Below are 283545 nucleotides of genomic sequence, written 5' to 3' on the forward strand. Positions count from 1 at the left end.
TGAAATATGTTAACAAATATGACTCAATAGCATTTTTGGTAAAATAATTGTGATGTCTTTATATATGCAAATGACTTTTATCAGAATAAATCAATTCCCAATTTGGTCAGAACTGTGTGAAGGAAACAAAATGCAAGTGGGAAAAAGATGCATGAGAATTTGGATTTCTGCACTTTCTTTTTAGTCCTGTTTGACTGTATCTTCATTCCCTTACCATGTAGCAGATGTAATGGGTCATATATCAAACACTGTAAACGGGTTTCCACCACCAGAGCTGCCATGTAGGCGAAATGCGTTCCCTTGCCAATAAACTCATGCTTTCTCTTCAGTTATACCAATCTGTAAGTTGACTTTATACATTATGTGTTTACTTGTCAAGCTGTGTATTGATTTGTGATGAGAAGAAAGAATTTTAAAAAATGAGAAAATAACACACATAGACTCCAACAGTCTTGGACCACTGTGCTGTGCGAAAGAAGAAACAGAAATCTCTTTTGCATTTTTTTAAAAATCCGATATCCTCAAAGACAACTTGGCCCTCATAATTACATTTTTGTCCTTGAGTATCTGGCATTCTTGGGTCAAGTTATTTATCAAGAAAATGTTCCAATGGATCACTTAAATTTTTATCTCAGACAGGATAGGAATCTAAAATTTTTTCTAACCATGTCATTTTAAGTTTTCTGAGAAGGCATGGGTAGATCTCAGTTCTTCTGATCCAGAATTCTGTTGTTTAAATAATAGAGGCAAAACAACCTGGGGGTTCACTAAAAATCCTACTGAGTCATTATTTTATAGCTTTCATAGACAAACCCTTCTTTAACCTTTTTTTTTTTAATTTTTTTTTTTTAAAGCAAGTGAAATGTTTTCTCCACTTCGAGTTAGGAGAAGGGGGATTGTAAACAGTGAATGGTTAAGATATACCTCTTCTGCGAAGGTTAGGTAATGAGAAAAATAGGCATATTACATATTTTAAGAAAATTTACGTTGTTTTGACTTGCATTGGGTAAAATTAAAAAGCAAACTATCTCAAACATTGCTTTTCCACTCACTGTCTTAAAATAGTATAATTGTTTAAGCAAATCTTGAGTAGGCAGTGTAAGGAAAGGAAAAATAGCATAATAGATGTTAGGCACCGTGGCTCACACCTGTAATCCTAGCAATTTGGCAGGATGAGGTGGGGGATTGCTTCAGCTCAGGAGTTCAAGACTAGCCTGGGCAACTTAGGGAGACCCTGTATCTACAAAAAGTATTTTATGTGCGGCCCAAGACAATTCTTCTCTGAATGTGGCCCAGGGAAGCCAAAAGATTGGACACTGCTGTTCTAATGGGGAAAAAAATGAACTAACTTGGTAAAGATATAAAAGCAATATGACCTACGCTAAATATAATCATGGGAATATTTTTGCTAATTCATTAACTTATTCAGTAATTCATTGTTTGGCATAGTATTGTGGTAGCAAGTCTGAGGTTTGGAGTCAAAAATCTTTGTAACACTGGGCAACATACTTAAATTTGCTAAACTTTCGTCTCCTCATCTGCTAAATGGGCTTAATAATATCATCAGATTTGATGTGATAATTAAATATAAAAATATGCATAAAGCACCCAGGTCTATATACTGCTCCTGAAATGTGAATTTTCCTGCAGCTTTTCCTGTTGATTCTGAGCATCCTGAAAAGGGATTAAAGTTTCTGGAATGAAATGCACAACTTTATTTATGTATTTTTCTACATGAAGAATACTCAAATGTTAAGAATTCTAACAAATATTTTCCTCAGATAAATACAGTATCCTTTTCTACTAAGTGAAGATTTTGAAAGATCTCTTCAGACTGTTTAAATATCAAAACTTAACAGTTTTAGGAATTCAGTGTAAATGAATTAGGAGTAGGCATATTAAATTTTCTTTGAAATACACCAAACGTTTATAGCTAACATTAAATATTAAAGACAAAGACAAGGATTTCCAAAATACATGCTAAATCTCCAAACTGATACGAAAAAAAAAGGTAAGGAAAGTTTTCATAGAATTATCTTTTTAAACATTATGTCATATAATCAATATATTTAGTCTGCAGAGGCAAGACTAATCTCTCTCCTGACTTTTAGCCCTGGATATTATTAATAAGCACTGCATTAACTTCCAGTTTTGATAACAAATATGCTTTAGTTGTCTTTTTCTTGCACAAAAGGAATGAGCCCATGCTTTTCTCATTGGATGGCTTTTAACTGAGAGAAAGAAAGAAAGGACCCAAAGATGACATTAGCCATATCACACACTCTAGGGGATTTCAATATTACTAGGAATATTATATTCCTCTTGAATAAAAGCTTCCAAAGAGCGTGACACATTATTTCTTCAAAGAAGCTTTCCCTTTTGCCATCAATTGACATGGCTGAGAAATTACTCTTATAATTCTTCATAAGTGAGTATGTATCCTAATCGGAACATTCATATAAGGTTATATTTCCCAAAGTGCTTTTCTATCTATAACTTGTTTGGGATATTATATTTTTCAACGCAAAGCTGCTTGATGAGTATGACTCAGTTGTCAGGTTAAATGTACAAGTAATCAATAATACATTTCTAAGTTTTCCAATGATTATTTGCATTCGTATAACTAAAGAGAAAAAAATACTGGTAGGAGAAAACGGCTCTTCTTGGTTCCCAGAGACGCTACGAGTCATTTACTCTCACGTACTTAGGAAGTCTGACTTATTCCTGCAAACAGAAGAAGTAAGTTGATGTATGATTCAAAAGCATGAATAAAAACATGCTGTTGTATTTGGCTTTGCTTTTTTGACATCTAACCTGCAACCCAAATGCTGAATATGACTTCAACAGATTAAAGTGGTGGTTCATGATACAATCCGGAAAGGAAGTAATTCAATAAGTTTTGTATAACATACAACAGCAATGCTATCTGTTCCGTTGATAGCTAAATAAAACACATTTTATTCCTGCTTCCATGATAAATTAGAATTAAAAGCTAGCTGATTTTTTTTTCACTGGCATATAAATAACCCTGAATTAAGATTAGGAAAATTTCAGTTTGGTTCTGGTGATCTCGTTAACTCATCAGCTTTGTTTTTATGTATTATAACTAGAATTACCTTTCCAGATCTAAAGTATTTCGTGTGTACAATTATAGAATTGCAGTAAGCCATCACTGGGGCACTTTCCGGATTTTAAATTCGGTAGATCTGAAATTCTGACACCGAAGCTGACTGTCTCAGTTAAGGAAAGTGTTTCAGAACACTAACCTATTTCCACCTGGACACACATCAAGCAATTAGATGTTTCTATACTTTCGTCTCCTCCCACTCTTTCTTGGACCACCCCACCACTTCACTAAAACTGCTGATTTAAGGACATCAAATGACTTCCATGCTGATAATCCAGTGGTCAGTTCTTTTTCCTCTAGACTTTTACACAGCATTTGATACAACAAATTACTTGCTTTTTCTTGAAACATTTCTTCATCTGGTTCCTGGAACATTATTAACATCATTCTCTCTTGTATCTACCTCAGTATGTGACTCCTCCCAAACTTTTGCTTAATCCCTTTTTCTTGACCTTTAATGACTGAAGCGTCTCAAGCGTCATTTCTCAGATCTCATCACTTTTTCATCTACATTCACTACCTAAGTGATCTTATCAAGTCCTGTAGCCTTCAAAACATAGTAGCAACTCATAATAGTATCTCTGGCCAGGAATTATCCCTTTAACTTCAATATTAAAATCCAACTGCATACAATATGTCTTCATTTGGGGACCAAATAAGCATTTCAGACTTAACATGTCCAAAACCATTATCTTGATTCCCACTATCTACCTGCTTCCAAATCTTTCCTTCTGGTCTTCCCCATCTAGGTAAAGGACCATCACATTCTACCGGTAGTCAAGACAAATATTTTAAGATCATCTCTAACTCATCTCTGGAGCAGAATTTCTACTCTATAATTTAAAAATCTTCTTTAAAAAATATTATAGATATACAGAATTTTCTTATTTCTACTTATTTGTTCATTACATACTCATTTATCCACACCAAAACTTTTGTATTTATTTAATCTTCAATTCATTTTTTAAAGTAACATCGCAAGCACTCATGAACCTATCATTCAATATAAAAACTGGTACTCAATGGATAATCTATATATGCATCCCCCAGCCTTCCACAACATCCCCCTGCTGCTCCTAACCCAAGTAATAACCATCAAGATGCTTCATTCACTATTTCCTTACTATAGGTTTATATATTTTTAACTCATCTTTATATATTCCTCTATATTTTATTAGCTTCTTAAAAACACTTTCATGGTGTATGTACATTTATTTTATACTCAATATTATATTGCTGAAATTCATCTATGTTGTGCATGTGGATGAGGTTAATTCACTGTGACTGTTCTACTAATATGATTTATTAATATTAATATGTTAATATTAATTCTATTATGTGACTATCCAACAGGAGATGGATTCACTCCTGTGTCAATGAACTAAAATGATTGTTTCTAGGTTTTGGTCACTGTAAGCAGTGCATCTGTAAACAATCTTGTACATGTAAAAAGTTTCTCCCAGATGGTAGCAGATGCTTTTAGTATCTTGCCCAGATCCTCAGGGACTCCTTTACTGGGTTCTGTTGGCGCTGCTGCTAAACGCTTCCACCTGCAGCTTTCCCTGAGTGACAGCACTTGCAAAATTGATCCAACCTTATCTGGGTTGCCGGGCTTGTGCTCCTCCCATCCATTCTCCTCACTGGAGGCAGCTGGGAGTCAATGTAGGTGTACAAAAGCCCTACTGCCTAGTTTAGCTTTGCTGCTTCCACTATCCTGCTTTCTAACTCCCTGTTAAGTATCTCCTAAGTGCATTGCCTTAACAAATCATTGTCCAAGAATCCCTGTCTGGGGGTCTGCTTCTAGGAAATTTGACCCAAGACACATGTATCTGCCTAGGGTTGTGGAGTGTAAGAAAGTACAATTTTACAAAACAGTGTCTGTTTTTTAAGTGATTGTATTACTTTACATTTCCACCAGTAATACATAAATGAGTCTGTGGATCCATATCTTCTCCATCACTTGATATTTTCGGATTTTTAATTTTTTTTCCAATAGAAGAGGTGTAAAATAGGATCTCATTGTGATCTTGATTTTTTTTATACTCACTAATAAAGCTAACTACTTATTTGTATGTATTGGCCATATATATTTTTATAACATGCTGGTTCATGTCTTTTTTTCTCTCATTTTTAATTAGTTCTCTGAGTTTTTCTGAACAAATCATGAGTTTTTTTATACATGATTGATATCATTCCATTGTTATCTATAGGCATTGCAAATACTTCCTAAATTTGATTTGTCAGTTATACGTTCATTAGCGTTTTTAGACCAAAAATATGAAAAAAAAATTAAGAGTAAAATTTAACATCTTTACACATCTCGATATTTTGTTGATTTAAGAGAGTTTTGCCTACCTCAAGGTCTAAATGTTGATATGTAGTGTATTCTTTATTATTCAGTGCTGGGTAGTTTTTAATCCCATTAGAATTTCTTTTTCAATGATTATTTATCAGAGTTGTGATTATTTGATTTCTAATTATTCAGAAAAAATTTACATATCTTCTGTTATTTTCTTCTAATTATTATATTATCAGTGAATATGATCTGCATATACCTAGTCTTTGAAATTTTGAGGCTTTTATTTACCTTTTAACATTATCAACATCTATAAACATTCCATGTAGTCCTAAACAATAGAATTTTCTAATTGTTGGATGCAGAATTGGTTTTTTACATTTCTCAGATCAAGCTTATTAATTTTGTTCTATTGATTGTATTATCTGCTTTTCTTTGTTTGAATTATTTTTGTGTTGAAATTTCATATTATGATGGTAATTTTCTAAATTTTTCTTGCAGTTCTAATTTTTGCTTCATATAATCCAAGGCCATTTCACTAATTGCATACATGTTTAGAATTTCTATATCTCCTTACAGAATTGGACATTCTGTTCTTGTGTTTTGAGCCTTCTTGATGCTTGTTTATGATGGTCTATCCCTAATAATATCTCCTACCGTCTATTCACCACATACCGTGGCCAGAGTGATCTTTTAAAACCTAAGTTAGAGAATATTACTCATCTGCTGAAATACTGTAATGTTTTTCCCTTTGACTCAAAATAAAAGTCAACATTACAATAGGCCCCCAGTGCTTATTCTGACAAATGACTGCCTCCTCTAACTCATCACTTACTATATCTCATTGCTCCTTCAGTGCAGCTGCAGTGGCTTCTTTGCTTTTCTCTGACCAGGCCAAAAATGTGCTTAGCTCAGGGCTTTCATTTCCCATTTTCTATACCCGGATGGCTCCTCCCCCGACACAACTCTGTGGCTTACTTGTTTCCTTCACTCAAATCTCCATATTAGAACACTCTCTATAAAAATGTCACTCCCCAACAAACACATCATCTCTCTCCTGTCTTTACCCTGGATATTTTAAAATAATTTTTCAACATCATTTGTTTTTCTATTCTTTCCGTAAAAGTAGTACTTGTTATTTCACTCACTGACATGTGTGGCAGACTAAATCAATCATTTATTTCCCTAGAGAGCATCCACCCCTCCCTTTCTATTCCTTGTTTTGGTGAGAGATCTAACTCTTCAGCCACTTGTTACATCTTACAACTGGTATATCCCAAGGGTCACAGAATTAAGAGTGTGTGATTGAGTGCTGAGTTAGCCCTGCAGGAGAAAAGGATATAAACAGAGAGTATAACAGATACCAAAGGACAGATACATGTAGTTTTCAAGACATCAGAAAACAAAATGGACATATATTCAGAAAACTGGACAGATTAAGAATCCTGCATTGACTAATTAGATACTTTGAAGGGCACAGACTTTGACAGTCATGGAAGTGTGTCCCTTAAACCTCCTTTCAAGAGAAAACTCATTATAAGGAGTGTACTCAGCTGAGAGCACCCACTTGCCACTTCTTTGGAATCTTCCACCCTATTCAGGTCAAGGCACATTCCCCAGTATTCCAGGGCAGCTCCTATACAATGACTGACCATGGTGGGGGTACTAGCTGAGACATTCCTGCCCAGTGCAGCTAAACTTTCATGAGAAATCGTTGTTTTGGGGGTCCCCACCAGGCTGGTCAAGGTTTCCTCAGAGCTCTGTGTAGCTCTAGGCTCCTCCTACCAAATCCTTCTTTCTTCTCTCACTGTCTTCATAGGTGTCAGGCCCATATTGTTTCTGGAGTTGGTTCCTGTCTGTGGGTTCGTGGTCTCACTGACTTCAAGAATGGAGCTGTAGACCTTCCAGGTGAGTGTTACAGCTCTTAAAGATGGCACGGACTCAAGAGTGAGTGGTAGCAAGGTTTATTGTGAAGAGTGAAAAGACAAAGCTTCCACGGCCTGGAAGTTGACCTGAATGGGTTGCCGCTCCTGGCTGGGGTGACCAGCTTTTATTCCCTTATTGTCCCCTCCCATGTTGCATTTCCATCCTATCAGAGTGCCCTTTTTTCAAGCCTCCCTGCGATTGGCTACTTTTAGAATCCTGCTGATTGGTGCATTTTACAGAGCACTGATTGTTGCATTTTACAGTCCTCGTTAGACAAGAAAGTTCCCCAAGTCCCCACTTGACCCAGGAAGTCCAGCTGGCCTCACCTCTCAATATCAACAGTTTGAAGTCTCTCTCAATCTACTCCTGTTTTATCTCTCCTGTATCTTTTACAGACATTCTCCAACCCCATTCCACCAAAAAAGTCTCTTTCACTTCTAATTTCAACTTAGTGTCTACTTCCTAGACAACTGAAACTGACAACAAACAGAGGCCCTTATTTGAAGGGGGCCATTAAAATATAAAGTGACAAGAATTTAATTGGGATATATTTGAAATGTGTTGACTAATTATTCATCTATTCAGCAAATATTTGGGAACCCATTATGCATCAATGTGCTTGTCTTCACAAATATGATGTTATATTTTTAAGAGGAAACCAAAACGTTTTTCTTTCTTGTTTCTATTATAGTCGTAGGAATTCAGAAAAAATATTTCTCTGTTCTTCCATTGTCTGGGTCATGATTGCATTGTTTCAGAATGTGCCTTATCTCTTGTGAAATGAAATAACTTTCATTTTAAATAACTAGGGTTCTTCAACTAGCCACATTAGCCAGATGATAATAGGCCATAACAAATAAAGAGAATCAAGTACCTAACTGCCCAATTAAAGATCAAAACAGTGACAAAATCAAAGTAGAAGATTATATTTCTGGAATGCTTGAATTCTCCTAATAATTGGAATGGGAATAAAAACAAAAATCATATATCACACTATTATCAAGGGTTTAGAATAGATTCATTAATAAAATAAAGTTTGCCTTCCTTTTATGCAATAGATATGTCCTGGAAAGATGTATGCAAATTGAATTTGTCTAATCAAATCATGTACCAATGCTTTTTATTAAGGAAAATTATGAATTTCTTACCAAAGAATTGTCCAGAGTTTTATACTGGTTTTGCTTAAATCAAGGCGAATTCTCAAGATGGCATATTTCAATATACTAAATATAATAAATAATTGAAGAGGAAATATTTAGTAATTAAATTCAAAAGCTATATCTTGGAAGCTGGATTCCTACAAATTGAAATGGGAAATGTCTCTAGTTCAATTTGATTTCTCTAAATTTGTAAAATAATGTATTTTTAAAATCAATATTTTACTCTTTAAGATATCTTTGCCCCTTTTAAATTTATCTTGGCTTTCATGTTCTCAGAAAGAAGAAATAAGGACAAATTTTCTTTCTACAATACATATTAATAGTCTCCTCTTTCCTGAGAATATTTTTATTGCAAATATGTAGTCATACATATGTAAGATAAGGATATTGTAAATACTGTTTTAAATGTTATTAATATAATGTTTTAGCTTATACAAATTCTAAATTAGAGTTCATCTATAACTGATTCCTAAAGACTGAAAGATGGTAAAGGGAAGACGATAAAATTAGCTAGTTTCTATAGAAGGAACATGATGTGCTGAGTAATAACTATGAATTCCAAATGTCAAAATCTACTCTTACATAAAATAATTTCAAAAGCTTCCATCACCAGGATAAATTATCATGTTAAACTACCAAATTCCATCCAATAATTTGTTTTCCATGGAATTTTTGTAACAGAAACAGAACATATTACCATGACAATTTGATGTAATCAATAAAAATATTTATATGCTGATTTCATGAAAACAAGTTTTGTATCTGGATGAAGATGAAGATTAGGAGAAAATAGCTCCTGCTCAGAATTTCAGAGTGCCAAGGGCCGGACAATGATGTCCAGACAGTGGTTTTTGAAATTTCAGTGTTTTAGAGGGTTTCTCAAATGGCTCTTTTTGATTCTGCAAGCAGATTGCTTCAAAGGGACGGCTGTTTCCCTGGAGTTCACTTAAGTATCTGTAGGCATGATCTTGATGGGTCATATATTAGATATCTGCTGATTATTCATTTAGCTTCCCCAGGACACTATAGTTAAGAGGTTACACTGGCTTTCCATTCAAAGGCAGAGCTAAAGCAGAACACAGAGCAGAACTACCTTTGAATTTACAGTCACCGTTAGCTTTTTTTCACATAAAATATCATGTGCTGTAGATTTTGAAGATACAGTAGCTGAATCCACATGCCTACAGTTTTTAAACAACATAAAAATGTAAAACTGTAGAATAGCACATTGCTGTCAGTGAGCTGAGATCGCACCACTGCACTCCAGCCTGGGTGACAGAGCGAGATGCTGCCTCAAAAAAAAAAAAAAAAAAAAAAAAAAAAAAAGGAGGGGGCACTATCCTAACTTCTAAGATTTTTTAATATTGGGAAGATAAAAATATGTTACCAGATTACCTTATATAAATTATCTCCCCTTTTCTTTCAAGCACTGGCACATGTACTCTTGAAACATGGACTTTAGGAAGGGCACAGAGGCCAATTATTGTGATGCTGTGTAATAAGCTCAATAATGGTAAAGATTTCAAATGTTGGTATCTCTAGGGGAGCACAGAAGAGAAAGCAAGTAACGTCTCCTGGGGAAATTTACAAGTAATATTATCCTGGCAGCAGCAGGTAATATTCCTGTGTCCTTTTCTATATGGGATTTTGTAACCTGTAAAATATAGAAGTTAGAGAGTGAGGAATCCAAAGAGCCCCAATCATTTGAAGGGTGATACTAATTTCAGTAATGTTTGAAGAGTTTAGGTCTAAAGAACTTTGAGTATTCTTGCTTTTGGTTATATTGGACATGAAGATTTAATATAATGGAATGTAAATTCAAGTTATGAATATACTCATTTTTTAAATTCAGAGGTCCTGAAGAGAATCTGCACCTAATGAATTAAGTTCAACTGATTTATCTTAAAGAAAACTTGTGGAGTTGAGAGCCTCAGGCCAAAATACAATGCGATGTTAATTTTTTGTGTGTGTTTTTTTTTTAAGAGGGGGAAATTTTTTCTCTCTGGGATATGACTCTATGTTCCACTATTCTTTCTATAACATCAGATGCTCACAAGAATTTGTTGAAGAATTGTATAATTTCCTTGAGACTTAGTTTTCTTTTCTTATTTCATTTTTAAATATATATCTTCATTTGAATTGACCCACTCTATTTTATAATTTACACTTGGCAGCAGTTATCTACTACTTGCCTTAAAATTACCCCCAAGTAACTCTAAGTATCCCCAAATTCCTCTAAGTAACTCTAACCAACTTAATTATGTTTTTGATGGGTGAGCAATTTAGACAGGGTTGAACTGTGTGATTCTTCTGTTCTTTGTAGTGTAAAATGAAGTTATCTGATGATATTCAGCTGGTAGATGGACTAATCTTAGGGTCCAAGATGGCTTTGTTCACATGTCTAGAGCCTTTGCAAGGATGGCTAAAAGGCCAGGCTTAACAGGGTCTGACCACCAAAACACCCACACATGGCCTCACCTTCATACTCTCTGCGTAGCTCAACTTACATGACTCTAGACAATCAAAGAACTGTCCTAGAAGAGATAGATAGAGGCTAAAGTGTTCCTATATCCTGGTCTTGGAAGTTCGAGATTGTCACTCCTGCTACATTCTGCTGGGGAGTGAAACTTCACCTCTCATTAGGAGCAATAGCAAAGAATTTGCAGCCATCTTTAGTCTACCACAGTCTGACCTCTGGTCACCAATTATTTATGTTTTCCCCATTTGCAAAATACACTTGATGCCCACTTAAAGCTCCCCAAAATGGGGAGTCCTATTACAATACAGGACTTTGACATGCAAATCAGTTCCAAGTTAAAAATATATATACCTATATTCTGCTCCAACTATATATTTCTGCATAAAATATATCCAAAACCATAATGGCTTAGAATATATTCATTATTTCTCATGATTCTGTGCATTTACTGGGCTTGGTTGTGTGTTCTCATTCAGTTATCTAACAGCTTCTTTACTCTTCATCTGGTGTCTGGGCTGGAAGACTGAAAACCCAGGATATGGTCACCCATATCCCTTCATGCAACCTCTCCAAATGGCTAACTTGTGTTTCCTCACAGCAGGATAGTTAGACTTCTTACATAATGGCTGACATCTCCCACAGCCAGGGTCTGAAGATACCAGCTTTTTAAGACTCAGAAGTGAAAACTGGCACAATGTCACTTCTACCATATTTTATTGGCCAAAAACTGCCAAAATTCAATGGGAGGAGATAAACATCCCACATCCACAGAAGTGTCAAATAATTTGTGGCCACCTCTAATCTGCCACAGTCCCATCTCTGGCCACATTCCTCCAAAACCCAAAATACATTCACACCCTCCAAAGACTTCCCAAAGTCTTATCCAATTATAGTATCAGCTCAGAGCCAAGGTTTAGGAGCTTGTCACCTAAATCAGCTCCAGGTGTGGGGATCTCTGGGTACAGTTCCTCCAATACATCTCTTCAAGTAGAGTTCTAGTCTATCTGAAGCCTTCTGAACTAATGAGATAAGTTTTATGACGTACCCCCCACACATCCAACAAACGTTGATGAGGTAGGCATAGGCTGACCACAACAGACCTTCCCTTTCATGGAGGGTAGAGGAGAAGAGAAACCACAAAACAGTCACTGTAGTTCATGGAAATCCTGAAATACAGCTGGGCACTTGTTAACAATCATTGGCAGGCCGGGTGCTGTGACTCACGCCTGTAATCCCAGCACTTTGGGAGGCCGAGGTGGGCAGATCACAAGGTCAGGAGATCCAGACCATCCTGGCTAACATGCTGAAACCCCGTCTCTACTAAAAATACACAAAATTAGCTGGGCGTGGTGGCAGGCGCCTGTAGTCCCAGCTACTCTGGAGGCTGAGGCAGGAGAATGGTGTGAACCCAGGAGGTGGAGCTTGCAGTGAGCCGAGATCGCGCCACTGCACTCCAGCCTGGGTGACACAGTGAGACTCCATCTCAAAAAAAAAAAAAAAAAATCATTGGCTAGGGACCCTCCATCCTCCTTGGAAGTAATTCCTTGGTTCCACTTGCTTCCATCCTCCTTGGAAGTAATTCCTTGGGTTTATTGTTATGACTTTATATTCACTGCTCCATTTATATAAAAAATGGCCAGTATTGGACACTATGTAGCCTTTTTTACTACTTCCCACTTGTAGATATTTGGAGTCCTAAAGCTTCTTTTGTTGTTGTCCTGTTCCTAAACCATTTAGTCTTAAGCTGGTGGTGTAATTCTCTTAAAAACTCTGTGAATTTTCTACAAGCCTTTTTGGAATTCACTCAATCAAACAAAAACAAAAAAACTACACCCACCAATTGTGTCAAGACAAGCTCCTTTGGCCACCTGGGAGACTACTGTGCAATAACATCATTGAGTTTATTCTGCCATCCATACTCTTGGTTTATTACCCAAAGACTACATTTTCCTGCCTTGGAATTAGTCTTTTGCTTGAGACCATGCCATACTTTGCGAATATTTTACTAGAAGAGATGGGGAATGAGAGACAGTTTTAATTTCAATTCTAACATGTCCTAACTTTATGCTTCCTCTAAATGCTGCTGGAAAACTGGAGTGTTTTATGTTTAGGTTATCTCTCTTTTCGTTATCTTATCTTAAGGACCTATAAGAAGTCAGTTGGCACTTTCTATATTCTGCCTGGAATTCTCCCCAGTGAGTTTGTGATGAGTTCATTACTTGTCCTTTTTATTCTCCATACTTCTACAGACAACAGAGCTGGTGAACTTTTTTTCACTATATAAAAAGACTCTTCTTTGCTCTAAACTCTAAATGTTTCACTTAATGTCCTTCAACTCCCAATAGTTTTTTCAAGGCCCTTCTAGCATTCAAAAAATTCGCTCACATGTTTTCCAGATTCTACCTGCCACCTATGTTCAAAGCCAGTGTCACATGTTTTAGGTTTGGGTGACAGTAGGTCCCCACTTCTTGCCGCCAAATTCTGCTCTGATTAGCTATTACTGTAAGAAAAATAATAAAAAAAATTAGCAAATAAAAACAATAATCATCATATTCTATCTCGTGATTTTGTGAGTCAGAAATTTGATCAGTACTGAGGCAATCCTTTGATTACATTACTGAGGTTCCCTGGCAGTGCTCACCTGGCAGAGACTGGTATAGATGGTCAAATATGGCTACTCCCATAGCTGAAGTCTTCACAGGAATGTCTAGAAGCCTGGCTTCTTCTGAGACTATCCGCCAAAGTACTTACATGTGTCCTATCTAGCTTGGCAGTCTTAACATGAAGGACTTCTTACATGTGTCTTAGGGCTCCGAAGAACGTGTTATATCAGATCTGGGTGAAAATTGAAGGCTTCTGATAACCTAGCCTTTGAAGTTTCAGAATGTCACTTCCACTGCTTTCAATTGGTTCAGCAAGTCATTCCAACCTAGATTCAAGGTGAAGAAAAGTATAGTCTCCCTCTCACTGGGAGGAGTAGCAAATAATTTGCAGCCATTTTTAATGTACCACACATTTCTACTACACAGAATCATTTTCATAAAAACACATAACGTGATATGGGCTTTTGGGCATCTTCGATATGAAGGTTGTTTTGAAACTAGCAGTTAATTCTACAATGAATAATTGTGTTGTGTTTAAGATTCATATTAGCTTTCATGAGGAAATTCCTTGAGTCTTAAAATAACAAGTCTGCAAATGCATGTTTAAAAATAGTTTTCTAAATATTTTGTGTATGCAGTTATGATTCTGTTCTGAAGCGCAGATACATCTTTGGGAAGATAAAGTGATTTTAAGAAGTAGGTAAAATGGTTTTGTTTACAATTAAATTCAGGAAAATTTTTCACATTATGAAAGTATTTTACATAAGGACCTCATCAGGGGCTGCAAAGGTGTATCTATGAATTACTTTGGGTGGTAAGATTGTCATCTGTAGTAGAAGGCAAAAATGGCCCAAATTTTTACCCTTCCAAAATCCATGCCCTTCCAAAATCCATGCCCTTGCCATGTAACTTCACAGTTACTTCATAATTTTTTTTTAAATTTCCTCTACTCTGGCTCTGATCTTAGCAAATACTAATAGAAACGATAGTTTGTCAGTTTTACATCTGGGTCTCATGAGTCTTTGCATACTTGCACTTCTGTTATTCCCATAAGAACATGCTCAGACTACCTTGCTGGAGAAAAAGTGAAATGTGGAGCATAGCTGAGTTGTCCAAGTCACTCCAACTACAGTCAGCCTGGCTTAGCCAACAGTCAGCACACCCTCAGACATGTGGGTGAGTCTGACACCTAAAGAACTCTAAGCAAAGCCAAGCCTAAATCACCAGCACACAGGCTCATCACCGAAATGAGTGCTATTATTTGAAACACTTACTTTTGAGATGATTACTCATTAAGCATTATTGTAGGAAGATATAACTGATTCAGAAGTCAGTATGAGGAGTAGGGTGATGCCATAAAACATCACTAAAATATGTAGCACTGGTTTGGGGACCAAATGGTAGGCAGAGGATGGAAGAGACTTTATAAGGAAGTTGGACAAATGGCAAGGGAGCCACCGTAGAGAGCTAAGATATGATAACCACGTTATGCAGTTGCAAAACATTTGGTAAAACCCTTAACTGCTTTTAACTAAAGTAAAGTAACTAATGAATGTTTATCTTGGCACAGAAATTTCTCGGAAGAATTGGAAATAGCAGTTGTTTCTTATTAACTATATGCAAAAATGTACCACAGTAAAACAATGAGCTCAGAGTAGTGCTGGGAGTGTGCAAATACAATTAAGAGGAAAGATAGTGGGATGCGAACCTGCCAAACTGGAAGGTAAAACTATTTCTCATTTCTAGCCTCTCATGCTAGACATGGCCTCAGGTATAACGTCAAATAAAGGTGTGGCTCTGGACCACTTTATGATGACCTCTGAGAGGATTAAGTAATTAACAGTAGATTCCCTCATCTGGACAAAATGTAACCTCTAGGAACTGAATGGAATGGTTCCCCAGCAGTCCGTATAACCCAAGCACCAGAATCAAGTTGGACAGACATCAAATAAGTAAATAAATAAATAAATAAATAGTGTGTCTTTGGAGCTTAATGTGGACTAGATCAAACGTTTAAAATATACTCAACAGGTCGGGCATGGTGGCTCATACTTGTAATCCTGGCACTTTTGGAGGCTGAGGCAGGTGGATGGCTTGAGCTCAGGAATTGGAGACCAGCCTGGGCAACATGGCAAAACCCTGTCTTTACAAAAAATATGGCAGCCCGGCATGGTGGCACATATATGTAGTCCCAGCTACTCAGGAGGCTAAGGTGGGAGGATCACTAGAGTCTGGGGAGGTTGAGGTTGCAGTGAGTCGTTATTGGGCCACTGCACTCCAGCCTGGGTGAGAGAGGGAGACGCTGTCTCAATAAAACAAAATAAATAAAATAAATACACTCAACACTTTGTGTGTGTGTGTGTGTGAAGATTTTTGCTCTGCATCCCAAGCAGGAGTGCAGTGACATGAACAGGGTTCACTGCCGCCTCAACCTCCTGGGGAATCCTCTGGTCTCAGCCTCCTGAGTAGTTAGGACCACAGGCTCATGCCCCATGCCTGGCCACACTTAACATTTTTTGAGAGTCGCATTGGCAAAAGAATCAACAGGCTGGTCTACAATGGACTGAAACTTTTCAAAATATAGAGAGGCTTCTAGGACCCCATACTTTCATGATGAGAAGCAAACTTTGAATGACCTTTATTGAGCATATTTGCTAATGCTGCCTTCAAAAGTGGCAAAAGAGTTCATGGAAAGGAAAAGATAGTCCAGAGGGTAGAGCTAAGAGCTATAGAGAATAACAGAAGGGGAAACTCTTCATAGGTATGAGAATTGGACCTAAGAGCATTCTCCATCTCCAGAATAAAGGACCTGATTGTAATTTCCCAGTGTAATTTTAGAACATTTAGATGAGTGATTGCCATAGAGCTTCTCATTCTTTCCTTTTTCCAATGATAGTACATTATTGCTTTTAACCTACCACTATTCCACTACTGTAAGTTGGATGTGGGTGAAATAGAAAGCTGGCCTTCTTTTGGTTTGTAGGTTGCCAGGTCAGGAATAGCTACATTCAAATTGATATAAATCACAATATCCTGGAGTTGGAGCTTATGTGTGATTGGATGAGGAGGTGAGTGTATTTTATATAAGAGAGATAAATGAATAATTCTGTCCATCAGAACAGACTAGGGTCTTGCAAAGTGGCTCAGATTCTTCATTTCTGTGGATTCACATTCTTTGACACATAAATTGTTGATGACCTTTCTCTCTGACACTTAGCTAGATTGTGAGCCCAGAATTCAAGAAGGCTTCGAGTTTATATTTTCTCTCTCTTAATCTTTTGCTATCACCTTGACAACATACCCAGTAAAGTGGGATATACATGGCGAATAGTCAGTGTGCCAAGCCAAGTTCAGCCTATATCAGCAAAAATCCAGCTCATCACCATACACCTGAATGAGTCCAGCAAAGATCTAAAAATTGCCTATGCAAACCCAGTGAAAATGATCTCCTGCACCAGTCTACTAGGTAGACACTTATTTTTTTAAGATACTGATATTTAGGTTTATTTATTACTTAGCACTTTTGTGGCAATATATATTTGATAGATTGCCTTAAAAATTTTACATGACGTATTTCAGTTAAACATAAAAGTGTTGGTAATCATAAAAGTAAAAACTGTATATCCAACCAAGTTAAGAAATAAACATTCCAAGTACTTGGGAAGTTTCTGGTCTGTACCATTCAATTTCTCTTCTTTTCTATACTCCAGAGAAAACCACAATCGTACATTTTTGTTATTCTCAAGCATTTTAATATTCTACTATGTAGGTATTTTTCTATAAACAAAGCATCGTTTTTTCTATTTAAAAAATGTATATAATGGTAACATTCATTATAACCTGCGATGGCTTTTTATACTCAACATTAGATATTTTAACTTCTATAATTTTTAAAAAACATAGCTCTGGTTCCATCATTTCCACTATTGTATTGCATTGCTTTATATAGGTATGCCACAATTTATTAAAGCATTTCCTTTATGTGAACATTATGTTGTCATTTTAGGTCATTGGGCATCTTTTTGTATACTGGTTGGATGTAGAAATTTTGTTTTAAATTTTACATCCCACAGGTCTGAGGAATCTGAGGAACTGAAACAATGAAAAGTCATTACTTCAGCATGTATTTCATTCATGGTTCAAGATTTGTCATGTATATTCATCTAAAAAACACTAAATGTAATACGTTCATATTGTCATATTTCATACTTTATGCAAAACTGGTTGAGTTCACATAAACATGGATTGGCTTCAACCACCAGGAACATTCAGAAAAATTTTTGAATAATATATATTTAAATATTTTACACACATTTAGTCAATGCACTATCACTCGTGGAAAACACAATAATTTGCATTAATTCCAACCACCAGGAACATTCAGAAAAATTTTTGAATAATATATATTTAAATATTTTATACACACTTAGTCAATGCACTATCACTCCTGGAAAATACAATAATTTGCATTAATTCTTCACAGCTTAAAATAGACAAAATATTCTTAGCAAGTCACTTTTTAGACCTAGCTGGTATATTAGCCCATTTTCATACTGCTATGAAGAAATACCCAAGACTGGGTAATTTGTAAAGCAAAAGGTTTAATGGACTCACAGTTCCTCATGGCTGGAGAGGCCTTACAATGGTGGTGGAAAGCAAAAGAGGAGCAAAGTCACGTCTTACATGGAAGCAGGCAAGAAAGCATGTGCAGGGGAACTGCCCTTTATAAAACCATCAGATCTTGAAAGGCTTATTCACTATCATGAGAACAGCACAGGAAAACCCACCCCCATGATTCGATTGCCTCCCAGCGGGTCCCTCTCACTACATGTGGGGATTATGGGAGCTATAATACAAGATGAGATTGGGTGGGGACACAGCCAAACCATATTAGCTGGGATCATTGTTCTAGGTGTGAATTAGAATACAAAATATTTTATGTGAGATGGGGTAACATTCTGTACTAAGAAGTTAGTATTATGATACAAAGTGTGTAACAAAGATCTCTTAAATGGATAGTGGTGAAGAACTGTAATAAAATCACACACTAAATTTATTATTCAGAATATCTCTTAGTGATTGAACATGAGGCTTGATTTTCTTAAATAGATACAAATATGTTACTTTCATGTGTACTAAGTGAGATGTCATTATTTCAATAAGCTCAGAAACATTAAACGCACTGTATCCAAACAAAATTGTTGACCTCTACTCTCCATGATGGCTGTGCTGCAAAATGTCAGCCTTATCCTTAATACCAAAATACTTATTTTGAAAATATTTGCACTTCACATCATTCACTATTAAGGGGAGTTTAATTTTCAAGCATGTGCAAATCTAAACTTCTAAACAGACCCATAATAAAGAATCATATAGATTATATTTTGTGTCTCAAAATGATACTATTAGAGAGGATTGAGACTTGTAATTATTTTTAACAGACTAAAGACTGACCTAATTTAACTTCCTTATTTTTTATTGTAACACAGTTCCTATTCCCATTGTTATAATATCATTTACAGGACTTCAGGGGTTATAAGAACTAAAGAAATAGTTCACATTTATAATTTATAATTATCAATAATTTCCTTAGAAAATATTTTTATAATAAGAATGATTTATTCACTTTTTGATGAAAATGGTGTATAAACATTTAGATTTTACTTTGTTTGAATGTTAATTGTTACAACTTGCCGCACTCTATCTTGATTCAATTTTAGAGCTGTTTGTGTTTTTATATTTAGATTTTGCCTTTACTTCATCTATAAATTTCAATATAATAATGTGTCTGAATAATTATTGCAAATAATTGAGCATTAACTTAGTCTGGAAGTCCTCAGTTTTCAGATTTTACATATTTTTAAGTAATATTTTCTGGTTAAAAGCTAAACTTATAGCAACCATGTATGTTTGTTTTGCTTTCATAATTAATGATATTAATTAGCAAAACAGATTCTCAAGGTTTAATATAGTGAACTAGTCTCTTCATATTTTCATTTGAATCTGTTTTTTCTTAAGTTACAGATGATCCTGCTTTATTTGAGTTTCTTACAATTATTGCTTTGCAAGAAACAACTCCAAAATTTAGTGGCTTACCACAACCTTAATTTATTATTTCTCACAATTGTGTTGGTTGCCTGAGTCATTTTTCTGCTGGTTTCAACTCGGCTTACTCATGCAGCTGCATTCAACTTCAGGGTCAACAAGTGCTAAGCTCAGCTGGAATGATTCAGAGAGTTGAATCTGCCTCCAGGTTTTCACACTAAAAGAGGCTCTACTGTTTAAGATCATGACGTCCTCAGGATTTCAAAATGTCAGGGCCAGCTACGGAATTTGTGGGGGTTCAATAAAAATAAAAATGTGGGTCCCCTTGTTTAAAAAGTAAGAGTTTAGGGCCGGCCGGGCGCGGTGGCTCATGCCTGTAATCCCAGCACTTTGGGAGGCCGAGGCGGGCGGATCACGAGGTCAGGAGATCGAGACCACCGTGAAACCCCGTCTATACTAAAAATACAAAAAATTAGCCGGGCGCAGTGGCGGGCGCCTGTAGTCCCAGCTACTGGGTAGGCTGAGGCAGGAGAATGGCGTGAATCCGGGAGGCAGAGCTTGCAGTGAGCCGAGATCGCGTCGCTGCACTCCAGCCTGAACGACAGAGCGAGACTCCGTCTCAAAAAAAAAAAAAATAAGACTTTAAAGATGACGATAGCAGAGCATTAAACCAAGTGCAAGTCCTTGTAAGTACAGATCCCAGTCAGACTTCATGGTCACATGCCCAAAAGCCAGCCCTGGAAAAGCACAACAGTTGAAGTTGTGAAATATCTTGGAGTCTTGGCTCTTAGATCACATGACTTCACATCTGCCACATTTTATGGCTCAGTGCAAATCCCAAGACCAGCACAGATTTAAAGGGGTAGACCAGGATGGAAAGAATCTGTGATCATATTTTGCATTCTACCACAAAAGATGTTTCAATTCTGCCCCTTCTTACATCAGTCACCCTCAGCATTTTCTCCATTCCAAAAGAATAATAATCAACATTTAAACTTTAATTAAATTATTTAATAAAATCAAATGCATTCTACCATTTTTAAACCTGCTTACTTAATTTCCAAATCTTGATTAACAGTGAGGGAAGATTGAAAACTAGAAAATAACTAAAACTATAAAAACATCTATAGATTGACAATAAAAATATATTTGGAAGGAAAAGGGAGTCTTAAGCGATCATCAGGTTGTATTATGAGACTCTATAGAGAAGGCTACCAGATAATTTACTATGAACAAATGCATCTGGGTGAGTGTGTATGAAGCTATTCCATTTCAATAAAACAGAACAATGTAATCCCCAGATCAAGTATAAGCCCCTGTAAAGCACAGGCATATGGTAGAGCTCAAATGAGAATTATCCTCCAAAGGTGCAAAATAGACCAGGTTGTCAACATGCATTTCTGACTTGGTGTTAAAAGGAACCAGTTTGCTTTAAAGGGAACAGAGAAGAAAGGCTTTGTAATTGAAAAATCTTTAAATCTAAGAAGCAGACAAATCTGGGGTGCTGCTATTTTTCACTACTGAGATCAACCTATATCTTTTTTTTTTTTTTTGAATCAGTATTTTGCTCTGTCACCCAGGCTAGATTATACTGGCACAATCATGGATCACTGTAGCCTTGAACTCCTGGGCTCAAGCAACCCTCCCACTCCAGCCTCCTGATTAGGTAGGAATACAGGCACACACCACAACAGTTGGCAGTATTTTTTAGATCTTTTTTGTAGAGACGTGGTCTTGCTATTTGCCCAGGGTGGTCTCAAACTCCTAGCTTCAAGAAATCCTCCATCCTCAGCCTCCCGAAGTGCTGAGATTACAGATGTGAGTCACTGCCTGGTCTCCCTCATGTCTTTAGAGCAGCTATGTTGAGGTCACATGCTACAATTAGCAATGAAAGGCTGTTTTATAATTTTGAAGGATTCCATCCATTTTACCACCAACATTTAGATGTTTTCAGTTTAATTTTAATATTGTCTTTCTGATTTATTAACTTATTTTTCACTGCCTCTTTCTAAAAGAGACAAGCACTAATTCTCTCCAACAATTCTAATCTTCCAGTAATATTTTATCAAAGCTTCTCTATGCTCTCATTCTAAATACCCATTGTCTTCCTTTTCTAATGTCTGAAAACATGTAGAAAGATAATTGTTTTCAACCCTTATAATTGTTGCCTACATCTAATTTGTACAAGATCAAATCATTTGTTTAATAGAAAAGACACGAACATAATATATTTTGTCGTAAACTATGAGAATTGTAGAGAATTGCATATTCATCTGTTCTCATGCTGCTAACAAAGACATATCCGAGACTGGGTAATTTATAAAGGAAAGAGGGCAATTGACTCACAGTTCAGTATAGCTGGGGAGGCCTCAGGAAACTTACGATCATGGCAGACGAGGAAGCAAACATGTCCTTCTTCACATGGTGACAGCAAGGAGAAGTGCTTAGCAAAAGGGGGAAAGCGCCCTATAAAACCATCAGATCTCATGAAAACTCACTCAGTATCACGAGAGCAACATGGGAAAGACCCACCCCCATGAATCAATTACCTCCCACCAGGTTCCTCCCACAACATGTAGGAATTGTGGGAGTTACAATTCAAGACAAGATTTAGATGGGGACACAGCCAAACCGTATCACATTGGTTGGACCTGTTACTACAGGGAGTAAAAAAGTTTAGTAACAGAACTGCAAAAGGTTTCCTGGTCTTCCATTAGGAGCTACCGGTTTTTGTTATTATTGTAGTTTTTCCACTTGAGAAAAACACAGTGAAAAAGCAAAGGCACAGGGATGTCTGTTTACAACTTCAGGGTAATTGAGGGATTCACCCATTCTGCTGAGAGTGCAACAAAGAGCTGAAAACTCATTATTGGATGGGGGCAAAGAATCCAGGGAGAGGTCAGATTGGCAGAAGTGTGGATCTCACAGCACTGAAGGCAGGCATGAGACAGGGCCCCCCACATCTTAGGACAGAAGGACTTCTTCCTTGCCCTGCACTGATCATAAGTGAGTCTGAGGATGTTGAACAAGCTGGGTTTTGTGGGAATTTTCAGCTTTCCACATGCTGCTTAATACTGCCAGACTGCACTATGTTAATTAAACTCTTCCTACCATGTGGTTATTATGGCAGAGGTCTGCCAATGTCCAGCAAACTGTGCATTCCCAGGAAGAGAGGACAGGGGCTCTGCCAAATGATGAGGGGAAATCCAAACTCCAGGACCCAGATTTTCTAGAAAAGTGTTTTCAAAACAAGATTAACGGCATCCTATGCTTCACTGCTTTCAAATAAAACAGTGAATTCAGTCTCTAAAAAGCACTATCTGTTGTAGATACTTGGAGCCAAATTTATTAATTAGAATTCTTTCAAATAACCCTGAGTCTCCTGCCAAAGACATCAGTAAAGAAGAGTAAATGAATGTGTTCCTCTGCAGGAATACACTGCCTCTACACTGCCCTGCCTTAGATGGTGGTGTTTGGCATGGGAAGTTTCACACTAGCAATGAAAGAATACAATTCAGAAGAATTTGTGTAAGAAGATCCCATTTTTGTGAATAGCAAAAATGATTTCTGTACATGTCTACTACATGTCTGCAGATAGATGATGACAATGATAGGTTAGAGAGAGATGGATAGATAGATAGATAGATAGATAGATAGATAGATAGATAGGTTTGTCTTGTAATTAAATAAGGCTGTAAGAAAATAAACTAGTGAATATGACTTATGGCAATGGGTTGGAGGTAACATAGAAAAAGAGAGGAAGCCAGGAACAGTGACTCATGCCTGTAATCCCAGCTCACTGGGAGGCTGAGAGAGGAGGATCACTTGAAGCCAGAAACTCAAGTCCAGCCTGAGTAACATAGTGACACCCTGTCTCTACAAAAAAATTTAAAAAATTAACCAGAGGTGGTAGTATGTGCCTGTAGTCCACCGCTCTTGGGAGGCTGGGGTGGGAGAATTGCTTGAGCCCAGGAATTCAAGGCTACAGTGAACTAAGATTGTGCCACTGCACTCCAGCCTGGGCAACAGAGAGATAACTTGGAAAGTGAGAAGGAAAAAGAGAAAGAGAGGAAGAGAGGAAAAGAGAGAGAAGGGAGGGAGGGAGGGAAGGAGGGGAAAATAGGCAAAAAAAAGCAATTTCTTTTTAAAAGTTATTAGCATATATATTATTCAATTTAAATTTTGTATTTATATAAGATTATGTGTGCATGTATATTTGATTACGAAATTTAAAGTACCTCATATAGTTTGAAACATTTATTGTTCAAGGAATAAAAAGTTACTTCTGCACTCCTTTCATGTTAATTCCTGAGCAAGGAAATATCTGGACAGTAATTAATATTTAAGATACATGTGGTCAGATGCTGTGGCTCATGCCTGTAATCCTAGCACTTTGAGAGGCCGAGGTGGGGGATCACCTGACGTCAGGAGTTCGAGACCAGCCTGGCCAACATTGTGAAACCCCATCTCTACTAAAAATACAAACTTTAGCTGGGCATGGTGGCTCATGCCTGTAATCCCAGCTACTCAGGAGGCTTAGGCAGGAGAATCACTCGAACCCAGGAGGTGGAGGTTGCAGTGAGCTGAGATCGCACCACTGCACTTCAGCCTGGGCAACAGAGTGAGACTCCATCTCAAAAGAAAAAAAAAAAAAGAAACATGTATTTGGGCCAACTAAATGTCAGGCATTATTCAAAGTGTGGGGCCTAACAGCCTCTTTCCTCATTACTCCTCTAAATGCATCCTAGGAACAATGAAGTAGTGTGATGCATCGTGGGCTATGAACAAAGGGCTTCTTGTGGTGAAACCAACTCTACGAAATGATAAACAATAGCAGTAGGGATGGAGAACTCTTTCCTGGTAGGACAAGAAAGACGAAGGAGGTTTTTATATATCCATGGTGTAAATGAGAAAGATGAAAATGTGTCTGTACACAAACACAATAGACAAATTAATCTCAAGACATGTTTTTAAATATAAAATTTTTAAGATATTATTTGGTTTCCATAATTTTTCATTTCCTTAATACATTTACTTCTGAGTAAGGTAAATCAGGATCAATTCTTTGCACAAATAATTATGAGAAAATCATTCTTCTCAAATATGTATCCACCTTGTTTCATTCTCTTCCTATTCTCTACTTTGCAGTGGAAGATGCCATGTGACGTTTGGCCACCCTGTAAGAAATTAGTTTGATGTCAGGAGCCCAATACTATTGTCCTTTCACTGGCAAAGCTCCCAATGAGATCAATCAGAGCTTTCCTCCTGATCTAGGAGACTGCAATTTTGTCCCAGTGCAGGAGAAAATGTGGACAAACATAGTAACTGTTTGGTCATCATCGACCGCTCAACACAGGGGCATTTGAGTCTGTTTAACTCCCACTGGGATGGCGGCCTTAAATTCAGGCAGCAGAGCCTCACAAAGAAAGGCTCGTTTGAAAAAATGCTGGGTCCTTGTTACTTCAGTATTTCCACATATACAATCGTGTGAGTTTTCATGAATTCTGCCAATCCTAGTTTGAAGATTAAATCAGATTCTTGGCTGGGTGTGAGAGGGTGGGGATGGGGACGGCTGGGGTTGATGGAAGGCACAGAATGGAGAGAGGCAATGAGCATTTGACCAAATGAAAAATTACAAGCCGACATGGCAAATAATTTCCCTGTGAATATTTTTCCATATGATCTATGATTACTATAATGAATACAATAGAGAAACTACAACCTAACCCAATAAATTATATTTTTATTTCCTAAAGCATGTTTAATATTCTCCAAGCATAATTTGGATAATGCGTTATTTAAAAACAGATACATTTACTAGAAAACAAACTGCTTCAAATGTAATATATGAATTGCTGCTTGAATCATTTCGCTTTAGTCATATAAAGGCACAAAAGCAGCAATCATATTACAAAGTATTCCAGGACTCAGGCTTTGCTTTCTAATTATTATTCTGTTAAACTAAATATTAATAGCTGTTTGTTTTGTTGTTAACGATACTTTATTCACTATGCATAACAGAAATAATTACTTATTGACAGGATTTTCTGCTTATATTTTCCTCTGAGATTTTATCTTTGGCTTAAAAACCGTGATTGCATTTACATTCTTTCGTTTCTATTGAAGTTTGGAGTAGTTCATGGAATCTTTTTTGTGTGTGTGTGGTAAAATCATTTAACATGAGCTCTACCCTCTTAACAGATTTTTGAGTGTATAATAGAGTATTCTTATTTATAGACACAGTGTTGTACAGCAGATCTCCATAGCTTTTTAAACATGAATTAAAGGATATATTCAACAAAAATCATAGGCAAAGAATGCATATGATGTGATATAACTTATAGGAAGTTCAAGAACAGACAAAACTAATTTGTGATGATAGAAATGGGAACAGTAGTCTCTGGAGGGGAGAGCTGGGAGGCTGGCAAAGAGGTGAGGATTGACCAGGAAAGGAGATGAAGTTTGGTGATGGGTATGTTTAATATATTGATCTAGGGATGTTTCCATGGACGTATATGTCAAAAATCATCATGCAGTACTTAAGATCTGTGCATATTACTTTACATTTATTGTATCTCAATAAAATACCATAAACAAAACACAGAAATGGGAGGGAGAAAATGAAAATAAAAAAAGGATGGGAATAAATTGAAGCAAGGCTCACATACCGAAGAAGGGAAGACAGGACAGGACATCATAAATGCACTTCCAGGTCTTCACATCGCTCAGCTTGTGAAAAATGTAGAACTACAAACCAGACCTAAGAGATTCAAGAGGTAAAATATCCTATTGCAATAGGATTCATTTCTTGACAATGGTCTTTACATCGCGCAGCTTGTGAAAAATGTAGAACTACAAACCAGACCTAAGAGATTCAAGAGGTAAAATATCCTATTGCCATAGGATTCATTTCTTGACAATGGTGGGTCAAGTCCTTCTCCATCATTTCCGTGATTCCTTCAAAATCCCAAATGTCTTTGCAAGAAATCCTAGGAGTTAATTAAATAAACAAACAAAATCTCTCTCTTTTTTAAAACCCCTATCTGAATCTATAAGAGCATAATGCACAAAAAATGTCAGAATTTCAAATTCTATTTTAAATCTTTAAAATATGCTGTCTGTATTTTCTATAGAATGTACTGATTGGTGTTCTATATTATTTTGTAGTTCCAAGTTCAAAAGCCCTCAACCCCCCACCCCCAACACACACACACACACACACACACACACACAGTGTTGCTGGAAAATATCTACTAGAGAAAAGACACACCAAGTGCAAGTACTTGGGAAGACACAGTTCTGAAATTGAATATAATTATTCATTAGTAATCAAAGAAAATGAATCTTAGGCATCTAGTTCATCTCCACGCCATTTCAAGATTTTTCTTTCCATTAAGGTACCCACATAGAAATATAAACAAGCAATATTGTATTTTATTAGTTCACATTTTAATATGACATTTATATTCCATTTTCTATTTCACTAGTTGTCATGTATATTCCTGTTGTGTTCATATTCCTTCTTTTGCCAATAGTGTTTTTCTTAATAAGGTTTTTCTTATAAAGTCAATTCTAAAATGTTCGGATGTTCCATATAATCAATTTTCCACAGCTCTGTAATGATTGCCTCATAACATTCTATGGTTGGTTTTATTGCTTTTGTTTTCACTTGTAAAACTATTATCAGAACTGAAAATATAAATGCAAGTGTAGAGTTTTCCATATCACTGCAAAGATTGAAATTCAGAATTTTTAAAGAGCAGTTTGTAAAAACATGACAATATAATCAGAGTTAAAGGATGATGACTTTTTGATGGAATATTGTTTCTATGAAGCCAACTTATAAATGCTTTACTGAATGACCTCATGTTCATGTTTCCAGTTCATAATCAGGTTACCAACTCCCAGCATATTATTGTCCACTGTAATTAGTCAATAAGTCTAAGTGTCTAATGATATACTTAAATTATCTAAAAAAAATAAGGAGAAAACAGTCAATAAATTACCCTAGTATCTGGTATTTTTATTAGTTTAATTTTTACTAAAACATGACAAATACAAAACAAGTCATGCATCCATTCAATTAAATCATTGAAATTCTTAACTAATTACCTTACTGATAGGTCATCATGGACACCCTCTCACACACAAACACACACAAATGATAATTAAAGACAAGAAAAATCTAGAACATATTATATTATGGAAAAAAATTACAGACAGAACTCTCCATAGAAACTGTTAGTATCAAAAACTAATCATCTTCATACAAGGCTCTAAGCCTTTGGTTTTCAATTTCATCAGACTTAATACGTCATCTATCTGTCTATCTATCTATCTATCTATCTATCTATCTATCTATAATGTCTTAACTATGATATGAAGGAGAAAAGGAAGAAATTACTTTATAAAAAGTTCTATACGTTTAATAAGTAAATGTTTAGACATGACTATGCTAGTAATCATAGTGAAATAGGTAGATGTGTGTTCCTCTAGGTGTCATCTCTGTGAATGCGAAAGGTACAATTGTAAATTAATTCATCTTATTGTATTGTTACCTCAAAACCAGAGAAACACAGTACCATTGGTGATGTCATTTTGAGAAATGGTGAACATCTCTTGGTAAAGTTCTTGTCAAGACAAAGTACAAGTTTTCCTCAATTTGTTTGGTGAGTTGCATTACTGGAAAAATCTGTGTGTACTGAAACAACACAAAAATACTTGACTTTGCTAGGCTCATTTATTTATGGACAGGTCTTACACCTGCATGTATGTTCAATGGATTAGTAGAAATTCATACCAAACAATATAGTCAGTCATTATACAAGAATTTCCCATACAAATACAGAGCTTCTAGTATCTGCAGTTGCTTACTAAATAACAGCAGGGTTTCTCCATTTGTCATGACAACCAAATGCCCCAACACATTTCCCAAAGGTCTTCCAGGGGATTGTACATCTAGTTGAAAACCATTGCTCTAAATCAATTACACTACGTCTATTCGCTACTATGGCCAAATCATTGATCTAATCAATGATAACAACAAAGTTAATGTGAAAGAGAATTCCTAGAATTTCTCTGCCTTCCTGTTTTCCTCTTGCTTTTAGCCTAAGAGCTTTGACTGTAATGGGGAGAAGAAGCTTCTACACTCACATTTGACTTTCTTTGACCTCACCAAGGTTAATGCTTACTATTACTAGGCACACATGCCTTGCCTAGGAAAATCATCGTTTGCATTTGCCTTTTCATTTTTTTTCCAGAGGCAAATGAGTCATGTAAGGGATTTATGAGTTTATGTGTAATCATAAAATATGAGCCTGGACATACTCTTACTCCGTTAACTGTGATTTTAATAACAAGAGCTAAAACTTAAAAGGGTTGCAGACTATTGTACCAAACCCTGCTCTAAACAATGTTACAGATATCAATGCATTGAATTCTCATAACCTTCTGAGGAAGTTGTTATTACCATTCCCATTTTATAGATTAGGAAACGGAGGCACAGCCTAATGTCACACAGCTGGAAAGCAGTAGAGTAAGACTGAAAACCTGGCAGTCTGGTGCCAGAGTCCATGTGCTTAACTAATTATGTTACACTCTTCCTACATACATGGGGAAAATGTAGTGGAAGGGATAGTTATGAACTAGTTGTTTGTCTAGAAGCTTCAGAATTTTGTTTTGTTGTTTTCATTTTTAAATATCAGATGATGTTATTACTCCTTTCTTCTCTGTTGGATTTCTCCTCAAATTATTGCTGTTATATGAAAATAAGGTCCAGAGCTCCTAACACATAGAACCCATGGAAATTACCCTCAGCTTGCTGGTACTGGGTATGGCTCTGACTTAGACTTATGGAGCCTGACAGAATATGCACTGGCACATTGTGTTTCTACTCATAAATCTTGGCCTTCCACTTTTGTGGCTTGAATTAAATTATCCAATGAACATTTTTATTCTCCTGATGCTCTCTAGCAAGTGAATTTATAGGTACTTAGGAAATACAGAATTATTATGAATCAGAAATTATAGTACTCTAGGTTATAAGTTCTGTGAGGGCAGATAATGTGTTTGTCTCAGCACTTTATCTCCTACTGCAGTGCCTGAGATCTAATAGATGTTCAATATTATTATTATTATTAAATAAATGAATTAATAAACGATAGGTAAGATTTGATAAAACCTACTTGATTTGAATTTGCTCATCCTGACACTATTGCTCTGAATACTCTCTGTTCTAAGGCAAATTCATTTTACCTTCCATCATTGTTAAGTTTCTAGGCTGATCAACATTCTGTGGTTCTCTGCCAGACATGATCCAACTTATCATGCCTCACAGCTTCTTGAATTAAACATAGAATCAAATTTCTATTGTATTCACCTTTTTATAATTTCAAAGTATTTTTTCATTATATTGAATCACCGTTTACTATCTGCTTATAATAGAAATAAAACTATTTAATAATCATGTTGCATTTTAAACATAATTTTCTCTCACAACAAAGTTCTATCTTGGGAGAATAAGTTATTTTCCAAGCTTTGAAAGAAAAGAAATATATATACGTATATATATACACACATATATATGTGTATATATATGTATATATATATACATATATGTACGTGTATATACACATATATATGTGTACATATACATGTATATATATATTTCTTTTATATGTGTATATATATATGTAATCATATATAACAAAATTTTAAGCTAAGTGTTCAAGGCTGTTTTCTTCATTTATATAATTTTCATATGACAAACAATATAAAGCACTTAAGAGTCTATAAAACATTCATTGTACCATTAAATTGGCATACATTTATAAAAGTTTACCTTTCATTACAATGATATGTCAATGTAAGATGATGTGGTACTCAGCTGCTACAGAGATTGTACTCCATGGCATTAATTTGTTGGAGATCATAAAGATTTAAAATGACAAGCCAATTCTAATAGGAAATATGTGCATAAGACAGTAAAATGAACTAAATATATATTTATTATAAAGAAGAATTCCTTGAAAAATATGAAACAAGCTTAGAAGACCAGTAGTTTAAATAAGAGTTTGCAGTAGATACAGAAATTGGATACACTTTTCAAAGGACCCAAGAACAGCTTTCCAGTTCTTAAGATGCTACGTCTTTCTAGGAAATCCAAATTTTACATGAAAATAAATACCTCAAGGCCAGGCACAGTGGCTCATGCCTGTAATCCCAGCAATTTGGGAGGTTAAGGCGGGTGGATCGCTTGAGTTTACAAGTTCAAGACCAGCCTGGACAACATGGCAAAAGCCTGTCTCTGCAAAAAAAATAAAAATAAATAAATAAATAGCCAGACATGATGGTGCATGCCTGTAGTCCCAGCTACTTGGGAGGCTGAGGTGGGAGGATGATTTGGGCCCAGGAGGTGGAAGTTCCAGTGAGCTGAGATCATGCCACTGTACTCCAGCCTGAGCAATAGAGCCAGAACTTGTCTGTATATGTACATGTATATGTATACGTATACGTATATGTATATGTATATGTACATACCTCAAACCAACTATAATGATCACTAGAACGTTTCACCAAGGAACAGACCATATATTAATTTTCTGAAAATAGTTAATGGAAGCAAAAATGAACTATGATCTCCAATATAAACATGTAAAAAACAATTCCCATCTGAGGAATAAAGTAAAACCAAACATTGATTCTAGTATAGGAAGTCTTAGACTAGCATATAGAACAAGAAACCAGAGTGCCTAAAATCTTGGGAAGATACTAAGAAGTATTTGTAATGGAAAAATTTTAAATAATATGTATGATTTTTAGATATTTGCCAGAAAAATTTTAAAGGAACGAAAGAATGAAAATAGTAGAAGCATGTCATTTTAGTATTGTGGACCATTGCTACTTACAGCTCTCACCTTTGTCAAACTTAAAATTGTGACATAAAACATTTATTGAGATCTGTGTCCTGGCAGACGGACTTAGAAAGAAGGTTAACCATTGACATTTTGTTGATACTAAAATACCCCCATATCTGCCTTGTCCTATTGTCAGCCATTTTCCCTTTATTAATGTCCTCTGAAAGCACTTGCATCTGCTCTCCTTCCAATTTGCTTTCTCCCCTTACTTCCAAAAATGCACCCTAAGGCAAAAAACTGTTCATAATCCCCTCTGTTATTATAATAGAATGGGTAGGTGCTGTTATGTCCACAGAAATACTTCCAGCCTCTCATTACATCCTTCAAGGATTGCAGACATACTTTCCATTAGTTGACAGCATACTTTTTATAAAACTTCTTGGTTATCTAATCCCTGACCATTTAATAAATTCTTTCATGAATAAATGAAAAATGAACTGAATCACTATGTGCTAAATAAAAGGTAGTATGTCAACAGATACTTCACTGCCTTAATATTCAATACAATTCTTTCTGTAACTATTTTTAAATGGAGGGGGGATGAAAACTTTGATCACAGATCTGCAAACTGTATTTAATCAGGAAAGTTATAATTATTCACTTTTTCAAATTATCTCAAAATTACACCTATCTGTTCTGCAAAAAAAAAAATATTGATACATAAAGAACTTCCTGGATACAACGTTCTGTCCTAATAAATTAGAAAGAAGTGTGTTCTTAGTTTTTTTTTGGTTTTCAACTTTATAACCAAGAAACTTTATGAGAAGATAGTATGAAGTGATACAATGATTGAAAATATGGAGCAGGAGCGACAACAGATCCATGACCCTGGAAGAGCTACTGAACTTCTCTGGTGACTCTTTATTTTAAAATGATGAAACCGTTAATACCAATTTGATAAGCTCAGAGAGAGAACTCAATGAATTTATACGTGTAAAGTGCTTTTTACATTCCATTTCTGGCATATACTAATTGCTGTATAAACTTTTACTGTCCTGAAGATTCCAATAATAATTCTCTAACCCAGAAATAAGTACTGCAATTTCAGAAACTATTTTAATATGACAAATGTAAATATGTATGCACTGCATGCACATATATTTTATATACACATATACTATATACACATATACGTATATAAAATGAAGCCATTTGTAAAGATTTCCTATGAAGACTACAGGATATGAGGCATATATATGTACTTTTTTTCAATATAACAAATATCTCTTACTATCTTCTCCATTTACTCCCTACGCTGGATAATCTAAGGATGTATCTCTTCAACTTTATCAAATAGGGGTCACCATTGGGAGAGCCTTGATAGATTATATCTGTAAAGATGGCCCCATCTAGCTGAGGGCAGAGTTTCAATGTCTGAACTGATTTCCCCAGGGAGGACTCACTGGATATAAAGTTTCACTGAAATTCACACCCAATAGCAAAGTGCACGGAGGCTGACAATTAACCGCAATATGTTCAGTTCTTCAGATGAGCTTTTTATAGAGACAACTATACTTAACCTGTATGTTCCTTCTGTATGTACCAGCAATTTACGTTAGTTAAAAATAGAATCTGGGGAATGCAAATATAGCCTAATAACTGAAGGAATTTCATATTTCTTTGTGTTGTTTGAGTATACAGGCACAGTTGGAAAAAGGTTGCTCACAGGTGTCAAGCCACAAGACATAATTCCTGGTCACGAGGATACATTTGAAGGTGTGCTTATTCCAGTGGGAAAAAAATAGAGTAAATACCATGTCAATGCTCAGAAGTCCAATCTTGAACAGACTTAGAAATGATTAAGAAAGTCTATTTTCCCTCATTTAATTATTTGGTGGAATATTTAAGGCTATTTTTTCCAAAAACAATAATTTTATTTATGTCAATTTAAAAAGTATTATATTTGTAAAAATGTCTTTTATAGTTTATTTATATAATTTTTTTTCATTTATTGGAAGGTGGGGACTACATTTTTTGATCAAGTGCATCTGGTGCTATGATAAGTGTATTCCAAACATATTCTTCGTTCATGCTTATAACAAATAAGTACTGTGGTATTTTCCAACTTTACAGATGAGGAAACTGAGGTCTTTAAGTAATGTCCTAAGTAGTTTCAGGAGTGAGGCAGGAATTTTAACCAATTCTGTTCTAGTCTAAAATCTATGCCCTTGCGCTACACTATGCAGTTGTTCTACCTGACATGAATATTTTGAGTGAATTATGTTTTTGTTTTTTTCAACTGGCTGTTTTGACAAAGTGGTAAATAAGGAGTAGTGCTTTACCAGCTTCCCTTTAAGTGGCTCAGGCCACTATACTTTTTTTATTATTCTGCTTCCACTGTGTTTCAGTTTTCCTTTAAGTGGCTCCACCACTGTGTTTTTTTATTTTTCTGCTTCCGTCATTTGTCTATTTCATCTTTTGGGTTTAGAGATGTTATTGCTTAAGCAAAGGTACCAATGGAATCATAAGTACAAAAGATGTGTATGGCCAGTTGTGTGGCTACTAAGTGCCAATTATAGCATCAAGATACCCTACCATGGTGCTTTTAGGAAACCTATTTCAAAACATTTTTTCCTTTCCTATTCAAGAAAGCTATGTTTTATAGCCTTTGAGAAATTTTAGTGAATAACCAGGAGGCTACGAGGAGTCACTTCAAGAATAATAAGTTCCTCTACCCAAACAGCTGTCTCTTGTCAAAGGAGGAGCACCTCCAAGAAGTTGAGACAAAATATGCTACTTTTAAAACTCCACAATATAAGCACCAAGACCTCATTCCCACAGGTAAATCCTGAGACACTTAGTACTCAAATAAGAAAAATATAATAATCAGTTCTCATTATTAAATTGAGTTTTTAAAAAAGATTTAAAAAATGCTAAAACCAATATTACAGGTTTTCAAAGCCATTGGGCTTAAACACTATCAATGGAAAATAATATAAGATATTCTTTAGAATCTAAGAATCTGCGGGCAAAGGTTGTGAAATCTGGAGTTAAGGACCAAAACAACACCTATAGAACCATGAAGTTCACTCGATAAGCACTCATCATCAGTTTTCAAGTTTCTAGATGAATTGAAAGTATAATTACTTTGGAAATAGGAGGGAGACTATTTCAGAGTATTAAAATTAATCCTGTCTTTAATTAATTAATTAAAATTAATCCTGTCTCTGAGTCTATGAAAGCAGGAACCTTGTCTCATTAATCATTCTACCCCTAGTACCTTTTGTTATGTATGACTGATGTGGGTGCTTAAAATATATTGGGAAAAGGAATCAGTGAAATAATAAATGAGTAACTTGATAGTAGCCACAGGCAGAAAACACCACATGATTCCAACATAGGATAAAAGACTAAGAAAGAGCTGAGTAGAATACAAAATAAATAGCTCTTTTCCCAATTTCTCTTCTACTGTCTCCGATGATGTACAAACCTAAATGAAAGCTTGGGTGTTGATGAAAGTTGTTAGTACTTATGCCCTAGGTTCAAATCCCAGAAAAGTTTTCTGTCTGTCAAACTGTGATTTTTCTCTTCTGTCTTTTCCTCGTTGGTCATTTTCCTATTCTTCTTAATGTCATACGGAATGCAAAGTATATGTTGCAATATTCCTAAATTCTCTGACCTAACAATCTTGTACTAACTTTAAAAAAAAAAAAAAAAAGAACGTTATAAAGGTCACGCCAAGGCAAAGAACATCAGCCATCTAAGGATCTCTCCCCTAAATATGCACTTAAATTTCTTAGTTAATAAATTCAAGTCACCAGTTGTCATCAAGTAGTCTTATTCTGGAGGGAAAAAGGCTGTAAATTGATCAGTTAGGTAATTCATCAACTCCTCCACATGAATGCCCTAGAACCCTACCTCAATAATTCATTGTGGCAATTTACTACACATTCTCAGATAAGTTGTATTCCTGCAAAATCACATAGTAAAACCCCAAATAGTTTTTCTTTATATAAATTATATAGAAAAACTAAAGGAATTAGGACACTAAACCTACACATTGTTAACAAAACTTAGTGATGTGATTAGACCAGAGTGTTCTTTTCACTAGTAACCTACAGGGAAACAGAAAAGTTGAAACTAGAAGGACCACTTCAATAAAACCTAGAAATGTGATTAGTACTTTATACAACACTAACAATATTTTGTAGAATAATATTTAGAATTGAGAATTCAATTCAAAGTAGTTTCACAACTCAGTCTTGCAATGAATAAGCTTTTGTTTTGAGGATTCAAAAATGCATAAGAAACACTTTCTTGATCCTAAGAGCTGATCAGTTAATTTTGGAAGAATAACATGCACATAGTATTAATATGAAGCAGAAAGTACATTTCAGAAAGGAAATATTAACTATTATAGGAATAAAAGAAGAAAAGCTTCTATCTAGTTAGGAAGATTATTAGATATTTTAAGATGATTATTCTATTTTGAACAGAAAGGTAGAGATACAAGGTATAGGAGAGTCTAATTTCATCCCGGTGCAAATATTTAGTGTGTACTTATAAAATGACAGATAAACATATTTAGTGCAATATATACTACTTTCTACAGTGATTACTGTGTAACAGGCACTCCCCTAAGAACTGCACACAGAGAGTTTAATCCATTCAATAGCAATATGAACTTAAGTTTTGAGATACTCAATGACAAAAGTGGGTTAGACCTGGGCAGCCTTACTCCATAAAACTTGTTCTTAAATACTTCATCACCCTAGCGTTATGCAATATACCCATGTAAAAAACCTGCACACATATTCCCTAAATCTAAAATTAAAAAAAAAAATGCTGCATCACATTCCTCTCACTTCTTGTAACTCTCTAACAGGAAGAATAGTGTGAAAGGTATGACCATTAACAGAAACATAGATGTCAAGAGGAACTACTCAGGGTAGAGAAAATGGGGAGTTCGTATTTCTGTATTTCAGATTGCAAGATTTGATATGATCAAATCTTGGAGAAAAATGTAATCTTGATTTGGAAAAAACTTCATAGAGCTGAGTTTGGAATAAATGAGGTCGAAGCAGGGACGAAGTTAGAGAGAGGAGAGAGTAAAGAACAAATTCTTCTCTTCACTTAGAAAAGAAAGAGGAGGGAAAGTTACTACTGTGTCAAAACAGCATGCAACTTCTCACCTGTCCATCACCCACTGCCAGACTTTGTATCTGGCCTGCAGAACTTGAAAATATTTGCAAATTAGGTTGGAAATAAAACTAACATTTTGTGTATGCATTTAATTCATGCTATGGGTTTTACCAACTCTACCTCCTTGAATACATATCGTTTTATTTTCTCCTTTTTAGAAATGAAGAACCTCACACCTCCCAACATCCCACAGATGGGAAACTAGGAGTCAACTTCAGATTTGTCCAATTCCAAATTGGTTTAAATTTTTCAAACTGTATGTTAGAGACATCTGTCTTTTTTTCATCAACTTGCTTTTAAAGTACGTTAGTTTTTATTATTGTGATTGAAATGACTTTGTTTGAAAGAGTGAGAAGACTTTTTAACATGAAGTAATGGTCTGTCATTCTTACAGTCATACTCATCCGATCATGAAACAACAGTTTATGTAGGGAAAAGCAAAACCCAACATGATAAGTAGCATTCTTGTTTAAACTAATGATTACCCTGTTTAAATAACATGAACCAAGTAGTTGGCAATATATGTAGTTATTGAGGAGATATTTTTGAAATACCAGCATGAGTATTTGTCCTAGGCAAGTATCATCTATCCATCGAAAGATAAAAAGGAGCCAAGACTAACACACACACCCGCACATGCACATTCACACTATTTCTGTCTTAGTAATTGGATAAAAGTTTGTTCTGTTTCTTAAGATTTTTGTTTTTGTTTTTTCTTTTTATTGTGTTTGAAGAATTTCCTTTTTGTCATGTGGGGCTTTGGGACTTATTCTAGACAAAACTCACCTGATTTGAACCCTGAGGAAATGGATTTAAATCTTCTCTTAAGGGTAATCAGTAAGGTCAAGAAGCATGTTAATTTAGGTACATAAAACACCATGGCCTGATAGATGAGCTATCTGTTCCACCTTCCAACTTTCTAAATTCCAGGACATCAGAAGCAGGTCGTGCATTTTCAGAGGAAGGGGTGGGGAAGTGGTATTTCCTCTTTTGTAAGAGAAAAAGGAAATCTATTCATTTAGGTTGTATGGGTTTGATCTTGATCCTTCTGATGTAGAGTTGTCATTTGTTTGTTAGATAGGCAAGAAAGTTGTGCAGTGACCCAAAGGAAAGCATAACATCTGAATTATGACACTGCTCCTCCTACCAGCAGCCACATAAAAGAACCTTCTGCATTAGTAACTATTCAGGTTGACAGGGAAAGTTTGAAGGGGAATGTGATAGAATGCCATAACATAAAAGATGGAAGAAAGAGAAAAAACAGATAGCACTTTATTCTCTATTAAGAGTTCTCACACATAGGAGGAGAGGTTGAAGAAAGAATAAAATTGTAAAAGGTGATATCAAAGGTGTACTCAGTTCTCACTTTTATTCTAGCCATTCACCCTTTTGTACTGCATTTCATCTCTCAAGCTTTTTTTCTACAGTTTTCATAATAAATCTGATACATTTTAGAAATCCAGTTTAAAAAGGAAAGAGAGACTAGAATTGAAGCTTTCTCTTTCCTAACAGTTTTTTGGTTGTTAATGCCTCACTAAAAATACTACTATTTCCCGTTCATGTTCAAATTGATTTTGATATTTCATTCTGATGCCTTCAACATTATTGATTCATTATAATGTACAGATAATGTTGATACGGCATGATTGTAAGACACCAATAGGCAAAGGGCATCAAATGATCTATTTTTAAAATAAAAACGTCATTTTCCATAGTGTGAACTCTATCTATATGAAATAACCTATCTAGTCATGCAACATAGGAAAATCAATAGAGTATGAAAGTACTAGTTATGATACGTAATATGTTTACAACAAATGTAACATCCCATGTGCTTGACCGAATTGAGCTTTAATGCTTCATTTAAGCTTGGCTGACATGAGATTAAATGTTACAAGATAGGATACTTTTAAAAAAAATCCAGCACTCCAGCCACATTATTTAAATATTTTTGGCAACTCTGCATTTTAATTTTAAAACACTTTTTGCCTTTGTTAGGATTTTAGATCCTTCAAACTATAATGTGACATAACTATTGTTGCGGGAATAGGAAGAAGCGTTAATCTGCATGTTATCATTGCTTGCAGATGTTCATTTTTGTCCTATTTAAATGAATGCAAATTTTGTCATTTTTTTCTGAAAAGGCACTTCATTTTATATGTTACATCAGAGATGATATGAAAATTTACATTTCATATGTATATATAATGGAAAAATATTCTATCAGATTCTATTAAAATATAGCTGAGTGATAAGTCAGAAGCTCAAATTAGGTGTTCAAAAACGTGTTCGAGTAAATAAAAGTTCTTATTTCTATTAGCTAGGAATTTTACTTTTGCAAGTTATAGAAATACAATAACATTGATTCAAAGCCCTCAGAAAGGAAGTGGGATTTATTGACTTTATAAATCTCTGAAGTCCCAAAGTTTACCTTCACATATGGTTGTATGAAAAATGTCATTAAGACTGTTTTTTGTTGGTTTGTTTTTTTTTTTTTTGTCTAACACCACCATCCAACCCCACCTGCATCCCATGCCCTTGTTTTTCTCCAGGTTAGCCTTATTTTCAGGTAGGTCCTTTCCTGCTAATGACCCTAACAGTGCCCAACTTTCATCTTCCTACCTAATTCATCAAGGCGGAGGAAAATCTCTCTTGTACGATAGTTACCAAAAATGTCACTAGTTAAATTTCATCACCAAGGCATGAGTCCTGAGGTTACTTCTAGGTCTCAAAAGTGAGGTCATCCTACATGGATTAAGAGTGAGGAAGAGGTGGTTTCCCAAAGCAAAATACAAGCATTATTTACACAACATGTATACACTACATAAGCTCACCTGAGATAAATATATATTTTTTAGTGTATTTCAGTAATGGAACTTCACCAGCATTAGAATTCTGCAAGGGTGTCTAAACTATTCCTAATGGTCACCTATAATTTTGAAGGCTAATATTTTGTCATTTTAATACTCTAATTTCATTTAATTTAAAGGAGAGTCTATGTGAATAAAGTATTATTAACAACATTATTTGAAGAATATTTATTTCATTGCAAACCAGAAATCCATCTCAAAAATCCACTGAATTTTCTAACAATCAAATTCACCTAATAAATGAAGTTGGTGCTAATAAGTGATGACAATATGCTTGAGTTGTTTTTCTAGGAGAAGGAAATTTTTTTTGAGGTTAGTACATACATAGGAACTTGTCCATTCTCTCATGAGTAGCTCATATGTGCAAGACACTTGGCTGGTCAGGGTGAGATACAGTCTGTGATCACTATGTCAAAAAAAGCCAACTGGCCCATACAAAGATCAAACCCCTGCCCTCAGCCTCATTTCGTGTAGATTCAAATCAACTGTGCTTACTAGCTACAGACATGCATGAGTGTCAGTAAATATCCCAGATTTCCTGACATAGGATCCTTCTCTACCAGGCCACAGCAGAGCTTAGTGAGCCCAAACTGATGACTCATCCAGAAGCAGCCATGCAAATCTTGGCTTCCTGAGGAAGGAACCAGAGCAGCAGGCCAAACAATCCTTAGAAGCTGATAAGGCTTAAATCAGCACCTTCTCCATTTTCCAGCACTCTCTTCTGCCTTCTCTGCCTCGGCATACTGATGTATTATACAACAGTTACATAATTTCTCAGGAAATAGAGCCCAGAGCCAGATGCTCTCTGAATAATTAGCATTATTATCATTTTTGTTGCTATAAGCTTGAGTTGTTCTTTTTTTAAAAAAAAAAATCTCTTAGGGAATGATATTTTCAACCAAATGCATATCTGGTTTCAGTCATAACAGGATTTAAATCTTGACTTTCAGATTCCAAGTTGACATAACTTAAACAAATTTTTATGTTTTTACTGTTTCACACTCCACAAATCAGGTTCCAAAAGTATGTCAAGTATTTACCTTCAGCATCTAATGAACATGTTCTACTCTCCCCACTATCTCCATCATCTCACCTTTTGGTTTCTCTCTAAATGGAGATTCTTTCTAGCCCTTGATGTATGTGACTAAAAAGATATATTTTACACTATATTTTATATTTCATACATATTTTATATTTCATATAATTTCATAATGCAGTATTTGACAAAGTGTGCTTAGAGTATTTACTTATATGTAGTTAAAATACTTGAGGGCCGGGTGCGGTGGCTCACGCCTGTAATCCCAGCACTTTGGGAGGTCGAGGTGGGTGGATCACGAGGTCAGGAGATCGAGACCATCCTGGCTAAAACGGTGAAACCCCTTCTCTGCTAAAAATACAAAAAATTAGCCGGGCGTGGTAGCAGGCACCTGTAGTCCCAGAGGTTGAGGCAGGAGAATGGCGTGAACCCGGGAGGCGGAGCTTGCAGTGAGCCAAGATCGCGCCTCTGCACTCCAGCCTGGGCGACAGAGTGAGACTCCGTCTCAAAAAAAAAAAAAAAAAAAAAAAAAACTTGAAAAAGTTTTTGTGCTAGAGCTTTTCCAGGGCACAATGCCTATCATTATATTCACTTCAGATCATTACTTATTAAATGTCTTTGATAATGAAAATCCTGATCAGAATTTATTGACTGAGCCTATCTTTTTAAAATATACATTTTATTTTACAAGCCTTGACACTAATACTCTATTCTTCTATTATTATATGGTGATAGTAAGGTTCAAATTTTCTGAAGATTGAATCAGATATTCGGCCACTAAGTAGCTTGATTTAACCTCTATGTATGTAGATAAATAAACAAAATCTAAAGAATAAAGGGTCAATTTTATTAACTGTTATTTTAAGCTAAGAAGGAAAGAAAAGGAATGGAGGCTGGATAAAAGAAAAGAAGAAAGGGAGTAATAAAGGAAAAGAGGAAAGGAGGGAGGAAGAAATGCAACAAGGTATTGCTTATAAATTTTCCATATACTTTTGTATTAGTCTGTTCTCACACTGCTATAAAGAAATACCTGAGACTGGGTAATTTATAAAGAAAAGAGCTTTAATTGGCACGTGGTTCCACAGGCTGTACAAGAAGCATGACTAAGGAGGCCTCAAGAAACTCACAATCATGGTGGAAGGCAAAGGGGAAGCAGGCATGTCTTACATGGCTAGAGAAAGAGGAATTAAAAAGAAGGGGGAGGTGCTACACACTTCTAAACAACCAGATGTCATGAGAACTCACTCATTATCATGAGACCAGCAAGGGGGAAATCTGCTAGTCTCATGATAGCTGATTCAATCACCTCCTACCGGGCCTCTCCTCCAACACTGAGGATTACAATTAAACATGAGATTTGGGTGGGGACACAAATCCAAACCATTCAACTTTTAATAGTATATTTTCTGTTTAAAACTCTGTAAAAATACAAAATTCAAAAACGTATAGACTAGTGATCCATAATATCAAAGAACTTTCAAAGTTAGAGTCAATAAGGTATGCATATAAGCAGTCAATACTGAAAAGAGTATTTGTTGAAAAACCCAGATAAAATGGCCAGGACATCTTTAAAATCTATTTCTGTGGTTTTTTAAAAAAAATTATTTCAAGCCAAAATACACTACAAAGAAAGCACAAGTTCATGAAGGATAGAAATGAAGTGATCGTCTTTTTTGGAAAGATTTGTCAAGTTCCTTTTTTCACAGTGTTTGAGGCGACTCTGTGAGCACTGAAACCTGTGAAAATATGGTATATTGTACAACTGAAAACATTACAGATATCCTGAAAAATAACAAAAGTGAAATATAATGCCATTTCAGTCACAAAAAGTTAAATATAAAAATTTACAATAATGTAACTTATATGGATGGTTATAAACATATAATTCTAGACACATAGAGAAACAACTATAAAATACTGTAATTAAAACATCCATTAAAGCACATATGGACTTCAGAGTCTCATTGAAATTGCACTATTAAGTTTTAAAGGGTCTTAAAGCTGCCAGTTCAGCTGTTTAAATAATAGGAAGGCTTGTAACAGGAACATACTAGGTCAATGTACTAGAAAAGCCTATGTTTTATACCTCTTTAATGTTAGTCTTTCTGGGATATTTTTTACATATTTCATTAATAGCAGAACCTTTATGTATGTGTTATTTCAGCTACAGAAAGACATTCTAGAATGCATATAAATGTACTTTGTTTGGTAGACAGTATCAAGGGAAACATTAAATATCCTTAAGTCTGATTAGCGTGAAGTGTGCTTATGAAGGCCATTTTATCTCTCAACCAGAATTCCACAAGTGGTCATCATCCCACAATGTCAGTGTTAAGAAACTATTGAAAGTGGCAAGGTTGGCGTGTAGTGAATTTATAGAAAAAGTGAATTCTCAAGTACTCATGACCTACGCAGGGCCGTTGAAGAATAGAAAACTAGAAGATTTAGTTAGGTCATTCTACAATTAGTTCCTCTTGGACAATTCCTTCTCAAAACTATCTCAGAAGGCATGAAGTATTTCAACATTATCTATGGAGTTGCGGGGAGAAAAAAAGATATTGCATATGGCACAGAGTACAAAGTAAATATGAATCCAAACATTTATTTAACATTTCTTTTATACTGACTCCATTTGGCCTCCTGAGTATCCATGTTAATTCCAGTATTCATGTCTCCACTCTTATTACTCTTCTCTGCTGAAACATCAGTGTTTTCTCTGTTGTCCATTTCCTATCAATTTCTATCCGTTGTTCAAAGATTCAGCTGAAAGATGACTGCCCCCTCAACTACTCTGTTCAAAAGATTTTCCTAACCACTTCTTACTCCCTACCTTCTTTCTCCTTTCCTTTCTGCCCACTTTCTTCTTGTGTTGCACTGCTAGATTTAGAAGAGGTATTGTAAATTTGTTTTGTTCTTAGGGGTTATGCTCTTACTTTATAGACTTTCCCTTTGGCAACCCTTTAAAAATGTAAAATGTTGAGTCCAACCTTTAATCTATTGTTTAGCAGCAGTTTTCTCATACATCCATGTGAACACTCAGCACAGCATTAACCCTACTCTTTAAATAACGAGCCACTCCGAAATTGGAATCAAAATCTCATCTGTTAAAGTCTTTCTAAAATAAAGATGACGTCAAACACTTTTACAAATTATCTCATTTAAAAATGGCAACACTCTACTCCCCTCCATCCCCACTGGGCCCACATTAGGTGGAGAAACGATCATTTAGCCAGAAGCCAGACTATTCTTCTGTTCCTTTTCTCTACCACCTTTAAAACTTAATATTAACATGAACTGAAGAAAATAATGACCAATGTTCAAACATAGAAAAAGATGTGAAAATTGTCTCTACAACTCAAAGCGGTATTTAAGTATCAGGCGTTAGAATCTCTCATAAATGTGCACAAAACACTACCTTCAATTTTCCACATCATTAACTTTTTAAAACATAAACTAGAGCTACTAGAAACTTGTCCCTTAAACAAAGTCATTATCACCTTTTTAATATATTCTTACATGGGAGAAAAAAAGGGTTGAGAGAGATGGAAAGATTGGAATTATGCATAGCCTCCATCATCACATACATACTCTTTGACCATATTCTCTGAGTATCCCCTTCACCTAAATGAGGTCAATATCCTCAAGTTTTTTTTTCCCCTGTAGTTTTCAAAGCCACTGAGAATCAGGCTCTTACTCTGTGTCAGAGATTTGGTTAAATGCTTTGTATATATATATCAAAGAGGAAAAGACAAATTTTTCTTGGGAATCAAACTTTAAAATATTGTGGAAATGGTTTCAATAATCTGGGGGAAAGAAAAGAAAAAACCCAAGGCTGAATCCCCCAGTGTTGGAAGGATTTGGGAAACTGGCATTAGGGGAGGTACTAGAAGGTGAGACTGAGAAAGAAGAGGGAGGAGCCCAATTCTATTTGGGATCAATGAGAATGATAACTTGGTGACAAGTTTCTGGTAGAGGAATGGCTGAGGAACTTTTGAAAGTGGTATAACTCTAATATATTTATTGAAACAACTGCAAATCTTTGAAATTTAGTAAAAATTTGTCCCCCTCCAATACACACAGACACATACACACACACACTCTTATGATAGTGGTACCATGAAAAAGCATGTGGAAATCAAGACAGCACTAAGTTTATGATAATGTACTATGGAAAAGGAGCCTAGAGAGGGTGGGGACCAGTGAAAATCAGAAATGAAAGGGGCTTGGAACATGTGTGCATCACTAGGAAGCTTTAGAAACTGGATTGCAACCTGTTGTCTTGTGATTACAAGTGGTGAGATATTGGGGAAGTCTTTTATCCTTTCTAAGACTCATTCATCAGGAGTAGTTAAGAAAGATGATAATTTTTACCTTGAGAGATTCTTGTATAAATTAATATGAAATATATATATGGCAGCTGATGGGTTATATTGATATACTTAATGTATTCCTCTTCTTAAGTCTTTCTGTTCCCTATGAATTAAAGTAGAAATCCACCCATACCTTTTATACTACCTACCAGTAACAATAAGGAGTATTTCCAGTAATAAATGTTAAGGGCATTGCTGTAGAGAGCCAGGTGTCAATGTGGAATCAATAACCTTGTCTCCGTGCTGTACTCCTACCATGAGTAAGCTCTCCTTGGCTTATATTTGGCTGTGGATTTCACTTAAACCATGAGCTATGTATGACTACACATGCCAAGCCTTGTGACAGCACAAGAGGAAAATGATTAATATCTCTCCATATTCTTAGCAATACCTACAATTCTGCTTCCTAGCTTCTTTCAAGTTAAGACGTGGTGTAATAAAATAGTTTACATTAAGGTGATATAAAATTGTAATAGTCTAATGTGTAAACATCTATGAGGGTGATGAGTATATTAATAATAGTAAAAATAGGTAACATTTACTGAGCACTTCCTGTGTGCCAGTCACTAATATAAATACCGTTTATCTTTTATAGTATGTAACTTCATAGCAAGCACCTATTAACGGTAAAGTTACTGTTAATATCCCCACTTTGAAAGTAAAAGTAACAACCAAACTTAAATAGGTGAAAGAATTTAGACAATTAACTTGTCACAGTCAAATAGCAGGACGATTCAAAAATGATTTGCAATATTTAATAAATATTAAATCATTACTATTAATATCTGCTATTATTATTAATATTCCCCTTCAAATATTTTATTATCTCATAGTATTATGTAACAGGACAAATTAGATCATCATATTACTTTCTGACATAAAAAAGAGACTCTTGCCTTAATCTTTTGGAAATATTTTCTAAAAATCGAATCTTACCAATATCCCCATGACAATGTTTCTGAGCTCTAGTCCTGCATATCATGTCACTCTCTATTCAAAATCCCTCAAAATTTATAGATCTTATAGCTCAGAGAATGTAGTACACTTTTCTATAAGGTCAGATTGATTAGCTTCTCCAGCTTTATTTTGCAAATACGTTAAAGGTTCTTCTACTTTTGTGCTTCCGCTGCTGCATATAATCACCTTGCCAACCTCCACTCAACTCCAGGGCCAAATTAAGTATAACTTTCACAGCGAAGAGACCCTGTGCTCCAAACTAGGCTAAATCTACCTGTTAGAAGCTATCATTACATATTCTTCCAGCCTCTTCCATGCAACAATAGCACTAATTAAAACCAATTCCTACAATTGTTTACTCTTTTCCCATAGATGGAAAAATCCATAAGGGTAAGACTATGTCTATTCCATGTTGTTTTTCTTATTTTCACCACTTTATCCCATTTCCTGTCATACCATGCCCTATATTCAGTACTGTGTTGGTCAACTTGAGGTTCAACTTGACTGGATTAAGGACTATCTAGATAGCTAGTGAAGCATTGTTTTAAGGTGTGTCTGTGAGGACATTTCCAGAGGAGATTGGTGTGTGAGTCAAGGACTGAGCAGGGGAGATTCACCCTCAGTGTGGGAGAGCACTATCTAACCAGCTGGGGTGCAGCATAGAACAAAAAGGCAGAAGAAAGGTGAATTTCCTCCCTTTCTCTCCTGGAGCTGGGACACCCTCCTTTTCCTGACCTTGGACATCACAACTTTAGGCTCTCAGGCCTTTGGACTTCAAGACTCACAACAGCCATCCCCCATCTCAGGCATGCTGCCTTAGACTGAGTTACAGCATCTGCTGCCCTAGTTCTGAGGCTTTTGGATTTGGAATGAACCACGCTATCAGCATCCCCAACTCTGTCATGGGACTTCTTAGCCTCTGTAATCACATAAGCCAATTCTTCTAATAAATACCCTCTCATCTATCTGTCGTCTATATATTCTTTTGATTCTTTTTCTCTGGAGAACTCTGACTAATACAAGTACCAACCAGACGTGTTCTTATGCGCACACAGACATCAGACTCTAAACGTCCACAAATTGGCTCCTTAACCTCTCCCCAAATCTTCTTCAGAATATGCCTTCATCTACACCGTGATGATCTGTCTCCTTATTTATTCCGTCACCTAGGAAATCATTCTACACTGCCTCTTTCTCTGCCCCTGTTTATCCAGGGTCATCTAGTCACATGCATGCTGCTTCTTAAACTCTTCCTCCTCCCCATCTGCATGATTTTAGTTACAACATTCATTCTTTCTTGAAATGTTTTCAGAACTTGTCTGGTCTCTTTGCCTCCAATGTGCCCCTCAAAAATATTTTTTTTTCTAAAAACACAGCTGGTCAAGTTAATTTCCTGCTGAAAGTCCTTCAATGAACTATTAATATTTAAATGTCTTCAAAATATTGTCTCATACTTTTTCTGTTGTCCTCCCCCAGCACTCACATTCACTCCAATCTCTAATTCTGCTGCACGTTTCTAGTATCGTACCAATGTCTTGAATTTCATTGGCATTTTTTCTTCTTTTGTTTGGGTTACATTTCCCTCCTTTGGGAATGCAGGTAATGCCTATTAATCCTTAAGAATCACCTGTCTATTCCTTTAAGAAACTTTCTTTTACTCACTCATACCTCTTACTCCATTCTTCAGGGTTAGCCCTCCCACAGTGCCCCACAGTCAGATATATAATTTTAATATTGTATTTGTATTGTCAACTAATACAGAGGTGGAGACATCAGATTTGGTTAGAAAAATTTCAGAATACAAATTGGTTTAGAAAGAATACGATTTTCCATTGTTTGCCATTTTGTATGGCATTCAATATTTCATTCTCGTTCCAATTTCAATTTGAGAGAAAATCCAGACACCAAAAGAACCAACTGAGAGTTGTGGTTTTGTTTTGGTTCCATAATGAAACATTTGTAATAAAACCTTCCTAATGGTATGATGAAGCCTATGGGAACTGTAAAAACACACAGCTCCCAAAGTTATTTTTTTTCTTTTTTTTTTTTTCTGTAGCTCTAAATTGTGGAGTTTTGAGATAAAAGCTTTAAAACCTTCAAAAATGATTTGAGTTACTTCCTGCTATTTAGAACTGCAAAGACAATATTCCATCCTGAGTAACATTTTCCTGCATTAAGGGAACCTCAAAGGAATCTCCACAGAAGTAAGCTGTGGACTGTGAGTGACAACAAACCTGACCTCTCACTCCTTCACAGAAATCATGTGATGATTTCAAGGAACTGGTATCCTCTTCTTTTCTGTCTCACTCCTCGTGTTAGATAGAGATGGCGTTAGAGAGAGATACTTTCATCAACCTACATGATTTTCTATTTATCCTCTATAATTTTATGATGTATAAAGTTACATGTTTGAAATATGAAAGGAAGACATCTGACTTTTTTAGTTTAACCTGTCTTTCCAATGTCTTTATGAGCACTGTAATTTACTATTAAGCCTATTATTTTATTTTCTACATTAGAAGTGATTAAATAGGTTTGAATAGATATTAAATGTTTTTAAATGAAGAAAATTCATAGATATCATTACAAAGATTACACAGATATCATTTAAATTGGATATTTTATATATATATGCTGTGGACTATCTATGTATATGCAGAATTCAAAGGAAACTATTGATAAGATAGAAATCTATTGACAGAATAGATAAATTCTGATTTTAAAAGCCCCCTTGAAAATTAAAAAAAAAAACCTCCCTCTATCCTTATTAACTTGACTGAATTTCTTAATCTGTCTCTTTCCAGATTTCACAGTAAATAACAATATCTACTTTGGATTTCTATGTTGGTCAAATGAAATACAATATATAAAGTTCCCAGCATAAACCTAGCATGTGGAAGACTCTCAGTAAATATAAGTATTCTCTCTCAAAATGTTTGAAATCATAGTAGTTCTAAATATTTAACAATTGTTTTATATGTTCAGGCATTGTAACATAATATTTTAAATTGTCAGAAAAGAAAATGTAGCTCTTAAACTGAAGCCATATGCTTAGTTTGATCCAATATCTCAAAGGTCCAGAGCACATTTTTAGATTTAATCTACCCAGTACTTCGCATGACAAGTGGTAACAGTGGAAAATTGATGTCTCTTAAAAATATATAATAGATATGTTGTATTGAGCACAGAGTGTGAAAGTTGTGGTGTAGAGGAGAGAAAGAGGAAGGGTTCCAGTTTCCTAAATGGGGATTATCTCTTGTCGACTTTGAAATGTTAATATGTAATTTTACCCTGCACAACACAGTAATCCAATTTCCTAATCTGCACAGTGAAGATAACAGTATGTCATCTGTTTGCCTTTCTTAAGTAACCCAAAATAAGGGGTTTACAGGGATATTTTTGCTTTAAATTGTCTTATTGAGGTAAATTTGAAACAAATATTAAACTGAACATTCTTAAAGTTATAATCTAACACGTTATTACATAAATATATCCCTGAGAAACCATCACCACAATCAAGATAGTGAACATTTCCATCAATATCATCACCACCCGGGATTCTTAGTGGCCGTGGATAATCCCTCCTTCTTATCTTCTGCCCCCCCAAGTCTCCTGAGCAACCACAAATCTGCTTTATGTCAGTATAGATTATGTTGCATTTTCTGAAGTTTTATATAAATGGAATCACACAGTATGTACTCTTTGTTATCTGTATTCATTCACTCAGTTTAATCATTTTGAGACCAATTTATGTAATTGCATTCATCTATAGTTCATTATCGTTTAGTGCTGAGCAGTATTCTATTGCATGAATATTCCAAAATTTGTTTATCATTTCACCTATTGAAAAATATCTAGATTGTACTGAGTTTCTGGATATTACAAACAAAGCTTCTGCAAACATTCTTGAACAAACGTTCAGGTGGGTACGTGCTTTGACATCTTGACAAACATCTGGGTATGGAACGGCTACATCATGTGGCAGGTGTATGGGTAAATATTTTTAGGAAATGAACATACTGCTTCCAAAGTGGTTGCATAATTTTACATTCTCATCAGCAGTATGAGAATTCCAGTTACTCCAAATCATTGCCCGCAGTTGGTAGGATCAGTCTTTTTCATTTTAAACAATCTAATAGGGATGTAGTAGTATCGCACTGTGGTTGTATATTTTTAATTTAACTTTTTACTTTGAAATAACTACAAATTCACATGCAGCTATAATAAAGAGAGATCCCATGTGCCCTTTGCCCATTTTTCCTCAATGGTAACATCTTGAAAAATGATAGAATAATATCACAACCAGAATAGTGACATCGATACAGTCAAGATGAAAAACAATTCTATCACCACAAGGGTCTCTTCCGTTACCTTTTTCAAGTCACATCTACTGGCAATCTGTTGTTTTCTGTGTGCTTCTTTCATTTCTTGTTCTTCTGTTTCTTTTTTCTTAGACTCATGTGGGAAGCCTGAACATTTTCTAGGATTATATCTTGTTGTATTTATAGTACCTCGTTGTGCCATTTTATAGGTAGTTTGTTTTAGTGGTTGCTTTAGGTATTACAATATACAAACATAATTTGTTGTACTCTATTATTTATCAATGTTTTAGCATTTTGAGTGAGTGAAGTATAGAAATCTTAGTCCCATTTGTGTTTCTTTACCCTCTCCACTTTTGAAAAAAAGAGTTGTCTTAAGTATTTCTTCCACATACATAGGGCATCACATCAAATGGTATTGTAATTTTTGCTTCAACCATCAATTATGATTTAAGAAACTCATGAAAAGGAAGATCATCTATTATTTAGTTTATTTTTATGAATTTTCATATTCTTTTTCCATTTTAGAAGTTTCGAGCTTTCTTCTGTTTCTGTTTGTTTTCTGCTTAGAGAACTTCCTTTAGCCACTTCTTATGGATAAATTTGCTGGCAAAGGATTCTGTTAATTTTTCTTTGTCTGAGAATGTATTTATTTCTCATTAATTCTGAGCGATATTTTTGCTGGATATAAAATGTGTCGTTGTTCACTTCTCTCAGTATTTAATAAAATATGTTATTTGCTTTTGGTCTTCATGATTTCGAATGAGAAATATGCTGTAATTCAAATCAATGTTAGTACATAATTACTGTGTTGTTTCTCTATGGCTGCTTTCAATATGTTTTTTTTGCTCTTAGTTTTCAGGAATTTAATTATGACGTGTATTTACATGGATGTGTTTGTTTATCCTATTTGGAATTGGCTCAGCTTTTTGAAACTGCAGGTTTATGCCTCTCTGCAAATTAGGGAAGTTTTCAGCCATTATTGCTTAAAATACTTTTCAAATACTTCAAGCACTCTTCTCTCCTTTTGTGACTGCAGTGATATCAATTTAGCCATTTGGGATTGTCCAACAGATCATTTTAAGTACTTTTTTTTGGTTTGTTTTCCACATTGGGTAAATTATCTTCATCTGTTCTCCAGTTCATTGGTTTTTATGTCCTTTCATGTCCATTTTAATATTGAGCCCATTCTGTAATTTTTTTCAGTTATTAGATCTTTTAGTTCTATAATTTCCATCTACTTCTAACTCCTATTTATTTGCAGATTTTTAATTTTTTCACTTGTATAAAAAGAATTTGTAATTGCTTATTGAAGCTGTTTCAGTATCTTGTCAGATAATATCAACATATGATTCATCTCGATGTTGGCATCCGTTGATTACATATTCTCACACTATGTTTTTTTGGTTCTTAGAAGTAGAAGTGATTTTTAAATTGCACTCTGAACCTATATGATATTATAACATGATACTTCTTAGTTTTGATAACTGCACTATAGTTATGTAAGATGTTAATTAGTGCAACCTAGGTAAAGGGAATATGGAAACTCTATACTATGTTTACAACTCTTTTTTAAGTCTGAATTCATCTCAAAGTAAAAGTTAACCTTAAAAAATTGCACATTCTTATTATCGGTGTCAATGACTTAAAATTCTGAGTCATTTTCATTTTTAATTTCACTCTTGCCCAATCAGCCACCAAAGCTTGTCCTTTCTAACTCTTCACTGTTTTTTGTCTTTTGCAGTACAGTCTTTGCTCAAGTTCTGATTAATTCTATAGTATTTTGAATAATTTCAATGGCCTCTATGTTAGGCTTCCTATTTCTATGCCCGAGAAGGTACAACTAACTCTCGTGGATCCATCGGTGATTTTGCCAGAACTAACTAGCCTCATCATTTAATAGCCATTTAACTTTTGTGGACCACATATCCTCAACCGTAAAATGGGAATAATGGAAGGTGAACCATTTACTTCTCAGAGTGGAAGTGAGACACAAATTTCTGTGTGCATATGCGCATATATATATGCGCATATGCACACACACACATATCTTGGAGTCTGCAAAGCACTTGCATTTTAAAATGACAGCGCATCATTATTTTTTAGACATAGGCAATCATACACAATTGCTTCCAGGAAGATTATTTTACTCATGTGTTTTGGATTTACAGACTTCCTGTGATCTGTTTACATAAAAATAGCCTCCAGTGGTGACAATGACACCCAAAGCCCAATGACACTCCCCAAGCTAAGTCCATTTTAGGGTTTGCAGTGAACTTTTATTGCTACTTTGTACAATTTCTGCCATGTAATATGGCCATACAGGGCAAAAGCTGTTAATTTTCATTTTGTTGCCTTCACTAACTTCTTAAAGCCCCAGAGCTCTAGAGCTGCCTACAAATTAACCCCAAGTAAAATAAGTTACCCTTAAACGATCAAATTGCCTTCCTGGATACAAGTAATAACATCCATTGATTAATGCACCTGTGAGTACATGGGTAAAGCTAAAGTAATAAATGTTTCAAAAAGAAATAAATTTTTTGCAGTTCAATTGTAGAAAACAATAGAATATGACATTAAAATTATTCATTACCTTTAAAAACTATCATCACTTATATAATTTTGTCACGTTTTGATATTGTTTATGAGAATGAATACAAACATTAGCATGATTTACAAGCCTTTTAAAATTAACAGTATTTTTGCAGATGACTTTTGCTTTACAAGTCACTGACTCAACTCAAAGTGCCCGGATCCCCAACTCCTCCCTTTTTATGGCTTCATATGGAATAAATCATCCAAAATTTCTAAATGATAAATAAAAATGAAATATCCTTAAATTTTATATTATGGACTGAGCATATTTTTTAAAATTTAGCATATATATGAGGAAAGGATTTTTTAAAAAACAAAATAAAACAACAAAAAATAAGACTTGGCCAGGCGCAGTAGCTCACACCTGTAACCCCAGCACTTTGGGAGGCCAAGGCAGGCGGATCACGAGGTCAAGAGATCGAGACCATCCTGGCCAACATGGTGAAACCCCGTCTCTACTAAAAGTACAAAATTAGCTGGGTGTGGTGGCATGCACCTGTAGTCCCAGCTACTCAGGAGGCTAAGGCAGGAGAATCCCCTGAATCTGGGAGGTGGAGGTTGCAGTGAGCCAAGATCGTGCCACTGCACTCCAGCCAGGTGACACAGCGAGATTCTGTCAAAAAAAAAAAAAAAAAGCAAGAATTGTATTTTGGAACAATTTTCCAGTTTGCAATAAAAGTAACATCAGATGACACCACATATCAGCTGAGTAAAAGGATGAAGGTTAATGAATAATTCAGAATTACCACCAGATCCTCAACATCATAATGGTTTCGTACTGCTTGGTTATGTCTTGCTGGACTCATTTAACTGGCGTAGTCTACATTTCCACACAGCTTTATTCAGTGAAGAAAATCTATACTGAGGCCCTAAGCCTTAACAAATTGCTAAGGGATGAGTCTCAGGATTAGTGGGGATCTCTGCATATGTATATTCAGAACCGAACCTGATAAATAAGGAAGGTAAGGCAGACATGTAAGTGTAATGAAGGGTTCCTGTTTGCATCTCAGGTAGTTTACCCGTTCACTGTGATGTTAAATAAAAACCTTGGCTTCAAATATTGACAGATGAAGAGTTATTATCCAGTAAGGGCTGTGTGTTATACAAGCAATTTCGTTTTAGTTCTGGGGGCATTTGGCATAAGAACCCTTCACTATTATCTGCAGCTTGAGGATGCACAGCTGGAATGGCAATGGATTTCTTATTTGTAAAACATCCACAAATTTCACCACAGGCCTTCTACCAACATGGAAGTATCTGTGAATCAAACTGTTCCCCAGCTGTTCATCCACTCCTGGCAGGTTATTGCACTATAAAGCCCCTGTTAGTACTGCTGGTTACACTACACCCCTGATGGGTCCATACAAAATCATTCCTCTTATACTACAGTTTAATGCATGAATCCCCCCAAAGATAAATCCCTTAGGATTCTTTAAAAAACAACAACAACAACAACAACAACAAAAACTCATGTCTTTTTGGAGGTTTTGGGGGCAACTCTCCACATTTCTATTTGACCCCTTTTTAGTTTCCTAGGTTTTTGCAAAAGTTTCTCCCTTCCAGGCAGATACACCCTTGGTGCTTTCCCACACAAAGAATAGAGAAAATTTCTGTGAACACAGAACTGAAATGCTAAGTAGAGTAAAAACAAATGCCAGAACGAAGTTGTTTCAGGCCTTATCTTCAAAAGCACAATTGCTTCAGGACCCCTTAACAAATAGTTTTTCTTATTAAGGCTCTGGAAATTTTAATTTCTTTAACAGTGACACACATATTTTAGGTTTTAATTAAAAGCTTTGAGTTATAAGAATTTCTATCATTGTACCACCGTACTTTTATTTAAAAACAAATTGCATTTATAAATCACTTGGTAAAGGGTATAAATCACTTGGTAAAGCTTTACTTCAGGAAATGGGAAAAGAGTAGCTTTTCATATTAAAAGTAAAACAATAACATATAACGTTTAAATTTGCAAGAAACATTTATTTTAACTTAAATACCAACTAATAATTATGGTGAATGAATAATTATAAGGCTTGGTGTTCAACAAAGTTGGAAGTTTTGCAAATGTTAATGGAAAACATACAAGGATTTGTTGTTTTAAAATTTAGGTATCATCAATGATTATATTTTGTTTAATTGCTCCAAAATTTCATTAAGATCATGCTAACTGCTGTAATTCATGAACTCTCTTAGCATTAGCATGCTATTTCTTCCACACCACCAAATCTAGAATTTCTTAATGTCAAATTGTGTGTTGTTTCCAGTACCTAATACCTGTTTTTCTCTGGATTTATGTTTATTTGAATCTAAAGAATATAGGCTTAGTTCAATAAGAGTACAGTCACATAAGTATAATTTGTAATAGCTTAAATATAATATTACATCAATCATTAACAAAACAGTATCAATAGAGTTTCACTTATGTGTGGGTTTTTCATTTTCATTTAGATTTTCATGTTTTTTGAAATTTCAGATATCTCATCTTCAGATCTTAGATATTAGATTTGTTTGTATTCATAAATAAACATAAATATAGTGTCCTTTTGAAAATAAAATTTCTAGTATATAGGCCACTTTCAAATAGAAAATGATATGTTTGACTCTGTATTTGAAGAAAGAGAATATGTCAAATACCCCCTGCCTACTCACATTAAAAGAAATACATTACCAATTTGCCAGTAGTAGAGTAATTGGTAATATGTATTATATATGCAGGTGGCCAGGGCTAGCAAACTAAGTTGTTCTGCAGGCTGAGTTCATCTGGTCTGTGGCCTGGTCACCCACACTAAGCAATATTTCTCCAAAGAAGTAACCATTCTTTTTCTCACTTACTATCCCTCTCCATATTATTGCTTTACTCACCTCCTTCAAAAACCCAGTCACCATTGATACACTTACTGGGCGGTGTCATCAACCCACCTACTTATAATCACAGGTAACTTCTCCATAATTCGTGACAATTTTGCCACATTGGTAAAGCTCATGACTGACACATGGTCTCATATTAGGTCTTCTGTCTGTCTAGAATGTTTTTTCCTATATAGTATTTTTTTTATGGTCATGATCACTTCTTGTCATGTTAAACTACCAGTAAAGCCTTTCCTAACTATCCAGTATATTAGTCATACACCATCATTTTCTGTAGAAAGTAGGATTCCCATTTGTCTGAAATGTTCATCGAAGAGTAGCTTAAATGAGTTATAATTTTATTTTTCTCACACCTAAGAGATATGTAGGCAATTGGTAAAGTTAACTCAAGGTCCTTGTCCTGTCTTTTTCACATAATCACAGTGTGGCCACCCAGCATCAGACGTCACTTCCACATTCTAGTCAGGAGGAAGTAAACAGCAAAGAAGGGGATATACCTGTGAAAGGAATGAAACTCTCCCAGAAATTTCAAGTCTTCACACATTTTATTGTTCAGAACTGCATCACATTGCCAAAAAGAACACTTAAAAATAGTTTTTTTGCAACATTGAACAATAGCGATATTCTATTAGCAATAAAAGATGGATAATGAATAGGCATCCAGCAGCATTTGTCAAATTTTCATAAACATCTTTTTTTGTATTTGCTGACCTTATCTTGTTATTTTGTTTATATGTTTATTTATTTAGTGTCCTCTTACTAAAAGGTGAGCTCTAGAAGATAAGAAGCCCTATCTCTCTTGTTTGTTTCTACACCCCTAGAATCTAGAAAACTCTCTGGCACGTAGTGTATGCTTCGTAAATATTTTCATAGTAAAGGAATATTGGGTTAATCGAAGTTTAAATAGCAACTTTGCCGTATGTATTCCAAACTTATTAAACAAATATTTTCTGTCTTAAATTGTCACAGAAAATGTCTTCACTATTTTCAAGTAATTGTATAATGATTATTTATTATTCTAAAGAATGTTGCATAGAATCAGGGATTACAAATATTTAATCAGTCGTTACCTTGTTTTGATTTGAAAGAATGCTAATATTCAAAGTGGAACATATTATTTTCCATAAAGCTAATTTCTCTACACGCTTCTATTCCCTCTTTCAACCTCCTCTACAAACAACAGAAATATAGCAAGCAACATTTTTTGAACAAATACCATATGCTAAAAACTCAGCCAGATATCACATATATAAATATTTTGAAGACTAAGAAAGTCATTAGTTTAATCAGGCTCTATAATGTTATAAATGAATGAAGCATTATTATTGTTGGCTTTATAAAGTCTCATAATTTAATATCTAAATTATTTTATAAATGGAAGTCTATTTAAATTAAGAGGACTAGGCTACTTATTTTATTTTGTTTTGATTCAGAAAGTACATGTGCAGGTTTTTTATGTTAATACATTGAGTAATGCTGAGGTTTGGGCTTCCCATGGACCCATTAACCAAATAATAAACACAGTACCCAATAAGTAGTTTTTCAACCTTTACCCCCTACCACTGTATCCCCTTTTGGGATTCCCAGTGTCTATTATTTCCATCTCTATGTCTATGTGTACCCATTGTTTAGCTTTCACTTGTAAAGTGAGAACCTGCAGTATTTCATTTTCTGTTTCTGACTTATTTCATTTAGGATGATGGTCTCAAACTCCATATATGTTGCTGCAAAAGACAGAATTTCATTCATTTTTATGCCTGCATAGTATTCCATGGTATACATATACTGCATTTCTTTTTCCAATCAACCACTAATAGACCCTTAGGTTGATTCCATGATTTTGCTATTGTGAACTGTGTTGTGATAAACATACAAATGCAGGTGTCTCTTTGATGAAACAATTTCTTTTCTTTTGGATAGATATTGAATAGTGGGATTGCTGGGTTGAATGGTAGTTCTGTATTTATTTCTCTGTGAAATCTCCATACTGTTTTCTATAAAGGTTGAACTACTTTACATTCCTACCAACAGTGTATAAAATCTTCCCTTTTCTCCACATCCTTGCCAATATCTGTTATTTTTTGACTTTTTAATAATAGCCAATCTGACTGGTCTGAAATAGAATCTCATTGTGATTTTAATCTGCATTTCTCTGATGCTTAGTTATGTTGAGCACTTTTTAATATTTGTTGTCCTCTTGTATGTCTTATTTTGAGAAGTGTCTCTTTGCCCACTTCTTAATTGGGTTATTTGTTTGGTTTTTGTTGATTTGTTTAAGTCCCTCATAGATTCTGGATATTAGTCTTTGTCAGATGCACAGTTTGCATTTTTTTCTCCCATTCTGTAGGTTGTCTGTTTACTCTGTTGACTATTTTTTTATGTGCAAAAGTTTAGTTTAATTAGGTCTCATTTGTCCATTTTTATTGTTGCATTTGCCTTTAGCCTTAGTCATAAATTCTTTGCCTAGGCAAATATCTAGAAGAGTTCTTATTAGATTTTCTTCTAGGAATTGCATAGTTTCATATCTTATATTTATGTCTTCAGTGTATCTTGAGTTAATATTTGTATATGGTGAGAGGTAGGGGTCCAGTTTGACTTCATATTAGCTAGCCAGCTTTCCCAATGTCATTTATTGAATAGGGTACCCATTTCCCATTGTTTACTTTTGTAAACTTTGCCAACAATCGGTTGGTTATAGGTGTGTGGCTTTATGTCTGAGTTCTCTATTCTGTTCCATTGATCTATGTGTCTTCTTTTGTACCAATATCATGCTGTTTTTGTTACTATAGCCTTGTCATATAGTTTGAAGTCAAGTAATGTGATGCCTCTGGCTTCATTCTTTTTGCTTAGGATTGCTTTGCTACTTAGGCTTTCCTTTGGTTTCATACGAATTTTAGAATTGTTTTTATAATTGTGTGAAAATGACATTGGTAATTTGATAGGAATTGCATTGTATCTGTACATTGTTTTTGGCTCTATACTCATTTTAACAATATTACTTCTTCCAATCCATGAACATGGGATATTTTTCTATTTGTTTGTGCCATCTACAATTTATTTGACCAGAGTTTTGTTGTTCTCCTTGTAATGGTTTTCACTTCCTTGGTAAAATGTATTCCTAGGTATTTTATGTTTTGTGTGTGTGGTTATTGCAAATAGGGTTGAGTTCTTGATTTGGTTTTTACCTTAAGTATTGTTGGTATACAGAAAGGCACCTGATTTTCATGCATTAATTTTGTATCCTGAAACTTTACTAAAGTCATTTGTCAGGTCGAGGAGTCTTTTGAAGAAAACTTTAGGGTCTTTTAGATATAAGATCATGTTGTCAGCAAACAGAGACACTTTTATTTCCTCTTTTTCAATTTGGGTGTCTTTTATTTCTTTTCATTATCAGATTTTTTCTGGCTAAGACTTCCAGTACTATGGTTAAATAGGAGTGGTGAGAGTAGACATCCTTAGCTTGCTCGAGTTCTGAGGAATGCTTTCAATGTTTCACCACTCAGTTTGATGTTGGCTGCAAGTTTGTCTTACGGTATGTTCCTACAATGCCTAGTTACTTGAGAGTTCTTATTATGAAGGGCTACTGGATTTTATTGAATATTTTTCCTGCATCCATTGAGATGATATGATTTTAGTTTTTAATTTTGTTTATATGGTGAATCACATTTATTGACTTGCAGATGTTGAACCATTCCTGTATTTCTGGGAAGAAACCTACTTGATCATGACGAATTGTCTTTTTTTCTGTGCTCTTGGATTCAGTTTGCTAGTATTTTCTTGAGGATATTTGTGTCTATATTCCTCAGGGATATTAACCTGTAGTTTTCTTTTTTTGTTGTATACTTGCCAAATTTTGGTAACAGGGTGGTACTAGTTTTGTAGAGTGAGTTAGAAAGGAATCCCTACTCCCTGATTTCCTGGAATACTTTCAGTAAGATTGGTACCAGCTCTTCTTTACATGTCTGATAGAATTCAGCACAGAATCCATCTGATCCTCAACTTTTTTTGGTTGGTAGATTTTTCATTATTGATTTGATTTTATAAATCATTATTGGTTGCACAAGACTTCAATTTCTTCCTGATTCAATCTTGGGAGTTATGTTTTCATTTATTTATAAATTTCCTCTAGGTTTTCTAGTTTGTATACATAGAGGTGTTCATAGCAGTCTCTGAGAATCTTTTATGTTTTTGCAATATCAATTGCCATGACACATTTGTCATTTCTGTTGTACTTATTTGATTATTTCTCTTTTTTCCTTGGATTATCTAACTAGCATTCTATTTATTTTGTTTAACCTTTCAAAGAACCAACCTTTTTGTTTTGTTGAGCCTTCATTGATAGTTTTATAATTTTTAAAATCAATTTAATTTAATTCCACTCTGATCTTTTTTATTTCTTTTCTTCCGCTGGCTTAGTATTTTGTTTACTCTTGTTTTTCTAGTTCCTTGAGGTGAGGCATTAGTTTATTAATTTAAGATATTTCTATCTTTTTGTTCAGGCATTTGGCACTATGAACTATCCTCTTAACAATGCTTTTGCTGTGTGCCACAGGATTTTATATGTTGTGTTTCTATGTTCATTTGAAATAATTTTTTGACTTCTACCTTAATTTCTTTAATTCCCTCAAAGTAATTCAGGAGCAAGTTGTTTAGTTTCCATGTACTTGTGTGATTTTGATTTAATCTTCTTGTTGAAGTGAACCCTATGTCATCATATAACATCCTTCTGTATGTGTGTGTGTGTGTGTGTGTGTGTGTGTGTGTGTGTGTGTTGTTCTGTTTATTGTTGTGGGTTTAAAGTCTGTTTTATCTATTACAAGAATGGCAACCTCTGCCCTTTTTTGTTTTTCATTTGTGTGATCTATCTTTCTCCACCCCTTTACTTTGAACCTCTGGGTGTCAGTACACATTAGGTGCATCTCCTGAAGGCAGCAAATGGTTTGGTCTCATTTTTTAAATTTAGTTTGCCAATCTGTATAAGTGGAGAATTTAGGTCAGTTATGCTCAAAATTAATATTTGTATGTTATATGTAAGGCTTTCTTTGTGTCATCATGTTTTTAGCTAGTTACTTTTTAGTGTAACTTATTTAATTGCTTTGTAGGATTGGTAAATTTGTACTTATATGTTCTTTTATGGTAGCAAGTATTATCCCTTTGTTTTCATGTTCAGAACTCCTTTGAACATTTGTTGTAGGTTCAGTCTAGTGGTGACAAATTTTCTAGCATCTATCCTCTAGCTTGTCTGGGAAAGGCTGTTTCTCCTTCATTTATAAAACTCAGTTTAGCAGCATATAAACTGGTTTGTAAGGTTTCTGCTGAGAAGTCTGCTGTTAGTCTGATGGAATTTCCTTTATAGGAGATTTGACCTTCCGTAGCTGTCTTAAAGATCTTTTCTTTAGCATTGACCTTGGATAGCTTGATGACTATGAATATGCTTTGGTGATGTTCATCTTGTGTAGTATCTAGCAGGTGTTCTCTAAATTTCCTGTATCCAGATTTTTACCTTTGTAACCATGTTAAAAAAATACAAAATTATTCTCTCAAATATGTTTTCCAAGTTTTTGTTTTGTTTTCTTTTTGTTTTTTGTTTTTTGCTTCTTTCTCAAGAATGCCTATAAGTCATAGATTTGGTTGCTTTATATAATCCCATATTTCTCAAAGGCTTTGTTCTCTCAAAAAACTTTTTTTTCCTCTGACTGTTAATTTGAAAGACCAGTTTCCAAGCTCTGAATTTTTTTCTTCTGATTGGTCTAGTCTATTTTTAAAACTTTCTATTGTGTTTTGCAATTCTTTTAGTGATTTTTTAAATTCCACACTTCTATTTTTTTTATATATATATATATCCATACATATTTATAGCCATTTTATATATATATGGATATATATATGTATATATCTATACATATCTAAAAATTGCTATATAATACATAGCCATCTCATCTCTCATATCTTGAATAATTTTTCTGGTTTTCTTGTATTGGTTTTCAACTTCCTCTTGTATCTCATTGACTTTCCTTGCAACCCATATTTTGAATTCTTTGTCTGTTATTTCAGAATTTTCATTCCTGTTAGCATCTATTGCTAGAGAGCTACTGTGATCCTTTGAAGGTGTCAAAACACTCTTTTTGTACTGCAGGAGATCTTGCACTGATTCCTTCTCATGTGAAAGAGCTGTTGCTTCTTATTTTTGAATTTGCTGTCATTTGTAGGAGACTTTTAAATGCTTCATTCTTTTTTTCCTTGAGGGTATGACTGGTGTATGTTGCATATGATCGTTTGGCTTCATTTCTGGTTGCTTTCAGAGGGCCAAGGCTCTGTATGAGTTCCTTCATTGTGGATAGAATTTGTGTGGTGGCTTTCTCAAATGTTGCTTATTGTTCAAGTACTTTTAGAAAGATGCTGTGTTAAACAAGTGTAACTGGGGATGTTAGTAGCACTTTTATAATATAATCACCTATAGGTAGAATAAGAAAGTTTCTGGATTTCTGGCACCTAAGTTTTAAAATAAATTTGATTTTAATTAAATTTATATATTTGTTTCTTTGTTGTCTGCTTAGAAGACCAGGCAAATCATTGTAAGTCTGTGTTTTCCACTCACTTACCCACTTATCTGTAAGAATTACCTAGACAGGAACGCTATCCGTTCACGTGTTCAGTCCTCCTTGGCTGACTTGCCGCCCTCGCCGCCGTACCGTGGGCATCCCGAGGCAGGTGGTCAACTTCGGGCCTGGTCCCGCCAAGCTGCCTCACTCAGTGTTAGAGATTAAAAAAAGGAATTATTAGACTACAAAGGAGTTGGCATTAGTGTTCTTGAAATGAGTCACAGGCCGTCAGATGTTGCCAAGATTATTAACAATACAGAGAATCTTGTGTGGGAATTCCTAGCCGTTCCAGACAACTATAAGGTGATTTTTGTGCAAGGAAGTGGGTCCGGCCAGTTCGGTGCTGTCCCCTTAAACCTGATTGGCTTGAAAGCAGAAAGACGTGCGGACTATGTGGTGATAGGAGCTTGGTCAGCTAAGGCCGCAGAAGCAGCCAAGAAGTTTGGGACTATAAATATCATTCACCCTAAACTTAGGAGTTACACAAAAATTCCAGATCCAAGCACCTGGAACCTCAACCCGGATGCCTCCTACGTGTATCACTGCACAAATGAGATGGTATATGGTGTGGAGTTTGACGTTACACCCGATGTCAAGGGAGCAGTACTGGTTTGTGACATGTCCTCAAACTTCCTGTCCAAGCCAGTGGATGTCCAAGTTTGGTGTGATTTTTGCTGGTGCCCAGACGAATGTTGGCTTTGCTGGGATCACCGTGGTGCTTGTCTGTGATGACCTGCTGGGGTTTGCCCTCTGAGAGTGCCCCTCGGTCCTAGAATACCAGGTACAGGCTGGAAACAGCTCCTTGTACAACACCCCTCCATGTTTCAGCATCTAAATCATGGGCTTGGTCCTGGAGTGGATTAAAAACAATGGAGGTGCCGTGGCCATGGAGAAGCTTAGCTCCATCAAATCTCAAATGATTTATGAGATTATTGATAATTCTCAAGGATTCTACATATGTCCAGTGGAGCCCCAAAATAGAAGCAAGATTAATATTCCATTCTGCATTGGCAATGCCAAAGGAGATGATGCTTTAGAAAAAAGACTTTTTGATAAAGCTCTTGAACTTAATATGTTGCCCTTGAAAGGGTGTAGGTCTGTGGGAGGCATCCGGGCCTCTCTGTATAATGCTGTCACTATTGAAGATGTTCAGAAGCTGGCTGCCTTCATGAAAAATTTTTTGGAGATGCATCAGCTATGAACACATCCTAACCAGGATATACTCTGTTTTTGAACAACATACAAAGTTTGAAGTAACTTGCGTATGGCTACAAAAAGTTAACAAACACAGTATTTTCCTCAAATGAACATGTTTATTGTAGATTCTTCTTTTTTGAAAGAACAACAGCAAAACATCTATAGCTCTGTGATGCTGGTGGGACCTAATGTTCACCTTAATTCTGGCTTGAACTGGAAGCATTTTAAGAAATCTAGTTGCTTTTCTAACAAATTCCCGCTTGTTTTGCCTTTGCTGCTACTTTTTCTAGTTAGATTTCCAACTTGCCTGTGGACTTAATAATGCAAGTTGCAATTAATTATTTCTGGAGTCATGGGAACACACAGCATAGAGGGTAGGTGGGGCCCTCTAGGTGCTGAATCTAAACATCTGTTGGGGTCTCCTGTGTTCAGAGGCTGTTGATTCAAGGTCAACATTGACCATTGGAGGAGTGGTTTAAGAGTACCAGGCAAAGGGCAAACTGTAGATCGATCATTATACTGTTATTACAAGAGAAGTGTCATACTTTATATATGTTTATATTAGCAAGGTCTGTTTTTAATACCATATACTTTATATTTCTATACTTTCATATTTCTAATAATATGGTTATCATTGATACATGTAGACACTTTTAGAATTTATTAAATCCTTGACCTTGTGCATTATAGCATTCCATTAGCAACAGTTGCACCCCCTCCCCAGTCTTCCTCTTCCTCTTTTTAAGCTGTTTTATGAAAAACATCTAGAAGTTCTTGACTCATTTTTACCGTTCTTTCCACAGGTAGAAGAGAAAGTTGATTGGTTGGTTGTTTTTCAATTATGCCATTAAGCTAAACATTTCTATTAAATTACCTTATCCTTTGTTCTCTTGACTGTTTTCTGTTTTCTTTGTAATGTTTGACGATGAGAGTGATACTTTGCTGAAAGGTCTTTCCCCTCTTGTTTATCTGTTGTCAGTATTTTATGTTGAATATGTGAAGAACGTTAAAGTCCTAAAACATCTAAAAAAAAGAATCACCTAGGATGGAATAAGATGGAAATGATAGCAATGAAAAATAAAGTTGCAGTTACAGAGTTTTGAGTTTTTCTACTTTAGATTACATTATGTACCTACTAATGAAGACTAAGGAGTTTATTTCATTATTAAAAATGTCCCCATAAATAATGAAATAGGAACGCCTGATAGTATAGCTAATAGTAACTAAGGATATTTTTATAAATTTACTTTTAAAAATCAAAATGAATATCTTAACTCAGTTTTGGTATCAAATGGCTCATTGCAGCCATTTAGATTCTTGAAGGTAAATTTTACTTGGTGCTGATAGAAATTTTGTGCATGATTTGCTGATAGTTTAAAAAAAGCTGATCTTTTTCTTGCATATGACAAAAGCAAAAAATACAATAAAATGTCTTTGCAATTTTTTTTTTTTTTTTGAGACGGAGTCTCGCTCTGTCGCCCAGGCTGGAGTGCAGTGGCGTGATCTCGGCTCACTGCAAGCTCCACCTCCCCGGTTCACGCCATTCTCTTGCCTCAGCATCCTGAGTAGCTGCGACTACAGGCGCCTGCCACCACGCCAGGCTAATTTTTTTGTATTTTTAGTAGAGACGGGATCTCACCGTGTTAGCCAGGATGGTCTCTGTCTCCTGACCTCGTGATCTGCCCGCCTCGGCCTCCCAAATTGCTGGGATTACAGGCGTGAGCCACCGCACCCGGCTGTCTTTGCATTTGTTAAAAGGCTGAGAAGAATTTAGAATGGCAATATTACTAAGAATACAGAGTCTATAATTATCACTTGCTAGCTCCAAAATACAAATTTTTCTGGAGTTTTATTTGCAAATTATATTTCTCTAGATTCAAGAAATATGCAAGAGAATAGAAAAGAAGAATGAGGGAGAGAAAAAAGAGGGAGGGAGAGAGAGTGAGAGAAAAAGAAAGAGAGAGTGGGGAGGAGGGGAGGAGGACGAGTAGGGTGGAGGTAGAGGAGATGGTAACCAGGGAAAGCACAGTGTCTCCTAATGCTACATTCTGCTGTGGCTAAAAGGTAAGAAAGACTAAGCAAAGAATTATTATGTAGTCTTAAAGAATTATTTCCAATGTACTTTGCATGTAACACACAACATCTAACTACTGTTAGTTGAAGGCTCGTATTCCTTCCTCTTCCCCTCCCTCTCTCATATCACTTTCTCTTTCTCTTGGTTTCTCTTTCTGTTCTTTGAATATTTCCATTTCCTTTTTTCTAATAGAATGCAGTCTATTCACCTGAATTACAATGTCATGCTGACTTAAGTCTTTTTGCTTCTTTATCTTTAAGAAAAAAATTCACTGTACTATAGAAAATCCAAATTAAAGTAAGAAATTCATGAGGAATTAGTGATTCTGATTCTTATCACCAATATATAGTGGGCTCTTTTTAAGCTATGGAGGATCTTTTGAAGGACAGTGGAATATTTATCTTGCAGACAGATTGATAGTAGAATTGAAATAGTAATGAGGACAGTTTATATCAGAACATGTACAATTAAATTTGGTTATAAAATTTGTAGGTTACATGGGAAATATTTCTTTCTTGTTAAAAGGTATATAGTATATTAAGAACATTAAAAGTTTCTTATTACAGCATTTCACATTTGGGAGAAGATTAAAGAATATTGATATATCTAACTTTGAGAATCTTTCATTTTCTTTTGAAATTCTTTCAGTATTACAGCACTCTTAGGTTTATTATTTCCCTATGAAACATTTCTGAAACATCTGCTAAGTTTTAAATATTAAGAGATTTAAATATTATAAGAAATGTGTGGTATACTCGAGGTAACTTTAAGAGCTGTTTCTTATTACTAAATATTTGTAACTGTTATTATTTGTAGATATTAATTCAGATTTACAAAATATATGTCCCTATGAATAAAATTAATACTTTCTATGTATTTGAAAATTACATTTTAAATTATTTTTATGTAGCACATTTGCCAAATTTATTTCACTTACCAGGTGCAGAGTATAATTGAAAGTCATTTGGTGGTGTTTTTATTCAGACATGATAAGTACAGAGAATAAATGCCATTCAAACTGTTTGATTCTTCCATTTTAACTTTGGGAAGAAATTGAAGTTAAAATTTTTTTCTTGACAAATTGCAGCTAAAGTTCTTCAACTTATGCCTTTTGTCTGCAAACATTGAGGGAAATTACCCATAAATATTCAGCTACCTGAATAAATTAAGACCTAATGTGCTTGAAGAAAGATGTTTTGAGAGTATCCTTTTGGGGTGATGTTCTCACCAATTTACATGCAAAAGTGAATTTGTATCACTTAAACTAATTTTCAAAATGTTTGACCTAGGCCAGCATTATCTTCTGCTCAGAAGCGTCCTCTAAAAGTATTCACATTGTTCATAGAAATCAAACTGCTGAGTTTTCTTTCGCTCCTTTTAAGGGCTTTTGATCCTTATATGGATATAAGAACCTGTTTTGCATATACTGTTAGACAAAAAACATGAATATTAAGCCATTATTTTTACATTAGCAAGTTTTCCCAAGGTGAGTTTTTAACATTTTAAAGACATTTTGTTTTGTGTGTTACTCTTTTTGTCTAATCACCTCTAAAATTATGAACACTACAAGAATAATACATACTGAATAACAAAGCAGCTTGAAATATTTATAACTAAGAAAGCAACTGTTAAATGTTCATAAACAAAGTTGTTTGGAGACTCCTTTATTAATTTTTAATTTATCTTCAGTCAATTTCTTATTACTTCCAAATTCCTGCAGGGGATTCTGTTAATTAGTCTTGTGTAAAATATTCATTAAAACCAGCTTTCTATTTTCTTCTTTTATTGCAAATTTACATTTCAAACCTTATCACCAAAATAAATGCCATTGGGTAGAGGAACCATATTAATTTGGATCAGCCACCTAAAATAGAAGCTCATACAGCAAAAGATATGTAATATAAAATAGACTAACATTGAGGTACTATGTTGATTGATCACCATTTTGCAATAGCAGATGGATATCTAGTTCATGTTTGAAAAAATATCAACACTACGTAAAATAGAGTGTATTTGAAATCTGGTAAAGTAATCTAAGATGAAGTAATAATGAATTTGTACCTGTATACTTTTGCACATTAAAAACATTTCAGAAACAACATATAGTTTAGTTAGGGATTCAAATTTAATCAACAGCGACAATGTTGACATTAAATTTAAATCATTGGGTAGCAAAGTTTTACTGAGTTTTTTCAGTTATTTGTTTTAAAATATTTTGCTTGTCTTTCCTTACTATGCATTATGTAGTTTTGATTCTGTGCTGCAAATAGCAAAGTAGTATAGGAAATGGAACATCAATGTGAGTTTAGTATTACTAATACAGCTGTTGACTTTTCCCCTAACATAGTGTATGTTAGTAAAACATTCACACAAACATCTCTAAAAGAAATATATGTCAGCATTGTAAGAAAAGTTTGCAATGCCAGGCATAGTATTTTCAGAGTGAAATTCTTGGTTTTGTTGAAAACTCTTAGACTTCTAAGGGTTTCGATACATCTTAGAAATATAAGAGTTTGGCTACATCTTAGAAGTCTAAGAGTTTGGATAAACCTTAGAATTATCTTAACATAACTCATCTCTTCTTAAAGTCTATGTCCAAATTTTAAGTCTTCAGTCGTTAATTAAAATATGTAAAATATAACTACCAGATTAGAAAGTTTACTAAAATAAAATAATATTATTTACTGGAAAAAGTGGGAAAAAACATATTTTAAAGGAAGAAAAATGTAATTACACTCAAACAAATAGAGCATATTTTGTTTGCTCTTATGCGGGATGGTAAATCTATTGCCAAATTAAAGTCCTCGTGAGTGACAACACATTTACAGCATAGAAACATTTAGTAACAGTAAGCACAGGTCTCAAGGTTCTAACTCTGTCTTCTGAGATTAAGTCAAAAGGGAGGCAAAGATTTAGGTGGCACATACTGCTTCAATAACAAAACCAACTGGACAGGATGTTTAGAATTATACATATCAACATTAAAAAATACATTTGTTTAATAAACAGAAAACCTAATAGAAAACTGAATTTTGGGAAGACAAAATGGCAATATTGAACCAGATCTCTAAGTAATAGATGGAAATATATTCCAAGAAATAGGTAATTGCAGTACCCAATGGCCAATCATTACAGTCCACATGCCAGGTTAATTTTACCTATCAGTCAACACTGTTTTGAATTAGTTATTCTCCTAAAATCCCACCTAACCTGATTATTATCTAGCCTGCATTGACTTCTACATCTTGAACACAAGAGTATTGTCATTCCATAGTAACATACACATCTAAACTAATCTAACTAATCTACCAGTCTAACATTGTAGTAATTTTTTAAATGTTGACTTAACATGCCTTGCTGGCAAAGAATTTATACTTGCCCTCCACACATTAGCAGTCATGATTGCACAGCTGCATGATTTTTGAGTCTTGAAGCAGCCCAATTATCAAGTATTCCCTAACTTATATAAAGCCCTTTACCATATCTTAGAGTCTCTTCTTTGTTTGAGTCTATGATTTCCCTTGATCATGTACTCTGTTTCTACCTTGAAAATTATCCTCGGCTGGGCGTGGTGGCTCACATCTGTAATCCTAGCATTTTGGGAGGCCGAGGTGGGCAAATCACAAGGTCAGGAGATCGAGACCATCCTGGCTAACACAGTGAAACCCTGTCTCCACTAACAAAAAATTAGCTGAGCATGGTGGCGGGCGCCTGTAATCCCAGCTACTTGGGAGGCTGAGGCAGGAGAATGGCGTGAACCCAGGAGGCGGAGCTTGCAGTGAGCTAAGATCATGTCGCTGCACTCCAGCCTGGGCAACAGAGCGAGACTCTGTCTCAAAAAAAGGAAAAAAAATCATCCTCATGTCTTAGATGGTGGAGTGAGCAGTAACAAAAGAAGATGGAATTCAATCCTCTCTTTTACAGGTGAGGACTTTGAGGTCAAGCACAGGTATACTCGGTGAACAGAGGGTCAGCTGGACTTGGAACCACTTCACATGCTCATTCTCCATTAAAAAAAATTGAAAGTAAAAAAAGAGATTGGATAGTGTGTGTGAGTGAGTGTTCTATGAGAAGAAAAATAAAAACACCTGGGTGTTTAAGTTCTACCTCAACCCTTACCCTGAGGCAAATGTTTAAAGTTTCCTCATCTGAAAAAGGCAAAATAATTTCCTGCTTTGTTTCCACAGTGCTGTGAGACCTCAATAATACATACATAAGCATACTCTAGGATATAAGGATAAGTTATAGTAATATAGTAAATTACACTATCTGTCCCTTGTTCTATGAGTTTTTCAAAATGCACATGTGTGTTTTAAGGAATATTGACCAGTTTAGTTTCATGTAGAATTGGGATGATAGCTTTTCCAAAGAATCAGTAACAACACTGTCTCAGAAATGTAAGAATTATTTTTTTTTTCTGAAAATATCCTCAGTTGTATCTGAAAAACACTTTCAAATTCAATCTGTGGTTCCTTTTTGGATACATCTCCCCACAACCAGAGAGTTTCCCATTGAAAATATTGCCATATGCAGCAGGCTCTTGCTCCTGAAAAGACTGTGTTTCATCTTTACCAAAATATATCTTCATTTATTTTGAAACAAAGAAACTGTGAGCAAAGGCAGTGTCTTTTAATAAAGAACACTTAAATTTTACACTATTCTAAAAATGTTTTCTGTCCCATCTTTCAATAGGTGATAGGAAGCTGAGTATTTTGAAAACAAAACAAAACCAAACAAAATGGCACAATGTAACTTGGGGAAATCATAAAATATATTTCATTTTACTGTATGCATTATGAAAATCAAAGCAAACTACAGTTATTATTATGAATATATCTGGTTGTTCCAATAGATTTACATGAAATAGTTGCTCATAAAGTTATATCTCAACAGTTTCAAAAGTATCTGCTATCTCAAATATTTTTAAGAAATAATTAGTGATCAAATGCCTGTAAAAATTATTAAAAGGGCAGTTTTTATTAAGAATATAATTGTTTCTATTTTTATATTTGTAAAGAATTAACTAAGCAATTATATACACTACACTAAAACATACAGTAGAGCAAAACAACTAAATATTACATCATATCATTTGGTTACACAGCTAGGGTTTTATCATAGCAAATGATCTTATCTTTACTTCACTATGCAACAAAAAAGAAAAAGTTATTATCCACCACCATTTTAAACGCTAGTAACAACTTATGCACAAAAATTCACAGCTATAAAAAGTACTGTAAAACATTTAGAGATATTTTTATTTACATTCAAAAATCTTTGTAAGTTAGGATTCAGGTTGAAAAGGATGGGATTTACAACAGAATTAAAGATTAAGAATTCATCATTGCAAAATGACATTTCTTTTGACAGCATAACTCAATTGCTACTCAAAAATAAATCATTTATGTTTCAGATGCTGTGAATATTTATTTAGTGTCATACCTGTCATTTGTTTGACTTATTTCCCCAAGGATAGAGAAGAACAACTGTATATCTCTTATTACAGAGCCAAAATTATTTCTGGTAGCAAAAAAATCACAATGGTATGTACCTTAAAATGAGCAGCAGAATTTTTTTGTGTGCTAAAAAATCACAAAAACAGCCAATAGAATTCTCCTAACACCACTCAATTTGCTCTGAAGCCATTAGTTTATAAAATATCATTCAAATGCAACATTACAAAAATCTATCCAGGCTATTTTACCGGATGATATTTTTATTACATTTAATAAAAACAAAAAGAGTCAAATCCCCCAGCTGTTTCCAAAATTTAAGTCACAGTGTGGTCTCAATATTTTTGTGCCTATATTGTCGTGCCTGTGCCAATATTTTCCCTAAGATCCACTCATAAGGCTGACTTAAGGGTCTAACATGAATGCTGAAACTGATAATAGGTAGAAATTGAGAAACAATTCTAGGAAACTAAGTTAGACAGTTAAGATAGGCCCTGAATTAATTGAGTTAGACATCTAAATTAAGACACTACCAATTTTGGGTAGAAATGAGTCTTATTTTAATTAGATTACAATGTACCTGTAAATTAATATGCCAATATTTTAAAACAACATTTTAAAGTAACTTACCGCTGAACTAACACAGCTTCAATTTTATCATGTTGTTGGGGATCAGTAGATTTAAGATATATATAAAAAAACGTTTTGCCTGCTGAATGATTTTGGGCAAAGCCTTAAGTTACTCTGTAAAAGGCAAAGATAATTTCTATCTTGTACTATTGTTGCCAAGATTGACTAAAGATTTATGTGAAAGTTGCACTGTCACACAACGCTTTATACTAATATAATGGATTACTGTGCTAATGGTAGTGATTAATATTTTGGGCCAATTTAACCAGATTATATTTTCATCCAACTTTAATGCAGCCTTTGTAGTTAATCCAGCCTGCATAAACCAAGTAAAATATATAGATTTATCAGATAATTTAATCTTTTTTATTGATACATAATAGATGTACATATTTTTGGAGTACATGTGATAATTAGATATATTCATGTAATGTGTAAAGATCAAATCAGGGTAATTGGGATATTCATCACCTTAAATATTTATTTTTTTCTTTATGCTAAGAACATTCGAATTGATAGATTTGAATCTTAATGAAAATCTGTTGGCAAAAATAAAGTAATAAATTGGCACACAAACCAATGCATCATGGTAAGTGGAGCGTATGCTGAAGTCGGTAATCCATTTGGGGATCTAATCACTTTATACATCCTTCATTTGGTTTCTGTTAGTCTGTGAAATATATGGATTGGATTATAGATCCCCCAATTTTCTATTTAGCTATACATTTTCATACTTATTTTCAAAATAAAAAAATCAATGTTATTTTATAAATCACAAATAACATAACAATACCGATAGCAAATTGTACTTTTATGAGTCAAACATTATTTCATAGCCATTAGCTCAAATTGTCTTCAACATCTCCACCTCCCCCTAAAAAGCTGTGATGTGAGAGTGGTAGAACAGACATTACTATCCCATTTTACAGAAAAAACCACTAATGCCAATTAAGGTTATAAGTGTCAAGAATAAAACCATAAGGTGTTCAATTGATACTGGAGTCCAGATTATTGTTTAATTTCAAGACAAAAAAAGAATTTCAGAATTCCTTTTGATACGGAAGTGCTGGAAATGGAAGAGCATGGTCCCTTTAAATGATACAGGAGGAGGGAAGAGAAAAGCTGGGTGTAGGAGGGCGTGGTCCTTGGCTAGGGCTCCACCCCCACCAACCTAGGTGAGGACAGGCAGTCCTGCCATTTCGCCCAAATGTTGCATTTCCCAAGACCACCCTGGCCCACCACGTCCCCATCCTGGGCCTATAAAATCCCGAGACCCTAGCAAGGCAGAGACAGAGGCAGCTGGCAGAGACAGAGGAGCAGTTTGGCAGAAGACACAAGAGGCTGGACGTCGAGAGGACGTCAATGGGAGCACGCTGGCAGAAGAGCACACTAACAGACGAGGGTACACTGGCAGGCCATCGAAGGGTGGGATGAGGCGGAGTTTGGCCGGTGCAGTCGGAGGAAAGCTGGGGCTGCCAAATGGCTCAACTCTGAGGGAAAACCATCTCTCTTCTGGCTCGCCTATCGTCGGACAGCTGCTCCCACTCAATAAAACTTTGCACTCATTCTCCAAACCCACATGTATGGGATCTGATTCTTCCCGTACACCAAGGCAAGAACCCAGGATACAGAAAGCCCTCTGTCCTTGTGACAAGGCAGAGGGTCTAATTGAACTGATTAACACAAGCTGCCTAGAGATGGCAGACTAAGAGAGCACCCTGTAATACATGCCCACTGGGGGTTCAGGAGCTGTAAGCATTCACCCCTAGACAGTGCCATGGGGTCGGAGCCCCACAGCCTGACCATCTGTGTGCTCCCCTAGAGGTCTGAGCAGCGTAGCAATGAAGAAGCGAGCCACACCCCCTGCCTCAAACCCTGTAGGGGAACAAGCAAACTTTTCCCGTTTCACTTAAAACATCTTTCTGATAAATGAAAAAAGTCACTGATCATAGAGCATGTTTATTTCTATTAAAAATAAAATTTTCGATGAGTTAAAAGACATTAAAATATAGAGATTAAAGTGCTTTATTTCACTTATTAATATATAAAAGCAAGAAAATTAAACGTATTTAGTTTTCATTAAATATTTTTAACAAATGGTGTTAAAATAATTATTCACTGAAGTTTTGAGATATTCGGCACTTCTTAGCAAGTTCTACTTATATTGCAAATAGCACATCTAAAAAAACATATAATTATTATATGACATTTAAAAGTATTAGTGTTTTTTTCTCTGGATTTAAACGTGAGTAAATAAATCATATTATATCTGTAAAACTTCTAGAGTTGGCAAGAATAAAGTTTAGTCACATTCATATTTTATTTTAAAACCATGAATTCACTTAATAAAAATGTACTCATACAATTAATAACAATTGCTTTTAGATACAATAATGTTTCCTTGATTCAAAATAAACATTCATGAGCTATGTTAAGATATGTAAATAAACATTTTAGGAAAATGATCTGTAGCTGTATTTCTGAATGTTCATGTCGTATGTTACCAGCTTTGATACAGTTCATGAAATTTGAAATACAGCGGTACAGACTGTACCATTTGTATGTCAAAGACATTTTAATGCTACCTCTTGAAACTGTTCTACTACTGATTTCTTGGTGAAAAATAATATATTTAAATAAACTGCAGGTAGCTGAAAGACTACCACAAATTAAGATACAATAAAAGTTATGTACCTCTTTTAATAAATTCAATATAGAAAGTTCATAACGAGTTTAAATTTTCCTTTTGTCATTGGGTGACATCAAATAATGTATAACTGTCACAAGACTATTAGCATACAGACTGAGGAAAGACTTGATAACAAATGCTAACAAATACATAAACTTTCTAGTGCAACTTTAAACTTATTCTGGACTCTATTCCTTATTTTAGGAAACTAAATTCAGAACAGGGTGAACATATGTACTGCATTTTAACACCTATGTTTGACAAGATTTGTGGAAATAAAATGTCAGAATACTAGTTTTTGAGGGCACTGGAACTTTTAAAACCATGAAGTGAACTGAAAAGAAGAAAGGGAGGGAGAGAAGGAGGGAGAAAGAAAAAGAAAGGGAAATGGGGATGAGAGGGGGGTGCAGAGCAGAGAGCAAGGAAAAAATTCCTGATGCCTTAACCAACAAACTTGCCTCCCTTTGCCTTGTGTTCCATCACTTGGAGCAGTTTGTCAGTCGGCAGAATGAAGAAGTAATTCACAGATTCTGCACATTCCAGTCATAATCACAGGAATGAATTCTGGACTTCCTAAGATTTCACTGAGGAGATGCAACTTGGCATAACCCATGTGGAAATTCATTTCATCTGTTTTCATTTTATTCTATCTATCATGTATTTGTAATGACTAAATGGGAAAGAAAAAAATGAAATTCTACCATAAAAATTTGTTAAATATTATTTTAGCTATCAGTTGTCACACCTGCTATTTGATGCATTTCAGTCAATTGACACAATTATATATTTTTGCAACCTATATCATTTCTGAAGCCTTATTTATTTCACAGTTAATTCAATTTATTTTATTCGAATGTCTTGACAGATACCAAATATTTGTTTCTCATATGTTTAACTATTCTTCAGTATAAATCTGTAAGGTATTGAATAATACGCCTGTTTTTAAGCTAAAATGAGTCACTATTTTTCATGATGTCATGACAGCTCTGAAGGCTCTCTTTAGAAACATCCAGGTCAGCACATGCACTTAGATTTGCACACGATTTCGGAAAGGCTTTCTAATTTTTATTTTTATTATACACAAATTACAGTTGTATATAATTATAGAAGTGGTGTTCCACTTTTTTAATACAACATGGAAAGAGTAAATTAAGCTAATTAACATATTCATCATTTCAAATATTTAACATTTGTTGACGAACACATTAGAAATTTACTCTCAGCAACATTGAAACATACAGGACTCAATTATCAGCTATATTCGCCAAGCTGTGCAATTCATCTAAAAAAATAAAAGGTATCTCTCCTTACTGAGGCTTTATACCCTTTGACTATAATCCTCCCATTCCCCCACAGCCCAGTTGCTGGTAACCACCATCCTACTTTTTGTTTCTGTGACTTCTATTGTTTTAGGTTCCACATATAAGTGAAAATATGTGGTATTTGTCTTTCTGTATTTGGCTTATTTCACTTAGCATAGTGTTTGTCCATTCCATCCATATGAATTTCAGGACGTTTTGAGGCTTCTTTTTATCTCGTTACAAACTCCTCTTAAGTTCTGAAGCTCTATCAATCTTCTATAGTTAGTTCTGTATCAGTTACCTCCAGAATTCTATTATTAGACTGATATATCCATTTCATTTTAGTACCAAATATACGTATATTTATATATAATCCCATATAGGATTAATCTCTCTTAAATACAACATAAACATAAACAAAAGCAGATTTTAAAAGATGAAATAAAGATACAATGAACAATATTTTACTGCTTCCTTGTTAAGATGGCTTTAGAACATCATTATCTTTATTCTTGAGTGAGATTAATAAATAATGATAGTATATTATGTAAAAATCTTGTTTCAAAAAGGGATCTTGAAAGTTTAGGTTTTTGGCTAAATTTTTGTTAAATCTGATGAGTCACTGTTTTTACCTCTAAATGACTCATGCTGGAAATAGCAGAAGTATCAGCATCCCACTTTCAAGACGAGCTTTCTACACACACACACATACACACTCATATATCTATCTATCTATATATATATGCACACACACACACACAATACTAGGTTATTCATGTGTACTTTTATGAAGATGGTTTTTCAGTGAAACTTCTGACGATTCTACCTAAACAGGAATTTCTCATTTAGATGCTGAAAACAAAAATACCTCTATGTGTTAATTTCCATTCACATATATTTTAATTTCTTTATGATTGGCCTTAAGTAATTAAAAAAATATTTTTCTCTTAATTTATTTAAATATCTCCTAGGTTAAGCAGTTTAAATGTACGATTTATTGGAAACAATTAAGATGGCCAGGCATGGTGACTGACGTCCCTAATCCAAGTGCTATGGGAGGCCAAAGTGAGAGGGTTGCTTGGAGTTTAAGACCACCCTAGGCAACAAAGCAAGACCCCATCTCTACAAAAAATAAAATTACAAAATTGTCTGGGCATGGTGGCATGCACTTGTAGTTCTAGCTACTTGGGCATCTGAGATGGGATGATCCTTTGAGCCCAGGAGTTTGAGGCTGCAGTGAGCTCCACTGCACTCCGGCCTTGGTGACAGAGCAAGACTGTACAAATAAATACATATAATTAATTTCCTGGACTTCTGTTTCTACACTTGCATTATATTTTATTCAGATCTCTCTCTATAGGTGCATCATTTGATAAAAGAAAAGAAGGAATGAAAGAGACTGCAATCTCCTAACAGAGGTATCTCTTTTGGATTTTTCCTGCCAAATATATTTTAATATTATGGTAAAGTTTTATTTAGTAAAAAATATTTTATGTCATTCATTACTCAGCATTCACTTACTAAAATATATTTGAATGCACAATATTTTTGAGCACTATTCTGGATAATGTAGATGTCTTTTTTAAGAGTTGGTATCTGCTTCCTTCCTTTATATAATAACTCTCAGTCTTAAATTAACTGAATTGACAGAGTTCCACCCAAATTTCCTCTGGCAGGTTCTTCTTTTAAATCTACTGCAAATACAATTTCTTCAACTCAATAGAAAATAGGTAGTCCTTATCAACCACAAATAATTACTTAACTGTGTATGAATGGGCACATAAGGGTCAGTCCCCACCCTCAAAGCCTGAGTTTAGAATAAATCCTGGAAATAGTGCTCAGTTTATCAGGGAATATGAAAGTTGACATTTCTATAGTTAACGTGCTTTGTCTCTGGTACTGATAGAAAAAAAGAAAAGACTGATCTAATCATTCCACTGTTCCAAATTACGTCATAGATAGTGACTTAAAATGAAAACATACTTCATAGACCTACTCTGTAAGGTTTCTATTTCATGCTGTGACAAAGTATTTAGGGACTGCGAATGACAGATGTGAAGTACATTAGCGAAATGAATAGTTACTTCTTCCCACCAGAGGAAGCACTTTTTTTTTTTATCACAACAATTTATCATGAAAGAGGTGGTGATTTAAGAGGAAACATTGAAACTAAAGTACGTATTGCAAAGGAAGTTAGTAAATTGAAATTATGGCTAAAACACTAGTAAGCAGAAGCTTTTGTAAGTGCTTTGGAAGAGCATTTTCGTGACTGATTTTAATACGTTGAAATTAAACTGTATTACTTAAAAGGTTAATAAGTGAAAAAATGTACAAGTCTCAGAGTACATCATGTCAAAGGAAAGAAGGGAGCTTAACCCCGACTTAGATATTACTTGCACATTTCACTCACTGGCTTTAGAGTATCATTACCTGTATTCTTCAGTGAGATTAGTAATGAATGTAAGTATATTATGTAAAATGTTGTTTCAAAAAGAGAGCTTGAACATTATTTTTTGGCTAAATTTTTGTTAGATCTGATTAGACTGTCACTATTTTTACCTTATAAGACTATTGATACTTGAAATAGTAGAACCATCAGCATTCCACTTTCAAAACCAGCAGTCTTTCTCTCTCTCTCTCTCTACACACACACACACACACACACACACACACACAGTGAGTTATTATTATCTATTTTATGAAGATAGCTTATCAACCAAACTTCTGACTGGGTACAATCTTGCCTAAACAGGAATTTCTCAGTTGGTTGCTGAAAATAAAGTACCCATACATGTATATTTTGATGTGCATATATTTTAATTTATTTAGTTATAATTAGCCCTCAATGTTTTTAAAACTGTTGCTCTCTTAATTTAAGTAAATTAAGAATCATTTAACTTTTTTTGGATCATTTGACTGATATTGTAGCAAATACTGAATTTCCACTGCCTAAGTATCTGGTAAATATTTTTTTCTTTCCATTCAAACATTTTAGAAATAAATACAAGTCTAAGTTCAGAATCGAAATGCTTAAAAAGCAGATAAATTTGATTAATTCTATTTTATTTTATTTTCTTTGCTTATCAATAGCTATTAGTGTTTAGCAAGTGTTATTTCAAGGCCATATGTGTTCAAGAAGATCTCTAGAGCCAAATGTGTATAATAAGTTATTATAAATGCCAAAATTACAAAAGGGAAACCTGATTTTGAGGCAGGAGATTTGGGTGTGGAGGCAGGGAACCAAAGGCTGTTTCACACCAACTTCATAGAACTGAATTGAAAGGAAAACCCTCACTTTTCACACCTAAGTAACAAAAGGACCAGAGGCTACTCCCTTTGCAAACCCCATTTTTTTCTGCATGGCAGAGAAATTGGCTGTCCCCAGCAAATCAGACTGATTGCAGGTGAAATCTTCCTTTGCAACTTTGTAACTTCACTCCAGCCTCTGAATGGTTGCTGTCCACAACCAATCAGATTGATTCTGTTGAGTCTTCATTTTCATGCAAAGTATAACTTTGTAACTTCACACTAGCCTCTGATTGGTTGCTTCTTGTAACCAATGAGATGTTTGCACAGGAGTGTGACCTTACATGGTCGGAAAGGAAGAGAGAATAGGAAGTTGCTACATAATTTTAAACAACCAGATCTCATGAAAATGCACTTAGTATCATGAGAACAGCAATGGGGAGTCCACCCCCATGATCCAATCACCTCTCACCAGGTCCCTCCTCCAACATTGGGGATTTAATTCGACATGCATTTTGGGCAGGGACACAAATCCAAACCATATCAATAAGTATGTATAACTATCCTAGTCCCCTCACTATCAACACTTAAAGCAACTCAAAAAGACAAGAGAAAGATTGAATAGGAAGCTCAAAGTGATGACATGTCATCTAATAATCTGTTCAGTCATAAAATTTCAACCTAAGTGATTCACTGTCTTGTGTGTTGATATCAAAGTTCAGATATGTGGTGGCTTATGCCTCTAATCCCAGCACTTAGGGAGGCCAGCAAGGGCAAATCACCCAGATCAGGAGTTTGAGACCAGCCTGGCCAACATGGTGAAACCTCGTCTCTACTAAAAATAAAAAAACTAGCAGGGTGTGGTGGCACACGCCTGTAATTCTAGCTGTTGGGGAGGCTGAGACACAAGAATTGCCTCAACCTAGGAGGCAGAGGTTGTAGTGAGCTGAGATCGTGCCACTGCACTCCAGCCTGGGTGAGAGAGTGAGACTCCATCACAAAAAATAATAATAATAATAAGTGTAGATATCTTTGCAAGGGCTCATTCTTTATTAGCTAATGTAATAATGCATAATGTGAGGGGTTAGATGTAAAAAGGGTAATTGGTGTTTGGGAGAGTGCTGGAAGCAGGATACCCAGCAAAGGGTTCAAATCAAAGGAATGGTAAAAGTAGAAGTGAAATTAGGATGGAGACTGAATTACTATATCATAGTTTTGTCTAGCACTAGTCTCAAACACAATCTGTCAGCTGAAGTCTATTTCTTTTCAGAAAGGTAAATTTTTTAATCTAAATTTTTGTCTTTATTAATCAATTCTATCATAAACGTGGGTCTAGGTGGACATATTCCATATTAGCATTTGCAGGTTTATTATGAAACAATGACTGAAAATTGCTACCATTATTGAAAATTACTACATGCTGGAATTGTGCTTGATATGCATCATCTCATTTAATGCTTATAGCAAAACTATAAGGCAGATATAGTCTTTATATTCCCTGATAAAAGCAAAGCTCAGTTGCCCAGCGTCACAGAACTTGTAAGTAGCAAAAGGAAGATTCAAAACTAGGGTTTCTGAATGCAAAGCCTGTGCTCTACATGTGGATTATGGCTCCTAGGAAGAAACATGTCAGTAATTAGCCACAAAGTGTGGCATCTCTACGGCCTAGAGATAATAATTTTAGTGTTTAATTTTTGAGTGTTGAGATAATCTATTGAGGTGTTTATAATTTTTTATACAACAATATCAAATTTCCTTGTCAAGAAATGTTGACACTGCTTTTTAACAGACTGAGTGCAGACAAAGTATTGGAAAGATTAATAATTCATTTACCAAATACTTGAAACCACTCCTATAACAACTTATGCCTAATTTACTTTCAATTACACACCTTTATAAAAATTAAGATTTTTAGATTTATATTAGGATAGTAATATTAACAACCTCTCTTGAAATTTTATGGAACCCAATGAGTCAATATTCATGAAGTACCTTGTAATTTCTAGTTTAAAGGCGTTTAATTTAAAAAATATATAGATTCTAATAAAAAGATCAGGTGTGAAATTTATTGAACTGAAAGCAAGTTGTTCTTTATGTGTAATTAATCATGGGTCTTACATTGACATGAACTAAAAAACTCTAGCTTATTGCAACTCAGCCTCACTAGAACAGCCAAATGAGAGAACAAATTGTCCAAGTAACATCAACCTAAAGAACACAATAGAAATTAACATAAGTATAAATGTCATAATTGCTGTCATTTAATATTCATTGGCTGCCTGATGAATGGATATAACTATGATAAATGCTGTAAGAGTGTTAAAGAGAGGGAGGATACCCTGGGTCAATAGCATAGGAAAAATAAGTGATATAGTATGATTTTAATAGTTCTAGAACACAGAGCCCTTTTAATTTATAGCAAGCATTATTTACTCACAACTACATTGTTTATAAAATTTTATAAAATATTTGTATTATAAAATATTTGATACAGATGAAAGACCATGTATAAACACTTACACATTTTAAAGCATAATAAACCAGATACCACTATATGTACTGACTAATCCTCTTGTATCTCTTACTTTTAATCTTTCACCCAGAAGTACCAGTACCCTAAATTTTCTTGTGTATGCTTTTACTATTAATGATTTTAGCATGCATGTATCTATCCCTGAACAACAAATCAGTTTATTTGTTTTTGAAATTTATAAAAATGCTATTATACTTCATGTTATCTTCTTTTTTCTTTCTCTTTCTTTTTTCTTTTTCTCTTTCTTCATTGTTTCTAAGACATATCTTTATATCTTTACATTACTGAAAAATATTATGTTATTTGAATATACTTCAGTTTAATTTTTAGTTCTCCATATATTCATGGAGGTCGTTTTCAATTTTTTGTTTTTATTTTGTGTTTGTTTGTTTATAGTGCTGCAAACAAAGCTGCTATAACCCACTTTGTATTTGTCTCCCAGGGCAGGTGTGCAAGTTTCTTGGCCTATATGTCTAGAAATATAATCGCTGAGTGTTAGGCATTATTTTTTTGCTAAGTCAATAAAGCAAAATATACACTTTCACTTGATTTACATCCACACCACTACTCGGTATTGTCAGGCATCTTACTTGTTACCAACCTCAGGGACATTTCTGTTGTTTTGTCAAACTCTATTGAGATTTTGTTTGGAACTTTATTGAATCTGTGGATCAGTTTGTGGAGAAATGGCAGGCTTAAACTCAGTATATCTCACCGTTCATTTAAATTTTATTTAATGATTTCCATTATATTTCTTAATATTTTCCATGCAGGTCTTCCAATTTTTATTATATATACTGTTACCTGTAATTTTTGTAAATGGTAAGTGTTTTGTTTTGTTTTGTTTGAGATGGAGTCTCACTCTGTCGTCAGGCTGAAGTGCAGTGGCACGATCTCGGCTCAGCCTCTCGAGTAGCTGGAACTACAGGCGCCTGCCACCACACCCAGCTCATTTTTGTATTTTTCAGTAAGACGGGGATTCACCATGTTGGCAAGTATGGTCTTGATCTCTTGACCTCGTAATCCACCTACGTTGGCCTCCCAAAGTGCAGGGATTACAGTAGTGAGCACCACACCTGGCCCAAGTGGTATTTTTTAATGGAGCAAAATGCATTTGACTTTTATCTATTGAGTCTGTGTTGATCTACTTTGTCAATCTTTCTTATTATTTCGAATAATTCATACATTATATACATATATAATAATATATACATAATAGCAGCTTTGTTCATTCTTTTCAATCCTAATATGTTGTACTTCTTTTTCTTTCATTTCTTTTCCTTTTTTTCTTTTTTTTCTTTTTTGAGACAGAGTCTTGTCCTGTCTAGGCTGGAATGCAGGGGGGTGATCTCGGTTCACTGCAACATCAGCCTTCCAGGTTCAGCAATTCTCCTGCCTAAGCCTCCCCAGTAGCTGGGATTACAGGGGTGCACCACCATGCCTGGCTAATTTTTTATTTATTTATTTCTATTTATTTATTTTTCTGAGATGGAGTCTCACTCTTTTCCCCCGGGTCGTAGTGCAATGGCGAGATCTTGGCTCACTGCAACCTCCACCTTCTGGATTCTGGCAATTCTCCTGTCTCAGCCTCCTGAGTAGCTGAGATTACATGCCTATGCCACCATGTCCAGCTAATCTTTGTATTTTTGGTAGAGACGGGGTTTTGCCATTTTGGCCAGGCTGGTCTCGAACTCCTGACCTCAGGTGATCCACCCACCTCGGCATCCCAAACTGTTGGGATTACAGGCGTGAGCCACTGCGCCCAGCCTAATTTTTGTATTTTTATTAGAGATGGGGTTTCATCATGTTGGCCAGGCTGGTCTTGAACTCACAACCTCAAGTGATCCACCCACTTTGGCCTCCCAAAGTGCTGGGATTACAGGCATGAGCCACCACTCCTGGCCACACTTCTTTTTCTTACTCTGCCAGCCTTTCAGCACAATGTTTCAAAGAAGTGAAGATAAAAGTCATTTTTGTCTTTTTCTTGATTTTATTTATTTATTTATTTATTTATTTATTTATTTATTTATTGAGATAGAGTCTCGCTCTTTCACCCAGGCTGGAGTGCAGTGGTGTGATCTCGGCTTATTGCAACCTCTGCCTCCTGGGTTCAAGTGATTCTCATTTATCAGCCTACCGAGTAGTTGGGATTACAGGCATGCGCCACCACACCTGGCTAATTTTTGTATTTTTAGTAGAGACGGGATTTCACTATGTTGGCCAGGCTGGTCTCTAACTGCTGACCTCCGCGGATCCACCTGCCTCAGCCTTCCAAAGTGCTGGGATTACAGGCATGAGCCACTGCACCGGGCCTCATCTTTTTCCTGATTTTAAAGCGATATGACTAATGTTTTCTATTAAGACTGATAGTTTCTATAGATGCTTAAATTTAACACGTTATCATTCTAAAGATGTTTTAAAATATCATACTTTTAGAAATTAGACATGAACATTGAGTTTCATCAAGCAATTATTTTCTGTATCTATTGAGGTGATTCTATTTTTTCCCTTTTAGCCACTTAGGGTGATAAATTCACTTGAAAGTTTTCTAAGTTCATAGTTGTCTCAAGTTGAATTCTTGGGATAAATTAAAACTGCTTTTTTCCTATACATCAATGGATTTTTATTTTCCTATACACTCGTGGATTTGACATTTATCTTTTTCTTACACTGTTTTTGCTTAATTTTGGTTTCCATGTTGTACAAATCTTATAGGCCGGGTTGCTTTTCTTCCCCCATTCTCAATATTCATATAAAATGGATTTAAATAATATATTCTTTAAAAATGTGATTAAACTCACATGTAAAATTATCTGGGTTTGATGTTTTCTCTGTGGGAAGACTTTTAAATACTTGAAAGTTGTTATAGGACTACTCTAGCATAATTTTTTAATCAGCCAAGACAAATTATTTTTGTCTTAAAATGTATCCTTTGGGTAAATATTACAAATTAATTTGAAAAAAATTATTTTTAATTCTGTCTTTATTACCTTCTACTGAGAAACCAGTAATCTTGGTATATTCAAAATTCGAATTGCCCAACATATTACTCATAATTTTCTAACTATCTTAGAGGCAATAAATTATCATTATTCATTTTAAAGATGAAGAAACTAAGTCACAGAAAAGATTGCTCAGCTTAAGTGTTATAGTTGGCCGGGCATGGTGGCTCATGCCTGTAATCCCAACACTTTGGGAGGCCAAGGCAGATGGATCACTTGAGGTCAGGAGTTCGAGACCAACCTGGCCAACATGGCAAAACCCCATCTCTACTAGAAATACAAAAATTAGCTGGGCATTGTGGTGCAAGCCTGTAATCCCAGCTACTAGGGAGGTTTGAACCCTGGAGGCTTGACAACGTTGCTAGAATCCAGGGGAATGGCTTGAACCCAGAAGGTGGAAGTTGCAGTGAACCGAGATCACACCACTGCACTTCAGCCTGGGAAACAGAGTGAGACCCTGTCTCAAAAAAAAAAAAAAAGGAAAGAAATAAATAAGAAAGAAAAAGAGAGAGAGAGGGAGGGAGGAAGGGAGCGAGAGAGAAAGGAAAGAAGGGAGGAAGGGAGGGAGGGAGAAAGAATAAAGTGGCAAAGTCAAAATTTACATCTAGGATGTTTTGTTTCAGAGCCTGTGTTCACTAGAATTGTGTCCACTAGAAGTCCTGTGGTTTCATGTCTTGTCTTTCATCAGAAAAGTTATCCGTTTTCCTTTTTTCAATTAAAAAAAATCAACTACAGTCAGGATGGCAAGGTCTATAGAAACGTTTCTCCTATTCTCACCAGTGAAGTTAGAAGTTCCCAAAATGAAGAGTATTGTATTCATAGAAGATGGACAAGGTTTTGAGCAGACACAGGCATTGGAATGCAAAAGAAATAATAATGCACATAACAAGAACAATGTTATACTTCAAAGGAATCATCTCCTTCTACTAATAAAGCTTCTTGTGTAGTAAAAAAATTTAACCTGGCAGGGCGCAGTTGCTCATGCCTGTAATTCCAGCACTTTGGGAGCCCGAGGTGGGTGGATTGCGAGGTCAGGAGTTCAAGAACAGCTTGGCCAAGATGGTGAAACCCCATCTCTACTAAAAATACAAAAAAATTAGCAGGTGGCTGTAATCCCAGCTACTCAGGAGGCTGAGGCAGAGAACTGCTTGAACCGGGAGGCGGAGGTTGCAGTAAGCCAAAATCGTGCCACTGCACTCCAGTCTATGCAACAGAGAAAGACTCCATCTCAAAAACAAAAAGAATATCTTACCCTAAGAGATGTATGGCCTCTGCCATGGGCTCCTTAGAGGTAATCCTTAAGCTCTTAGAACGTCCTGCTTGATAAAAGTGTTTTTTTGCTTTTAACCTGGAGGCCTTGGGCCACTTCAAATAGTCAATGCTAACAGTGTGATTTATGTTAGAGAGTTTGAGTTACACATTATTAGCTTGACTTCTGGAGGGTCCAGAGAGTGAAGTCAGCACCATTAAAGAGCAACCAGGTCTGTGAGACTGAACTCCAATAAAACCTCTGGACCTCAAGGCTCGAATGAACTTCCCCAGTTGGTAATACTCCATGCATATTTTCACGTTTTAAGTAGGAGGAGTTAACAATATTTCCCTGCTGAATATGGGCAACTAGAAGCTTCACATTTGAACTCTCCTGAACTGGCCCTCATATGTTTCTTCCCTTAACTGATTTTAGCCTGTATTCTTTCATAGTAATAAACTAGAACCATGAGTTTCATAGCTTTCAGTGAGGTTTGTGAGTCCTTTTAGTGAATTATCACAACTGAGAGGAGTCATGAGAACCTCTAAATTCTACAGGTGATGTCAGAATGAGGGTGTTCTTGTGGACTCTTCTCTAGATTTGTACTTAGTAATGACACACATTAGTTTGCCTGATTCCCAGCTCTCTTAGAATAGGTCTTCTTGGGAAATGCTTTCATTTCTAATGCAAAGAAAATTGTGCAGGCAGCCACATTAAGGCAAGTCACATGTTCAATTTTCTACAATGGATCTAATTCATGCCACTGTATGTGTATATCTGTATATCATGACATATATGTTTGTGATGTGTGTGTATGCATGTATATATGGGTGTATATATATACACATATTTTCATGTATATATATGTGCATACACATATATGTTTGTATACATATATACATATACACACATATATATAATTGATTAACTATCTTTTTAGACTGCAAGCTTCAAAAGGCAATTATCTTGTCTGTCTTATTAGTTTACAGGGTTTTTATTTATTTACCGTTCAAAATTGATAGACTTACTGATTGATTCATTGATTTAATCAATTAGTGAACATTATTGTTTGCTATATGCCAGGCACTGGTCTATATGCTGTGCGTCCCACAGTAAAGAGTTCAAATTAGACAAAAGTTTCTACCCTTATGACTCTTACAATCTATCTATATATATATCTTGTTGCCGGGAGGAGTTAACACTATTTCTCTACTGAAAATGGACAACAAGAATCTTCACATTTGAACTCTCTTGAACTAGTCTTTGTGTGTCTCTTCCCTTAACTAATTTTAATCTGTATCCTTTTATCATAATAAACTATCACAATGAGTTTCAGTTTATAAACACACACACACACACACACACACAACACACACAATATATATATATATATATATATATATACAACTATGTATTTTTTCAGATGGTAGTAAATTCAGTGGAGAAAATGAAGAACTTGGAAAAGGAATGACAAATTTAGGACTGCAGTTTTTTTTTTAATAGTGTTGTCAGAAAGGGTCCTTTTATAAGGTGACATTTAAGCAGATATCTGAAGTGCAAAAGCCATGTGCCAGTGCTAAGCTGGTGACTGAGATAGACAACGTCATGTGAAAATTAGGGTGGAACTTGAAGTCCTCCAGGAGACCAGCACTTGCACTAGTAGAGTTGAACTGAGTTTGGAGGTGGGGCAAGAGGGATTATAGAAGGTGAAGTTAAACAGACACAGGTGAGTTCAGGTTATGTAGGGATCTGTGGGTCAGTGGCAGAGCTTTGGCTTCAATTCTGAATGAACATGAATTGTCATTAGACAATTTTGACTAGAGCAGTGTCATGATACAGTTTACATCTTAAAATGATTACTCTGACTGCTGTGTTGAGCATGGACTATATAAGGCCAAAATTGGGAGTAGAAAGTCCAGGTAAGAGACAGATGGGGAAATCTAGGAAAGCAATAATGGTGGCTTGGACCAGTATCAAGGTGGTGGTAGCAGTAAAAAGTGAAGCGATTTTGAATAGATTGTGAAGATAGAGTTCATGGGCCAGGCAGTGTGGCTCATGCTTGTAATCCTAGCACTTTGGGAGGCTGAGGTGGGGAGATCCCTTGAGTCCAGGAGTTGGAGATCAGCCTGGGCAATACAGTGAGACTCTACAAAAAATACAAAAATTACCTGGGTGTGGTGGTGTATGCCTGTAGTCCCACCTACTTGGGAAGCTGAGATAGGAGGAACCTTTGAGTCTAGGAGGTGGAGGCTGCAATGGGCTGTGATGGTGCCACCGCACTCCAGTCTGGGCAACAGAGTGATATCATGTCTCAATAACAACAACAAAAAGATAGAGCTCGCAGAATTTGCTGATGGGTTAGACTGGGTGTGAGAGAGAAGTCAAGGGTAATTGAAAGGATTGTGTTGCAAGTAACAGGACAGAATTACTTATAACTTATAGCTTAAAGGTGGAAGTATACACAATTCAGTTTCAGATTTCAGTTCATTCTCACACTGATGTAAAGAAAATACCTGAGACTGAGTAATTCAGAAAGAAAAGAGGTTTGACTGGCTTACGGTTTTGCAGGCTGTACAGGAAGTATAGTGGCTTCTGCTTCTGGGGAGGTCTCAGGAAACTTATAATCATGGTGGAAGGCAAAGGAGAAGCAGGCATATCTGAAATGGTCAGGGCAGGAGCAAGAGAGAGTGGGGAGAGGTGTCACACACTTTGAAACAACTAGATCTCATGAGAACGCACTATTGCAATGATAGCTCCAAGTGGGATGGTGTTAAACCATGAGAAACCACCTCCACGATTCGATCACCTTCCACCAGGCCCCACCTTCAACACAGGATTAAAATTGAACATCAGATTTGTGAGGGGGACACAGATTCAAACCATATTGGGGTTTTGTTTTGTTTGGGGTTTTTTGTTTCTTTTTTGTTCTGTTTGAAGGAGTAAATAGGAGAAGAGAAGTGGAGAAGTTTAGTTTTGGAAAATGTTTTAGACCTTTGAAGGGCAAAGCCAAGTAACCAGTTCTAGGTGCTAGGATTGTAGTTAAAACATAACAAATATAAACAACAAGGTCCTGAGCTTGCAAGGCTCCCAGCTGTCCTCTTCACCATGACATTCCTAAGGCCTTGCACAGTGCCCTGCTCTTAGGTGTTCAATAAATATTCAAGACACGAAGGAAAAAAGAATTGATCATTAAAATTTAAAATCCTGCCAGGATTTTGCCTCTATAGGAGCTATGCAGCAGGTGTACTTGAGGATAGTGCCTGGCAAATTCCCCATAATTCAACTTCAGATCTATGCATTTCTGATGTCTACCCTTTGAGTAACATGCTTCCTGTAACACACTTGATTTTGAACAGTGATATCCATGTGAGTGGTTAGTCAGAAAACAGACCTCCAGATAAGTAAATAAGTTAAATTGAACAACATGCTTTAGTGTTATTTATTAAAATACCGGATGATTTGGTGTAAAACAATAACTCTGATTTTTCCATAATTGATAGAAGTTTTTCTGACAATAATTGGCCAAGATATTCGGCTGTGTCTCGAGGCCACTCCTGAAAAGAGGAAGTTTGTTTTCCTGTTGTTCTGACAGGAAGAGGTGGATCTACTTCGTCAACATGCAGTACCAAATAGTTAGGATACAAGCTAAAAAGGAGGAGTGAGTTAAGATATGGCACTCTTTAGTGTCATATATCTATATAGCATCATGTGTGTGCTTATGTGTGTGTGCCCACGTACTGAGTTTGAAATGCTAAACAAATCTCTTGCTATGGGTTGCAGGCAAATCAATTTAAAAATACTGATGTGACAGTAGAAACCAGGGCTTTGAGATGGGATCCAGGCACCATCTCACTGCCACTCACTAGCAAATGACACCAGACTCACTCTATTCTTGTTAAGCCTCAGATATTTACTTCTTTTCTTTTTTCTCCAGGTTTATTGAGGTATAATAACAGAAGTGTATATGTTTAAGGTGTACAACATGATGTTTTGATATAAATATACATTGTGACATAATTAACACAAATTAATTGACACAGTCATCACTTCACATGGTTACCTTTGGGTCTTTGTGGTGAGAACATTGAATATCTACTCTCTTGGCTAATTTCAAGTGTACAATAATGCAATAATATTAGGTATAGTCACCATGCGGTACCTTTGATCTCCATAATTTGTTCATCCGGCATAACTGAAACATTGTACTCTGACCAATATCTCCCTATTTCCCAATTTTTCCATGTCCCAGGCCCTGGCAACCACCGTTCTACTCTCTGTTTCTATGAGTTTGGCTATTTTAGATTCTATGTATAAGTGAGATGATACAATATTTGTCTCACTTAGCATAGTGTCTTCTAGGTTCATCCACGTCATCACAAATAGCAGGGGTTTCTTATTTATGGGTGAATAATATATTTCATCATATATGCATATACCACATTTTCTTTATCCATTCATCTGTCCACAGGTGCTTATTTCTATATTCAGATCTTCATTTGAAAAATGGTGAGGCGTACTTATTTCATGGAGTTATCTCAAAATGAACATACATTTTCATCCACCAAATGCTTTAAACTGGCTGGTTCTGTAGGGCAAAAAAACTCACACTTTTTTTCCCGCTCTATTCTCATACCACAACAACAATCAAAACAGAAGACTTCTGTCTCTGTGTGTGTGTGTGTGTGTGTGTGTGTGTGTGTGTGTTTTGTTGCCACAGAGCAAGAAAGCAGTCAATTCTATTGTTAGACACTAGCTGGGTGTTCTCCAATTCAATTTGGGTGCTATCTACCTGGAGATAGCAGAGCCTGCTACCTTCCAGGAAACTCTACATGTTCAGGTATCCGGAAGCTCCCCTATCCCTGTCCTCTTGGGCCTCTGTGGAGACTTCATGATTGAAGCATGGATAATTGTCCTGATACATGATTGAGCAAAATGGTTATGATCTAATACTAATAGACTGAATGGAGAAACACAGAAAAGCCTGTCTGATTAAATTCTTGGCCTCTCCATGCAGCATCCTTCCTTGAATGTGGGGTAGGAACCTTTCTGAAGTAGGGATCTTATGACCTACAAGGTAAGTCAGAGAATTTCTTTACAGCCAACTCAGACAGAAGGGCAAGAGAAGATTTCTGCCCTGAAGAGAAAAAGGAGCAGGTGAAAGGAGGGCGGGAGAAGGTCAGAGAGAGACAAAGACTCTTTACTGAGAACTGTTCCTGAGGCCTAAAGCTCCCCAGCATTATAAAAAGGGCCGTGGGAGTTAATGAGCCAGGAACCATGGACAAAAGCATGTAATATCACCACACTTGTGCATAACAAATATTTACTATATAGTATTTATTATTATAAATAGCATTGTATATGTAATTTGCATCTTTCTGTTCTTTACTTAAAATTATACCCTAATAATCTTCCATGTCATTGAATAGAATTTATAAGAACCATTTAAAATCGTGTTTATAATACTTACTGTGGTCAGTTTTTCCAGTATTCAGGGCTATTTTCAGGAATCAATACTCTGGTACTCTTTTATTAACATTAAGTCATCATGTTGGCATTTTAAAAATCTGAAATCTGCATCATTATTTTATTCAGATAAGATCATTGACTCTATTATATAATTAATGTGAAAAGAGAAATCAATTACTCATCTAGCCAGTTCTATGCTAATGAGTCTAAATAGGCAGTGTATTGTGATATTGCAAACCTTCTTTTTCAAGAACAATTTTTATTCTGTTTCAAAAACATTTCAAAGTAGTAGACTATGAAAAAATCAGAATCGAAACTGATAAAGGTAAGTCTGCATCAAACTTTTATCTATTCATGATAAAATTAAAGAACAACCCAGGAAAATACACTTTGTAATGAAACAGAATATATAGTTTGCTATCAATGAGAAGTTTGCAAAATCAGGAAAAAAATCCTAAAATCTTATTTAAAATATCTCCACAAGGTTATCAACTGAGATTTTTATATTCTTTGAAGGTAATTATTTAGAGAAAAGTATTTGGAGTTATTTCATAGCCTGTCTCTGCACCATTCTGTTAACTAATATAGAATCAGAAAGGGCTTCTTCATCAGCAGGTAATAATCTGCACAAAAATACACTCATGAGTTAATGTTGACAATATAGACACTTTTTTGAAGATAGTGCTGTTTTTTGGAAAAAAGATCAAATATTTTCCTTTAAATGTTTCCTAATTAAATATATTTTTCACTTTATTTTGTTCCCTGAAAATACTTCATTATGTTTATATTTCAATGCAAAATATAAATTTATAATTCTACTGCATGTCTTATTATAAATTTATAATTTGTTGTGTTTAAAATGTATCATGCATTTATTTTGTTTTATTGTATTAATTCAAAACTGTTTTTTAAAAGAAAAGAACAGCATTGATACAGCATTTTGAAATTGGCTAAAAAAACCAATATTCCCATTTGCCCTAATATTACTATCACCAATTTTTTATGAACATGTAACATTGACTCTCCATGGTATAATTTTCTTAACTATTTCCTTTTCGTTTCCTTTCCTTTTAAAAATTGTTTCCAGGCTGTGTGCCGTGACTCACACTTGTAATCCCAGCACTTTCAGAGGCCAAGGTGGGAGGATTGCTTGAGCTCAGGAATTCTAGATCAGCCTGGGCAACATAGTGAGGCCCCATGTCTGAAAAAAAAAAAAAAAAACACAAAAATTAGCCATGCATGGTGGCACACACCTGTATTCCCAGCTACTCAGGAGGCTAAGGTAGGAGGATCACTCCAGGAGGCTGAGGCTGCAGTGAGCCAAGGTTGCACCATTGCACTTCAGCTGAGGGGACAGAGGAGACCCTCTATATTAAAAAAATTGTTTGCAATATTTGAATGCTATAATTGAAGTGGCTATAAATACCTTGATGCACACAACTTTACCAAAATCTGGATTTGGGGTGTATGTGTGTGTGTGTGTGTGTTTGTGTGTGTGTGCATGTTTTAGAATATATTTTTAAAATGGAAACTATTGAGTCAAAAGTAAGAATCCTTTTAAGGCTATGGACAAACATTGAGAAATTGCTCTCTAAATCTGTTTGTTTGTTTGTTTGTTTTCACTTGCTTGCTTTACTAATTAGTTAACAACTGCAGAGAATTTTCACTAGAAGGCCTTCTCCAGTGCCAAGGCACTCTTAGGCAGTGTATCTGTAACAATAGCCACGGGATAGATTTTCATTGTGGGCAGCAATGAGTAAGCAAAGAATATGGCTAAAAATTGCATATCTCGCATATCTCCAGCCAAATGAGACAGAGTTTGTCCACTGAGGGAAACTACTGTCTTTGCAGAGCACTCTAAGTATATATAGTAGCAACACTAAGGGAGACACAGTGAAGGTCAAAACCAGGAAATAAAGTCAGGGGGACAGGGAGAGGGAAGATTTAATTCCATGAACAATCACAAATCACAGAACAAAAGGTGTCACTCGTTACTAATGCATGCTCGTAATGTACAATGACTTTTAGATTATTCTTTTATTTTATTCCTTCGTAGGCCGTAACATTAAATCTCTATTTTATTTACAACTCAAAAATGTACTTCAAATTTTACCTAATATTTTCCCCAAATATGATTTTCAGTGAATCTTATCAATATCAACACTTTTCTAAGATAATATTGATTGTAAAAAAATTTCTTGTTATACAAAATAAATTTTGATCTGTAGCAACAGATTTAGTGTGCTTCATTAATAAAGTCTATCAAAAGTTGAATTTAAATATAAAAATGTTATTCTTTTCCACTTGTATGCAATTCCACCAATATCTGTAAGCTAATATTATCTAATAATTGCATTTGAAGAGAAAACCAGAACTGACACTTTTGCTAGTAAAGCTATTTGGTATAAGTATTTCACTCAAGATGTCAACTACTTAGAAATCAAAAGACTATCAATAAGCCACATTTGCTTCACTCAAAGCTCAGGATTGTGTTAGAAAAGCACTGTATGATAGTTATAAATTAATAAGACCCCCATTATTACTTACAGCATGCTGGGAAGCTTTTTCATGTTACTCTGATAAATATGATCTTATTTTTTAATGACCTTCATAATCTATAAAAGCGACCATGTTGAGTCTGTAGGAAGGTTTCAGTAACCTTTTGAGCAAAATCTTTATGGATTTCTTTGAGGTCTTGAAGGTTTGTCATTTTTAATAGACAAAGCAAAGCCCTCAGAGGATAGAGTCTTGAACAGTTAAATCACTGTCTTGAGCTTGCCACTCTGAGGTACTTTGATGTAGCATTTATATTTTAATAAGAAACAACCTCTTTAATTTATTTCACAACTTAAAGGACTTATAAGCTTCATATGGGCAAAGAGTTTGGATAAAGAAGGATATGGCATTTACTTATGTAAATGTATATAAATTTACTTTTATCTGTCTAGAATTGTATGTGTACACATATACAGTGCAGTTTCCCATACTGTTGTACGTACATATTCGCACACACATATATAATATGCACCCAAAAATACATATACATGCGTGTGTGTGTGTGTGTGTGTGTTTTGTGTTTGTGTCTATTCAGCTCCCTAAACTGTTGTTCTAGGTCATGTGGTTGCCCTGTTGTTTCCTAATGTTCTTACTTCCTGCCTGGACCTCTGATTTCCCTTGCTGGAAATCGCTTATTTACAAGAAGCCGAGAAGAAATTAGGTCGAGGCCAGGCAGCATTATGTTGGTACAAAGGTAACTGGCTTCTCAGAGAATGAAGACACTTGTAAACGGTTCTGGTAGCCATGACTTGGTCCTGTTATACCAACTGTGTCCTCGTCTCTAGCTCTCTCAACTCCAAAATACTGATGGTTCTGAAAACACTATCAGTTGGGATTAGGTTTAGTTATTCTAAGTCCCCAAATGACAGTTCCAAAATGACAATGACTTAAACAAGATAGTAGGTAAATTTTTCTTGCATTAAAGAAGACTGGGGGTGGCCAGTTCTACCAATTCTGGGAGGCTGCCTTGGCTCTATAGTTCTTAGAGACAGCTAGTTTATCACCCCCAACATCATGAGGCTGTAGCTCTCTCTCCTAGTTCAAGAAAACAGAATTCCAATTTTTACCACTGTGATAAAGTAACAGAAAGAAAGAAATAGAAAAAAATATGTATATAGCCTATTTTAAGGAGGCTTCTAAAAGTGAAATCCAGAGCTTGTGCTTGTACCTCAATGGCCAGAACTAAGTCTCAGCAATCCCAGTTGCAAGATAGAGTGCAAAATGCAGTTTTGTTTTAGTAGTAGACCACATTCACAGCTTCAAGTACAAGGTATGACTACCAAGAAAGATGAAAATAATATTTGCTAGGAAAGCAACGAACAGCTTCTGCCATACCCTCATAACAGACTATATTCTTTCTGCCATGATTAACAATGATTTCTTTGCATTATAATTTTTGGTTTATCCTTGCTTAACTTTAATAATATTGAAGCTAGGGACATGTCATGTCAACCTTTATGGTGTTATAACAGGACTGTCTAAAAGTTACTGAGGACTCATTCTAAATACTCTACCAAGATAGCTTGGATTAAGGATTCTTCTTCTCCTAACAGAAAGCAGCTTCTTCTTCCACCCCACAGGAAGAATTACAACCTCCTAAGGGCCCTATTGTCGCTGCTCCCAGGCAGCTAGAACTTACGACTTCTAGTCTCCTATGTGCCTGCTATTCCCTGAAAAAGTCATTTTCGTAGGCTTGCCCTACAACAAAGGAGCAAGAGAAAGGGCACAGTCCCTTTCACAGAAATCCAATCCTACACAGATAGCATGTAATACAAGTACCTGTCTGGGTAAATTTACAAGCCAAGAGTCAACAATAGAAGAAAAAGGCACAGGCCCTCCAGTCTTCCCATTATCTGCTGGAAAGTGCTGTTACTTGCCCATGCCTCTCCACTGTTCGTGAAGTACAGATGTGCTTCCTAGAAGGGAAGGTCCTGCTTCCCCTTTTAGTGACTTGAGTAAGAACTCAATCCCATCAGTTGTGAGGAAGGAATTTATCAATTTGGGTGCCAGGAAGTCTAAATTTTGATGCCAGCTGTTGACAATAGTTGTCTGGGAATGTACCTGGGCACCTTGGGACCCAAGGAAAGTCAGGCTGGGCACAACTCCTCCTGATGAACAAAGCAGAGGATCTCCAAGTTCCAGCTAGCTAACTATCCAGGCAACCCAGTTCATTTCTAGAACCATTTGGGGATGATTCTGTTTGTCACTCTATAGCTTTGAATCTCCAGAGTGTCACACAGAATATGCCACACAGCAGACACTCAGTAATGTTGGGTGGAGTCTTAATGGATAAATATAAAATATTTGCTGCTACATCTGAAACAACATTGGGGAATTCATTAATACTTGAATTATTTGTCCCTTAAGTGAAATTTTAAAAGTCACCTTTTTGTAGATTTTCTAACTTGTCAGTGTGTGTTTTCTTAGGAAAGAGCATTCCTTTCCAAGATTCTACCAAGGAAAACACAGAGTGAGCTTTCTGAGAGTAATGCTAAGAGCCTTTGTCTTAGAATCACTCATCAGAATGGCGCCTTGTTCCATGCCATTCTTTTTAAATTACTATAGTTATTTCAGTGTGATTCCAATCATCTAATTAGAATAGTTTACCTGAATCATAAAAGAAAAAAAAATCCATTGTAAAAAATATTTCTCACTGAGGACCAGAGAGATAAATAGGCCTTTGTAATTGATGTGGAGGCACATGGAATAGCAGCAAGGCCAGAAATGGACACTGCTGAGTTTCCTCTACTGATGTACATGGTGGACCACGTAGATGAAGCAATGCCTTTGGCTTCAGAACATAAAAAGTTTGACATTGCCTTGGCATATAAAGCCATTGGGAGCCAGTGAGCTAATGTGATTGTAGCATGATAAATATGAACTGGGATACAGTTTTTGAGATAAAGCAGAGAAAATCAGAAAGATTTTAAGTTCTATTATTCTTCAAGCCTTAGTTAATTGTTAGGCATTTTATACAGACTGTTGCTTTTATTTGATAATCATACTTGCATACTCTAATAACAGTTTATCAGGTTAAGAGTTGATTAATAGACACTAAAATTTACATCTGAGAAAGTTATTTTAGCATACACATATTTCCTTAGTGCTATCCAACATTCAATACAAACTATGAAGTTACAGCTTAAAGATTCTGATCAGAATAGACTCATTTTTTGCCACATTATCTCTCAATAAAATTTTGCACAGTGAGAGTAAATTCAACCGTAACTCTTTATTAGGATCAAACATTTTATGATGAGAGAGGTACAAAATTAATCCATCCTGTTGACAGTCTTATAAGTCCTTCAGAAGAAAAACAAAACAAAACAAGGACAGGCTGAGATTTAGGCATTCTATTGACAAGGACAGTGGGGAAATGGAACAAAATTAGTATATTTACAGGACAACCTTTAAGACCATAATCATACGGTTCCTCACAAATGCAGTGGTAATGGAACATAGAAAATTGCAAACAAGACACATCACTACTTAAATATTGTACACAGCAACCTTATCAATCTTAGCGCCAAAAGTAAAAACAATGCATAAAATTAATTTCAGCCTTCAACGAAAGAAAGTCAACAGAGGAACCACGATTTTAGTGATATGCATTATTATAAAGTTTTCAAAAATGCTCTTTTCAGGTATGAGTAAAACACTTTATACTCTCAAAACTATGTGGGCGGTGAGGACAATATTTAAAAGATATGTTGCTAATGATGCAGTATTGAAATTATTTACAATAAAACAATGAATAATCATTAAATATCTGACCAATAGTAAAAAACAATTTAAGAGAAATCAAATAAAGACACTCTTTTATATGCAGCTCTTTTTTTTTTTAAAGAAGAAGTTCCTAGGTTGATGAAAATATTAACTGCCTCCATTAGAATCTTATTTTTATCTTCTAATTTATTTAGTCAAAAAGAAAAATGCATTCTAAAATATAATCTCAACTTCAGGAATAAAGGTCAATTACCTTGATAATAATTCAACGGCAACTTCTGTCTTCTACAGCCAAACAGTTTCTCAGATAATTCCAATTGTGATTCAGAATTCTTTCCATTTTATATGTATTTTTAAGAAAATTACTTATAAATACCTGAATATCTACTAATGAAAAACTCCTTGTTCTTGCATTGGCCTGAGCTTAGTGATCACATTTGGCACAAAAATAAAACAATGTTACTTTTTTTTTCCATATCGATATTCTTTGTACCTTAAAGAATTTCATTCACATATCACAAACAAGATTCATTTATAAAAGATATAATTTTAAATGTTAGCTCAATCTTTAGAAGTTCATTATAGAAATATTCTTGAAATTGCCAAATCTGATCAGCATTCTAGCTTTCTGTAACTCTGCTGTAACTCAATAAATAAAGCAAATGTGTTTATATTATTTCATAAGACAAAGAAGTCTAAGCTTATTAATAGATTTATAAATGATATTGTATTATGTACTATGCTACCAGCATAGGAAGTGGGATTATTTGGTATAATCAAACTTTGGAAAATCAATAGCTATTGAATAATTTTGGAAGAGAAACTACTGCAATTGGCTTGTGAATTATTTTTAAGACATACATAAGTAAAATAAATTAGGTAAATTATATGTGACAGGCCCTTATTTTAAAATGTTAATTCACATGTTATGTGTCAATAATGCCTTTACCCTTTGACAAAATTCAACAACCCTTCATGCTAAAAACTCTCAATAAATTAGGTATTGATGGGACATATCTCAAAATAATAAGAGCTATCTATGACAAACCCACAGCCAATATCATACTGAATGGGCAAAAACTGGAAGCATTCCCTTTGAAAACTGGCACAAGACAGGGATGCCCTCTCTCACCACTCCTATTCAACATAGTGTTGGAAGTTCTGGCCAGGGCAATCAGGCAGGAGAAGGAAATAAAGGGTATTCAATTAGGAAAAGAGGAAGTCAAATTATCCCTGTTTGCAGATGACATGATTGTATATCTAGAAAACCCCATTGTCTCAGCCCAAAATCACCTTATAGGTAACTTCAGCAAAGTCTCAGGATACAAAATCAATGTACAAAAATCACACGCATTCTTATACACCAATAACAGACAAACAGAGAGCCAAATCATGAGTGAACTCCCATTCACAATTGCTTCAAAGAGAATAAAATACCTAGGAATCCAACTTACAAGGGATGTGAGGGACCTCTTCAAGGAAAACTACAAACCACTGCTCAGTGAAATAAAAGAGGATACAAACAAATGGAAGAATATTCCATGCTCATGGATAAGAAGAATCAATATGGTGAAAATGGCCATACTGCCCAAGGTAATTTGTAGATTCAATGCCATCCCCATCAAGCTACCAATGACTTTCTTCACAGAATTGGAAAAAACTACTTTAAAGTTCATATGGAACCAAAAAAGAGCCCACATCGCCAAGTCAATCCTAAGCCAAAAGAACAAAGCTGGAGGCATCATGCTACCTGACTTCAAACTATACTACAAGGCTACAGTAACCAAAACAGCATGGTACTGGTACCAAAACAGAGATACAGACCAATGAACAGAACCGAGCCCTCAGAAATAATGCCGCACATCTACAACTATCTGATCTTTGAGAAACCTGACAAAAAGAAGCAATGGGGAAATGATACCCTATTTAATAAATGGTGCTGGGAAAACTGGCTAGCCACATGTAGAAAGCTGAAACTGGATCCCTTCCTTACATCTTGTACAAAAATTAATTCAAGAGGGATTAAAGACTTAAATGTTACACCAAAAACCATAAACACCCTACAAGAAAACCTAGGCAATACCATTCAGGACATAGGCATGGGCAAGGATTTCATATCTAAAACACCAAGAGCAATGACAACAAAAGCCAAAATTGACAAATGGAATCTAATTAAACTAAAGAGCTTCTGCCCAGCAAAAGAAATTACCATCAGAGTGAACAGGCAACCTACAGAATGGGAGAAAATTTTTGCAATCTACTCATCTGACAAAGGCCTAATATCCAGAATCTACAATGAACTCAAACAAATTTACAAGAAAAAAGCAAACAACCCCATCAACAAGTGGGCGAAGGATATGAACAGACACTTCTCAAAAGAAGACATTTATGCAGCCAAAAGACAAATGAAAAAATGTTCATCATCACTGGCCATCAGAGAAATGCAAATCAAAACCACAATGAGATACCATCTCACACCAGTTAGAATGGCCATCATTAAAAAGTCAGGAAACAACAGGTGCTGGAGAGGATGTGGAGAAATAGGAACACTTTTACACTGTTGGTGGGACTGTAAACTAGTTCAACCATTGTGGAAGACAGTGTGGCGATTCCTTAGGGATCTAGAACTAGAAATACCATTTGACCCAGCCATCCCATTACTGGGTATATACCCAAAGGGTTATAAATCATGCTGCTATAAAGACACATGCACATGTATGTTTATTGTGGCACTATTCACAATAGCAAAGACATGGAACCAAGCCAAATGTCCAACAACGATAGACTGGATTAAGAAAATGTGGCACATATACACCATGGAATACTAGGCAGCCATAAAAAATGATGAGTTCATGTCCTTTGTAAGGACATGGATGAAGCTGGAAACAATCATTCTCAGCAAACTGTCCCAAGGACAAAAAAACAAACACCACATGTTCTCACTCATAGGTGGGAATTGAACAATGAGAACACATGGACACAGGAAGGGGAACATCACACACTGGGCCTGTTGTGGGGTAGGAGGAGGGGGGAGAGACAGCATTAGGAGATATACCTAATGTCAAATGACGAGTTAATGGGTGCAGCACACCAACATGGCACATGTATACATATGTAACAAACCTGCACGTTGTGCACATGTACCCTAAAACTTAAAGTATAATAAAAAAAAATGCCTTTACATCATCATGGCTTTTGGAAACGTACCTTTAAATTAAGGTAGTTATTTCAGTGTAAGAAAAATTATGTTTGCAATTGGTGGGAGATAGTACTATTTATGTTAATTTATGTCTATAGATAGAGATATGAAGGGAAACTCAGAGCCTTATGCTTATCTTTAAAAGAACATTTTTTAAAATGTGATAAATTGTAAATGATTATCAGTTAATGTACTTTATTTAGATTTCCAAATAGCTTTCTATCTTTAAGCCAATTCTTTCACATAGAAGGCTATAAATAAAACAGTTTACAACAAAAGAATTAAATCTTGTCTGAGATTAAAGATTTGTGACAAAGTGGAAAATAAAGCATAGGAATAAAAAGATAATTCTCAAAGCAATAGGAAGTTAATAATGATGTTCCCTGGAGTCCCGAACCAGAGACTTGTATCTTCAACATGCATGTTAATAACAATAGATGATAGTGAATAACAAGCAACTGAAATATGCTCTCAGTACATAATTACAATATTTAATTTTCCTAATAAAAATTGAGCAGTCATCGAGAATTGTAAAAAGATATAGCAAATGAGTGACTGAAGAACACAAAGGTAGATGAAATGTAATGTAAAGTACAATGTATTACAAACCTAAAGAAATAATTTAAATTACTTGTATATCCTGAGGGATTCTGTAACCTCTCAGGATATTATTCTGGACAACTCAATGAAGGAGAGCAATCAACTCTTAATAAACCAGTGTTACAAATTGTTGAAAGTATAGCTAAAAAGAACAGTATTTAGAGGTGATTTTCACCTGGTTTCTGTTTTAGGAGTGCTGTCTTTTAGAAAATGAGGTCAGGTTGATATTTTTATAACATAGAAATGTACAAACAGAAAATAATAAATTAATGAAATAATTTACAAGTCAGTTAAAATGGAAACAATTAGCATAAATGCAGGTGTTTTTTATTTTTCCTCTTCACATCCATACTTGCCTCAGAAGAAAATTTGTTCCTAGGTGTGGGTACTAGTTTATAAATCTTTACGAAGAGAAACTCTAGGAGAGAAAAAAACATACAAAGCAGGGACATTTGTAAATGTGTTAAGCAGAATAATGGAAAGATTTAGTGATTTTTCTGAAGGTCACAAAACAATTGAATGGCCAGGCTGGGAAGGAACTTGGGGCTCCTCCCTTCCAGTCAACACTGAAAATTACCAGATGCTTTTTGCACCCCGTTCCACTGAAAAAATTAGTAGCAGAAAACCTAGTCAAGTGTTCCTGTTCATAGCCTTAGAAATCCAACTTTTAAAATGCTTTTGGATACTAACTTGAGTTTCATAATTAGATGATGAACTGATTAAATGCATAAGTGAAAATGTGTATTAAAACATTATAATTTGTTTTTGATACCAACTGTTGACAGACATTACACATATTTAACATAGATTAGAAAGACACAAGTTTCCAGCTAGCCAGGTTTTCACACTAGCATCTCTCTACAATTGGTTAAAACCTAAGTTTAACACTAGACCAAAAAAAAAAAAGGAAACAACTCATTTCTCCTACTGGCCTGTAACTACGAATACTTTTAAAAATAACTATGTTTTGCTGGCTTTCTAAAAAATTAAATGCAAAAGATTAACCTTTGCTATATTCCATTGATATAAAATACATCTGAAAACCTAAAAGACCTCTGAGGCAGACAATTTCCAGAAAGTCTCCAAAAATATAAATGTGCATTTTTTTTTTGAGACGGAGTCTTACTCTGTTGTCAGGCTGGAGTGCAGTGGCGCAATCTCTGTTCACTGCAACCTCCGCCTCCCAGGTTCAAGCGATTCTCCTGCCTCAGCCTCCCGAGTAGCTGGGACTACAGGCACGTGTACATACCCAGCTAATTTTTGTGTTTTTAGTAGAGACGGGGTTTCACCATGTTGTCCAGGATGGTCTCGATCTCTTGACCTCATGATTCGCCCACCTTGGCCCCCCAAAGTGGTGGGATTACAAGCTTGAGCCTCCGCACCTGGCCACAAATGTGCATTTTTGACAAACTGCATTATGCACTATTCTAGAAACTCTTAATTTATCCAATCAATCAGCACATTTTAAAATTCCATATCTATCACACTCAGGCACTGAATGAAGCATCATGGAGCAAAACAAAACGAAACAAAACAAAAAGCCAAAAAACAAAAACTCTGTTCCTGACCTTCAAGTTCTAGGAGATTAAGAACCATTAACAGACAAATCCACTTTGGAAACCTCAGTCCTTCTCCATTCACGGACATTCCCCTACACTGGGGCTACTGTTCCACCTTACTAAAAGTTTTCTTAATTTCAACATTGAGTATGTTTTAATCAAATTACTCTTTCCTACTTCATACATAACTCAATTTTCCTTTTTTTAACCTTTCTGTAGCACTTTTGGCAATGGTACATTGTTAATGTTGATTTTGACTAAAAGTGAGTCATGAGAAAATCAATATTTTTAGGCCAGAAACTGTGGCAAATTGTCATCCTATTGAGGATACTATGGGAATAAAGAAAATACATAGTAATGCGGAATTACCTAAATTAACAAATTGGTGGCAAAAGTTCAGTAAGTTGAAAAAGTCAAATGATCCATAAGTAATGACTAATATTAAGATATATATTTACAGCGTGACAAGCACTTGGAATCTAATCACATTATTGATGTCTAGGTGAGGAACTAGACAGTGTTATAAAGGCCTCAGAAAGAGGACCCAGAAACGGCATCAGGTTCCTACTATCAATCACCATAAGCAGAATAAATACACTTTTGGAGAAGGGCTTTATTGTCAACTATACACTAATTTCCTATATTTAAATGTGTTTAGTGTCCAGAGGTGTGGATGTCTGATTATTCGTACATGTGTAGTAATGACCTTAGCAGCTCACTATCATCTAGCAGGGCAAATACCGTTATTTTCATTTAACAGAGCTGATCCCCAGCAGGGTTAGACTCTACTCAACATAAAAGCCAGAATTAAACACAGGTCTTCAGAGTGAATACTTTCCATTGCAAACTCCAACCTGTCCAAGAACTTTTCAAGGAAATCCTGTTTAATTTGGCACTTACAGACAGACCTAAGATAGAACTAATCATGGATCTGATAAGATCTAACATTGCAAGAGGAGTGTTCACACTGGTGTATTTCATCAGCTACAATCAGGTAGGTAGCTTAAAGTGACTTAACTTCCATGCGTTACGTTATAGACCAAAATCAAGCTCTAAGTGATGGTTGTATATCTGTCAAAGTTAAACATGCCGCAGTGGTAACCAAGGGAAAATTGTTAATAAAAGTTTAGACTGATAGTTCAATATTCCTTTGAGAATACTTTTTTTAAATATGCTTTTCTTTCTGGTAATTAAAACATTTTTTGGATAGAAACTTTTTTTTTTTTTTTGAGACGGAGTCTCACTCTGTCGCCCAGGCTGGAGTGCAGTGGCGCCATCTCGGCTCACTGCAACCTCTGCCTCCTGGATTCATGCCATTCTCCTGCCTCAGCCTCCCCAGTAGCTGGGACTACAGGTGCCCACCACCACGCCCGGCTAATTTTTTTGTATTTTTTTTTTTAGTAAAGATGAGGTTTCACTGTGTTAGCCAGGATGGCCTCAATCTCCTGACCTTGTAGAAGATCCACCCGCCTCAGCCTCCCAAAGCGCTGGGATTACAGGTGTGAGCCACTGTGCCCAGCCAAAACTTCTAAATGATTTTTTGTAAGTAATGCAAGACAATGAATCCAAAATTATACATTGATTATCCGTATTTTCCTTTAAAAATATGGACTTCTTAAAGCAATACATTTTTAAATTTTATTTTTTTGTAAAAATATTAAAATTTTTTAATTAAAAAATTTTTAATTAAATTAATAAAAAATTTTTAATTAAAAAAATTTTAATTAAATATTGTAAGAGCAATATTAATTCACTTTTGCTAATTTTAAAGCAATGTCTAGGAAAAAGTGATACTTTTAAAGATTGGGCCGTATTTTATTATCTTTAGGATAAAATTAAAGATGAAGCAAGTGTGGCAGATATATAGAGTAAATTGTTTTAAAAATAAGTGCTGTGTTTCAGTTTATAGCTCATCTCAGAAAATAATGTATTTCTATATTTATGCCTTTTGAAGTTTGTTTCTATGTATGTACATTGAAGCTCAACTTCTTATAACTGGAGAAACTGGTTTCACATAAATAAATTCAGATCATTGACATACTTCCAATTTTATATTACCAAACTGGGCTTATTCATTTTTTCTTTCAGAATTACTCCTCATCCTATCTTTTGTATCTTTGTGAATGGTTCCCACCTTCTCCCATTCATACAACTAGAAAACCTCCACATTCTCTTTGTTTCAGCCTTATATCTCAATTTTACTAAGTCAAGCAGACATCAATTTGTCTTTATCTAATGCTTTCTGCATTCTGCCCCTATCTCTGCATCACAAATATGCCTACCCTTGTTCAGGCATTCATAATCTATTTATTAAACTCTTCAAGTTTATTTTTGCTTCCTTGCCTTTGGTATGCCCTTAAAATCCATCATTTGGGTTCTTGCCAGTGATTCATTGAATTGCTTTTCAGTTTAAAAAAAAAAAAAATCTTTAGAAAAAAAACTTAATCAACAAAGTCCAAAACTTCTTTTTTTATGGCATTTAGGACTTTTACATCACTTTTCCAAACTCCCCGAATAACAATATCTGATGACTCCTCATTCTTGCAACAGCCTCCTGAGTGCGATGTCACTCTAGAAGCAATATAGAGAACATGGACTGTAAGCTTATAGTCTGGGTTCGAATCAAGGCCAGTCACCTAGACCAGCTGTCTTAAGAGCTGCTGTGGACTCTGAGCAAGGCACGCAACACCTTTGTTCCTCATTTGCCTCACCTATTATGGTGCCACTCTCAGGAACTTTTGCCCACATTTACCTAGAAGGAGTCTGGGAAAATGCTATGGAGAGCCAGATAAATGTGTCAACACATAAGCACTTGTGACTGCTGTTAATACATAAGTCACTTTGTGGTGTGTGATTGTGACTAGTTTTAGTTGTTTTCCCACTAGTTCATGATCCCCCTGGAGTCCAGGGGCTGTGGCTGTTCATCTGAGGCTGTTCTTTATATAAAGTAAATTTTCACTAGTCGCTTTTTAAACAGAATAGGAATGGAATGTGACAAAGGTGATCTGACTGTTGAAAGGTAAAATGGCTTGTGTTGATGGCAAAATTAGTCGTTTCCTTTCTTTAAATCACCTGTATTTAAACTTACATATAATACAATTCATCTAACTTATATACAATAAAATGCACCAATTTTAAGAATACAGTTGGATAAGTTATGACAAATGCATGTACTCATGTAACAGTCACCTCAATTAAAATATAGAATATTTTCATCACCTCAATTTCTCCTTGTGCCTTTTTGCAGTCAATCCCTCTTCTGCATCCCAACCCTGGGCAACCATTGATCCATTTTCTGTCATGATACATTAATTTTCTCTGCCAGTTATTTTTAATTTTTTAAGCTAGAATTGTTTCCATGTTCCACTGTGAAGGATCTCTTTCTGCATAATCGACTTGTATATTAACATGCAAAGGACATGATGCACCAATTTTTCTGCAGATGTAAGGAGGGGCTACAGTCGAATTTTACCTGAAATTGAGTTGATACTGGAAAACACAATCTAACCTAGACACAATGGACTATATCCTTATTTTAAACGATGCAACCCTGAGTCATCCCAGCAAGGTAGGGCCTGAGCACTGGCATGCCCCTTTGCATGGATTCAGGACTCCTGACTACTTCTTGACCCATTGTTCTTTAGGAAAATTTATCGGCGAGTATATTTTAAAAAGGCTATGTCTTGAAATTTAGGTGTCAGAGAGAACCCCTAAAACCTATTGAGTTTTGGATGCTCCCTCTGGAGGGGCTCCCCGTGGATCTACGAGACCTTTGCTTTTTAAGTACTCACTTTTAGGGTGTCGCTCTGGGAGCTGCGCCTGGGGACAAACTGATTCCTCAGTGGGGCTGTAGCATTGCTCAGGGTCAGTGGTCACGAGGCAGGGAATGGAGCCCAGGTGGGGTGGGGAAAGGGGATGGAGGCCGGACGTGGCCAGCGGACTCAGGTCTTGACTCACACACTCACACAAAAGAGGCCGGAAAGTGTCCGGAGGAAGCCGGCGCGTCACGGAGGACGGATCCGGGACCCTGCCGCGCCCGCCCAGCGGCGCCCGGTCCCGGGTCCACAGCCGCACTCACCCCGCCGCGCTCTCCGCCACCGCCACCACCGCGGCCACCGCCAATGAAACTCTTCCCGCTCCTAGGTGAGTGCTCAGCGCCCCCGGTCTCCGAGGTCGTCGGAGGGACCAATCCTTCGTAGGGGACTGGATTTTGTAAGAGGTGGGCTCACATGGCAAGTGTATTTGGCAAAATCTCCGAGGAGAATTGACTTAGTACTTCTCAGGATGTTTTTCTCCTTGACCTTTCAACTCTAAAGTTCAATATTCCAAGGTCCAGGGAATGTTACCTTTTTATTCCTCTTGAGGAAGTGTCTGTCCAGCATCCCCTTTCACCTTTCTTCTGTTCTGACCCGAAGAAATTTGGGAAATCCAAACCATTAACACCCATGGGAGGCTTCCTGGCATTTTAAGGGAATTGCCGGGCCAGATTTGAACTTCATTTTGACCGTACTGTGCAGAAAGATAGTAAATGACGTCTCCGAGGGTGAACTAATTCCGGCTTAGTCAGTATACATAGTTATTTGCCACTAGGATTTAGAAGAGAATACTTAAGAATTTCTTGGTACCTGGTAAGGACAACTAATGTTAGATGACTGTTTTCAGAACAATGACCTCATGCTTCATAGCTGTTGGTCCTCAAGACTCTTGAGAGGGCCTGGTAAAACTATAAAAAAGGAACCTTCTGTACTTTTCCTTATTTTTTCCTATCAGTTCACAACATATAATTTCCAAATGTGTTTCAATAACTCTGATGTATAGTCTTGTTTCTTGTTTTGTTTCATTTTTTTTGTTGTTCACATTTGTGTGCTGTTCCATTTCTGGAAGATCAATCTTTGACTATAATCTTGAGTTTGTTTTTTTGTTTTTAGTTTGTTTCTAAATTTCCCCTAATAGAAAAACAAACAGTGAAATAAATTTTATTATGAATAATTGAATTGAAAACAATTGAAATTGAAATTGAAAACAATTGAAATTGAAAACAATCATTAGAACACAGAAAAAACAGCAATTGCATCTGTTCTCCTAGATAAGATGTCATCTTAAAATAACACAGATTTGAATTTACAAAAACCCAAATACTCAATTTACCTTCATTTCTACACAGGATTACTCCCAGAGGAGGGAAATTGCTTTACAATCAGGCAGTTCCCTTTCAAAGTATCTCACCTCAGAATGAAGGGTAACACTTAATCAACGTGCTATACTGATCTGGGAATACAGTTTTTATTATAAAGCTGAGTTGTTTATTACATGTTAGTTTCATTGAGATTTACTTGATAAAGGCTGAAATTGAAAAAAAAAAAGCCTTCATCTTAAAAGTAAGTTTTACTTACTTGCTTTTGTGCTGTTACTTAGCTAAGTGCTCTCTTGGGAAAAATTTATAATCCATTTATCTAAATAGAAAGAGAGGGTAATTTATGTTTATTATACTCTAATTCAACAATGGGGAGAGGTGTTTGTTTTACTTTTTGAAAAGGTGTATTTCTCTATTTTATTTAGTGGTTTTTTCCACTTTGTTGAATTGTTCCTATACTCAAAATTGCACAAAGACACCTTGTCTCCCAAATGCAAAATGTGAAATACGCAATGGAATTGAAGCCTGCTATTGCAACATGGGATTTTCAGGAAATGGTGTCACAATTTGTGAAGGTAAACAAGCTTTATTACTTCTTTTGGATTATACTGTAAGATTAAATTCTGATGTGAATGCTTTTCTGTCCTCCAGAAACTAACTTGTTTGTGTTATACTGTTTAATTTCACATTATTTAAAAGACGCTTAAGTAGCTAAACAGTAAGTTTGACTTCCCATGTCAAAATTTATACTGATTTATATTGATTTTCAAAGACTTCATGCATATCTTATTTTTTGGTACGAATATTAAAGATTTCCTTTTAGCTCATGCTGGAGATCCAGGTATAGAGGGCATAGTCAACAGCTTTGGGAACAAAAGAGTTCATGAAATTTATACTGGTATGTATTCCCTTCATATAACCTCTTTACATGATACCAAGTATATAAGTATTTGTATACCTATATGGTATATGATACCACATATACAGGTACTTGACCACCTATATTTGGAGATGATATTAAGAGATTCATGGTTTTCTCATGCATACCCTGGGCATAGGAAATGACAGGACAAAGAGATAATTTTGAAAAGACATCATCTTTTGAAAAAGTAGATTTATAATCATAGAACTTTATGCTACTGTCCAGAGACAGAATGCCGGAAAGCATCTTTGTAGGGTGCAGTTTAGCCCATTGATATGATCAGCAGAACACCATCTGATAATCAAATTTATATAATTTTGTGTCTGTAGTTGTCACCTCTACCCCAACCTTCCACTCCCCCTAACACGCTCAATCTTTTTAAATTCGTTTTCAGTAAAATCTAGTTTTAACTGTGTAGAAGAGAGAGAGAGAGAAAAAAGTACTAGGTCATATGAATTAGTTTTAAAATATAATTAAATAGCAAGTTAAAATTATAGCTGTGTGGTGTTATGCATCTAAATGTATTTAAGATAACATGAACTTTTTCTAATTAAGCCAGGATATTGTATATTGTTAATATTGCATGTGTTTGCTTACAACAAAAACAAGTTGTATCTTGTGATTGAATTGTATAGCCTCTTTAAAGAAATTAAATATGCAGTGTTTAGTAAGACCAAACTTCATCATAATTAGGTTGAATGTTTAAAAAATGTACAGCAAAGCTACAGTTCACTTAATGGTGCATTAAATCAGGCGCTTCTGCTTGTATACAGAGCCAGAATTTGTAATATACTATTTTACAAGAATTGCAAAATTCTTTTCATAAATAATCTTAGAAATGTATTGTGTATTTAATTGAATGGCATTATAGCAAGTGTAAAGTTGAGTGACCTTCAGAATGCTGCATCTCACAAATTAGTGGGCTTTTCCACTAATCATTACAAATTGTACCATAGTACTTCATAACCAGCATTGCCTTTTTGTTATGTAGATATTTTTCAATTGTCATATTTAGCGTAAGTAACATCAAAAATTTTTCACATTTTGGACCTTTAGCAGCCAACCCGCTTATAATCACGTTTCTAATGATTTCTTTTAAAAACGCATCTTCCATTATCTAATGCAGTTGTTTTCCCCCGCTGCCTAAGTCAATAACTAGCTAATAAACAGAAAATTTTTCCATTGGAAAAAAAAATTCTTTAAGACCTTTTGGCCTGCAATTTCTTTTCACACAGAACATAATTTGTAATGGGAATTTGTTTCTTTCTTAGGTTCACGTTAAACTTAAATTCCCTTTCTGTTTTAAAAAAACTCCATATACACTTGTTTTGATATTTATTATCTGAGATTTGTAGTGTCTTCTTAACACTGTTCAAACAGTGGTTTTCATCTTTTTCACCTTTTATTAATTCACTGACAGGTTTTTAACCTTTTTTTAGTCAGGATAGTTAATATGCTCTTTAGAATTAAAACACTGTATTCCCAACTGCTGAATAGTCTAGGTTATATTTTGAGTTTTAAGATTCTTGTTGGCATTTTCATCTGTAAAGAGATTCCTCACCTTTCCTATCTTTCTCTAAGATTGGTATTATGGCAAGATGAAATGACTGGACAGGAGATTAGCTACAGAGAATGCCTATTTCTTGAGGAATAGAATTTGTTTTCTTTTTTCTGTCCTCAATACCGCCATTATCATAAAATTTGTCTCTCTCAGAGGTACCAAAGAAATGTTATAGTAATAACCTAACCTCACTAAACATATTAGAAGAGCAAGTTTTGAACAAGTAATTTATAATTTGTTTTGCATGGTCCTAAAAATAAGCTTTAATCATAGTGAATTTATTTAATTTAATCATTTTTAATTCAACAGATGTTTATTAAGCACTTTGATCATCATTGTCATAATCACATCAACATTAGAATAGCTAATATCTACTCTGATCTGAGTCCAGAAAATTAATTAACAGAGGCCTTATAGTCAAACATATTGATTAAGAGTACAGGCTGTGGAATCAAACAGACTTGGATTCAAGTATTAGCTCTACCACTTGTTTGTGTGGTTGACCCTTCCTAATTCATGTTTATTCTACCTAACAGAGTCATTTCCTGATAGACATAATTTATCATGTAACTCAGCTACTTAATACCTGCCAATGGCTCTTCTTTGTCAACAGAATAAAGTCTAGGCCCTTAACATTCTGACTTAATTCCCATTGCCTTCTCAACAAATATGCCCTCTGATATATATCTGGCATGATATTCATTTAACCTCAATTTTCTTTTTCTTTATTTTATTTCTTTTTTGTTTTTAAGACAGAATCTCGCTCTGTTCACCAAATTAAAAATACCATTTTCTGTTTATACTTCAGGCTCTACCATCAGTTTATGAAGTTGATAGGCAGATAGATAGATAGATGATAGATAGATAGATAGATAGATAGATAGATAGATAGATAGATATAACTATAGATGTGTATTATATAATATGCATTAGTGATAAGGGATCAATGACAATAAAAATTGAATATGGTTTTCCTAGAGCTTGTGTTCATTTTATATGCAAAGTGAACACGGTGACTGTACCATCTTATATTTCCTGTTCTGCCATATATTTTGAAGGTGCTAGGAATGTAAAACTAAATAAAAATTGTATTCTATTTATTTACTTATTTAAGATGGAGTCGCGCTCTGTCTCCCAGGCTAGAGTGCAGTGGTGCGATCTCAGCTCACTGCCAGCTCCGCCTCCTGGGTTCACGCCATTCTCCCACCTCAGCCTCCCGAGTAGCTAGGACTACAGGCACCTGTCACCATGCCCGGCTAATTGTAAAAAAAAAGTATTCTAAATGTGGATTATCATACATTTTTATTCCTGTTGCTTTTCCATGAAAATTCTGGTAGAAAGGTGACTAGAGAAATAGTAGAGATAGCACTTCCAATACTCCCCCCAAAATCACTGAGTCCAAATTTTCTGCTTTGTTTATTATAGTTCTACTCTTTTGTCAATATTTTAAGGTTGCAAACCTTATTTTGCAAAATTGATGACATTTCTGTTATTCTGGAAATGTCAGTTGTCTATAGTCCCAATTTTTAGGGCATCAGCACACTTCTTAGTAAACTCCTGGTTATTTTAAAAGTAAATTATCCAGTCTTGTACTTATCTGTGTTCCCATTATTTCTCTTCTTCCTTATTTACTCTCTTTAATTATTAAGTAAGTTTCAGGTTTGCAGCTTAATAAAAAAATTATATATTGATGTTGATTTTAGTGACTTCTGTGAGCTAGACACTATTCTAAGCACTTCACATGAATTTTTAAATTTAATTCCTACAATACTTCTCTGAAGTAAGGGCTGGTATTATCCCCAATTTATAGATTAAGTAATTTGCCAGAGAAAGTATATACCAACCATTGCCTCATATAACCCTCAAACTACTCTGTGATATAGGTCTGCAAATAAAGAAAGTGAATCTCATTGAGATAAAATGAATTATTTTGGTTCTACCCTACCCCCATCTGCCTTTTCCCTGCTACATTATCAAAACAATCATATATATATGAAGATATTTTAAGAATCTGGCTGGGTGCGGTGGCTGACGCCTGTAATCCCAGCACTTTGCGAAGCCAAGGCAGGTGGATCACCATGTCAAGAGATTGCGACCATCCTGGCAAACATGGTGAAACCCCATCTCTACTAAAAATACAAAAATTAGCTGAACATGGTGGCACATGCCTGTAGTCCCAGCTACTCGGGAGGCTGAGGCAGGAGAATTGCTTGAACCCAGGAGGCAGAGGTTGCAGTGAGCCGAGATCATGCCACTGCACTCCAGCCTGGCGACAGAGCAAGACTCTGTCTCAAAAAAAAAAAAAAAAAAGAATCAATGGAAGTTTTAATATCTTCATAAAATGCATAGGTCAAGTACAAGAGTTTAACTCCTGTTCATTAACTCCGTCAAGACAAGTGAATTGAAAAAAAAAAAAAAGCAATGAAATCAGAGGGAGGCCGTGAGAAGTCCGCAAATTAGAGTGAAATTCTCAAAGCAGTGTCGAATGCCACAAAAGGGGGCAGTTCGGTGCACATAAAGAACCCTGCAGCAAAGAGGCTGGATTTTCCCTGTGGTGGCGGTATCCTGTCCTCTTCCCAGAAGTGGAGACAAATCTAGGTGATTGTTTGAGACATCGTTTTCCAAAGGCTACACAGATTGGACATTCTATTCCTCATTGTTTTTCTCCAGATAAAGTCAAGAAAATACTCTCAAAGAAAACTTGGTCATCTGCCTGGAAGCAATTCTTGAGAGTGAAAATTGATGCCACCTTTCTGTCTTCTCCTTACTGATGCTACCTAGAATCATGCCTCAAAATTACTGTACCCACCTGCGTATACAGAGAACTCTGAAATCTCTTACTTCAGAGATGGTAATGGCTAGCTGGCAAAATCTGGAGCAAGTTACCTGTGATAATCACCATTGTTTTTTAAATTATAAATATGAGAGTCATTTAAAGATAGTCCAGTCATTGAGGAACAGTGAACAGCATAAACACATAGATGAATAAATAGAAAAATTTGCCTGAAAAGCCGTACTTTTAGGTTGAAGAAAACACTCTGATTTATATTCTCAAAGACATTCTGGAAAATTTCGCATCCAAACAATTACAAAAATTTGGAAGAGGCTTCTATGTACAAAAGAACTATCACACAACAAAACAACTTATTACTTTGATATAACCTCAAACCTTTGCATGACTCAACCTCTTCCACACTCTTTCTCTAATTCTTCTCCTTTCATAGGAAGAGGTATCAAGATACAAAGCTGCTAAAATTGTCAGTAATGCAAGCCAGTGCCTAAAATCCACCATAAGATTGAGGTTAAAGTTTCCCATTCCTGGGTTTTCTGTCTTGCAAGGGTGGTTGCTGGATAGAACAGGGAAGCTGCAAATATTTAATTTATTTATATATCTGTGGAAGATACACCAGGACAGCATTAGTCAAGATATTCTTGAGCGTATCATCTCAGTACCATTCCCCTTTTTATATCCCGATTTTTACTCCTTTTAATCTTTTTTTTTAATCTAGGTCCAGACCTTTTTCATATTCCTCCTGTGCTTTATCTCAAAGGTTAAACAAGGTGATCATCAATGTGTTTTCTGACCCTAACTGCATGGTTTGCCTGTGATTTTTATATTGAAATGTCATTAATGCAGTAATGGAGTCCATACCTGGCAATCATTGTTGCAGAACCTCTGCTTCATTTGATTAAACTCAAACTCATTTTGTGACTCACTTGTAACTTTTGTTGTTGTGATAGTGTAATCATCTCTTCGCTGTGTTGTGTGTTTACCCCAAATGATTTCCTGAATTCACTGGCTAATTTGATTGTTCCTGCGAAACAAACCTGAAGTATTTTTTTCACCTCCTATAAAATATATTTATCTTCTGATAATTGTTGAGATAATGTACAACAATGGGCTGAAAAATAATCATCCCACAGTTGTAGAGCTAAAAAGCGAAGATGGAATATAGGACAGCAAAATGGAAAATAAGAGAATAAAACTGAGAAACAGAGGACCAACCATGGAAGTCCTCATATTCATCTAATAGAAGTCTTATTGAAGAAGGATTCAGGCAAAATTTAGCAGAGGATAAAATAAAAGACATAAATTAATTTCCCAAAGCTTAAGAAAGTCATGAGCCTTCAATTAAAAGAAACCACAGAAGACCACTTATCTTCTATGGAATGTGCCTGTGCCTTCACTTCTCAGTTTATGTTTAAGGAATATGCATTGATATCCTGCTATAAAAGAAGAGTATAGTTTACTTCACAACCTGTCACTTTTATTTATAGATTCAAGTTTTTTATAATCTTTATGTCTTTAAGTATTAATGGAATATACTAGCTGACTTAACATCAGGCAGCTCCATTTCTAGAGCCGAGACTAAAAACCCACTCAGATCGTGAGAAGAGAGAAAGTACTTTTCAAAAGGACATTTGAGTGACTGTTATCAGGAGGATGAATAGATGCCATGCAGCCAGAAAGGCAAGTGACCACTGCAAGAAAGTTTCTGTCAATCCCTTCAGTTCCCATTTCTACATCCATCTACTTTCATTTAACCACTACTTTATCTTTTTCCTGAGACAAATTCTAGTCTAAAGTAAAGGGAAATTTGTCAGAAATCTTGTGGCATATCGTATTAATAATAAAATAATTTCTAGATTAATCTCTTGTCCTCCAAGTTCTAATTACTGGACTCCTCTTTTATATCTTATGCTCCAAAAACCAAAACCCATCCTTATAAATTGAAATCCCCTTGGTATCCTATGCTCCAGTGGCTAGATTCTCTAATAATAAATTTTAATGTTTCTGTGCTAAAGTCTCCAAATTTGTTACGTATATTTTATCCCTGTCCTACTAAGATTCTCATCATAAATCACAAAGAGCATCCGAGCCTCAGTTTCCCTAAAATGAGCAGATTGGATTAATATCTTTATTGATGTCCCTACAAGATTTAAAGTTATTTGATTCTACTATCATAATACATTTATTTGAACTGTAGTCAATTTCCAGTTCAACCAATTCTTGGGTTAATAGCCTCAATTTTGGACTCAATTTAAAACATGAAAATGAAACAGATATGGATTTTGATCTCTTGTTTGTAAGCTCAGTGCCCTTGCCACTTTATTGCACAGTTCTGTTAAACTCTGATCTCTGGAGCTGGCATGACCAATGCAGGAGATGCTTTATCTACTCTTTGTACTCCTCTCATCTCCACTTATGACCTGGCACACCGTGATACTCTTTCCTGATGAGCCAGGATGTGACCTGAAAGTTCTTCTCCCAATATTACCAGGCCGGTGCTACAAATCAGTAGAAGTTGGCACATAAATGAAGCATTTTTCCATATTTTCTCTGGTGGTTTCCTCCCTCAGAAGGAATTTCTGGATCAATTTTCTGCGACCCCTCCTGCATTACAGTGCTGAAAAGTAACACATTAAATATCCATATGATCAGTGATAGAAGTACTATATTGGGGTCACTTGAACCATTACAAGTAAGTGGAAGGCTGTTACATCCATGATTTTTATATTTTCTCTCCTATTGGGAAGGTTTAGTCACTGTGATGTGTGATTGAGAGTACTCCTTTGAATAAGATGGTGCACAAATTCATTTAAGGGACAGGAGGGTTGTAATTCTTGTGATTTTATAATTGCCATGTAAGTAACAACTAAAACAAAATGGTATATAGTGGAACTGATCTTTGTGTTGCAATTCCAAAAGATCTTTGCTTAACGAGTGTTTATGTTCAGAAATGGTAAAAGTAGAATTGATCAGGAAGGCAGTTGTCTCAGCTAGGAAGTAAATCCAAAAGCCACATTTATTCATTCTGAGGGTAACATATATTGCCAGGCATCAAAATAATTTTGCACCAAGCTCAACTAATGAGGCAGGATGATCAAGTGTATGTGTGCTCAGAGGACAAATTAGACCCTTTCAATACTGGGACTGTTACAAACCTGGTTACTGTCCAAGACCGGATTCACATGCCACTTTCTTTGCAAGGCTTTAAAAAAATCTTATCTGTCAGTAATAATTGTTTGTTTTTAATCATGCTCTCTAAAATAGTTAATGCTAGTAGTGAAAAAATAATTTCCTTTTATTTTTAAATTGATGATGGAGTTTGCCTGCTTTTCATTAGTGACTGGGAAATCCCAGCAATGACTACCCTTTGAGGAGAATGGATAGTTCTTACTTTTTATTGTAACCTTGGAAACTACAAAAATCCAGTCTACAAAATGCTACAATTCTGATTTGTTGATGCCCCATTTTTATTGTTCTTTACCTATGTTGAATTTATTGAAAGACCATGAATGGTATTTCTGTTTGCAAGAATCAAGCACTTAGATCTCATTGAATGTCATATGTTGTATAAGGCTGAAATGGGATTACTTTAGATGTAATCCCATCTCAAACATTTTGCTGTAAATACAGAGCATCCATCATAGCCAAATGAAAAATTTGCATAAATGATCAAACTCAGTATCATAAACTTTACATTGGTTTGCTCTGTGATATCTTTGTCTTCCTACTTCATTTTAAGGGATGAACTATGCAAGTCTGAATTTTCATTGACTTATTCATTGCCTTTGTGAACATTTTCAGGAATAAGGAAGTAACATTTCCTAAGACAGAGTTAGCTGAAATATTGGCACTAATGCCTTGTAATGGTCTGTTTTTGAAGCAGGCTTCAGAGTCCCAAGAATCACTTTGTTACTTTCTTTTGGATCTTATGTATCAAATATGATTTTTTCACAAAAATTCTGGGAAGTGTAAAATCACTGGCACTTAAAAAAATGAAATTTTTGGCCAGGTACAGTGTCTCATGGCTGTAATCCCAGGACTTTGGGAGGCCAAGGCAGATGGATCACGAGGTCAGGAAATCGAGACCATCCTGGCTAACACAGTGAAACTCCGTCTCTACTAAAAAAATAAAAAAAAAAAATTATCTAGGCATGGTGGTGGGCACCTGTAGTCCCCGCTACTTGGGAGGCTGGGACAGGAGAATGGCGTGAACCCGGGAGGTGGAGCTTTCAGTGAGCCGAGATCCTGCCACTGCACTCCAGCCTGGGGGAGAGAGTGAGACTCCATCTCAAAAAAAAAAAAAAAAAAAAAGCAATTTTTGCTTAGAATCATATTAGTACTGTAAGTTATTTTTAATTACAAAAATAATTTTACTGCTTTTACTCCATGTGTTATTCATAATGCTTGTCTCACATTTATCACTCACTTCCAATGAACCAAACTTCATAAATACAACTTTATGTAGAGCTAAATTTATTCTTCAGTAAACTATTTAAGATGAGGTTTTATAGGTTTAATCATTTTTTACATTAGGTGTAAAGGTGAAAGACTTTATGCTGTTACAATTTCATATTTAAAAAAATTTATTTTGTTTATTATCATGCCCTAAATTTGATTAAAATGGAGTGCATGACCACATAAACCAACTGGGAAGAAATATTCTTTCTCTCTAAAACTTTAAGTCATTTTAGGAGAACTTTTGTATTCTCAATATATAAAGATTATAAATAAAATATTTTGTACATCCTCGAAAAATGCTTGGTTTAAATTTAAAAAACGTATTTTAACCCTCCTTAAGTGTTACTTTCTTCCTCTAGAAAAAATTATTTTTCTACTGTTTAGCAGTGTTACAATCAGCTAAAAATTACATGTTTAGGAGAATGTAGAAAAAAATAATTTAAGAAATTCTAAATGTATTATCCAGGATAATTTTCTACTTCCCTTCTGCCCAAGATATAATTTAATATCCTCTGTTTTATCAACTATCAAGCATCAATTGGTCTGGAGTTACATAGATTTGTATAGTTTGTTAGTCAGCTGTATGACAGAACACCACTGTACAGTATATATTATATAGCTTTTATATAAAAGTATCAATCATTTGGATTGATAAAAAATGGAACAAATCAAATTTGTCTGGCATAAAAATTGTGATTTTTCTGAATATTAAAACATTGAGGCAAGATTATTGAAATATTCTTGTATCCTTAACTATTTGGTCCATTGCCATTGAGCATAGATGAAAAGCACCAACCTTAAATTATTGTCCTTTTATGTGTAGTTGTGAGTAGGGTAAGAATGAGAGTATTAGGAGGAAAAAAAAGTTTCCAGGGCTATTGGAATATAGGGAACAAACTCTAACACCTGAATCTAATAGACAATATTTTATATTCAAGTCAAAGAATTTTCATTAAAAATGTGATTATGTTGAGTGTCCTTGGTCAGACAAGCTCAATTCCTGAAAAGTCCCTTTGCATGGGATTTACTGCAAGGTAATGCTATTTTCCATATTAACATGATTTTTCTGCAATCTTATGTTCAGATACATAATTTATATTACCAAGAAATCCGGATTAGTGTACACTTTCGTAGATTCTCTTTATAATTGTTTAAAAGCTCCCAAATAAATTGCTGAAAGACAGAATGTTAAAACTGCTCAAACTTTGTACTTATTTTAAGGAGGAAATTAACACTTTGTTCCTTTATTTGCCATGAAAAGAGATAATGACTTTCTCTAGGAAGATTAGAATCTAACCAAACATTGTAGTCTAAATATAGCATACAAAGTCTTGTGCCATTTGTGAAAATGCTATCAGGGAGAAAACCCAGTGACTGACTTTCTGTACTGTATTTTTTAGGTACACAGATTTAATTTAGAGATTATGGTTTGAGAATAAAATTTACTGTATGAGTGTTTTTGGCTGATAAGAAATTGATTTTGTGACCTTGGTACACATTAATTGAAATATCTGGCAATGTGTATTGACTAGGTTAAAGGAACCATACATACTTGGAACCATATTATTCCTTCACACTGTACCAGCAAGTTAATCCCTTTTTGCCATTAGAAGGATGTAACTACTTTTTGCTACTATGGGAGCAGAAATAATCTCCTTCTATTGAATAGCAAGTAGGTTTTGTGTAATTAACATTATACTTAGTTGGTTGACTATATTGAAGGTGAAGTCCTTTAATTTATTTACGAGTTATATTACTCACATATTAAATATATTTTCACATATTTCAAAGGTTATATTTATTAAATCTTAAATATGAAAATATGTGCTGATGAGCATATTGAGACTTAAAGGTTGTTATTTCAGTTATTCACTAAATTTTAGAATGTAATTTTAAAGAAGTTAAAATACAGCAAAAGTACTAAATTGTCAGCATTCTCCATACCTTAATTGTTAGCTTATTTAACCGATATTGACTCTAATTGTATTTACACAGGAGAAATGAATTGCAGAAGAGAATTAAAACAAATTGTGAAATTTGTAAATTCTGCACAAAGAACTCCAAAATATGTACTTCCCATGAGGTTTTTGGGGCTTGATTAGCCAGATTAGTTATCTATACGATAATTATCCAGACACATGCACTGCACATCTTCACTTATTTCTCTTTTGTGTATGTAACTTCAGAACCAAAATGTAGGTCATGCTTATCTAGCACTTCGTGCTTTTGGCCCTCTGAAGGACAAGAACACATTGTAAGTCTTAAAGAATTTAGTATTAAAAACATAATTGAAGTTGTATTTAACATTTACAACTAGCATGGGGAAAGAATGTGCTGCTGTCTTTTATGCATTTTTGTTAATTAAAGTTGACATGTACAGGCAACTAAATCAGTTTTCATGAGATTGAACAGAAGCTGAGGTGTTTCTAACACTTGCTTGATAGTTTTGCCTTTGTGGCAAGTTATTGATATTTTGAAATAAGAGAATTGTATATCCTTTGTATCAGAAAGGCTCTTATGCCAGATTTCCTGGTGCCATATGGAGGATAAGTTGTGAAGATTATTTCTGGACCTTTATAAACACAGAAACCTATTGAGAATATTTTTAAAAAGTACAACAAATCTCTGTTGTATACGCAATGCAGAAAGGCAAGCAGATGCTCGATTATAGTGTTATGCTTCTTCAACTAATGTTATGTTCGCTGCAGCAGTTTCCAGTGGAATATCATGTGGAGCAGAATGGTCTTTTAAATGTGTTTTGGTCTTTGAATTTCAGTTTATTTGTAGACAAATATATAAAAAATTTTTCAGTAAAAGCATTAGTTGTTGTTTTGTAGTCAACAATCCCTTTATACTTCTCCTTTGAAAAAAATCAAATGGTTGCTTTAAGAATAAATAAGTATAACGTTTATCTGAATTTAAGCGAGTCTCTAGATTGTAATCCATAGGAAAAATTGCATCATTGTGTTGAGAAAGTAAAACCTAAGTCTTATCAATTATTGGTGATACCTTTTTAATAGAAGATTCCAGTGATTCCTAAATTGTGAACAGGGGACTTATTGCTAGTAATGCCTTAATAATTCCATATCAATTTCTTAACTAATGAAAAAAATTTTTCTTCCAACAGTGTTTAAAATTGGATAGAAATATGACACACTTAGAGAGTACAATTAAAAATAAAATTCTGAAGTATGACAAGTGCTCAAAATTAGATATGGAGTACAGATAATAAACATAGAAGGGAAAAATGGCTTGTTTATTTCAAAATAGTTTTGAGGATGAAGCGTTATGATGGAGATCCACTGAGGTAAAAAGGATTCTCAGCTTTTTTGATTCAGAAATGAAATATTGATGATTTCAATCAAGAATGATCGAAACCTGATGAAAATATCCTGATAATCAATGGGAAGTAGAATTACAGCTTATTGTAGAGTCAGGGCCTTGGAGGAAGCAGACTTTCTAAAGAAGGCATCCCTGGAATCAAACCCTGGTCCTGGCATCTGCCAGTTTCTAGGATTGTAAATAGTTTTATCAACAACAAAATCATTTTTGAAGACTAAAGGCGAAAATACAATTTAAGCACTTAGTTATAACCCCAGCCATATAGAAAGGCTCCAATAAGTGATAACTGTTACAATGTAAATCTGTCAATCACTTTTTGACAAAATTGTTTTTGATGGGTTCAGTCTCTTTCTACTTTCCCAAACCATTCAGGACACCTGATTAAGATCATCTAAGCTGGAAGATTCTGATGCTAGTGTTGCACAGATAACAAGATGCTCTTCTGCTTTTCCCAAACTCCACGAACTACAATACATAACGGGCACTTCAGTACATACCTAGAAGAAGAACATATTACTCCCCATTCTTTACCAGTTTACTAATCTTTAACTTACATTTTTAGCTCACTGTGTCCAAAGGAAAAAAGGACAAAACAAAAATTTGTTTAATTATTAAAGTAAGAAAGTAAGCTTTCTTTAAAGAATAAGTTTCTTTAATTTCCTTTGTACCAATCACCTGGTCAGTATGGTGGATGACTGTGTTTAAAGTAGAAGCATGTTTACAAAGACGACCTGTGAACTAACTTTTCCTGAATCATATGTATATCAATACATTCAATTATCTAAAAAAGATGGTTAGCATTGAAAGCACGCTATGGTGTAAAGTACAATAAGAAATAGATGTTAAAAGTATAAATTATTGAAATAGCTTAATGTGAATATTTATCAAAATTTGGAAACAAATATATTCATATCTATCACAGTTTTCATTTCTTGAAAATAATGAGATTTATACAGAAATTGAACAAGCGTCTATATTATAAAATTTTAAATATTTTTGTTTGGCTTAACAAATCTTTTACCGAAATTAGTTACTTAAAATATGTGAAACAAATGATAGATTAAAGATCTTACTATATATGAAGTTTCTTTTAATTATTATTATGAAATTTATAAAAAGACTTGCAGAATACTTCGGCATAAAGCTTATTAGAATACAGAAGTACATATACATTTTTAATTCTGGGAAAAATGGAGGAAAAATCATTTTTCAGGGTGGAAGGATTGAATAATTAGCACAACTTTCTTTGTTTTAAAGATGAATTTGGTGTCCTACCTCTCAAGTGATTCATGTAATCTCCAGGTAGATTCCTAAACTTTGAGAAAAATCATAGATCTGTAGACTCACCTTGTGAGACATCACTCAGGATTTTCAATGCCTAAGAGAAGTGATGCGTGTTCATTGACAGAAACTGGTTGAGAGGGATGATTGGAATTACTCTGTCAGGGTTCTGCTCTTCCATGGCTGTTGAGGCATTCATCAGTGTAATACTTTATCTTGAACAAAGGTAGATTTGTATGGAAATGTATCAAGACACCTTCATTCAGTTCAGCAACATTTCTGAGTTACAGTTTAATTTATGTTAACTGTAGATGATCTAATATTTGCTCATTGCATTTGAACCCTCTGTAGTTTTTGGAAACTTTTCCAATAAATGAAAAGTAGAGAGCTAAATATGAATTCTATAAAGGAATCCTTTTGCAACTAAATCTCCACTTTATGTTTTCATAAAGTCAGAATAGATGTCTTAACTCTTCGCCAGAGGGAGAAACTCCCGCCTGGCTGTCCTAATTCTAAACTTATTCCTATTTTTTTTTCAAACTGTCATTTCAAGTTAATTGTCAAAAAGCTGATCATCAATTTAAGTTTTCTAAAATGCCCTGAAATAAACTGTTTAAATTCTTGATATAATAACATTTGTTTTTCATTACTTTCATTTTGTAATTTGCCAAGAAAACAGTAGCTTATACCTTAAATTGCTTTTAAGTATGTTATTTTAAATTCTAATACATTTTGCAACTTTGCTACTAGTTGGTCAATATTCCTAAATTACAGAAACAAAAAAAATGCAGTGGCTATTTTAAAAATTTAAATAATGATGTAATAAATATTACCTTACTATAAATCTAAAAATTATGGTATGATTAGTATGTATTTAAAAAAAGACAATAGAGCAGTAAGATTGAATGTTCCTTTGGATAATTTCCCTTTCACTAATTTACATCTCATACTATTTCTAAAGCTTCAGGGGTAAGGACAAAAGGGCAAATAAATGTGGCCTGTCTTGGAAAATAATAAGAGTCATGCAATATTGAAAAGGAAAAGATAGCAGCAAAGAAACTCTGCATATAAATTAATCAAGAATATTTGCCAGTGCCTAGAGTAGAATGCTATATAGTAAGGTTCGAACCTAACTATTAGCGTTCCAATAACATACTTTGTTCTTCTACCAGCTAGATAACCATCATGGTATCCCTTATCAGCACTGACAAGACATTGCCTTAAAATTTTTCTCAATACAGTGGATTGAGTAATAACTTCCAAATTTTTAGAGTTGTATTGGGAATCAATTTTATTTTAATTAATGGTGGTAATTTTTTTATCCTGATTCATGAAAATTATTTACACTGTACATCCAATGTATATACATTTATTTATTTTATATTTACCCCACTCTACATTATGAAACACCCCAAACCTGAAATGTATAAGATATAAATAAATGAAGAAATGTTACCATTTTTACCTATATGTCAATGGTGGCTTTGCACACACTTTGGGGTGCATTTCCCCATTGTAATTGGACAAAACTGCTATTGCTGAGTCATTCATTAACAAGTATATCATGATGACCTGTCATTTATATACTATGTAGCTATCTTAAATCATGTGTGGAAATTATAATTATTACGCTTTCAATTAGATAGTGATTTAGATAATTGAGATTTGCAGGTACTTTTAACTAATATTCTTGGTAAAAAAAAATTATCTGAGACTGAAAATTTACTACTTAAAATAGCACTGACATCTCCTTCCAAACTATCCTGTTTAAATTATACCATCATGTCATGATTTATCTACTTTGTTTCATGACATGCCTCATTAGTTTCATGACATACATGCTTTCAAAGCATCTTATTGCTACAGAACACCTCCCTTGTGGTCAAATTAGTTTTTAGACTCTATCTAATTTTTTATCCAAGATACATTTTTACTATTTTTGATCATTTTGAGGTTTTAACTTAGATTATTTATAGTTATTTCAAATAGGACCCCAGCTACTCTTTGTTATGATGAGTGAATAACTGGGAAAATATTTTAATTTTAGTGAAAGCACAGTTTGCATTCCAATTTGAATGTTATTTTATAAGTTGAAAAATTCTACTTTTACCCCAACTATTCAAAAAACAATGTATATTGCTTTTTAATTTTTAAAATATTTATTTATTTATTTATTTATTTATTTATTTATTTATTGAGATAGAGTCTCATTCTGTTGTCCAGGCTGAAGTGCAGTGGCTCAACCATAGCTTACTTCAGCCTTGAACTCCTGAATTCAGGTGATTCTTTCTTATCAGCCTCCAGAGTAGCTGTGTCTATGTACCAACACACCCAGTTAATTTTCTTTTTTCTTTTTTTATTGTATTTCATAGAGACAGGGTCTGACTCTGTTGCCTAAACTGGTTTTGAGCTCTCGGCCTCCAACAGTCCTCCTGCCTTGACCTCCCAAATGCTAGGATTACAAAAACATCAACAACTTGGTTGTAGATTTCACTGCCAAAAGACAAAGTCAATTAGTCATAGTTCTGCTGTATAAGAACTTAAATATGAATCACGTTTTTTTCAAAAGGCAAAAATGTTATTTTCTTTTGTTTTTTATGTGATTGTTATTATTATCGTTTTTAACCTTTATTTTAGGTCCAAGGATTCATGCGCAGGTTTGTTATATACGTAAATTGTGTGTCACAGGGGTCTGATGTACAGATTATTTTGCCAACAGTAAATAAGCATAGTACCTGATAAGCAGTTTTTTGATCCTAACCCTCCTCCCTTCTTCCACCCCCGAGTAGGCTCCAGTGTGTATTGTTCCCTTCTTTATATCCATATATACTCAATATTTAGCTCCCACTTATAAGTGAGAACATGGCATTATTTGGTTTTCTGTTCCTGTGTTAGTTCACTTAGCCTAATGGCCTTTAGCTCCATCTATGTTGGTGCAAAGAACACTATCTCGTCCTTTTTAATGGCTGCATAGTATTCCATAGTGTATATATACCACATTTTCTTTACCCAGTCTACCACTGATGGGCATTTAGGTTAATTCCATGTCTTCGCTATTGTTGTGAATAGTGCTATGATAAACATACACATGCATGTGTGTCTTTCACATGTCTTATATGTTGCTTAAGCTTTACTACCCCATCTTTTGACATTTAAGAGGAGGTTGTTATATGTAATTTTTGTCCCTGGTTTTCTGTCTTCATTTAGATGATAAATGAGAGATTATGCAATAGTTATTAACGAATCTCAAATTACCATTGGAGGAAATACATTATACCAATTGCGTAACAACAGTTAAAGGTCAAAATTAAGATACTATTCTTAAATTGATCAAATAAGTAATAAACTCTGTGCTTTTGTTTCTAAATACCATTTCAGCATATTTTGTTTTGATAAAAATAATATATACTTATTGCAAAAATTATAAGCCACTGAAAAAGTCAAGGGGAAAAAGCAAATCATCACTCAAATCCCTACCTTGTAAGCCTGCTTTTATGTATTTAGTTAATATAATTCAGAGTCTCTTTCTATGCATGGACACCTATCAAAATAGATTATAGATAAATTAGAGAATAGATGAGAGAAAGGTTAGATAGATAGAATGGTAGACTATTATAAATATTGGATTGTTGTTTACATGGTATTTCACTGAAAGTCCACTCCCATTTTATTATAATTTAACAGAAGGAAAAAGAGACTAAAATGAAATGGAAATAATTGTTGATTGCAGATTTATATTTTTAACCACAAAACAAATAAATTTTAAAATAACTATATAAATATAAGCAAAAATATATACATATAGGTGCTGAGATAATTTTTAACAACTCATTTAGATTTCAGATAGTACTAGTTGACTATTTGCCATACTAACACGTCTTCCTCCCCCTTTCCTTTTTATCTGCGTGTTATTGCTTTGCAAAGGGTTATAGTGTTGACATTCTGTTCTACCATGAGTCCCACAGTAATTTACTCTCCATTTATGTTGAAAAGGTTTTAGCCCTATCCAGGGGTTATTTTCACTATAGATTCTCCATTTCTAGGAGAAATTTCTAGGAATGTTTTTAAATGCAGTTATTAACTAGCTAAATTTTTTTATCGAATATGCGTGTGTGTGTTTTTTAAGAGAGGGTTCTGACTACTCTGCTGTCTGCTTTCTTCTGTATTTGAAAATGTCTTACTGTTCCTCTTACACTTGGAAAACTTGTTTCGACAAACTGTTTTTAAGTCAAACTGTCATCATTAGAACTTGCATACACTACATTTTGTGCCTTTTGTCGCTGACTGCTGTCATGTCAAAATTGAGGCTAGTCTCACTTTTACCTCTCATAGATGTCATGCCTTTTCTGCCTAGATGAATACATTCAAAATTAATCCAGACTGTTTCCTGGTGGACATTTACTTTTTCCATCTCTTTCCTTTTAGTTCTAATTTTAGTTTGTATAATTAACTAAATAAATCCAAAATAATCCGTATTTTTACATACCTAAAAATATAATAACTTTAATATTTTAGCACCAATCCCCTACCTCAATATTAATTAGTTTTATAGTTCAGTATTTTAATTTGGTGTTTTTGCCCCTCAAATTAATCATTAATATTTTTAAATAGTAGTAATAGTAACAATAGCAATAAGAACCATCATAAAGTTCTTACTTTGTACCAGAAACTGTTCTAGTGTCATCGCTTGTATTAAAACATGTTTGAATCAGTATACTCTACTGTCTCTTAATGTATTGCTTATGTAGTAATGTTGTTTTCGACTTACCTGGATATTTGTTTGTTTCTTCTTGTCATTCCTTCATGTTTACCATTCTTTCCTTCTGAGTTCAGTATTCTTTGTCCTGAAGTTCACCTGATAAATTTTGTGTTTGTTTATCTGAAGATGGCTATTGGAGTTTACAGACACTTTTTTCTAAGAACTTTGAAGGTATATGGTACATTATTTTCTAGTTGTTACTGTTTAAAGTGTCCTCATATATCTTTTTCTTCATAGGCAATCTACCTTTTCTCCATAGCTGTTTATAAAATCATCTCTGCAATTTTACTGTGATGTTTCCATTTTTAGAGTTATTTTCATTAATCTTGCCTAAAGTTGTATTCCCCGAATTTGAACATTCTTATCTTCAATTCTGTAAAAGTTTTAATCTGTTAGCTCTTAAAATAATAACTTTCTCATTTACTGTCCTTGGAATTTCAATTGAATGCTCCTCTTTCTGTTATATGTTTCTTAAACATCAACATCTTCTATCTCTTTTTGCTTATGTGTCTTATATGTTAGTATTTCAGACCTTCCACTTCATTTTTTCTATAGCTATATTTAATCTGTCGTTCAACCAGTTCACTACATTAATTGTTTTTTTTTCTAATTCTAGAGCTTCTTCTACTTGGTTCTCTTAAACTCTTGAGTCTTTTTTAATAGAACCTTGTAGCTTTCACATATATTAAACTCCATTGCTTATCCTTTAATGTTTTCAACATAGCTACCTTGTATTCTGTATCTAATAAGTCTGTTTGTAAAGTATCCTAAATCTGCTATTTGTTCTTTCTGCTGATCCTCACTGATGATGTTTTGGGTGTGTGTGTCCGTGTGTGTAGTTTAATTGCAAAATTTATTTTGGCACTCCTTGTGTGTGGGAATCCTGTGATGCCAGTGCACAGGATCTTTCTATATGGGAAGAATATTCATTTGTTCTCTCAGCCACCCTACCTTCTTCACCACCACCTCAGGGTCACTTTCTGCTGTTTGTCGGCTTGGAGTTTCTATGATCATAGGCATGTCATTAGACATTCTTAAATGACTCCCACTCTCCCTCTGCCCCTGTAGCCTAGGCCAAGACCAATAATTTTATTTTATTTTTCCTGATGAGGACCCTTTTAAGGTTCATCCTTTCACTGAATGTGTAGCACTTTGAAGTCCTGACTTTAGACAATTTTTTCAGTCTTAGCTCGACCTCGCACAGGTACAGTCCTTACCCCTCTTTTCTCAGAGAAACCCCTAAAAACCAAAGCCCGCAGAAAGTATTTTTGAGGTTTTGTTTTACACCCCTAATTTTTATCTTTCTATTCATGTTTGTCCTCAAGGATTTCTCTTATTTTCCAGTATGCTGTTTTATCTTCTAAGAGTACATTTATTTTCTTTGTCATATTTTATCTAGCATTTCTAGATGTTTTGTTGGAGAAGGGTACTGAGATTATCTAGTCCTCATATTGTAAGAATAGATATTCAAAACTTATAAATAATCTTATGAGCATAAAGGAAGCTAGCCCAAGGAAAAAAGTTTCAATCCTTTGGATGACAGAGCAGAAAGAGGAAATAACCTTGATGACATGGTTGTGCTACTAAATTAATCAACCCTGAAGCCAATCTACTGCTGTACTTTTTCTCTTTTGTGAGATAATTAATTGCCTTATGTCTTAAGCCACTTTGAAATGGGTTTCTTGTACTTACAGTAAAAAGCATCTTACCTGATCTATTATCAGCTCGTTTTTGGTTTCCGACTCTCCCCATCTGTGCCTTGAATATAAAAGCATATTGGTGTAAGTGTTGTCCCACTTTCATAGGAAAATGTTAAAGCATGAAATAGTGAACAAAATGGCTTATATTTTAGAATAGAGTGTTTGCAAATACAAGAAATATAGGTGAGACTTTCAAGTTAGAAAGTGTTTCAGTGAGTAAGACTAAACTTAAATTTGGAATTCTATAACAAATCAGCAAAAATCAAAAATAATATTAATATTTAAAGCATATGAATGCAAAATTTGTGTAACGTTCAAAGAAGGAAACTACCAACATGTATTTTAGAAGATCTTAAAGGTTGAGCTCTAGTTGAAATTGAAAAGATGAGGCAGATTACAAAGAAGACTAAAAGTAGAGGTAAAAAGTGAAGTTGAAAATGAATTACTATATATTGAACATAAAGTGAAAACAGTAAATTGTGCTGTAATTATATCAAGGACATTAAGAAACATAAAATATCTTAAATAATTAAATTTGTATTTAATCTTTGTTTTATTAATTAATATTTAAACTTAATTCATAACACAAGACAGGTATATTTTAATTATTCATAGCAGACACTTTTATAAAACTGGGGTAAACCAAGACATAAAAATATACCTTTATTTCTGTAAGACCATATTTTTAGTTATTTCAGGGCTTTTTTGAAATTAAAATCATACAATATGGTTAATATGTTTAAATAAGGTAAAATGATCATCAGTGCTACTATAAACACTATGAATTATACCAACTAATATTTACTGAGTATCTACTGACTGCAATGGCTTTTTAAATTCCTATAATCTTCATCAACCCTATGAGGTAGATGCTCTTATTGTAAGCATTTTATGAGTGAAATAAATAGTTGCAATATAACTTTATATCTGAATCAGTTGTGGAATAAAAAGGCACAAAATAATTTGAAATATTATGAAATGAGCATGATAAAGTCATGGTTTCCTAACAAACAATATTTTTCTATGTTGTTCCTCCTCTGCCTAAGTGAAACACTTCACATTCATTCATCTATTTTACTTTAAAATATTAAATTTTTTATCATTTTGTGATCTATTGATTTCATTTCATCGATCAGTTGATATTTTTCTTCTGTCTCCTTTGGAGTTTGCATAATCATATGACTGCTTTGGGGGAAAGGGATTGTTGAGGGGCCAGAGTGGTAATTAAAAGGCTGTTCTATAGAGAGGCTGATGTCTTTCGCAAAGATTCTGAGAGGTGTCACAAAGATTAATACTATTGTGGAAAATGCCTGTTTAACCTTTGACAAAAGAAGTACTCAGGGGTCCAGTATTAGGCTACACTGCACAAATGTATGGTAGTTTCTAACATAAGGTATGGTAGTTTCTAATATATTGCACGATCAGTGATTGTGCAATAGCAGACAGGTTTATACTCTAGCATTAGAAATTTTGGTTACATTTAGGGAAAGATTTTCAGGGTGAAAGGTGTGAAGTGCTAGAATCAGTTACAAAGAGAAGTTGTCATATCTACTTTCTGCAGGTTTTTATAAATAGTGTAGTTTCTCATCTCTGTGGGATGATTTAAACATGGGAGATGAACTACGTGACCTTTCTGGTTCATTTCCAGCCTTGTGATTCTGTGAGGAAATAAAGTATTTCTTCAGAAATGCTCATAAATTCCATTGGACTACAGTTATTACTCTCAGTGGTAAACTAGTGGCTAAAGATTTCTTCTAAATTTTCTGGCTTTACTATATAAATAAAGCTTTAACTCCTCAGTGGCTGTAAAATTGTGTTTTAACAATATTAAGTAAAAGTCTTTTAATTGTAGAAGTCAGCACTGTTTTACAATGAAACACTCAGGTGGATTCTATTTATAGGCCTCTGTTGGAGACAATGATATATTGTAAGAAGCAGTATTTTTTATTTTGTTTTTACTAAATACTTATATGCTTATTCTTAGCTGACAATGTATTAGGCACTAGAAAGAAACAAAGTCGCCACTCTTCAGAATAAAGGCCTAGTGAAAATGTCAAAATGTAAATAAAAAGAATTAGAACTCAGTAAGAATAAGGGCATTGAGAAGATGTAGCACATGGAATAGGGAATACCACCCAAACTGGTGTGTGTGTGTGTGTGTGTGTGTATGTGTCTGTGTGTGTGTGTGCACACGCATGAGTCTTATCTGCGTGTGAGTGCATCACGCAGATAAGAAATTAGAAATGCTGCTAGAGAAAAATGAAACCCAAGCTACATACTAAAACATTAGTATTCTTTTTTTGTTTAAATTTTATTTCAACAGTTTTGGGGGGCACTGATTTTTTTGATTCCATGGATACGTTCTTTAGCAGTGACTTCTGAGATTTTGATGCACCTGTGATTCGAGCAGTGTACCCTGTACCCAATATGTAATATTTTATCCTCTCTCTCTCCTACCCTTCCCCTCAAGTTCCCAAAGTCCATTCTTATGCCTTTGCATCCTCATAGCTTATCTCTCACTTATAAGTGAGAGCATATTTGCTTTTCTATTCCTAAGTTACTTCACTTAGAATAATGGCCTCCTGCTCCATCCAAGTCACTGCAAAAGACATTATTTCATTTCTTTTTTATGGCTAAGTAGTATTCCATGGTGTATACATTCCACATTTTCTTTATCCACTCATTGGCTGATGGGCACTTAGATTTGTTCTATATCTTTGCAATTTCAAATTGTGCGGCGATAAACACGTGTGTGCATGTGTCTTTTTCATATAATGACATCTTTTCCTTTGGGCAGATACCCAGTTGTGGGATTGCTGGATGAAATGGTAGTTCTGTTTTTAGCTTAAATATTAGTATTCTTTATTAAAGCAAGGTTAAGGGAGAATATGTCAGAAGCAATACGTTTAATGGTTTGGCAAATTAGAGCCATAAGATGTTTGAAAATCTTCAAGTACTTCATAGGTTTGAAACATTGACTACAGGGTGCAAATAGAAGAAGAATGTAGTCATGTGCTGAATCAGGAAGGGATGTCAATACCAAGCTAAAGGGAATGGACTTACAAATGAAGCTATGGCATTTGAAATTAGTTTTGAAAACAAAGGTTTTTTAAGTAGTGAAAGGACACAATGACATTTTCATTTTAGGAATGACTGCATGAACAATGTTTATTTTTGAAGGTTAGGTTCACCATTTCCAAATTATGATAAAATCTTAGATTCACTTTGTTAGGAAGGCCAGCCCCATTAGGGAGAGAATCATGCAGGATCTAGAAAAGGCTGTGATATTTTCCTGGTTTAATTTAGACACATTTAGAAATGTGTTCTCAAATTTAACTCATAATTCATTCAAAAATTGCTGCTGCTAGTGTTAAATACTGAATATTCACAGTCCAAAAATAGTAAAATGTGAAATACCAACATTAGATTATCAGTGTATTTATAGGATAATGTTAGGACAAAGAAGAAAAGATAAGATCTTTGGCATTAGATTAACTTGTGTTTTAGTTCTGCCTCCAAACTTCCCACCTCCGTAAACTTTGAAAAGTTAACCTCTGTGACTCCAATCTTCTAACTGGTGAAAGAGAACTAATAAAATCTAACCCATAGGAATTTTTGTGAGGATGAATTGAAACAGCACATGTAAAACACTTACAGATTTCAACAACGGGAAAGAACTCAATAAGTGTTAGCCTGCTCTTGTGCATATTTGTAAAATATAGTAAGGTTTCTTGGGAAATCCTTTTCAAAGGAAAATACATATCATATTGTTGAAGAATATGGATATGAGAAAAAATGATGATATAAACAGGAAACCTGGCAAAAAATAGCCTGAGGAATTGGACGAGAAGAACTGAAACATTGACTATTGCAAACTATATGTTTTACCTGGAAACTGTGGCTTTTCATCTTTCATGTTCTTGTGGACAGAGGTGATGCCTTTCTCTTCTACAATGTCAGCTATACGGTAGACAATACATTTATGAAACAAAAATAGTTGTGTGAGTGAAAGTTCAGTAATGACAATAAATGATCTATGTTGAATCTTCACAGAGGGCAAGAAAATTTCCCGAGAGTCTCTCAAGCTGCAGAAATCTGGGACATGACAATAGGCACATAGATTACCCAGACAGGAATATAGGCTACTTTTAATTGAAAGGTAACTGGAATGCTTTGATACATGATTTAGGGTGAAAGAGCCAAGTGGAAATCCTATTATATTAGATGCCAGAGAATCGGACCCCCAAAATCTTTTCCACATGACCAAGGTAAATGAGGTGATAGAGCAGAGTGGGGAATGCCTATGGATATTTATATAATTGCAAAACTTGTTTGAGGGATACTATTAATTTTAATATTAATTTAGAAACACATATTTATTTGTTAATTTCTTGTTTACTTACTGGATGTCCTTTCTGTCTACGGGCCTATACTTTTTTGCTAGTATTTCTACCACACATACATGATGTGGGTGACTATCAGCTGGTTTGATTATCTTAGCCCTTTCCAATTAATTCCAGGTAATGCTTATCCCTGTATTTTAAAATGTATTTGCTATAAGAAGTAGTTTATAGCCAGGTTCTGGTAGTGCCAGATGAAAAAAAAGGCACTTATTCTCCAAACTACTCACCAGAACACACACATACTACTACTATAACTACTACTGCTACTACACATACACAATTTGCACGTGGATCTCTGTTCTATTTCATTGGTCTCTTTTTCTCTCCTTGCAACAGCTTTGCATGATCTTACCTAATGTAACTTTATATTAAGTGTCTACTGATAAAGTCATTCTACTTTGTTTTTCTTTCTTCAAGAGTATCTTGGATATATTTAGTCCTTTGCATTTAAAAAAATCAACTTCATTGTGGAATAATTTGCATTTGATAATATTGACCCATTTTAGATGTATACTCTGAGTTTCATAAATTTGTAAAGCCATTTAACCAACATCACAATTAATACAGAGAACATTTCAATTACCCTAGTTCCCATACAATTCACCAGATTCAATTTTCACTATTACCTATGATTTTAGGTAATTTTTTTGTTGGATGTCCTTTGGTAAAATTTCCTTCTATTCCCAGTTTCCTGAGAGTTATTTAATCATGAGTGGATGTTGGGTTTTCATCAAATGCTTTTTCTGCATTGATAGAGATAATTTCTTTTTCATTTTGTCAATATAGTGAATTATATTGTGTTTATCTCAAGAGTGTAAGCATAATTTAACTTTTATGCTAACACCCTTGAGATAAACCCAACTTAGTCATGATGCTTTGTATGTATAGTTGGATTAAGTGTTACAATTATATTTAGGATTCTTCCCTCTGTGTCATGAGGCATATTGGTCTGTAGATTTTGTACTAGCTTCATCTGATTTTGGTACCAGTGTTAATGATGGCCTCATAGGATAAAATGGAAAGGATTTCCTTCTCTTCAGTATTTTGGAAGAGTTTATGTAGAGTTAGTATTTTTTTCTTAAATGTTTGGAAAATTCACCGTTGAAGCCATTTGGATCTGGAGGCTTTTTTTTTCTTGGAAGGCTTTAAATTATAAGTTCAATTTCTTCAAAAATATAGTGCTATTCACATTATTTCTTCTTGAACAAGCTTCGATAGTTCGTATTTTTTATGGAATTTGTCCATTTTGTCTAAGTCAAGGTTGGCAAACTTTTTTATAAAGATTCGGAAAGTAAATATTTTAAGTTTTTCCATACAAAATCAAAGGTCTTATGTATATATAATTATTTAACATGTAATCATTTAAAAATATAAAACCATCTGTAGCTCATGAGCACAAAAACTAAACTAATGAAAAACTAAAACAGACATATAGGTTATTTTTCACCTAAGATGTTGAAGACTTTATAGAGGATTTTTTTTTCATTTTGTTTTGTTTTCTTAATATTTCATGTCTATATTTAATTTTTAACAAGTGAAAAAAATACTGAAGCCCGATTCCATTAAACTTTCTACCTGATGTCCTATTTTCCATCTGGTTTGTGAGAACAGAAGCTGTTGCTACATGAGCAAGGGATGTCGCTCACTATTATGCTTTCAGATGGTTCTTTCCTCACTTGCAGTATCAGCACTTATTTATTGTACTTTGCTGAATCTACAAGGGGACCTCTGCAGTTACCTAGATTCTTTCTCTCATGTTTTTGCTTGTTTGTTTCTGTCCTGTAAACTCTAGTCACCTTCTTCTTCTGGGACTGTTAACTCCATTTACTTCACACAGGGAATCCATCAGGCTCTATCTAAGTCATAGCCTCCTGAACTCTCTCAAAGCATAAGCTGGGGCAGTCATGTATTAATAGTTTATCTCATTTTTTAAACTTATCTCTCAGGGATTACTGTTTCTTGATGACTTTTGTCCAGTATCTTGAAAATCACCCTTTCATGTACTTTGTTCTGGCAGTGATTGTTGTTGTTGCTGCTAATAATGATGTTTGTTTCTGTTAGGAGGGTGAATCTGATCCCTGTACCAAAAAGAAAGTGTTTCAAAACTTTGTGTCTCTTGTTACTATAAGCATAGTCCTTTTATATCTAAATACTAGGTTGCTCTTAGTTCCATTTTCTATAAAATATATATAGTAATAATTATAATACATTGCCCAGCACAAAATAGTGACGCTATAGTGTTTTTGACAAATGCATACTATTGAGACATGACTTTAAAAGTTTATATATAATAATTCATGTAACTATCAAGATAATCCCTGAGTTGGGTTTTAGTCTCTATTTTAGAGTTTAAGAAATTGCAGTAGTGGCAAAGTCAGATGTCAACCTGGGCCTACATAATTATAAAGGGTCAACTGAAGAGTTCATGTAAGACCATTTAAGAGGGTCTTTAAGTGGACGATAGGGAGTTGGAATAGACACATAATTGTTTAAGGGACAAAGAGGTCTTAATACCAAGGCATCTCTCACTATCCATCTGGGTGACATATGGTATCATATTTCTCATTTGCTTTTTAACTATAGGATTTACCATCATTGTTCCTATATTCTAATTATAATATTATTAGTATCATGAAGTACTTATTCTAAGCAGTAATTAACACTTTCTTCATCAGAGTTTCAACTCATACATTATTTTGGTCCCACTCATTACAGTTATATCCAAAAACAAATGGAGGTCAAGAGTGAGAATTACCTGATAATTACTAAAGAAACTGCCAATTCTAATCTACTGCTAGAAAGGAAAGTGAATCTATCTACATTTTTCTCTCTATGATTGTAATAGGAGTCAAAAGACAAAATTTTACCTGCCCACTACAGTCTGTTTGTTGGTTTTGTTCATATTTATTCACCATATGAAACAGGTAACTATGATAGGTAGAATAATGGCCCCCTAAAGATGCCCATTCCTTAATTCTCAAAAACTACAAATATGTTACATGGCAGGAGGGAAATAATATTCTCTATGGAATTAAGGTTGCTAACTATGTGACCTCAAAATAGTCGATTATCCTGAATTATCTAAATGGGCCCAATGTAAAACAAGGATCCTAAAATGTGGAAGAGGAGGCAGAAGAGTTAGTGTCAGATTGAAGTGATATGAGAAAGATTCAATCAGCCATTTCTGGCTTTGAAGGTGGAAGGCCATGAGCCAAGGAACACTGGCAGCCTCTAGAAGCCAGAAAAGTCAATAAAATAGATTATCCTCTAGAATTTCCTGAAAATAGCTCAACCCAGCTGGCACATTTTAGCCCAGTGAAACACATTTTGGTCTCCAACGTCTAAATCTGTATGATATACACTTGTGTTTTATAGACATCAAATTTGTGGTAATTCATTATAGCAGCAATAGGAAAATAATATGGTAACTGAGGATATTTCCTTGAGTACAATGTGTAAAAGTAAAAAATGTCTCTTGTATACATTTCCACTCTTTTCGTTTTCAATCTCTTAGGGTTTTGGAGCCACATTTTTAAAAGAGATATTATAAAATAATGCTTAAATCAAAATGAGACAATTCATTTGTCAATAAATAACTGAAAACATAGAAGAAAATAGACCATAGTACTATTGTCCTAAAATTCACCATGATCCACAGGCTGATATACATAGAAGGTTGTGACTTCGCCTCCCATCTTTGTAGGCAATTATTAAATAATTTAAAATCAGAGTAGTCACTCCAAGCATAGAAATTAAGTAAAATATTTTGCATTGAAGATAAACTGGAAAATAACATTTATATGTGTGTCTGAGGGAGGAACAGGAAGACAGCATGACAGAGTGGATAGCTGTGGCTGTGCAGGCTTGCATCTTGCATGGGGTGCTGGAGGGAGGGGTGTGTGTGTGCTCTTGCACACATGCAGTGTATTGAATCAAAGAAAGAAGCTATATTTTCATCTAAAGATTGCTATAAATATATTCTCAATAATGAAATCCAAGTAAAGCCCATAACTACCAAAGGATTTAGTCAGTTGTTGTAGCCTTAATTTATTTATTAAAACAGTAAAATGTCTCCCTGGCATTATTGAAAAGGGGAATTACAGAATACAAGAATATATAAGAAAAGAAACATAAAACAAAACCACTTTAGCACCAGTGGATATTTTAGCACTTTTTATAAGTTAAGAAGGATAATAAATAAGCAATTCAATTTATTATAAATGGCAAAATTTGCTGAAAAATTGTATCTTGTGTGCTCAGGCTAACATATATATATATATATTATATATATATATATGCGCACACACACGATTATCTTATTTAAGATAATATGTATACTAATTATATTATTTAAGATAATATATATTACTAATTTACTTATTTATATTGACATTTAATTATTTTCCTATGATACATCATATATCACTTAGGAGAGATTTGCATGTGTTACATTTTATTTAATTTGTATTTTTAATATATCATACTTGCTCATAAAGTATTCCTTATTTGAAACTTTAAGTGCAGTCATAAGAATATGTTTTAAAACTACATATGCTTATGTGAAAAGTTTTAAAATAATATTTTAAATTAAAAGTAGAACATTCACAAATAATCATTCAATTATTTAGAACTGAAGGCAGTCTGTCTTTATATACAGTAGTATAGCTTATATATAATGCTTATACATATATATGAAGGGAATCACCAGACGTTTGCTCTGTTATATGGAGTAAAAATAAACTCATTTTAAAAAAACACACAAATTGGAAAGTAAGAGTAGTTCTTGGTTTAATTCTAAAATATGAACCAAATTAAGAATCTATTTTTTAAAATGCCTTGAAACTAGTTCCTAAGGAAAAAAGACTAAATCTGGAAGGAAAAAAAAGAAGTTAAAGGAGGAAATGATATTTGAGAGAAAATGCTAATGCCAACAGCCTAAGGGTACCACCTGGCTGGCTTCCTTTAAAACTACAGAAATATGTGCTTTGCAACCGAAAACAGTCCTGTGTTCATAGCTGAGAGGCCTGCACCTGGTAAGAGCAGGGTCCATTGGCAGCCTTATTCCTCAACCAAACTTCCCACACTTTTGGTGCAGACTGGGATAGGCAGCAAAAACAGATGGAACACCACTGTGATACAAAAGACATTTGGTGGGAACCGTATGCAAATGTGTGTTGGCCATGAAATTATGTGAAAGGTCTTACAATTTGAGAAACTAATTGGAAAACAGAACTATTGCAGAACCAAAAAACAGAAACTTGAATAGAATTTGAGAATGCTTTGGCAATAAGCAGATTCATTTATGAAACCAAATAGCCAACACTGTCCTCTACAACTTAAAAAATAATAATAGTAAATTTTATTTCCCAATATGTTCCGTTTCTAATTCAACAAGTGCATATCAGTGTTCTAGAGACAGTACTTAAATTATAAAGAGTTGTTACAGGACTGAAACCATTGCCTCTTATATTTTATGGAAGATCCTCATGTTTTGGATTTTATTATTTTAAAAATCTTTACAATTTACATTTCTTCTAAATATATTAGAAACCTTTTAAATCTATAATATTTATGAGATCTATTAATTACAGTGTTAGAATTACACAATTCTAAGTTTCTTATGTTGCCTTACTGGAGATTCCTCCATAAATATTAGAGCTAAGCATTCATACTGACATAAAATCCAGTCAGGCTTTTTCATCATAGTGATATGCTATGGAGATAAATACAGGTTTTACATGAATAGAGATAGGATTCCATAACATAAGTAGTAAGTGAAAGATAATTATTTCCCACATAGTTATTTAAAAGTTAGCATGCTTTATAATCCATACTATTTGTATGGCATCTACATGTGCTACTTTAGGATATTTAAGGTTTTTTAATCCTTAAAATAATCCTGGCCAGGCCCGGTGGTGCACACCTATAATCCCAGTACTTTGGGAGGCCGAGGCAGGTGCATCACCTGAGGTCAGGAGCTGGAGATCAGCCTGACTGACATGGCTCTACTAAATACAAAAAATTAGCTGGGCATGGTGGCACATGCCTGTAATCCCAGCTACTCAGGAGGCTGAGGCAGGAAAATCACTTGAACCTGGAGGTGGAGGTTGCAGTGAGCTGAGATCATGCCACTGCACTGGGCAACAAGAGCAAAACTCCATCTCAACAACAACAACAGCAACAACAACAACAACAAAATCCTGCAGTGAACATCATTAATTCCATTTTGAAAATTAGGAAACTAAATTTGAACAAGTCACATAATGTTGTAGGACTTTCTCCTTAGTTCAGGTAGGAGCTGGGTCTTTGCCACACGGCCATGACATTAGGCTCACAGATACTTTGAAGGCTGAGAATAATAGAATAAAGGGAAACAGGGACTTTCCATAAGATCCTTTTTCACAACTAAAAATTTAGAGAATATAAACAGGGATTTTTTTAAAATCATTCCTAGCCTAGTAAAATGTCTTCTAAATGAAAAAAAGAAAAAAAGAAAGAAAAGAAAAAAAAAATAGCTTAAAAGTTAACTGCTGACTGATAGGGTGGAAAAGAAAAAAGAATGCCTGGGGGAAGAACCTCTTATTCTTATTCAAATGGTGCCTCCACCAGGGAGAGAAGCTTAATTACTGTCCGATGGAGTTGAAGCCCTTGGCCAGGGAAGGGGAAGATGTGAATGCGTGGCATTCCCCAGGCCCAGCTGGAAGAGGAGGGGGAGCAAGGAGCCCCTGCTCACCTGTCCATTCCAAAAAAAAGGAAGGAAAAGACCATGAAATGGCCCCTGACCCCTGGGAACAATGAGGGTGGGGGCACAGTTTCTCCTGCCCTCAGAAGACCAAGGATGAAAAGGCTTAGAAGCAACAGTGAGAGGTTTTGAGTCCCCATTTTACTCACTGCTTCTCAAGACCCACGTTGGGCGCCAAAGCTGTTGTAGGACTTTCTCCTTAGTTCAGCTAAGAGCCTGGTCCTGGTCACATGATCATGAGATATTAAGTTTGCAGACACTTTGAAGGTTGAGAATAATGGAATTTATTAGGCAAAAAAAGGAAAAAGGAAAACAGGGATTTTCCGCAAACCCAGAGTCCTGCTAATGTGCTTCCCTGCTCATAGATTGAATCCCAGGTACCACACCCCAGAAAGTAGAGAGAGGCTAGGCTCTTCCCCACTGCAAAGGGCATGAACTTCCCATGGCTCCACCACAGTGTACAGGCTGTCAGAGGTTCTTCCCACCTGGCTGTCTCAATAAAATTCAAACTTTATATTTATGACTCTGTAGCTTATGTGTTTTCCCAATCTCATGATGGCTTTTCCCAACCAAAATTTCAAACAGCTTCAGTTTTTTGGTTTTTGTTTTTTTGTTTTTTTGTTTTTGGTTCTGTCCTGTCATCACTGTTAAAATGAAATAAACCTTACTTTTTCATTGAAGAATAGTTCTTTTGGCAAAACATTCATTTGAGATAGTATAAACCTTGCTTAATATTTGAGTGTCAGCTCAGCTGTCAGACTTAAAAGCCAGCTATGTCATTCTCTAATGCTGTGTTCTTCAGTGAGTGACTTAAGATGTCTGTACTTTTAGTATTTTCATCTATAAAATGGGGGCAATGTCATTTTAAAGGTTTCTTTTAATATTTAAATGACAGAGTTAATTTACTGGCCTAGAACATAATGGTTGCTGAATCAATGTTAGCAATTGAATTCTTTTTATAGAAGATTGGTAGAAATGGATACAGGAGAGTGTAACACTTACAATCTCTTCTTATGTCCAGATATTGGTCTTTGGAGTAGGTTATTTAAAAGAAGTTTCTAGTTATACTTTTTGTTGGTAAATTATTTTATTGCTTGCTACAAAATTTGTGGGTTGTAAAATAGGAAAAATGTTTTCTTTTTTTTAAATTAACACTTGATTGTTTGGGTAACTCCCGGGAAATAACTGTAATGTTAGCGTGTTGTTCTATGTGCTTTATCTTTTATTAATCTACAAAGTTTGTATACTATAAACAAGCAAGTACAAGGAGTTAATGCTCCAAATATTTCTTTTTCTAGCATAGTTAATATTGAATGATCAGTCAGTTTTTTGCCTAAATTTTATTCTTATAACAAAGTATCATACAAATTAGTTTTATTGGGTCACATTTATATGATCGTTTTCAAGATTTAAGAGTTAAATGACTTTAGCTTGTAAATTTAAAAAAACTCCCAAAATATATATTTGCATTTTACTAGAACTCTGGACTAGATAATTATAAGCATCAAAAGGATTTCTATATTTTGAATTTGGTACATTTCTGTTTTTAATTATTAAAATCCAAGGATATTTTAGCTTCACAGTTTTTTTAAAGACTATTTACAGCCACTGTCTCTTTTTTGCTAAACACAATTCTACAGAACATTAGAAAGCTGGATAATTAATATAATCACTTTATAGGTGAGAAAACGAGACACAAAATAGAATTGAGTGACTTATTCTCTCCAAAAATAAAATAATATTATTGTAAATAAATCCAGGACTAGGGTTTATCTTCCCAATTTAAAGTCTTCATACTTTTTAGTTGTACCAATAAGCAGAGTTGCATTCTGGTTACATATCTTTTCCCTTCCAAAATCTCTTGTATGAGTCATTTAGCCAGAATCTGAAGAAGTCCTCATTTTCAGTAAGTGTGCACAAAAAAGTCATCAGACATAACTAACTGCTATCACAGTGATTTTTAAATGGATGTTTGAAAGAAACAACTTTGATACCATAACAGAAAACATTACAGAAGCAGAAAACAGTATTTTATTTGATGAGTTTAACAGTATCTCAACTAATAAATTGGCTGTCATCCTTGCCCAGTGTGAAGATAAGGAGGATAAGGACATGTAGATGCCCTCCTTGTTATGCCAATTTGCAATTACCCTATGACAGAGCACACAGTTTTACTATGATTGATGAAACATTTTAGAAGGAAAGAACTTAAATGGAAGAATTTTATTAGGTTTTGAAATGACATTGCTAACAGTAGTGCTAGGGGAAAAATAAACATAAAAACATTTTAAGTAGATAGTAGGAATGCAACCTAATCTAAGCTGCCTACAGTGCCCTTGCTATTTTCACTTTTGCCTCATATATGGGGATGTAAACAACTTAATTCTAAGGTTATTGTGTGACCTTTTCTGCTTTGTACTTTGATCAGAAATAGTGTCTGAAATAAAAATGAGATAACTCTAAGACTTCAGTGCTTGTCATAAAAGGCTGTTATTAAACATAAACACAGTAACTGCATACTCTGAGCTAGAAAAGCACTAGAGTGATAAATAAACGTACATTTTACAATAATAGCAGGATCACTGTGATCTTGAACATTCATTGAACATTCATTTTCAAGTTGGACAAAAGTTTTTGAATCAGTCTCCTTTGCTCTTAAGTAATAATGTCTTAAATTATATATCAATTTTACCCTCCCATATTGGGTCAGATCACTGTTCCAGAAAATAAGGCATCATGTATTTTTCCAGGTTCTGAACTGTTAGTTAAATCATCTTCACACAGTTCAGCGTACCTAACCAGTGGCAGAAGACTGCAAAACTGATAGAGGAAAGCAACTTCTAACTGACCCTTTAGGCAATTATTGTAGGACTGGAAGCCTGATATTTGATTACACTCAGTGTCATTTTCAATTTAAATAGTTATAAATTACTCACATTTTTTGAATAGCAACAATCTTTAAATCAATGAACTCATCTAAGAATTGAAGAAATTTCCATAGGTTTATTGTATGCCTAATAAACACTGTTTCTTCACATGCTTTAGTTAGTTCTTGGGGCCTTGATTTTTACCATGTATACATTTATTTTCATCTTATTTTATGAAGAAATCATGTAAAATTGTCACAAGACTAATGATGTAAGATCTAGTAGACATAAATGATAATATTTCTGTAGCATGCTTTAAGATAAAAGCGTATTTGTCTTAAAATATAAACAAATGTCATATTTGATCTGGAGAGTATAAAACTTAAGAATTCAAGATTTATTTTCCGTGGTCCCAAATTAGACTTCAAATATACACATCCAATTAGATGTTTCCATCTTGCTAAGGAGACTTCAAGAGACAGAGAAAGACAACGTTGACAGCATGCTGGGCGTGAGAATATTCCAATCGTGGCAGGGTCTCTTCAGCTCCTTTCTGGGCTCAGAGAAGTTTGGGATCAGGTAGGCAAAGCAGACAGGTATCAAAGAAGCAAAGAGGTGTTGGGGCAAAGGGAATGTAGATTTTGGATTACTTATTATGCATGCATAGCCTCTGTGTTGCAATGTGAACACCACGAAGATTTGTATCTATAAACGAATCCTATGCCAGCCCTTAAACAACTTGTCGATAATAGATGTTTGACATATTTATACCTGGGTGAAATCAAGAAAGCTTACTCTTGTGGTCACCTCACTGAACAAGAATTTATTGTTCATCTTCTATGTGCCAGGTAATTTCCAGCAATTTCTGAAAATACAAATATCAGTAAATTATGATCTTTTTTCCTTGAGAATCTCACAGTTTAAAACAGAGGGCAGATTTGTGGAGAGTTCCTCAGCTTATAATAAAATATGAAAAGATTTCATACACACAATAGCTTTGCACAGTAAGTTTTCATAAGAAAAGACGAACTTCCATGAACATTTTTCTCAAGTAGATTGGCACCCTATTTTATACTAATCCGTTTGTTGCTTGCTTAGTTTTGTGTAGCCATAGAATTTAACTATATCCTCACTATTAGTGCATTTTATTTTGCACATTGTGAGATATCGGTCAGATTTGAAAGAATGTTACCTGAAGATGAAAAAAAATCACTGAAGTTAAATTCTGTATTCTTTTCTCTAAGCAAATAAAAACTATTTTCATCTCTCTATATAAAACAAAATACATGAATGATATTTCGCTATATTTTTGAAGAATAGTTGACTTATGGAAAATATCAAAAGAAAAAGATGTTATCCTAACATCCTCAATATAACGTTTCAGCTTAGATGGGGGAGACAGGGGAGAGAGGCAAGGAAAGGTGTCTTCAACCTGGGTCGGCAGGAGGAAGGGTGAAATCATGGTGTGGATAGAAAGAACACGAGGCCAAATGGCTGCCATCTTCACAGATAAAGGCATATATGAGTAGGCTAAAACTTACCATATTTATTGTAGGAGAATATTTGGAGAGGTAAACGGAAATGTCTAGTAGCTATTGAGTTAAATTGCAGAAAGAAATCATAGGTGGAGGAAAAAATATGTAGGAGTGTCCGCAGTGGCAGTAGGTGAACACAGAATAATGAATGTGATCGCTAAGGAGAAGAACAAAAGACTGCAAACTGAGACATATTCAGAGCACATTAAATGTTCATTTAATTATAGCCTGGAAGGCCTATATATATATATGAGGGCCCAGTGGCTCATGCCTGTAATCCCAATACTTTGAGAGACCGAGGTGGGTGGATCACCTGAGGTCAGGAGTTCGAGACCAGCCTGACCAACATGGTGAAACTCTGTCTCTACTGAAAAATACAAAATTAGCCAGGCGTGATGGCACATGCCTGTAATCCCAGCTACTTGGGAAGCTGAAGCAGGAGAATCGTTTGAACCTGGGAGGAGGGGGTTGCAGGGAGCTGAGATCTTGCCATTGCACTCCAGCCTGGGCAACAGGAGCAAAACTCCATCCAAAAAAAAAAAAAGAATTATAGCCTGGAATCCTGCCCATATTCTGATTCTCAAGCCATGTATCATGATGCAGGACTACTCTTTAACAGAGAATGGAACAAAGGTTCTATATTTCTTTGTGCTTACCTAGTCACATGCCGGCAAAGCCGCATCCACCCAGAAAGGGCATCTTTTTCTAAGTCATAAAATGGTGCCATTTAAGAACATCAGGGCTACATGTGACCCTGATGTCCTGCTGCAAGACTGTTGTGAAGGCCATTAAAAATATTGTCTGACACCTGGCACACAGTAGGTCATCATCAAATGGTGTCTTAGAAAGTGAAACTTTACTAAACAGAACTAAACAGAATCAAACAGAACTAAACAGAACTAAACAGAATCAAGTGACTTGAGTGGATTGCTTCTTGTTCAAACTGTCTTTCATGACCCATTAGGATGCCATACAGTCAAAGTAGCAGATTATTACCAGCACTTTAAAACATACTGAAGTACTCATGTCTGTAATCCCAGCACTTTGGGAGGTCGAGGTGGATGGATCACAAGGTCAAGAGACCGAGACCATCCTGGCCAACATGGTGGAACCCCGTCTCTACTAAAAATACAAAAATTAGCTGGGTGAGGTGGCATGCACCTGTAGTCCCAGCTACTCAGGAGGCTGAGGCAGGAGAATCGCTTGAACCCATGAGTCAGAGGTTGGCACCCAGCTACTCAGGAGGCTGAGGCAGGAGAATCACTTGAACTCAGGAGGTGGAGGTTGCAGCGATCCAAGATCGCACAACTGCACTTCAGCCTGGTGACAGCGAGACTCCATCTAAAAAAATTAATACTGAAGTACATAGAGTCATAAAAAATAGAGCACACACAATAGCTGATGGAAAGATAAATATTTTGATGAAAAAAGTTACTCTATGAATAAATATGGGTGCATAAAATGCATTTCTTACTATAGATTTGTCTTAGTTCATTTTGACTGCTATAACAAAAGTACCGTAAACTGGGTATCTTGTAAACAACAAAAATTCATTGCTCAGAGTTGCAGAAGCTGGAAAGTCTACGATCAGAGCACTAGCAGATTCATTGCCTGGTGAGGACCTGCTTTTTGGTGACTTCTTGCTGTACCCCTGCAGGGTGGAAGGAGTAAATGAGTTCTCTGGAGCCTCTTTTATAAGGGCACTAATTCCATTCACCTGGAAAAGTTCCTAATTCCTAATACCATCACCTTGGGGGTTAGGAATTCAACATACAAATTTGGGGGTGGGAAAACACAAGCAGCAGTCCATTGCAAGGTTACTTTAAAAAAAATTGCAAAACATTAAGAAGCACACAGTAAAGTGGAAGAGTTAAAACAATATATCCAATTTCCTTGTGACTCCATGTCTTACAATTAGCTTTGTCATGTATATGATCTGAGACACAGGATAATTATGTTGGGTCACTCAATAAGAGTGTCGGGGCTATAATTATTGTTTCAAGATCCACGAATCAGATTCATTGTCAAATTTATGGTATATTTTAAAGGCCTATGGTTATCAGAAGTCTAATTTAAATGTTTATTGTTTGTGTGATAATTTTAGATACTAGATATTTACAAACATATAAAATCATGAAGTGCCATGTATACAGATATGGTTTTAAAATCGGATTAGTTTTTGCAAAATTTAATAGTTTTAGAAAAACCATTATATAAACAGATTTTTTAAAGCCACATTTTTATTTCTGTAAAATGCTTAATACAATGATATGCCTTTATGTAAGCATTTTTCTTAAAAGATGCAAGAGATACTTTAACTCATCAATAAGCAATGAGGGATGAGATTCATCTTTGTGTTTTTCGGGATGTTTCACTTCTTAAACTGCAGATATTATCTACTGTTAATTAGTATTCTTCAAAATGTTATTTTGAATGGCTGTACACTTTTAGCTTATTCAAAATATTTGTATTGGGCATTTAGGCTTTGGCTTATCCTTTATATTACTTCTGTGCATATTCTTGTATATAACTTTTGACAGATCTCTGAACCTTAGACTTAAATATCTATCAAGAAGGTTCATGGGAAAATAGATGGCCACCTTTGGTGATCTTGATGTAAAAGTGTCTATCCTTGAGAGAGCAGGATATGTGAATGCTCTGATTATACTGACTCTGGTTCAGTATACTTTCATCGACAGTTTTAAGAAAGTAAAATGTTTGAATAAATGAGTCCAGACCAATAAAATACAAGGAAATACAAATCGAATTTCATTGCTTCTATAAGGTGCTTGCTATTAAAAAAGAAAACAAGATTATGAGATCAGGCAGTCCACCAGTCCATGCAATGTTCTGACATTTTGCCTAGGAGGTAAACACACACACAGGTCAGACTGGAGACACGAATAACTGAAGATGTTAAGGATGATATGAATGTATTTTTGCTATTTCAGCCCAGTGACTGAGTCCGGTTTAAAAACTATCGGCCTGGCAAATGGTGGTATTGAGTGTGTGACGGTGTCGTAACCAATTTGCCTACTTATTAATCACTGCTTAAAACACTGATCATAATTTCTAAATATACTTTGCCAATTTTGTAGCTGATAATTGGGCTTTCATTTTCTATTTTAATTTTAGTTTCTTTGATTATTAGTAAAGATAAATATGTATGTAGAGCAATGAGCTATTTCTGTTTTCTTCTATGAATTACATAAAGGCATACCTCGGAGATATTGTAAATTTGGTTCTGACTAGTGCCATAAAGCGGGTATCACAATAAAGTAAGCCACACAATATTTTTAATTTCCCAGTGCACATAAGTTATGTTTACATTACATTATACAGTAGTAAGTGTGTAGTAGCATTATGTCTAAAGAAAACAATGTATGTACTTTAATTTAAAATACTTTATTGCTGAAAAATGCCACCAATTATCTGAACCTTCAGCAAGTCATAAACATGTTGCTGGTGGAAGGTCTTGCCTTGATGTTGGCTGCTGATGGATCAGGGTGGTGGTTGCCAAAGACTGTGATAACTGTGACAATTTCTTAAAACAAGACGATGAAATTTTCCACTTGGATTGACTCTTTCTGTCACAAAAGATTTCCCTGCAGCATGCAATGCTATTTGATAGCATTTTACCCATGGAATATCTTTTAAAATTGGAGTCAGTCCTCTCAAACCCTGCCGTTGCTTTATCAACTAAGTTTATGAAATATTCGAAATCGTTTTTTGTCATTTCAACAGTGTTCACAGCATTTTCACCAGAAATAGATTTCATCTCAGGAAAAAAAACTTTCTTTGCTTATTCATAAGAAGCAACTTCTCATCTATTAAAGTTCTATCATGAGATTGCAGCAATTCAGTCACATCTCAGGCTGCATTTCTAGTTCTCTTGATATTTCCACCACATCTGCAGTTACTTCCTCCACTGAAGTCTTGAACCCCTCCAAGTCATCTATGAGGGTTGGAATCAACTTCTTCCAAACTACTGTTAATGTTGATATCTTCACCTCCTCCCATGATTCACAAATATTCTTAATGACATCTAGAATGGTGAATCATTTCCAGAATTTCAATTTACTTGTCCAGATCCATCAGAGGAATCACTATCTATGGCAGCTACAACCTTATAAAAGTGTATTTCTTAAATAATAGAACTTAAAAGTAAAAATTATTTGTCGACCTGAGCTGCAGAATGGATGTTATTTGCAGGCATGAAAATAACCTTCATTTTCTGGGACATCTCCATCAGAGCTCTTGGATGATCAGATGGATTGACAATGAGTAGTAATATTTTGAAAGGAATCTTGTTTTCTGAGAAGTAGGCCCACGGTTTTATTTTTTTAACAATGGGCTTAATGTATTCGGTAAACCATGCTGTAAACAGATGTGCTGTCATAAAAGGATTGTTTCTTTATAGAGCACAAGCAGAGTAGATTTAGCACAATTCTAAAGGCTCCAGGATATTTGGAATGGTAAATGAGCACTGGCATCAACTTAAAATCAACAGCTGCATCAGTCCCTAACAAGAGCATCAGCCTGTGCTTTGAAGCTTTGGAGCCAGGCATTGACTTCTCCTCTCTAGCTATGAAAGTCTCACAGGGCATCTTCTTCCAATAGAAGGCTGTTTCATCTACACTGAAAATCTATTGTTTCCTGTAGCCACTTTTAACAACTATCTTAGCCAGATTTCTCGATAACTTGCTGCAGCTTCCACATCAGCACCTCCTGTCTCTTCTTGCACTTTTATATTATGGAGAACATGAACCTCATGAACCGACCTATGCTAGCTTTCAAATTTTCTTCTACAATTTCCTCACCTCTTTCAGCCTTTACAGAATTGATGGGAATTACAGTCTTATTCTGGATTAGACTTTGTCTTAAGGAAATGGTGTGGCTGGTTTGATCTTCTATGTAGACAACTAAAACTTTCACCATATCAACAATAAGGCTTTTTCACTTTCTTAGCATTTGTATGTTCACTGGAGCGGCACTTTTAATTTCCTTCAAGAGCTCTTCCTCTGCATTCACAACTTGGCTGTTTGGTGCAAGAGGCCTAGGCTTTGGGCTGTCTCAGCTTTTGACATGCCTTCCTCACTCTGCTTAATTATCTCTAGCTTTTGATTTAAAGTGACATAAATGCAACTCTTCCTTTCACTTGAGCACTTACTTAGAGACCATTGTAGGGTTATTAACTGGCCTAATTTTAGTATTATTGTGTCTCAGGAAATAGGGAGGGCTGAGCGATGAAGAGACTTAGAAACAGCCAGTAGGTTCAGCAGTCAGAACACGCAACATTTATCAATTAAGTTTGCCATCTTATATGGGCATGGTTCATGGCACCCCAAAACAATTACAATCATAATATCAAAGAACACTAATCACATATTGCAATAACTGGTATAGTGATCATGAAAAAGTCTGAAGTATTGTGCGAATTGCAAAATATGACACAGACAAGAAGTGAGCACGTGCTTTTGGAAAAATGATGCCAATGGACTTGATTGACACAGAGCTGAAACAAACCATGAAATTGCAATATCTGCAAAGTGCAATAAAGTGAGGCTTAGTAAGACAATGTATGGCTGAGGTCATTTCTGTTTTCTGAAGGACACAATGCTTCCATTTTAACTTCTTTTTCTTCTTTGTCTCATTATTTACAAGGGTTTTTATTTCTTTATTGTTGTTTTCTCAAACATTAGGTAATTTTAATTTTATGATATTGATATCTGATTCAATTCTCTGTTGTCAACAATATTACATTATATTACTCATTGTGACAAATAATATTTGAGCAACCTGGTTTTGCATAATAGATTTTAAAAATGGGGAAGAAAATGAACAGATTGAGAGATTTGCAAAATGAGTGTTAGACTCTTGCCTTACCAAAAATTAAAAGCTAACATAGACTTGAACACTAGACAAATACTGTTTTTCACATAGTAATCAGTATGAGAGCACGATGAACTTGTTGACTCATAGAGGAATAAACTATGAGTTTGTTTCCATTTCTTGCTTAGATGTAATTGGAGTCAAATCTCTATGAACGGCTAATAAAATGTGCAAGGCTAGGTGCAGTTGACATAACCAATGCAGGCTTCCAGAAGGGATAACATCTAGGTATGGGACACGTATCTGACAGAACTTAAACTGAATGCTGGGAAAGTTATGTAAGTTTACAGTGCTATACCAAGAAGCAAAGGGGTAAAGAATTGATATCCTAGTTTATATTAAAAAAATGAAGACAAAGTCCTGCTAATTTTTGTGTTTCAGCAATATCTAAATGCAATAACTAATAACTAATGTCATTCCTAAATGCAATAAATATAGAGGTCAAGGTTATAATCACAAATTATGGAAGGAGCGTATCATCCTGAGGGGTAAAGGATGTCCATCAACAGGTTTTATGTAGTGGATAAATATGATCGGATTTGAGTTTCAAAACAGGTTTTCAAGTATAAAGAAATTGTCTTTCAGTGATGTTAGCAAGAATCCGATACTATTCTAATAGTTTTTCCTTTGTGAACTAGCAGCGGTTTTTTTTGCAACTGAGAGCTTTTAAGATTTTTCTACCAATGATTTAATTTTTCCCATTGAATGTGCATTACTTCAATGATTAGAAACAAAATTCAATAAAACTAGCTCCTCAAAAACAACTTTATAGCCATCATGTAAGTCCCAGAGTTACTATAAGAGCATTACTCATCTTTACTGTACCATTGATTGATAGATACAATGGAATGACAAAGTTTTAGAGTCTTTGATAGTTTGAAAAAAATGTGTCAGAATTTACATATCTCCAATGGGCAAGATAAGTGGTTTCCAATATGTACAAACATAAGATTGTTTCATTTCATTTACCTTCTCTACTTATACTTCATTTTGAAATATAAGTAGAATAACAAAATGAAGAATTTGTTTTTCTAATATGTGTATATTAATAGTTCTGACAAAGAGGACCAAAAACTGATAATAATATAAAACAGGAACATTTTCTTAAGTGCTACATTTCCCCTCAGAAAATAAGTAAGTGTAAACAGAAACAGAGACCATTCTATACAAGTATTGTTTGGTTTTTTTCCTGGCTTATACATACTTTTCAAAGTCTGACTCATAGACAAAGGGACATTTTTCCTTCAAAAAAATTTTGAAATGAACCTGTAGTTTCAAACACTTTAAAAATTCATTCCCAATGAAGATATTGAAAATAATAATAAATACCCAACACAAACATTTTATTCTTGTATAACTCTGCTTTATTTACCTTTACAATTGTAACTCTTTCGTTTGATGAATTTTACATTTCCTTTAATAAATTGAATTTGAGTTCATGGTCAAGGAAATGTGAGTTTACACTACGGGCTTAATGAGTCTATTAGTTGTCTTGACTGATGGAATCCATTCTAGATTCATTGTAGTTCTTTTTTTTCTCTTTCCTTTCTGGTGATCTTTTCTTCCTCCTTATCTCGTTACCTGTATTTTTACCTTGGTATTCACAAAATAAATACAAACCACAGAAAGTCCATAATTGAGAAGGGTAATGATGATCTTTTAAAGTTCCTTATAGTACTGATACGGAAAGAGAATTCCAGTGCTGTTGAAAACAAATGAGCCCAGCAGCTGCATTGGGGAAAAAGAGGAAAAAAAAAAAAAAAACTTTCTATGTTACTCCACCTTTGACACAGACGGCCTGTTCACAAGGAATCACATAATGGTTATAGTCGTTTTAGTGTTCAAATTTACAGAGCAACACTAGCAATCACGTCCAGAGGGAACATGTGTACAGTAGTGATGCTGCTGTTAAAGTTCCATAGATTTCAAGTTGTTATAATCAATTTGAGCCCGGCCAATAATATCTCAAGTGATAAAAAAAGAAAGAGATGATTCTTTTTTTCTTTTTTCTATTTTTCTCCATCTTTGGTCAATAGATTAAAAAATGAAATATAAACTAAAATCTTGTTAAGATTCTGGAATACCAGTGTGTTATAAAGCAAATAAACTTATGTCCTATTATACAAAGAAGGTAACATAATCATATGGTTTGTGGTAAAAAATGTTTCATTACTAGGGGACTCAATATCACTCTTGAATTTGGAGAATTATATGCTCACTCTTTATGTCTTATTAATAAGTACACTTTATGATAAAGTACACTTCACTCTTCAATGCTAAAAAATAACTTGGTCTTTGGAGTCAGACAGTCTTAAGCATAAAAACTGTGTCTACCAGATTCTCTTTCTACGCCAGCATGATTTAACCCATCTGAGCTTTAGTTTCCTCTTAAGTAAAATAACGACAATATTAATCATTGCATTGTTGCAACAATTAAGTAAAATAAAATGTACCATTTAACAGAATGCTTGAAATACATGTTTTCCCTGAAATAATTCTTTCATACTATCGGGTATAAATCTTGCTAATCCACTTGTTGATGTAACTCCAAAATAACTAAACGAGTAGCTAACCATCAACAACAGAAACAAAATGCCAACAGATATTTTGAAAATATATTTTAGACATATGCATCTGTTTATTATTTTAATCCCCTGTGTAGTTTACTGGCAAGTTGGGCTGAACCATGTGGAACCCCAAAGGCTTTTTCTGGTAATGCTGAAAGCAAAAATACGTGGAGAGGCTTCCTTTGTCATTTTTCTCTACCTTCACATCCTACCCACAATCCTCTGGACTTTATCACTTGATTGATAAGAAGAAGTAAACTCAAGGAAGAAGATACAAAGGACAACCAAAAACGGAGGGTGGGGAGGCAAAACAAGAGTGCAATAATGCCCACACCCATACTCTGTAAGCTGAGATGGAACCTGGGAAGTTAGAAGGAGAGCAAAGGAGTCCATTTAAAGATGAAGCTCAAAGAAAAACAGCAGGCTTGCCCCTTTTCTCAGGAGCTGAGAAATGCCATGCTCTTGAATCTGACTCATGCTCTGGAAGAGAAGAAGGGAGTCATGAGCTTTCTCCCGTGAATAGACAATTCATGACTTTATGGTTGACTATGGAACTATTGATATGTCTTCTGAAATGTCCTCAGTTAATTAAGGCACATCAACATTTTATGTCCAAAAGTGACTCAACATCTTACCCTGAAAGAATATTCCTCCTCTGCTTCTCCCTGTCCTGGTAAGTGGATCAATTTATCCACCAGATCCCTCCAAGTCAGAACCTGGATTTCATTTTTGCTGTTCCCCTCTCTTCAGCCAACTCAAATATCCATTCAGTCTCCAAGCCCCACTGATATTTTAAGTATTATTTTATTATGAAAAATGTAAAATACAGAAAAGTAAAGTATGATATAAAAATTTGCATGTAGCCATCACCTGTTTAATCCTACCCTCTTTTCTTTATCTTCTCCAAATCACTGACTCGTAACACCTAAATATTTCTGAAATAGTCTCTACTTCTTTCTCCTTGATTCTGCTTTGGTTAGTTCCTCAAGTCTTGTAACCAGAGTTACTTGGGCCTTAGTTTTCTTTATTTGTGGCATAGTTTGGTTTATTTACTTGTTTGCTTCCCAAGCTGCAGAGATCTTTTTGTAATCATGTCTTGCATTATTTTCCTTTCTTGCTTATGATCATGTATCCCATTTATAAACCATTCACACTCCTAACATTATAAAAACACAGAGGAGGATATAATTCCAAATTCTTGGCAGGTGTTTTCTCGGTTTCAGCCATGCCTACCTGCACAGATTCTTGCCCTGAAGCCGCTATCCTCCTGCCCAGTGTCTGACAGTACAATCCTCCTCTAAATTATGCTGTTCCTGCAGGACTCCAGGCATTTAGGTAAATTTTTTCCTTTGCCTGATTGGATGGTGGGGACCCCTTTTGTTTGTCTAAACTCTTGCTTATACTTCATTACCTGACTCCAAGCATCACTTCCTTTTCTAATACTTCTCTGTCAATAATCTTCACCTTTTTATCTTGCAAATGACCTAATATAATCTGGAAAAAGACTAGAGTCAATCGTTATTATATAGTAAAGAAAGTACGATGTATTTGTGTAAATAAATGCATACACTTTTAGTAAGTATAGATTAGATAGGTTTTTTCCAAAATATTTTATTGCATTGATGATGTGTCTTACATTTATGGCATCTTAAAATCAAGGAAACAAGGTCTCATTCATAAGTAAACCTGGCTGGCAGTGATGAAGGTGTGGAAAAACTCATCAACATAAGACAGACTTCAGAAACTGTTCTAGATAAATTAGTGTATTTTGAATATGAAAAAATAACATTTTACATCAGGAAAAAAATGAATGATTACACAAAAATAATGATGAAAAAACTTACTCATTTTAGGAAAATAGTTAGATTTCAACTTCACATTTTACACTGAAGTAAACTGCATATTATTTTAGAGATTTTATTGTAGGAAAAAAAACAAAGGCAATACAAAAGTATTATTAAACATTTTTTTTCTTGCAAATGACCTAAGGAAGCCATTTTCTTCCAGTTGCCGCTGTACTACTAAATACCTCTTTTATGTTTGACACACTCTACAATCTACTAATTTGTGTGTTGGTACATCTTCTCCAGTAGCTATGGATACCTTAAAGTTAGGAGCTGTGTGTATGCCTGTGTTCTTGCCGTGCTTAACTCAGTGTATCAGAGGTGAACCAGGAAGAATTTTTTCTCAGAGAATACCAAATATTTTTCCTTATTAAAACATTTTAATAACATTTTAAAATGTGTCTCCAATATAATTGTATTTTAAAGAATTTTTCAAGGGACGTCTTAATCTAAATAGTTATTTTACAATCTACCAAAATTATAGAGTTAGTTACAGGGATTAGGTAGTATAACTGGTGAATTGGTTTGAACATTAGAAATAAGAGTGCCCAAGTAGCAGACTTTTATTTTTCTATATTATACCCATCCAGAGAAACTTTCTCCTTGAAGATTAATTATTATGAAGTTGGACACTGGAAAGTTTAAGGCAATTTAAATAATTCATATTTATATATTACTTCACATAGATAATTTCTTGCCTATCTCCACAATCTTGAGGGAAGAGGTAGGTTACTTTCAGATAAGTGGTATTTTACCGAACAAGATTTGAGTTGGACCATTAGGGAATTTGTCCATATCGTATATCCAGCCCAGAAGATAGGGAGATAGATAAGGAAATATTTTTCTTTCCAAATTCTTGATAAGAAAGCAAAGAGGTCAAGCGCTCAAAACCATACAGCAGGAAGAGACACAAAAATTAATATCAACTTTTGTTTTTTTCTACCTATTAATGTATTACCCAAGACTAGTAACAATATTTGAGAGTTAAGCAACATATTGGCAAGTTAATCTGTTTTTACAAACAGTCAGTTAGGTGATATAAAGTGGTTCATTTTCTTGGACTCCAACCAATACCTCAGACCTCATGAGTTCTTTTTCTCTATATTTTTGCATATCATTTTTGCAGCTATAGCCCACAAGGGATACAATCCTCATCGTCCTCTATATTACCAATAACTGATCTGAGAGCCAATTTCTTTTAAAGTTTAATATAAACTTCTCCCAGTATGCCATGAAGGGAGTCAAATTTAAAGATAAAAATGAAAACTTTTATTTTAATAAAAACTCAATTATATGCTTCTGTGTTAACTTGCCTTTAGAATGTGAACTCTGACAGCAGGGCACAGATCCTGACTTTTTGATTAATTTTTACTTATTTCCCAGTATAGACATATTCACTTTTGGGAACTGGGAAACTCCATAAATATTTGAGTAACTGAATGACTGAATCAAACCTAATATGGTTGAACTATTTTGCTTATGTTCAATTTGTGAGCCACTCTCAGTTAATTTTAAGAAACTAGTTTAATTTCTATTTTATGCATACATAGACATACATATCTACTTTCTGAGTATATATAGCCATATAGAGTTGCTTCATTATTTATATAAAATAGGTAAATTAATTAAATGCATGTTAATAAAGTATTAACTCTTCAGCATTTTATAGAAGACTGTTCACAATTTATCTTATTGTCATATTTCAGCAATTTTTGTCTCTTCCTCCCACCTCCATATGCTGTGCTTTAGGGGCATTTGACAAGTGCCTGGCCAAATGCTGAATCTGAACAAAGTGTCTTAAATATGCTTTCAAAATTTTTTAAATTTTAAATTTTTTAAGTGAGAGTGTACTTACTGCTACCACAAGCTACACGACACCACCTTCTATTGTCCGACTCCTGATGGAATCAAACTTTTACATTACCTGCCTGGCCTATACAAACTTCTGATAACTCAACCTTCTTTGTTCTTTCATATCTCAAATTTGTTGATCTCCAGGAGAAGCTCAAAGTTCTTCCCTTGCTGCTCTGGTCTTCTGTCTTCCCAATAATAAATCAGGTCAAATGCTAGGGATTAAAATTTTCAACAGAGGCTGGGCGCGGTGGCTCACACTTGTAATCCCAGCACTTTGGGAGGCCGAGGCGGGTGGATCACGAGGTCAGGAGATTGAGACCACGGTGAAACCCCGTCTCTACTAAAAATACAAAAAAACTAGCCGGGCGTGGTGGCGGGCGCCTGTAGTCCCAGCTACTCGGAGAGGCTGAGGCAGGAGAATGGCATGAACCCAGGAGGCGGAGCTTGCAGTGAGCCGAGATTGCACCACTGCACTCCAGCCTGGGCGACAGAGCGAGACTCCGTCTCAAAAAAAAAAATAAATTCAGCAGAACTTGAGATTCCCTCTCAACCTGCCAGGAAGGTAACTATGGCAAAGTAACAAGCCATCTGATGCCACAGAGAAAAAACTCTTAGATGTGATGCCTGGGCTCCGTCTGCTGTATTTTTCTCATCAGTTAAAGATAATAATACCTACCTCCTAGAGCTTCTAGAAAGCATTAAGCTAATTAATATTTATAAAACGTTTGGAATAAATCTTCAACTTTTACTAATTACTATATGTGAGCAATAGCTAGTATATGAATTAAATGCTACACAACTCACCCTTTAAAAAGAAATGAAGCCTGGTTTGAATAAAATGAAGAATAAAGATTCAAGACATTTTTCAAACCTGACTTGTTTTTATGATTCTCCTATGATTTCTCTCTGTGCTCCCCAATTAGGCTTCTTACAATCTTCAGAATATCCCAGTCACTTTTCTGCCTGCACTTTTGTCCAAAATTTTTTATTCCTTTAGTTTCCTTTCTTCTTCTCTTTCTCTCTAACTGATACTTACCTATTCTATATTCTCCAGTTTGAGTCTATCAGTTTTCTAGGGCTGCCATAAACAAATTTGCAAGAAAAAAACAAACAACCCCATCAAAAAGTGGGCAAAGGACATGAACAGACACTTCTCAAAAGAAGACATTTATGCAGCCAAAAAACACATGAAGAAATGCTCATCATCACTGGCCATCAGAGAAATGCAAATCAAAACCACAGTGAGATACCATCTCACACCAGTTAGAATGGCCATCATTAAAAAAGCAGGAAACAACAGGTGCTGGAGAGGATGTGGAGAAATAGGAACACTTTTACACTGTTGGTGGGACTGTAAACTAGTTCAACCGTTGTGGAAGTCAGTGTGGCAATTCCTCAGGGATCTAGAACTAGAAATACCATTTGACCCAGCCATCCCATTACTGGGTATATACCCAAAGGACTATAAATCATGCTGCTATAAAGACACATGCACACGTATGTTTATTGCGGCACTATTCACAATAGCAAAGAGTTGGAACCAACCCAAATGTCCAACAACAATAGACTGGATTAAGAAAATGTGGCACATATACACCATGGAATACTATGCAGCCATAAAAAATGATGAGTTCGTGTCCTTGTAGGGACATGGATGAAACTGGAAAACATCATTCTCAGTAAACTATCGCAAGGACAAAAAACCAAGCATGTTCTCACTCATAGGTGGGAATTGAACAATGAGAACTCATGGACACAGGAAGGGGAACATCACACTCCGGGGACTGTTGTGGGGTGGGGGGAAGGGGGAGGGACAGCATTAGGAGATATACCTAATGCTAAATGACGAGTTAATGGGTGCAGCACACCAACATGGCACATGGATACATATGTAACAAACCTGCACATTGTGCACATGTACCCTAAAACCTAAAGTATAATAAAAAAAATAAAAAATAAAAAAAATAAAAAAATTATGACCAAATTAGTGGCTTAAAATATCAGAAATATATTCTCTCACAGCTCTGTAGGCTAAAAGTCTAAAACCTAGGTGTCAGCAGAACCATGCTGCTTCAAAAACGTGAAAACGTCTAGGGAATAATCCTTCCTTGCCTCCTCTAGCTTTTGTGGTTGCCAGCTATCCTTGTCATTCTTTGGTTTGCAGTTACATCTTTCAGTCTCTGCCTCTGTCTTCACAAAGCCTTCTCTTCTGTGTCTATGTCCAAATTTCCGTCCTTTTATAAGGATGTCAATCATTGAATTAGCACCCACCATAATCGAGTATGACCTTGTTTTTCTTTAATAACATATCCAAAGGGCCTATTTCAAACAATGTCACATTCATAGACATCCTGGGGTTGGGACTTGAACTATGTTTTTTAACCCACAACAGGGTTTCATGTCACTGGAAAATACTCTCCTCCTCCAGACCATTATGATCATCTCTGAGAAGCACGTATTTTCCAATCAATTTATTTAACAGATAATATAAATCTGCTTTCTGATGTTTAAAAAGGTTTTATGAACCTTTATCTTCCCTGATAAATTATATTGTAAGATTATAAAGGTAAAGACCATATTATTTACTTTTTAATTTTTTGTATTGTATACTCTTCCATGGAACAATATAATGCATATAGTTGTAAATAAATGCATCAATGAATACATGAAAAATTGCGTGCTGAGTAATGCAAATTTTTTCTGTGGAACAATGGATGAAATAAATAGTACATGGTAAGAACATGTCAATTTGTAATTTCTGATTTTTTATTTTTAATTTATGTTGTGCTTTTGATGGATTATGAAGAGTACTATAAATTCAAAATGAGCATATATTTGTTGACATGGTTATAATTAAATTACATATAAAAATTTGAAAGATGTTGCCATATAGATTTAATAGTTATATCTAGTGCGTTTAAAGTAAGAGATCCTATTTTGCTTTGCAACTTCAAAGAAGATCTCATATTATAAACAAGAATAAGAAAATGTGGAATAGGCCGGGAGCTGTGGCTCACGCTTGTAATCCCAGCACTTTGGGAGGCCGAGGCGGGAGGATCACAAGGTCAGGAAATCGAGACCACGATGAAACCCCATCTCTACTAAAAATACAAAAAATTAGCCAGGCGTGGTGGCGGGCGCCTGTAGTCCCAGCTACTCGGAGAGGCTGAGGCAGGAGAATGGCGTGAACCCGGGAGGCGGAGCTTGCAGTGAGCCGAGATTGCGCCACTGCACTCCAGCCTGGGTGAGAGAGCGAGACTCCGTCTCAAAAAAAAAAAAAAAAAAAAAGTGTGGAATATGGATTCTTTAGTACTAAGGTTTATAGATATAAACATCATATACCTTAAACTATTTAACAGTTAAAATTCCAAAATACTGATGGAAAATAGTCAAAATTTATGTCAATGATATAAAAATAATCTTTTAAATTGATATGCCAACAGATGATAATGAATGTGGAAATTTAACTCAGTCCTGTGGTGAAAATGCTAATTGCACTAACACAGAAGGAAGTTATTATTGTATGTGTGTACCTGGCTTCAGATCCAGCAGTAACCAAGACAGGTTCATCACTAATGATGGAACCATCTGTATAGGTAAGTTCGGTTATCTAAGTTAGAATTTGTACATATCTCTTATTGTTTATCACCTCCAGAGGTTAAACATATTCAAACCAAATTCTGCCAGACCTTGATTGTACCTTAGGTGGTAAGTACTTTCAGAAATTTAATTAATGTCTTTATTTCTCCAGTGTTTTAAAGTCTATGGGATATTTATCCAAGGATACAGGAAAATGGTTTAATTTTTGAGAGAATAAGTTTGCAAAAAAAAAATAAATAAGAGAGAAATGTTCATGGCGCCATGAGATCTAGTATAGTGGCAGACAGCAGAATAAATGTTTACACTTTAGAATAATATAGTACTCCAAGAAAATTGTCATTGGCATTAAAAGATATTGATGTCTTTGTAAATACACACTCTGTGATGGGTTCTGCATATTTTTCAGACAGTCATCATTTATAAAATAATTGTTCCAGTGGTTTTACCTCTGCTTTCATGAAAGTTAGTCACACTTCAGATATACTTTAAGTTTTTCTGAACACTAGAGTCAGAAAATTATTTATAAAATCATGTAGCGTCACTAAAACATCCTTTGTAGGGAAAATAATTTCAATGTAATTTTTAAGTGATTGTTCACTTATTGTGTGTCTGAAGGGAGTACCTAGACGATTTTTAAAAATATCCTTCTATTGTAATTTGGTCATGCATGTGATTTATCAGATCCTAGAGAACTGGATTACAGCCTGAGAAAAAATAATTATTTATAAACTTCAACAGATGAATAATTTTCAGAAGCAAATTCTCTGGAGCCAAAGACTTTAGCTTTGAAAATAAATTTTAAATAATCTTAAGCATGGTTTCTAAAAAATATTCAACTTACCAATAACTATTATAATTATGATTGTTAATCTTCAAAATTAATAGGTACTCTGAGGCCCTGAGAATGTAATCATGTAGCCAAGGTTAGACATGGGACTAGAATTCAGGAACCTACATGCAACATGGAGACGGGTAATGTGCTGCTTCTAAATGATATAGTTAGATAAAAGAGATAGATATTCAACTTAATCTAGATCACACTAAAGCCTTTGATTAGTGCCCTAGTGAGATTTTTTGTTTTGTTTTGTTTTTTGGAGACGGAGTCTCGCTCTGTTGCCCAGGCTGGAGTGCAGTGGTGTGATCTCGGCTCACTGCAACCTCCGCCTCCCAGGTTCAAGCAGTTCTCCTGCCTCAGCCTACCGAGTAGCTGGGACTACAGGTGTACGCTGCCACAGCCAGCTAATTTTTTGTATTTTAGTAAAGATGGGGTTTTACCGTGTTGCCCAGGCTGGTCTCGAACTCCTGAGCTCAGGCTGTCTGGGCGGCTCAGCCTCTCAAAGTGCTAGGATGGTAAGCTATGACACAATGTTCAAAAATTTTATCTGTGAAATGTCTGTATTAAAGAAATCATCCAGTCTCATGTACCTACGCTTCACAACATTTACTCTGTTATGTAAAAAAGGAAGATTTTATTCTCCTCATTTTATTGCCAAGGAAGTGAAGGACTACTCTAGATTCATACATTTTGGATAAAGGTAAGGCTAGACTCACAGTCTTGTATCTAAAAACCCTTTGTTATTTCCACGGAATACTTAAATGTGTAGTAGACCATTTAAATATCACTTTGATCTGAATCATCCAAATATAGTCAATCAAGCTTTGCAAGGGTATAAAACATTTAAAATATGAGAAAATAATGCTATTACTGTTGAATGGTAATTTTACCTTTAGTGTTTCTAGAAAAAAGTTTTATTGCAATATACCATAATAACATACTCAGGAAATAGGAATCAAAGAGATTCTGCCCAGAAAACTTACAGTACTTCACTGTTTGTTCTTCTCAAGCCTATATTTTTGTTACTAGTCTTAGAATGTCATATAATGTGCTTTTTACCTTTAGTAGTTCAGTTCCAGTATGTAGCCCTGCAAGCTTTAGTGGAAATGTTCCAGTTAGTGAAGAAGTCTAACTTGTAACATCTTAATCACTGTAATTTAATACAGTTTTAACTGTGCTCTTCATTCCCTAATGTCTCTTGTCTGTAGAAGACATCTGTCTTTTTATCTGATCATGTTTACTTTTAATAACCCTCAACTCACAAAGGGCTATATTTCTCTGTTCATGTTCCTTGAAGTAGAGATTTTCTGCATTAGAAAACACTGAATCATAGATACAGAGAAAACACAAACACCCAAAGATGACTGAATGGCAACATTTTATGAGGGTAGTATATTTGTAATTGAAGACCCTCTTGATACTCAATTTCTATTGCAGTAAGGTGGAATGGACATAAGTTTGTGCTAATTCCCTTTTTAGCTATTTTAAATAGTCAGTAAATGCACTAACCTTATTAAAGCCTAATACTCAATATTGAGCCCTTCTGTTTCTACCTGTTTTGTTTGATGGATTATTCAGTGAAAAACTCATTCTCTAGAAAAATGTTATTTCTCATCAATTTTTATCGTCTTTAAGGATTAAGCTTTTTTGAGAAGCAGTGCAGCTATTTCTTTTTATTTCAGTCCTGCAGTAATTTTCATTGCACAATATCATAATCCTCAGGGAATTTGAACAGAGAAACATAAATCTACTCCCTTTTGCATTAGTATATCACCTTACAGTGTATTGCTTCGGATTTGAAATTTTAGCTTATCCTTAAATTTGACATTTCTGGTAATTATAGTCATTAAAATCTCTATGAATAAAAAATGGAAGACTTTGATATAGGGCAAGAAATAACCCAAGCAAAATTCTTTACCTTTAGTCCATATTCAAATACTATTTTTGACACATAAGGTCATTTTGCTGCAGAAAGCGAATGGGTGGGATTTAGCACTGCACGTATTTTTCCTCCTCTTTGAATCACAGTAAAACAGAACTTCAGAAGTCCAGCTCCTGAGAAACCTAGTTACACACAAGAATTTCACAAGGGGAAGCTGAGGCATCCAATAGTAAAGTTAATCTCCTAAAACCAAATTAATAGAAGCCATGAATTCCTTCAATTTCACCCTGTATTTTAGAGCATTGTTTACGGCTTGTAATGTCCTACTGCCTGGAGTACTCGATGATAATTGTAGATTTTTTTTTCTAGCTTTGAATAACATTAAATTTTGTCTCTGAAAATAATTTACTGTAATTAAACATTTTATCTTTCTTTGGCAGTCTGTGAGTTACACATTAGAAAACTGTATTATTGATCATAATTATAAGAATCATAACCATCGTATGATCATGTTTTGAAAGAAGATTATGATGAAATATTGCTGGATTGGCTAATTATACACATGAAAACAAACATAACGTTATTATTATCATTATTATTATTGTCATTATTTTTGAGCTGAGGTCTCACTATGTTACCCAGGCTGGAGTGCAGTGGTGCAGTTATGGCTCACTGCAGCCTGGAACTCCTGGGCTCTAGTGATCTTTCTGTATCGGCTTCCCAAATAGCTGGGACTACACTACACACCACCTTATCTGACTAATTTTTAAATTTTTTTTAGTAGAGACAGGGTCTTGCTATGTTGCTCAGCCTGGTCTCAAACTCCTGGAATCAAGTGATTCTGCTGTCTCAGCCTCCTAAAATGCTGGGATTACAGGTGTGAGCCACTATGCCCAGCCAAGCATCACCTATTAATAAAAACATTGCAAATGAGTTAAGGTTGTTAATGATATGCTTGCATTTAGCGATATCAAATTATTAGTTTAAAATCAAATAAGTTGGTAGTGAGGAAAGTGGGCCAATCAGTAAATCAGTTCTATCAAATCTAGCCTGACTTAAATAATTCCCTAACAGACATTTAGCTTTAATTAAAACAGGAAAGAGGTTTCTTTTTTAATAGATTTGGAGATTACCGAGACATGGTAACCTAGAAGAAAACACTCTTTATTTATCTGTATCTTCAAACACACTTAGTCACAAGGCTCCTGCTATTAGGAAAATATGCAATATGAGTAGAATCACCAGTCCTGATTTTCCAGTTACAGTATCAGGTGGCAACTATATCCGAGGCACTATTCCACCTTCCCATACATTTTCTTATTTGTTCATGAGTAGAACTCTTTTGGAATAGAAGGTGTCTTTTATTTTTTATTTTTTTATTTTTTTGAGACGGAGTCTTGCTCTGTCGCCCAGGCTGGAGTGCAGGGCATGATCTCGGCTCACTGCAAGGTCTGCCTCACGGGTTCATGCCATTCTCCTGCCTCAGCCTCCTGACTAGGTTGGCCACCGTGCCTGGCTAATTTTTTTGTATTTTTAGTAGAGACGGGGTGTCACCATGTTAGCCAGGATGGTCTCGATCTCCTGACCTCGTGATCCGCCCACATTGGCCTCCCAAATTGCTGGGATTACAGGCGTGAGCCACTGCGCCAGGCCTAGAAGGTGTCTTTTTAAGATATTACCCAAGGTCATCGCACAGCTCATGAGTGTTATAGTCGGGATTTGAATTTAGATCTTCTAATTAGCAATCCCAGAGACTTTTCCTGCAGGAAAGAGGAAACTGTAGGTTTTAGCCATTTGAACCTGCAAGAGATTGCAAGAGAAATTAGTGTGGATCTTGCTGCAAAATGACAGGCACATTCACTGTAGCCAAGCCAGTTTCACTGGACATTTAAGTTCAAAGTGCAAGAAGGAGGATGGAAATTGAGTTCATGGAGCCAAGATTTTTATGTTTCTCAGAGATTGGGTTTGGAATGAAGTTTCTAAGAATGTTGCACATTTAAAAAAAAAAAAAAGCGTTTGAAATTGAGAGAAATCACCACCTTGCTTACTGTTACCCATAGAAGGCATCTCAACTACAAAACAAGGATATTCAAAGAACATAGTAGTTTTCTTGCTCATGAAATAAATTTTTTTTGGTGTTGTTTATGATACTTCATGGGTCTGTTCACACTTTCATTGGGGTGTTTTCCCAGTTGTAGTATAACATTTCATACTTCAACAGTTCTACTCCAAAAAAGACTCATCTTTGCTTTAGTCCTATATAGTTTTCTCACTTCATTGATTCCATGGCAAGTGACAACCCTAGTCTGCACTACCATCTGAGTGCTTCTGTCTTTAGCCCAGCCTAGAATGCTTTCCTTGATGGTTCTCCATATCCCAAGGTCACTTGTCACACTACCTGTCCCCTACTTTATTTTCTGTTCATTCATTTTTGTGGAGTGGTAGTTCCTGAATACACCTAGAAATAGAGGATGAGGGGTGAGGGTGCTGCAAGAGCATTTGTGTTTCTTTAGAAGTGGTGTGCTCAGATTTCTGGGTAGTATGGATTTTGAATATATGGACTTGTCAGAAGAACAAGAACTGTTCTAACCTTTTAGGCCTGGGCTATTAGCTGACCTCTTAAATCTAGTACCATCACCTTTCTAGTGAATGGAGCTTTCTTTAAGAATCTAGCAAGAGGCTCACTTTCAGTTTTCAGTTTTCAGTTTTGGTGGTGTGAATTTGGATGTGTTTAGGTCTTTGTTTGATTTTTGAGTGAGAAATTGGGAACAGCTGCATTTAAGATAACTAGCTAGATGACATTTTAAATTAGACTTTGGTTACACACCCTTTTTCCACAGCAAACAGTATTATGCCACCCTATTAGTTTTAAATAAATTGCATTATAAATTTAAGGTTAGATGTTCATTTATTAATTTAATATAAAGTATCTTTAAGATGTCAGACCTGGGGTAGAAACATAAAAATTTTTACATTAATTCAAGGTAGTGATCTAGACTCTTCAGTTCCTTAGAATCTTTTTCTCTGGTGGCAGATTATTTATACTTATTGTACTTATAATGTGAAGCATATTTCACTGTAGTAAGTAAAGTTTTAAATTAAGAATATAAACTATGTAAGCTTAAAATCCAGCACCTTTATTACAACCTCAATACATGGCTTTTGAGAATGTAAGACTTAATTCTCTATAATGTATTATTTTATTTATGATGATTGTGTATGAAGAACCATAGTAAAATATAACCTGAACAAAAGTAATAAGTTGTGATAAAATTTTAAGGGAATTCAATCACATGTTCTGCTATATCTTAGTTTTTTAGGTTAACTTACATGCAAAAATGAAGCTTTGGAAAGAAATTGGATCACTCTTTTATCCTCCAGATTACAGAGTTGTTGAAATCAGTTTAGTTTAATACTAGAAAACGAATAAGTTTAAATGTGTTTCTTGAATTGGGTCTTTGTTAAATTAGAACTAAATGTTACATCATCAATGATGGAAATTACTGTAATGACTTTGTTGATTAATCATGCAATTCAGAAAGCAATTTGAGATTTGGCCCATGAATAATATTTTCAATACTCTGTCAAAATTGATTGGAGAAATTAAAGTTAAAAAGTATATGCAGCTAAGTTTGTTCTGCCATTGTCTAAATGATAGTATTTCTCTTGCTTTCTTGTAAAATTTGACATGAAACCGCTAATCATAAGTAACACTATTTTCAACAAGATAGCAGGCATATGAACACTAAAACATTTTTTTCAAATATTAGTATTGAAAAAATACTAATATTTCCAGATAGAGATGAGTGTAGTGAGTCAGTTGTCTGTGGTGATCATTCTGTATGTGAAAATGTGAATGGTGGGTATAACTGCTCCTGCAAAGAAGGTTATCAGACATCCACAGGAAAATCACAGTTCACACCTAATGATGGCGCTTACTGCCAATGTAGATTACATTATTAAATTTTATGTATGATCAAAGAACTATATAAAATATGTAGTACACAATTGTGAAGTATCACAGAGCTACATCTTCCAAGAAATGTGCCTGCATTCCTTTATCTTCTATGGAACAAAGAAATGAAAGCGTATTTTTTTAATTTAATCAAAATTTTATGGAACTAACATTCCTTGGCCCTTAAAACCCTTTTATTTCATTTTCCGTAAAATATTGCACATTCTAAAACTGGAGAGGGAATTCAAGTGTGAGAAAATATCTTTTTAATATTTAAATAAGTGAGCAAGATCATTGGGATTGATATGATCAGCTTAGGAAAAACACTTTTTAAAACTGACTGTATAATCTATTTTCTTTTTTTACAGAAAATGTGAATGCAAACTGCCATTTAGATAATGTCTGTATAGCTGCAAATATTAATAAAACTTTAACAAAAGTAAGTAGAACAGTTAACAGTTTATTTTATTTTGACATTTTGGTTTCAATTAAAATGCTTTCAATGTCACACATTTCAAGAAGAGTAACCAGCAGTCAAACTTTAGGGAGAGTTGAAAACGTTTACATATTGAGATCTAAGCATCATGTTTGCATCAAAGATAGGGTTAATTTGAAAATCCTCAAATTATTCAAGAGGCTTTTTACATATTTCATATGCTACATTTTCATTATTCCATGTTGGAAAATTCTTTTTATGTAAAAAAAAGTTGATTAAAAAATAGTAAAGAGATACTTTGACTCTAGACCCATTCCCCCATTCTAAGTAGACATAATTGAATGCACCTAGATTTGGTACTTCAAAGGGAACATTCAAAGAGCAAATAAAGTAGGTGATTTATAACATAATTGTCATATGATTGAAAATGTGAATCTCAACATGAGTAATCAACTATCAGTTTAAAGCAAATTTTCATTTAATCACATTGTAAAGAATTTTCTTTTGTTGATTAAAATCTAATTTAAAGTATTATTATTTATTGCTTAGGATATCAATATTTATAAGTAATAAGAAGTTTAAGTATTAAGATAGATTCATTGGCTAGGATATAATTCTATACTGAAGAATAGGAAGTTATTTTGAAAGCTCATTTTTTAAAAAATTAGTAATTCAAACCTGCTCTGTTTCTTTTCTAAAGTCAAGTCTAGGCTTTTAAGTTATTTGCTAATCTCTTGTAAATAAATTCAGGTTTCAATGATGCATGTTATGGTTTATGTTTATTAGTTCGATATTATTTATGTGTAGACCAAGGAAACCAATCTCAGAGTAAATTTAACATATAAGTTTTATTCTTGTAAAACTCCAGTAGAACTAATTTAGTTTCCTTTTTCTGGAACTCATTTTTTCTCAGATCAGACCCATAAAAGAACCTGTGGCTTTGCTACAAGAAGTCTATAGAAATTCTGTGACAGATCTTTCACCAACAGATATAATTACCTATATAGAAATATTAGCTGAATCATCTTCATTACTAGGTTACGAGAACAACACTATCTCAGCCAAGGACACCCTTTCTAATTCAACTCTTACTGTAAGTATGTTCAGCTTTAACTCTTAATATAATTGAGCTTTGAATTTTTCCTTTCATCTGTGAATAGTGTAGGATTCTAACATTTCTAAAAGACATACTTTTTTTTCAATAGGAATTTGTAAAAACCGTGAATAATTTTGTTCAAAGGGATACTTTTGTAGTTTGGAACAAGTTATCTGTGAATCATAGGAGAACACATCTTACAAAACTCATGCACACTGTTGAACAAGCAACTTTAAGGATATCCCAGAGCTTCCAAAAGACCACAGAGTTTGATACAAATTCAACGGATATAGGTAAGAAACAAGGGTCCATTTAAAAGTAATCGTGTTTTCCAAATAAGCCATTTTCAAAGTTTTGGGTGGGGGTTAGGAGGCATGGTGTTGAAACTAGTATTGATTACATTGAAAGTAGTTTTATCAGTGTAGAAATGAATGGTGATGCATATTGCAAGAGCACTGTGAATAAAGTACTAGTAAAAAGGATAAATCCACAAGTGTTGTCTCCTTCCTATCATATCCGCCTTTTCTGATTCCTGAACTGTATAGCCATTAGATGGTCAGAGTACATTACTCCCTTGGCATTTTGAGTCTGTCATCTCATGACTTGTTAGGGTCTACCTTGACCAATGATCTTTTGGATTTAGTTTGTTTGTTCGTTTGTTTGAAGACAAAGTCTGGCTCTGTCACCCAGGCTGGAGTGCGGTGGTGCAATCTCAGCTCACTGCAACCTCCACCTTCTGGTTTCAAGCAATTCTCCTGCCTCAGCCTCCCGACTTGCTGGGATTACAGGTGTGTGCCAGCACACCTGGCTAATTGTTGTTCTTTTGGTAGAGATGGGGTTTCACCATGTTGGCCAGGCTGGTCTCGAACCCCTGGCCTCAAGCCGTCCACTTGCCTCGGTCTCCTAAAGTGCTGGGATTACAGGCATGAGCCACCATGCCTAGCCGGATATAACACATTTAAACTTCTATTTAGGAATCCTTTGCATGTTCATAATATAAAGCAATCAACATAGCAAATTAGAATGTTTCCTGCTTCATGCAAATTCATACTTAAAATATTCAGAATCTTGTATCAAATTGAGGATCCCTATAAAGTTTTTCTGAGGAAGCAAGGTAAGTTTGCTGAAATAATCACTGCATACATCTTTATTGCATTTTCTGGTTGGCATTCTGCTGTGCAACAGCAGATTTACAAAAATCTCATCAGGATTCATCGTTTACTCTAAATCAAAGTTTCAAGCATTATGACTAATATATAGGTGCTCTATATTTTTATAATGTTTCTGCATGAAAATGGCGATAATACAGCAGGTCAAAGGAATTATCACTCAAACGTTTAATTAAATCACTCATTAGTAAGTTATAGACACTATTCTGTAAGACATTGTAGTTGGTTATCTTTGCTTTAGTAATTATAATTTTATACCTCCCTTGGTTACATACACATATTATATTTTATTTAATTCAAAAAAAGTTAAACTATGAGTGCCATAGTGAAATTAAAAAAGTAAAACTTGAGTCAGATTTTTAACATATATATTACATTGTCCAAACACGTTAAGAATATGTTCACTCTACCTGCTATAAATAATTTAAAACACAATAATGATGGATGAAATTGTCTCTAAGCTAATATATTTATGATATATATTGATTAAACTAATTTCAAGTTTTTTTTATTTTCATGGTTTTGTTTCAGCTCTCAAAGTTTTCTTTTTTGATTCATATAAAATGAAACATGTTCATCCTCATATGAATGTGGACGGAGATTACATAAATATATTTCCAAAGAGAAAAGCTGCATATGATTCAAATGGTAGGACTTTAACAATCTAACAGACAATATGTCAATGAATTTGCAGTAAATACTTATCATGCATTTGATTATGTCATATGTACATGTAACATGTGTGGTTTCCTATAAAAACATTTGATGTATGTACAGTATACAGAATATCCATATTCTTACTTGAGATTTCCATTCTGATATAAATACCTGGGGAGGATTTTGGCTGACAATATCTGGGTCCTTGTCTTACCTCCAACTTTTGTTACTCTCTGAACTTGTTGAGATTCTAATGAAAATATACAGAAGAGCTCTGATTTTACTACTCCTTATACAGCAAAGTCACTATATTTGCAGTTCCTTTAATATTTCTTCCTCAATAATCCATCATATTCTTCATCATGAGACAAAATTTGTGATTGTGTGAGGAAGAAAAATAGAGATTTTTTAAAAGTAGGTTTGTTTTTTTTTAAATTTTGCTTTAGCTCTGGGAAACGTGCACAACATGCAGGTTTGTTACACAGTTATACGTGTGTCGTGGTGGTTTGCCTCAGCTATTGACCCGTCCTCTAAGTTCCCTCCCCTCTTTACCCACCCCCCAGCAGGCCCTGGTGTGTGATGTTCCCCTCCCTGTGTCCATGTGTTTTCATTGTTCAACTCCCACTTGTGAGTGAGAACATGAGCTGTTAATTTTCTGTTCCTGTGTTAGTTTGCTGAGGATGATGGCTTCCAGCTCTCATCAAAGTCCCTGCAAAGACATGATCTCATTCCTTTTTATGGCTGCATAGTTTTTCGTGGTATATATGTACTACATTTTCTTTATCCAGTCTATCATTGATGGGCATTTGGGTTGGTTCCATAAATTTGCTATTGTAAATAGTGCTGCAATAAACATACGTGTGCATGTGTCTTTATAGTAGAATGATTTATAATCCTTTGGGTATATACCCAGTAATGGGATTGTGGGTTCAAATGGGGTGTCTCTGGTTTTAGATCCTTGAGGAATCACCACTGTCTTCCACAATGGTTGAACTAATTTACATTCCCACTAACAGTGTTAAAGCATTCCTATTTCTCCACAGCCTTGCCAGCATCTATTGTTTCTTGACTTTTTAATAATCACCATTCTGACTGGCATGAGATGATATCTCCTTGTGGTTTTGATTTGCATTTCCCTAGTGATCAGTAATGTCGGGCTTTTTTTTCATGTTTGTTGCCTGCATAAATGTCTTCTTTTGAGAAGTGTCTGTTCATATCCTTTGCCCACTTTTTGATGGAGTTGCTTGATTTTTTTCTTGTAAATTTGTTTAAGTTCCTAATAGATGCTGGGTATTAGACCTTTGTCAGATAGATAGATTGTGAAAATTTTCTCCCATTCTGTAGGTTTCCTGTTCACTTTGATGATAACTTCTTTGGCTGTGCAGAAGCTCTTTAGTTTAATTAGATCTCATTTGTCAATTTTGGCTTTTGTTGCAACCGTTTTTGGTGTTTTTGTCATGAAGTTTTTGTCCATGCCTATGTCCCAAATGGTATTACCTAGATTTTCTTCTAGGATTTTTATGGTTTGGGGTTTTACATTTAAGTCTTTAATCCATCTTGAGTTAATTTTTGTCTGTGGTGTAAGGAAGGGGTCCCATTTCAGTTTTCTGAATATGGCTAGCCAGTTTTACCAGCACCATTTATTGAATAAGAGATCCTTTCCCGTTTGCTTGTTTTTGTCAGGTTTGTCGAAGATCAGATGGTTGTAGATGTGTGGTGTTATTTCTGAGGTCTCTGTTCTTTTTGGTACCAGTACCATGCTGTTTTGGTTACTGTAGCCTTGCAGTATAGTTTGAAGTCAGGTAGTGTGATGCCTCCAACTTTGTTCTTTTTGCTTAGGATTGTCTGGGCTGTATGGGGTCTTCTTTGATTCCATATGAAATTTAAAGTATTTTTTTTCTAATTCTGTGAAATAGTCAATGGTAGTTTGAATAGCACGAATCTATAAATTACTTTGGGCAGTATGGCCATTTTCACAATATTGATTCTTCCTATCCATGAACATGGACTATTTTTCCATTTGTTTGTGTCCTCTCTTATTTCCTTGAGCAGTGATTTGTACTTCTCCTTGAAGAGGTCCTTCACATCCCTTGTTAGCTGTATTCCTAGGTATTTTGTTCTCTTTGTAGCAATTGTGAATGGGAGTTCATTCATGGTTTGGCTGTCTGCTTGTCTATTGTTGGTGTAAAAGAATGCTTGTGATTTTCGCACATTGATTTTGTATTGTGAGACTTTGCTGAAGTTGCTTATCAGCTCAAGGAGTTTTGAGCCTGAGATGATGGGGTTTTCTAAAAAAGCAATCATGTCATCTGCAAACAGAGACCATTTGACTTCCTCTCTTCCTATTTGAATACCCTCTATTTCTTTATCTTGCCTGATTGCCCTGGCCAGAACTCCCAATACTATGCTGAATAGGAGTGGTGAAAGAGGACATCCTTATCTTGTACCAGTTTTCAAAGGGAATGCTTCCAGCTTTTGCCCATTCAATATGATATTGGCTGTGGGTTTGTCGTAAATAGCTCTTATGATTTTAAGATATGTTTCATCAGTATCGAGTTTATTGATAATTTTTAACATGAAGGGATGCTGAATTTTATCAAAGGCCTTTTCTGCATCTATTGAGATGATCATGTGGTTTTTGTCTTGGGTTCTGTTTATGTGATGGATTACGTTTATTGATTTGTGTATGTTGAACCAGCCTTGCATCCCAGGGATGAAGCGGACCTGACTGTGGTGGATAAGTTTTTTGATGTGCTGCTGGATTCATTTTGCCAGTATTTTATTGAGGATTTTTGCATCAATGTTCATCAGGGATATTGGCCTGAAGTTTTCTTTTATTGTTGTGTCTCTGCCAGGTTTTGGTATCAGGATGATGGCTGGCTTCATAAAATGAGTTAGGGAGGAGTCCCTCCTCCTCAGTTTTTTGGAATAGTTTCAGAAGGAATAATACCAGCTGTTCTTTGTACCTCTGGTAGAATTCCAGAGGCTGTGAATCCGTCTGGCTCTGGGCTTTTTTTGTTTGGGAGGTTACTAATTACTGCTTCAACTTCAGAACTTGTTATTGGTCTATTCAGGGATTCGACTCTTTCTTGGTTTAGTCTTGGGAAGTTGTATGTGCCCAGGAATTTATCCATTTTTTCTAGATATTCTAGTTTTTTTGCATAAAGATGTTTATAGTATTCTCTGATGGTAGTTTGTATTTCTGTGAGGTCAGTGGTGCTATCCCCCTTATCATTTTTATTGTGCCTATTTGGTTCTTCTCTCTTTTTTTCTTTATTAGCCTAGCTTGTGGTCTATTTTGTCAATTCTGTTTTAACCAGCTTCTGGATTCATTGTTTTTTTTTTTTTTTTTTTTTTTTTTTGGAGGGGTTTTCCTGTCTCTATCTCCCTCAACTCTGCTCTGATCTTAGTTATTTCTTGCCTTCTGCTAGCTTTTGGATTAATTTGCTCTTGCTTCTCTAGCTCTTTTAATTGTGATGTTAGGGTGTTGATTTGAGATTTTTCTAGCTTTCTATTGTGGGTATTTAGTGCTATAAATTTCCCTCTTAATACTGCTTCAACTGTGTCCCAGAGATTCTGGTACCTTGTCTCTTTGTTCTCATTGGTTTCAAAGAACTTCTTCATTTCTGCCTTAATTTCATTATTTACCCAGGATTCATTCAGGAGCAGGTTGTTCAACTTCCATGTAAGTGTATGGTTTTGAGTGAGTTTCTTATTCCTGAGTTCTAATTTGAATGTACTGTAATCTGAGAGACTGTTATGATTTCAGTTCTTTTGCATTTGCTGAGGAGTGTTTTACTTCCAATTATGTAGTCGATTTTAGAATAAGTGCCATGTGGCACTGAGAAGAATGCATATTCTGTTGATTTGGGGATAAGAGTTCTGTAAATGTTTATTAGGTCCACTTCATCCGGAACTGAGTTCTAGTCCTGATTATCCTTGTTTATTTTCTGTCTAGTTGATCTGTCTAATATGGACAGTGGGACGTCAAAGTCTCCCACTATTATTGGATGGGAGTCTAAGTCTCTTTGTAGGTCTCTAACAACTTGTTTTATGAATCTGGCTCCTGTATTGGGTGCATATATATTTAGGATAATTAGCTCTTCTGGTTGAATTGATCCCTTTACCATTATGTAATGCCCTTCTTTGTCTGTTTTGATATTTGTTGGTTTAAAGTCTGTTTTGTTGGAGAGTAGGATTGCCAACTCCTGCTTTTTTTTTTCTTTCCATTTGCTTGGTTAATTTTCCTCCATCCCTTTATTTTGAGCCTATGTGTGTCTTTGCACATGATATGGGTCTCCTGAATATAGCACACCGATGAGTCTTGACTCTATCCAATTTGCCAGTCTGTCTTTAAATTAGGGCATTTAGCCTACTTATACTTAAGGTTAGTATTGTTATGTATGAATTTGATCCTGTCATCATGATGTTATCTGGTTATTTTGCACACTAGTTGATGAGGTTTCTTCATAGTGTCATTGGTCTTTATATTTTGGTGTGTTTTTGCAGTGTCTGGAACCGGTTTTTCCTTTCCATATTCAGTGCTTCTTTCAGGAGCTTTTGCAAGACAGGACTGCTGGTGACGAAATCCCTCAGCATTTGCTTGTCTAGAAAGGATTTTATTTCTCCTTCGCTGGTGAAGCTTATTTTGGCTGGATATGAAACTCTGGGTTGAAAATTCTTAAAGAATGTTGAATATTGGCCCCCAATCTCTTCTGACTTGTAGAGTTTCTGCTGAGAGGTCCATTCTTAGTCTGATGAGCTTCCCTTTGTAGGTGGCCTGCCCTCTCTGTTTGGCTGCCCTTAACATCTTTTCCTTAATTTTGGCCTTGGAGAATCTGATTATGTGTCTTGGGGTTGATCTTCTCGTGGAGTATCTTAGTGGTGCTCTCTGTATTTGCTGAATTTGCATGTTGGCCTGTCTTGCTAGGTTGGGGATAAAGTAAGTTTCTTAGGCTTAGATTTCTCTTATAATTTGTATTTTTCTTAGTCTTTGTATAGTAAACTCTTCAACTAAAAAACCCTTTTTAAAAATTGTATCAAAATTCAATGTTGATTCAATTCTGGTACTAGCAAGCAAATTAATGATTAAATAACTGAATATCTTTCTTATATGGATGATGTAACTAATGTGCAAACTTAATAGATTTGTTCCATGTCCATCAGCAGACAGTACAGAACCACTAAAACCTGATTCTCCTAAAAAGAAATCAGCTTTTCCAGGCCGGGCGCAGTGGCTAATGCCTGTAATCCCAACACTTTGTGAGGCCAAAGCAGGTGGATCATGAGATCAGGAGTTCAAGACCAGCCTGGCCAGGATGGTGAAACCCCATCTCTACTAAAAATACAAAAATTAGCCAGGCCTGGTGGTGGGTGCCTGTAATCCTAGCTATTCAGGAGGCTGAGGCAGAGAATTGCTTGAACCGGAGAGGTGAAGTTTGCAGTGAGCTGAGATCGCACCACTGCACTCCAGCCTGGGTGACAGAGCAAGAATCCATCACATACACAAAAAAAAAAATCAGCTTTTCCTTGGTACCTAACTAGTAAGTAAGTAGTTACTATTTCAATTTAATCATTTACCTGTTATCTTAGTGCAACGCATTTAGAAAAAAACCCTGCTGATAGTAGAATTTTGTTGTTGTTCTCATATAGGTAAAAATATATTACCTTGAGAAAATAGGAATTATAAAATTTTTGCAAAGAAAATAATAATAATATTTCCTATTTTCTCTAGGCAATATATTTTTACCTATATGAGAACAACAACAAAAAAATAGTAAAATTCAAATGGAAACTGTATACTGCAACACATATGGTCTCATGGAGAGACACTATTTCATAAAAAGAAGTGTTTTCATATCCTCTATTCTTTCTTGTCATGTTCTAGTGGGAAATAGCCATTAGTGAAGCAAAAATAACTAAGTCATACTGCCATTGAACCATTGGTTTTTACTCTATTATACCATATTCTAATTAACCAAGCATACATTTTGTATTTAGGAACAAATCCAAAGAATGTGTTAAACTGTCGAAATTTCAAAGACAATTTGGGTACTGTTTGGAAGTTGGAAAAAAGACATTGAAAATACCGATTATAGTGGCAGATGATGAAATTGTCATGGAGTTAATATCCTGAAGAAATTTTGTCTGATTGTATGGTAGCTTTGTTATATTTAATGATCCCATGTACAAAGTGACGTTTGAAAGGGACAGTAATATTAGCTCTCAATAAAGGAGAGTAAGAAAATCTGTTTTTCTCAAGGTTGTATCTTAAACATAAGGACAAATCTAACATATTGATAAACCCCCTCAATGATGTCTGCATGTATTTATTAATTTATTGAAAAAATTAGTTAATAAAACACATGCATTCTTTAAAACATAAACAGTACCATTGGTAGGAAAATAAAGGAGGTCTATGCAGCACAAGTGGATTTTATTTTTCTTTTTTGAGACAAGGCCTCACCCTGTTGCCCAGGCTGAAGTACAGTGACATGATCATGGCTCACTGCAGTCTTGACCTCCCAGGGCTCCAGTGATCCTTCCACCTGAATCTCCCAAGTAGCTGGGACCAAAGAAACATGCCACCATGCCCAGCTAATTATTCTATTTTTTGTAGAGACATGGTTTTGCCGTATTGCCCAGGCTGGTCTCGAACTCCTGCCTCAAGTGATCCTCCCACCTCAGCCTCCCAAAGTGTTGGGATTACAGACCTGAACCACTGTGCCTGGCCCCTGGATTTTTAAATATATATATTTTTTATAGACTGAATTTTAGAAGAGTAAGGAGGAAGGGTTGAGAATGAACAGAACAAGATTCAATGCACTGATCTATGGTTTTTTGATAAAAAGATAATCTACTTTTATTAAGAGATTTCACATATTTATTTTCAAATTACTTACGAAATCAACATTTAGGTGAAAAAATAGAGCAGCATATGAAGCTCTATTGAGAAGTGGTTTTAGTTATTCTCAAGTTAAAGTAGCAATAAAGCAGTTTGAGAGCAATGATTCTCTAAGGAGTTCATTTCATAGCGTATGTGGGTAAAATTGATTTGGGAATTTAACATAAGGAAAAATCATAACTCCTGTCACCCCAGTAGTTTTCTAATAGTTTGGAAGGCACCTTATACTTGGACCACTGTAATAAAAAAACTATTAATTTCATTCAAAAGAGTTAGAAGCAACAAAACAAAATAGGAATAAGGAAGAAGACCTACTGAATGGGAATTTTTAAACAAATATATATAGATATTAATTCTAAAGTAAAATCTCCAGAACTTAGCATAGTTATTTGCACTGTGTAAATGCTCTGATGTATGTTCTATCAATTAAGTTGAAGGCTAGGTCTGGTTCCTGGCAAACGTATGGGAATGTTAACAAATACAGGAACGATCTTAGAGCTAAAGTAAAGACTAAAGTAAGCACTGTAAAGAAGAAAAACTAGGAAGGATGGATGATGATTTATTAGGAAATGATCTACTCTTTTCAAGTTATTCAAAGTTTTTATACCCTTTATTAGTGAATGAACTCCTGATTTTTAATAAAAGGTACAGGTTTGGTAAGAAAATTCAAAGCTAGATCAAGCCTCGAATTAGTGAGAAATCATAGGAATTGAAGAAGTTCAAAACCCTGGGAATGGACAAATAAATACTGAGATAATATATTTGTAAAGGAGGTGAGAAGATATTTTGGAGGATTCTCTGTGGCACCCCTTATCAGAAGTCAAAAATTGATGTTAAATAAATATTTTTCTTCACAAAGGAAAGCAATAACTAGTAGATTTTAAAAATCCATCTTGTATTTTCGATTCATCATTTGATTTTGAACCATCTTCTACTACAACTCCTGAGATGCCACTGTCCCATGACATGGTTCATCAACTGGGCCTGGTCATATTGACCTAACAGGTATCCAAGTCCTGCCTCAGGCCCTCGTCTGTTTATAGCAAAGGCTGGGATAGTTGTCATCTTTTGGAATCATAATTTCACTGGCCCAACAATATCATACTTGGTCTTTAATATAAGTTTTGTAAGATGGCACTTGAGGAAAATCCTTTATGTAATGTATCTGGGTTTAGCAAGACTCTTAATGTCTCTTGAGGTGCCTTTTTAGATTAAGAGAGAAAACGTAAACAGCAATACACTTTGGCAACTTCTAGCTCACACAGTCATAGCCAAATAATTCTATTTATTCATGTGATGTGGAGGTTTCCAGTTTTGTTATTACAGTCCTTTGTATTTGATGATATTAATATTTGTATTTATGATTTTGTGCTATTTGGTTATACGCTGGTGCACTGCATTTGGGGAGTTTCAGGGGACATGGATAAATGGCCATCTCTCAAGCAAATAAATTTTCTACCCTGACACTGCATAATTACATGTTATCAATATTAAATAGAAACCATTTTAGTGGGCATAAGTTTGAACTCAGTGGCATGTTACAACTCCTTCATCTCTAAATTTTCTTGATTCTATCAGCCTGTGATAATTTCCTCCCAATACCTCCTAAGTTCATATATTTATACAAGGACATAATAACTTGAAACTCTATTATTCAAGTGAATACACTTCACACTCTGGTTCTTGGTCAAGATTTTGGTGTAAATTTATCTAGCACTATTTTTCTTCTAAAAATAGTTTGTACAAAGGGGGTGCTACACAGTTCATAATTATCTTTGAATTCTTTGAGGTCAGAGAATATGTCTTACTATGGTTTAATAATGCAGGCATGGGCTTATTGTGGTCTATATTTCAGAATCTGGGGATTTGTATAAATTCCTCATGTAAAATGTTTGTCTATTCAATTTTTATGTTTATCTTAAGAGTCTAAATACACTTTGTTTTATAATAATTTCACTAAATATACTTATTTGATTGATAGGCAATGTTGCAGTTGCATTTTTATATTATAAGAGTATTGGTCCTTTGCTCTCATCATCTGACAACTTCTTATTGAAGCCTCAAAATTATGATAATTCTGAAGAGGAGGAAAGAGTCATATCTCCAGTAATTTCAGTCTCAATGAGCTCAAACCCACCCACATTATATGAACTTGAAAAAATAATATTTACGTTAAGTCATCGAAAGGTAAGCTGTTTTTCTGGTAGTTGTTGTCTATGATTGTGATATAGTCAGAGAACTGGACTCTTTGTTGTGTCACTTAAATTATCTGAGTTCTTGAGTTTAAAAATACAGATTTGAAATTAAGAGTGAAGTAGTTTTAACTAATTTTTATATAAAATATTTTTGTAGTTTCACAGCTCTTTAAACATTCTAATTAATACCAAAGAATTTATTAATTTGATTCTCTGGAATTAAGCAATATTTTAGTTTTATTTATAAGTACACTGTTTATTTTGGAAATATCCATGGTTTCGAAGAATGAGTTATTAAAAAGTATCACAATCAGAGAAATAAATGTGTAATAAGTGAGGTGTTTCATTAATACTTGTCATTTAAAATAATATTTGAAGGGATTCTGGTGTTGATTAAAAGAAAATTATAGCAACATTTACAATGTTTCATAAAGAAATTGGTGGAGACCATTTTACTCTTTTATTTTTTATTCTAAATCATTTTTCAGACTCATATATAATTAAAGCTATACAATAAAAAGCATGATTAGAACTAACCACCTATTTAGCTATTTTAGTTAAAAATGAATGGGGGCAACTCAAAATCACAGGTTATTTGCTACCATTTCACAATTGATGTTATCTTAAACTTTCAACAGAATTTCAGTTCTAGTACATGATTCAAGTACTTTCGAAGTTCCATTTGAAGTACCTTGAAGTTGAGCAATTATATTTGCATTATTATGGGAGGAAAAGGGGCTTTATAAACAAAAAGAGTATATTTGCTTACACACAATACAAACATGCCACTGTTAAGTAAAAACATCAAAGGTAGACAAAAACTAAATGTATAAAAAGTGCAGGTAAATAATAGCTCAAACTTAAATAATGGTAAGCACTATGTTGAGGGAAAAAGAAGGTGTGAAATTGCTTAAGACTGGAAACCAAACTTAAACCTCTTTTTTAGACGCTAAATGCAAAAGACGTTTTTAATACTAGAAGCCAAACACTGTTCTTTTACATGATCTGATGGTTTTTCTGTTTTTTATCAGTGGAATTCTTTGGCAGCTAAAGAGTTGCCAAGAACAACCCACTTCACCAATCCCTGTTTGACAAAGACACAAAACAAAACGCGTATTTAAACAAATATTCTTCACGGTAATTCCTGGGAAAACTTAATTGCTTTTATCTGCCTTTCTGCTCAAATATATTTTCCATTCAAAGTAATGACTGCTATGAAATTTCACCACTCTTCTCTGACAATATACCTACTTAGTCTCTGGTTCCCTCGCTCTGAGAATGAAATTTTGCTCCCATTTTTTCCCCTGAGAAAATAAAAACTATCTCATAAGTAATATCTTCAGTGTCCTGATTCCCTGATAATTTATCTGTGATTCGACTAATACGTAATTCTACAGTACCTTAGAAGAATAGTAGCAGTAATTATAGTAGTATTAACAATTATCATAGCAATCAATAATTACATAATGCTCATGTTAGAAACCAGGCAGTATTCTAAGTTTTTTACTTAAAAAAATAAACTCATTTAATGCTTACAAAAGCCATATGAGGTACATATTATTATTACCATTTTATAGATGAGGAAACTGAGCCTGTGAGATTAAATAATTTGCTCATGGTCACTCAACAATTAACTGGTAGAAAAAGGTTTCAAGCCCCTGCAGCCTTCCTCCAGAGTCCATGCTCTCAAAAGCTATGATACTCCTGGCCATTTTGGCCCACTACATCCATCCCAATCTACTTCGCAAGAAATTGTGCTCCATCCACCATCTTATCTTTCCTGGATCTCTCCATATTGGTGTCAGTGTCTCAGCTAATAAAAAGACTGAAGTCTCCACCTTATAAAAAAAAAAACCATTCCCCTTTGGTACTGTATCATCTTCAACCAAAAAACCAAAAATTAATAACTCCTCTTATCTTAAGCTTCTAAAAAGTAGATGTAATCTGCTGACTTCCATCTATGGAAGACTCAGATTTAGTTTTCTTACACACATCTGCTGTGATACACACGCTCCCTCAACTATCCATCCGCTCATGCTTACCTCCAATTTTTGGTTCAATCAGTTTTCAGTGTTTATAATACTATAAATTGGTGTGTTATTCACAACTGAATCATGGAGCTCAATCATTTCCCTGGTGTTAATAAATTCCTTTATTTTCACTTGCTTAAATTTCTATTTATCCATTGTTAATTTGTCTCCAAAATCTTTGACAGAATTATAAATCTCTTTTCAAAACATTCAAACATGTAAGCTTCTCTATCAGCCAGTTTGTTGTCTTGGAGATATCCTTCCCAAGGCTCTGTAGCCTTGATGCTGTCTAGATGATCTACCCCTGGGTCATTTATCAGCCTGGGCATGCCTTCCCTTCTCCCATCATTTTCACATATCATTCAGCATTCACCTCTCTCCTCTCCTGTGTCAGATGCCATGTTTCCTTCAGCAATGTTTTCCTGTTTCTTAGTTTATATATGTATTTTGGTGGCATATTCTCCAGTGGCCATTTGAAAGAGGAAGCAGAGAAGGTCAATTTTTAAGCTTTTGCATTATCAGGTTTTACATAAATATACATATATATACACATACACACAAATATATTTTTCTACCTTACCCTTATACTAGTTAGATAAATACCATGGTACAGAGTTATATTTTTTTCTCAGATCTTTCTAGATCTTATTCATATGTCTTTCAGCTTTCAAGGGTAACCTGGAGAAGTTGAATGCAATTAACATTTTAATTAAAATTTATTGCCTTTTGAATGCAGTCAGTCTCTTTATCTCTCTCATAAAGTTTTGAGATCTTTATTCTCAGTATTCCAAAATCTTTAAGATGTACTTTGGTGTGAATCTTTCTTCATTAATTGCAGTAAACATTTTGTGAGTCTTTTCAGTCTGAAAATGTATGGTCTTCAGTTTTAGGGAATTTTCTACAATGATTTCTTGGTAATCTCTCCCTGTCCAGTATCTCTGCTCTCTTTTTCTGTTCCTCTTAGTATTTATTAGACTTCCCAGAAGAGCTTTTAATATTTGGAGTTTTTAAACTTTTTCATTCCTATTTTTAATTTTTCTCTTAAATTTTTTTATTTTTACTTTATACTTTATTTTCACTGAGAAACTTTATTTTTTCAATCCTGATTTTGTTTAATGGGTACAGTGTCTCATCTCTCTGAGATATTATTTATATATTTTTTTAAAAAGCTATTTTCTGCTCCCTGCATCATCTTGCTCTTGACTTTCTTTGTTTGGATTGTTCATCTTGGTTCCCTGTCTTTCCTGTTGGAGCTTGTCCTCAGATGTCTGGGGGTTCATGACCACCCATTCACATTTAATAATGAGACACGGTGTGCTCTCCTGACCTTGTGGCAGTGGTGTGCTTCACTAGAGTTTTCATCAGGCAGGCTCCTGGCCATGGCATTGGAAGATCCCAAATGTCAGTACCCAAAAGCAGTTTATTTTGGGCCAATCCATTTCTTAGGAAGAAATGTTTTTCCTTTCCTATCTACTCCAGACGGAAGTCTGGTTGAAAGGATTAGGAAAATTAAGAAAATGTGGTAGGGCATGATGGGAGACCAGTGTGTAAACAGACCCTCACTTAACTCTGTTTTTGAATGGTATGCACAATCACAGCTCAGTCTGGCTCCTCAATTCTAGAGTCCCTCTACTTTTTCTAGAATTAGGCACGTCCCAGGCTCTTTTAGGAACTAAAAGAATTTCAATTTTCTTCATATAGCTTGACCTCCTTGACAAACTTCTAGCAATCTCTCCAATTTTCACTCAATTATCTTTCCAGACTCATTCCAGACAAACTCACTGTTTTTTTCAGTGCTCCAACTGTTGACCTAAGAGTTGTATTTAGCATCTATCCCATTAAAACAATTATCTGATTGTATTTAAATCATCTGAGTTTCTATCATCCTTGAAAAGCTGATACTTTATCTTTTTGACCGATAATCCTTACTCCTTGAACAGTATATATCATACATTTGACACTCAAGACATGTTTTCTTTAATAAATATTTGTCTGAAAATTTGCATTTGATTCTATATTACTCCATCAATCAATGTTTAGTCTTAAATACACCTTAAAATCACATATCTTGACCTCTTAACATAATATAGCATTTATCTCAGAGAGCATTTATGAGGGTCAAACTAAACAAAATAAGAAAGCAAGCACCTAGTTAAGTGTAAATTGTTATATAACTGTAAATAGTTTTTATTTCTACAAGTTCAACATTTTATTGATAAATTATTATTACACCATACGTTAGGTATAGTGTTATGATTAGTTAATATAAAAGTATGATAAGGAGAATTCCACTGTTTATTGAATAACTATCACACCTGTGTGTCGTCTGTCTCATGTCTGTATCTGATCTTGTCTTCACTATTCTTTACCTCACTCACTGTGCTCTAACTTAACTGGCTTCTACAAGTTTCTGGAATGCCTCTGGTCAGCCTCACTTCAGAGCTTGTCCATTTGCATTTCCAACTGTTTGGAACCCTCTGTTCCCAAGTCTGTTGGACACCCCCCTTCACTTCATCGAAGTACCTGCTTAGACATAATCTAGGAGACATCCCCTTGGACAAGCCTCCATATCACTTTCTTTCTTTTTACCCAGGGTTACGTTTCTCATTGAATAATTTTTCATCTCTAACTAGAATTTAATGTCAACAATGCAAACAATTTTTTCTGTTTTGTTCACTGTTGTATTTTTAGTACCTGGATTAATGACAAATATCTAGTAAATACTCAACAAACATGTATTGAATAAAGATGCATGTGATAATTATGCACTGTGGTAAATGAAATTATCCCACATTTGTGAGACAAAATTGATAAAATATAGCATTGTTGCAATATAAATTTCCATTCTTCCACATAGCAGCCTTTATTTGTTATAATTTGTTTTGTGTTTCATTGTTAAGGCATTGTTTCAATCACATTAATGGTATTTTAAATATGACAAAAGCAATACTATATATGTAACTTTTTCTCTTTTTTCATCAGTAAAATATCTTTTTTTCAGGTCACAGATAGGTATAGGAGTCTATGTGCATTTTGGAATTACTCACCTGATACCATGAATGGCAGCTGGTCTTCAGAGGGCTGTGAGCTGTCATACTCAAATGAGACCCACACCTCATGCCGCTGTAATCACCTGACACATTTTGCAATTTTGATGTCCTCTGGTCCTTCCATTGTAAGATAATTTTCCCCTTCATATTTATAAATGTTTCTTTTTCTGTTATTTTCCGTGTCATTAGAGAGAATATTTAATTCTTTTATATATTTTTGGGGGTTTAGATGGCACATTTAGTGTAAGAGATAAAACCCCAACAGGATCTTTCTTTCTATCTGTTTTCCTACCTACCTTCTAAAACATATCTAGTATGCATTTAAGATTATTTCTAGTCTAAGACTTATCTGGTCTGTAATATCTGGTAGATTACATATTAAATTAGCTTGTAATGCTGCTTTCAAGAGCCATTTGCCCATTTTAATGTATCATGGAATTTAAAGGCACTTTTTTGTGATGACAGTTTATTTTTACTCATGACAAAGCTCCTGAAAATATTTGACAGTTGGGCAATAAGTATTAGCACACTGATAACTAACATCATGTTTTTAGCAATGTAGAACCCCACAAGATTTTTAAACATGAAGAATCTCTCTAAGGTGAATAGTTTCATGATATGTATCTTACTTTCGTAATATCTTACTTACATTGTATATTTATCAGATAATTTCTTATTTTATAGCTCTGTGCTATCATCTCCATTTTAATATATTTATTTATAATCTATCATTAAATACATAAAGTAACCAAATAAATCTATCTAAACATAATGTCAGTCCTAACAATGATTTTTTCCTGAACTTAAGCAAATAAACATCTATTCTGTTTATAAACATAAGTATTCATCTAGTTAGGATAAAACCAGCATTTTCTATTTCAAAGTTACTGAACAATATTACTTGATAATCCTTATATTCTGCATTGCTAACACCTTTGTTTCACCTATTTTAGATGAATCACTGCATAGACATAAGACTTAGTCTTACCACTGATAAATTTTAATTAACCATTTTCACTTTATAATAATCGATTACCTTTCTGATGTAATGAAATTAATGACGATAACATTGGTAAACCATGTACTAATACTAATACTATGCCTAGAAAAAAAAATCACCAATTACAGAACTGTTAAAGTGCTACATGATTCACATCAGATTTATGTGAATATTGAGGATTTTCAAAAGTACAAAATTTTTCTCATCTAAATGCACATTTATATTTTTACATTTTATGAACATTTTGATTAATGTTTCACCAAAAAAGGAAGTTCATTATATGTTGTAGTTCCTTTGACAAGTTACTGAGTTATTCTTTTAACAGCTTTATTATTATTTTCCCTTAGGGTACTAAAGATTATAACATTCTTACAAGGATCACTCAACTAGGGATAATTATTTCACTGATTTGTCTTGCCATATGCATTTTTACCTTCTGGTTCTTCAGTGAAATTCAAAGCACCAGGACAACAATTCACAAAAATCTTTGCTGTAGCCTATTTCTTGCTGAACTTGTTTTTCTTGTTGGGATCAATACAAATACTAATAAGGTATGTAGACATCCTAATCTCTATTTTTGTCCTATGATATGTGTACTTTCTTAAATGTGTATGTCCTAGAAACATTAATTGTAATTTAGGGTTTAATGGGGCAGACATACTCTATAATTTGTTCTTCAGCTATCCTTTCTAAGTTTGATAATGCTAACACAGCTAAGCAAACTACTTACCAAGTCCATTCAGCAAAAATGGCCCTCATTATGACGAATTATTGGGACAAATTAAAACTTTTCAACAAACTGAATAAATGCTTTTTTGTTGTTCTGTTTTGTTTTTAAATGGACGTTAAACAAAGACCAAGGAGAGAGAGAATTAGAAATAAAGTTTATCTTAGAATAGGGACTGAACATAAATGCAGTCACAGTTTATAGATTGGAATGTGGTAAACTGGTTTTACCTACTGTCTTTTCTAACTTCCCATTTCCCAAGATTATTGATTTTGAACCATTTGAGTCTTCCCAAATGGTTTCATAGTGTATTGGTCTGGGTCCTCCTAGAAGCAGGTGTTAAGACGGGGTTAAATATGCAATAGATTTATTAAGGGAATTGCTGGTGAGAGCAAATGGGGAGAGAGAGGCTTGGAGAGCTATCAAGCCAAGATTCAGGTATGATCCTGAGGGAAGAAAAGAAGAGTGGGCAAAAGCATTCCACACAGTAATGCAGTTCTAAGCAAAAGTCAGCACAGGTGTCAAGGAGTCCTCTCGGAAGTCCTTGAGCCAACGTGACCTGTCAGGGGAATCTTTGTCTCTCAGGAGCAGGAATCCTTTGTAAGAGGAATCCTGTGTCTCTTACAGCAGTAACCCTACTGTGCTCAGTCATGGGCTGACAGCAGCCTATGGGAAGTGGGAACAGCAATGGATTTCCTACAGCTGCACCTGAAGCCTTAGGTCAGTTGCACTCCTTGCAGTTGGAGATTGGAGAAGTGTAATTCTCATGACCACGAAAAGTGAAATTGCCTCCATATTTCCATTCTTAGAAATCTTTCAAAGACTGAAACTAACAATCAGCAAGGTTTTCTTCTGAAGTAGACGGCAAGAAGTGTTTATTTTAACTAGTATACACTAGACTGTAAACTCCTTATCTATTTTTATGTTTTGCAGTGGTATTTGTAACACTTTTCAATTTTATGTATCTCCCACTATCCTCCGATGCCTAGTTCCTCTTTCAGTTACCTTCCACCATTATCTTCACCCCAGAACTACTCATTATAGTGTTTACTTTCAACTACTTTTCACCTATTAAATTTGTCCCATTTTTCCAGTCATCTCTCAAATCTCACTTCCTTGCTACAGTGATTTCCAAAGTTTAATTGCCAATTATCTTTCTGTTCCCCAGACTTATAGAGTACTCTCTAACATATTTTAGTATGTCATCTCATTAATCTTGAATTATATTCTGTTTTTTTAATGGGATAGGTACGTAAGTATGTATTATGTTACCTCTCCCATGATATATACCTTTAGCTTTACTAGTATGGGAAGTGTGACTACTTCTTTTTCTGTTATTTCTTATAAGTCTAACTTTAGTTCTAGATGAGAAATAAACACTGAACAGTATGTTTAAGTGAAAGCCATCTCAAATTTACATGATAATCTTAACAGTTGAAAGTAATTCTATAATGGATATTTTGATGAAATATATTATTAATCTACTTTGTAAATTTTATTTTTGTCACCTAAGATATTTATTTTATTTTGTTTAGCAGAGTATTGTAAGTCAGTTTCATTCTTTGAGCATGAATAAAATAAAGGAAAAGAGAGGCATCTCCAAAACACAAATAAACTTAAATCCTAACATATTCACCAAGATACCATGGTTTACATGTGAATAATCCACAATTTATCACATAACATAAATATATAAAAGTTATAAACCTCTGGACAAAAACAGTAACTTAGTTCAATCACAAGATTGGTTAATATTTCACGTTGATGAAGCGCAGTTGTTTTTCTAAATCAGCTAGAACTACTGCATCTTTAAGAACTGACATGATATTTTGATATGACTAATCATTATATAAAGTGGCATACTTTATAGTATAAAGAAAGTTGTGATTTACAGCGAAAGTAGAAATTGTATGTTATGATAATTTTAAAACAAACACTGCCAATGTTTTTTTTTCTTTGATTTCTAGCTCTTCTGTTCAATCATTGCCGGACTGCTACACTACTTCTTTTTAGCTGCTTTTGCGTGGATGTGCATTGAAGGCATACATCTCTATCTCATTGTTGTGGGTGTCATCTACAACAAGGGATTTTTACACAAGAATTTTTATATCTTTGGCTATCTAAGCCCAGCCGTGGTAGTTGGATTTTCAGCAGCACTAGGATACAGATATTATGGCACAACAAAAGTGTAAGTTAAAATGATTTAATGGGCATTTGAAATACAATTTTGAATGTGCTTTGCATATCTTTGATAATTTTGCTATGTTAAAGTACATGCAAACATATGTATAGATTCTATCTTTTATTTACTTTTCAGATGTTGGCTTAGCACCGAAAACAACTTTATTTGGAGTTTTATAGGACCAGCATGCCTAATCATTCTTGTATGTATATATAAAATTGTTATTACAATTCAAAAAAGTGATGATAATAGGGCGCTTAAAATTTCCAGCGATAAGGTGTTATTCTAAAAAAAAATAATTTGAATATTTTACAGTATATCACTTATCAGCATTTTACATATACTGTAATTGAAAAATACATGTATATCTTTTAAATTCAAAGCTATTACAATTCATTTGCCCCTCTTGATGGAGTATAGATGTCTGCATGACATAGAGGAAAAAGCATTTTTCGCTTATCAGTAATACCTTGGCATACTTCAACACAGAGAGTGTGCCAACCAGCTGATAATTTGGCATTTTAGATGTTTACGTTATTTAATCTTTTATCGATGATCGGTCATCTTTGAAGATTAGACTGTCATCTTTATAGTTTTATCATCTTTATGTACCCTGTCATCATAAAGTGATTTTAAACTAAATTGCAACATCAGAGACAAGAACCCACTATTTCTCATGAACAGACAAGTCATATATTGAGATAGTCCTATTTCAGCAAGGAAGAGGGCCTTTTAATTCTTATTGGAAGTGGTTTCAAACCTACAAATTTGGCAGGCATTATATGTTCCATTCTAAATAAAGACATTTTTATATGTCTGAAGAGCATTTCTAAGTGCTGAAAGTTTTCAACAGTCTTTCTGAATATAATAGTCTGTCAATGAATCTGGGAGGTCTGACAAGACTCTAGAGTGGAATGAATTGTCAGTAGAGAAGTTATGGCAATGTTTTGGACAACTTTGTTCCATATGTGTTGACCATAAGCTAGCCATCTTTTTGAACTTCTTTTTCTGTCTTCCTCTTTCCTTTGAGTTTTTTCTGGTTGTGAGGGTACTGCTAAATGGAGAAGGACCTGAAATGCAAAGCAGAGAATTTTCATCAGGCTTTATTTTGCAATGGTGTGGGTGAAATCAAGTGCATTCATAAACTATACTTTCTACTCATCACAAAAACTCATTTGTAATTCTCACAATAAATAAAAAAATATTTTATAAAAGAAAAACCAAGAGCCAGATTTAAGCTAAAACAAGTTGAGTTAATTCATTATAACTCCAAAATTTCCAACCCATATAAGAATATAAAATGGTGTCCCACTCACATACTTTTATGGATTGGCCTGAGATGAGTATTTCATGTGATGGCATATCCTAATTTTACTGATTTTCTCACCATAAGAAAATCTATCTTTGCCATTGTTTTGTACAAGTGAAAGGTCCGTGGAGCAATGACTCTTATTGTTTAGATAAAAAGTAGCATGATAGAAATTATACTAAAACAACAAAAGCAGGAGCATACTTCTCTAAAATAAGAAAGGGGAAGTATTATTTGAAATAGTTTTTAACAGTTGCTTATGTAAGGCTAATTTGGATTATTTTATGGTAAGATACAGAGAATTTAGATGAAATTATTTAAAAACGAGTCCTGCAAACTTTTCTAGAAGTCTAAATGAACACTGTCACATTGTTCTAGTCTGGAGCTAATGAGCCAATTTATCTCCCATACAGTCTCTGTATGATAATCATTTCCAGGTTAACCAGAGGGTCAGGCTACTTAAAAAATAAGCTAGGACCCTCAGTTTTACTCTAAAATTAAATATTCCTCATTTTTTATAATATCTTTTTTAAATACTAAGAAATTCTTAGATAATTATTGAATCAAAGTGAATTATTTATCTCCAGTTATCTTTGTTCTTCTGTACTAATGCTTGCATATTACTATTATTATTCAGCTGTATAATACAACATTAGATGACATTTTTCTTGTTGCCCAATAATAGTATCTAGTTCAAAGATAAAGTCAAACAGATATTGAACACCAAACGTTTAAAAAAGAACCACCAACAGTTTAGACCTGACTCTTCCCATGGGTCATACAATTAAAGAGAAGGGCCAGCTATAGCCCTGTGAGAGGACTGGAGAAGGGAGCTCAGTGGATGATGGCTCAGAGTTGGGCATGCTTGGCCTTTAGGGGAGGACAATGTTCTCTATTAGAAGTTTTTCTTTTCTCTACCAATAAGAAAAAATGATGGTGTTTCCCTATCCCCTGAAGACAAGATGTAGAGGAACACTCAAAAAAGTTTGCAGAGCATGGAATCAAAATGGTAAGAATGAAATTATCATCCTGATCTCACATTGCTAGAATGACTGTAGAATTTTCATGTGTCCCTGGGATATAAGAATACCAGATTATGATGAGCATTTTTTATGAGAGTTTGCCATATATCCCCTGATTTCAAGCCAACTGTGAACCTAAAGACTAGCACCTGCTTTTATATTGAGTTTCCTACAGGCAATGTGCTTACTGGAGTATTCTTCAACAGCAGGGACAGAAAAGATTACTATACAGTGACCCTAGTAATAAAATGATGGGGCGAAACCCAAAGACTTGAGCTGTTCTATGTGCAGAGATAAGTCGGAGAAATGGAAAGAAGTTGCAGGTCTGCCTAGGTCATGTGAAGATATGTACAATGAAGAGAATGGGTTGAATGGAGATATGGATATTCATCTTTGAAGAATAGAAGAGACCAAGATGGAAATGAAATACTGTGATCACCAAGTAAATTATGCATACCATCAAAGTGAAGACTGTCTCTTAAGCCAAGACTAGCAATGGTAATAAGAACCAGACTAAACCAAAATTATATCATGCAGCTTTCCCATAACAACTGTTGGTCAGATCCTTCTACCCTCCAATCACAGAGTTGTGGAGCCTTAGCAGTAGAAGACCAGTATCTCAGAACCAACCACGCTGCCCCTACTCGAACACATATGCTTCAAGTATCTGGAAAGGAAAAAGAAGTAAACACCAGATTTAAAAAAATCTAACATTACTAAAAGCTATGGCATGTAAATTTATGGCAGTCCCTGAAGAAAAAAAAAGTAACTTTTATGTCACCAAAAAAAAACTCTACTTCACCAAGTAGAGATTCCTTGGTGAAGTAGGAATGTTCGAATGTTCAAATGATCAGATGAACATCAAATGATCAGATGTTCAAAATTGATCACCACTTGCCATTTTGGGGATAGCAATGACCTACTGATTAGGAATTTGCATCCTATGCTTTAGAATATCCTGCTAGGTAAAGACGCAAACCATATGATTAAGTTCACCATGTTAACTGGGTGCTCTGGACATGATAGAAAGACAAAGAAAATATAAGAAATATCTTCTGCCCACTACAGTATGAATGAGAGGAAAAAAGACAACACACATGATAAAGAAAAGTATATAATTACACATAAGTGATACTGGTAAGATGTGGAGAGATCAGTATATATATCATAGACATTCAAAAGTCTTCATTGAGGTGGAGGACCTTGTTTGTGGATGTGACAAGAAGCAGGTTCTACTTTACATGATTGTGAAAGGGCAGAGGATTGCAAGTGTGAACTAAAGCAAGCAGCCCTTATAAGCCTGCCAGATTCCTTTTGAGGGAGAACAAAGGGCAAAACAAGAAGTAGTTAGCATTGTAAACCAGGCAATACCAGACGTCAACTGAAGTATCATCATTATTCACAGTATTCAAGAATCATCTTTTTAAAATACATTAATCACTTCTTAGTCCAGATTGTCATTAACTACTAAACAAATTTTTACCTCCACAGATAAACTCATCCATTTCTTCTCCTCCATGTTTATAGTCAGGCCCTTGCTATCCCTCACTAGGATGCTTAGTATTCAGAACAAAAATAAGAGGTTTTACTTTAATTTATACTTTATTTTGTTTTATTTTATTTAACTTTTATTTTAAGTTCAAGGGTACATGTGCAGGTTTTTTATATAAGTAAACTTGTGTCATGGGGGTTTGTTGTATGGATTATTTCATCATGCAGGTATTAAGCCTAGTACCCATTAGTGATTTTACCTGATCTTCTCCCTCCTTCCATCTTCCGCACTCAAGTAGGCTCCAATGTCTGTTGTTCCCATCTTTGTGTCCATGTGTTCTCATTTGGCTCCCACTTATAAGTGAGAGCATGTGGTATTTGGTTTTCTGTCCCTGCATTAGTTTGCAAAGAATAATGACCTCCAGTTCCATCCATGAGCCTGCAAAGAACATGAACTCATTCTTTTTATGACTGCATAGTATTCCATGGTGTATATGTATGTTTTCTTTATTCAGTCTACCACTGATGGGCATTTAGTTTATACTGTGTCTTTGCTATTGCGAATAGTGCTGTAGTGAACATGTGTCTTTATGATAGAACAATTTACATTCTTTTGGGTATATACCCAGTAATGGGATTGCTGGGTCAAATGGTAGTTCTGTTTTTAGGTCTTTGAGGAATCGCCACCCTGTCTTCCACAATGGTTGAACTAATTTATACTCCCGCCAACAGTGTATAACCATTCCTTTTTCTCCCCAACTTCACCAGCATCTGTAATTTTTTGACCTTTTAATAATAGCCATTCTGACTGGTGTGAGATGATATCTCATTGTGGTTTTGATTTGCATTGCTCTGATGATTAGTGACAGTGAACATTTTCTCATATGCTTGTTGGCCATGTGTATGTCTCCTTTTGAACAGTGTCTCTTCATGTCCCTTGTCCCCATTTTAATGGGGTTGTTTGTTTTTTTTCTTCTAAATTTGTTTAAGTTCCTTATAGTTCTAGAATTAGACTTTTGTCAGATGCATAATTTGCAAATATTTTCTTCCATTCCATAGGTTGTCTGTTTTCTCTGTTGATAGTTTGTTTTGCTGTGCAGAAGCTTTTTAGTTTAATTAGTTCCCATTTGCCAATGTTTTTAAAGTGTAGGTGTGCATGACTTACCCTGGCCTGGCACAGCCTTAGGTCCTGTTGATATTTGGTATCATATTGCCACAAAGAGTCTGTTCTGGCAGTTTTATGACCTCCTATTTTAACATTAATGCAGTCAGCTATTGTTTTTAAACCAGCAATCCCCAACTTTTCGGCACCAGGGACCAGTTTTGTGGAAGACGATTTTTCCACAGATTGTTGGGGAGGGGTAATTGACATTAGATTCTCATAAGGAGCATGTAGCTTAGATCCTTTGCGTGCACATTGCACAACAGGGTTTGCCCTCCTATGAGAAGCTAATGCTGCTGGTGATTTGACAGGATGGGAGCTCAGGCGGTACTGGTTCATGGCCTGGGGTTTGGGAATCCCTTGTCTAAACCATAAAAGAGAGAGGGTATAACAAGGTGTTTTTGACCTTCCAACTCATCATGGCCAGGAACTCAGTTTTCAAGTTTTTCTGGGGTCTCCTTGGCACAACAGAGTCTATTCAGTTGATGAAGGGCTTCAAATTTTATTTTTAGTTTACATCTCAATCATAGAGCTATGCCTTTCTTGATTTATTTACAGCATCTTACTCACTAATCATCTTGCTCAATAATCAGTGCCACTGTGTTGCACAACTTTAGGAGTCACAGTTGCAATGTGCTCTTTAGGGAGCTGCATTCACATTGGAATCTCTGTGAGTGATGGACTCTAGAATGGTCAAACTTTGTGGCCCTCTTTTTGGTTGCCCTGCAGTATAGAAGTGCCTAGTAAGTCTTCAGTAATTATGTGTATATTTTAATTGAGCCACTAAAAATATCCACGGTAATAAATGAGGAAGCAAGATTAAGTGATCTTTCTGAAGCTATTTTTCTACCCCTAGCCTTGGGTTCCTAATATGCAGATGAAGTTAATGATGCCAGCCCTACATAACACGGCTATGGTAAAAACAACAATAACAATTTTAACTTATTTTTTAACAATTAGAAAAGGAAAATGCACAACATTCTGGAAGATAATCTTATGGCATTCCTATACCTACATTTTTGTATTAAAATTAAATAAAAAGACATTTTAAAACCATGATTTTTACAGCAAAACATTATATGCAAGGGAATATATGTGTAGCCAACTATAGTGCATGTGTGTGTGTGTTTAGATCTTGATTTTTAAAGTATTAGTAAATAAGTAGCAGTATTTAATTATAGTAAGATATGATTATTACTGATTATTATACATGTGTCTGTTGCTATATAGAATTTGTTAGAAGTCTCTAGTAAACTATACCAGAAAAAGTTTAGCTAAAACAAAGTAAATATGAAATATTGCAAAGAAAACCAATAGAAACTTAACAGAATAAATAATATTTATTTTCCAGAATGAAGACAAAATATAAGTGAAGCTTCAAATTTAAATAGGTAATTAGGGGCAAATTTTTTGTGGCCTTATATGAAGATTAAGATTGCTTTCACCGTTTCTCTGAACACATCTAGAAAGACTTGTGCTCCAGAAAAGAAATCTCTATAGAGCAAACTTTAATCCCAATCATTCCTACATGAATCCTTATGGTTTATCCATAGAGTAAGAACTATAGACTAATGCCTTAAATGGTATTTGCTTGTTTTTATGAATGGAGCCCTGAGGCTTGCCTGGTTTGGGAATATGATGTAAAATGCCTTTGAGGTAATATATAAATCAGTAAGAACAGAATTAGTTCAACACTAATGTATTATTATGTATGTTGTTTCAAACAAATATTTAAGCTTTTAATCTGTTCTGATAAGTTCTGATACCTACTTAGGTATTTGAACAGTAACATGTTCTGCATTGATCTTACTAAAGTACTTCTTCAGGTGTTTGGTTCATTAATATTAAGAATCTCTTAGAATTCTGAAACATGAACCAGTGAACTCATTGATTCTATCTATGAATAACTACATTTAAAATGTTAAGATTGTGACTGTACTTGAAAAGGCCTAGCCTTGCTTTTGAAAGCTTGAGCTGTACAAAAAAGAGATGTCTAAATCTTTGTAAAGCAAGCTGCAAACTGAAGATAATTTCCATAATTTATTTCTTTATTCAATATTTTTAATCTTCAATGCTCAATTCTTTAAACTAAAACTATGTAAGTGATTAGATTCAAGTATACAACTATAAAGAAGAGTTTGTAAAAATAATTTAACTTTTAAATAGAAACTGAAGTTTCCCCTAGACACATTCAGCATTGAAGAATAGTATTTGCTTGATTGAGGCAAATACTAATTAAGCTATGTCCAAATAAGGCATTTTATTTAAAAACTGTGAGCTTTCATTTGAATTTAAATCAAAACTCTCATAATTGTGTGTTGCTGTATCACTACTCTTAACAACTTCTTTTCAAATCTGACCAGAACTCCACTCACTTTTTGTTGTAACCTCTAATTGTCCTTTATATGTCTACAATCTAATTCCCTTTCACCAGGAAATACTTATTAAAACCTACTCAAAATGAATTTTTTATGACTCTTACAAGATCGGCCACATTTAGACGTATCTGTTATTATGCAAGACATTCTTATTGTATTTTTAATAGCACAAATGGCCAAAGATTGGAAAAATGCAAATTTTACAAGACTGTGCAAGGTAAAAATATGAATATTCCATCCTACACTCATTCTCCCCATAAATACATTTTTCTTAATATTTACTCTGTATCCTTCTAGACCTCTGCTGTGTGTATATTTGATTATAAATTCAAAAAACCTGAATTGTCTATTATCTGTAATATATCATATTCATTTCTCCTTGTTAGAATATACAGTTCTACCCCCTTTTTACCATGTATATTATGACTGTGTGCTAATTTATTTAATAACTTTCCTATTGAAGAATATTTAATGTATTTCCAAAGTTTACTTATTACAAATAATACTGCACAGGGAATCTTTATTCCAATATAATTTCATGTATCTGTTACATACAATTATTAGGAACTACTTCTTAGAAGTAGAAATGCAAGTATATACAGATTTTAAAATTTACAAATTGTCCTTCAAAACAATTACTTCAATTGATAGGTTCACCAACAACATATGAGAGTGTCCTCTTTCTGACACTTTTGCCAGTGCTAGATATTCTTATCTGCTGAGGTAGATAATAAAAATAAATGGTTTGATTGGAATATATAAGCCAAAAAGCATTGTGATAAACTAGGATTCCACAATAATGGCAGAGTTGACACTTTGGACCAAATCTTTGTTGTGGAGGCTGTCCTGACTGTGCCATTATAAGTTTAGAAACATCTCTGGTCTCCACTCACTAGATGCCAGTAGCACCACCGCCACTTAAATATGACAACCAAAAATGCCTCTCCACATGTCCTCTGGGGGATGATATTCCCAATTCTCTTCACTGGGAACCACTAGCCTAGACATGGATGTTAAGTATCTTGAATACGATTGTATTTTGCAGTCCTCTATAAATAGCATACAATGAGAAAAATCATGAGAATCATGGTTTGGGCACTGCACTTTAGATGTCCACATTAAAGTTACATTAGAAACACTACTCATTGTAATTTTAAATGTTATGGATAATGGCATCAACATTTTAATTATGTGTTTTAATTTAACGTCATCATATTTGTTGGGTGCATCTTTCAGTGACCTCTGTAGTTCAAGGCACTTTAATACTCTAACCTTTATCTGTATTATGTATTAATAAGCATTTCAGTGCCTGTAACATTTTTCCACTTTTTTCATATTATTTTGACCTTCTTGAAACAATAGATAGCTGGAATTCAAAATAAGGAAAAGTGGAATTATATAAAAACATAAATAATACATTGGTAGTTTCAATATGTTCCTATATATGAGAGATATATTCTTACTGGAAATACGTTCAAAGACAATGTCCTTAAGGCACATACTAGAAAATGTCTTAAAAGTTGAATAAACTCATAGAAATTAGAAATCCAAAAAATATTTTTAAAAACTCTTGGATCTCTAAAGCCCAGTTGGAAATAACTGGTTACGATGAGATTCATCACTAGTATATCCTTATAAACGTAGCTTTACATTGAAGGATGTTACATAATGATATGATGAAAGGGAAAAGCTATGGATGTTGGTAAAGCAAGATAGTCATTAGAATTATTATTCACTTTACATTCCTGTAGTCTTTTAACCTTTACAAAACACTTTTAATATATCTCGGTTAATTCTAATGGAAGCTTCTGTAATACATGCAAATAAAAATAGTAACAGCATTTCATAAAATCTGATGTTTTACTAGATTTTTACACGATAATACTGTAATCTTGACTTATCTACTTAAAAATACCTACAGGGGTTCTGCTGTTTATAACTTTTTAAAGCTTTAGACCAATTGTTTGAAAAGGGCTGATTACACTAAGGCAAATTATGTGCATTCTTTTGTAGCTAACAGACAAAACCTTCAAGCTCCTATTCACTAAGAACCCATAAAATCCTTAAACTTGGCCAAGAGCACAGTATAGGTTCTAATCACCTTTGGACTTCTGATCATCCTCTGAAAGTAACACAATTTCCTTCCCCAAGCTGATCTACTACAAGAGGGAGCCTCTCTTTGAATCAGTCTTTCTTAGTCGTTGCAGAGCTCATGTTCTACACAGCTGAAGATATTTAAACTTCTCTATAAGTGTTTTTCATATCCCTCTGTCCCCTTTAATATTCCCTGCAAAATATGAGTTACAAATTTTGAGAGAATGTACAGTCTGCGTGACTTGGTCTTATTTCTTTCTCTCATATGGAGACATTGTGCAGTCTAGTTTCAGGGCTTCCCAGGGAATAAATATTTAAGATTCTTTTTGATGCAAAAATCATTCCACCTGATTGTATCTGATCAAAATGACAACCAGCCCAGGCAAACAGGGACGTGTGGATACTTTACCTAGAAGTGCACATTCTAGACCCTGTCTGCTGCTCAGCTTCTTTTTTCAAGAGCTCTCCATATTCAGTCACACTGGCTGCTTCACACTTCCTGAGAGGTTCTATGTACCTTCCCATCTCAGCACCTCTTCCCTAAAACATTCCCTATCACTTCCTTCTGTTCATACCTCCATCTAGTTACCACTCATTTGTCTTTCAGATATCAACTCAAACAACACTTTCCAAGGAAAGTCCTGCTTGATTCATTAGTCCGTAATAAATCTCATTGTTAAATGCTTTCATAGAAGCCCATTTTTTTCTTTTGGAAAACTTTTATCATTCTGCAATTACACATGTGTTAGTGTGAATAACCTATTAATATCTGTCTTCTCGAATGAATACTGTAAGCTCTGTGAAAACAAAACCTTATGGATTTTCTCCCAGTGTATTATCTTCAGAGGTTAGCATGTAGAATTCACTCAAGTAATACTGTTGAATGAATAAATGAATGATGCACCATGAAAAGTTACTCAGAAATGATATTTCCTTCCCTAAAATGGAAATTTAAATAAATAAATCATCATGGACATAAGATTATTTTGAGAAAAAATGTCAGAAAAGTATGTGCAGTATTCATTATAAACTATCACTTTTACTTTATTTACTTTTTTCTTAGAAAATCATTACTATATCTACCTATGTATATCAGTCTATCTACCTATGACATGCTTTCAGTAGGAATTTTAACACTGAGGTTTTACACTTAACTGAATGAAGTGAAGTGCTGGCCAGACAATGTCAGCAGTTTTCAAAAGCAATATGGATAGTGAAGAGTACAAACAATGGGTTCTTTCCATGCCCTGAGTTTCTAATATGTAGATGGGGATAACGTTATCTACTCCAGATACAGAGATACTGTTAAAAAATAAAATCAAATAGTTAGAGAATTTTTTTAAAGTCAGAAAAGGACAATTCTTAATAATTTGGGGAACAATCTTATATCTCTTCTATTTTTGCCTTTTAAATGAAAAATTAAATTGGCAATAATTTTAGATATACCTTTGAATTTAATTGCACAAGTTCTATTTTAGCTTCTCAGCAAACAACTTATATAAATTTATATTAAAGTTTTTATACCTTAAAGCTTACAGTTTTATAAACTTCCTTTGAAATGTTTGATTCTTACTAACCTCTGTTCTTGTTTTCTATTGCAAGTATATACAAGAAATATTTTTCATTGCTTGTATCTTAAGAAAGAGTTCATTACGTAGTATTCATTGTCACATTACATCAAACAATTACATTGTTGTAAATGCTCTTCACATAGAGTTGTTCTCCTTCACCTTTATTCCTTTCCATGATTTAAAATCATCTACAGTTAAAAACCAGTGATAAAGATAAACCCATGTAGCTCACTTACTCCCGTGCGGGTCACTTTATCCTTCATGGATACAAATGTCCAGTTCTCTCTGCCTTTTGATTCTGTTTTTGAGACTAGTAAATTATTCCTTCAAACGCTAAAAAAAAACCCACTATTAAAATATTCCTAATGGAAACATGTTAAAAATATGAAGTGCTAATATTATTTTAATGCCTAAAATGATTATGTATTAGGATGGGATTTTAGCCATAATTAAACAGAGCAATTATTTAGCTATAACATGAGGATTAATTTCCTAATAGACAAGTATCCTGCCAACTTGTTGACTAAGAATTTAGTTGTGGCCTACCAGCGTGCCCAAGTCTTAGATTAATGAATTTATATCATGAAATCCATGAATCTTTAGTTTCTGTTAGATGCAAAATATTGAAAGTTGTTCAATGTGTCTATCCACATCAACAGATGTAACTTTATTATTTTTCCCTACTCAGAGTTATTCTTGGAGAATAATTATATTTGGATAATGTTGGCTATATTTCTTAGTTTCTGTTGCCATGTATTATGTAATATTCTGTTTCTAATTCTATACTATTATGTCACAATCTGCAAAATGTGAGACAAAATAAAAATGTAATTTTTCAAAATGTTTAGTCAAATAAATGGCTAAATGCTCCTTTACAAAGGTTATTAAGGATACCTAGGATTTAAATATAGAGTCTATCCTTCACCCTTTTGTTTATTCAACAAATGATTGTTGAGCATCTTGTATATTCCAAACACTGTTCTAGGCCTTGAGAATACATCACCGAATAAAATAGAAAATAGTCTTTTTCCTTGTGGACCTTGGATTCTAGATCAGGAGCCATCAATGAGCATGGCTTATTTTTGTAAATAGTTTTATTGGGATACAGCCATACTCATTTGTTTGTTTATGCATTCTCTGCTTTAATGGTATGGCATAGTTGAGTAGTTGTGATCAAGGCCATATGTCTCTCAAAACCTCAAATTGTTATTTTCTGGACCTCGACAGAAAACATTTACTAACCCCAGCTGTATACTAGAGAAATGTAAGAAAAGGTAGCTATCTGCTCTCATAAAATTCCCAGAATTTCATAATGGATTAATTATGAATATTTCTTCTTATATTCTTGGTACTCTATGGGTCACCCTTTGCAATATAGTTATTTCTTTCTTTCTATAAACTTCTTGAAGGTAGTCAGGTTTATGATCTACAAATTACAATTCTACCACAGAGAAGCTTCAATGAGGAATTGTTTACAAAAATGATAAATGCTCAACTTACTGTGGAATTATATCCATTTCAGTACTTATTTTGCTGATATCACTTTAGAAGAAAGTCCTGAAAGTGGAAAATATTTTCCTCCTCTATATTATATATTGGCCAAAAATAAAGACAGACAAATATAAATCCTGGTATTTTAAGGTGCTATTGACAGGTCCAATGAAACCATATCACAAAACAATAATTATCCAATTGTTGAATAAATATCCATTATATGTAGTTTTGGTCACTTCAAGTTTTGAAGACAATATGGAAGAACCATAATTCTGTATGAGTGTTATAACCACTACTGATAATAATTGATGTTTGTTGAGAACTTAAATATTAGATATTCTTTGGAGTACTTTACATTAATTATGTAATTTAATACACACAACCTATGAGATAAGTACTAATACTATCCACATTTTACATACAAGGAAAGTAAGACACAAATAATTAAATATATTAACCTTCTCGTAAGTATGAAAACTGGAATTTGAACCTATGAATGTGGCTCTAAAGTCCATTTAGTCCATTTATTTTGAAGGTTGCATTTGTTGCTTTCTTAAAACTGTCATATTATGTAAGAAAGTGGTTTTCAAACTTTTTGACTAAAGACCCATCAGTAAAATGTACCTCACTAAATGTATGTTTATATCTTGAAAATGTCTATCATTTATTAGTTTACTAATATTTTATGTAAATTATCTTATACAGTATATAAAGTATATTGTAAAACATACTTTAAAATATATATTTAAAGAATGAACGATGAAATAACAATATTTAAAATAGATCAATATGATTCTCACTAAAATATTAGCATTTCATTTTTTAAAATGAAATATTGATTATACTTTAAATGCAGCAATTCAAAGGTATAGATCTAAGTTCAATACTTGGTTTAAATGACTATCAGGGAGCTGCAACCTCAAAAATACATTAAATCTGTACTTTCACATTAGATGTAGCAGATCTACCACTCTGGGTACTCTGTTCTGATACTTATTTCTTCAAATCTTCAGTACTGTTTTATTATTGCACATTCTAGAAGTTTTTAGTGAAGGAGTATATAAAGGAATACATTGAAATTTGGTGCTATTATTTTATTTGTTTTCCATGTCTTACTTCATGAGTTATTATATTATGTTCCATGTATTATTTTAGTTAATTTTATCATGAAGAACAGAGATTTTCTTCAATAGTACATTATGATGATGATGATGATTATTATTATTATTTTTAGATGGAGTCTCACTCTGTCACCAGGCTGGAGTGCAGTGGCATGATCTCAACTCACTGCAACCTCCACCTCTCAGGTTCAAGCGATTCTCCTGCCTCAGCCTCCTGAATAGCTGGGACTATAGGCACATGCCTCCACGCCCAGCAAATTTTTTTGTGTTTTTAGTAGAGAGGGAGTTTCACCATGTTGGCCAAGATGGTCTCAATGTCTTGACCTCGTGATCCACCCTCCTTGGCCTCCCAAAGTGTTGGGATTACAGGTGTAAGCCACCGCGCCCGGCCAATAGTACATGATTTTGTTTTTTACTTTCCACTATTAAGTAGAAAACATTACTAGAGACTGCTAAACATTTCATGAATATGCATAACTTTAAATATGACTGAAAACTGTGGATCTAAATCCATGCTTTAAATTGTCTTCTTAATACTTTGAGTTTTGTAATACCATTTAATCAAATCTGATTTGATCTTCATGGATTTTAACCATGACTGGCTTATATGGACTTTTTACATGGACTTGCAGCCTGGCTGGCACATAGCACACTGTAGAAGTAAGAAAAATGCCAGTTTGTCATTTTCTTGTTTGTATTTTCCTTAATAGTATTAATTTTAACCCACAGTGCACTTGGAGACATCTTAAGTCTTATTTGTCCATTTCATTAGGATTACTTTATTAAAACTAAATAGTGTGAGTTGACAGGCATGCATACAATATGATGCAGTAGACTGAAAGATAAAGAGGGTGGACCTCTCCACCTTGAGGAACAAATATAGCCTTCAGAATGGCTCAGATCTGTCATGGGACTCCACTCCATAGAGCATGGAAAAAGGAGGACACCAATGTCATTCATATTTTAAGTATTAACGTTTAATGTTTCCGTGGGAAAATATCAGCTAGAATTCGAATATGTTCTTCATGTACCCCAACTTATATTTTTTTGACAATCCACTTTGGAAATCACTATCATTAAATGATTATACAGTTATATTTGGACCGTAAAGGATGGAAAGCTTTGTTGTTCACCAGAACGGGAAAAATTACCACATTCTTTAATCCCTTGACGACAGAGAACAATGAGGACAGACGTCTCCAGTAAAGGATAATTAGTATAGTACACTAAATCCTGTTGGCTATTAAAAAGGCCTTCATCACTGGTATCATGACTAATTTGGATGAACACTAATGCCAAATAGCTAACCATATTAATACTTATTAATATGTTGTTCTTCTCCTTTAACTATTTCTCAAAGGCAATAACTGTTAGCTACACGTGTAAATAAATGTCTGTACAATTAAATTCTTAAAATTGTAGGTGTCAGTTTAGCTTCTCTTTATTGTTCCTTCATCTTGGTTTGGTAGCTTTGTAAAGTTCTCAGGAGCATAAACTCTATAATCTGTCTACCAGGTATGAGTATTGGCTCTGTTACCCCCTGATTGTATTGCCTTGGGCAAGTTATTTGACCTCTTTCTGCCTCTGTTGCCATAAATGTGAAACAAATGTAATAACAAGAGCAACAACAGAAATAATAATGGTAATGGTGATAATATTAAGGCAAAGAATGCTTATCCCGTTAAGTTGGTGAGTGGGTTAAATAAATTAATAAATAAAACAGACTTGGAACAATGTCTGGCACGTAGAAAGCACTCAGTATCAGCACTCAAAAATTTAATTTTGGGGGTTGTGGAGGTGGTCATTCACTTGAGTTTCAATATAACAGTAGTCTTTAAGTACATGCAGAATGCCACATTTTCTCAGAGCGATTATTCCGCTAATTGGGTTCCTCTGCAGCCAATGCCTGGTAGGAGAACATTGCTGTTTTCTAAAGTATAAATCTCAAGAGTTTACTGCATTTTTGTGATACTGTTACTATCCCAGAGCGATCTATTAAAATTTTTCTCCTTTTGCGATATAGAGCCTACTTTAATATATTTATTATGGCTTCAGATGTTTCAATGTGTTTCAGATCACTTAATTTTTTTTCACATAATTGTAGACTGCACTCCCATTTCTCTGAGGTCTGCTTTCTGCTGAGCTGAGTGTTGGTAACCTCAGCAGAGAAATATCTTTTAGCTCTGTAGATACTCCCAAGTGTGCTAAATCCTGACCCTAGTAAGTGATGAGGCTCATGGTGTTAGCAGAGAGACACTTCCTAGCAGTGTCATGTAGCTATATGTGGGGGTGAAAGTTATTCTATCTTTTCTACAAATCTGACAATCGGTGACCAAACACTGTGGCATCATACTTGCTGTAAATTTTGACAAATGTACCAATACCATTTTATACCTGTGCTTTATACATTTTATTTCTAACCATTACTTTACTAACAAAAGGTGCTTAACAGGTGCTGGCTCAATCCACTGCTTCCGGACACAACTGTACCATGGGTACCAAAGAGTTTCCAAAGAGAAAGAGTTCTGCCAAGCCCAAATGTATCATTTTCTGGGTTCAATCCTTTATGTGCCCTTTCACAGACTACATACTTTTAGGACATTTTATCAGTTTTACACATACACATATATTCAGTTTCCACAGTAGTTGGAACATCTAAAAATTTAGCCCCTCTTCCTTTGGGGTCTCTTTCAAACAATTATAGATCAGCCTGTGTGAAGAGGGTGACATCCTTGGGGTTTTCCACTAAGAAGCCAATGTCCTCAGATTATAAAAAGATCAGATGCGAACAAAATTTGAAAGCTATGAAGTTAGGGTTGACACGCAGGATGCTAAGTGTAGTTAAATTTTAGATAAACAATGAATGAATTTTTAAGTGTAAATATGCCCCCAAATATTGCATGGAATTAATATTAATATTTGGAACCAAGATACTGGTATCCTATATTTTTATTTACAACATCTGGCAATCCTATGTGAAGGACCTATGAAGGTAAGAGTTTTACAGAAGAAATATGGTAGGTTCTATAAGTTAGTATTTATTTTAAACTGGATTATAAATCTTATACAATTTAATTACATTAAACCTTTTAATATTTAAAATCCAGTTTAAAATAAATACTAATTTAAAGATAATAAAAACTATAATTATAGGGTATTTCATTATATACATATACACATTGTATTTAGTCCATTCTCACACCCCTACAAAGAACTGCCTGAGACTGGGTAATTTATGAAGAAAAGAGGTTTAATTGACTCACAGTTCCTCAGGCTGTACAGGAAGCATGGCTGGGAAACTTGCAATCATGAAGTGAAGGAGAAGCAAGTACGTCTTCACATGGTGATCAGAGAGGGAAAAATAGTGAAGGGAGAGGTGCTACACCCTTTCAAACACCCGGATCTCGTGAGAACTCTATCACAAGAACAGCAAAGGGGAAAGTCTGCCTCTATGATTCAATCACCTGCACCAATCCCCTCCTTCAAAACTAAAGATTACAATTCAACATGAGATTTGGGTGGGCGCACAGAGCCAAACCATATCATACCTACACACACGTATATGTACATGTGCATGTATTTCTGCCTATATTAGTTTTCTATTGCTGCTATAACGAATTACCACAATTCAGTGGCCTAAGACAACACAAACATATTATCTCACAGTTCTGTAGGTTAGAAGTCTGGGTATCGTACGACGCAGCTGATTTTTCTGCTTAGAGTCTCACTGGGCTAAAATCAAGATATCAGTGTCTCTGGAGGGACTGCGGAAGAATTTGTTTCCACTTTTATTCAGGTTATTAGCCAAATTGAGTTCCATGCAGTTGTGGGACTAAGGCCCCATTTCCTTGCTGGCTGTGAGACGGGGCTCCTACTCAACCTCAGAGGCCTCCCACCTTCCCTGACTCGTGATCTCATTCATCTTCAAAGCCAGCAACAGCTGTTGGTGTCTTTTCCTGCTTAAATTTCTCTGCCTCCGCTTCATTTTTGCCTTATCTCTCCCACCAAATCCCTTATGCCTCAAAGGCTCATGTGATTATATTGGGCTCAGCCAGGTAATTCAAGATCACTTCCCTATCTTAAAGTTTATAACATTAATTCTATCTGTAATATCCCTTTTGCCATATTCACAGGTTCCAGGAATCATGGTGTGGACATTTTTTTGGAGGGGGAGCCATTATTCTGCTTTACACACACCCAATTTTCTGATACTCTGTGATAAGCATTTTAACAAGGCACTTAATGTGGTAATCTCAATTGGGAAATGGTTAAAAAAAAAAAAGAAAATAAGACAGAAGGCAAAACCTGTACTGCTTTGATTCCAGTTTAACTCATGGACAATAAAGCATAATTTAAAATTTTGATGCTTAAATTAATAACTACATAGGGCCAAGCATGATGGCTCATGCCTGTATTCCCAGCACTTTGGGAGACCTAGGTGGACAGATCACTTGAGCCCAGAAGTTTGAGACCAGCTTGGGCAATATGGTGAAACCCCATCTCTACTTAAAAATACAAAATTAGCCAGGTATGCTGGTGCACACCTGTGGTCCCAGCTACTCAGGAGGCTGAGGTGGGAGGATCGCTTGAGCCCAGGAGGTTGAGGCTGCAGTAGACTATGATTGTACCGCTGCACTCCAGCCTGGGCAACAGAGCAAGACCCTGTCTCAAAAAAAGTACATACATACATAGCCATTTCTGCAGTGGTATAAGGATTGAGAATGAACAGCTGTTGTATATGGCTATTCAGTAGGCCAGTCAGTAGAAACCCATCCGTTGTTCATAGCAAAAGCGGGTCTGTCCTAGGCCAGTTGACTTAAAGGTAATAAAACTATTTGAAAGAACAAAGACGTTATGATTATGACACATCCTTAAATGAACCAGATTCCGTTTGATAGATATGAAAAATTTAAGCATGGGTCTAAAAGTGCTGTAAGAGAAATCTTTTCATTTTTTTTGATGAGATCAAACATCAGCATATAGATGGCTTCATCAATTATTGAGAAAAAGACTAAGAAAAGAAAAATGACTGAATGGGATGCTTCATTTTGAAGTCTGATTTTGAAGCCTTTGGGGTGAATGTACCTGTAGCTCTAAATCCTTCAGAATTAGTTGTCGTTCTTTCACTGGCTCATCTACTTAAATTTCTTGTTTTTTTTAAAGACACTTAAAAAATTTTAGCACACTGTCAAACAGCAAAATGTATGTGCTAAGCTTTGAAATACATGAAATATATGAACTGTAATGTATCTGAAGTTAAGAAACAGGTCTCTTTATAGATAAATATCATTAAGATGCAACAAAAAATGACTTTAAATTTAAAATATTGCTTTATCTCAAGAGTTAAATGTTCATGACTTTGAGTGATTTTTTTTCCCTTCACAGCTATTTTTATTCTCTTCTGTATTCTGAAGTGCAGCATTGAATTTCAAAGTTCTTATACTTGCCATCTAAGGTCCTTGCCCTGTTTATTTCTATCAAAGTATCATGGAACCCAAGTTGACAATCTAAAATCGTTAAAAAAAAAAAAAAGAGAGACAAAAGTGATAATGAAGGAATGTTCATTTACAAATCATTAGTTATCCCTGGCGCTTTTTTGGCGCTAACATTTGGAGATTAATAAATGGACCACAGTGGATTAAATAAGCACACACAGATATGCACTAAGGAGTCAAAGTGCATCTCATTTGAAAAGCACTGTTTTCTTAATTCAGATGAATACCAATGATTTTTCTTACATTTTAAGGAATTACCCAAGTCTGCTATCATGATGTTAGACACTGCCATGTAAATATAGTGCTGATAGTATCTTTCTAGCTGCTTAACCCAAAATGGAGACTTTTATCATCTTTCCTCCAAGTCATTACCTCTGGGTTAACTGAAAACTATTTTTTATTATTAGAAATGCTTTCTAATTCTTTATCATCTTTTTTTGAGGTATCCTTTTTTTTTTAACCTCATCTCAAACACTTCATACCTATTTCATAAAATTCCCCAAAGATGTTTTTCCATGCCGTGTAAACTTTATTTCCACCTCTACGTACATAAACTCATGTGCCTTTAGATGTCTTTAGGTGATACTGATTCTTTATTTAAAGCTTTGACGCTGTTAGAAAAAGGATTTAAAGTAGCTTATATATTTATGGATAAAGAGAGGACACAGACAATATAAAGGAGTAAATGTGAGTTTTGCCAGTTACCTCAAATTTGCTGAATATTTTAATATGAGATTGGGGGTAACTGGGAAAACCTATATTTTTCTTTATTTACCCCAAATTTGCTGAACATTGTAATATGACTTTGGATCATATAATTCAGCAAATTTTGAATAATGAAAGAAAAACATTCTAAATAATTTTAGAGAAGTATTTTTTCTGGTAAAGGTTATTATTCTGATACAAAGTTAAAGAAAAAACTTGTTATGACTGTTGTTAAATGGCATGGGAGACTTTATTCAGGACTATTGTGATAGGTGTCAAAACTATGGCAGGGGAGAGGCGGATTGGCCCAACTCTGAAATCAGGGGATTTATAGCCAAGGCACAAGTTAAGGGTAATAGAATAATTAGTGAGAAGAGAAGACATGGGTAAGAGGAATTCTTGCTAAACTGACTTAACAGGATTTCTACTGAATGGCAAGCCAGGGTGACCAAATATCAAGGATGTGAGTTGAAGAATTTGATTACGTATTGAGAACGATCAGGTATCAGAAGTGAAGAGATTCTCTCTAAACTGACTTATCAGAAATTTTACTGAAACTGGACTCCACAAGATCAGACACTGAAGCCCAAGGTCAAGGCTTAACTAGTAGTGAAGAGGACTCACAGGAACCTGGCTAAAGGTTGGTCAAGGAGAGTGTCAGTTTTTTAATGACTAAGGCAAGGGAAGAACATGTTGGCATACAAAGTTTGCATTGTGCAAAACAGTAAAGAATACTCATCATTCTCTACATTTCCATAAAATTGAACTTAGGTCTGATTTTATCATTTCAGTTTCAGTTTTTTTAATATAAGTACATGGCAGGGAGTATGTAGGCAAGATGGCATTTAAACAGAGTGATGAGGGAATGAGCCATGGGAATATCTTAGTGCCCAAATTCAACTGCCCTATGGCATGGTGCATGGGGTACTGGAGAAACTATGGCAAACTCACTGTGAGTGGAGTGAAGTGGTCAAAAGATAGAGAAGTAATGCTTGGGGGAAGAGGGATAGCAGAGATCAAATCATTTCAGACCTAAAACCCACTGTGCGATCTTTTACTTTAACTCTGAATGACATAGGAAGCCATTGGAGGATTCTGAACAGGGAGAAGATCTGACTTACATTTTAAAGAGATCAGTTTGGCTGCTATTATGAGATAGATTATAGGAAGGTAAGGATGGCAGAAGAGAGATCAATTAGGAGGTTTCTGAAGTAGCGCAGAGGAAGCATGATGGTGGCCTGTTTCAGGATAGTGCCTGTGGAAATGGCAAGTAGTTAGTGGTCATATTCCGAATATGTTTTGAAGGTAGAAATAAGGAGTTCACTGACTGATAACTTAGAAGAATAAGAAAATATTTTTTGAGATGGGGAAGCTTGCAGAAAAAAATAGGTTATTTGCGGGAAGAACAGCAGTTTGGTTTTTGACTTTTCTTTAATTCACAATGCCTATTAGACTTCCAAATGGAGGAGTTAGATTGGGCCAAAGGACAGACAAAACGGGCATGTAAGATTAGAATGAAGGTTTAGGAAGTACCTGTCTTGGGACTTAGCATTTAAACTAGAATTTAATCAGTTATAATGCATTAGTAGATCGAATAATGAAGGGACAAAAAGTATTCTGTAGAGAAAAACAACATAGGAAAATCCTCAAGGCTTGAGGAGCTAAGAAAGTGATATTCCTACAAACAATTGATAAAGGCGGCAGGAGCATAGTAAACAAAGTGAAGAGTGGCATGAACCATTGGGTCTGATCACCTAGGAAGTAAGAGTACATAGATAGGTCCAATGATTGATGTTCACAGTAATTATTTATTTCTCTGTGTTGTCCTCCTTCGCCTCTACTGGTCATTCACCACTGCTTAGAAATCCCTATTTAGGGTGCAGCCATCTGTGTTCTTTCATGACACAACTACGTGGTGCTTTCTGAATCGTGTTGCACTTGCCTGTTCTCTGGTCATCTCCTCCAGCATACTATAGGTTCTTTAAGGAGAGAAAGCCTATAGTACATAAATAATTATTGAACAAAACAGTAAACAAACCTTTGCACTTCAAATAAAATCTAAGTGATAATTGTCCCTGTCCTCCTCACCCAACTCATGTCATGCCACTCTTCGCTTTGTTTACTATACTCCAGCCATCTTTATCAATTGTTTGTAGGAATATCACTTTCTTAGCTCCTCCAGCCTTGAGGATTTTCCTATGCTGTTTTTCTCTATAGAATACTTTTTGTCCCTTCATTATTTGATCTACTAATGCATTATAACTGATTAAATCCAGGTTTAAATGCTAAATCCCCAGACGGGTACTTCCTAAACCTTCATTCTAATCTTACATGTCCATTTTGTCTCTCCTAAAAGTTCTAATTTGTGAATTAATAGCATTTATCATAGTTTGTAGATTTGTAAGGATTGTATGCTTGTTTGTTTACTGTTTCTCAACAGAATCTATGAGAACAAAAGACCATGTCTGTTTTAATCATTAATAGGTACCTAGCCCTTGCCACTGCACCAGACACTTCATAGGCCCTTTAAAAAATTCTTAGCATAAGTGAAAATAAAAATTTCCACATATTTGTATTATTATCAATGGATATGGATAATATAATCAGTATATTTGTGATTTTTGGATAACGTGAAACTATAACGCCTTTTGATAAACATGTTTTAATCTGTTTTCTCTTAAATTTGGGAAAATATGAGCTAATGGAATAAGAATTAGTCTCCCACTTGCCCAGCAGCACCTGGGTTTTATAAGTATGTAAACATTTTCCATTTTTTACAGAAAAATTGTACTTTCAAGATTTGGATCACCTCAGGGAATGTTCCATTTCCTCTCTTCACTAGTTCAGCATGTGATGTAGAAGAGCGTATCTGTGTGAACTTCTGAGAAACCATTAGCAGTATGAACAACTATTTTTCAAACAGTTTTATTGAAAACAGAAGTTTGAGAAACTTAAATAAATTGCTATTTATGTGGAAAATGTGTGGATCTAGAGAACAGTTTTTCTCGTCATTTGCTTTATCTTCTAACTCTTTGTTGAGATAACAAGCTCAATATAAATACCTCATAAAAATTATTTAAAATTTTTCAAACCAATAATGGTTAGGCATATATTATTTAGACTAATCAAATTTTACAACTCTATTTATAAATATATGTGTATATATTTATAAAATTAAATACAGTTGTTTCCAAATTTATACAAAGAAGCTATAGCTATTGAAATCTAGAAAATACTAAGTATTCCAGTTTCATGAGTATGAAAGACTACTTATAAAATTAAATATTATTTAATTGTCATTTCAGTTAATTGAGCATACAAAGAGGATGGAACTATCACCTAAATCAATTTAAATATTCTTTATCCCACCTCTGCAGTTGCTAAAGTATGGAAGCATTACTATAATTAGGATTAATTACTCATATAATTAGAAGTAATGGACATTTGGAAACTGGAAGTAGAGACTAGACCCCTTATTCCTCTGAGACATCCTCTCAAGGACCCCTCCATACAAAAGTGGCAACATGAAATTCCCAGGCCCATTATTTTATACTGCTGTTTGTAATACTACAATGTGCTAAATTTCATTTTGAGAGGCTACATAAAACTCATTAGAATATAGAAAAAAGAAATGTTTGAAAACTGTAAGCTTCTGAATTACTAGTAGAAGAATTGGCTGAAAATTATAATGTTGCACTTTGCTGTTGTCATTCCAAAGTGTCTTTGGAAAAATCTGCTTGAATTAATAAAATCTATTTCATAAGGGATTAGCCTTCCAACTATTTTTATAATATTTAATGTTTTAAATTATTGGCATGCTCATATTAGACTATCTATACATTTAACATATATCCCTCATTTAGCCTTCTAACACTGCGATATGACTTGGAGGTCTTCAAAACTACAGAAAAAGAAAAATAAGAGGAAACTTTTCATAAAGCAGTCACAATAAAAAGGGTGACAACTCTCTGACAAACATTTAATTCATTGATTAACATTTTGAAAGCATCCAAGGTTAAATCAAGGAAAAAGAAATATTAACATTTGCATTAGGAGAGAATCTAGATAAATCATACAAGAGAAAGTACATTCAAACATTTCCTCACAATAGAAACTGAGAGTGTTTTGTTGAGTTTTCTTATTTCTTTTCAATCTTTCAATTTTTCTTTTCCAGTCTAAATTTTCAAAGGATTCACAGAATTATCACTAACACGTTTCTTCAAAGAAACAGTATAGAATTTACTGAACAAAAATTTGCTTTCTTTAGTGTTTGGAAAGCTTTCCAAACCAAAATTTACCTTAATGTATATATTAATCATATTAGTGGCAGCAGATGATACTCATCAATCTTTAGGTATGATGATAACATCTGAAAAAGTTTCATAAACAGGTTGCTTTCACTACCACTTGTACTGATAATTTTCAGTGATATTGTAAAGAACTATATAAATGCCATGATTTTTAGTTTCTATCTTAATGAAATCTCTACTATTTATTTTCTTTATATGTATCTAATTTAAGATGAAACCTGTCTCTTCTTTGAAATTAATTCTTTTTCCAGGTTAATCTCTTGGCTTTTGGAGTTATCATATACAAAGTTTTTCGTCACACTGCAGGGTTGAAACCAGAAGTTAGTTGTTTTGAGAACATAAGGTAAATGTGTCTTTAAGTTCACTTTTTTTTTTAGTAGTTAAAAGCTTTAGTAACTCAAAGTACAGATAATTTGGGGAATTATTTTTAGATGATTGTTTCATACTTTACCATATTTAAAAGACGTATTGAAAAATAGCATTTAGTATGTATATTAAGACTACAATTACTGCAGATTAAGTGGTAAGAAGCAATTTTTTTCAAACATACACCCCTTTGAAAGGGAAAAGATGATGACTGTGTTTTAAGGCAAGGAAGGCCTTAGTGATTATCTTTCATAAAATGTTTTTCAGAACTTAGTAACTGTTTCTTTCTTGTAATTCCTAGTTTGCATGTTGTCATGATTTTTCCTTTACACCCACCCTCCCGCTTTAAAACTGATTTATTGAAACCTTGAAAATGATTTGTTCAGGAAGAGCTGAATTATGCTATAGGGAACACTGGAAACAACGGACTATTTGTGTTGCTTGGGAACACTCCTGTAGTTTCAATACCTTGCACAAGATTTATAGTTGGGATTTAGTAAATGCTTGACCGATTACTTTCTTTTAGTCCTCACCAGTCATGGTTTCACGTAGTGTACTGGTTTTAATAAAGTTGAAAATGACTCATTTTCTGAGGTACACTGCTAAAACATCTACTGCAATAAAGAATGATTGGACTAAAAATGAATGAGAGAATAATCATTAGTTGCTTCATTTCCAAGGCAACGTCCTTAGTGAGCAGGATAGAATACTGCTTTACCAAAAGTCACAGGCATTCTGCCGAAAAGACGTGAGAGTGAGTATGTGGGTGTATTTTTTCTTTAATTTTTAAGAAAACAGTATTCTGTAATGAATTTATTTTGATATATTTTTGTATTGCAAAAGCAAAACAAAATAAAACAAAACCCTATTTTTATATCCTACACGTTCTTTTCTTCTAAACCTGAAAGGAAGGCAGAGCCTCCTTTGATGTAATAGATACGTGCTGACCCCAGTCCACATGGTATACTTTTCAGAGTTTCTTAGGGAAAATACTTCCTAACAGATATATGTCTTACCTTCGGGAATTCCTGCAACATTACATTTGAAATCAAAGCATGCACACTGCAGTACACCAGACAAAAATATGTTAAGATTAAGGAAATTACCTAATCATAATTCCATGTTTTGGTAATAGCAATTTGACTTTGGAAGCACACCCCTGCCACGGTTCAGTAGCATACCCTAAAGGCTGTCCCACTTAACGGCAGCACAACTTAGCAGTTTTGAAATTCTATTGGGTCTATTTGTAAAAGGTTTCTTGGTTATACTGAAAACTCACCTCTCACATAATTTGAGTAATTTGGGAGACGTGTTGACTATACACGGCGTTCTTCACTGTCGCCTGTCTCATATGTGATAGGTCTTGTGCAAGAGGAGCCCTCGCTCTTCTGTTCCTTCTCGGCACCACCTGGATCTTTGGGGTTCTCCATGTTGTGCACGCATCAGTGGTTACAGCTTACCTCTTCACAGTCAGCAACGCTTTCCAGGGGATGTTCATTTTCTTATTCCTGTGTGTTTTATCTAGAAAGGTAAACAATTTCTTATTTTGGTCGAACCTAGTATATTCATGTAGCATCAGTTGCCAAATTGATAGAAAATTCTTACTCTCATGGATTTATGACTTCTGCCTTTATTGCCTAAATCGCCTAGCTGTTCATAGGAAAATATGCTTTTAAAAGAACCTTGGTATTAGGGATATAAATATAACTTAAATGGACATATTCTGAGCTATAATACTTTAGAAAACCATATATAGCAATTTATTGTGATCTGAAAAAAATTAAATGTGATTGTTCTGATTAACATTTCTTCCTTTCCTTTTTTTTAATTTTTAGATACAAGAAGAGTATTACAGATTGTTCAAAAATGTCCCCTGTTGTTTTGGATGTTTAAGGTAAACATAGAGAATGATGGATAATTACAACTGCACAAAAATAAAAATTCCAAGCTGTGGATGTCCAATGTGTAAAAATGACTCATCAAATTATCCAATTATTAACTACTAGACAAAAAGTATTTTAAATCAGTTTTTCTGTTTACACTATAGGAACTGTAGATAATAAGGAAAAATTATGTATCATATAGATATAGTATGCTTTTCTACGTGAAATAGTTCTGTTAAAAATAGTATTGCAGATATTTGGGAAGTAATTGGTTTCTCAGGAGTGATATCCCTGCACCCAAGGAAAGATTTTCTTTCTAACACAAGAAGTATATGAATGTCCTGAAGGAAACCACTGGCTTGATATTTTTGTGACTCCTGTCGCCTTTGAAACTAGTCCCCTACCACCTTGGTAATGAGCTCCGTTACAGAAAGTGGAACATAAGAGAATGAAGGGGCAGAATATCAAACAGTGAAAAGGGAATGACTGTTATAATAATAAGATGTATTTTGAATAAACTTGTTTTTTCTGTAGACTAGCTGAGAAATTGTTGAGATAAAATAAAGAATTGAAGAAACACACTTTACCATTTTGTGAATTGTTCTGAAATTAAATGTCCACTAAAACAACTTAGACTTCTGTTTGCTAAATCTATTTCTTTTTCTAATATTCTAAAAAAGAAAAAAAAGGTTTACCTCCACAAATTGAAAAAAGAAAAGCAAAAAAAAAATCTGTTGCTAAGGTTAGACTGAGATATATACTATTTCCATACTTATTTCACTGATTGTGACTTTGGATATTAAATCAGTAAAATATAAATGTGTCAAGATATAATATTGTTTATGCCTATCGATGTAAAAACAGTGTAATAAAGCTGAAGTATTCTATTCTATTACCTTTCAGTGAAGTGAAAGTTATACTATCTCATTAGTATGTTTGAATCCTTTATTATTTTTAATTTTAGAAATATTGCAGTTCACATTGCAATATTCCCTTTAATTTACTATTTTTAAAGGGGTATTATAAATATGAAAGTATTTATAAAGTGAATTGCTATTTTTTCTGTTCAGAAAAGTACACATTTAAAATTGTTATTGTTAACAATGTGTAAACACATTTAAAGTTGTTATTGTTAACAAAGAAATCATGGTGAACTGTGGAGGTTTTCACAGTGGATCCATTTTCTGACAGTTTTCTACTATCTATTAAATCATATCTGCTTAAATATATAGCTTCTATCTATCTTTAAATCTTCTCATTAAAATGTAGAAGCAGTGACTTTGATCTCAAAAATAGGTAATTTTTCTTTGCCTACCTCTAAAAGTGTGCCAATACACTAAATTTGTGATTTTAAATTAATTTCTCCAGCTGTTGAAATGAAGCCTGCCAAATCTTGCTCTAACAAATAAAATGTTATCTAAACGAAGCAATTCTGCTACAGCTTTGCTGAATTCCTGTTCTCAAGAAAGATGAGCTACCTGCCAAAGGGTCTCCTACATTTTTAGGGAATCCATGATAATAACTTCTCATTCTCTTCTAATTTCTTATATAGTAAGCCTGTGACCTATTATTATCAGTGCCATTGCAGGATAATGTTATAGAAATGTGATATTGAAAATACTCATCTGTTTTATAGATATATTCAAAACTTTGTGTGGTAGACAGAATAATGCCCCCTCCCAAGAAAATGTCCATGCCCTAATCTTCAGAACCTCTTAATATGGTAGATTACATGGTGAGGAGAATTAAAGTTGCAGATGAAATTAAGTCTATTAATCAGCTGACCTTGAGATGAGGAGATGATCCTAGATTATCCAGGTGGGCCCAGTGTCATCACAATGTCCTTATAAGTGAAGGAGAGATTCAGAAGAAGGGCAGGAGTTACAGTGATGCAGTGTGGCGCAAACTCTACCAGCCATTGCTGGCATTGAGATGGAACTCCACAAACCAAGGAATGAGGACAGCCTCTAGAAGCAGAAAAAGGCAAGGAAATGTATTCTTCCCTGGCATCTCCAGAAGGGAGTCAGCCCTGCTGATACCTTTGTTTTAGCTCAGGAAAACCCATTTCAGACTTCTAAACTCCACACCTATAAGATAATAAGTTTATGGTGTCTTAAGCCAAGTTTGTGAATAATTTGTTACAGCAGCCATTAGGAACGAATACGATGGAAATATTTATGTAATAAGATCTTGGGAGATGAACTACTGTTCAAATCATTAGGGCAAGTGTTCACCCAACTGTCTTCTTTTCATCCACCTTTCCGTAGATATCATTGGACAAAGCTTATATTTGTTAGTATGACAGTTAAGAGCTTCTCATATCTACTTTCCTCCCCAGTTTTCATTTTTGCCTAACAAGTTTATTCAGTTATACCAAACACTTTACCTTTCCCCAAATTTGCCATGGTTCACCGAATTCCCCTTTTCTGGAATTTCCTCCTTGTGACAATCATTACTCTGGCAAATATTACTTGCCCTTAATGCATCTTTCTTTAGGAAGCCTTCTCTGACTCACACAAGGAATTAATCGCTTCTACCTTTGTCTCACCACTCTATCTAGTACTTATCTATTTAAGATTTATTACACTGTATTGTAATTATTCAGCCCGGCTCAGGACATTCACTGGATGGTGTTCTGTTATTCCTTAAACACAGGTACCCTTTTTATTTTGGGTTTCGTGAATCGATGTTACTTATCTTCTGTTGCTTCCTGACCACATGTTTGATGTCATAACAGGTCTGCACCCTCTGAACAATCTGGCCTTTGCTCTTTTGCTTTACCTATTCCATTCTGGAAGCCCGCTTAGCCAAGCCTTTCATGCTTGTCTCACACACACCATGCAATTAGGTGGAAAGGGATGACCCAGCAACTTCAAATTAGTAAAGTAGAGAAGGCAGAGTAATTAGGCGAGCAATATAGCCTTGAGCATATATGATTCAATTCAGTTTTTTCAGAAAAGACATTTTTGGAGGATTTGTAAGGAGCTTACCGAAATAATAAAGTCATGCTTCATTTTCCATTTGGTTGTCTTTCCTCATGTTATTCCTTATTCCACTTCCTCATTTGATAGTGAGTTAGGTAAATATTAAGATTCAAGACTCAACCACCTTAACCTGTAAAATAGATCACAAGATCATCAGTAAATGATAAATTGCATGAATTCAGTATGAGTCCAGAAATAGTACCCCATTGTTCAAGTTTTCTCCCTACCTGGAATGTCTTCTCAATACAATTTTTACCCATCATTCAAGACTTCACATTATGAAGCTCTCTGGTCAATTTGGTCCTTACTAATTTCCACAATCACTACCACTATAGCACTTACAGGGTGTACATGATAACATTGCACTTAATAAGAATCATTGTAAAGTCATCATTCAGTGCTCAAGCTTCAAATTCCTAGGTTTTAGATTACAGATAGGAGTTAAATAACTTAGTAAAGGCATTTAAAGAAAATATTTCTTTCTTGAACGTTGATACAGTTTTGAATAGTTAAACTGTGCTATCCCATTTAATTCTCACACTAACATATGCAATTCTATCCTTGTCTTTTCAACGTGAAAAGTGTCTAATGTCACACAGGTAAGAAAAGGCAAAGTTAGTTTTCAAACTCAAAGCTACAGGCCCTGCTGCTCCCCTATAGGAGCTCTCACAAACTTGCTTGGACTCAGATATCTAAGGATTGAAAATGGCTGGATTCATACCCAAGCTTTCTGCCTCTGTAGGGTATATTCCACAGCTATACATTTGTATAGTGTAAGGATAATATTCCAGTTTACAATTATGTTCTCTTGAGGCTAGAGGAAGCATGACATACTTTTTTATTTTTTCTTTGACACCGAGTTTTGCTCTTGTTGCCCAGGCTGGAGTGCAATGGTGCGATCTCGTCTCACTGCAATCTCCGCCTCCCGGGTTCAAGTGATTCTCTTACCTCCGCCTCCTGAGTAGCTAGGAATACAGGCACACGCCACCACGCCCAGCTGATTGTTTTGTAATTTTAGTAGAGATGGGGTTTCTCCCTCATGGCCAGGATGGTCTCAATCTCTTGACCTCGTGATCAGCCCCCCTCATCCTCCCAAAGTGCTGGGATTACAGGCGTGAGCCACCGCGCCCAGCCGACATACTTTTTTAACGTGGGATTTTAATGTCTTTTCTACATGCATCTGTGACTTGAAATAAGTGCATAGCATAAGTTTTAAGTTAAAGTGTTTTTATTCTTTTCCTCTCTGCTTTGCTGCCCTTTCCTTGTACATTTATTCCCATCCCCCATTCCTACTCACACCCTCAACCAGGCAATTCATGTTAACCAACTGGCATATATTCTTGCATATTGTTCTTCCTGTTCATATCATCATATTGAGAACATTAATATGACATCACATTATAAAAATGTCTATGTTGCCTGCTTTTCTCACTTGTTAAATTAACAAGTATAGCCCATTAATTCATTTAATGGCCGAATAATATTTTGTATTGAAGATGTACCATAATTGCACAGCTGATATACAATCCGAGCAATGCAATAATATATTGGAAGAGCTCACTGCCTTTCAAAAATAGTGTTGCCTATGCCATACAGCTTGGTTTTGTTGTTGAAAATACCAAATGCTAATGTTATTTTTTTTCTTAAGATGAATGTGGACCCATGTTGATGAGCCAAAACATCATAACCCTTTCATTGATATAAAGGTTGTTTCTTGTTTCTAGCAAGTATTCAGTGAAAATCATACTATGGATTTGAGATCCACAAAACTCCTTGAGCATTTTCATTTAAGTGAAAAGGATTTGAATTATTTACCCTACATTGATGGCTTGAGCAAGCATTAAGATTGGTAAGCAATCTGAAAGTACAGAACATTTTACCTGGTATTTCATTCAGACATTGCACATCACAGGTTTGTATGATAGTTACGCTTAATATAAAATGAGAGGGTTAGTTTAGCTGCAACGGATCTCTTCTGGTGCCAATGTACTATATTTCTAATTCCAACCCCCCATTTTGAGGCAGTGTAAATAATAAGGTCTACAAAGTATATTACAATTTTATGCACTCAAAAATAAGGGAAAAAATAATAGGTTTCTTTCAAAATTGTCCTTAAGAAATGTGGTTTTATTTCCTATCAGGCTGCAATTTGCCATATATCAACATCTAAGGGCCAGGCAGCTCAACCTGAAAATGATTATTTTCTTTCTTTTTCTTAATGTATCAGAAAGTGGATCTAAAAGAACCTTCAGTATGCAGGGGGGTTAATTATCTTGGCAGTCAGTTAAGCTTTGGAAGTTTTAGGTGATAAGAACAGAGCCCTAAAAAAGACTCCCTGCTACTGCTGCCTGCTGTGAAGAAACAGCCATGTGTTGCCACCACTGCAAGTATCACTCAAATTACCCTAAAATTCCCCTGCTTTTCTGTGCATCCTGGCTCCTGGAGAGCGGCACTGTGCCAGCGAGGTCATCTATTCTGTCATATCAGCCCACACGGCAATCATGACAACTACATCTTTCACTCAATCTAATGCAGGAGGCTTTTCTGCAAGACCTTAGATGACCCAAGTGAGGAATGTAATTATTCAAAACAACAGTGCTTCTTGTTCCTCAAGTGCTGCCAACTTCTCTGCAGAGCCACCTAAATGCTCCCCAATTTTATCTTCCCACTCAGATCAATTTCTCAGATTCTCCTAAAGGAGTGTGTAAATAAACAATCACCTCTCACATTTTAGAACTTTACTTTCAGAGAGGCGGTAACAGCGGTGTGGCTGCAAGCTCAGATTCTGCAGTCAGACCACCTTGGCTAGAATTCCCTTCCTAGCAGAGTTGGTTGTATAACCTTGGGCAAGTTACAACCCTAGACCTCAGTTTATCATCTAGGAAATAGAGATAACAAAGATATAATGTTGTTTTCAGAATTAAATCGCTTAATATATGGAAGATAATTAATACGATGATTAGCACATGGCAGGTGGCATCTAAGTAGTAGCTATTGTTAATATAGCTCGCATGAACAATTACTGACCATGCACTTACCAGGTACTAGTGACTGTTCTCAGTATGTGGTGGAGTTAACCGGTAAAAATCATGAAAACTGAGAAAAAATAAGCATAAATATCTTGTTCAAAGTGAAGATCTCCACATTATTGATTTATCAGCAAGTTATTTCTGAAACAAGCAAGGAAACAGTAAAAACAGAAGTGAGTAATAATAAAGTCAAATTGTAGATTTACTTTCTTTACTTTCTATCGTCCCCCAATCTAGTTTCTCCCACCCACCCATTTCACCCCACCCAAAAACTCCAATTTCAGTTTCGTTGCCCTCTAATATGGAGCTGGAAGTATGCCAGAGAGAAGTTTAAATGTTCGATTTTGTTGATGTGCTCTGCGGAGTGCGGTTGCAGCCCAGGTCCCACATTCTCTGTACACACAGAAATCCTGCCCCTGCAGGTGCTAATGTCCTTCAGTTAAAATTAAAGTGGTTTTACTGTAAAAAATTTTCATCAATATATTTTTATTTAAATATAAATATTATTAGCATTTATATGAAGCTAAAAAATGTTTTCTCTTCTTTAAACATAGTGCACATAAACAAAGCCATTTTGGTATTCTCAGCTTTCCACGTACTACCATAAATAAGGAAAAAATTTACACTGGCATTTGGGTACTTTTTTGAGCATATTATATATATATAAAGAGTATATATATAAAGAATAAATATATATATAGTCTCGGTTCAGGACACTTTCCAGTCATTTCATTTGCTCTTGCCTAATTTAAGACAACAGAAAGTATGCTCCTTTCAAACACAATCCTGATATCTTTAAAGGAAAAAGCAAATGAGCTATGTTAATACTTGAAAAAAACTCATAAGGGAATTGCCAATAGAAAAGAAGCAATATTCTTTAATAAATACCAATTACTTGTTTGTAAACTGCATTTGGCTTTACCTATTTATGTTATTCAAATGTTCAGCATTGTTTCCTGAACAATAGATTTCTTTGTTACATAAAGGTAATTTCCAGCTCCCATATTTGGTAAACTAGATATTACAAATTTTTGAGATAAAAATTAACCAGGAATTTTATTATTTGCTAATTTGAGAATTCAGATGTTCATTATATCTGCCCTCCCATCTGCCAATCTCGTTATTTTGATGAAGAATGCCTCAGAGATTAGAAACATAGTTCTTTATTCTTCTATGTACTAAAGTGTAAGACATACTTAGTATTGTGTGATGTTTTTCCAAACAGATTTGCATTCATAGATAGAATAAGCTGAATGAGTCTACATAGCCAAACGTTTGCTTCTACCTGCCCCAATAGCACCAACAAATAGGAAGCTCTTGCTTGCTCCCCAAAGCTCCGTCTCCTTGAAAGCAGAAGTGTAACGTTACTTCCTGGTATCCGCCCATTTTCTTTGTGAGACTCAGAAAAGGTAAATGGATTAATATATATATTTTTGATTTGGACATGATGTGAATTTCTTACATAAATAATTATGTACATATGGTCATCTTACAAAATGAATTTAAGGTGCTTTACAAAGATGGATACAATATAAACTGGATAATACGAATATAAAACAAGAGAGTAGAGTCAAAGGAAAAACGAGGGTGCTGTCATAAAACGGAAGTAAAAACTTTAATAAAATATGGGTGCTTTATTCACTTAAGTTCTGTCCTGTTATCTGTTGCTGTGTAACAAAACCGCGCCTGAATCAAGTGCCTTAAAACAGTGATTCATTATTGTTTCTCACATTTCTGTCGGTTGATTGGCCTCAGCAGGGTAGTTGTCACCCAGAGTTTCTCATGCAGCTGTGGTCAGATATTAACTGAGGCTACAGTGATCTGACATGGCTGTCGACTGTAATCTTGACAGCCGCTGCCCACCAAACACCCGTTTATGGTCTCTCCATGTTATTTGGGTTTCACACAGCATAGATTCTGGGATCCTTGAGGGAGCATCCTGAAAGCAAGCATTACAAAAGGTTCTAGTAGAGACTGAAAACCTTCTTATTACCTAACCTCGGAAGTCATATCACTTACTTTTGTGAAAGCAGTCAGTCACAAAGCCCACCCAGACTTCGGAGGAAGGAGAAATAGATCCACCTCTTAGTGGAATACTTACAAGGTCACATTGCGTAAGAGCATGTGGGAATGGGAAATGGGAAATATTATTGAGGTGCTTTTTAGAAATCTGTCGTAAGGTTTTTTTGTTTTTTTTTTTTTTTTTTGAGACGGAGTCTCGCTCTGTCGCCCAGGCTGGAGTGCAGTGGCGCCATCTCTGCTTACTGCAAGCTCTGCCTCCCGGGTTCACGCCATTCTCCTGCCTCAGCCTCCCGAGTAGCTGGGTCTACAGGCGCCCGCCACCACGCCCGGCTACTATTTTTGTGTTGTTAGTAGAGACAGGGTTTCACCATGTTCGCCAGGATGGTCTTGATCTCCTGACCTCGTGATCCGCCCGGCTTGGCCTCCCAAAGTGCTGGGGTTACAGGCGTGAGCCACTGCACCCCATTCTGGGATACATGTGCAGAATGTGCAGGTTTGTTACATAGGTATACATGTGCCGTGGTGGTTTGCTGCACTCATCAACTCATCATCTACATTAGGTATTTCTCCAAATGCTATCCCTCCCCCAGCCCCCAGCCCTGCCGTAAGTTTTACACTCTTGCGAATATCTATATATTACAATAATATCCTTATATTAGACAAAGCAAAGCATTTTATAGGACTGTTGCTGTAGTGTCCTTGAGTGTAGACCAATGAAATTGCACCAAAGAACAATTCAGTTAAAGCAATAAAAGCCATAAAAGTTCCAAATTATATGAGCTAGATAACTATTTTATGCTCTTATAGCTTTACTCAGGGGTATATTTTTAAAATCAGTATCAGTATTCTCCGTATTGTATTCTAGTATTTTGAACACAAGTATTCTGATTGCTAGTAATAGGGCCCTATTTGAAAAAAAGTAAATTAATAAAGGCATTCTATAAGTAGAGTTCTTTTTAGAAATCCTACATAGTTTACTCATTCTCACTCTCCAACTACACCACAGACTTGAGTCAGCCAGTCAATTATTTTAATATATAAAAGTTTTGAGAATTACTGCCATTTTAAAAAACACAAACCCAAATATTGAATTAGTTTAACATAGTTTTGCTGCACCTTTTAAGTCTCAGAACACTTTTCTTCCCTTAGTATACCAATTAAGATATGAGAGACCTCACAGAACATAGATCAGGAAAGATTAACATGATATAATACAGAATTTTCACATTCTTCCACCATCATCCATCCATAATTATTCACTCTATGGTATTGTTTAGATGTGTTTCCCCTCCAAATCTCATGTTGCAATGTAATCTCCAATGTTAGAGGTGGAGCCTGGTGTGAGGTAATTAGGTCACGGGGGTGGATTCCTCAGGAATGGTTTAGTGACATCCTCTTGATGATAGGTGAGCTCTCGCTCAGATAGTTCATGTGAGATCTGGTTGTTTAAAGGAACATGAAACCCACCCTGTGGCCCCCAGCCCTTTGTTCTGCTCTTACTACGTGATGCGCCTGTTCCTCCTTCACCTTCCACCTCGATTAGAAGTTTCCCAAAGCCCTCACCAGCAGCAGATGCCAGCACCATGCATCTTGTATAGTCTGCAGAACCACGAACCAAAATAAACCACTTTTTGTCTCACACGTTCATGTGAAGAGACCACCAAACAGGCTTCCTCTGAGCAATAAAGCTGTTTATTTTACCTAGGTGCAGGCGGGCTGAGTCCAAAAAGAGAGGCAGCAAAGGGTGATGGGATTATCATTAGTTCTTACAGGTTTGGGGATAGACTGTGGAGTTAGGAGCAATGTTTTGTGGGCAGGGGGTGGATCTCACAGAGTACATTCTCAAGGGTGGGGAGAATTACAAAGAAATTTCTTAAGGATTGGGGAGATTACCAAGTACATTGATCAGTTAGGGTGGGGCAGAAACAAATCACAATGGTGGAATGTCATCAGTTAAGGCTATTTTCACTTCTTTTGTGGATTTTCAGTTGCTTCAGGCCATCTGGATGTATACGTGCAGGTCACAAGGGATATGATGGCTTAGCTTCGGCTCAGAGGCCTGACACTTCCCTTTATAAATTACCCTGTCTCAAGTATTTCTTTATAGCAACACATAAACAGATTAACACAGAAAATTAATACTGAGGAGTGGGGCATTGCTATAAAGATATCTGAAAATATGGAAGCAGCTTTGGAACTGGGTAATGGGCAGAGGGTGGAAGAATTTGGAGGTCTGAAAAGAATACAGAAAGACAAGGGAAAGTTTGGAACTTCTTAGAGACTTTTTAAGGGGTTGTAACCAAAATGCTAATAGAAATATTGACAGGGAAGGCCAGGCTGATGAGGTCTCAGATGGAAGTGAGAACTTCATTGGAAACTATAGTAGAGGTCACCTGTGTTATGCTGTAGCAAAGAACTTGGCTGCATTGTTTCCGTGTCCTAGGGATCTGTAGAAGTTTGAACTTAAGAGTGATAACTTAGGGAATCTGGTGGAAGAAATTTCTAAGCAGCAAAGCATTCAAGATGTGGCCTGGCTACTTCTAGCAGCCTATGATCAGATACTGAAGCAAAGAAATAACTTACAGTTGGAACTTAAATTTAAAAGGGTAGCAGAAGGTGAATGTTTGGAGGATTTGCAGCCTAGCTATGTGGTAGAGAAAGAAAAAGCGTTTTCAGGAGAGCAATACAAGCAGGCTATGGAACAATCACTAGCTGTAGAGATTAGCGTGATTAAAAGGGAGCTAGAGTGCTAATATCCAAGACAATGGAAAAGGTTTCAAAGGCATTTCAGAGATCTTGAAGCCAGCCCCTCCTATCACAGGCCCAGAGGCCTAAAAGGGAAGAATGGTTTCAGGAGCCAGGCCCAGGGCCCTGTTGTCCTCCTCTGCCTCAGGACACTGTTTCCTGAACCCTGGCTAGTCTAACTCCAGCCACAGCTCAAAGGGCCCCAGAGACAGTTCAGGCCACTACTCCAGAGGGCACAAGCCCTAAGCCTTGGCAGCTTCCACATGGAATGAAATGTTTGGTGCACAAATGCAAGCATGAAGGAGGCTTGGCAGCCTCCCTGTAGATTTCAGAGAGTATGTGAAAAAGTCTGGGTGCCCAGGCAGAAGCCTGCCACAGGGGCACAGCCCTCACAGAGAGCCTCTACCAGAGCAGTACAGAGGAAAAATGTAGCATTGGAGCCCCCCCACAGAGTCCCCACCAGAATACTGCCTAGTGGAGCTGCAGGAAATGGGCTGCAACCCTCAGACCCAAGAAAGGTAGATACACTAGTACCTTGCACTCCCAGCCTGGAAAAGTCACAGGCACCATACTCCAACCTATGAAAGCAGCCATGGGGGCTACACCCTGTAAAGCTAAAGGGGCAGATTTGCACAGGGCCTTGGGAGCCTACCCCTTGCATCGATGTTCCCTGGATGCAAGATATGGAGTGAAAGAATAGTATTTTGGAGATTTAAGATTTAATGATCACTCTGCCTGGCTTCAGACTTGTTTGGGGCCTACTGACCCTTTATTTGGCCTATTTCTCCCTTTTGGAATGGGAATGTCTAGTCAATGTGTATACCACCATTATATCTTGGAAGTAAATAACATAGTTTTCATTTTGCAGGCTCATATGTGGAAGGAGTCTCATGGAGCACACAGGCTCATGTGTGCTCAGATGAAACTTTGGACTTTGGACTTTTCACTGATGCTGGAATGAGTTAAGATTTGGGGAAACTATTGAGAAGGGATGATTGTTCTTTTCACAATGTAAGAAAAGCATGAGATTTGAGGAGCGAGCCAGAGGTAGAATTATGTGGTTTAGATGTCTATTGCCTCCAAATCTCGTGTTGAAATGTAACCCCCAATGTTGGAGGAGGGTCTTGTGGGAGGTGATTGGATTATGGAGGTGGATCCTTCATAAACAGCTTAACATCCCCTTGGTGATAAGTGAGTTCTTTCTCAATTAACTTATGTGATATCTAGTTGTTGAAAAGCATATGGAACCTCCCCACACCTCCATCTCTTGCTCCTGCTTTCATTATGTGATATGCCTGCTCCTTCTTCTTCTGTCATGACTGGAAGCTTCCTGAGGCCTCACCAAAAGCAGATACCAGCACCACAATTCCTGTACAGCCAGAAGAAACATGAGCCAAAATAAACCACTTTTCCTTATAAATTATCCAGTCTCAGGTATACTTTTATAGCAATGCAAGAACCAAGAATGGACTAAAACACTCCAAGAGATGGGTTGTTGAGAAATAATGAGTAGTATTTGACTTGAGAATAAACTGAAAGCCAAGTATCATCTGGATGTGAAATAATATTCCTTTGCATTCAATTAATCAAGGAATATAGCCCTTTTGTAACAACAGCAAAAGATGACTTAGTAGCTTTTTGAAGAATCCTTAACCAAAGAACATAACAAATGATTGTGTGATTGAGAGCCCAGAGTTCTATTCCTTATATGTAGCATAGTGGGAAAAATTCAGTTAAAATCTTGCCCTACTCAATATACAGACAAACATCAAGCTTGATGAACTTTTACAAATAAACTGATCTTACTATTATATTCAAGGTTGTAAATCCAGTCAGTGTTAAAACCTACAAATGTCTTTCTTTCATTCACTTAATAAATTTAAAAATAGTTTCAAGTATAGAACATAAATATTTAGTTCTCCAAAAAAACTATAAATCTAAACTTTAAAGGAACACATTTTCTTCTTATAAAATGGCAAATAAATTATTTTTGTTATTTTAAATTATATTTACTATTTTAACTATAATAATTACACAAGATTGGTAATAGTATAATGTTTTCTAAACTAATGTGAATTAGCTAATGTTCAGTAAAGTAAATGAATACATACTCAAATATTATTAAAGTTATGTAATTGTATACAACTTTGGCACTGCTGTAGGCAGCCGATGTTATTTAAAGAATAGTATTTCAACATAGTAGTCTAGCCAAAAATAAGACATTTAATATCAGAAAAATTAGGAAGAAAAGTTTATAAATAAAAGAAATCTATTTTTAAATTTGACATATTTAGTGAGACTAAAAGATCTGTCACATAAACTATGTCATACTTTCTTTTTCCATGACAACTAAGTCAAAGGCTGTGACCCACAACAGGTTATACACCAAGACTAGATTTCATGCAGGTCAGATTTAGTTGTAGAATGTTTTAACACAAAATGACTGACTCAAAATCTGCACGCAGCCCCTGATATTAAAGAAGTCTTGTATCCCTGCTTCACTATGATAGTGTACAAAGAAAAACGGGAAATGGTGTTTAAGAAAAAATGGATTTATGAATTAAGAAATAAGAGAAACTTTAAATAAAGGCAGTTTGCAGGGATGCCTCCCCTGAAGCTACACAAAATTGAAAAGGCATCTACCGAATCTTAAGACAGCATTCAATGATATCTTTTAGTCTACTCTTTTAGTGGATGATTTGTATGCAACACTTCCAAGTGAGAGGAGAGTATTGCAGACTACTGAAACAGACATAATCACCCTGCTGACCCAGCAGGGGCAGCTTGAGTATAGGTGAAGAATGAAAAATCCTGTTTTTCTCTGAAACCACCTGAGCAAAACAGCCTATGAACATTGTACACATCATCATGTAGCCTCGGCCATAGCTTATGCCTCTCATTTTTAAAGGGAAAATAACCACCATCAAAAACCTAGCCTGCCTCCTTTAGATTAATTAGGCTAACCATCTCTGATCCTAATATGCTAAATCTCAAAGTAAGCGGTGATTGCCTTTTGGTGGTACTACAGGCACTAAAAGGCTTGACATGAAGACAGAATTATTTTGGTTTTAGTTTAACTTGTTTTCAAGAGGTGACATTTAAAAAGCATTGTAAGCTATTGGAAACCAATGAGGAGGCCACAGTCATTTCAAAACATGCACACACAAAAATATCATTTTATAAGTGATGAATAATAGCTAACTTTATAGAATAGCTAATCCTTATTGGAAGAACATATCTGTGAGGTAAAGACCATGCGTGAGGGTCTTCACATTCCTACAATATGAGAGATAAACAACATCCTATTAAGATACACATATAAAAATAGAGAAAGCCTTAAACAACTAAGAGGCCTAATTACAAAAATTGGCCAATTTTAATAGTTTTCTTATTAAAAACTTTGTGTTACTAAGTATTTAAACATATTATAATTTATTTTCTGATAGAAAAAGAGAAAGTAAAATTTTATAAAATCTCAAAGTGTGTATTTTTTTGTTTTTTTGAGACAGAGTCTCACTCTGTCACCCAGGCTGGAGTTCAGTGGCAGCCATCTCTGCTCACTGCAACCTCTGCCTCGCAGGTTCAAGTGATTTTTGTGCTTCATCTCCCAAGTAGCTGGGATTACAGGTCCTCATGGTCCTTACCATCCAGTTTGGAGGTGGGAGTGGCCAGCATGGGTAAAATCTCTGCTTCTATGGAACTGAACTCCAGGTCACATCCTGAATGTTCTTGTTTCCACACTTTTGTTTAAGCCATTTCTCTGGCTTAAATGCCTTTCCTTTCCTATTTCTTTCCCCTTAGCTAAGTTCTCTACTTAATTCAAGGAATTTCCTTTCTCTGTTTTGTGCTTTATCCAGAGCAACATTTACTTTTTTGAGATGCAGTGAGAGGAAGGATAAAAAGTTGAATGTCTTTGATTAAAAAGAATTACTCATTGATAGGGGCTCACATACTGAAAACAAGTTTCCTATTGACTTTCTGAGTAGTTATCACTGATCATCACCCTTGTAGCAACAATTTAAGGGCTTTCCTGTTTAATACTGTCTTATCCTGTTTTACATTGTTTATACCGCAATTATTTGAGCATGGGTTATGTGTCCAGAAATGAGCTGGGCACTATGCCACACAGCACAATAATATATGGTCCTAATATATAAGGAGCACAGTACTAAGCAAATGCTGACACACAGAATCCAATTAGAGGACAAAGAATTATGTAAAAACACACTAAATAAAGAGGATAAAAAATAAGACACAGTTAATAAGATAGTGCTTATATGTTCAAAAAGAATGAGAAAATAAGGGGTAAACATGGGACAAAATCCTTGGAGCATCTATATGAAAGTAATTGAAGCTGATTCTTGTGAAATGGGCAAGGTGTGGCTAGTTGCATAAGGTGTCAATAGATGGAAATAAGTGAGATGCATGGCTTTGTGGAATAGGGATGAGAGTGTAGAGGTGGAAACGTGAACAGTAAGTGGAAACAACTGAAATAAAACTGGCCTGATTATGGCAGTGAATACATATTGGACATTAGTTAGCAATAAAATAGAAAATTTAGGGAAGGGTCATGTCATCAGGAAAACTTAAATCTAGGGAGTGAAAGTAAATATTTTTATGGCTTTAACAGAATGTCATTTTAAGTTCTTGAGTTGGAAAGTTTCAAGTACCCTCACCCAGAATCTACTGTCCAGGAAGAAAAGACAGCTCTTTGCACTGGGCTGACAACTAACTAGATCAGGGTGGGTGCCCAGCCCAGGATAAATGAAGAGATTCTCCTAGTATAAGTGAAGACTATTAGTTAAGCCAATCAAACTGACTCCATAAAGGACTGTTCAGGTATAAGAGTCAAAAAGAGGAAACTTGCAGATAGAAGCATACCATGAAATCACATAGGCCACAAAGGAATCTAAGGGAATAGAAAATTGCTCCCAGTAATCCTCTTGAACTTAACATAGTCAATGCAAAACTCTGTTCTTTGGCTCAATAAGTCTAACTAAACACACTGACATTATGAAAGGGATACTTTAAGAATCTTTATCAGGCAACACTGCTGAATCTTGGGGCTAGGTAAATGAAAGGCAAAGAGAACTACTAGGAATATGTTGGAGCAAGCTAGATTTGGGAGCACGAGGGCTAGAGACCATGGTAATGGCAGTGAAAATAAGGCAAAGACATACATGTGTGACCCTGCGAAACAAGACTCAAAAAGTCCTGATGACTGGAATGACCATCATCAGAGTCCATTTCCTAACTGAATTTCACAGATAAATTATTGTAGGGTGAAATTAGTAAGACCTATGACCAAAAATTTAAGAAGAGAAAGAGAAAGAGGTTTTTCTTTTTATGTGAAGAACAAATTGTTTGAACCACCAACCCCCTATCAGGCAATCCGGTCAATTAGGATAACTAAGTCTACTTGACCCTGAGGGAAACAACAGTTGGCGTATCAGTGGTCAAAGAATGACTTTCTCAAAAGCCTAGTGGTTTCCAAAATAATTAAGTCACAATGGACAATAAAAAAATAATGAAGCACATCGCCCACAGTAATATTTAGCTTCTAAACACAGGCAACCACAGCACTGGCTTAAAATCTGAAGAGTAGCTTAGGGGCCTGTGCTGTTCTATTTTCAGTTCTGAGTTTTCAGACTTGTACACCTTGTGGCAGAGTGACTACCATCTGAATTCCCTGGCCACTCTGCCGAGCTGTAAACCAGCTCATTGCAGCTGGTTTTATGCTAAGCACTATTACCAGACAGCATTAGAAGAAAGAATATGTGGCAGCAGTCCTCAATTTCAATCTAGGTAAGAATCATTAGGAGGCTTATTATAAAAGCTGATACCTAACCCCTATCTGTAGAGATTCTGATTCAGTAGGTTTGGAATGGAGCCCAGAAATCTGTATTTTAATAAATACCCCTTAGGAGATTCTGATACAGGTGATCCATGGACAATGCTTTGTGAAACCCTGATTCATGAAAATGAGCTAAGTATTCCATCCAGCATGTCCCCAGAGCAGGCAGTGCGTCTTTAGTCCATTAGGTCAATGAGCATGTCGTATTAATGTGATTTGTTTACATTTTCTTTTGCTAAACTGTGAGCTTCCTGAAGGCATATCTTGGTCAATTAATTTTACATTCCCAATGCCTGAAACAGTGAGCTTAATAAAAGATAATCTAAAGTTGATGCCAGGAGTGCAAACAGAATGTTTCCCAATGTCTAAAAGAGGTAAAAGAGCATTATAATTTAATTAAAATTTACTGTTTGCCAAATTATCCCCCTGGAATCTAATTCTGACCTTTGGGAAACTATTCCTTCTTTTCCAACCTAACTAAACGTTGCCAGACTGAAAAACTACAAGCCCAACTTTCTATACACACTGAATTGATTTGTTGTTGTTGTTGTTGTTGTTTTTCTGAGAAAGGGGCAACTGACCAAATTTGAGCTACTCTTGCTACCTAGGTTTCTGGTCATGGCCATGGGATTTGTTCAGAAATATACACAAGTTCAGAATAGAGCCACTCAGTCATTCTCAAGATTAAAAAAGAAACTGGAGCTATAATGATATGTATTTTTCATTTTTTATGATCATTCATTTCTTTCTTCGTTCAGCCAAATCATATCACTTCCTTGTTCAGATATTTAGAGTGAGTCTCAAGGCTCCTGGTGAACAAGTCCTCCCTTTCTCCCTTGCCTATGATCCTCTTCACCTCAACTCCTACCTCTAATTTCTCCCTCACTCCACTCAGTCACAGTAGCAACAAATTCAGTCAAGTTCCAGCCTTAAGCCTTTGCACTGGCTGTGTGCTCTGCCCAAAACACTCCTCATCCTCCACCTCCCATATTTACATAATTCACTGTCTCACCTTCAAGTTTCAGTTTGGAATTAGCAACCGTCTTCCTTTATGGCATTTCTGATACCTCTCCCTCCCCCAACTGTACTCTCTTCTTGTTTCATAGAATTTGTCATCTTCAAACACACTTACAAATATACTTTATTATAATTACTGCTTTCTTGCTTTCTTCCCCCAAGATCCCCACCTAAAGTGAATCACAAAAAAGCAAAGATCTTTGATGTATGCCAAGCATCTAGAATTGTGCTTGGCACATAGTAAGCACACGATAATTCAGTAATTTAATTCATCCAACCAAGATTTGAATGGTGCTGTGTGCCAGGTAGTTAAGCACACAGATCAAGTCCCTATTCTCATGGAACTTACATACTAGTGTAGAATACAGACAACCACCAATAAATATATAATAGAATCATAATAGAATACCAAGTAGTGATAAATGCTTAGAAGAAAACAGAACATAGAAAATGGATAGAATGCCGGGATATTATTTTACATAGGATGATCAGTTCTTTCAAGTGGTGGTATTTTAGCAGAGTCTCGAAGAAAATGAGAAAATGAAGATGTAAAGACATGCAACCAAGTTGTTAAGGTTCTAATCTGGCCATGCTATTGATCTCCTTCTGTAGGAGAGGACACATTTTACAAGCTGATAGAAGCTGGGATGAGAGACCAGCAGAAATAATTTTGATATTTGAATTGCTGGGATCCCCAAAGATGTTTTGGTTTCTTCCCTTCTCAAGAATTCGTCATCCTCTTTCTATGTTGAGAACCACCCAGGACATTTCCAATAAGTCCATCTCTTCTATTTTAGTGGGATTAGAGCGTGGTTTAAGCTGTTCTGAGTTGAGTGTCTATTATCTGCAACGAGTCAGGGTCGGTACACCTCATACTGACCATATGAAATAGGTACTACTATTCACAGACTTATTTTAAAAACAAGAAAGAGGAAGTTCAAAAGGAATAAAAGTTGTCCGAATTTGTACATCTATTAAGTGGATTAACAGCAAATTGAACTCAGAATGGCCTTATTACTTTGCATTTCTCTCAGATATTAATCTGCACTGGGCTTAGGAGTGTAGACTCTGTGATGAACAACCTGGTTTTTACCTTAGCTTTCATTTAACATTTTTCTTTGTCACAAATAATTTCCTTATTTACAAATGTAAGTTAATAATAGTACATATCTTAGTGTTTTGTTGTAATATGGAAAAATATGGACACATGTAAAGCCATTACAACATTACCCAGTACATGGTAATGTGTTAATAAAGTATTGGTTATTATTATTATTACTATCACTACTGAGCTTGCTGGGTCAGAGTTCCACACCTGTGTGTTCTGTTTTCCTTAGGTTTTTATTCTTGTGATTGGTCTATAGATCAAGTTCACCACTCCTTCCAGAATGAGTAGCACCAAGACCAGGGCAGATCTATGCCCAGCCCAATCCTAGCTCTCCTCTTACAAAGTTGCCCCCAAACTCTCTCACCATTGCCTGTGCCCTCTTCCTTTGCCTTGCTCTTGAAGACAATTTATAATTGTCCTATGCTCACCTTTTAGCCCTTCCCATCTCACTTTACTTTTCATCACTGGACAATCTCACCAGCCCTCCAGCATCAATTATCAAATCTCTTTAAATGAATTCCCAAATCTATTATGGCTGTATTAGTTTCCTATCACTGCTATAATAAATTACTTCAAACTTAATGGTTTAAAACAATAAAGATTTATTATCTTATAATTCTTAAGGTCAGAAGTCAAAAATCAGTTGACTGAGCTGTGTTCCTTCTGCAGATTGTGGGGTAGAATTTTTTTTCTTGCCTTTTCAGCTTCTAGAGGCCACTTGCTTTCCTTGGCTCTTGGCCCCTTCCTCATCTTCAAAGCCAGCAGTGTAGAATCTTCAAATTTCTTCTTGTTTCTCAAACCTCTGCTTACTTCCACCATCACATTTCCTTCTTTCTTTCCCTTATAGGGACTCTTGTGATTACTTTGAGCACCCTCAGAAAATCCAGTATAATCTCCCATCTCAAGATTTTAACTTAATCTCATGTGTGAAATCCTTTGTCATGTAAGGTAACATATTCACAGATCTGGGGATTAAGATGTGGATGTTTTTGAGAAGCCATTATTCTGTTTATCACACTATCTTTGACTTTTTTTCAGAATGTTAAATTTATATAATATTGCCTGATGTTCTGCTTCTGAAAGTTCCAATTCTACTTTAAAATATTAAAAAATGTAGTCACCTCCCAACACACATTCTAGAATCCTACTCTCTCTCTCTTTCAAATAATCACACATAACTATTATCCCTGACACCCTGACCAGAAAACATGATGAAAGAGTAACATGATGTACAAGAACATGGGCACTAGGTTAAAACTGCCTAGATTCAAATCCCGGCTGGAGTACTTGGCTGATCTTTAGTGAAGCTCTATTAACAACAATACACCTAATATCTTCATCTAAATATAAAGACAGTAATGGCATCTACTTAATAGACTTATTTTAAGAACTAAGAAAGACAATTCAGAAAAGTGCATGTCACAGAATAAGCGCTCGATAAATGTTAGCTAGTTCCCTCATCACTTCTGTATCAGTCAAGACAGGCTAAGTTTGTTGCAGTAAAAATTAAAACTAAAATATCAGTGGTTTACAGCAACAGAGAGTTATTTTTTACTCAGGTCTCTTGTAGGTCAGCAGGCCCCCTGTTCTTCATAGCCACTGATATTTCAGCCTAAGACCAGGCTGAAAGAGCAGTCACCTTCTCAAATATTGCCAATCACGATGATAGAGAAAGAGGGAATGCTCTGGAAAGTCATACGTTATCAATTAAATACTCAGGCAAGAAATAACGCATTTCACTTCTCTGTACAGTTACTGTCACAAATGAATCACATGACTAAAACTAACCATAGGAGTGCAGAAAGTGTGATCAGTGTGTCTGGAAAGAAAAGAACAAGAATTATTTGGCCAACAGCACTATTTAACAACTGCATCTTCAAATTAAAACTATTGGAATCCTTATTCATTTGCCTTTGGCATTGCCTTTATATTCAGGCCCTATTTTAGCTTCCAGTGCAATTCCTATAGCTATGCCTTCAATGATATTTTCTTGGACCATTGCAATAATCATACTGGATTCATTATTTCTATCCTTCCATTTTTTTTTTTTTTTTTTTTTTGAGACAGAGTCTCGCTCTGTCGCCCAGGCTGGAGTGCGGTGGCATGATCTCGGCTCACTGCAAGCTCCGCCTCCCGGGTTCACGCCATTCTCCTGCCTCAGCCTCCCGAGTAGCTGGGACTACAGGCATCCATCACCACACCTGGCTAATTTTTTGTATTTTTAGTAGAGACGGGGTTTCACCATGTTAGCCAGGATGGTCTTGATCTCCTGACCTCGTAATCCGCCAGCTTCCGCCTCCCACCTTCCATATTTTTAATGCATCTTTCAAACTGATATGGTTCTAATCATATCAGTTACTCCTCTAAAAGCTATTGATAATAAGGCCATTTCGTTTATTAGTTAATAGCCTTGGATCAGGAGTCAGACAGATGCAGATTGAAACAGATATGCTAAACCAGATATGTGATCTTGAGACTATTACTTAAACTCTCTAAACCTTGGCATGGTTTTGAGGATTAGTGTTTGTGAATTGCACATTTATTCACTATAAAACTTGTATTATCATAGTTCGATAAATGTTATTTCTTATTTTCTCCACTGCCTAAAGTACAGGGTTCCTAAGATTCCATTCAAGCCTTTCACAGCCTGAGATTAACTTAATTTCCAGTCTTGTTTTCTCTGTGTTTCACTTCCATCCATAAACTTTAGACTGAAATTCTACCATCCTGAATTCCATAAATGCAGTATAAATTCTCTTACTGTTATATCTTTTCACTGACTAAACCTATAGCCAGAAATGCCCATTCTCTCTTTAGCCTTTAGAAAGCTCCCCCATAGTCAAAGCCTATCTCAGACATCAGGCTTACTCATGAAGACTTCAGTGACGAACTAGTCAGAATGAATCATTTTCTTCTGTCCTTCTTTGTACGTTTATTGTATCACTTATCTCCTGCTCTTTGCATTGCAGATCTTCTTTTATTTTTGCATCCCTACAAGATTCTAAGGCCTTTGAGTCAATTCATCACGTGTGGACTGAGGTGCTGCTATATACCCAGTACTGGGCTAAGAACTGTGGACATATTAACTAATAAAACAGATGTGGGCCCAGCCCTTTGGGGCTATACTTTTTCCTGTGGTACCTTACATATGAGTGTTTGTTGAATTGAATTCTTTTCAAGGAATCCTTATATTCATCCTGCCTCTGTCCTCTGGATTCTCTCCAGGTTCCATGTATCTTGTTTAAATTGCTTCAGCCAGTTGTAAACATGAGGCTCTAATAAAAGCTTTGCAAATGCTAAGGACCGTGAGAGGATTAACTCACGTCTCCTGTAGTTACACTCCTGTTTATATGTCCCAGAATCAAGCTTTACTTTGTGAACAGCAGGACTATATTATGGCTATGTTTTGCTATATGTTAAAATATGTACTGGGGAAAGACCAGATTCTCAGCCTGTACAACTATAAACATTTTCTCCAAATTGCCTACAATGTGATCCATCCCACAAAAAAAAAATATACAAAAACAAAGCTTTGAAGCTAGGTATTTTTCCAACTTGAAATGGAATAAAATATAAACTACCTAGCAACACTCCAGCACTTCTTTTTTTAATTAGCCAATGAAATGTGCCTAGAAAATGTATTCCTCAGTCCTAAGAGATTTCTTCTTTGTGAAGTCTTACCTGTTCACCTCTGTGTTCCAGGCAGAAAAGTTTACCTGATCATTTGTATTCCCAAGAGAAAGAAATAGCAAGGAATGAAGAAAGGTCTCTGTCTCAGGAACCTGAGAAACTTAGGTTGAAATGGTGTCTCTATCACTGAATAAGACATGTCTTAACCATGTAACATAACCTCTCTGAGCCTTAATTGTCTCATTTGTAAAGTGGAGTTAATAATATGTATTTCATAAGGGGGTTTTGAAGATTAGCAAGATGGTGTATATTAGGCACTTAGCAGACATACGACATTTAGAATCACTCAGCTTATGGCAGTTACTAGCTCCTGTAGTTCTCTCTATATCAGCATGGCTTGTGAGACCATAAGCCCCTTGAGAACAGTGAAAACTTTTTGAGAATGGTAATCATCTTGGTCACTGCTTCTATTGTCTAGCAGAGTGCTCACAGAATATTTGTTTACTGGACAATTTATAAAAGCTAGCTGTTGATGAGTTATGCTGGCTTTCTTTGACATCCATTATCTACGTGCCAGTGAGCCCTCCCGATTTCACTGCCTGTCATTTTTCACTGAATGGTGACCCGAAGCTGGAAGCTAGCAAGTGGACTGTTATTTGAATTGGTGTTAGAGGATTAAGGATTTAAATATGGTAAATGAGATATGGATTGAGGATTCTGTGCTGAAGAAATGCTTTTTTTTTTATATTCAACTTGGAGGCAATGACTTCGAATCAAAAATTTTTAGCAATGATCTCAGAATACTCCTTAAAATTAGAATACATTTATCTCTTGCTTTGGATTTTTCTCGATGTGTGGGTGTATATAAATATTCCTGAACAAAGTGCCTGCTAAAGAGTAGTATTTTTTTTTTCTGGTAATAAATGTGTGTGCTGTTTTAGAGAACATGAATAGAGTGATAGTAAAAGTAATTGTAATATCACACTAAATGCAAATTTAAAAGGTACAAGATCTCCATTTTATAGTCAATAAAATTTAAAGGGACAAAACCCAGTTTGGGCACTTTTGTCTTATAATCAATAAAGTGTCTCTTTTCCTTATTAGGCTGTGTCGGCTTCAGTCAACCATTGTCAACAGCCAATTTTCTCTATCAGTGAAGCAAATCCTTACGAAGCACGTGGTACTAGTGTTACAGTTTTCCATTTTGTCCTGAAATGAAAAAGAAAAAAAAAAACATTTTATTTTACTTTAAAAATCAAAAACCTGCAAGATACAAAGGAGAGTGAATTTTCAAGGTATCATAAAACACTTTTTTTCACCTTTCCTTAAAACCAGAGGGAATTATCTATCTAGAGTATACACTGACTCCAATCATGCCTTTTAAAACCCACTTATTCAATACGAACAGCAGATAGATATGGGACAGTTTTCACCTTGGCATATACCACAGGCAGAAACAGAAATGGTTGCTACAGCCAACCTAGGAGCAGGAAAGACAATGAAAGGCTATTTTACTTCAAAGCTAGTTCGAATCAAGGGGCTTAAGAAAAACTGAAAAACAGTGGGAATCTTTTCCCCTATTTCTCATGTAATCAGGGTAAAATAGTGCTGGCCACATCGGAAGCTCAATATTTATTGAGTAGCTCCAATGTCTTATCCGGTGACAGAAAACTGAAGTCTCCAGCTACTGGAAGTATATTCTCAAGAGTAGAAGGGCTTTTAACTAAGGCCAGAAAGCCTTTGGGACCACGGGAGGCAGCGAATGCAGCTGGATGGAGACCACACAGATTGTGCAAGCGATCTTACTTATTAGTCATCCAGGCAGGGCAGCGCTCAGAAAAGCAGAGCAGGGAAAGACAGTCAGCTAAGAAAAAGACTGACTGGCTCCTCGCATTCCTGGATGGAAGGGTTTCTTTTTCTTGCATAAGAATCTTCTAGGTCTGTAGGGCAGGGGCTCTCCCAGCTGTCAAAACCCTCTCTTCACTTTTCTGGTTAACTGTCAAACCAGAACTGTCAGTCAGGAGCTGCTGGTTGCCGCACCGTGGCTCACGTTTACTCCTTGCTGCCTGGGCCTGGGGGCATTCTGGAGAGACTTACTTCTGGAGGGTCACTGGGGACCAGCTTCAACCCTAGGTAGAGTTCTGAGGAGGCCAGGAGCAACAAGTGCCAGTGAGGCTGGGCAGCCCCACTTTGTGAGGCAAAAGGAGCTGCAGAGATAAGGGTCAGGAGGGAGAGGAAAGCTCTGCTCTTTCTAAGGTGCTTGAACTGGCATCGAAAAGAAGGTATTTCTTCTTGGAAGCTAGACCCAGAAGCAACCTCTGCTACTATGCGGACAGCTGTAGGAGCTCTTCGGGGATGGCTAAATTCCAGGATTCAGGGTTGGCAATCTGAGAAGCCTCTCTAGCTTGTGGTTCTGAATTGATCATCACACAAAACTGAAGGTTTAACTTAAATAAATTCAGGGTCTGTTGTTTCAGGTGCAACTTATTCCTACTAAGTTTAAAGATATAAGCACAACTATCATACTTTCAGTTTCTCCATAATCAAAAGCAATACAAATGCAGAATTTTAATCTTTATGGAGATTATCATCTCCATGCACTGGGACTTGGTGATTTATACATGTAATTCCCATTAACATTAATAAGAGATAGACTGTGCGCCCCAATCCTCCTGTGTCAAAATGAGAACCGTATACTAATAAATATATTTTTAATTCTGATTTTATGCACATTTAATGTAATATCTTATACAACACTTAAAAAACCCTTCGGAGACAAAGGTTGTCTCAATTAATTCTCCCTAACAGAGACGCATATTCATACAAACTCCTACTATTTTTACGAGAATATTTACTTCTTTTGTACAGGAGAAAGGATTTAACTGGACATAATTGAATCTATGTTGTGGTAAGATTTCAAGTGCGAATTGTTCTTTGTTTGCAAACATACCTTCTTTACAGGTAACAACCTCAGGACTCCTCAGAGAATTTTTTTTTTTTTTCCAGGTGACATTTTAAAATTGATAGTCGTGACTCAATCTTATTACGGTGCTTTAGTGCCACCTCCTGGACAAATCTTTAAAAGCAACTCTGCAGAAATTGCACGAACTTAAGCTTTCCCAAACCAAGAAACAATTAGTTGAAGAGTCCGCTAATAATCAAAAGAATAAAAAGGGATTTTAAAAAATAAAGAAGAATAACAACAAGAAAAGATAAACTGGCCAAAGGAAAAAGTTTCTTTTTTTGGTTTTTAAAGTAGGAATAAAGAGAAAAAAATGGAAAGGATCAACTATAGGAAGAATAGACAGGTCTAGGACTGATGGACTTTTTTTTATGTTGTTTAAACTTTAGCTTATTTTTTCTATAGACACATTTTTAGAAAACCCAAAGATAATAAAAAATTTAAGTGTACTGTGTATACATGAGAATGAAATAAATATTCAGAGCAGATTACCTCAAATCTATTAATTACCTCAAATATTATGGAAATACAAATAACCAAAGTCATTCATTTAGGATTTACTAAAAGGAACAAGAATATAAGTAACAGGAGGTTGTAAAATTTAAATAGATTTAAATAATTATAGAGTTGACTTTTTAGAAATGAAATTCTCTCACAGAAACAATCAAAACAGCACATATGGTGTTTGAGAAAGAAAATTAAATTTTAAAAATGTAATTATCTTTAACTCAGTATAAAATATAATGCAAAGATACAATCCTCAGCAGAAGCAAGTGTTGATTTATCTGAATCTAACAATACGGCTTCTAACAAAGTACATGGGGTCTCTAAACACATGATTTCTGAAAGGCCGTGTGTTCTCAGGTGAGTGTTTTGAACCATCCAACACGCAGTTCAGCATCAGGATATTATAGCTCCTAAGACTTCTAAGGCCTTCCAGCCCAGGCCCCCTATCCACTAACTCCTTAGGGAAAAGAGAAGGGAAAACACTCCTTTTTTATCCACAGATCTCACTTTTAAAAAATCAGTACACTGAAAATACAATCCTACTTCAAACAATGAGTGCTTACTGAATTTGAATGTGATGATCTGGGACATGTGATTTGAAAAATGAAATGGAGGCCACTAAGCATCCTTACACTAGGCTTAATGCTAATTGTGAAAAGATAATTGAAATTTTAAAAATCTCCCCATTTTAAGCAATCACAGATTTATCAGGGTGTTTTAAAAAACGCTACATTATTTTTATCTTGCTGGAACCAGAGGGAGGAAATTTAAGAAGACAGACTTAAAACATACAGCATTTTATTTTATTATTTTATTTTTATTTATTTTTATAGGCCAACAACCTTGAAAAGGCAGTCTCTTAGCAAACCAGGACTTAGAAAATGAAACATCTCTGATTTGAATGAGATCACTGATTGTTTTACCTCTGTATCTTAATGTTCTGTAGGATGTTTTCACACATATATGCACAAACATATGCAGAGAGATACACAAACAAATATTTTTATTCTGTCAACTTAAGGCAAATTTTAGGTGTAGACAACCTTTACTTTTCTTCCAGATTCTAAGCAAATGGTTATTTGTACTTGAATGAGATATGGAACATTGCAGGTTAAGGATTTATATATTAGATTGAATCATATTGAGATCATTTATTTTTTACACAGTTAGGGAAGCTGTTGGAAAAAGAATAAAAGCTGTTTCTATAAATACCACCAAAGAAGACAGTTAAAATGAATACATGTTTTTTTTCCTTAAACTAGGATTTCAATCATTTTTATGTCTATTCCACAAGAAAAAGCCCTAATATTATATAGCTCTTTCGACATTCTCAGGTACTATAATATTATCCTCTTGATGCACATGCCCAGCTTCTATTAAATACTAATAGTGACTCCACACATGCGTCCTGAGGACACAGTAGCCCTGAGCAGCTTTTACTCCACATATAGGAATAAGGGACACGCCTTCTTGATGTCCTTTAACCGTGCATTAAAATGGATTATATTTCCATTAATGTACCTTGGGAAAACAGATTGGCCTGTCCTCAAATTATATGGATGGAGAACAAGGAGATGGACCATCACCAATTTAAATTGGTTTCAAAAAATAAGAATAGTTGATTAACCACCAGTGGGTGTGTCTACCTTATACATCTCTACCATTATACATCACACGTCTGTATCATATGTAAAAGTGTGATTACATATTTTTTCCTGGCCTTGTCATCCAATGGGTACAAATGAGGGACATTAGTATATAAGCCTAAAAAGTTATGTTTCTGAGCTCCGTCTGTACTCTTATTCCTTGCCTTCTTCTGTAGCGTATCTCTCCAGTTCTCCCATAGTCATTTCTGGAAAATGTGAAGATTCAAACTAGATCATATATAAGTAAAAATCACCATGCTGTGTCTTGCTTTCCTTCTCTGGCTTATTATCCACAGTCATAGCCTGGAGATTTTGAGGGTACTTCTTTGACACTACAGTTGAAAGTACCCTTGATGAATATACCCAATGAACAATTTTCTAATACTTCCAGTCACCATTTTGGGGGTTCTAAAGAAATCAAGCTCCAGGCAAAGTGGAGAAAATAACACTTTTCTCCTGGACCATGAAAAAAGTACACTTGTACTTAAATTTCTTGAAGTGCAAGAACAAAAATATTTCTCGTGCTTGTAGCTCCCAATATTCAAAGGGTTAGGGCTCAAACCAATGTATGAATGCTGATAGAAGACAAATGCCAAACCATCTGCTTTCACTTTCATTTCTCTCTCTCTCCCTTTGCCACATACTCCAACCAAACTTCTTCCTTCTTCAAAAGTAATCAAGTAAAGTTCTATGCAGATCAGCAAGTACCAAGAGAAGGAAGTCTTGTTGGTCTAACAGTGTTGGAGCCAAAATTCTCAACAAAATGACAATTTTGACTAAAAGCTTACCTTTTATATATATATATAAAATATATAAAGAAATTTTCCAAGCAGTAAATTTCTCACCCCCAAGATAAAATTTGTAAAGTTTCCTTAAACTCTTCACTATGTCTATCTTCAGCTGATGCTGGTTATCACATCTCCACCCCTCTCTCTCTCTTTGTCTCTCTCCTGTGTGCTCAGGCACACACACATGCATGCACACACAGAAACACACAAACTCTTACACACACATAGTATGTACTGCATATACCTGGAGGTGGTTCCTCCTTTTGTGGACCTCCAAGTTTTCCTGGGATATTACTACATTGAGTTAAATAAATGGTTGATTCCCACAATGTTTTGCTATATCTCAAGAGCATTCTACCTTCAGGGTTGTCATGAAATTAAAAAAATTCTCACAAAATATTAGGACTTTTATATATACTTAAAGGAATTTTATTTAGCACATTTCTAGATATATGAAAGGCAAATAAGAGGCAATCTCAACTACAAAAATATGAAAGTTTCATGAAGAAACAACCCACTATCTTCAGGGCTCTGAACATGAGTTTATTCATGAAATAATTGTCTTCATGTGAAAAGAATTACACAGGTACTCACGCAAAAAGACTTAAGGGCTTTGAAGGGAAGTAAAGCAAGAATATTTTAGATATCTGTAATGTAGAGTATTTGTAGTTTTCTCTACATTGGTCTTAAAACAATATCTTAAATGGAAGAGCATTTTGTACCTACCAAGTTGTAAATCAAGAATTACAGACATATTGCAAACTAAAAGAATTTAAAGTAGCCTGTCCTTATTGTAAAAAAATTTTATTTCACACAACTTTATGAAGTAATTATATAAAATATAAAAATCTTCCTTTAATTATCCTTTCTTATAATAATAGAAAAATGAGTGACGCTCTATGAAACTTAAAAATATAGAAGTTATACAAAAGAGACAGTATAGTAATTAATAAATTAAAATCTGAAAATAACCCAAATGTTGAATGGATAAGCAAACTCTTGTACACCCACATGATAGAATACTACTCAGCTATACATATGAGCAAACTATCAGTGCACATAATAATTCATATGAGAAAGACTGAATGACAGAATTCAGTTTTAAAGGGTTACGTATTGGATAATTTCTTTTGTAAGACATTCCTAAAGAGGCAAAATTATAGTTATGGAAAACAGATCAGTTGTTGCCAGTAGAAAGGGATGAAAGGAGGGTATAATCACGGAGTGGAAGCTTGAGGAAGTTTTTTGGAATGATGCACCTGTTTTGTATCTTCATTATAGTAGAAACCACACATGTGATAAAATTCATATAACTGAAAACCAAAATTGAAAGTCAATTTTCCTTTATGATATTTTAAATAAAGTAAAAGGATGTTATCAATGTACTATTATATAAAAAGAATTTTAAAAAATATATGTGACTTAAGTCCCTGACGAGAAACAACCAGGGTCAGACACGGTGGCTCATGCCTGTAATCCCAGCACTTTGGGAGGCTGAGGCTGGCAGATCACAAGTTCAAGAGATCAAGACCATCCTGGCCAACATAGTGAAACCCCGTCTCTACTAAAAATACAAAAATCAGCTGGGTGTGGTGGCGTGCACCTGTAGTCCCAGCTACTCGGGAGGCTGAGGCAGGAGAATCACTTGAACCCAGGAGGCGGAGGTTGCAGTGAGCTGAGATCACGCCACTGCACTCCAGCCTGGTGACAGAGCAAGACTCTGTCTCAAAAAAACAAAAAACAAAAAAACCCCAAATACATTAAATACATTTAAGTAATTTATGTTTATAATGACTTTTTCTTCATCTATTTTATCCACTCATTTTATTTATCAAACAAATGTTTCTTGGGGATGTACTATACCTTATAAGCAGGTAGGCTGGTTGTGACACCAGGATAGTATTTCTGGTGAGAAATAATGTTAACCAAGATTGTGTGAAAGTTGAAACTGAGACGATATGATTATGCAGAGGGTATGGGGGGGTTCCAGTTCACATAACTGAGTAGACGGTGGTGTTGCTGGAAGAGTTTGTATTGTGCTTATTTTTCTTTTCTACAGGTGATGACTATAAATCATTTGTTTGGTTTTGGTCATATCTACTTTGTGGTCCCTTTACCACAACCACGAGAAAATATCAAGTAGCAATTCCGTGTACTGGTCTGGAACTTGGGAGCTATTGTAAATCTAGAAACATCCATTTCTGAGTCATTTGCATATTGAGAACAATTTAATCCACAGGTGTTTACGATATAAGGTACAATCTGTAGTATAAAATGAGCAGAGAAGATTACCTAAAAGTGACCCTTGGTAATACCAATTTTTATTGAATATGTACAGAAGAATGAACCCCTACAAAAGAAATAGAGAATAAATGACCTGAGAAGAATGAAGGAAAGCACGTTACGACATAGAAACTAAGAAAAGAGATTTTTTTCCAAGAAGATTGAGTCAAAAGGACAGCATCTTGCTGAGAGTTCGAGTAAATTACTGACAATTATATGAAGGATTTGGGAAGACGGGGGACATTTGTTGTCTTACCCCATATTGTTTTGATGGAAAGATGAGGTTGGAATCCTGGCAGAACTAAACTAATGAGTAAATTGGGGTTTAAAATGGATAATTTTAAAGAATTATGTTGAGAAGTTTGGATAAGAAACTTTGAGGAGGGAAAGAAGCTGGGGGCATGAAGCTAGAAGCAGCTAATGGCTAACAAATACAATGAAGCAGAACAAATGAAACAGTCAGGCTCATCTGACTTGGAACATTTCCAAGTACATGTGATGAAAAAGAAAAACAGAGAGAAAGGAAATTTAAGACACTGGCAAGGGTGTTGTTGAAATGATGAATCACAGAATGGAACCTCGTTCAAGAGTCAGGAAATGTAGCTGTTGACAAAGGAATGAATATGCACAAGAAGTGACAAGCGACACAGATGGTGTCCATCAGTTGCAAAAGGGATAGTTGAATAAATACACAGAACATATAGGAGAATATGGTAAAGAGTGTATGAGGTTTAAATTACTTATTTTGAAGGAAAAAAAATAGAGGTGATGGCATGATGTTGGGAATGACCACTGGAGCAGATTTTTGAAGTGGCATGAAAGAGAAAGTCATGGGAGAAAAAGAGGTCAGGACACAGAAGCTGGGATCCTGAAGGACTCCTCTTGCTTGTTCTGAAGATACGCAGTATGATGGCAGCAAACTGGGTAACAGTCTTCAATACATGGGCTTGAGCTAAAAGAACTAGTGTTTTGTTTTGTTTTGTTTTGTTTTGTTTTGGAGACGGAGTTTTGCTCTTGTTGCCCAGGCTGGAGTGCAATGGCGCCATCTCGGCTCACCATAACCTCCGCCTCCCAGGTCCTGCCTCAGCCTCTCGAGTAGCTGGGGTTACAGGCATGTACCACCACGCCCGGCTAATTTTGTATTTTTAGTAGAGACAGGGTTTCTCCATGTTGGCCAGGTTGGTCTGGAACTCCTGACCTCAGGTGATCCACCCGCCTCGGCTTCCCAAAGTGCTGGGATTACAGGCATGAGCCACCGCACCCAGCCAAGAATTAGTGTTTTATACAAGAGTGGAAAAGGAATGGGCTGGAGATGATAATGGAGATCAATGAGGACACCCTAGCCTAATCCCTGGTCATGAGTTATGCAAGATGAGAAAAAGTTAAAAGAAAAAGGCACAAATGGTGTCCTTAGGAAGGAAGCTGTTTATAGTTAAAACAAGAAGATGGTGTGAACACTGAGATAAAAAGTCAAAGACACAATGGAGATTGCCGATTACGGAGGAGCAAGTTCAGAGGATACAGTGAAGGGTTTAGTAGGTGCAGGAGTGTAGCCCAGGGGCAAAATCGTGCAGAATGTTGTCGAGAGCATGGAACAATAGAGCATAGATGGCTAGAGAAGAAGACAATTGGATCTTTAACTTAATCAAACTGGAATCAGTGTGAGAAGTTAGATACAACAGTCTTGCTGAGGACAGTAGATACTTATTTTATCATTTAGCTTGATTGCCAGGCCAGATGCCCTGAACGCTGCCTATTATGTGAGCTGGTTGTTGGAAAATTCAGAAACTGTCAACTACACACACTGTATGGGCTGGTTGGCAGCAGATCCACAAAAAATAGACTAATTTGCTGAGCCTTCTGAATATTAATTCAAATATTGGACACGTTAAAAAAAAAACAAAAAAAAACTTCCAAGACTGTTGTTGATAGTTGTAGCCTGCCTATGCTTCTAGAGTAGAAAAAAAAAAAAGCTGATTTAATATCTGAAACAATGATGAAGCATGAAATCATGTTCAGCTTTTGGCATGATTAATTACTTCTCAACTTAAATATGGAGTTGAATTTCTCGGCAGGTAATCTTGGTCTTTAGGCTTGAAATTTTTGGCAAACGTAGCAAAATGTAGCAAAATCTGCTCCCAGGAAGACATGACAATGTACGGTTAAATATTAAATACAAATGTGGTATTTCCTACTATGAGCCTCTTTTAATTAGAGGAAAAAGTACTTCCTAGGAGGCCCAGAAGACCTCAACTCAGATCCCACTAACTATGATTGAGTCACATGCTTTCAACCTAGCCACAGGAACGCCCCAAAGCATGTTTCTGGGGACAACTCAGCCTTTATAGTGGGGAATTTTGGCTGCATGGGCAAAGAGGAAATAAGAGGGAAAGGAGATGACTAAGAGGTGGCCCATCAGTCCAGTCTGCCTTAAGAAGGCTAGACACCCTCTTACTGCATGGTAGTGGCTGTGCGGGGGGCAGGGTGGGGGGAAGGGTTTGTAAACAAATGTCTAAATATATTAAGGTTATTTTGTAAATTTATTTTCCAGTTTGTTATGTTTCTTAATTTTATTTGTAGAACCTATTATTCCTTACAGAAACTTTTAAAGTTTATGTAGGGAACTCTATCAACCATTTCCTTTATAGTTTCTGGCTTTAGGTCATGCATAGAAAGTTGTCCTCTATCAAAGATTCCAAATATTCACTTCTATTTTCTTCAACTGTTGTCAGACTTTTACTTTTTAATACGAAATTCATTGCTCTATCTGAAATTGATTTCAGCAAGGTATGGATTTTCATTACATTTCCCTCCCAAAGGCTAACTAGTTTTCTCAGCATCATTTGGTGAATAGCCAATCTGTTATCCATGGATTTGAAATACTACATTAACAAAATGCTAAAAGTACATATAAAACCAAGACAGGTCCTAAACTCTTTCTTTTTTTTTATTCATCGATTTGATCTTGTTTTAGTCCTATATTTTAATATATGAATGGAAAGAGGAGAAAAGATGGATATAAACATATCAAATTCAGTCCAGACTATACCTGGAGAATTACAGATTTGCACTCACATTTTTAGATAAGCCAAAAAAACCTCATATATGAGCAGTAAACTTCATTCTGGAAATGAGAAGACCTGAAACTGTCTGTCCCTATCTGTCCCTACGTTTGTCAGCCTATTCAGCTGCAAGCTCTGAAGATTCTGCTTACAAATTCCAGCTCCCTTCCTCCCAGCAGCCAGCACACTTTTCATTCATTTGAAGAATATACCTAATGTAAATGACGAGTTAATGGGTGCAGCACACCAACATGGCACATGTATACATATGTAACAAACCTGCACGTTGTGCACATGTACCCTAGAACCTAAAGTATAATAAAAATATATATATATATATAAATAAAAAATAAAAATAAAAAATAAAAAAACAGTTACTGATCTCCTACTATGTGACAAGTGCTGTTCTAGAGCACAGGAACAATTGTGGTTGAGATAAAGTCCTTGCTTTCATGATACAACTAGGCAAATAAAATAATTTTATACAGTGGTAAGTACAAAGAATAAAAGAGAGCGAGGTGGTGAGACTGAAAGTAACTAGAGTCTGCTGAAGACTTTCAAATAGGTAGCCAGGGAAATTGAGATGTAACACGAGACAAGACCTGAGTGGTGGGCAGGAGCCAGGCATGAAAAGCCCAGAGGCTGAGCATTTAACAGAGGCAGTTTCAAGTGCAAAAACCTGGGACTGGAAGGAATTTAGAATTGGCATACTTAAGGAAGAAATAAACGCTAGATCACAGTGTAGGGTGGTCGCTGTGAGACTGGGAAAAGAGGTTAGAGGGCTAGACAGGAAAGCTGACCGAGCAGGACATTGAAGGCCATGGAAAGGAGACAGAGTTTCAGACTGAAGAGCTGGTAGGGTTTTCAATAAGCTTGCTGCCCTCGATTCAGTATCTCATATATTTAGGAAATCCTTCGTGAGCGTCCTGCTTTCACTTTCATTACTGCCGCCATCAAAATTCTTCCTCTGCCATTCTCTTGCCTATGGTCCCACTGGAACCACGGGTAGTGATAACACCCTTCTATCAGAACATTTGCAGAAAATGCAACTGACTTTATCACCCTTGTTAGAAGTTCTGTGAGATTTTTCCTGATAGTATTTCTTTTTCTAGTGTTTTATCATGCTCTTATTATATTGATAATAGCAGTTAACATCTATTAATGCTACTTACTGTGCAGCAGGCAATGTTCTGGGGGTTTCACATGTATTAACTCATTGAATCTTCATAACCATCCTGTGGAACAGGAACAGTAATTATTCCCACTTAACAGATGATGGAACTGAAGCGCAGACTCTGCCCACGGTCACACAGTCAGTAAGTGGCGGAGCTGGGATTTGAATACAAAAAAAATAAGTCTCCAGAGCCTGACGGCTTAGCCATTATGATTTGCTGCATCCCCAAAGCACTTGTCAGTGGTGCTGTGTATTTGATTGATGCTAGGTATCTTAGAGAAACAGCAGAGAAGAATTATTGAAGAAATGCAACTTTGTAATATCAGTGGCCAACAATGTGCCTATTATTAGACTTTGTACACAGATTTCTTTATTTAAAATTCACAGCAACCCTATTAAACAGGGATTCCTTCTGTCTGGTGCCATAGCCAATTTCTAATACCATTCTACTACTGCCTCTCAATGTCTAGCAATGCCCTAAGCATCCTCAGAAGAGAATCTTGGACAGAGCCCTTAGAGTCATTTTTTAGGCCAGAGAACTACATGCTTTGTCCTGGTGAAGAAATATTCAAGCTGGTCATTAATCCAAGCAGAGCTGCAGTGGCAGTTCTTCTGAATAATGGAAAACAACAGAAACAAGTGCTCCCCTCTGAATGGCTCACCTATTGCTGGAGCTTATTAGGGAATTGTGTCTGACACACAGGTGATATTCACTTAATGTTCGTGCAGTGGACAAATAGTGCCCCTGAAATGCAAATGAATTCAGCCTCTCCCACTATTATTTTCATTTTTTAGAAACAGCACTCTTAACTCTTCTCATTCTCTTCTATTTCCTTGGTTTTTATCTAAATAGTATATAGCATGTACATGGGTCAGGCATTGTTTTAAATGCTTCACAAATAATCTAAAAATCTCACCCCATGAGGTAGGCACTATTGTGCTCCCATTCTGCAGATACGAAAAATGAGGCATGAGATATTAATTAACTTTTGCAAAAATCACAAAGCTACTAAATAGTAGCACCAGGCCTTAAACCGCAAGCCTGATTCCAACTTCTGAGCTATTTATCCACCTTGACACTGGTTTAATACATGTTGTTGACACTGAAAACTTCCTCATGCTTCGCTAACCCAATGGCAAAAGTGAGGAGTCATTTACATTTATGTTTACATTATTATAATATCTTAAATCCACTGTCCCTTTACCTGAGGTAATTTCCATTCCTTCCGGAATTCTATTCCATATAAATATTTACACAAATCCCCAGAGCTGCTTGCATTCTGCTCATAAATCAGTCCTTGTCAGAGATCCCCTATTGCCAATGGCATCACTCAAGGCTGAACTCTACAATTGATGGTGTCCCACATTCCCCCAGGCCATTCCATTTGCCTCTGGCCTTATAGCCTGCTGCTATTACCCCCAATGGACTTGCACGGCTAACAGTGGAGCCAAATATCCAGCGTCTTTGATAGCCCATCTAAAAGCGCCAGCAGTCCTTTGAGATATAAAGCATGCTGTTTCCTTGGTTTCGTAGGTCAAAGAGAAGGATGTACTCTCCTCACATACATTCAGACAGAGGCTAATCACAACAAAGCTACCTGGACCCAAAATATTATACTCTTTAGTGGCACAGCACTTTCAATTCACACACCTGTCTTTCTCCTTAAAGAATACACTAGATCTGACTAATCCCTCAAATCAGCCTATCCCTGTTCCCTTCGATGGGCCAGCCACTGCTGCCGCCCCTTTCAGCAGTCCACACCCTTTCCAGACACGGCTCTTCTTAGGGCCTTCTTTTTCCCTTTCCAATATTCTGGCATTGTCTGGACTCACCCTATTAGATTACATATATATATAACTTCAGTAGGGCAAAAGAGATCAGGGTTCTCATAATTCCGCACGTGCCACCTTCTAAAGAGTTATTTGGCCTTTCATGTAAATCCACAGCTTCAAACTGTGGAAGTGCTTCCCAGCTCCAACAGGCAAGTTTTCAAAAAATGATATTGCCTAACAGCATCTAGTGCCTTCTTCAAGACACAGAAAACATGAAAGTTTATTTCTTGTTTGGAGAGGAGAGGTTGGAAACCAGCCTAATCCTTCTCAAGAGCAAATCCAGAGGGAAGATCAAGAGAAATGGGCTCATTTACAATGGCCTTGCCCATCCAGAACAACGTACTACATTTTGCTGTGAGATTTGTTTGGTCTGCCATTGTGACTTTTGTCTTTCCTCGCCATGTTCCAAAATTCAAGATATTCACCTACACACAGATATTTTGAAGTACTATGTTAAAATCTATAATTAATTGTGAACTACAGACCTTTTTCCCTAAGCTCCTAAATTTCCTTGATATTCTCAAAATCTTTTAAAGTTCCAAATTGTTCCAAAGTCAATTTCTTTTGTTCTTATTATATCTTGGAATTAATAAAATAAATAAATGATGTGCAAACTATCTTTTATAGCAATATATATGTATATTCTAACCCAACAATGAAAAGTATCAATAGCAATACTTTCAGAATGATTCCTCATAAATAATGCTTATAGTTTTTTTAAAATATTCATTAGGAAGAGAAAAACTCATCAACAAACCTAAATATTGCTGTTTCCTAAAGCTCAATCAGCTTCTTTGACACTATAATTGCTTAAGAGTTAGATTATTCTAGATTCACATGTAACAGAGTAACCCCATTTTAAATTAATTCTAAAAGTGGCTTCTTCAAGCTCATACACAGCCCTTGAATCCTACAATGCCTTCTTCAAGACACAGAAAATATGAAAGTTTATTTCTTGTTTGGAGAAGAGGTTGGAAACCAGCCTAATCCTTCTCAAGAGTAAATCCAGAGGGAAGATCAAGAGAAATGGGCTCATTTACAATGGCCTCTTTCTTGATTTCCTTTTGAGAGAAGGTTTCAAGTAGTGTTTAACTGTATCTCTCAGTTTCCTAGAGATGTGGTAGTCAGCTGACCAGTGTCCCTTGAAGATTATTGTTTCATTGCAACCTCAAAATGTGGTCTTTTTTGAAAATAATTTCTTTGCAGATATACTAAGTTAAGATGAGTTCCCACTGGATTAATGTAGGTTTTAAATCTGATGACTAGCATCCTTGTAAGAAAAGAAGAGGGCACACAGAAAGACATGAGGTCAAGTGAAATGGAGACAGAGATTGGAGTTATGCTCCCACAAGTCAAGGAACTCCTGGGTCCAAAAGAAGTTGGAAAAAACAAGGAAGAATTCTTCACCAGATCCCTCTTCAAAGGAATCATGGCCCTATTTACACCTTGATTCCAGACTTCTAGCCTTCTAAAATGCGAGAGTCAATTTCTGTTGTTTTAACCCACCCAGTTCGTGGTACTTTGTTATGGTAGCCCTAGGTTACAAATTCATGTGGAAATGCTCATTTAACAGTGCTGTCTTAGACACCTTAGAAGACGAGTTTGAGAAGGCCTAGATAAATCACTGTTGTACCTGAAAGTTTTTATCAAGTATAGGCACAGACTCTGGGACCGAGGTGCCTGGTGTATTGCAGTCTGCTTGGACTGCCACGACAAAATACTACCGACTGGTTGACTTAAACAATAGAAATGTATTTCTCACAGTTTGGTAAGCTGGGAATTCTTGAGATCAGGGTGCCAGCCAATTCATTTCCTGGTGAGAGCTCTCTTCCTGGCTTAAAGTGGTCTGCCTTTGCACTGTGTCCTCATATGGTAGAGAAAGATCGAGTCCTCTCTGATATGTCCTTCTCCTCTTATAAAGACAGCAATACCATCAAATTAGGCCCCTCCCTTATGACCTCATTTAACTTTAATTACCTCCTAAAGTCTCTACCTCCACACCCTGTCACATTAGAGAGTGGGGCTTCCACAAGTGAATTTTGGTCCTTAGCACCTGGGTTTAGTACAAGTCCTCCATTTTAGCTGTGTAATCCTGAACAAGTTGTTCAACTTCTGTGGCCACCAATTTTCTCCCCTGTAAATGGGAATGATAATAAAACCTCATTCATAGAATTGTTATAAAAATTACATGTATTAATATATGTAAAATATTTTGAATAATACTGGGAACAAACTAAATACCGCATAAAAGTAACTCTAGCTATAATTTTCTGGACATACATAAACCATGGCTGGGTCATACCAAACCATGACCTTTTTTTTTTCTTTTTCTATGATTGGTCCTGCAGAATAAGATGTTTTTCTTTTAATTATGGTATTATAGAAGAACATGGTATTCTTTGGGCACTCATTCATAGATTTTTGCTGCGTCCTGAGCTCCCACATTTTAAAACATTTATGATATTTGTAAAGCAACATTGCTCTTGTGGCTATTTATAAACACTGGCAAGTGTCCACCATGGGTACCGTAATGATATCATTGACCACATGAAAACCAGAAGAAAAATATACTGAGATTCTCTACCATCTACTTTAAACAAGAAATATTTAAAGAAGTTACTCAACAAATGGAGCTGTTGCCAAAATTTCAGATCTGAAGATCTTAGCAAATCAAAATTATTGAAAACCCAGCTTGCTAACAGGACTACATTGGAAGTATAATCACCTTCAAATTAACCAAACAATGCAAATTTGAATAATATTTGAAGGTAATATTATTTTTTTAAAACTTGATAAAGCCATTCTTAAAGCATATCCTTTTTAGAAAGAAATACCAGTGACATAATATTAGAGATATTTATAGCTAAGCCATGACTGAAGTGGGGGAAAGTGGACTGAGAATAATTATTCGGATTATGTTAATTTTCAAATAAGATGTTTGGTTTCTAATGTTGCTTTCAGAAACATTGATTGTTTTTGAAGAAAATTTTAGTTTCAAACATTTCTTGAATATAATTATTTCACATCTATTAATATAATTAATCTAATTTACATATTCATAAATGCATACTTCAAAGTCATATCAATTTAATTAGTATGATCATCCTCCTTCAATCCCCAGAGTGCCCTGGTCTGGGGGATTAAAGTATTCTCACTTTACTTACAAGTCTTGTAAGACATTGGGTTTTATTTTTGACAGAAATAAAAAGCCATTAGAGTCAAGGAGTGACATGGTGCAGTTTATAGATCATAGAGAGAACATAGCATATTCCTATGTATATATTCGAAGATCACTCTATCTGCTCTGGGGTGAGCAAGGGCAGTATACAGAGAGACCACTTGGATGCACATCACAATTATACAAGTGAGAGATGATAATGTTTTGGAGCAGGGTGGTAGCAGAGAAGACAGTACAAAGGTAGAACCAAAAGCAAAGATTCAGATTTGGGATATAAAATGCTAGTTAAAAAGTAGAATCAAAAACATTGTGACAGATTGAACGTTGCATGTGGGAGAAAGAGGAGTTTGGGCCTGACCAACTAGAAGGTTTCAGGGCCTGAGAAACTATACAGATGGAGATACTATTTTTAAAAATTAAGGACCATTGTAGAGGTTGGGATTTGCTTGCAGCAGGTAAGAAACTCCCAAGTTCAGTTTGAGACATTAGAATGAGATGCCTATTAGACATCTTTATCATACTTGCAAGACTGTAGAACATAGGAGTCAGGTTTAGAAGACTTGACTGGAGATATAACTATGAAAATCGTTAGATATTTAGTCAGCACTTAAACCCAGAAGATTGGATTTGATCACCCAGGAATATGCCTAGGCAAAAAGCAGAGGAGGTAAAGAAACAATCTGGAAGCTTCCATCATTTAAAGATAGGCCAGCAAATGAAACTGAAAAGGAGAGTCTACTGTAATAGGAGGAAAATCAGAGCCATAGGATGCATCTGGGTCAAGTGCAGGAAATGTTTCAACAAGGTAGGTCATTAACTTTGTAAAATGCTGCTGATGAGCAGAGGTATTAGTCAAGATCCTCTAGAAAAACAGCACCAATAGTACCAAAGCACTCTCAAAGACACATCCAGAGATAACATTTGACCAGATATCTGAGCATCCCTTAGCCCAGTCAAATTGACACATAAAATTAACCATCACAGTCTGGTATGATGAGAAGTGAGAATTAACCATTGGACTTCACAATGTAAAAGTCATGGTTGACATTGACAAGAGCAGTTATGGTGAAGTGGTGAAGGCAAAAGCTGGAGTGGAGGAGTAGAATAAGATTATATCCAAAATTTGCTTTTATATGCTTTAGCTAAAGAAGAAAGAAAAGAGAAGCTAGATGTAGGCAGTATGGCAAATGGCAATAATTATTTCATCTGAGTGATAGGAAAGCAAGATTTAATCACACTATTCTTTCTACTTTTGTGTATGTTTGAGTTTTTTAAACAAAAAGTCCTAAAATGGGAGAATAAAAGGAGAGAATTAAAGATAGCAATTATATACAACTATTCTAAGTCGTTTTGTTAGGAAGAAAAAGCCCAGGAATAAGATGTAGAGGGGTGCTTACTGGAGAGGGAGTAGAGTTCAGAGAGACTTTTTAGAGATACGAAAATTATATCCTATTTTTACGATATTCAAAATGATCCAGTAAAAAGGGAAAATTGGTGGTGTACAAAAGGGAAAGAGGAGAATTGCTAGACAGATAATTGAGCAGATTAAATAAATGGGAGAGAATGAACTACACAATGGAGGGTTTCACATTTGATAGGACCACAGCATAACTTTATGAGTGATGTAGGGTTTATTGGCATAGTTGAAATTAATTGGGTAAATGTGGTAGAGAAAGTAGGTGGCATTTTTATTTCAATTGTTCCTATTTCCTTAGTGAAATAAGCAAGGCCATAAGCTGAGAGTGAAGATGGATGAGAGGGTGCTTTAAGTTTAAGAAGGGAGCAGGAAATAGTTACCTAGGAAAACAGCAGCGTGAAAGGATTATGAATTCCAGTGGGTCAGTGATCATGATTGTGTGTTTTTCTCTACTGCGAACAGCAGTACAGGTGTAGATGCTGAGTACAAAGACAGCTGGATTCATTCAGGGTTCATATTTTTCAGACTTACACAATAAAGAGCAAGACAATCAAGGTTATATGCAGGGGAGTGATGAATAAGTAAGAGAGAAAGTAAAAAGATTACAGATTCAGCAGATTGCAGGTCTCAGTAGGATGTACGGCATCTAATAGCAATGAGAATCTGGGCAATGAATTTATTTAAATGTTGACTGCATTAAAATGTGAAAGTATTTTCATTAAAACACAACACAAAAGTGGAAAGAGATCTTGCAGATTGAATAATATACATATTTTTATGTTTAAGTACAATATATTGTTCACATAGCTATATTTTTAAACTAAAAACAATAAGTAGCAAACATGATGCACAGGAAATTCACAGGAGAGGCCAGTAAACATACGAAATGATACTCCACTTTACTAGCAGTTAGGTAAATAATAAATATAAATTAAAATCACAATGAAATATCATTTTATAATAATTCAGTTGGCAAACATTTTTAAAGTTGTTTAATATCAAGTGTTGGCAAAGAAAGGAAGCATCATGAATGTTTATACACTGCTGCTGGTGGATCTGGGAATTGAGACAACCACTTGGGAGAATGTATAAAATAGCATTGTTTTTTTAAAAAAAAGAAAATTATTTAAATATCTATTAGCAGGAGAATAAAGAAATAAATGTTGGTATATTCATACCATAGGCAACATAAATGAATATATATAAATCTCACAAACAATGTAAAATGAAAAAATGAAATGAAATACTAAAACCAATTATATAAAGATTGAAGTATTCACAACAACACCGCTTAATACTTAGGGAAATATATATGTATATATCTGTAACAAAATTCATGAGAGTGCTAAATAATTATTTTAGGATAATGTTACTTATAGAAGAGATCCAGCTCGTATGCAGGAAAGGTTTGGAAAGGAGATTTAACTGTGTTGACAAGGTGTCTTCCTGAACTGAGTGACAAGTACGTGGATACTTGATATAGTATTCTTCACATCATTTTTAATGTCCGAAATGTTATTTAATAAGTGTTAAAGCTAAAAACCAGTAATACATTAACTGGCAAAGTCATTGCTACCACTATGAAAAAGTAGAGGCCAGGCACTGGGGCTCGCCCCTGTAACCCCAGCACTTTGGGAGGCTGGGGCGGGTGGATCGCCTGCGGTCAGGAGTTCAAGACGAGTCTGGCCAACATGGAGAAACCTTGTCTCTAAAAAAATACAAAAATTACCCAGGCGTGATGGCGGGTGCCTGTAGTCTCAGCTACTCTGGAGGCTGAGGCGAAAGAATCGCTTGAACCCGGGAGGCGGAGCTTGCAGTGAGCCAAGATGGCGCCATTGCACTCCAGCCTGGGCGACAGAGCGAGACTCCGTCTCAAAAAAACAAAAAAAGAAAAAGAAAAAAAAAAAGCAGAGCCTTCTTTTTCCTTTCTCTGCTCACTTTTGCTTATCCTCTGATACCTCCATCTTTTTCCCCTCCCCCCTCACGCCAACATACATCAACTATGGGGCGCCAGGCACTGTTTTGCAGAAATGTATACATTTCTTTGGATTTGTAGTCTTTTACTAGTGTCTAAATCTTAAAAAAAAAAAAAAAAAATACCACACTGAGGAACAGGGATACATAGATAGGTAATTTCCTTGATCTCTAACCATTAAAAAGGGTAAAAATATTAGAGTAATTTTTCTCTTTTGAATTCATCTATTTATATGAAATCTCATTAGTTAAGCCCAATAGCCCTCTCACTCCCTGAGGCAAGAAAACCTCCCACCTAAATCATATTATGAAGTTTGACAGACAGACCAATTTTCCAAAAGTTTAAGATTTTCTATTAAAGTTTCTATTTAAGTTTTTGTTTGTTTCTTTGTTTCTAGATGAGAAAATGTACGACCCAGCTCACACATATTTGTCATAGGGGCTTTAAATTTTCCCTTTTTAGTCTCAACGTACATCCTTTCAAATTATTAGCCAGTACATGGGCACTATTTCAGTCCCAGTAGTAATTTTAGCAACCATAATGGACAGTAACACCTAGTTTCTGCAAATTTCATTTTCTCCTCCACTCTACCTTTACTTAGATCACCTTTTGAGATTTCTCTTTTCCCCAGACCAAGCTCATGAATTTCAGTTGTCATTTTGATTGGCAGTAGAGATGGTTGTTCAGTTATACATGACCCAAAATAACATTGGTCTCAAATTTATACGTCTTAGCTTACTGTGTTTCCATGGAAATGTATATAGCACATGTATCACATTTCCTCAGCACTTTATATATTTTTGTTGATATTTTAAAATAAAAAATAGGGCTGGGTATGGTGGCTCACACCTGTAATTCCAACACTTTGGGAGGCTGGAGCAAGAGAAACACTGAGGCCAGGAGTTCAAGACTAGCCTGAGTGACATAGTGAGACCCTGTCTCTAGAAAAAATGTAAAAATAAAACATAAAATAAAATGAAAAATAATTACACTGACCTACTAATAAATGTGTCTTGTTTTATCTGCCTAATTAGGGCAAGATGTCCATGTTGAATCTCTGTGATATCTAGACATAAGTATAAATGAGCTAGCAAGTGAGTATTCAGTAAGAGAAAGTATTGAGGTTAAAACTAGATTTAAGCCACAGAGATAGAAATGTTTATGGAGGAGGCACATGTTTTTTCATGAAGAAAAATAATAAAATTAGAACATGTAATCTATGCACAATATTTAGCACTCGGGCAATTTTAAGCTTGATGTCATTGTGTTCCTGTATTATATATCCTCTGAGGGGTGTCTTTCTGGAGTAATTGTAGTAATTTCCAATGGCAGGGGTATGGGATCTCAAAATATTTTTCAATTTAAAGGTCCTTTAATAAAATGGAATAAGCAGAAGACTAGAAGCCTAGGTTCTAATTTCATTTATATCTTTATTCATTTATGTATTCATCAATCATTAATTGCACATCAACTATGTGCCAGGACCTTGTTAGGCATGGGGGTGACCAAGATAAATAAGTTTTTGCCCACAAATTGCTGTCATTCAAGTCAAACAAAGGCTGTATGGCTTTACCCACATCAATTTTTCAATGTCTTATTTTACAAAACAGAGAAAATGTAGGTTCTAACTATTAATTTCATTAATAAGAGGATCAAAAGTGCACATGAAAGTTCTGTTTAAACTGTTAACCACGTATAGAAATGTTCTGAAGAGGAGCCTATGACTTTCTGAATGTCTCCTATGTCTACAGCTCCTTCAAAGCAGAGCAACCTAGTGTATGGTAAGGAACAAAAGCCATTTAATTCCCCGAAAAGGACAACCCGTTTTGCATGCATATCATGTTATTTTTAATTAAATCCACCATATTAGTTGACTCTCACACTGCTATGAATAAATACCTGAGACTGGGTAATTTATAAAGAGAAGTGGTTTAATTGGCTCATAGTTCCACAGGCTGCACAGGAAGCATGATGCTGGCATCTGCTAAGCTTCTGGGGAGGCCTCAGATGACATGCAATCATGGTGGAAAGCAAAGCGGGAGTGAGACGTCCCATATGGCCAGAGCAGGAGGAAGAGAGAGGGGAGAGGTGCTACACACTTATAAACAACCAGATATCATGAGAACTCTATCACAGGAACAGCACCAAAGGGGGAAATCTCTCCCCATGATCCAGTCATCTCCCACCAGGCTCCACCTCCAACAATGAGGATTATAATTTGACCTGAGATTTGGGTAGGGACACAGATCCAAACCATGTCACCCGTATTAATGACAATTAAAAACCAAATCAGTACAATCATAAATGCAATTTATGATTGCATCCCACATTAAAATCACATTTAAGATTGTAGGGGAATATGAAAATAGAGGATAAAACCATAATACAGCTGGCACTGCCCTTTGCCTTCTACTTTGTTCAGGACCCCAAATACCTTTTTTTCTTTTTCCTGAGACCAATAGGAGAAAATGCCTAATGGCATAAAAATCTACGTGCTGCAAAGGGAACTGCGTCTCTTCTACCAGACATTTCCCACAATCTAAGAAGGCATGGATATTTGCAAAAAACAAAAAAATTATAGAACTGAAAGAATTAGTTTGAAAGAGCAACTGGAGATTTATCTCACTTGTTTCAAGATTTGTAGTTGTAGATAAATTATAATAGGGTGCCTATGAAGTTACAAATTCAAAAAAACGGTCTGAACAAGAAATAAACACTCCTTCATAACAGCTTTTAAAAGGCTCTTAATAAAGCTCGTTTAAGAGAAGAGGAATAAATTGCTGAAGTAGCTGCCTCAACCATTAAGTTGCTTTCGGTTTTGTTTTGATTATTGAAGAACTCTTTTTTTTAATGTGTTATAGATTTTAAGCAATTGGGAAGAATGGAAATCATTATGTGGTGTTAAAATGGAAGCATAGTGATAACTTAGCTACTGCAGGACTTTCCCCAGACTCCACCATGACACAGAACCACCGTCATGGAGAAGCCCTGTTTCATTTGATCATATCAGCTTGGTCATAACTGGTGGTCAAGGATTTGATAAATGAGCTAAAAATAGCCAACCACAAACTGATCCCTAGGCCTGTAAAGAGGGCAGGAAAAAAAAAAGTCTAACATTTTAGTAGTAAATGAATTGATTCATGAAGATCATATTTTGGGGCATTTGAATTCAATACCAGAACTATCTAAGTACCTGCCATTCATCATTTGTCAAAAAGTGATTTAAAAGTTATTAAATGAATTAATGAAATGAGACACACGAGCAAAGAGGGACACGGATGGTAGACAGATACGCAGAAAGGCTAAAGCCCCCTAAGTAGTACAAGTATAAATAAGTAGACTCTGTAGGAGAGTAAAGGACAGGATAAGCTGAGATGGAGTAGTTGGATAGGAATTTCACACTTGTAAATGCACTTCTGAGCAGTTTTTAAGTTCTTGACAAGGACTGCAAAGAGTTTTCTATGCTTCCTGACCTACCTGGCCCCTCTTCACTTAGAGAAATTACAAGTTTTACCTGAAAGAATCTAACTAATGCAAAAAGTCAGCGCTATTAGTAAGTAATAATAAAAAGATACAATACACATTTTTCATTTGACCCATTGCTTCTTTTTTCCATATATGCGACAGTAAATCATAATGGTGGTCTCTCAAAAGTCGCCAAGAGATACCTATGAACTCTGAGGTAAAATGCCAGGCAATGTCTTTCAGCTGCACAGAAAAAGGCTGTTTTTTTTTGTTTGTTTTTTGTTTTTTTGCTAAGTCTTAATCTTCCACCATCAATTTGCTTTTCTGAAATAACTACTCTTAAACCTGTATGTAATTTTTTCAGAGATTCTTTCAGATATTCCTATTGAGAGTATGACCATTAAAAATTCAACACTTTTTAGGAAGTAAGCACTATTTAAGGAAGAAGACAATCCCCTAAACAATAGTAATAATTTATACATTGACGGTGGTATAATCTATACTCAGTAACTTCTAAGAACTAGATTTTAAAAATCTACCTCTGTTAAGAAAGACAGACTAAAACGGTGTATAATTCTATCTTAAGGAAATATGTACCTCTTATAGGCTCCATTCTATGTGCCTGGCTCAGGGCTGCAATATGGCACCTATTTGACTATTTGCATGCCAAGTACCTGTAGAATGTCTTGTTTTTAAAAGGGAGAGAAAGTCAAGTGACAGAGAGAGGCATTTATACAATGACCAGCCCAAGTTGTCTTTATACAATGACCAGCCAAGTTGTATAATAGAGGAATACAACACAGGTAAAATATGGAATATAAAATAATATTTTATTACATGTTACTTATATTACAAGAAGTAAAATACATATGGTGTTATGGACTCCGCTATAAAATCACAATTTATCATCGTGATGTCTGAGTTTCTCCTAGATTTTATTGACTTTTTAAAATCCAGATTTAGCATAGCAAATGCAAGTTTTGCTAAGAGATTAAATCCCAGGAGAATGATAAAATCTGAACTTCTTGTTCTCCTGCTGAGCACTATTTTAGGAAATTCTTTATATACGTAAAGAATCTATATGCTTTTAAACAATTTATTTCAAGTTAAAGTTTTTTAAAGAATAATAATGATGTATTATACATACACTCTTGTATCCTAGTGCCCACTCTCAGTGCTCTGAGAAAAAGTCATAGTTTCTGACTTAACTGTTAATCAGAGAAAAACAAATCCAAACTAGATCTCAAGACATAAGTTTACTAGAAGGTAAGAGGAATAAGTTGGGGCCAATGGAGTAAGATGGGGTTGGAAAGTATGCCTCAAAAATTTGCATTAGACAGATGATTAATTTCCTAGAGGAGTTTATACTTAGGAACTCACTCCTAAGGAAGAAAAAGAGGCAGAAAAAGGGAGGAATGAAAGGGAGGTTGGAGGGAAGCAAGAAATGAAGGGAGGAAGGAGAGATGGAGAAGAGGGAGAGAGAAGGGGACGAGAAAAGACAAGGATCATTAAGAAAGCACTCACCAGTCTCTCTTTTGCAGATGCCTTAGAAGCTATGATAATAAGAATACCTTGCATTTAATTTATTCTCTTTCAGTAAATTTCTCTGCATTATCTCATTTTCCAGCTCATACAGTAATCCTCACAAGTAAACAGGGTAAATGTGTTCTCTGTCCTAAAGAGTCACCTTGGTAAGCCATTTGGAAGTTAGGTCAGAGTTAAGTCAGAGCTAGGCATATGTCTAGGTTTCTTTGTCCTCGTTATTTATCAAATATTATTTGAGCACCTAATACATAGCAGTCACTATGCTGGACGAGAGGATATTGCTAAACAAATCAATGCACAGATAATACACGAATTGCAAGCATGAAGAAATTTGCAAAAGACCAGTGGGGACAAGCAGGTAAACACATAAAATCAACATCTAGTGCATACTCAAAGAGATGACTGAAGGTTATAATACAGTGGAGAGCTAAAAAAACAGCTGAAGGAGATGGGAAGTTCAGCAAAGGGTCCTCTTCCAGAAACGTGCTCGGGATGAATCTCAAAGGGAAAGTGGAATTCTGCCAAGTGGGGAAGAAGCAGGGCATTCCTGGCAGCAGGAAAGGATGTGCAAATGCAGGGACCCCATGAGTACAAAATACATTCAATAAGAATGCTGCATAGGAAACACGTATGGTTTGGGGAAGGTATGCCCTTATAACACACTTTATGTTTGCTACGATACCATTTGTCATCTCAATTATTTAAAAAAAATAACCTCACTGATTAAAGTCCCAGCTATCTGGTGGTTAAGTTCTAAAGTGAACTTGTAAGGTGAAAATGATGGCTGGTGAAGACACCTTAGGAAATACCATGTTAGACACATTTCAGAAATGGAGTCTCACTATGTTGCCCAGGTTAAACTTAAACTCCTGGGCCCAAGTGATCCTCCTGTGTCAGCCTCTTTAGGGGCTGGAACTATAGTCATGTGCACCCCTCCCCCCCATCTGGCCAATGTGCCTTCTCTTGATACATAAATTCAGCACAGCTGTTTTCCCTCTAGCTTTAGAACAGATCATGATGTTTTGGTTGAGCTCCAGATGAGGTTGCTGTCTTGCATTTTAGGTCCATATGTATGAAAATTACCCATTTTTAAATAGTAAAATAATCCCACCCAACATGTACCATTCTCACACTGTGAGGCCACTGACATAACATATAAAATAGCAGATTCATATACTGTGTCATGTTAATTCTGGGGCAGACGTTCATTGAGTGGAAGGGTGGGTTGAGTTGCCTGCACTATTTCCATTTTCATTCTTTGTCCTTAGTCTCTCTCCAGTCATCATACAATTGATTTGTGTTGCTAAATGAGCATATTATGTCCTATACACCATTGTACACCTATACACCTCACACATTCATTCACACATGCAACAAATAATTATTGTGTGTCCTGTATAGGCTGGGCATTGGTCTAGGTACTGGGCTCATAAAAGCAGTGATCACAAACAGACAATAATAATTATAAGAAATATGTTAGAATCAATAAGTGATAAAGATGAAAGGGGAGGAAATGAAAATGGAGCAGAGTGGATGGTAAAGAAATTCAATTTTAAGTAGGGTTTTCATGGTAGACTTTATTTGAGAAGGTGACATTTGTTCAGAAACCTGAAAGAGATGAGCAAGTGAGCCACCTTGTTTCAGACTCTCAGAGTCCAGAGGTAGAGCAGAGAGACCAATTAAGAGACTGTGGTAATAATCCAGGGGAAAGATGATGGTGGCTTAAATCAGAGCCATAGCAGTGGAGGCAACACAGTGTCAAACTGTGGATATGTATTGGAGGGATTTGCAGAAGTCCTGGTTAGTGGTATAAATTTGGGGAAAGTTTTGGCAAAATAAACAGAATGATAGAATTACATTTTTAATGAAAGAGTGGGAAATAAGGAGATATTCATAAGCCGAACATAAATCAACAAAGTGAAATATCAACACAATATCTTGTGAGAGAAGATAAGTATCTGATAGCTATTTAATTAGCCTCACTGCACTTTCTTGCAAATCTTCAACAAAGAGGCAAAACTTCTGTCATAATTAAACAAGCTATTAATGACAAATACAAAATCATTTTTTCTTGTAACAATACAGCATATAAGTGTAGAATGGGGGTAGGTGGGAAGAATTATCAGTTCCCAGAGATGTAACAAATTGGTACAACAATTGTAAAAAGACTAGAACTATGAAATAAATGACAAACTAAAAAAAAATAGTCAAGGCACTATTATTTTGTAGCCATACGCAATTTAATTTTTCATTAAAAAGATAAATAAAAAACAAAAAACACCACAAAGACACTGATAATACTCAAATGATGATACTTCAAGCAAACCATCTTTACCTGAATGATGTTCTTTTTATTCTCCTGAATCAGCATATTTGTTACTGTCTTCCTGGCTCTTATGTCATTTGATTACTCTATTTCAATGATTATTAGTGTTTTTCTTCAAACTAATGGCCCCCTAGGTGATTTTTATTATTGCCAGTGATGTATCCATGGTAATATCTTTCCTACATCCTCTGTAATTTCTTTCTTCTTCTACCTGTACCTTTTCTCAACATCTTTAGCATTTGTTTTTCCATCGAGTTTGGTATCTTAGGGAGAGATTTCAGAAGCGATGCCAGTGTCCTAGGTTTAAGAAAAGCAGTCATGTCTTAGAGCATAATTAATTTTCAGTGTCTTGGATGATAATCTTGGTCTTGGAGAGTAATCTTTTGGTCAAGCTATGTCTATAAATGGTTTTAATTTTTCATTAGCAATTTAAATCTCACTTAAAGTCACTTATGGGTCATATGATGTAATTAGAAAATCATTGGTTCAATTATTAGAACTATTTTCCCAGTTTTAGCACCAAATATGATAGTAATGGCATATTCATCAGGACTGTTACATTTTTTACATTTCTGTAAGAAGAAGTTCATAGAGCTCTTCTGAGGTTTAAATATCATGTTTTCAAAAAACATTTTGAAAGCATAAAATGCACTGCCGATGGCTTAAAAATAGCTCCTCTGTTGTATTGCAAGAAGAAATTTCCTACGTGCTTCAGTAAGATATTTAATGACATTGAATTTGGGGCCTTCATCTTCAGAATGAGGATAGAAATACCCATCTATCTTTTCTATAAAGATAGAAATACCCACCCACAATCACTATATCTAATCAATATATAATAACATGAATAAACAAACAATTGAGGAAATAAATATATATGCGAATGTTTCTATAGGGAAAATTTCATTTAAAACAAGCATTGGACTGAACTTAGATGCAATGTGAAAGCAAATTTAAATAACAAAACAAGCACAATATTAAGACAATAAGGATAGTCATCAATTAGACAAATTGAAGATCATGTAGCCCATATGGCAAGATTCTACTTCGAATATTTTTTAAATCAACAATGCTTGCCAATATGGTTTGGATGTTTGTCTCCTCCAAGTCTCACGCTGAAATGTGATTCCCAGTATTGGAGGTGGGGTCTGGTGGGAGGTGATTGGATCATTGGGATGATGCCTCCTAAATGATTTAGCACCATCCCTTTTGTGAGTTCTGGCTCAGTTTACACAAGATCTAGTTGTTTAAAAGAGTCTGTGTCCTCCTACTTCTCTGTCTCTCATTCTGCTCTTGCCAGAGCAGAGAGAACAATTAAGAGACTGTGGTAATAATCCAGGGGAAAGATGATGGTGGCTTATCCTTTGCCTTGGAAGCTTCCTGAGACCCTCACTAGAAGCAGAGGCCAGCACTATTCCTGTACAGCCTGCGGAACTGTGAGCCAATTAAATCTCTTCTCTTTATAAATTACCCAACTTCGGCTGTTTCTTTCTAGGTAGAAAAAACAGACGAACACACTTACAAAGCAAGGCACATATATGGCTCAAATTTGGCCAATGACTTAACAGTGACATCTGAACTAGAGATACCTCTTGGAGTAAAATAATAATAAATTTGGATATTGGTGTGCATTAAAGAGTGGGTAGGGCTACATATTTGCTACTCCATTTCTAAGGTAGAAAGTACTTTAGACTCCACTCACCAGGAGGAAATAATATGGGTCCACTATTGGCAAAGATTCAGTTGGGCAAAGAGAAATTAGAATAGGCATTTTAAACAGACATTATTTAATACCAAAGGTTCATTACTTGGGTATGGGAAGACTGAAAAAATACAAAAGAGCACTATAGTATTCAGTGATAATAACTGCAGAAGTTCCCACAATGAGGTCTGAAAGAAACAAAAGGAAGATACTGGGTTCCAAGACCCTAGAATTTTGGAATAGAAGTGCCTGTGAGCTGGTGTTTAGTTTTCTGAGGGAGTAGTAATGTTCTGTTCTGATGGTGTCTCTAAGGGAGTGTCAGAGGGCTGGGGTAGGGAACACAGACAGAAACTGGAAGCTGAGGCCACCAGCTGCTGCTGGAGCAACACCGACAAGAACAGGGAAATATGAAGAAAGTATCTGTTTCTTTCTGCCTACCTTCCAATCTCTCCCGAGTGCCTCTTTTTGTCAGAACTTAAAAGGAATCCAGAGTCTGGAAATCTGATTTGCACCATCTCAGCCCTGGAATCACTGAACCTGAGTAAACTTCTATTGAAATAAGACAAAGAACTGGCTTGTAGTCTTCTGCTTTGCCAACCTTGCTGATTTTTTTTTTTCTTAATGATAGTAGAAGTGAAAGGTCTTGCTGGTGAATTTTGTAGAGATCGCTGCTCACACAGGACCTGGAGTCTTTGTTTCTGTCTCTCTTTTGAAACTTCAGTGACATGACTGGAGCACACCTTGCTCCCACTTCCTTGCCGTTTTTCAAAGTTAAATTTAACTTATGGGAAAAGAGAAGGAATCCCACGTATTAGTTTTCTATTGCTCTGTAGAAAATTATCACAACAGAATGAAGAAAGTCAGGGGGACTGCAAAGGCCAATGTTGGTGCTGGCAAAAAGCCGAAGGAGTAAAGGTGCTGCAATGATGTTATCTGTGGCCACTGTGGATTTTTCACGAGAACATTAATAAACTAAAAACTTCATGTGAAAAAAAAAAAGAAAATTATCACAAAACAAACTTAGTAGCTTGAAACAAGATAAATGTATTATCTCATCTATCTCACGGCCCAGGAGTCCACATACAAGTTTACTTCATCCTCTGCTCAGGATCTGATAAGGCTGAAATCATGTCACTCACTCTTTGATTCTTTCTGGGCTCCTAAGTCCTCTTCCAAGCCCAGTAGTTGTTGGCAGGCCTCAGTTCCTTATGATTATAGGACCCATGTTTCTAATTTCTTAGTAGCTGTTGACCAGTGACCACCTCCAGCTACCAGAGCCTGCCTCTCTCCATCAACACTTCGAAGAATAGCTGTTCATTTTCTTCCTGGCCAGCAGGAAATTTCTCTGACTTCTTCCTCTAAGGACAGCAAAAGAAAGTCTCTCCCTTTTAAGTGTTCTGCTGGTTAGGTCAGGCCTACCCAGGATAATCTCCCATATGCCATATAATGTTACACAGTCATGGAAGTGATGCATCATCATATTTATAGGTTCTACCCACATTCAAGGGGAAGACATTACATAGGGCCTGTACGACAAGAGGTCTCCCACTATTATTGTGGGGGCGTCTAAGTCCCTTTGTATGTCTCTAAGAACTTGCTTTATGAATCTGGATACTCCTGTATTGGGTACATATATATTTAAGATAGTTAGCTCTTCGATCTCGGCTCACTGCAAGCTCTGCCTGTCAGGATTCACGCCATTCCCCTGCCTCAGCCTCCCGAGTAGCTGGAACTGCAGGCGCCCGCCACCACGCCCAGATAATTCTTTGTATTTTTAGTAGAGACGGGGTTTCACCGTGTTAGCCAGGATGGTCTCGATCTCCTGACCTTGTGATCCGCCTGCCTCAGCCTCCCAAAGTGCTGGGATTACAGGCGTGAGCCACTGCCCCCAGCCAAAAGTGTGTTTTATCAGAGACTAGGATTGCAACCCCTGCTTTTTATTTCAATTCTACCTTCAATCCCATATGCTCATTTGGAATTAAGATGCATGTGATTTGATAAGGTATTATCCTAGTATAATCTTATTTCAAAAGTCATTTAAGTTTGGACCTTTTTAAATATTATTTCTTCTGAGATTCAGTAACTAGAAAATTATCTCCTTTCAATGATTAATACTCATTATAAATATTATGTACTAGTTATTGCGTATGTATATACACATATGCACATATATGTAATTTCAGGATAATTTGAAGCTACAGCAAGTAAACCAGTTTTCTTGATTTAAGTTGTGGTATGTGTCTACTAAATCACCAAAAATAAATGATCATGGAAAACAAATTAATATTCTCCTTCTCTGCTATCTTTCTCTGAAAAACTTTTAGACTTACTATTGAAATAAGCTAATGTGTAGAAAATCTGTTAATAAATGAGCAGAACTCTATGTTAGAGGATTACATAAGTTTCTTTTGTGGTTAAGAATGCTCCTTTTCTAAGACTAGACGTAAGTGGACAAAATCTCCTATAGATCCAAAGAGAAATTCTGCCTGACTCTAACTCAACATGGATAAAGACAGAAGCTGATGACTCTGTCATACAGAAAGTTGATGTCATTGAATCATTGCTCCACTGGATAATATTTGAAATACAAAGTAAACAAAATCAAACAATAGCTAGATAAACTCTATGTTACATGAGCCAAAGAATACTTCAAAGTATATAAATTAATCAGTAATTGTTATTTTATAATTTTCAAATTAAATAATATCTCTTTAAAGTCATTTTACTTTAAAATACTAGGTAGTCTTACATTTTCTAGAGTAAAATCAAGCCTCTATTTGTGTTGCTAAATCAAAAGAGATTTGATTCAGGACCAAGAGTCCTTTGGGTGTTAAAATGCTTATCTCTCTTCTGACCCAATGTCATCCTGACCATGTGTCACAGTGACATGGAGATGAAAAAAATAGGCATCATACTCTATACATGTGAAATCTATTGACATATCCAACTGCTGACTTATGTATTGTCATGATTCCCCGATGTTATTGTGTTCTACAAAATGTCAATTCTAGGTAGAAAAATAATATACAGTTACCATTCAAAAAGGTAAATCTTGTGCTATATTAAATCTATCAGAAAAAAATGTATTTCTCTTCAAAACATACTTCCATAGAAGTAATGTTTTATCATTGTTTAATTGAAACATAGTGTATAGATTACTGTAATTAAATTTTAAGGAAGTGGCCCTGATTTCAGTATACCAACAAAAAATTTTAATGATCTTACTTTCAAATCGCAAGGTAAGCAATACCAAATTTTGTGGTTTAACTTTTTTAAAATCTCCTATATAAGCAAGTTCTCTATATTAGAATGTTTGAGGACTAAATAAGTCTTATTGGTGATCTTGTCCAACTACTTCACATTATAGATGGAAAAACCAAAGTCTGTAAGCATTAATATGATTTAACCAAGAAAACATCGTTACAAGATGACAAAGTCAGAGCTAACATGCCAGTCTCCTACTTTCTCACATCAAAATCTTAATGCAAAATGACTGAGAGAGAAATAAAGACTCCTCTAGTCTCATATTTTCATAACAGCAAAGGAATTGCACAATATTGTTATGTTACAAGAGAAAATCCTGTAGAACATGAATATGATTAATTTTATTCTAGGCCATATTTTGGCCTTTTGACATTAAAAACTTCCCCACAAGGCAAAATTACCTTTACTATGAAACTGAAGTGTAATGGTTTACCAGCGTACTCTGAGAGAAGCAGCCAAGAGAACAGCTGATGAACCTCATGGCAGGTTGCAATCAGGAACATTCACTGTAGACAAGGCATTTATGTTAAAATACAAACCCCAAGCCACATGATTACTGTTACTCTTTGGGTTCTGACTTGATGATTACCAATACACTTTTCCAAAAATATTTTCTCAAACGATAAGTGAGTAAAATACATGCATGTAATTAGTGCTACAATTTATACTGAATTGGACTGTGCTGCATCATGGTCATGTAATTATTTCTTTAAAGTGTAAGCCCTCACTTAAAAATTTAGCTGCAATTTACGTTGATGAGTGCTTTGGAGGATTTGGAAAAATATATGGAATCTACAGAGAATACACAGAATTAGTTGTAATTAAAATTATATGTCACCTTCATCCCCATACTATGACAATCTAAATACTAGCCACTTCATGAAAATGTTTTTGACTGTGTACTAATGTCAGCAAATACTAAAAGAAAAAGAGACCATGTTAAAAGTGCTGATTTTTATTATGCAATACACTGCTGTAACAAACCTGCCCATATACCACCTGAATCTATACTTTTTAAAAAGTGCCGATTCTTTTTAAGTAATAGTACAGAGACACAGAATACACTAATATTAGGAAGTAAGTATAACTCAGCAACAAAGGATTCTAAAATGGAACATATATTTTGGGATGTGACATGAAGTCATTTCCATTCTAATGATATTGTATTCAGATGTCAAAGTAAAAGGCAATGCCATTTACCGTAGCTGCCTGCTTGATCGTTTTGGTGAAAATTTACTATGGTGGCTTGGAAGCAATTTCCCTAATCCCATCTTTGTTCCTAAACAACACGTGAAAGTGGTATCACTAAGCCATAATTCAGTATCATGAGTGGAGTCAGAGAAGTACCAGGAATATCTGCTGAATTTCAACAGCCATTAACGTGACTCTGTTACCTGAAGAGAATATGTTTGCAAGAAATAACACCAGTGTGAAAGCACTATTTCTAAAGTGATAATTAAAATGCATTTTCATTTCACATCTAGGGGACTTTGCAATTCAAAGCATCCTGCATTCATTCTTGCACACTTATGCTCTGTTCACTCTTATTTTTTCTGCAATGTTGCCAAGCATCAGATGCACATTAATGTATTAAAATGGGTGATTCGCAAGTGTCAGCTTTCCTTATCACTAAGGAGGAGTATCATATTTTCACTCAGAAGTGTTAAAATAACATCTTAAGCTCTAAAAACATCTCTCTTCAAGACATTTTGTACTTTTATGGAACATTATTCTATAATATTTCCAAAAAGGAACATTTTATTTCAGGGGAAAATTCACTGAAAATCCCATTTTTGTTTTTGTCTTTAGACATCTTATGTTGAAAACAAATATTTAGAAAATATTTACAAAGGCTTGCTTAGTTTCTCAGAATTTGAAGAAAGAAAGAAGGGCAGAGTGTATAATGTCAAATATGAAAAAGACACCAATTTTGTAGCCTAGTGTGTTACGCTGACACATGCCAACATGAGTCATTTGTTGGCTTTTCAAACACTGCAGCAAACGGTTAGATCAAACAGGCCCAATTAATCCTACAGCCATGTCCGTAATGTTACATATACTGCTCAATTGAAAATATTTAGAACCAGCTCCAGGTTTTACTCACCCCTGGGGTTTTATATACATATATTTCTTATATATATAAATATATATATGAAGAAATTAATAAGTCATTGTTTTCCTGGAAACATAAGAAAAAGGGACTAGGATGTGGTTCTGGACTTGGAGTCTTCTGTCACTCATTCCATAGGGTAAATGTGGTATTTGTGCATGCAAATCATGGGTTGCTGGATATATTTTAGAGATACACACTCAGCTCATTAAGTCAAAGAGGATTAAGGCAAGACCACAGTATTCTAAATGAATCCAACATTGCTTTGCTTTCTTACACAGCCTCATATCTTGCCGCCATATTTTGTACTCAGGATTGTTAAGGATTAAACATTTTCAGTATCTAAAACTTGGCGTTTGCATCTTGCCTCGAAAATGAAGAATATATTTAATTCCACTAGAACTTACAGTATAAGATGGAGAGTGGCAAGAAATGAGGTGTTGGCAGGGCGCAGTGGCTCACGCCTGTAATCCTAGCACTTTGGGAGGCTGAGGCAGGCAGATCACATAAGGTTAGGAGATCAAGATCAGCCTGGCCAACATGGAGAAACCCTGGGTCTACTAAAAATATGAAAATTAGCCAAGTGTGGTGGCGCATGCCTGTAATTCCAGCTACTCAGTAGGCTGAGGCAGGAGAATCGCTTGAACCCAGGAGGCGGAGGTTGCAGTGAGCCGAAATTGTGCCATTGCACTCCAGCCTGGGCAACAGAGAGAGACTCCATCTCAGAAAAAAAAAAAAAAGAGGTGTCAGAGGTGGTCAATAGTCAAATCATGGAAGTCAATGAAACCGTGGTAAAATGAAAATGTTTACTATCTTCAACTGAAAGATGTTAAGTGTGGGGGCAATATCAGATTTGCATTTTAGAAAAGCCATTCTAGTTTCAGTGTAGAACAGAGATTTGCAGAAGCAAAGTTTATTGGCAGGGACATAAGCAAATGTGAGTATAGGTAAGTGAAATGGTATTTGGGTAAAAGGTTAATGAATACTGTCAGGTGGTCAAGCAGTTGTGAGTAGCAGATGGTGGTAGCTCCTGGATTGGCTTGCCACATTTCCATAGGTTCAGTTAGTAAAAGACAATGAATCTAAATGAATTTAGACAGTTTACTACTTACACAAAGTAAAGCAAAAGCAAGATCAACCTGGTTTCAGCTCCCTATGACCCTAACCCTATAGAATGACAAAGAACTTGAGGGGCCAGGTGATAGCACAATTAAGGCATTGCTCTGCTGTGGAAAAACTCTCTCTAGGATGCAGTAAGTCATGGTTTTATATCCTTCACCTGTATCCTAAGTGTTGGGGGTAGGGGTGAGGTGGGAAATCCTATACACAATCAGGGAGGTGAATAAGAAACTTCCTTGTGGAAGCCGCCTACTAGACAGAGAACCTCCCACAAGTTATGGAGGTGGAAGAAAAACAGTCTTGTCCTATTTCTTCCTGAGACGGCCTGTCTTGCTATATTACAGGAAGGATCACTATACGTTCACTGATACTTGGGTCATGCTAAAAGGAAAAGAAGAGCAATTTAATTACAAAATGTACAAAAAGCATAGCAAACATTTAATTAAATAGGACATATAGATGGCAAATAAACACATGACATTAAGCATTAAATAATATTCAATATTGGCCGGGTGCCCTGGCTCACTCCTGTAATCCCAGCACTTTGGCGGGCCGAGGCGGGTGGATCACCTGAGGTCAGGAGTTTGTGACCAGCCTGGCCAACGTGGTGAAACCCCGTCTCTATAAAAAATACCAAAAATTAGCCAGGCATGATGGTGGGTTCCTGTAATCCCAGCTACTTGGGAGGCTGAGGCAGGAGAATCGCTTGAGTCCAGGAGGCGGAGGTTGCAGTGAGCCGAGATGCACTCCAGCCTGGGGTACAAGAGTGAGACTCTGTCTCAAAAATAATAACAATAATAATAATATTCAATATTATTACTCATTAAGAAAATGCAAATTAAAACCACAGTGAAATATAATTGCACACCTATTCAGAATTTGGCGGCTTTGAGCTCTTCATGTACATAGTCAAGTGGGCAGAAAAATAAATACTGGTTCAAGTAATCAAAAATTTGGTCTGCTGCTATACAATGGGTAGGGTGTGCATATCTGGAAACATGGAATTCTTGGTGCTTTTATCCCCAATAATAATGACAAATGGGCAACTGCAGAAACCATGGTCCAACAAGGGCAATGTAAATAAGAGACTTTTACTTTTACCTCTGGGACAAGTGTCTGTATTATCCTATTAGGCAGGTATGCAGGACCAGCTCGGCTGAAAGAGTAGGAAATCTAGAATGAAAGGGAGAGGAGAGAATGTGACTATAATTAGAGCCTCAAGGCCAGTGGCAACAGTGGGGCTTACAGCACATTTTATTAACCCTCTTGCCTTAAGTTTTTTCAGAGTGTGGTTAACTTCTACATTGAAGAGAACTCTGTGACTTGTGAAACTTGTACCCCCTTTTCTCTAGGAAGAATCAAGATCATTACATTCTCACAAAATTGCTCATATGTGGAAACCCAGTAAAGTTTTGTAGCGCCTCATGCCTTGGTGTCAACAAGAAAGCCATAGGACAGGAGGTGAGAGGCACTCAGCAAAAACTGAAGTGAGGCATTGCCAAGTTGAACTTTTTACAGCCAGATGAAACACTAGACTGGTGAATCCAAGAAAATCTGAGGTGGCAAATAAAAAATGTGTTGAATATAGGATCAAAGAAGCATCACTTTGATATGAGACTTTCTCTTTTTGATCACAAAATGGTCTCCAACAATAGACCCTAGCTATTAACCTGGATTATATAAAATTACTGCCTCACAAGAATTTCCATTTAGGTACAAATGCTATGTTTGAGATAAAAGGGCAGGCCAGGCAGGGTGGCTCAGGCCCGTAATCCCAGCACTTTGTGAGGCCAAAGCAGGCAAATCACTTGAGGCCAGGAGTTTGAGACCAGCTTGGCCAACATGGCGAAACCCATCTCTACTAAAAATACAAAAATTAGCCAGGCACATACCTGTGGCCCCAGCACTAGGGAGGTTGAGGCATGAGAACTGCGAGGCGGACATTGCAGTGAGCCCAGATTGGTCACTGCACTACAGCCTGTGACAAGCGAGATTCTGTTTCAAAAATAAATACATAAATAAATAAAATAAAAGTGCAATTGGCTTTCGGGTGAGATATTTTCAAATGACGATGGTTTACTTCCACTTGGTCACTCTTCAAGGATTAAGCAGTACAAGTGCTGTCACCTGGCCACATGCCTAAGTGTCAAAGAAAATTGAACTCAGGACCCAAACTCACAATGTCAAAAGGACAGTTAACCTTGGGAACTGAGTCACACAAAAACTGTTATTTTTGTTCCCAAATATACAGTTGTAATTTCACAACCCTGTGTTGTAGTCTCATTTTCTCTATTCCCTCTTTTCACATGCTTACTTTATTGTATGTAAAATGTAGATTTTTTTGAAGTTAATCAGAGCCTCACAAGAATGTAATCATCTGCCTCACTGCCTATCCTCCCTCCCTTTCTTTTTTTCTCTCCTGAATTCTCTTTCTCCTTTTAACACTGAAGTTCCCAAAACCACCTTTGGAAAAAACACAGGTCATAGATGTTCCTGTGACTTGTATCTTTTCTTCCAGGGCACGTCCTCAACCTTGGCTAAATAAACCTCGACTTGTTCAATTTAATAAACCTTGATTTACTAAATAAATCTTGATTGAGACCTGCCTCAGTCACTTTTTGGTGTACGTGTAGCTGGCCTATAAAAGGAGAGAACCAAGAACCACCTCCAGGACTGCAGAAGACAGCAGGACAAGCGCGTGTCCCTGAGTCCTTCAAATGTGCCCTGGCTGTCGCCGTGGCAGCTGATGAGATCAACTGCTGGAGGTTCTGATCTTCTTCTGATTAGGAAATGCTGGGTCCAGTTTTTTTATTTTTTTAAGGACTCATCAGTTGTCACAGTGACCATATCCACTCTTCACTAAACCCTGCCTGGAGTGATGACCAGCTACAACCTTTAACTCCATTTTCTTCCTTACTAGGTCTCAAGAAGATAGGAGGCAATAAACAAAGTTAATTTAGCTTAATTCATACTTTGTATATCTGTGTAATATATCAATTATTTAGTGGAAAAAATGGAGTTTCAAACTTATAGAAATGGAAAATGAGAGCTTAATGAGTATAATGTTGGTAGGTAACTCTCAGTACCTGTTAAAAACATTGTATTAAAAACTTATTCAACATACTAACTGACAGTTTGCCATGCTCTCTCGTCTGAAGCTTAGAGTAAAATCCGTGTAAATCTTCACTCTTATAGCTACCTGTGAATATTTACACTGGAGTGTTTTTAAACACAGTCTCATGGATAAGGTAACACTTATACATATTTTCTGTTACTTCTCATACTCTGCTTCTTACTGGCTGTGTGATTTTAGGCAAGTTAATGAACATTCATGGCTTCATTAGCTTCTGTAAAATAAAGCTTTAAAGAGTACCTCTTACATAGGCTTATGATAAGATTAATATTTAGCACTGGGACTGGCAGACAATGTTAATACTGTCACTCATTCAATAAGGTTGTTTATGCTGCTATCATCCTTGAAAACAACACATCTGGTTTACACAGTCACTTCTTCATATGGGAAGATCTTGGGGGTCCATTGATACCACTGGCTAGAAGGATAACCATTTTTCTTCTGATTTTTTTTTTTTTTTTTTTTTTTTTTTTTTGAGATGGAGTCTTGCTCTGTCCCCCAGGCTGGAGTGCAGTGGCACGATCTTGGCTCACTGCAAGCTCCGCCTCCCGGGATCACGCCATTCTCCTGCCTCAGCCTCTCCAAGTAGCTGGGACTACAGGCGCCCGCCACCACGCCCGGCTAATTTTTTTGTATTTTTTTTAGCAGAGACAGGGTTTCACCGTGGTCTTGATCTCCTGACCTTGTGATCCACCCGCCTCGGCCTCCCAAAGTGCTGGGATTACAAGCGTGAGCCACCACGCCCGGCCGATCCTGGATTTTATCTAATGCTTTTTCTGCATCTATTGAGATAATGATATGGTTTTAGTTATAAATTCTGTTTATGTAGTCAATTATATTTACTGATTTGCATATATTGAACCATCCTTGCATGTGAGGAATACAGCCCACTTGATAGTAATGAATTATCATTTGGATGTGCTGTTGGATTTAGTTTGCTAGTATTTTGTTGAGGATTTTCACATCTGTATTCATCAGGTTTATTGGCTCATGGTTTTCTTTTTTTTTGGTGTGCCTTTGCCAGATTTTGGTTTCAACTCAACAGCAGATACACATGAACACATAAAGATGAAAATGTCAGACACCCGGGACTCCAAGAGAAGTGAGGGAGGGAGAGGGACAAGGGCTGAAAAACTACCTTGAGTACTGTGTTCACTATTTGGGTGGTGGGTTCCATATGAGCCCAAACCCTAAGATTATAAAACATACCTATGTAACAAATCTGTACATGTAACCCCTGGACCTAAGATTTTTAAAAATTAAAAGTTGTTACTTTTCATTTAAAGTTATTTTACATCCTGTGGTTTTGTGGTATACTTTAGAGTTTTCATAGAATAGTTGTTAAGTGAAGTTGCTTTTCAATTACAAAAATTGTGTTTTTCAATGATGCTTCTAAAACTTATTGGTCATTTGACCTTTAGTTTTTTTAAAATTTGTGATTACATTTTTTAATGTAAAATGAAGTAATTGTATCTTCTTCATAGAGTTTTTAATCATCATTGAATGAGATAATATAAGCAAAGCCTTTAGAAGTTAAATACTCCATAAATGGTAGTTTTAATTTACTAGAGGATAAAAAGTCTGATTTATGGCCACTATACATTTTCATGTAAATGAATAGAGAATGAATAACAGAGATTCATATCTTAATTTATGTTATTATGAATTGTAATTTCCTATGCAATTTAAATGTAATTTACAAAATAATTCAGAATATAGCATTTAGTTTAAGCCCAAACTGTGTAGAGTAATAGAAAAAGTGTAAGACTTGGAATAGGACACCTAGATTCTTGTTTCTGACCTACTGTCTACATGCAGTAGGGAGAATTTCCCCAAGCAACTTGCCTCTTGCACTTTAGTTTTATCTTTCAAGTGGAGACAGGAATCATACCTTTCATTTTTATTGTTTCATCATTTACTAACTGAGTAAACTCATTCATGTTTCTATAAACTCAATCATGTTTCTTAATTGTTTATGTGCCTCAGTTTCTACATCTGTACATTGAGGATAATAGTAATGTCTGTGTCACTGCGTTCTTGAGAGTAATGAATGAGAAAAAGCGGATGAATTCTGGCCGCAGCACTTGGCTAAGAGCACGTAGTTTGTATGTGCTGTTGTGTTTGTTTATTACCTAATTCACCCCCAGTATTCTCTGAGAATCAAATGTGTTCGTAGGCTGAAAATCACATAACAAATTTTGTTGTTAGTTCAATGACATCTAGATTTTGTAATCATTTGTTAGATTACTAAACAATCTAAATTTGCATAAAAATGACTACTGGAATAAGAGTATGATTTTCTTATTTTTGAGCTCGCTAAATATACTAATAATTATCATATCATATGACCGTGACTGGAAATTTGTTTAAAAATACAAATATTATAGATAAATTTAATATTCAGAAAAATGGAGCAAATACTTTGATGAAAGCAAAGTGGTATCTGCCCTCCCTGTAATTATGGATCTAAATTGACTCTTAAAATGTGTATATTTATTACAGTTAAGTTCCAAAACATTTGGCTAAATATTTATTTCTAAAATGAACTTAGACTATTCACGATAAGCATCACATTAAAATAAGGTGGTATATTTTAGTTCTTCTTTTTTTCCCCTTGAGTTTGTGAGTAACTCTAAATTTGTTTTGACCAGTTTTCTGAAGAGTGCATGATGGATAACACATTAGACAGACTATTGGTTTTTGGAACACTTATAAACATAAAAGTTTCAGCATCTCATATGAAAATCTAATAGATCTTTAGGAAATTGTTCAGTGTATTAATAATGAAATAAAAAACTATTTTGATGTGCTTTTAAAATGAAAAATATCAATTAAAGGAAAACAAAATTGACAAAATAGATGAAATATAAAAAATGAATAATATTATAATATAGTGGAGAAAATAAATGATTCGTTTTAATCTTATTTAATTGCAATATTTTCTACCTTCCAGGATGTTCATGGACTCAATGATTTTATTACAGTAGGTACTATTTCTATCTCAATAAATTATTGGATCTTATTATATTAGTATGTATGATATATAGTGTTTTCATGATTTAATTTAACACAGAGGGTAAAGTATGTAGGCAGTTCAATATAAGTATGGCTTTCACATTTGCATGTGTTCTTCAGGGAAACAAAATCACATCCATTATTTTAAGCTATTAATATTTCTCATATATCATTAAGTAGAAGTGAACATGCTTGTAATTCTGGACTTGTATTTTATTTTTCAGAACCTAATTTCCAGAAAGGGTGATTTATGATTCTAAATATGAAAGTACATACATTTCTAGTGTATTTCCACAACAGTACTTAGAAGAGCTGGGATGTAAACAAAAAGTGAAGTAGAACTCACTGGCACAGATCTGAAGCCCAGTTTTACTAAGGTCAGAAAATATATCCAATTTGAAAGCTGGAATTACCTCCTTTGATAACGTTTTCAAGCTTTGGACAAATAATTAATTTCATCATATGTTTTGCTTACTCATGCAGAATGTAACTAAGACTTTTTTTTTTAATGCAGAAGCCTCAATTCCATTTCACACTGTAGCCAGACAATTCTCAGCTCAAGCTAACCTTGGGCTTGAGGGATTTCTTCTGCTTTGTGCTCAGGGAGACAATACTGCATAATTTTGAATGTACAGCAGTTTATTCCAAGATCAATTCAATTGTACCAAAACCATATAACTTTAGATTACTTAATCAACTTATTTCATAATCAGAAACAAATGCAAAAGCAGAGTTCAGTGTTTCTTGATATTTAACATAATTCATGTAGTTTTCTGTTTATGCATTTCAAGGATTTATACTGCCTATATATTCAGCAAAAATATTACAATCTTATTGCATTCTAGCATTGGCATTTCCCATCATTTATAAGAATATGTCTTCACTCTAAATTCTGTACTGTGGAGAAGTATATGAACATAGCGCCTTCAATGTCTTCATTGTAAAAGCAGCATTACTTAACTTTTGGGAATATGGAAGATTGCAGAGTCACAGTGCTTTATGAAAGAATATATTTTATATCTATATCTGAACCTATATTTGTATATAGGTATATATCTACAAGGATGGCTCCTTCAAAAAATATTTGAAGGAAAATGTTCAGTGTTGAGTGGTTCATTATGTCTATAGCAGCCATATGGCTGATGAAATAGGTCGTGGCTCAGACCAGGATAAAGTCTTTAGAAACTCCCTCTGGAGTTAATGTTCTTTGTTTAGATTGTTTTTCTTTCTTATTCTCTTACACCACCATAATAAATTTTTCAGTGAGCTCCTAATCAAACAACTCAGTTAGAACCTCAAAGGCCATTTCAAGTCTTTTCACTTACTGGGGCCAAAACGGTTTAGATTTGTAACAATATGGTGGATATTCACCTGGGATTCTCAGTGAAAATCATGGCAATACCATTGTACCATTATCAAAACCTCTAATTTTTAAAATCATTTTCTAAAAGTATCTTTTTCCTGACAATATTCCCCTTAAAAATATTAGTTACTAAATCCACTACTTCATGATAGCAGCATGAATTGTGGTTAAGTGATAGGTTGAGATGAGATTAATGCTGAATAGATGGTATTTTTCAGTATTCTGAATGTAAATATTAGTCATAGCCACAATACACGCAAATTAGATTATTTTCCCATCAATATTTCTGCTGAAATTCCAACATCAGCTACTTAGAGCATCCACCAATTTTCTCACAAATGTATATGATAATTTATTCTGCTGCTTATAATACCATAAAGTAGTCTAGAAATTTGTCACATTTAGTTTTTTAAAAATATTTTTAAATATTTACATGTGTCATGTAACAAATTTTATGAATTGGCTCACACTTATACATTGTTCTGTTCCTTGCTTTTCCATATACCTACTAATATTTCTTAGAGAGATTTCATTTCAGCATTCATAGGTGTACTGTGTTCCATTCCTTTAATTATTATTATTATTAAAATGTTCTTTCAGCCAGAGGCCATGGCTCATGCCTGTAATCCTAGCACTTTGGGAGGCTGAGGTGGGTGGATCACCAGCTCAAGAGATGGAGACCATCCTGACCAACATAGTAAACCTCATCTGTACTAAAAATACAAAAATTAGCTGGGTGTGGTGGTGCACGCCTGTAGTCCCAGCTACTTGGGAGGCTGAGGCAGGAGAATCGCTTGAACCCAGGAGGCAGAGGTTACAGTGAGCCGAGATTGCACCACTGAATTCCAGCCTGGGCAAGAGAGTGCGATTCTTTCTCAAAAGAAAAAAAAAAGTCCTTTCTTTGTGCCAAGCATTGTACTAAATGCTTTACCTACCTTTACTCATTTGTTCTCCATTACACCTCTACGTAGTAAGTACTACTGTTTTTATTGTTTTTCCCATCACAAAGCACTGACTCTGAATGTGAATTCAAAGTCAAATTTCCTGCTGATTGACATTAAGGTTTCCTCCGGTTTTTTATTTTATTTTCTTGGCTAGCACAATCAGGATAATGTAGCTTTGAGAGTGTATGCTTTTGTGTTTTTATATGTGTATTTGTGGTTGTGTGTAAGTCTGTGGATGAAGACATATTTGCATACATAATGAGTCTATTTTTGTTAATAAAATTGCTGGATAAAAGGAACACATTTTAAAATGTATTTTTTAAAGTTGTCTTCGTGTGGATTCTGCACATTTCTTAGTGAGTTTATTTATGGATATGTTATTTTTAGTAGATCTTTATTTCTTCTACAGTATGTCTTTATACTTTTTACTGGTTACTGCTTATTCAGAAATCATTTAAAATTTTTTTTTCGACAATTTTACTGGATTTCTTACCATTTCCAATATTTTTTCTAGGAATATAATTTATGATCTTAAAATATTGATAAATGTTTATTCTACTTTCTAATATCTGTTCTCCATTTTGCTTCTCTTTACAGTTTTATTGGTTAGTAATTCCAGAGCAAGGTTATTTAATAGGAGTCATTCCAGACACTTGTCTGGATTCTGACTTTTCAATAAATGCTTTCATTGAAATTATAGCAGTGTATTATGACATTTAATTATTTAATGCCTTAATTCTTGCACTTATTTTGTGTGCTATTTTTTTCATAGTTTGGTATGTGTTGTGCTAAATTTAAAATAACATGAAACTTTTGTTTTAGTTATATGGAATTTATATTAAAAAGTATAAGAGGATTTCCTTATGAACATATCTGTGACAGGTAACTTGTAGAGCTTTAGTCCTTTAGCAAACTTTCAAGTTTTTAAATTGTTATCCATTGCTTAATTTTAATCTTGTTTTTGATTAATAATAGCAATTTATATTTTCTTCAAAATTATCCATTCATTATCTCAACTAAATAGTTTTTATTAGCATAAAGTTTTTCAAAGTAGTTTCTTTTAATTCCCTCTCCTTCAAGGTCACAGCTGAATTTTATATATATTTTTAAGTATGAGAGAAAGAAAAATCAGCTTGATGTATAGAACTAGATAGATAGATAGATAATCTATATGTCAAGCTGGTTTTTCTTTCTCTTATACTTAAATGTTAACTTGTAATTTGGATGTGTATAATATTTTTGGCTCATATTTTCCTTTCCGTTGTGTTTAAGTGGAATTTTTTTCTTTTTTTTATTATTATACTTTAAGTCATAGGGTACATGTGCACAATATGCAGGTTTGTTACATATGTATACATGTGCCCTGTTGGTGTTAACACTTAAACACAGCCTTCTAACTGCCACCCAGATCAAGACAGAAAAGAACAGTTTGCATTACTTAAAGCTTCTTCTAGCAGCTGCATGAAACTATAGATTGAAATAGGCACAAGTGTCTATGGGAAGCCTCACTGTGTCTCACTACATCTTATTAATTACCCACCCAAATGTAAACAATATCCTGATTTTGTATCACCATAGATTAGTTTTAACCATTCTTGATGTCTGTATAAATGATATCACATAGTGTGGAATCTTCTGTGTCTGGCTTCCTTCACTAATATTATGGCTATGAGGTTAACCTGATTGTCATATGTAGCATTAATTTGATCATTTTTCTATTGTATAACATTAAATTACATGAATATGAGAATTCATTTTTCCATGCTACTAATGATGAATAT

The 283545-nt window shown here is 35.3% G+C and overlaps 1 protein-coding gene and 1 pseudogene across 3 annotated transcripts; both read left to right on the plus strand.

Moving 5' to 3' along the window:
* The first annotated feature begins 290 nt into the window (after window positions 1–290).
* LOC100594328 lies at window positions 291–63514 on the plus strand (annotated as a pseudogene).
* Window positions 63515–65507: 1993 nt separating this feature from the next.
* ADGRL4 (adhesion G protein-coupled receptor L4) lies at window positions 65508–215277 on the plus strand. Of its 3 annotated transcripts, none has more exons than XM_030825141.1 (15): window positions 65508–65574; window positions 77018–77075; window positions 159889–160041; window positions 167086–167156; window positions 168067–168246; window positions 168359–168542; window positions 169950–170066; window positions 178961–179166; window positions 184206–184379; window positions 185602–185805; window positions 187949–188169; window positions 188299–188365; window positions 212567–212658; window positions 214042–214210; window positions 214517–215252. In XM_030825141.1, exons 3-15 carry the CDS (start codon window positions 159969–159971, stop codon window positions 214577–214579), a joined length of 1821 nt encoding a protein of 606 aa, XP_030681001.1. In that variant the 5' UTR covers window positions 65508–65574; window positions 77018–77075; window positions 159889–159968; the 3' UTR covers window positions 214580–215252. The 3 variants fall into 3 exon arrangements, with proteins under 3 accessions (XP_030681001.1, XP_003260287.2, XP_030681000.1); XM_003260239.4 differs by lacking the exons at window positions 65508–65574; window positions 77018–77075 and adding exons at window positions 106755–106936; window positions 108353–108502 and having other exon boundaries at window positions 214517–215277; XM_030825140.1 differs by lacking the exons at window positions 65508–65574; window positions 77018–77075 and adding exons at window positions 106918–106936; window positions 108403–108502.
* The last annotated feature ends 68268 nt before the right edge of the window (window positions 215278–283545 follow it).

Source organism: Nomascus leucogenys, chromosome 12 (assembly GCF_006542625.1).
Source record: "Nomascus leucogenys isolate Asia chromosome 12, Asia_NLE_v1, whole genome shotgun sequence".
Taxonomy (NCBI): domain Eukaryota; kingdom Metazoa; phylum Chordata; class Mammalia; order Primates; family Hylobatidae; genus Nomascus; species Nomascus leucogenys.

Bases quoted from the DNA above. Each gene is read 5' to 3' on its own strand.
- ADGRL4 (XM_003260239.4), top strand. From the start codon at position 106,915: ATGAAACTCTTCCCGCTCCTAG. The intron at 179,167-184,205 runs GTAAGCTGTTTT...TCTTTTTTTCAG, and splicing joins TTACGTTAAGTCATCGAAAG to GTCACAGATAGGTATAGGAG. The intron at 214,211-214,516 runs GTAAACAATTTC...TTTAATTTTTAG, and splicing joins TGTGTGTTTTATCTAGAAAG to ATACAAGAAGAGTATTACAG.